Raw genomic sequence first — 269244 nt, 5'->3', positions numbered from 1 at the left:
CGAGTATGATACTTTTACACTGTTCTTAGCTCAATGAGCATGTTTAGACCTTAACATAAGCTATTTTTCTAAATATAAAGGTTTAAATGAACAAGAGAGCATTCTCATTGGAACTTTAGCATTGTAGTGCTTTGGAAATACACACACAAAAAAAGGACTCCTTAAAAAAACCCCTGAGATTTATTAAAGAAAAAAATGTATTTTATGTTATATATAAATATATTATTACTTGTAAATATAAAGACGTTTTATAAGCATCATTATTTATGTATTGTGCAATGTGTATAAACGAGAAAAAAAAATAAGAAAGATGCACTTTGCTTTAATATAAATGCAAATAACAAATGCCAAATTAAAAAAAGAAAAAAAAGAACACGAGGTTGGTGTTTTTTTCTATGGGTGTTATCACCCAGACGAATGTTTTTTCTAAAGGAGTTCATGTTCCATTCGAAAAATAAAAATGTAAACTTGATCCCAGGCTGTGCCGAGTGGCTTTTTTAGTGGTGGGACCGCTCTGGCATGGGCAGACTTCATCCTGTCCTTCCCCTTCATCTCCCATGGCCCTGGAAATGAAAGGTTCATTTTCTTGTGCCCCTTTCACCTGCCTTCAAGTGTTCATGTGTCACATCCCGCTTGCCAGGGAGAAGGTGGCTGGTTCTTGGGAAGCTTGAGTGGAAGCCACCAGAGTCATGGAGACCAAAAGATTTGGAGAAGCAGAAGGTCCAGATGGGTTTGTAAGCTCCCTCTCTGAATGTGGCTTCCAGCCTCTGCTGCCCTTCACGTGATGTCCATAGCAGTAGATTAACCTCTTTCAGCATCTGGACCAACTGGCTCAAACTTGTACCCTACTGTTCAACAGAGATGTGCCCAGTCCAGAGGAATTGCTTGAGATGCGGGATTTGGTTTTCTCTGCGTTGACTGTACCTTCAGTTGGATTCAAGTCGCTGAGCCCATGAACCAACTCCAAAATGGCTTTTGCTCATGCGTGAGGTTTGCATGGGAGCCTCAGTTTCCAGGGTCTGGCCTCCTTGTCCTTGCAGTGGGAGCTGGCATCGAAGGCTGAGGACATGATGGACGCACCCACCCTGTCTTGCTTGATGTGCACTAAGAGCCTCCTGAAGGGCAGATGTTGGGACAGTTATCTACGCGACAATTTGGCTTGTTTCCGTTCTACACCAGCAGACTGAAATATCCAATAATCACATCATACATCCTCCATGGTCCAGTGGCCAAGCCTAGCGTGGATGGCTTGCTCCAGAATCTCGATGAAGAGTGTTCCCATGCGTGTCCTCTAAACACACCCAGGCAATGCACCATCAAAGCTCCAGCAGGATAAAGCGGGAGATACCATTGCAAAACCAACTTTTGACTCCTCTGAGCTTCAGGTTGATGTTCCATGAGGTATGTACCACATCCTGGTGCTTAAAGCCCTGAAGCCAAATTGTGGTGTAGATAACATTGTCACTTGAACTGAGATTTGGGTTCTTGTCCCTGTTCACTGGTCCATGAGGTGTGACCAAGTCGTCTAACGTTGTTGTTTCTCAGAATTGCCTCGTGTGACAAACAGAGGCTACAAACGGTAGCTCCTCCTGAGAGCTGAAAGCAGAGGGTGGAAACACTGTACCCCTAAATGAATGCTCTTCACAGCAGCTTTCCAAAATGTGTAAGGGCCACAGAAATGACCCGAGGCTGGAACAGCTCTGCTGGGGGGACAGGATGAGAGAGTTGGGGTGTTCAGATGGAGAAGAGACCTTATTGTGGCCTTTCTGGACTTAAAAAGGGCCTGTGAGAAAGATGGGGTCAGACTTTTGAGCAGGGCCTGTTGTGACAGGACAAGGGGTGATGGGTTTAAACTAAAGGAGGGAGATCCAGGCTGGACATGAGGAAGGAATTGTTGTCCCTGAGGGTGGTGAGAGCCTGTCCCAGGTTGGGCAGAGAGGTGGTGGATGAACCATCCCTGGAGACATCCCAGGCCAGGCTGGACGGGGCTCTGAGCACCCTGAGCTGGTGAAGATGTCCCTGTCATGGCAGGGGGGGCACTGGGGGAGCTGGGAAGGTCCCTTCAACCCAAACCATTCTGTGATTTTGTGATGTTTCAAAGAGGAAATATGATCCAGCAGAGCCCAGACGATGGCTGTGGATGTGTCCCCATGATGAGTGCTGAGGGGCTGTTGTATCACTTGCAAGGTGCAGCGAGGGTCTGCTAGGCCTGAGATACCCTCCACACACCCCATTTTACACCATGTCCTACGTGACTACCCACGACCATGGCTGGAGACACGCTAAGCTTGGCTGGACCTTCATCTGGACATGGCTTTCCAGGTCAAATGCTACAGAGCTCCTCTGGAGAACGAGCTGAAACTCCTCATGGAGCACTTTATTTTATGTGATCTTTACTTGCATTCATCTGTCAAAATAAAAGAAAGCTTGGAAATAATCAGTAAAACTAAGGCTTTCCAATACTATGGCAGCTCCAGCTAAAATGTTCAAGTCTCTACCTCCTGCTGAGCTAATTTTAGACCTCATTCAATGCAAAAAAAAAGAAAAAGAACATGACAGAAGGATACTGAGAACCAGCTCATGCGTGTTCCCAACCACCCAGAGCTTGTTCAGCTCTAGGGCTGGTAGATGCAGGCTGGGAAATACTCTGAAGATTAAAATAGAGATTGAAGGTTAAAGCAAGGAAGAATTTCACCTGGGTTGGGGTTTGGTGATAGATCCATCTGTAGGGCTCAGAAGCTGCAACCACCTAAAGCCAAGTGCTGACCTGGTATAAACCTGGTCTGATGTGGTCCTGCTGGTCTTGTGCTGGTCCAGCTGGAGGCTTCATCTGCTTGTACCACTCTCACTGTATGCGAGTCACTCTGCAGCTGGCACTAAGCCAGGCTCAAACACATGTGCTTACATAAACCCCAAGTGTTGGAGGTACCTTGTCAGAAATGCAGTTTTGTGGCTGCTCTTGATCTGGTCAGATTTGGATGGTCCAGTAATGCCCGGATTAAGGAGTAGAACCACAGTCCTGACTTGCTCTTGGATGGAGGAGCTGTGGGCAAGGGCAGAGCCAGCTCCTTCCCAAAAGAAAATGCTGATGTCCAGCCTCCAGGTCACTCCTGGCCAGCAAAGTGATGTCTCCTTGCTTCATGCCCACAGCACCTAGATTCAGGCACTACCCTGGGTATGGGAACCTTCAGCTTCATGGACATCTTCTAACAGAGCAGTGGTAGCCTTGGAACCTCACGTGTCATGGTGCTCTGTACGCCCTAGCTGTGGTTTCCAGTCTTCCCTCCTTGGAAATCACTTTACAGAAAGCTTATTCAATTAAGAGGCTCAGACATTGTCTGGTTGAGACAGTCTGAAATCCTGATTTCCCAGTGGACGGTGGGACACGTCTCCCTTCCTTAGGAAAGAGCTGGACTTGATGAACTTGAGGGTCTCTTCCAACTGAAATGATTCTACGATTTCTCTGGAAATTTAGGATGTCTGACCTCAAGTCTGTTCTAGTTGACTGTGCTGTTTTTGACCACGGCTCCAGGGTAATCAGTGCTAAATCTTCTCATTATATACTGCAACACAGTAAATTACATCATGATTGGGCCTTTTTTCACCAATATTGCTGAGCACCAATTGAAGAGGGCAATAAAGAAGGATCAAAGGTTTTAAGCTTTTTCTGCTAAATCATATGTGAAATATGCTCCAACTGTCAACTGCTGCTAAAATACCATGTCTATAATGGTTCATGTACTGCAAGGGAAGGAATTAAAACTCCACCATCTTGATATCATGGGTTTCCACATGGGAAAACCATTTGCAAATGGATTTCCACTGCGATCATGGTGCAGAGCCAAGAGCCCAGTCTCATCTGGGTGATGCTCATCATCCGAGTCGTTCCCCACCAACTCCAAGGCGTCTCTGTGCTCTTGTCTTGCAGCCCATTAGGTGAATGGACCCTTCTGTCCATGCAAGACAATGTGGCAGTTGTGGGTTGGTGACTACACACAATTCAAAGAGTGAGTCCTTGGAAAAGTATTTGCTTTATGCTAGTTGTACTTTGGTCTCGGTATTCGCCCGTGTAAAGTTGAGCTTAACTCAGTCTGCAACCAGTAGCTCAGTTGGGTCTATGTGTATGTGCATGTCCTGGTCTGCAAGGGCTTCTAGAGGCCAAGTCGTGAAGAACTGTCTTAAGATGAATTAAAAAACATCTGTAGAGGGAAACAGCATTTTCTTTGTGTTGTCTACATGTGTTTAAAAATATGTCCTGGTTTACTGGGCACAGGATGTCATGGTGGGGATGGATCTCTGCTGGTTTGAGGGAGGAGGTGAACGTGGGCTGGAACAAATGACTGGGAGATGTTCCCAGCAAGAAGTGATGGATGGAGCTACTCCTGTGACATTTATTTGTACTGTCACAGGGGCTCACATGGGGTCCTGAACCTTTTTGGGACAGGCATACAAAGAGAAAGACCTTGTCCCAAGCAGCCAATGCATGAGCAGCAATGGGAGGTGTTGTACTGGGGATGACAGCAAAGCCAGGATCAGATCCAGCCCTCCAGTCCGTAGTGGGACAAGTCTAACCCCTGTGAACCCCCTGTGTCCCTGGGCTTTGACAAGAGGACGTCCCTGCCCAGCCTTTGCACATTTGCACAAGGGAGTCAAGGGGACATCCCTGGGGACTCCACTGAGTCATCGTGCAGCTCTTTTGGTGGCTTAAAGATGAAATGAAACAAAACCCGAAACACTTGAGAGGCTCAGGTAGCTCTTGTGGTTAACAGGGAAGTCACCGCTGTGACATGTTTACCAGTCAAGGTCCTTGTCATCAACTCTAGTGGAAAACCCCGGGACGTTTCCTCTTTGTCATACTGACTGGATCAGCGTCACTAACCAAAGTACTACTGGTAGTGAATATGACTATTCTCTTATTTTTTTAACCACTTCGGTTTCTGGAAGCCAAGGTTCTTCAGTGCTCACATGTCCAGAAATTAAAAAGGCTGTGTGAAAGGAGAAGACCTAAATTAGCAACTGTCCCATAGCATAGGCAAGTCAATCTGTGCTGTGACTTGTCCTCCTTGAAGGACCTGTTGGTGAGAACAAGGTGTGCTTTATCGTCTGGGCTGGGGCAGTGGACCTTTGGTGGCCAGACTTTTGAGGTGCTCATTGGATTGAGGAGCAAGGAACAGCAAGACCAAGCAAAAGCAAGACTCTAGTTTAGTGGTTAAGACATCGTGTGCAAAGGCAGGTTGGTGTCCCCGTCCCAGCTCTGGTGTGTGCCTGGTACCATACACAGGCTGACAGAGTTGGGGTTGTTCAGCCTGGAGAAGACAAGACTCTGGAGATCCTTCAGACAAGAGCCCGGTTGAGACCAATATTATGGGGAGATGCTCAAATCTCTTGGCTCCATCACTTGTGTCTGTGCAGGGTTAGGGCTAAAGGAGGGGAGATTTACGCCTGTTGGGTGTTAGAGCAGCTCTGAGAGTAAAATCTGGCTGGTTTCATAGAATCAAGATCATCAAGTCCAACTGTTACCCCACCCCTGGCACTGCCCCATGTCCTGAGAACCTCATCTGTGTGTATTTCCAACCCCTCCAGGGATGGTGACTCCAGCACTGCCCTGGGCAGCCTGTTCCAATGCCCCACAGCCCTTTGGGGAAGAAATTGTTCCCCATATCCAACCTCAACCTCTCCTGGCGCAACTTGAGGCCGTTTCTGTGTGTCCCTGTGTCCCCTCAGCTCCTGTTCTCCAGCTGAACCCCCCAGGTCCCTCAGCCGCTCCCATCACACTTGTGCTCCAGCCCCTTCCCCAGCTCCGTTCCCTTCTCTCCACTCGCTCCAGCACCTCATTTCACAAGCTTTTGGTGGGGCAAAACATTTGCAGGGTTTTTCCCTATCAGATGGGAACAAAGCAGCCTAAGTCAGGTGACAATATAGATGCTGTTGGTTACCAGGGTTACAACACACATGGGAAAAAGGAGAAGAAAAAATCTCTTTTATTGCAAGGTACTAACTCTTAATTTTGCTGTGGTGGCAATACTTAGGACTGGCATTACCATGGAGGTATTTATATCCTCTGTCCTGTAGAAAATATGTAAGTTATTGAGGCATGTGCATACCCGGAGCTGGAGCTGGGCCAGAAGAGACCTCTGCAGAGTTGTTGTGTGAGAGTCAAGTGGGTCCTCTGTTATTCCCTACAGTTGCCCAGACAAGAATGCCAGTCTGAATATGCTTAAAATTAGGAAAATTGACATTCTAACCCCCAAAATCTGTGTTTTGGACAAGGCACTCTGCGGAGAAAGGAGTGGGACAGCTTGGGGACCCATCATTCAGCCAGCAGAGGGACACAACTGGCCCCCAGTATCACACCTACTGAAGTCAGTTAGCTCAGATCAGAGCCAACCTACAGTGGCAAATGGATCAGAAGACAAGTGTTGCCTCCTATCAGCAAGACAAGACAAGACTGAGAGCTTGCAAGAGGAGGAAAACAGAAAATAAAGCCCTTGTAAAAGGGTCTAGTGAAAGAAAGGAGAAACCAGTGTCAAGGCATTTGCTGGAGCCCGATGAAGGTGATGGAAGAGCAACCAACCTTCTTGACCTCAACAGGAGCTGGAGCAGATGGAGGGTGATGGGACCCCACACAGTGGTGGGTGGGAAGAGTGTTCAGGCAAGGTGGCCAAGGGAAAGTTTGTGCCGACAAAACCAAACCCCTGGAGACACCCCAACACCTCGAAACCCCCCATTGGAAGTGGTATCTACTCCTTCCCCTGGAAACACAGGCCCTGCGGTTGGATTTTTCCAGCTCAGCATGCCACGGGGAAGCTGGGATGAATTTCATGGTTGGAGAACTTTTCTGGTTTTAATAACTGATCAAGAGCGAGCAGTGGGGCAGAAAGGCTTCGTGCAGCGACGTGCTGCCTGCGGGCTCCCCAGCTGAACCGCTTCCAGCGGTGAGAAGAAGTTGAGCGGGGCTTAAAGCAGGGCATTGCCTCCACAAGACGGACTATTAAGGGCTTAGTGCCTCCACAACCAGGCAGAGGGGCTTGCTTTCATCTTCCTGCCTGGAACATCTGGAGCCTGGGCTCGTAAAACTTTCATTATTACTTTAACCCTTCAGGCCTGTTTTTTAGGTTTTTAATTTTTTGTTTTCAGATATGAGGCTGCAGTTGGTGGAGCACTAAGCCCATGTAGCAGCATTGCTAGATGGAGGCACTGCTGGCTACGTCTACTGCCCATGGAAAGAGGGACACTGGGGCCTCAACCCACCTCTGGAAACACCTGAGAGAAGGACTGTTGCTGGACCACTACCAGACACTGAGATTTTAGTGGTTATCCTATAAAAATAACATTTACTGGGACTTCTGAGGTCTTTTGCAGGGATGCATCACCTTGTCAGTGCGGCTCTGGGGTTCCATTGATACTCAGTCCAGTCCACTCTGATGCTCCTAATCCAAAACCTTTCAGCTCTTGGAGGTCACACTGAGTTCAGGAGGCAAATTTCTCACCTGGGGCATGTTTTTCTTGCAGGAAAACAGATCTCCAGATAGGGACTTGCTTTGTTCCAGGAAACCAGTCTCCAGATACAGACCTGCTCGTATCTTCCCCCAGGAAGGTGGAAACGGGGTGATTTTGGGGTTCAGAGTTCAGAAGCTTCAAATACATCGATCTCCTTCCAGTGAAAATGGACAGTCCAGTAAATTACGGGGCACAGTAAAGCAGAATCTGAGGAATATCTAAAATGGCCCTCGAAGTGGAGATGGTTGACATGAAGAGTTGGAAACCACGAGGAATGGCGGGTCTTGGTTGTACGCTTCTGCCCTGAAGTCTCAGCTGCTTTTTTAACGTTCTGTGCAGAGTTCCCACCCGTGGGCTCTGCTTGTTGGTTCCTCAATGTCCTACCAGAGGCTCACAGGCATCTGAGAGCTCCAGATGTGTGGGCAAGGAAAAGCTGAAAGCAACACAGCTCTCCAGTCCTTCAACTGCACGAGAAATTGGGCAAGTGTGGGTTGAACATCAAGAGGCTGCATGGGTGAGCAAAAAGAAAGGTTTTATAGGAGCTAACCTGACTTTTAACTCAGCCTGAGCATCTGGGTGATGGTTTTTTAAGTGTCTGTGTTTGTAGGGCTTGGGACATCTTACATAGAGACAAGTCACACTGGATACGGATATATCCTTCCATATCTATTGTCTCCTGAAGCAACATATTCCTGCCCCTCTGTGGTTTTGCTTTATGTGGTTATATTGAAGTCTCAGGGTCTGCTCCAGAACACTAAAAGCTAGACTTTAAGCTTGGCTTTTGGAATCTGGCCCATAGGTGGGATCCCTCATCTCATGGTTATGCGGTGGTCCATGGTGGCTTCGCTCTGACAGTCCCTCCTGCTGCTGCAGCGTTTTGGATGCATCTCTAAGCCTGTCACATCACAAGAGTGCTCTGAGTGATCTCGGGCAAGCTGCTTCTGCCTCAGTTTCCCCTTCTCCCACTTATCCCGTGCCTTTGATGGCATCTGAGATGACTTTCCTCCACCAGAAGAAGTTGTTTATTTTAGAGTCTAGTGATAGCTTCTCCCCAGTATCTTTATATACTTATCGCCCAACTGAGTGCTGGAGATGAAAGCTACGTGGCTTCTTGAAGGACAATGTGCCATGGCAAGGTTAGTTGCAGCAGGAACATCTGTGCCACCACCACCAATGCTTATGAAACCTCCACGCAGGACATATCAGGGAGGGTACAGCACCCTCAGCTCCCAGGCAGCAAGGAGGTGAAACGCTCTTCTAGTTCAGGCATGTCTCAAGAATTTGGTAAAAAACCCCACTTCTTATTAATCTGTGATTGAAACTGTAATTATGTCACGGCTCTGAACAACCCCATTGACAAGTCTGAGCATGGGGAGAGCTGGAATGGTCGAGGCTGGTGTGCTGCACACTGTGAACGGCCCAGCCTGGCCTTGTCTCCTCCATCAGGGTTATGTGGGTGCAAGACTCCACGATGGTCCATGGTGTCCTCTCCACTGGGGCCAAAACACGTTCCAGGGTCCTGGTGGGCAAAGCTGCTCCTGGGAGGTGTGATGGACTCAGGTGATGTGTGGTCACTGTTGCCCTGCACCACTCACATTGTCTCCATCCTTGTGCCACAAATTGGGGTGTCCATCTATAGAACCATAGAATGGTTTGGGTTGAAGGGATGATCCCAGCTCCCCCAGTGCCACCCCTGCCATGAGCAGGGACATCTGCACCAGCTCAGGGTGCTCAGAGCCCTGTCCAGCCTGGCCTGGGATGTCTCCAGGGATGGTTCAGCCACCACCTCTCTGGCCAACCTGGGACAAGCTCTCACCACCCTCAGGGACAACAGTTCCTCCCAAACCTGAGCTTTTTCTCTTCCCAGGAGCCCCCACCTCTTCAGATGCTCCTCATCTCCCAGGAAGCCAACCCAGCCCCACACTTGCCTTTCTTTGCTCCGAAAACTCCAGTTTCAGCTTCCATTGCTCTCAGAGGCTTTTTTGGACCTTATTTAATAACATCACAAATGCTGATGTTAATTAAAATTCCTCCTAACCGCTCCCTGCTCACCCTCATCTCGTAACCCCTCCTTAAAACCTCATTCATTTTTGGGACTTTCCCAAGCCAAGACTCTCCAGACCCAGCTTTATTCGGAGCCTTTCTCAGTACCATGTGCCTCCTCCATAAACCCCTCTGAGATGTAAAACACCGTCTGTTTTTTCTTCATCACTGTCTTCCTATCATTTTGTCTGTCCTTGGAGCTTAAGCTTGAGGAACATCAAAAGGATTTATCACAGGCTGGTCTTTATCTGTGCCAGGAACGCAAGAGCCTGACCTATCGACAGATACATAACATCTCATGGAAACAAGTCTTCATCTCCCCCATTCAGCATGTACGTCTCCCCAAAATATTACATTTTAGAAACTGAGCTCCCATCTGTTCAACAATGGACTGTAAATATCTGGAATAATGTCTATTAAATCCCTGGGGTTTGCCCTTGTTAATCTCTGCTCTGGGTTTCTGTGTGTGTGGGGTTGTGTCCTTCGGACATTTGTTGGCCTTGCTGGAGGAAAACTGGTCTGCAGGAAAACAAGGTGAAAAAACCTTAAAGTGAGACATTTCCTTAAATTTCAAAATGCACCCCAATCAAGGAAGAAAAATAAATGGAATAATAGAAAATGGGGCTGGAAGTGAGCACCGAAAATCGATTCATCCGCCCCTAGACCCAAGGGCAACTTGACTGTCCCTAAACCCCCTGTGATGGGGATTTTTCCAACCTGTTCTTAAGAATCTTAAAGGCAATTCTACTATATTTTCAGGTGATTTTTCCAGGTCTAAATTATCCCTGCTCGCTGTCAGCTCGGCTGCATCTTTCTTCCTGCCCATGACTCCTTCGCCCTTCCCCTGTGATTATCAAGGGTTTATTTCCTTTCTCTCAGTGCTTATGTTTTAGTATGTCCCCTCACTGTTTTTTCTTCTCTAGACTAAACAACCCCAGGTTCTTTAGTCTTTCTTGCGGGGATATCTTTTAATTTTCTGAGCCCTTTATACACTCTCTTCCAGACTCCCTCCATTATTTCTCACCATCTTTATTACTAACTCATTATCTAGCATTCACTAGACATTACTTATTCAGGTAAATGCCATTTATTATAACATCTTTCTTCTTCTCATTATTATAGAATATAATAGCTGTCGTCCAGCCATCTGCCAGTTCTTTATGTCTTTGCAGAGGTGATGGACGGGTGCGTTAGGAGGAGTTATTCTCAGCATTGAATTGCAATGGGATGTAGGGAGGCTGAGGGAGCTGGGCTTGTTTAGTCTGGAGAAGAGGAGGCTTAGAGCTGAGCTCAGCACTCTCTAGAACTACCTGAAGGGCAGTTCTAGCCAGGTGGGGCTTGGGCTCTTCTCCCAGGCAGTTCACAATAGGACAATAGGGCTTAAACTTAAATTTAGGCTGGGTATTAGAAAGCAATTCTTTGCAGAGAGAGTGGTCAGGCATTGGAATGGCTGCCCAGGGAGGTGCTGGACTCACTGGCCCTGGAGGTTTTTAAACTGAGCTTGGCCATGGCACTTAGTGCCATGATCTAGTAAACAGACTAGAGTTGGACCAAGGGTTGGACTTGATGATCTCTGAGGTCTTTTCCAACCCAGTCCATTCTGTGATTGGTGCTCTGTGGTTCCCAGACTTCCCAATCATCGCTCACATGTGCTTGAGGACCCTGTTCCCAAAAGGATGCGAAACACCCACCAGAAATTTGTGGTCCTTCTGAGGTCTACGTGGGTTTGGAGAACCCCTGGGTAGATTCCTGTGGAAAATCAGTGTGAAGTCCCCAGGTTTGGTGCTGGGCAGAGGAGCACAGGGTGTCAAATGAAAGCAGGGACAAGAACACCACTTTTAATCCATTTTCAAATGATGTTTTTCTCCACAAAGACATTTTGAGAAGAGAGAAAAAAAAAAGGTGTTTCGTGTTATTGATTGCAAGTAGGTCTGAGTCCAGAGTGGACTCTGCTGAAGATAAGGACCCTGGAACTGCAGAAGCAGCATCAATAGCGAGATAAGCAGCAGCCATCAGCACACAGCGGGTTCCATTTCAGACGGAGGACATCAGACCCCCCGCTAGACAAAACCATCCAGCCCGACCCAAACACACGCGTCTGGAAATACTGTTTTCCAGTTGAAGACCCAGCCTGGGGTGTGCACGACAGAGCAGCGAATTGTGGTGCGTGCACCGCAGATCTGCTGGGGATGTTTTGGGTGCAAAGAGGGACTTTGAAACAACACAGTGCATCTTATTTTCACTGCTCTCTCTGTCCCTCAGGCCAGGATGAGATCTTTTCTAAGGTCCAGGTGCCTTTGCGGAGTGACCCTTAGACCAGGTTGTTTTAGGTGAGCAAAGCCCTCGCCAGCCATTGCTGATTAATTATTACTTCCATTCCTCCTGCTTCCCAACCTTGGGAAACTGCTCTGTATTGGGTAATTCCTTTTTTTTTTTTTTTCTTTTTAATTTTGTCCAAAAATGGACAACAGTCAAAATACAACTTTCACCAGGCTTACAAAAAAATGATTTTCTACCAAAACTGTAGGCTGGGGACAAGAGATCCGTTCGGACAGGGGCCCGTGGATGCAGGGATGTCCCACCTCACGTCGCGGGTTGATCTGCACGGGGGCGGCAGGACCGGGAGCCAGACTCCGCGGTGACGTTGGTGGCCTGGCAGAGGACGCGGCAGGGTCTGGCTCTTACGACACCGAGCGTTTCGGCCCTGGGCACGACTTCCATTGGCACCTGGGGCCGGAGCCAAGCGGGAGACCTTTGCTCAGCTTCCCATTAACCGTTTCGTTTTAATTAAAGGCATTCGGCAGTCAGCTGTGACCGGCCAGCTGGGACACTGAACGGGTGGTTGCTGGCCATCATATCCACCTATTTTTAAATTTTTTTTCACTAATCTGGATGTTTTTTGCTGTTGTAGAGGAGATGGGTGCAAAGGGGGTATTTGGGAAAAGAGGGGTGATGTTGTGCTGGAGCTTTTGGGGAGAAAAGCAAGGAAAACACTTGTGCAGGGATTAAAGACCGAGTGATTCCAAAGCCCCTTTAGTCCAGCCTAAACTTGAACCCTCTCCCTGTATATTATCGTAAATAGCAAATTTCGGCTGCGCACACCCAGGAAGGAGGGTGAAGGCACTATCTGATCTCCTCCAAACGCTTTGGTCCCGGTGTCACCTCACTGTCCCAAGGGGCTGGGGACCTCAGGTCACCCACGTTGTGCCCACCCACCAGCCGCAGGGTGTCCCCGTGTCCCCTCCACGCTGACATCTGTCCCCTGTGAGCCCAGGCGGGGACAGCAGCGGGGTGACCAGGCTGCTGGCCGGCCCTTATCTCCTTCCTCCGCCTTATCAGCTTCCAGGAGGAATGGGATGGGGGACGGGCGCCCAGCAGCGAGGCCGAAACGGAGCGGCCGATGAGGGCGGCTGATAACGGCGTTTCCTGGAGACCGAGCGCTTGGGCAAGGGCTCCCAGAAACAGCTCCAGACGAAGCTGAGATGGGTGAGATTAGAGAAAATAGGACCCAAACCGCTCTGCAGCGCTGGATTCTTCATCCGCCTGCAACAGCCGGTGCTGAGGTCCTGTCTGACACCTCGGGGGGAATCCAGGACCTGAGGGCCGGGGATGGCCCTGGGGGGCTGAGGAGGACGGATGGTGCTGGTGGCCCAGGCTGTGGCTCCTGCGAACTGGGAGTGAATGGGGCATCTTGTGCACCTGAAGAAAGTCATGGCTGGAGAGCCTAAAAACACGCTGAGGCCCGTGGGGTGAGCAACATGGGCCAAGACGTGGAAAATAACCCTCGAACGCCAGCACAGGGACAGTCCCTTGGACCAGCAGTGCCAACATGGGAGGGATTTGCACTGGGACGTCCCATCGCCGTACGTCCTTGTCCCATGTGGTAGGGTGCAAATCACCCCCAGGTGAGACCTTGGGCTGCTGCGGGGTTGGGGTCTGCACATCCAGGGGTGACAGCAAGGGACAGAGGCCACCGCTTGTCCTCCGGGGACCCCGGCTGAGCGCCCTGGGTGGAAAGCGCGACGGTGCCCTGCGGTCTGGGCTCCCGTCCAGGTTCGTCATGGGACTCCCAGCAAATCCCCCGGGGCAATCCGATCTCCGGGACGCCGAGCACCTATCCCTCCCTGCGGCATGCCGGGTTTTCCATGGTTTAAGGTGCCAAAGTTCATTGACGGTCCTGGCAGCTCGGGCACACCCACGGGCCGGCGCCACCCTCCGTGGGACCACGCAGGTCACCCAGCCGCGAGGAAAGAAAACACGGTGCAATGGGCATCAATCCACTTTGCACGTTGGGAAAAGAAATAAAAATTATGCAAAATAAAATCACCCTCGTGACACATCCCGCGTAAACACCGGAGCTTATATCGCTTGCTCGTAGATATTAAATGGTTTTATTTCACGGACCAGTCAGACTCGATGATGAAACGCTGTCTGAAGCTTCACGGAGACAAATGACACATGTTTCCCAGTAGTCCTTGAATGGCTATCAAATGTGTCATAGTTAGGAGCCAGCCCGGAGGGACTTTTTCTCCAGTAGCTCCTATTCCAGGAAATGAGTCTGCCCTGTGCATTCCCTAAATTTGCCAGTGATCTAGGGAGGCATCTTTGTTAAAATTAGAAGGCCCATTTTGGTAAAGTTTCTACTAACTCTTGAGTAATTTAGGAGGTGAAATAACCACGCGATGAGTCTCACGTCTCTTCTGGGAAGAGATGATGGACCTTGTTGGAAAACAGCTTGTCCAGGAGTGATGCCTCTTGTCCCTTTACATCCTTCCAGGGTTTTGATGTGAAACCTTCATGACCACATCCTTGAGGCTGGAGGGACCATCACCCCCGAGTGAGGTGCACAGCGCCGTACGTGCTCCCTGCAGCACCGCACACCGTCCCATTGGTGCCAGCACCTTGCACAACCCGCGGGGTCAGGGACGTGGAGCACCAGCTCCAATCTCCCCGGTGCGTGTCCAGGCAAACAAATTAATCTCCACAACGAAAACTGAGGATTAAGGATAGCGTTGGGTTCATCTGAGCTCCTTGGTGATGCTGGAGTGTTGCCTGCAGGCCCAGCCGGTTGGCACGGGACAAAACTGTGCCAAAAAGCCCTTGAAGCATCCCCAGTGTGGTACGCACCAAAACCATTTGGTCTCCCCATTTGCCTTCCCCATCCTGGGCTGGGTCAGGCCCTGGGCTGAGCTTAGGGCAGCGCAGGGAAGGTTTGGTCAGCCCTGTGACCCAAAATACCTGACATGAAATAAATGACCACAGCAGTATTTTGTCCACTACATCACTGGAAACACAGCGAGAAGAGCCTTTCCAAGCAGATGGAGAAGTCAAACTCCAACAAAACTGCAGAAAGAATAAGTGAAAAAAATAATCCAGTGCCCCCCCCATCTGGCCTCCCTGCCCATGGACTTTTTTGAACTTGGAAAAAAACAAAGCAAAACAGATCCCGGTTCAGCCTCAGTTCAAGTCATAGATAAAGTTCAACCTACTTCTAATTTTATCTCGATGGTTCCCACCAGAAAAGAGGCTTCGGCACAGTGCCATGGGGTAAGTCAGCCCTGACCCTCACCCCTGCGCCAGCCCCGGGTGTCCCCAGAACCGCCTGGGCCACCAGCTGCCACGTCCATGGTGGCCCAGGTGGAGCTGCACAGCTCATTCACTCCTGTGTATTCAGTATATGTCCAGTAGATTTTTTTTAGACTGAGGGTGGTGAGAGCCTGTCCCAGGTTGGGCAGAGAGGTGGTGGATGAACCATCCCTGGAGACATCCCAGGCCAGGCTGGACGGGGCTCTGAGCACCCTGAGCTGGTGAAGATGTCCCTGTCATGGCAGGGGGGGCACTGGGGGAGCTGGGAACGTCCCTTCAACCCAAACCACCCTGTGATTCTATGATTGTTGAGTCCCTGCAACCTCCTCACAGCATTTCCAGGAGTGACAACACTGTTGAGAGAGGTTCTCCTGCCCCTCTGCTCTGCCCTGGGGAGACCACACCTGGAATCTTGTGTCCAGTTGTGGCCCCTCAGTTCCAGCAGGACAGGGAACTGCTGGAGAGAGTCCAGCGTAGGGCAACAAAGATGCTGGAGGGAGTGGAGCATCTCCCGTGTGAGGAAAGGCTGAGGGAGCTGGGGCTCTGGAGCTGGACAAGAGGACACTGAGGGGGGACTCAGTCATGTTTACAGACATATAAAGGGTGAGTGTCAGGAGGATGGAGCCAGGCTCTTCTGGTGACAACCAGTGACAGGACAAGGGGTAATGGGTGCAAACTGGAACACAGGAGGTTCCACTTAAATTTGAGAAGAAACTTGTTCCCGGTGAGGGTGTCAGAGCCTGGAACAGGCTGCCCAGGGGGTTGTGGAGTCTCCTTCTGTGCAGACATTCCAACCCGCCTGGACACCTTCCTGTGTAACCTCATCTGGGTGTTCCTGCTCCATGGGGGGATTGCACTGGATGAGCTTTCCAGGGCCCTTCAACCCCTGACACTCTGGGATCCTGTGAACACCACACACAGGTGGTGGCTTTTGCCAGTGGGATGCAAACCTGGCATGACCCAGCTGTGGTGCTCGTAGCATTCGAAAAGTATTAAAAAGGGAGAAAACCCTTGTACAAGGTGTTGAGAGTCTAAATTGGAAATTTAAGGACCAAGCATGGTCGCTTGTCCCCAGAAATGTGACAGCGGATGGGGACTGGCACAAGGACAACTCATCATTTCCACATCCTGAGCTGTGGAAAGGGAGCAGACGTGGACAAACGTGGCAGCACGGAGCTGGAGAGGGGAAGGAGCAAACACGGAGGGAGCAACGGGAGTTTTACATCATGAGACAGAGAGCAAATGGGGAAAAAATGGGTAAATTGGCTCAAAAATAGAACCTAAGCTGGGTTATTTGGGCTTAGACCGTGCCCAGGAGAGCAGTGAGACCCCCAGCACTGCTTTGAGAAGTGCTCACAGAGCAACAGAAGTGTAATGTTCTATAAAGAATATATACAGGGGTATGTGTCCATGCAACGACCATAGAAAACCACCGGGGAGATGAGCACTTGCACCCTCCCCATGCGCCACAATCCCTCTCCCAAATGCTTCATCGCCCTGGAAAAATAAGACCGCATTTATCTTTAGGAAATCAGGACAAAAACTTGTTTTTGCACAAATACGCCACATTTTTTTGTGCTTTAAAAGAAGAGCAGCGCAGCCCTGAGAGCCAGGGTTTGATTTCTCGCACGGGTCGTAAAATCCAGCCCCGCGGACAGAAGTTACCTGAGCTGTAAAACAATCCGCGAACTGGATTTCACAACCTTTGTTGTGTTTCTTGCCCCAGAGCAACGTTTTACTGTATTTGCCCTCAAACCAGTTTTTCACCAGACATGTGCAATTACCACCAGACAGGTATTTGGGAGCCCATCTCCCACCCTCGTGCTCCGTAGCTGCTGATTTACTGAATTGGGCCTTTTCTAGACTTGCCTTGAAAGCTGAATTTGAGCTCTTTTGGAGCTCATCATTTAAAAATAGCAAAAATTGTAATTTCAAGACTGATCTCTGAGCTGGAAAGGTGCTTTTCCTGCCCCAGCGTTGTGCTGGCTTTAACTACTGGGAGATGCGGTGTCGCTTCTCTGTCTATGGGGGTGAAGGATGAGAAGAAAGGCCTGGAGGTTTCTGTGGGATCGAGGGTTGGGTTGGGAGTTTTTGGGAGGGTCAGACCTCAATTATGGGCCCTGGTTGCCCAGGAGAGTTTGTAGAGGAGATAGTAGGGAAGGCCACCAGCATCCTGGCTGGTCCCAGCACTGGTGTGGCCAGCAGGCCCAGGGCAGCGACCGTCCCTGTGCTGGGACCTGGGGAGGACAAACTGCGAGTCCTGGGGGCAGTTTTCGTTCCCTCACACCACGAAAGGCCTTGAGGTGCTGGAGCGAGTGGAGAGAAGGGAACGGAGCTGGGGAAGGGGCTGGAGCACAAGTGTGATGGGAGCGGCTGAGGGACCTGGGGGGTTCAGCTGGAGAACAGGAGCTGAGGGGACACAGGGACACACAGAAACGGCCTCAAGTTGCGCCAGGGGAGGTTGAGGTTGGATGTGGGGAACAATTTCTTCCCCAAAGGGCTGTGGGGCATTGGAACAGGCTGCCCAGGGCAGTGCTGGAGTCACCATCCCTGGAGGGGTTGGAAATACACAGAGATGAGGTTCTTGGTGACGTGGGGCAGTGCCAGGGGTGGGCTAATGGTTGGACCTGATGATCTTCAGGGTCTTTTCCAACCAAAACGATTCTATGATCCTGTGATTCTGCCTGCAGCTCTGGGCCATGGCTGGACAGCACACAGGAGGATCGCTGCCTGCCCATGACAGGTCTCAGAACCACTGGGTTCTCCTTCTGCTACTAGGGAGAGGTAAATGCTGATCACGATTTGGGTTTGACACATGGACAAAACCATGCCAATGACTGTCACATCTGGCTGTGTTTGACACATGGGGCCTGGAGAACCCTCAGCTCAAATGCTGTCTGACCACAGCACGTCAGGCTGATGTGGCTCACGACCCAGCTGTGCCTGGCATCCCGGCTCCTGCTCGGGGGGTTGCACATCTGATGCTGGATCTGCTAAGAAAGCCCAGGCTCATGCACAGCCCATGATTATGGTTCTTAAGGTAAGAGAGAGCTGCTCATTCCCTGTCTCCATGCACAGGACACCAGAAGGAACATCTCTCTGGTGAATGCATGAAGCAAAAGCCAATGGGATTTACCTCCCGGACCAGGAGAACCCACCGATACCTCTGAACATCCTTCAAGTAAAACCCAGGCTTGGTTCTTCCTGCAGAAGGGTGGAAATGGTCTCCACAACCAGCCATTTGGACTTCGCACAGGTCCTAGATGCCAGGGAATCCCATGGACCGCTTTCTCCACCTCTCATGCACATGCAGACACTCCAGGTCCTCAGTTGGCTGTAGCCACCACATCTCCACCTGTCGCAAAGCCACCGATCTGCTCCAGAGCCTGGTTTCTCTTCACAGTTCCATCACCAGTGACCACCATGGGGTCACCAGAGGCGTCTGTCCAGCTCCCACCCCATCTTGGCACGTTCATGTCATGTATTTGGATGTCAAAGAACGACACGTGTGGGGACAGGCATCAAACGTTGACGTGTTTCCCTCTGGCACATCTCAGAGAGGAGGCTGAAGCAAGCCCAGGACCACGCGGCGCATGGTGGAGGTCACAGCTTCCATCAGACCTTCGCCACCTCCCGGCATCGCTTTTCCCAAAGTGGAAACTTTTCACGGGAAAGCTCGGTGGGAAGTTATTGAAAAAGTCTGTGCTAATAAAGGCCAAACGCTTTGTTTAAATGTTATTGCTACAGCAACATAACATACATCAAAACGAAATGCTTTGTTTGGTGAAGAACTCAGGCGATCTAGGACAGAATGGAGTTTTGAAATCTCGGCATTTCTCTGGAGAGGGATTTTGCATTTTTTCCCCGTTAATTCCATGGCACAGCTAGGACTGGTGGGAACTGGTTACACAGCTTTGATCCGGCACGGGATGAGGCATCAGCTTGGCATCCAACCCACCAAGGCTTTCCCCATCGTGACGCTGCAGCTCCAAGGGAGCGATGCCTTTGCACGGGGTAGAGGAAGCCAAACCTACCTAAAAAATCTTCATTTTGGTGGCTTGACCTGGGACCATCCATCCTTGAGACCCTGTGGTTGTCTTTAACAGCGAGGAGAACCAGAGCAACCCTCCAGGAGTCTGCATCCCTGGAAATGTTTAAATCGTTACGTTATAGCCCAAGAACGGGATTACTTTTTGCAGAAATCAATTCAGAGAAGTCCTGAGGAGCGGGACAGGCATAAAGCTCAGCTCAGAAGTCACATTTATGTAGCTGCACAAGTCTCCGGCTTTAGAATTAGTGATCACAATGTAGGATCTAAAAGGATATAGGAGGCCATATAGTCCTGTAATGCGCATTATTGTTTTATTATAATTGTTCTTGTTGCACCCCCAGTAATAACATTTAAGCTACGCTTCAGCTTGCACACACGGCAGCGATGCTGTGACATGAAGTGTGAATGTGCTTTGTCACTTAGGATTTATCTTTGTCATCCGCTTTGCCACCAGCACGAGCACTTAAAAACTCTGTTTATTACGCAGTATCAGAAGCGGAGCTGCTGGGAGAGAGGAACATCCCGGCTATTTGCAGGTTTGCTGTGTTTCAGGAAAGCCAAGCGAATTTACTCCAATGCGTGGTGTTTCTTTACTTGTTGCCAAGTTTTCAGCAGCCACGAGGAATTCCCAGAAATACCCCTGCGTCTTGAAAAGCTTCAGATCTGCAGCAATGCCCACGCATCTGCTCCAAAATGTTCCGTTTATTGCAGGTTATTTTCTCATTTACTGTATCTCGGTGGTCCCAGGGACCATCCTCTTGGCTTGGCTGCTCCCAGCCCTGCTCCAGTGTTGATGACTCTGAAGCTGGTCCAGATGCTCACAACCTTGTCTTGTAGAACAAGTCAAACTCCAGCTCCAGCACACCCTGGAGCTGTAGGTTGGGGCAGTTGATGGGGACATTTAGAGATGGATCCTTGGACAAGGTGACTTTGGAGGAGAGATTTGGACGGTTTCATCCCTCATCTGCCAGCAGTGATCTGTCTCACTTGCTGCACAACTTTCTTCCACCCAGTTGAGGAAGCAACAGAAATTATGGGAAGGACCCAGGAGTAATTAGGAGGACAAAACCAGTAAAAGGACAAAATCTATTGGGTCAGCTTTTCAGCGGCAGATGGCATGAAGCAGTTTATTGTTTTTCCCTGTGCTATCATCAAAATAACATCTGGTGATTGTCTAAAGGACTAAACAGGAGGTTTATATGACATATTTCTAACTTATAGCTCAATGCAAACATCCTGGAATGACCATATTGTCCATCACAAGACATTTTGCAGAGGCAATGGGCACTCTGCCCTCCATCACCAGGACGTGTTGGACAAACACCTCCAGGACAGGTGTTGGTGACGCTTTGGGACAGAAGGATGGAGCAGGTGGTGCCCCATGTCACAAGTAACGCTGCCTGGAGGGTCACGTCACCAGCCTTCAGTGTTGGTATAGAAAAGATGAGGTGTGGGGACACTGTTGTCCCCTGGGCAGGGACCCAGCCCGGGTGTGCTGTGCTGGGGAGCTACTGCAGAAATGGGCTTTTGGAGGCAAAAAAACCCGTAAGGAGTTATGAAAAAGGAAAGCAAACCTCACAGATCAACTCGGTTCCATTAAGGACACGGGTCACTCTCCACCACTTGACCTTGGCCATGTTTAATTTACCAGCATGGATGTTGCTCATGATGGCCGAGACCTTGACTTGCAGGCAGAAGAGCAGAAAGAAACAGAGTTTTTTTTGGCAGATTGAGTTCAATTCTCATCAAATGCTTTGCACGGACTTCAAGGCTGGTGTCTGCCTTCTGGGAGATGCAGGAGGAGATGATCCTGAAAGACAACAGCACAAGTCAAGAAGGATCTAGGGAACTGAAGGCTCTTTCCTGAAGCAGATACGGGACTGCACAGAACATGGGGTGACTTGTACCTCATTTTAACACCTATTTATTTATGGCTTGAGCCCCCAGCGTGGATCCCTCTGCCACAGCCCCACCTCCTTTCGATGTGTTTATTTTGCGGCGAGCGCACGGTCACGTAGGGCGTTTCGCAAGAACGTTTCTTCAAAAGCAGGAACCGGTTCACTTCCAATTTTCTGGCCGGAGCCCGATGACACAAAACACTGAACCCCGGTGACCCGCATGGTTTCCCGGGCCAACGCACGCGCTCCAATTAGCCAAAAATTAATTGGTTTGGGCTGGGATCCGACCCAGCGCCAGGAGGAGAGGGAAGGATCAGTCCCGCAGCCACATTTCCAAGCAAACACCAATATGGATATATATTTTCCCCCCCTTTATATATTTCCTTTCATCTGAAACAAGGTCTCTCGCAGACCAGCACATGTACCCACAAAGAGATGGGAAAACGTCAAGCTTTAAACATTTATTACTCAGATGATGCATTTTTATAGCATACAGTGGGTCTGGATGTTCTATAAACAAAGACTGAATTGCCACAAAGAGTTATTATCTCCCTTGTTTTAACAGTCTCTGAAATGCTGAAAACGATGAATTTGTGTTTCCTCTAGTATGAATATCTAGTCTTTATTCTCCCCAAAACCTCTTTCCTTTTTTTTTTTTGTAAATATTTTTTAATTTTTTTTTTAAAGCACTTAGTTTAACAAATATGATTAAATTAAAAATGTAGCTTTTTTTTTTTTCTTTTTTAAATGTAAATAAATACATTAAAAAAAATAATAATGAATCGCTAGCATTCAACTCCGTGTTCTGCAGGACACCGCAGCTCCCTTGGCTATCGACAGTGGACTTCGCAACCCTTAGTGTCATTTTTGCCTGAAAAAATACTGCAAGTATCACCGGGACCGGCTAATAACTAACACCAAGAAGAGCGAAATTAGTGTAAAGCCATAAAATACCCAGTGGGGAAATTAAAAAATAAAAAAAACCAAACCTATTTAAGATTTTGAGAGACTTCCAAGTGAGGGATGCTATAAAAATAAGCATGAATATAAATCATAAGTTATTCTGACAAGTTTTCCTTCAAAGCCATCAATCATGCCAAGAATAGATACTAATTAATCTCCATTGGGGGAAGAGGGGAGCAAAGCAAATCGCTTACTTTTCCTTTTCTCCCTCTCTGCTCCCCATTTTCATTTCACCTCCATATATGAGACTTTTCCAAACAGGGGTGAAAACCCTCATGGGGAAACCGAGCAAGTTACTTTGTGAGTAGCAAAAAATATTCAGTTTGGAAATAATTTCACTGGGAATGGGGTGAATTAAACGCTTTGCGTCCGGGGGGGACCGGCGCAGAGCATCGCTCCCCTGCGGATGCTTCAGCCTTTACGCCACCCCCAGGTTTGGCCCCACACATGTTTGGCCCAAGGAGGTAATTTTCCCCCTTTGCTGATGGGGAAAATACATTAAAATATATTAAACCCCCAAAGAGATACTTTTATGGAACGGCAAAGATGAAATCTGGCTAATTCGGGGCGATGTAGCCGGTGGCTTCGCACCTTCAAAGATGCACGGTGTAGAATTACACTCTTTGGCGACTGTTTCTAAAGAAAGTCGATTAAAAAAAAAAATAGAAGTCAAAAACAAAACAAGAAAATACTCAATGAAACCCCAAAAACTTCCCAGCACTGCTCCCCATCAAATGACCTCATGGTACCTGTTTTCCTCAAGATGGTACCGTGGTTAATGATGCCATACGCTCACCGGCTTCCCACTGATGGGCTTCAGAAAGATACCATTGGCAGCATGTAATTTTTGGGAAAAAAAAATCAATTTTTGGTCAACGTTTTGATTTTTTTTTTCATGTATCGACGGAGCGACTGACGTACCGAAGCAGTTAATGGCTGGATGAATGTACGTTAATAGCAGAGACAAACGGCGAGATGTTAAAAAACAATGGGTTTCACATAATGTTCTTCGGGGGGAGAAATCCCAGATGTTGGGGGGAAAGTCATGGGCCAAGCCCAGTTGGGGGGACAACTGAATAAACCCTCATGGTTGGTAGGAATAGGGAAATGCTTAAGCAGAAATACTGCCACGGGGCTCACCCTTTGCCTCCGAACGCCTCCTGATGCACCGATGGGTGAAGAATTCACATTTTTTAGAAGGAAAAAGTCTCATCTTCTCTGGGTTTTTCTTCTTATTCTTCTTCTTTCACTACATCCCAAGAACAAATTCAGTAGGAAGGGGAAGAGAGAAGTGGCGATGGGAGCCCTGGCACCCATCTGTCTCTGCCCCCCTTATAGAACTTTTCTGTTCTTTGTTTTCAAAAATAAAATTAAAGACAAAAAACTGGATTTCAGGTCTTCTCCCAGAAGACCGACGCTGCTCCTGGGTGCGCTGTGATGGGTGTTAAATCCCCTTCTCTGCTCCCCGAGAAACCGGGGAAAGCCAAGAGCAACAGGCACAAACCTGAGCCTTGTAACACTGATGGGCTTTGCTGCCTTAATTAAGTTCAGCTGCTCGTTAATACTTTCAAACCCCATTGCTGCTAACGAAGCCGACCCAACACAAGGTGCCGTCACCACGTGAAGCTCCTGGGCTTGAATCCACGAAGCAGAAATCAAGTTTTTCCAATGCATCCACCAATAACTTTGCCGCTTGCTGGGCAGACAGGAAAACTCAAGCTTCTGTTTCCAGCTCTCGCCTTTTGCTCCATGTGTGGACTAGAAAACAGATGAAAATTCAAATAATGTTGAACCGTGACATCAGGACTCTCCCCTTCTGCAACGCATTTTCTGCTGAAAATTTCTGCCCTTTTAAATTTTGTAACAAAAGCTTCCTCCCCATCGCAGACACACCAACACATTCATAAGGCACCCGAGAACATACTGCACATCCAAAGAGGTCAGGGTGAAATCTCGCTTCTCTACAATCTACCAGAAATTCAGTGTTTTGCTTGGAAAAAATGGGTTTGAGCTGCTGAGTTCAGACCCAGCCTGCTTGGTCCGGGATCTGTGTGTGCTGGCACCACGGTGTGAGTTATCTTCTTACACCAGGAAAGGAAAATAAATCGAATATTGGGAAGAAAACAGGATGGGCTGCCGGCATCGTGCTTTCCTTGGCTTCTCTTCCACTGCGCCAGTGGGATGGGGCAGCTCAAATCCCTGTGAGGCTTCACCGAAATAAGCACCTGATGTGATTTAACAAGTCAAAGCATCGCTAGACAGGCAAATAAGGAGACCACCAAGTCTTGCTGACGATCTGGGGAGTGATGCAATGGTGTGGTGTGTCAGTCCATTCCAGCGTCCTCGTCCTCTGGGCATCTCCTCACCCAGGTGGCATCTCACCGTCATCCTCCTCTGCCTCAGGATGCTCCAGCACAGAGCAACATGGGGATCCCCGGCCAAACTGTCCTCCTCCGAACACATCGCCCATCCCTCCAGGACACAGCGACACTTAAACCAACCACGGGGCAGATCCACTCCCGTCCACCACACACCCAGAAACACTGGCCAGCAAATTCACCTAGTTCGAAGCCAGGCTCAAAAACCTCTATTTTTGGCTTTTCTTATTTTTCCTCCTTTTTTTCTGCTATTCACACCTTGTCTTTCCCAGTCTCCAAAGAACACCAAACCTTCATTTCTCCCTCGCCCTGTACACCATTAGGCCCGACTCTAACAGGCCTGGATTTAAATGTATAATTACAACCAGGACATTAATTACAATAAAGCACTCCTTCAATGGAAACAAACAAAAAAAAATAACATTATGAAATGGGCTATAGTGGCTGAGGGATAACAGTGAATTTAACAGCAAGAGCTGCAGAATCCCCTGGTTTTTAGAGCTCCCAGCTCAGACGACACGTTTCTCAGTCCGCCGAGGAGGTCACTGGCAAGACGACGGTGGCGACGTTACTTCTACAAGTGGCTTTTGGACTCCTGGAAAATGCTCCTCCTGCTTCAGCATCTTCACGTAAACGGTTATCAGCTCGCGGGAAGGTGTTGCCTTCCCCGTCCCCGAGCTGCTCGCAATTGTCCGTTCAATGAGAACAACAAAACAGGAGGAAAATACAAACGCCCGAGAAAAAAGAAAACCCAGTGCAAATCAGAAAGCTATCCCCGCTCTCCCGCCCGCTGCCGAAGGGAAGGGGAGGGACACACAGAAAGTCGAAGACAAGAGGAAAGGCTGAGGGGGGGGATAAAACCTAACGCAAGCCCCCGCTCGACAAAAGCCATCAATTATGAGCATCTGGTGTCGTGTGTGTCTGGCTTTGTCCTCCCGAGACATCTGCTGCCTGCTGTCTCCTGCCAGTTGGCCGGGGCAAGGCAGGAGGACGGCGTGAAAACAATACCAGCCCCTACTTGGATTATTCTCCATCTTCTTAACAATGACCCGGCGGGATGCGTCGCTGCCGCTTGAGCAATGAGTTCAGAAGAAAGAAAAAGAAACACCCCTTAGAACAAAAACCACAGCGGGGAAGAAGAGGGGTGGCACTTGGCGACGTGGCTGAAAAAAAGAAACATGCTTCTCCCTCCCCACCCCACGAACAGATTCTCGAGCATGCTGGGGTTTGGTCTTGCTGGGGGGATTGAAATGGGAAAAGCTCTTGCTGGATCCCCATCAAAGTGTGTGTGTCTTCTCCTCGGCCCTTCCCACCCCACCTTGCCGTGCCCCTCAGGCCGTCAGTTTCTGGATGGTTTTGTTGTAGTACTGCGTGATGGTGGGCGTCAGGGGGTTCCAGTTGTTGGCGTGCAGCTCGATGACCTCCAGCAGCAGGGAGCGCGTCAGCATGGACTCGGAGGGACACAGCATCTTGTCGCGGGCTATCGCCAGCAGCTCCGTCATCATCTCAGGCAGCTGCTCCTCCAGCAGCCGGCCAGTGCTCTGCAGCTGTCAGGAGAAGATGGAGTCAACCATGGCATAGTGATCCTTACAGGTCTCTTCCAACTTGATTCTATAATTTTATGATATTAAAACACCCCGCTGGCTTTTACAGGTGCCCTCCAGATGCATCCAGAGGGTAGCGGGCAATGGCTCAGTGGCTGGATGGACACTGGTGACAAGCACTGTCCCTCAGGAGTCCATACTGGGACCAGTACTAATTAATATCTTAATCAGTGACACAGACATAGGGATTGAGTGCACTCTCAGCAAGCTTGCAGATGACACCAGGCTGAGTGGTGCAGCTGACACGTCTGAGGGACGGGATGGCATCCACAGGGACTTGGACGTCATCCAGAGGGACCTGGACAAGCTTGAGAAGTGGGACCACATGAACCTCATGAAGTTCAACATGGCCAAGAGCAGGGTCCTGCACCTGGGTGTTTGACCCCTGGTATCAGCACAGGGTAGGGGTGAAGGGTTGGAGAGCAGCCCCCAGGAGAAGGACTTGGGGGTGCTGGGGGATGAGAGATGGGACATGAGCCGGCAATGTGCGCTTGCAGCCCAGAAACCAATTGTGTCTTGGGCTGCATCACCAGGAGCGTGGGCAGCAGGTCAGGGAGGGGATTCCGCCCCACTAAAAGAGGGGAGATTCAGGCTGGACATGAGGAAGGAATTGTTGTCCCTGAGGGTGGTGAGAGCCTGTCCCAGGTTGGGCAGAGAGGTGGTGGCTGAACCATCCCTGGAGACATCCCAGGCCAGGCTGGACGGGGCTCTGAGCAACCTGAGCTGGTGAAGATGTCCCTGCTCATGGCAGGGGGGGCACTGGGGGAGCTGGGAAGGTCCCTTCAACACAAACCATCCTGTGATTCTACAGTTCCATCCCTATGACTCCCCCTGCTCGGTGTGGCAGGGCTAACACATGGGGTAAAGGCGTCGTGGCTTTTGAAAACCAAAACCACCCAGCAGCAGACTCCAAGAGCCGAAGATGAAGGGCGAGGTTTTCAAAAGCATCCATGCTGGGCTGCTGGAGGAGCGAATGGTTCAGCTCCCACTGACTTCAAAGGCAGCAACGCTGGATTGCTTTTGAAAACAAAACAAAAAACCCACCTAAAAAAATCATGTTATTGTCAAAACAAAGTGCAGGCTGTGATGTGGTATTGCTGCCTTCTACCTGGCCCTTCATTTACGCGCTGATTCACCACTGTCAGTGACTCCCCGTCATTAATTGCAATCAGCAGAGGCCTCTTGTATGCATAACAAATCCTGCCCTGCCGAGATCTGCATTTACACCCGTCGTCCCGCTTCTCTGAGGACAGCCCAGGGTTTTTTTAATGGGATTACTCTTTGGAGAGGCTCCATGGAGCAGCATAAGGACCGGGTGGTCCCACAGAGCAGACGGCCCAAGCTTGGAGGGCACAGCAGTGAGTCCATCATTGTGGAAGCTCATAGGACCTGAACACTGAGCTCCCTGGAGGCCTAACTTTTAAAATTCAACCTCTCCTCCTCGGTTGCCTGTCACTTTGCTGAATTTTAATTGTTCAGGCTGCTCTTTCAACCACTCTCTGCAAGGAAAGCATCTGTCCCCACAGGCCAATTGCTTCCTAAAAGCGAAACTAATGAAACTCCGCTCTATTTGCAGCAGTGTTTGTCTGCAAAGCTGCTGCTGAGCACAGCAAGCCTCTCCCTGTCAGCTAAGGGGCAGTTTTTGCTGCAATAAAGAGGTTTTTTTTGCTTAAAAAATAAACACACGGCGAGATTTGAAGGAACCAGGATGGTATAATTTTGGGATGGGACCTCAGCTACCAAACCTTTTGCATCCACTTACATTCATCAAAAGTCCAGTGATAGAGTCTCAAGGGACATCTCTTATCTCATGGTGATGTCATTTATCTACTTGGCATGGCCTGTAGTGATAGGACAAGGGGTGATGGGTTTAAACTAAAGGAGGGAGATTGAGGCTGGACATGAGGAAGGAATTGTTGTCCCTGAGGGTGGTGAGAGCCTGTCCCAGGTTGGGCAGAGAGGTGGTGGCTGAACCATCCCTGGAGACATCCCAGGCCAGGCTGGACGGGGCTCTGAGCAACCTGAGCTGGTGAAGATGTCCCTGCTCATGGCAGGGGGGGCACTGGGAACGTCCCTTCAACACACACTGTTCTATGATTCCAGAGGGAAAGAGGCAACAAGGCTGACTGGGTTTGGAAACACCTAAGAGCTGCTTGAGATGTGTGTAGCCAAGGACAGAAGGGACCAAGCTGTGAGCACCGGGATGGGCGGTGCAGGTGCTCTCCTACCTCCATGGAGCAGCAGAGCACAGCGTCTTCCTTCACATCCTGAGATTGCAACAACTGCAAAGGAGAGAAGAGAGCAGCAGTGAGAAATGCGTCACCTCCGCCTCCCGAGTGACCTTCCTTCCACCTCTACACCCAGCTTGGCTTTTGCCACTTCCAGGAGCAAAGGACAGAAAATAAGAAAGAGGCGGGGAAAGTGATCGCCAACACAAAAAATTAAGATAAGCAGTGACAAAATGCAGAGAATTTAGACTAACAGCTTTCAAAATAAATTTTATTTGGGTTAAACTGCCTTTTTTTCTTTTTTAAGTCCCACGGCAGGCAATGAGAAAATGTGACTAAATATTATTACAACCGTCAAGGACAACATTGGAGCGGCTGTTTGGAAGGGAAGAGCTCTGCCCAAGAGGCAGCCACCCACCACCAAACTTCTCCATCCCCATGGGGACACTTTGACCAGCCACAAAATTACCCGATGGGGAAGCGCTACAGCCAAGACACCGTAATTAACGTGGCTCCTTCTAGACTGATTATATAGTGGTGCGAACGCAATGGGTTGCAGCGAAACTACGGTGTCTGAGGTGCAGCGACTCCAACCCCATCATGAACTTTGCATCCCAAACCTGACCTGGGAAGCATGAGGAGTTTCCACCAGAGACCCAAAATGTTGCCATGATGGGGAAGGAAGATGCTTGTCCCTCTTGGTTCAGACTCGGGACACGCTCTACCTGATGATGGCAAAGTGTAAGAGCTCAGCACGTCCCACCCACAAAAACCACACGCAAAGAGCCTTGAAAATGGATCAAAAATTCACATTTTTCTTTGTTTTCATCTTCATGACTTCATCACGCACACAAAGGCGCCGTTTCGGGTAACCGCAAGAAAAAGCACGGTTGTTCTAGTTGTTTCTTCCAAGTAGATGAAAATACTGAGGCTCTCAATCAGCCAAGAAAGCGAGCGGGAGCACTATGAAAAACACTGTACCGTGGGGTGGCTGATGAAATTACAAGCGCTGGCAGCGCCTGAAGCTACATCCGCCTCCACTCCATCACCTTGGGTTGAACGAGCCCCGAGCTAATCCCTGCACACACAGCGGAGCTGAGCAAATGCACTAAACACTGAGAAAAAGGGAGAAAAATTAGGAAAAAGTGGCTTCATTAGTATCTGAAATTCATCAGGGAAAGGCAAACTTCGGGAAAGTGTTTGCACTAATTAAAGCTGCCTGTCTAAAAACTGCTCAGCATAACTAAATGTGCTCCAAAGTCACATCCCTTAGTTAAAATCTCAATTCTGACTCTTGGCCTTATCATCTCTCTGCTTCACTCTCATTTTTTTCATGTTTCCTTTATAAATAAATGCCTTATTTGCTTACCAGCTCCACAACTGCTGGAAAAATGGCTAGAAAAAACTAGAATCATCATTCCACTAGAAGTTTTGTTTTCACCTTGTCCTGTTTTCAGCAGCCAGCAGCTTGTTTGCATTGAAAATGATGTTTACAGCATCTCGAGGAGCTTGTGGTCCATTGTTTTTTATCTCGCATTAGCCAAAGGTTCAGCCAGGGTTTTGGAGACATGCAACAGCTCCACCACCATCCCCGCCAGTTTATCTTTCTGCTGAGTTGTTTGGAAAATGTTAGTTAAGCCCAAGCTGCATGGTCTGAGATAAGTTCTCACAAACAGTTTGCAGATTCTTTGTAAAAAAAAAAACCATGAGATTATTTCAAACCAAACAACAAGGAAAAAAAAAATAAATTAGGGACAAATATAAACAGGCAGGAGTCCAAAAATTCACTCCTGGGGTATCTAGCTGGTGAGCACGGCATGAAGCAGGGCGGCAAATTAAATACATATTCATCTTTCTGCTTCTTTAGTAATGAATATAACATAGAAATGAAAGAAAAGTGGAGTTAAGACTGAGTAGGAAGGACCAATGGTGGCCAGTTCCAGCCCTTCCCACCTGCAGAGCTGGGGGACACTTCCTTACCTCGAAAGTTGTTTGTGAGGATGAAAATGTCACTTGTCAAGTGTCTGGATATTTGGCTAATGAGCAATAGTCGTATCTATCATGAAACAGAGACTACATCCTGCCGCAATTCTTGGGCAGGTGCCTTCTACCTTCATGGTGCTCTCCTGGAGCTCATCCCATGTGACTTGGCTGAACAAGGAGAATGCATGGGCTTCGTTTTGTCCATCAGGGCACCATGTGCTCTGCCTCATCCACCGAAGCACATGCTCCACGTCGTCCATCCAAGCACCATGTGCTCCATTGAGACACTATATGCTCCACTGGTCCACTGAGGCACCATATACTCCACCTCATCCATCCAGGCACCATGTGCTCCACTGAGGCACCATGTGCTCCACCTTGTCCATCCAGGCATGATATGCCCCACCTCGTCCATCCAAGCACCACGTGCTCCACTGCTTCATTGAGACACCATGTACTTCAGCTCATCAGCTGAGGCGCAATGTGTTCCACCTCATCCACCCAAGTAGCACGTGCTCCACTGCTTCATCAAGCACCATGTGCTCCTCCTCATCTATCCAAGCACTACGTGCTCGACCACTCCATGGAGCCACCATGTGCTTCCCCACGTCCATCTAGGTGCCATATGCTCCAAATTGTCCACTGAGGCACCATGTGCTTCCCCTTGTCCATTCAGGCACCATGTGCTTCACCTCTTCCATCCAAGAACCACGTGCTCCACCTCATCCATCCAAGTGCCATGTGCTCCACTACTTCATCAAGACCCCATGTGCTCCACCTCATCCATCCAAGTGCCATGTGCTCCACTGCTTCATCAAGACCCCATGTGCTCCACCTCATCCATCCAAGCACCACCACGTGCTCCACCTCATCTGTTCAGGCATCACGTGCTCCACTGCTCCATTGAGGCACCAAGACACACCATTCCCAAGGGCCACAGTCCAACCTCTGCCTGTGATACATGGGTTGAGGAGGCCCACAGCCTGCCCACCAAAGCCAGGCGCAGCCCTGCGCAGCAGACTGGGGCCCAGCATGTGGATCTGCTGGTGCTCTGTGAACCAGTCCATGCCAACAGATGATCGTCAGCCACCTGCATCAGTGCAGTGGTCTGAACCCAGGAGGATCAGGAAGACGTCACTGTTTCTCTGCATCTTCTTGGTCATAACTATGTTTCTAGCACGTTGGAAGGGGGTTCTGGAGCTTCCCTGGGCTGTAGGCACCAGAGATCTGCTGCTGGAGGACACCAAGAAGCCCAGTTTGCTCTCCCTAACACGGCATGGGCTGACGCAGGCAGACAGCAAAGGTGGCACTTGCAAGGACTGTGCTGCCCAGAGTCCTGCCATCCATGTCCTCACCCACTGATAAAGCCTTGCACCCATTTCTCAAAGGCTGCTTCGTCCCCAACCAAACCCCCAAGCACCCAAGGGTGGGTGCTTCAGCAAGAGCACAGCATTTCCCAAAGCTCCGTGATCCCCCCCGTGTCAGCCCTGCAAGAAAAAACGGTGCAAACGCTTCAAGACCTCCAGGGAAGTCACAACCATGAAGCGACGGCACTTGTGTGATCATAAACCCAAACCCAACCGATCGCGTTCACCTTTTGCAGTCTAATTCATATTTACGTAAAATATATTAACGCAAACACGCTATACCCATTAAATTACCACTCCCACCTTGGAATTATTATTTATTTAGCTATTTATAACCACTCCTCCCTGCTACGTGCCTCTGCCCCAAATCCCACCGCGGGCACCGTCCCATCCCTCTCCACCAGGTTCCCACATGCTTCAAACCGGCTGCTGAACGTGGACGAGGGAGTGGAAAAAGAAAGAAGCGTGAGGCAGACAAAGGTGAGCTGAGCCTCACATGCTTTTTGGTTTAACCCGTAATCATCCCCCGGAGGCTGGGGTTGTCTGAGAGAAAATAAAGAGCCTTCTTCCCTTTGCTCTCCAGCCGGTTTCCCTCGTATCGGGGGAAGGCGGCCGAGGAAAGCAGCAGTTCCTGCTGGAAAGCAGACAAAGAGTCTGCTCAATTTCCTAAGAGAGGCGGCTGCACGCCAGATTCTGCCCGGCCACTCATAAAATACCCAACCGCGGTTGCGAAAGGGCTTCTCGCTTTTGTTTCTGGGGCTGGAACAGCGGCTTTGCAGACCGGTGGGAGATACTGGGCTCCTCCTCCTCTAAATTTCGGTGTTCTCTTGAGAGATAGGGCGCTGGGCGAGGGCCCCTGTGAGGTCAGCGTGCCTGGGGGGGTTCTGGGGCCTTAATATTTTTGTAAGAAATCCAAACTAATTTGTAGTGCCTGCTTCTGGAAGTGGGGGAGCTGCAGTGCCTGGAAGGGTGGCTCTGGAGTGCAACTGGTTTCCATGGGATGCTACTGGGACCAGTCTCCCCCAGCTTCCATGGCCTTAAAAACTGCTCTTTAAATCTTTTTAGAGCATCATAAACCCCATGGGGTGGGCATGCAATGGTGGTTGAGAGGGCAAAGAAGCCCCCAAACTGCAGTGGTGCTTCATCATGCAAAGAACCAGCTTGGTCCTCCTGAACATCAATGGTTGAAAACGCATGTGGTGCAGACCACTAGGAGCAAAACAGAGAGATGGGATTCACGTACCCACAAATATTTGGGTTTGTTATCTGCTTTTGGAGATCACACGGGTTGCTGCGAAGCTCAAGTGCTTACTTGGTACTCTCAGGGCTGCCCACACCATGAGCAGGACCAAAGAACCTGCCCCGCCGTCCCTTATCACCAAACCACGCAGGTTTATTTGTGTTCTTAGAATTCTCCCTGGGAGATGGAGTCGAAGCAGCCCAACGTGCACATTACCCTTTCCAGCTGCAACGGTATTTCCCCTGCAAGGCACAGGACTAATTATTGTGTACGATATCGCTTGCAAAATGACACATAAGCAACGCTTGCCACAAACTACCCCTTCGCACGCAGTGTCTTCTGATGCTTGGGTGATGACTCCGGTGTGAAAGGACGGAAAGCTTGAAAATATCCACCCATGGAGAGGCTGGGATGTCTCTGAGACCCAGCAAAAGTCGGACTGGTCGTAGTCCATGTGCCGCTTGCCCCGGCTCCCTGATGGGCATCTCAGGTTGATCTATCCAGGTAGCAACATGCGTGGACATCTAAACAGCCTCAGGTGTGAAGCTCCAGCCTCGCAACCGCCCTGCGGTCCCTGCCCACAGGTCTGCTTTTCATCTGACGTGTAGCTCACAAGGTGGTGCCTGTTGGTATTCACCCCGGGGAGAGTGGAGCACAACCGCAGAGGAACCAACGCTGCAAACACAGCATCCCGGTGTAGCAGCCAGCTCCCCGGTGTGAAACAAGGCAGCAGGTGAAAGCGGAGACACATTTTGATTAGGAAAAAGGAAAAAAACCAGCCACTTGAGCTACTTGGAGCTTAAGCAGAATGAACTTGAGCTTGAAAGGGTGCAGGAGAGATGGTGCTTCCCAGTCCCATAGGAGCCCTTGGGAAAGGCCAGAGTGGACTTTGTCCTCATATGGTCCAGCTCTGCGCTCTGCATTGTCATGGAGACCTCCTTATAAAGGGGCTTAGAAGAAAGTTGGGGACAGTTTTGAGCAGGGCCTGTTGTGATAGGACAAGGGCTGATGGGTTTAAACTAAAAGAGGGGACAATCAAATTAGGCATAAGGAAGGAATTGTTGTCCCTGAGGGTGGTGAGAGCCTGTCCCAGGTTGGGCAGAGAGGTGGTGGCTGAACCATCCCTGGAGACATCCCAGGCCAGGCTGGACGGGGCTCTGAGCACCCTGAGATGGTGAAGATGTCCCTGCTCATGGCAGGGGGGCCACTGGGGGAGCTGGGAAGGTCCCTTCAACACAAACCATTCGATGATTCTAAGGTTCTCTGGTCATCCTCCTGGGAGCACAAGCCAGTTCTGCTGCACTTCACAGGCTCTCCTCAGAAATATATAAATAGCAATTTTCTGCTTTTCCAGTGGCCCCTCATCGACCTCCTGCCACACGTGTTCACGGGAGATGCCAGAGATAAGATCCATGGGGTTGTTCGGCATGGGGAGAGTCACGTACCTCTTGGAGCTCCAAGCAATTGCTACAACTCCACTCTTCTTACTGTCACAAGGCACCAGGTGGTGAAAACACCCAAGACTGAGGAAAATGCCAAGTACAAACAAGGGTGTGGGGGATAATTACCAAACACTCCACCGGCAAGGCCAGTTGCAGGATTTCTGCAGTCTGCTCCCATTACAGGGATCAACTCCTCAACCCAGGACATGAGAAGGTCAGTTGGCCTGATCCTGCAGCCACCAGCAACCTGGGCCAGAGCCACCCTCTATAAAGGGTACAAAGTTTGGACATACCCTGGGAACCAGGGAAATCAGGTGAAACCTTCCCCCAGAGAAGACGCAAACGAGCACTTGGGAACAGAAGCCCTTTAGAAGTTCACAGGCACCTCTTTCGCTCACCCATTTAATAATGAGGTTGCCCAAACACAAAGTTTTGGGGCAAACCTTTCCCTTATGGAGTTGTCTGTGCTGATCTTTGAGTAAGGGACAGGCTTTTTTGAGCTCTGAAAACCCGACGGAGCTGGGAGAGGCATGTTGAGTTGAGTCGCATCCACTAGCAATGGTGCTTCTGTCAATGTTGCCTTCTGCTCGTGCCTTTCTGGAGATCTGCTGACGTCTTCAACCCCACTGAGGATGCACAAGGTGCCACCAACCCATGCATTTCATGGAGGGAGGGGTCCCTCTTCCCAGTTATCTGACTAGGGTGGCCTGTTTAGGGATTTGGCTTAGTGACAATGTTGAGTTAACGGTTGGACTCGATGATCTTGAGAGTCTTTTCCAACGAAAATGATTCTATGATGATAGCAGCTCTATTAGGAAGAAGCCACCAACATGGGTCACTGCTGGTCCCACACGGAGGTGGCACAAGGTGGGAAGGAGCTCCCCAGTGTATTTTGGACAACGTAAAGGAGTTTGTTTGGTAGAAGCTGCTCCTTTTGCAGTGATGTGCTGCTCTCAGCTGAGGAAGAGACTTCTATTCTCTTATTACCCAACCAGGACTCCCTGGGAGGGTGGTAGGAAGAGATTAGATTGTTTAGAGCATCGAATAAACCAAAATGTTGGTTATCCTCCTCGTCAGGCTCCTGAGGAATTCAGAGATATTTAACAGCGAATGGAATTAAGGCCAGAGGAACAAAACCTCATACTCAGTTGTGGGAATCTCCTCCCACTCCTTTCCACTGTAGAAAAGAGAAACCATGAAACACGACTCCCTCTCCCCGGATTTGGAACAGCAGAAGGGATTCCTGCAAAGATGGAAACCATTAAGAGGCAATTACTGGAGACAATGATGAAGAAAATCTGGTCACTCGTCAACTCAGACGCTGCAATCCAACAGTAGCCTGGTAGTTATACAACCCCTGGCTGGAGGTGGACCTTCAGGACCTGAAGACGGGTGAGACAGACGGACAGAGCCACCCAGTCTGCGCTCACAGGGCAACCGAGCCACCCAGACGGCCGCTTCATCCTGCCTGGCTGAAGCCATAATAACCCTGGGAGAGAGAGGAGGATGTGATCTCATCCCAAGGGTCCCGAGGAGAAGACAAAAGATGGAAAGAACCAGCGGCGAGACCATCGCGCTTGATTGCGACGGGCTCCACCCTGGCTCTCCGGACGCTCTCGGGCTTTCCTGGCTCAGTGGAGAGAAGGCAACGGCAGGGAGACGCAAATAGTTGTGTTTACATCCCATTGAAAAGAGTTTTTGGGAACTAACAATGCCTGGTAGGGAGGGCGAAGGAGAAAAACAAAGCCACGCGAGGAGGAGGGACCATCCTGTGAGATGGTATCTAAGCTTCGTTTCTTCGTCTGCCCTAATTGTTTCCGCTGCCTTCTCTATGGGTCCCTGAGAAACGAGGGTGGCATTTCCTCTCCCTTATTTAAAATATGCCATTCCGCTTTTATTGCTGGGGCTAAACGAGTCCCGTAGCTTTCCAAGAATATATATTCTTGCACATAAAACACTCAGCAGAGCTTCTGGGCTCAAAGGCATTGCGCAACCCTCCTCTTTTTGGTCTGTCCTCATCTGCTCCCAAATAAAACCCCGTTTCCTTCACCATAACACTGTCCTTTGACCAAAATGATGCTGATTAAAGGGATATTTTCCCCATACAAGCTGCATTCACAAGAGGGATGTTGCCAGCACAGCTACAGGGGGTCTTATCTTCTCCCCGCTCTTCCACGTCTTCAGTCCTCCTCTTCAAGATTCCCACATTTCCCCTCTTGTTTGTTCTCCTCGTTTCTCCTTCCTCCTCATGTCCCTCAGCCTCCTATTTCTCTCTCCTTCCCTGACGTCCCTTCCCTCTCATCCCTCATCCCTCCTCCATCTGTTTCCCCCTACAAACCACTTCCCAGTTTGTCCCAGTCTCACCAAACCAAGCCACTGATTTCTTTTTGCAGAATGAGATATGGAGACCAGAAGGGGACTTTTATGAGGAAATAAACCCCCTTCTTCATAAAGGACTTATTTTCTCTGGTCGGGTCTGGCCTCACAGAGCTACCTGGATGGAAGGGTGGTGTGGGATCAGGATCAGGATTTGGGTGGTGAGAGCCTGTCCCAGGTTGGGCAGAGAGGTGGTGGCTGAACCATCCCTGGAGACATCCCAGGCCAGGCTGGACGGGGCTCTGAGCAACCTGAGCTGGTGAAGATGTCCCTGCTCATGGCAGGGGGGCACTGGGGGAGCCGGGAACGTCCCTTCAACCCAAACCATTCAATGATTTTATGATTCTGTGATCTGGCCTCATTGCTCATTCAACAAGGCAAAAATTCTAGAAGAATGAGGAGAATAATCTTAAAAATCCTAGCGTCTCATTATACTCTCAAAGACCCTTTTTTTGCCTCAAAAAGGCTGACGCTTTTTAAAAAGCGAGAGTGATTAAAAAAAAAAAGGCAAGACCCATGTTAGAAGACACCATTTTCCTTTCCAAACAGCACCACCCTCCCTGCTCCTCCGAGTGCAGCTGGGACGGTTTTTCCTCTCTCTTCCTCCGAAGGAGACAGTAAAAGGCAGTGCCCTCTTGAAGTTCAGACGTTAATTACCCTGCTCGAATAGTTTTGCTAAATTACACAGCATGGCCCCAGGAGATAACAGGCGCTAAGAGAAGGGAGGGGAGTGGATACCCGTCTACGCACTGCGCCGCAGACTCAGACGTGGGGGAAAGGCAATGAGACGGGGAGTACTTATCCTCCACCACCCCGAGGCTTTGCAGGGAGCAGGGAAGCCGTGGGAACGTGCCAAGATTTTAAACGATGCTGAAATGGGACCGGCTCTGCCAACCAGACTGGAGGTAAGGAGACAATCCCTGCACGGAGAACAAATGTCCTGCCCGCTGCCAGGGCTGGTTCACCGCTCCCGGGCGTTGCCGACTGTCCACACGGCTGGTAAAAAGACCATCAAAACATTTGTCTTGGGTCAGGTCAATGCCCACATAGTGTAGAATCATAGAATCATTTTGGCTGGAAGAGCCCCCCAAGATGCTCAGGGTGATGCCCCCAGGGGCAGCCTCAGCAGCAATAACGCCCCCCAAACTGGAGGGACCTTCTGAGGAGCAGCTGAGGCACCTGGGGGGTTCAGCTGGAGAACAGGAGCTGAGGGGACACAGGGACACACAGAAACGGCCTCAAGTTGCGCCAGGGGAGGTTGAGGTTGGATGTGGGGAAGAATTTCTTCCCCAAAGGGCTGTGGGGCATTGGAACAGGCTGCCCAGGGCAGTGCTGGAGTCACCATCCCTGGAGGGGCTGACAATATAGAGATGAGGTTCTCATGGACATGGATTGGTGCCAGAGGTGGGTTAATGCTTGGACTTAAAGATCTTGAGGGTCTTTTCCAACCAAAGTGATTCTATGATTCTGTGACCTCCGTGAATTGGTCCTGCAGCCACAGCCTCCTGCACAACGGAGTTCTGCAGTTTAATTAATCTCTCTGATGAGCTGCTTCTTGAGGTTTGCTCTGAAGCTGCCCTAACAGCCCTGTGCGATGCACCCACGGGCGCTGAGAGTGGGACGGTGCCACAGCAAGGCTGCTCCCTGTCACCTCTGGAATCCAGTCACCTTGTATCCATGCTAGGACATCATGAAGTGGACAACCAGATGGGTAAAAAGACTGGTCAGATGGTTGGACTCAGAGAGCTGTAGCTATTGGGTTACAACCCAACTCCACTGGGAGGTCAGTGGTGAGGAGAACTGACGTTCTATCCTGGGACCTGCATCCTTATCCATGAGGTGGAGGAGGTGAGGAGCACGCCCTTGAGATGTCTGCAGATGACATCAAGTTGGGGGGACCACTCAACAGGGTTGCCCTTGCGGGACCCCAATCAGCAAGGTGCCTTGAGGAGACCACAGTGACATCACTACTTGGCATCTTCTCGAGCTTTAGATCCCGCAAGCCAGTTTTTCCACCTCCTTGCTCTGCTGCCGGAGGCAACTGCTCAGGTTACCTGGCTGTAAAGCTGGGTCTGACGGCTGAATGGCGTCATAAAAACAAACAAATGCATCCAAAGCACCACTCGACAACAACCACCTCGTCTGGAAGTGGCTCCTCCTGGCAGAGGGTTGTCAGGAAGGTGGCAGCTACCAGGCCCAGAGGCACCTCCTGGGTTGGTGTCCCAACAACATCTGTTGAGGACGAGATCAAGACACATGAGGAGTCAAAGCTCGCTGACACCACTTGTATGTCCTGGCTTCTGCAGAGCATGACCATGGCTCCAAATTGGCTACGATCCTTCCTTCCCTGTAGACCTGAACCATCACCAAGAGGTGGGCCAGGTCCCTCAGAACTCAGTCCTAAGTGAATCATATGATCACAGAATCATTTCGGTTGAAGGAGACCCTCAAGATCTTTGAGTTCAACCACTAATCCAACACTGACACTACCCCATGTCCCCGAGAACCTCATCTCTGCGTCTGTTCAACCACTCCAGAGATGGCGACTCCACCACTGCCCTTGGCAGCCTGTTCCAACACCTGACAATGCTTCTCCATCCCAGAAGCACCAGAGGATGAAGCTGGGTTGGCCCATGCCATGGGCTGGTTGGCCCATGCCAACCCTGTTGCAGCCATGGGCAGCACAGACCTGGACGAAGACCAGCCAGCTCCAACCATGCTCAGGAAAGAGCTAGAAAAAGCAAAAGTGCTGATAGTCAGTGAAAAATAGGTGGGAAATAATATTATTTAGTATCTCAACGTCTTCAGTAGCCACAGGGCACTTGTTGCACCAGGCTCTGGAGTGCTCCTGCCCTACTGATGGTTCAACTGACATTTGCTGCTCCTTGGTCTTACCCCATTTTTCACATCTTGCTGACTCTCCTGAAGGCCACCGAAAAGAAGAAATACGGACAGTTTGCAAGAACCAAAGTCCCTTGGTTGTTCTTCTGGTTTAAGTTGGTTTTGGGGGCCGTGCAGCATGAAGTATTATTGGAGCGGGGCTGAATGTGGTCCTTGGTGTCTGGGCATGGGCTTTGCAGCTGGAAGGATGGCAATACGCTCACTCCTCATCATACTGGAGGGGCAGAAGATGTACAGGGTCAATTTTGGTGTGGTTTTGTGAAATAAAGTGAGGTCAGAGCTGAGTGCACTGTAGGACCAGGAGAAGACACTGAGACCACCTTCAATGTTGATCTTTGGGCTGGGCTTGGACACCCCATTTCCCTTCTCCAACTTCAACTCTGCACTATTCCAAGCAGAAAAAATGTGTTTCCACCTCAATCACCACCCAAACTCGTCGTGTTCCACCAAACCATTTTAACAAGAGCCGGACTCACCTTTTACTTCTCTCGGCGAATCGCCTCTTTGCCTAAAATCTCAAAGTTGACCCCAACAGACCTCGTTGTGAAGACACTCTCTGCCTGCACAAATCTCACCCCAAGCCCTCAGAATGGTTTTGGAAATTAAACTTTTTCATTCTTCGGGGATTCAGCTCCCGGGAGAGGCAGTCAGCATGTCAGATGTGGTGGTAGAACCTTCCTTCTCCCCACACCCTGTTCTCCAGCAGGACACTCAGGTGATGGGTACAGAGGACGCAGCAGATCCCCCTGGGATGGGGGCTCGGTGTGGACCACATTTGTGCCAACAGGCACAGCCATTCCCTTGGCTCACAAAACGCTGCCAGGTGAGGCGGCAGCTCTGACCCGAATTTCCTTCACCGTGATTAAGCACCTGTTGCCATGGCTGACATCAAAATGCAGCGGTTTCTGCCCGTGTCCCTGAGGACGGTGATGAACACCGGTTCGATTAACCAGCAAACCTCAGCATTTATCACTCCAGCCTCGCCTGACATGAACTTCTCTTCTGATTTTTTTTCTTTCTTTTATTTTTTTCCCAGCCCACAAAACCAACCCATCCGCAACGCTCAATAAATAACGCCGGCGTCGTCACCCGATGCTCCAGCAACGTCCCCAGCTCCTCCTCACCGGGCCGCCCCCCGCACTGATGTCCTCGCTGCTCCCTCCCACCCTGCCCAGCTCCACAATTAATGATGGTGTTAATAAGCTTTACTGAAGGGGCAGGGAAAAGCAAAGGAGCTGGAGGGAGGGAGCTTTACAGGGGGAAGGGAAGAGACGTTCCTGCCTCAGTCATCTGGCAGCTTTACCCTTCCTCTTGCTCACTCCCTCGCTGACCTTTGGCTCATTCTGCCAAAGTTCTAAAGGAAAAGGGAAAAAGGAAAAAAAAAAGAGACAGAGAAACTAAAAAGCAAGAGGAGCTGAAATGACAGGCAGAGGGAGAGATGTTATCTCGCCTCTGGTAATGATTTATCTTCAAACGATGGGTGGATGGGGCACAGAGAGTGTGTGGAGGGGACTGGTCCAAGGAGGAAGGAGCGAGGAGTGAGGGGCTGGGATTGTACATGGGGATGTAAGTGTTGATTAGCAAGAAGGAGAAGAAACCATGATGAGTGCTACTACACCCTGCAAAACCCATCCTGAGGCAAGGGGAGGAATTCCCGTGGTTGCCGCTGGTCCCAAACTGTCTGGGCCATGGGGATGTCCTCTCCTGCCCTGGGACACCACGTGTTTCATGAAGTTCACCAAGGGATGAGTGCCTGGTAGTCACAGAAAGTTCCCCCGATCTCATGGAGCACCCTGAGCAAACTCATTGACACATAGTTTGGGTTGGAAGGGACCTTTAAAGGTCATCTAGCCCAACTCACTGCAACGAGCCCTGTCTTCTCCTAGGTGTGGACAGAAGAGCTCACCACCACCTCCTCGGCTGCATCTCCAGCCTGGCTTTGGCTCTACCAACCATCTCAGAGCCTGGAACACGTAATTGATGATGAATAGGTGTTTTTGTACTCCTGGGTTGGCCCCACGTGTCAGGATTAACTGACAGCTGCAAAAAATGTCAGCAAGATGAAAACCCATCCCAGAGTCAAGGAAGAGGAATGGTGTGAGTCAGGGTCAACCTCTTTGGGGCAGGAGATCTGGAAGACTCAGACTCACCCACGCCAGCCAAGCTAAGAGTCTTCTTCTCTGACAAAGGACAGCCCAGGGACAGAGCAGTCCTGCTAAGGAACCAATTTATGCATGATGTCTTGATATAATTAGTAAAAGCTTTTTACGGAGCTGCCCTGTAGCAAAAAATATCCCTGATGTGTGAAATTCATGTCTTTCTGTGCACCTCTAGATCGCCGCCGTGTCCCTACACATGGGCAAGGTGGCAAGAGGGACTGTGACGACACGGCAAGGGCAGACAGGAGTGGGCAGGGAACAATCCTGGTAGAATCAGGGCTGGGCTGTGTCACAACGGTGATGGGAAGCGGAGGGGAACGGGGACTTTGTCAGACGCCAAGATCTTCCCCAGAAGGTGACACATAGCACTGTGGTCTGAGATTCTGGGGAAGTTTAGGCTATTCTTAGCATTCCTCATCCACCTCTGGATCTGTGTGCCTTGTCACGACGCCTGGACTCTTTCTCATTGCTACAGTCACCGTCTGCGAACCCTCCCCACAATATTAAAGTGTTTATGGTGTGTTTGCATTCAGAGAAAACTTCCCACACGTGTAAAAAAGTCATCGCCGGCAGTTTCTTTACCCTTCACTTGCTCCAGGTCTAGCAGAGAAAACTGATTTTACAGCGAGTTATTTACGGCTCGACAGAGGCACCACTGACAATGTGAGATTTGCAGCTCCAACTCTAAGCAACGACGCAGATTTTTCGGAGAAAGTCTTCTACAGACAGCAGCAGGAGACAAAACCATCTTTAAAGCAGGATGGGGCAGCGCCTTTTCCTGCTCTTTTGAACATTAACGCTTGAGTTGCTTTTTCTGTTTGTCCTCACCGAGGTTTTTGCCATCACCCCGAACCATGGGGAGCTCAGGTTCTGAAATGTCCCCAGTACTGGTGGCAAGGCTGGGTTTCTGCTTCACTAAGCAGGGACTAAGGACATATGGGACCTCACCTCTCTCCCTTTTTCCTCCCCTCAGTCTGTGTCATCTATTCAGGTGGCTTTGCCTGCTTTTAAGAAGCTTTTTAAGCCCCCTCGTTGGGAATTTTTGCTACACTGGGATTTGCAAACTCAAGCATTGGCTTTCCAATCCCAGCTGTGGGGCTTTGCAAAGCCTTGGACAATGGGGTCCTGCTCGAAGCACATGCTTTCAATGAGCAGAAACAGAATATGCAGGAAAAGCCAAGCATCCCTGTAGACATCAGTACTTTAGGGGTGAAAAGTGGTGATGCTGGCAAAGGAAACCTCTAGGGATCACCAAGCAAACATCTACAAATCACGGGCATGTCAGCACGCAACGCAACAGCTTGACCTGCAAGGTGGAGAAGGACAAACTCCAAAGGGCATTTACCTCCCTGAGGCAGGTATAAATGGGACAGACGAGGACTCGGAAAGGTTCTCCGGTGCTGCTCCTCATGGTGCCGAAGACTTCGCAGAGGAAGGTGATGAACCCCAGCCAACGTTCCACATCCCGCTGCTGCAACTCCTCCCGCATGGTGAAATCCTTCTGCAAGAGGGACGAGAGACAAGAGGCTGCATCAGCAAAATCGTGTGGCCACGGGAGAGGCAACGGCCATCTAGAGAAAGAACTAGGAGGAAACTGAAACTGAGGGTGGGGGGAGAAACAGACAGACAGACTGACTCTTTAGTAACAATGGGGAGATTACTCAACGCACGCCGAGCGGCTGGAATTTCAACACAGCAAAGCCACCAGAAAGCAGGTACTGTAGAAATATCACCAAGCCCTTGCAATAACTGTCACGGCTTGCGCTAGAGACGGCGTCCCCCGTGCCCTGCCCTCCCCCTCGGATGGACGCAGGGACTCCTTTCCATCTGCACAACCAAGACAGAATAAAAACAAGAACAAAGAAGTCAAATGAAATGCGGAAGGAACGCAAAGAACGCTGGTGGCCGTGTTGGGCTTGGTGGGCCAGGTGGACCTGTCCAGACCATTCACCCCAGTATATTCAATATATATCCAGTATATTTTTTTACACTGAGGGTGGTGAGAGCCTGTCCCAGGTTGGGCAGAGAGGTGGTGGCTGAACCATCCCTGGAGACATCCCAGGCCAGGCTGGACGGGGCTCTGAGCAACCTGAGCTGGTGAAGATGTCCCTGCTCATGGCAGGGGGGCACTGGGGGAGATTGGAAGGTCCCTTCAACCCAAACCACTTGATGATTCCACGATTCTATGTCTGGCTGGGGGTATCCTAATGGTCTGGTTGCTCCCTGGGGTCTCATGAGATTACGGCAGAGCCTGGCTTGCTGCCCGACCTGAAGATCAGGGCAGCCCAGGCCTGGAATTAAAAGGTCACCTTGCTCCTCAGCTGGTGGTTGCCATGACCAAGGATTATTCGAATGACGTGATTTATGGAGCAACATCAGGAGGAAGTGTGAAGGGAGATAACCGCCTCCCCATCAGTCCTCTGGCTGGGGAGAAAAAAAGGGATTTGCCTGAAGGGAGGAGATGAAAAGCAAATAAAAACCTTTCTAGAGGGTGGCACAAGAGAGTGAATTGTACTCAGAGCCCAAAGGGTTTCCCTGGGCTCCTAGTGATGCTGTGGAGCTTCTTGCAAGATGTCCCACGCGACTTCACTTGTCTGTCTCCATAGTGACCTTTCCTCGGTATTAAAAACCAGCAGACACCAAGTAGGGGAAAATGAGAGAACAGGACAAGTTCGTTCTCAACACCGCATGTTCCCGGTGCAGGTTGCACAACATTTGAAACCCAGCGACTAAATCAATTATCTTCTGTATCTTGTTCATCTTGGTTTATTCCTATTGCCTGAGACAAAGGGCTTTTGCTGCTGCAAACACTTTGACCCCGGGCTGCACTTTGCAAAGCCTGGGAGATATAGAAATCACCGCACCAAAGTTCATTCTCATGGCCCTGGACAACACACCGGAGATTTTTCTTTTGAAAACAAAAAGGTAAGTAACGCAGCTGCTAAAGAAACCCAGGCCAAAGCACAAAGGTTATTTTCCTGACACAACCATAGAAGATCCAGACAGGAGTTATTTAAATGTTTCATTACAAAATGAAAAAAAAAAAAAATACATTTGCATATGCAGGAAAAAGACTTGTAAAATAATCGAGGCACTTATTAACCAAACAGCGATGACTAATTCCTCCCTACACCCATTTCTATAAGACAATTGCCCAACTGTGTCTGCAACTCCCAAGTCAACCTTGCAGTCGAATCCTGTTGGGTCTTTGCAGATTCTCCAGGGGACTTTGTGGAGTTTGTCCTTTCGTTGACCAGCTGGTGATGGAGGAGACAGTGATTTGTCAGCTCAGGTTACCACCCCAGGGTTACCAAATTACTTGTTCTGGGGATTTTGCTTGTAAAATAATAATAATAACAATAATAACAATAATAACAATAATAACAATAATAACAATAATAACAATAATAATAATAATAATAGTAATAACAATAATAGTAATAACAATAGTAATCACAATAGTAATAATAGTCTAAATGTCCTCCTGACTCTTGAGCAATTAAAAAAATCATATGAGAGTACCCCACACCCCTCATTCGCACCAGGGACCTCCTGGCCTCATCCAACCATAAGGTCACCAAGCTCTGCCCTGGGACAAAAAGCACCTTTTGAACCCCAGAGCTCTTCCTTGATGCCCCAAGACTTCTCCATCCCCTGGCACTGGGATGTCTCCTGAGCCATCCTGCTCGTCCTGCACTGGATGGTCACCAGCATCTCCCTTGTCCTGCCTGGGAAGGTCTACACTGATGCTCCTGGGGAGCTAGGATGTACTTTGGGATCCCTGGGGCCTGCTGGGAAATTCCCAGTGGCTCAGGATAACCACATGTCCTGGATTGCTGAGAAAGAATAAAAACCACGGCAGGAAACCCTCCTTCTCGTTCCTCCTTCAGACACATCATCCCGCTTTGCAAGAGAGAAAACCGACTCTTCGACGTTTTCTCTTAAGAAAAAATATTTTCTGAAAAAACAAACAAACAAACCAAAAACCCAACAAATTTCCATAAAACAACCACCGAACCAAACTCACCATGCGTAGGATGGGAGCTGGGCAGGAAGAGATGCCACCACTCTCTTCTTTTCATCCTACAGCACTTGGTGGGTGATGCCACCCAGCAGACATCAATGAACATTCTGAGCCCAACTTCCATCTGAAGAAGACTCTTGCAAAATAAAAGGGACTGGGCTCCTCTCCCAACTCTTTCAAGTCACCAAAAAGCTTGTGCAGACTTTGACAGACTCTCAAGAAGGATGAGAGAGGGGGACAGAATGTGAGATGGATGCAGAGGTCACAGCAAACATTTTCATCCAGATTGTGATACTGCAGCAGCAATAATAATTTTACTCCATTTGCTGCCTCAGGTTGGACCAAATTTCACACAAGTAGATCATCTGCAAGTCCTCTGCCAAGAGGAGGGTGAAACCAATTCCTTCGACAAAGCAGGAAAAGTACCTTCCCAGAGGTAGGAATTATGTTTTTTCGACCATTCTTGCCTACAGGCAAGAGTTGAGCTCACCAGGAGCTCAGCCTCCATGGAAGTGCTGGCAGTGCCAGTGCTCTCCTGAAGCACCCTGAGATACCAACTGCTTCAGCCCCACAAGGTGAAGTGACACTAGTGTCACCGAACACACAAGGAAGGTGGCCTGGGGAGCTTTGGCCTTTAATTTGGCCTTCAGACAGCAGGTTTGACCAGAATCACAACACGACACAACAAGCCAACATCAACATCTCCTATGCAGAGATGTCCCACCTCCCTTGACGTGTCCATGTTTGTGGAGGTCCCTGCTCTCATCTCTGATTGCCCAGAGAGGTGGGTGGTGGATGAACCATCCCTGGAGACATCCCAGGCCAGGCTGGACGGGGCTCTGAGCAACCTGAGCTGGTGAAGATGTCCCTGCTCATGGCAGGGGGGGCACTGGGGGAGCTTTGAAGGTCCCTTCAACCCAAACTGTTCTGTGATTCTATTCTATGATCTAAGTAATTCAGTCAATGGAGTTACAAGTGTGATTCACCTGGCTGCATGTCAACCGTGCCCCTAGCAGGACCTGTGACCCATCACTCTGGGCATGGAGAACATGGACAACAACTCAATGGTTATTCCAAAGTGTGTGCAACCAAAACGGATGAACCAGACCAACAGCATGGGAGAGGTGAAGATTTGGCCAGCTGTGAGGAGCAGCAGAGGACAAAATCCATGTCCCACATGCCCAGGACACATCCAATGGAGCCATGCCCTCCACCACAGACCTCCACCCACCGAGGAGAAGCCTTGAGGAGGCTGAAGAGCCCTGAAACCAGGCGGCCAGGTCACTGCCCTGCCCAGTGAACTTTATTTGCTCTGGAAATGCCTCATGAAGTTATATAAAAATAACCATGGACTGGCTTGCCCCATGCTTAGGTGGTGATGTCAGGGCAGCGAGCAAATTATCTTTCATCAGTTTGGCTGTATTTTTAAACAGGAATTGTACTACTAATTTGGGGGTGCCCTGGCCTGGAGATAATCTGGGCGCATTGACTGGATGACCTTCCCTCAGCGCCTCTAGTTTAAAATAGAATGTATTTATACCAGGTAGCAGGGTTGACCTCCCTTCTCTGCCTGGTTTGGGAGAAGAGTTTATTGGGAAACCACGTGGCAAGTGGGGGGATGCCAAGGGGACCTCCAAAGAGGTCTCATATGGGACAAGCTGGACTTGATGATCCTTGTGGGTCCCTTCCAGCTCAGGACATTCTATGATTCTAATTTTGGGGCACAAACCTGGAGGTTAGGCATATTCATCACTCTGGGTCTCACCACGCGCGATGGGTAGGTCAGGGGTGGCCTGTGTTCGTGCTAGTTGAAGATGTCCCTGCTCATGTCGGGGGGTTGAACTAGATGACCTTTGAGGGTCTCTTCCAACCCAAACTATTGTATGATTTTATGATAGAGATGAGCCATGGCTCAGCCCGCCCTCTGACATCCCCCACTGGACAACTTCTACCCTTGGCTAAAGCTCCTACCAGCAACAGGAACAGAAAAAATGTCTTTATTTTGGGACTCTCCACCCTTGCACCCAAGTGAAAGCTTGCTCTTCATCTCAGTGTAGATGCAGCTCATGCAACGCTATCCTTTCTTTGCCCAGAGGTGAGACCTCTCCAAGGACCAAGCTAGAAGAGCCAAGAAGTCTTGGCCAGTCCATAATAGAGCAGGAAAATCCATCCTCTACCACTTTTGGTGGGGCAGTGGAGTCAAGTGTGATGAGCAGCAGAATTTTGTCATTGGGTCCAAGCCTTTGCTCTGGCCCCAACAGCTGCATCCCAAAATTCATCCCTTGGGAGTTCAACACATTTTTCCCCAGATCTGGGGCCACCAATTCTGTCAGCAGCAAAGAGGGCAAACGTTTAGCGTGGGCTAAAAATGAGGGTTAATTTAAGCATCGCCACCTTCTGATGGAAAATGAAATTAAAAAACAAAAAGACAGATTTGGGCTTGTTGCTCTGTAAACACTGGGCTCTTCCTCGGGCAGCTCAGCTGTTGACTCGGTCATTGTCAAGGAGGCAGGAAATACTGAGTCAGAAATACTGTGTAAAAAGAAACACATAATGCTTAGATATCAGTGCTAGACGCGATATAAAAAGTGGAGAGAGGCTGTGCTAAATACTTGGTGTTGCTAGCAATGTGCTACAAAAGGATTGAGCCTTAAATGGCTCTTTGGAAAGGGCCTGAGACAAATAAAACGCGGTTGGAGGAGGAAGCTGGTGGGAAGAGGTTGGGACAGTGTCCATCCTGTGTCACACACCCTCTGCCTGGTCCCTCCTCAAACCCTCCTAGAAAGGGCTTCAATAAATGACATTTTGCACATTATTCCCTGTTTATAATTTAAATAATACTTGTATTAAAGTCCTGGCTTGGAGGAGGAGTGTAGCTTTGCTTTCTGGGGAGCACAACCCAGTGAGACGAGTAGTTTATGGCAACCGATGTGCAGAAGAAGCTCAGAAGGTGCTGGAGAAACCTGTGGCAGCACCAAAGATTGAATGAACACCTCCACCCACGGATGCTCAGGGTCTCACCGAGCACCTCCAAAACAGAGCTATCACCCACGGCATCATCGGGAACATCTTACCCTAGATGGACACCACCATACAAGCTCCTTTGTTGTGTTAAACCACGCATGAAGGACACAAGGTGGAATTTCTTCCATGGGCTCTGCCCTTTCTCCAACCACCTGCAGCAACACTCCTGGCCAATCTGCCAGCACCCCGCTGACACTCCTTGAGGACTCAACCGTACTGAGATGCCACCAAACCATTCCTGCCTGTGCTACTGCCAGTAGCATGGAGGATGTTGTCCCTTCTCTCAAGTAAAAAGTGACAGGACGAGAGGAAACGGCCTCAAGTTGCGCCAGGGGAGGCTGAGGTTGGATCTGGGGAACAATTTCTTCCCCAAAGGGCTATGGGGCATTGGAACAGGCTGCCCAGGGCAGTGCTGGAGTCACCATCCCTGGAGGGGTTGAAAATACACACAGATGAGGTTCTCATGGATATGGGGCAGTGCCAGGGGTGGGTTATGGTTGGACTCGATGATCTTGAGGTTCTTTTCCAATAATTCTATGATTCTGTAAGACAAAGTTGAGTAAAACAACGGCAAAAATCCTGCTTTGAGCCAACAGCTTCCATGCAGAGCTGGGCAACCACAGCACAAGACTGAAATGTATTATTTCCAGTCCTGCGTGGGCTCCCATCACCTCCGCACCTCGATTTCCCAGCTGGCAGACAGGAACAATTTACTCATCTTCCTCTGCAAAGAGCTTTGGGGCGTGTGAGTGAGACATGCAAATCCCAGCAATTATTATTACTCCAACAAAGGGGCTATTGACATTTAAAGCAGATAAAGCTTTCAAATTACAGATGACACCCCGTGCCCAACCTCGCAAAGGTCCCAGCTTCACCCAGCCATGAGGCCTTTCACTCCCACAGACTTTCATCACTGTTTCCTCTGAACTGGATCTGCACCAGGTGACCATGCTTATTCTTGGGGTGTTTCATAGAATCACAGAATCATTTTGTTGGAAAAGATGCTCAAGATCAGCAAGTCCAACCGTTATCCCACCTCTGGCACTAATCCGCGTCCATAAGAACCTCATCTGTGCGTATTTCCAACCCCTCCAGGGATGGTGACTCCAGCACTGCCCTGGGCAGCCTGTTCCAATGCCCCACAGCCCTTTGGGGAAGAAATTGTTCCCCACATCCAACCTCAACCTCCTCTGGCGCAACTTGAGGCCGATTCTTCTTGTATGGATCTCAGTGGACACAGATGGCCCCGAAAAGGTCCAAAGGGCATGGGGCATTATAGAATCATAGAATAGTTTGGGTTGAAGGGACCTTCCCAGCTCCCCCAGTGCCCCCCCTGCCATGACAGGGACATCTTCACCAGCTCAGGTTGCTCAGAGCCCCGTCCAGCCTGGCCTGGGATGTCTCCAGGGATGGTTCAGCCACCACCTCTCTGGCCAACCTGGGACAGGCTCTCACCACCCTCAGGGACAACAATTCCTTCCTCATGTCCAGCCTCAATCTCCCTCCTTTAGTTTAAACCCATCAGCCCTTGTCCTATCACAACAGGCCCTGCTCAAAAGTCAGTCCCATCTTTCTCACAGGCCCCTTTTAAGTCCGGAAAGGTGCAATAAGGTCTCCCTGGAGCTTCTCTTCTCCAGCTGAACACCCCAACTCTCTCAGCCTGTCCCCCCAGCAGAGCTGTTCCAGCCTCGCATCATTCCTGGGGCTCCTCTGGCCCCTCTCCAGCAGGTCCATGTGTGTCCTGTGCTGACACCACCAGAGTTCTGTTACAGCCAGAGATCTTGGCTTTCTCCTTTAAAAGAAAGAAACCCCATCATGGGCTGGGCTTTCCCTTCATCTTCCAAGAGACTGAACCTCACGGGCCAGGAGGGAGTTAACAGCCTCCCAGCCAGAGATATTAATGGCACCCAGAGTTTGTGTAAAGCTTCATACCGGGACCCTTTTCGAAATTCTTTCAGTCATGGGAGAAAACATCGCAACTGTTTAGTCTGCAAGGAGGTGGTGGCTCTGGCCCAGCACTCGACGTTGCTGAGCAAACACGCTGGAAAGCCAAGGGGCTGGCAACCCTCTCATCTCCTCCGCCTGCTCCTCGGCCCGGCTGTCCCACCACTGCGGCCAAGCATCCGACGGGAACCGGGTACCGGTGCTGGAAATGCAGCTCCAGGCTCCCTGCGATGGGGGACGAGCGACCACTGAAAAACACGACTTGGAGGAGAAGTACCAGCCAGCTAAAAAACGTTATTTACACAAAAGAGTTCAGCAAATCTCTTTCAGGGGCTGATATTTGCAAATCCTATGAAGCCAAGGAGTTTCTGCTATAGCAAATGTTGTATTTGGGTATGTTTTTTTTTCTTTAATGAATGTAAAAGGTGCATTTTTCTGCTCATCTGAAGCACAGAGGTATGGAGCACTCTGCAACACCTCCCAAGCTGCCCATCTGTGCTGGAAAAACTGAATTTACAGAGAAGAGCTGCAGAAAACAACATTAACCTGCAAAACTCCTTTGATCCCTCCAAACCTTCTATATGTAAAGGGATGCTCGTGGCATATCTTGCAGGATACTGGCGGAGCAGCTGACTGTGACCATCACCGTGTCACAACACTGGACAGCTTGAGCTGGAAAATTAGAGACTCAAGGAAACACAAGTTATCCTTATTAACGAAGCAGAAATGGAAAGGTTTTGTTTTTCCAGCAAGCAGGAAAAGATGAGGTTGCGCAAAGTGATACCTGCCAGGGAGGTAAAGGGGTGGGGACTCCAGTATTGATTCTCCAAATCCAGATTTTGACAGGTAGGTACAACGCAAAAACATCCAACGGGGATTAAATCTGAGCCTAAGTCTGGCTGGGGGATGCTGAGGGTGCCTGTGACGAGACATCCATGCTGCAGGTCCCATGGGACCATCCCTCTGTAAGGACCAGTCAAATATCACTTGTGCTTGAGCACATCAATCAAGCCCATTCAGTTGGAAACTAAATTTGGTAGAAATTCTTGCAGGTTAGCTAGAAATCCTTTAAAAAAAAAGTAAAAAGAGATTTCCTGCAGAAGCCTAGGTGGTGGGCACAAGAGCATCCCCTGTATCCCTCCCGCCTGCAGTCGAGCGATGCCAGGGATGGGCGAAGCACAAGTTATCCCATTTTGTCCTCTTCCCAGGAAAAAAACCCCAGAGGTTCTGCTCTCTTCAGTGTCCTTCTACCCAAATTCCAGCTCCAGGCTGATGCTGGCCCCTGCGTCTGCTCTGGCCTTGGGTGAGGAGGTGACGTCCCCAGCACCTGCTCCCCCATAGAATCGCAGAATCACAGAATAGTTTGGGTTGGAAGGGACCCAGCTCAGGTTGCTCAGAGCCCCGTCCAGCCTGGCCTGGGATGTCTCCAGGGATGGTTCATCCACCACCTCTCTGCCCAACCTGGGACAGGCTCTCACCACCCTCAGGGGCAAAAGATTTCTTCCTCTGATAGAAGGATGCTTCATCCCTCAGCAAAGCGACTGGGGCGTGCAGGATGGGTCCCAGGCAGGGTGACACATCGCAGGGTTCTAAATACCCCCTGAAAATCCCATCCCCAGGTGAGGCGCATGGAAACAGGGCTGGGGATGCCAGGGTGGCTGTGGGTACCAGCAGCAGGGATGTCCCAATGCCGCAGCATCCCCAAATCCTGACCTCGGGGCAGCCTGAGCTGGATTACTGCCGGAGCAGATGGTCTGGCAGGAGGGCGTCTTAGCCCGGCTGAGTCCTTGGGCGGGCAGGAATGTGCTCCCCCATCCTGGGGTTAAATCTGAGCTTTTCAGGAGGAAACGGAGAGACAGAGCTGCTGCCAGTCCAGCAGGTTTGAGGGGACCTCGATTGCTGAGCTGCTCCCCCTGTATCGAGCACAGCAGATGACGGGCAATCCTCAGGCATTTCCTCACTTCTCAGGCAATGGATAAATGGATTTTAAGGCTTTTTCTTTTTATTTTTTTTGCTGCCTTTCCTACCAAAGCCCAGCGGGGACCCTGCATGGCCCCGAGCTGCCTGACCCACCAGCACTAGCTGGGAGCAGACAGGAGCCCACCCCACCGGTAACCACTGCCTGGATCTGGCCCAGAGCTGCAGGCAGGGTGTGGGCAGGATGCAGGCTGCAGTCTCCACCTAGAGCCTGGCAGAGCCTCTGCTCTGCGTTGCCTCCACGCTGCAGCTCATGCACAGGGTGTGCACAGGTCCTACCAGCCGAAATCTGCTGGTCTGAACTAGGCTGGGCTTTTAGCAGGCAGGAGATGCAGGCAGGAGATGCAGGCAGGGGATGCAGGCAGGAGATGCAGGCAGCAGCTCAGCCAGGGATGCTCCTGACATCGCTCACCACCGGCCGGTGGGACCACGAGGAACCTCCTTTGAGTCCCACCACTGCTGGGAGATGCCCAGATAGGGACATTCAGTGGTCAGCAGAGATGATGGGACACCAAGAACCATCCCTGAGGGTGGTGAGAGCCTGTCCCAGGTTGGGCAGAGAGGTGGTGGCTGAACCATCCCTGGAGACATCCCAGGCCAGGCTGGACGGGGCTCTGAGCAACCTGAGCTGGTGAAGATGTCCCTGCTCATGGCAGGGGGGGCACTGGGGGAGCTTTGAAGGTCCCTTCAACCCAAACTATGGCTGTTTTTGACGACACACCTGAGTGTTGCAATATAAAACCTTACCACAATACCGAATTCAAATATGCCAGTCTTTAAACGCTAAGGCTTTATTGTTTTTCTTTGTTTTTGCAACTTGGTCCTGCTTCCCATGAACTGCACAATGCTCTGCTACTCGAACTAAACCCCTTCTCCGTGCAGAGCCATGAGTGATGGGTGGACTCCAGCCACCTGGCGTCTCCTGCGATGCCCACCAGGACACTGGTGGCCCTACAGCCACCTCTGGCTGTGGCTCAACTTCTCGAGGGGCTGCGAGCCCCAAAACCCAGCCCTGGGCTTAGGCTGAGGACCCACGTGCAGTGCAACCCCAAAATCTATTTAATTTGGGGTTTGGCCCAGCTATTCTCAGCTTGGGGGTCTCTTAGGGCTTTTGGGGCACAGCTCCTCTGTTCCCACTCCCTCCTTCTTATCAGCGGGAAACCATTGCCTTTTTTTTTTTTTTTTGTCACTTCATTAAACCCCCAGATCTTGGGTTAAACCCCTTTTTGTGCTCCATGAAAACCCCAGATTTTGAGTTAAACCCCTTTTTGTACTCCATGAAAACCCTTGATTTTGGATTAAACCCCATGAAAACCCCAGATTATGGATTAAACCCCTTTTTGCACTCCATGAAAACACCAGATATTGCGTTAGACCCCTTTTTGGACTCCATGAGAACCCCAGATTTTGGGTTAAACCCTTTTTGCGCTTCATTAAAACCCCATATTTTGGGTTAAACCCCTTTTTGCACTCCATGAGAACCCCAGATTTTGGGTTAAACCCTTTTTGCGCTTCATTAAAACCCCATATTTTGAGTTAAACCCCTTTTTGCACTCCATGAAAACCCCAGATCTTGGGTTAAACGGTTTTTTACATTCCATGAAAACCCCAGATCTTGGGTCAAGCCCCTTTTTGTGCTCCATTAACCCCTCCTTCATCTCACCATCATCCTCCAAGGAGGCGATGCCCGGCGTTCCCTTGCCCCTTGCCAACTTCCTTCGCCACGGAAAAGCTGTGAAAGAACCAGACGGCTCCTCCAGCCATCGCTCCGCTTGGGAAAAGCAGCAAGTTGAAAGCAGCAAGCTCGATATTTAATCCGGGGCTCTCCAACTCCCAGGCCCACATGGGACCCGTGTGCCAGCGGCTCCCGTAACCCAGACGGTGAAGCTGAGCGGGTGTTGTCACTACAGGCAGGCGGCAATGGCTTGGCCAGACTCACGGGTAACGATGGAACCAGCTCTAATTGACGCCCGGCTCTGCCCTTTGCCTGCCGGGTGGGCAGGGTGCCAGCCCGCTCCCCTGGCTCCCTCTCCTGCCTGCTGCCAACACTTGCACCGGTTACATTGGGCCCCGGATGACTAGGCAAAATAATAATTAAAAAAATGATTATTACAGCACTAAAACAATAAATAAGAAAATAATATAAACAGAGCATTCTAAAATAAGAAATAATAGTAAAAATAGCATAATAAGCATCCCATTACAGAACTGCAGAGCATCTTCTGAGACACAATTTGAGGCAAATGGCAGGGAACGTGTTTCTTTCCTGCTCCTTGAGAGCAGGAGGATGCTCCTCGGAGCCACCTCCTCATTCCCCCGCTAAGCCCGTATATATAATATCTATATATATGTGTGCATGCATTCAGAATTGCATTTGAATTCCCTGGGCGTAAAGAAAATAAATTGCATCCGCACGGCAGGTTTTGCTGGCGAGTCCCACAGCGGTTTCCGAAACCAGGACAGCGCTGTCAATGTCAGCACAGAAATGTAATGGAAAAGGTTTCCAACCTCTGCAAGTTGCTGCAAAACCCCCCGGATGAAGCTGTTTATTCAAGGGTAGCATCATTTGCAGGGCTGGGAGAGCCCAGGCACTCATCAGTTCTGGGGGTCACCACCGAGATGGTTACCCAAGAAGAGTGGTGGGGAGCAATTTTCCCCATGGAATCATCACCTCAGCATCTTCTTTTCCCCCTATTTTTTAACGTAGCAACCCCTCCGGTGTCTCCTGGACCCTGTCTTTTCCAAGAGTAATGCTACCACTGTGTTTTCTCGGCACGAATTAGACCACCTGTAATTAAATTAAATTAAAAACGGCCATGGAAAGAGTATTGATGGGTTTTGCAGTCAACGCTGGCCATGGTGCACAGGTCAGATGCTCTCCAGCCATGTTCAGATCCTCCTGCATCCACCTCTGTCAAACCACAAACCATTCCCGACCAAGACCCAAACCTTAATCATTAGATATAAGGAAGGAATTGTTGGCCCTGAGGGTGGTGAGAGCCTGTCCCAGGCTGGGCAGAGAAGTGGTGGCTGAACCATCCCTGGAGACATCCCAAGCCAGGCTGGACGGGGCTCTGAGCAACCTGAGCTGGTGAAGATGTCCCTGCTCATGGCAGGGGGGACACTGGAGGAGCTGGGAACGTCCCTTCAACACAAATCCTCGTACCCAGCATAGTAAACCCTTCCCTTTGCACCCTGATTTACCGAAGCGAATAAATAAATCAATTCTCCGGTACCTAATGCCACAACATCTACAAACCAAGAAAGGATCCAACCTAAATTTTCCTCTTCCATCCTCTGCCTTGGTTGACAACAGAATTTTGGCTACCTTCCTGGTTGAACCCCTCCAGAAGTGGCCATATGGACTATCTCAAACCCAGGTGAGTGCAACCTGTGCCAGAAACTAATGGATTCGACCCCAATTTCTACAACTGGAGTGAACCGAAGCACCAAGCCAAGGAATGGCCGTTTCTGCGGCATTGAGAGATTAAACTGAGATGCAGAAGAAACGCATGGGTATGTGATAGGGTACGCATTGGGACATACATGAGGGTGTGCTATAGGATATGCAATAGAGAATGCAACAGGGTATACAATAGAGTATGCATTAGGGTATACATTACAGCATGCGATAAGGTATGTAATAGGCGATGCAATAAGGAAAACATTAAAGTATGTAATAGGGTATGCAACACGGTATACCATTGTATATGCATTAGGGTGTGCCATAGAGTATCCCATAGGGTATACTGTAGGGTATTCCATAGGGTACGCATTAGGATGCGCCATAGTGTATATGATAGGATATACCTTAGGGTATGTCACAGGATATGTCATAGGGTATATGATAGGGTATACCATAGGATATACTGCAGGACATGCATTAGGGTGTGCCATAGGGTATACCAGATGGTATACCATAGGGCATGCGTTAGGGTGTGCCATAGTGTATACCTAGGGTATACCATAGGATATGCATTAGGCTGTGCCATAGGGTATATGATAGGGTATATGATAGGGTATACCATGTGGTATAACATAGGGTATGCCACACAGGGTATACCGCAGGATATACTATAGGATATGCATCGGGGTGTGCCATATGGTATATGACAGGGTATACCACAGGGTATGCATTAGGCTGTGCCACAGGCTATGCCATAGGGTATTCCATAGGGTGTGCCATAAGGTATGCCATAGGGTATAGCGTAGGATATGCATTAGGGTGTGCCATGGGCTGTATGATAGGTTATACCACAGGGTATGCCACAGGATATACCACAGGGTATGTGATAAGGTATATGACAGGGTATACCACAGGATATACCATAGGGTATACCACAGATCCGCCTCAGGCTGTGCCATAGGCTACGCTGCACGTCGGCGTGTGCCCTGGAGCCGGCTCCGCCGCCCCGTGCCCAGCTCCGCATTTCACCGCGAGTATCTTTTTTAGTTGTTTTTTATTAAAAGAAGGTATCAACCTTCTGTTGATGTGTTGTTGGCCACGGTTGCCAAGGGGAGCAGGGTACGGTTACAGCCCCGGTGATGTCCACGCTAATAATACCCTTGGCGCTGCATAGCTCAGATGCAGACACAGCCCGGCTATAAAGAGCACGGTCATTTCAACGGAGGAATACGCCAACTTATGTTACATGGGAAGGGTTTGGGGCACGTTGCTTAACACCCTCTCACTGAAAGAAAGCAATAAAATAAAGTACCACAGCCTGGACATGCCAGGGAGTGAAACTATGAGAAGCAAAAACCTCTCAGAGGAGACTTACTTCCAATTTACTAATTAATAAGGTATTTCTAGAGGGGTGAAGAAACCGTATGTGTCCACTAAGGGCTCACACAGCCCAAAGTCGCTCCTTATATCGAATTCAATGAGTGAAAAATCAAAGCAAATTTCCACCCCACCAGTACTGAGCCCCAAAACGGCAGCATCTCCCCTTCCTGCACCCCGAAGGTTTGCTGTTCCCAAATTCAAGACTCAGCCAAGTTTTGGGATCAAAACACAGAGTGAGGGATAAATTCAAACCAGAGTTTTCCTGATGGATCCCCCTTAGAGCCCCAAAGTGTTGCGGCGGCAGTTGGGGGGATGCTCTTTAGAGGAGGGAGATGACGGGACAGCATTCCTGCAGCGCCTGCATCTGTTTTTAGGATCAAAACAAGTTCCCTGAGATAAGCCGTGAACATATGCAGCCCCTGAGCACCTTGTCAACAGCTGAAAGTGTAAGAAGGGCCAGGTTAAAATAGCAATTTATTAGGTTTATTGCCTGTTTTGTGGGGAAAAGAATCCACCTTTCTGCTTGTTTTAAGCCCCAGTGGGGCACAGGGATGCTGGTTATAGGGACCGGGATGCTGGGAGGGTGGCTCAATAATAATAATAATAAAAATAAAATATTAATTTATGAGATCCTCCGGTGGGGCTGAGCTGTTGCCACCACAGTCCCAAGAGAAAGGGACAAACAAGCCCCTACAAAACAGAAGCATCTGCCGGGAGCAGATGGGGGGGAGCAATGTGGCCCCAGGCGCCAGCAGTTCGGGGGGGGATCACGTTGATCCCGATTTATCACACCCCGGCAGAGTAATTCCCCAGCTCGCCAGTGCCCGGCGGGTCGAGCTCCTTACGTCCGGGGATCAGATTAGTCTGAAAGGTGCTAGAGAGACATAAATCCAGCTCCGGAGTAAGCGTTTTATTAAAGGGTTTTTTAAAAATTGTTTTTATTTTTTAACTTAATTTAAATTAATTTAAAATATTTTTTTAAAATGTTTTGTTTAATTAAAGGTAAATTATCTGCAGATGGTTGATGGAACACAACTGATTGTGGAGGGGCCAGTACTGGGTAATGTTATACCACCAACTATGAATAGATATATTATACTGATATTGGTATATATACCAATACATCATATTGATATTGCTGTATCAACATTGTATCATGAACTATATAGATACATTAAGATATCAATTTGATATTATATTAATATGATAGTGGTATTATTCCGTAATATCCATATATTATCCAATATATTACATTGATTTGATAATACATCAATGTTATCATGATACTAATATGATAGCAGTATTATTCCATAATATCCATGTATTTTCCAATATATCATATCGATATTGATAATATATCAATATGTTATCATTATATTAATATGATATCTGTATTATTCCATAATATCCATGTATTTTCCAATATATCATATCGATATTGATAATATATCAATATGTTACCATTATATTAATATGATAGCAGTATTATTCAATAATATCCATTTATCATCCAATATATCATATCGATATTGATAATATATCGATACCATCAAGCCCCTTATTTCACATCAAGGCAGCTGCAACGAGTCTTTGTGCTTCTGACCTGGATCTGTCCCCAGCCAGGGCTATCGAGCCTAAAAACATCACAAAAAAATCTCAGTCTTGGGCTGATTTAAGTATTTTACAAATCTGTGTGCCTGTGTTCAATTACTGTGCCTGGAAAACGAAACCGTGCTTGGAGAAAGATAAAATCCTCTACTATCAGAAAGGAAATGTTAAATTATTTAATTTCACATAGCACTTGGCTTTTGACCTGTAGCGATCTGTCACCTTTCTCCCCATCAAGCCACGTTTGAGGCTGAGTAAATCCCTTTTTCCATATCTTTCGATGCTCTCACAGGTGAAATCAGTCACCCGCGCACCCCACTCACCCTTTATGTTGCATGTCTTCCTTGTTTTTCACAACGCGCGTCGTACCACATGCTCCTGGGAAGCACTTTGTGACTCTCTGGAGATCTGAGATGTATTATTAAAATTTATCCTACATTCATGCTCTGAAGAGCTGAACATGAAGCCAGTTATTACTGCTGACATTTTAGTACAAATCAGTTTACTGGGTCTGTCGGTAGGGGTGGAAATGCTGGAGCAAGACAAGTTGGAAGAGTCCTTCCTAATCCAGACGGACGGTCATCATCTGCAATTCTTTTTGCTCCTATTGTTCCCAGACTTTATTTTTCATTTCTTAGCATTGTTCAGCCCAATGAGGGAAGACACAAGAGTGACCTGGCATGGGAGGAGTGGGATGCTTGGATGGGGTAAAGCCTCATCCGGCCCTTTGCTGCTAAGTCTGGGACTGAAGCTAACCATGATTTACAGCCTCCTGCTTTAGAACAGCTTTGGAAATAAATAAATCAACCAATCAGGAAAAAATCCCAGAATCCCAGAACGTCAGGGGTCGAAGGGCCCTGGAAAGCTCATCCAGTGCAATCCCCCCATGGAGCAGGAACACCCAGATGAGGTTACACAGGAAGGTGTCCAGGCGGGTTGGAATGTCTGCACAGAAGGAGACTCCACAACCCCCTGGGCAGCCTGGGCCAGGCTCTGCCACCCTCACCGGGAACAAGTTTCTTCTCATATTTAGGTGGAACCTCCTGTGTTCCAGTTTGCACCCATTACCCCTTGTCCTGTCACTGGTCGTCACCCAGAAGAGCCTGGCTCCATCCTCCTGACACTCCCCCTTTCCACATTGATCTCCAGGAATGAGTCCCCCCTCAGTGTCCTCTTGTCCAGCTCCAGAGCCCCAGCTCCCTCAGCCTTTCCTCACACGGGAGATGCTCCACTCCCTGCAGCATCTTGGTGGCTGCGCTGGACTCTCTCCAGCAGTTCCCTGTCCTGCTGGAGCTGAGGGGCCACAGCTGGACACAAGATTCCAGGTGTGGTCTCCACAGGGCAGAGCAGAGGGGCAGGAGAACCTCTCGGACCTACTGACCATCCCCTTCTAACCCACCCCAGGTACCGTTGGCTTCCTGGCCACAAGGGCCCAGTGCTGGCTCATGGTCGCCCTGCTGTCCCCAGGACCCTCAGGTCCTTTTCCCCTGTGGTGCTCTCACCACCTGGTACACGCAACAGGCAGATGTGTGTTGCACTCAAGGGCTTTCCAGGGAGAGATGTTGGGTTTGATACATGCCTGGAGAGACGACAGAAGCAAAACCAGAGCAGTGACTTTGCAGGATTACCTTAGATTACACTAAATATTGATTTTCATTATTTTAATTTGCTCGTTATTTCCCTGCTTCCCGAGCTGCTCAAAAGCCAACTCAGCCCGCACAAGGTACAGGCAGCCAAGCTCAGCATCCAAGGGATGATCTTCAACAAGAGCAAGAAGGACAAGATGTGTTAAAAACTGGAGAGATGTTGGGAACCAAACGTGTGTGGAGAACAGAGAAGTGAATCGTGAGCTTTGTATGCACCACCGATGACACGTGCCCCGCGCATTTTGCTGTCACTGATGGTTTTGGAGCACGACAATCAAGCAGCACTGCATATACCAACAAACAAGTCAACCAAAAGAATCAGCCAATGCACAAATGAACCAAACCAGGAATGATCCCATCGGCCAGGTGAGGCAACCAACAGCCTACTCAAGGACCATGACTTGGTATCTCTGGTGCTGAGACGGTCTTTAGAACAAAAAGAGTGGCAGAGACCTTCCACTGTATGACCCTCCACTGTAAGACCCTCCAAATTCACTTCTCTTTACACCATGGGGATGCGGCCGCAAGCAAACTAATCATTTCACAGAAGGGCCCTGCTGTGAGATACAATAATTAGGAAAAAATACCATAACTAGGAAAAAATTCTTCATGGAATGGGTTGTGAAGCAGTGGAACAGGCTGCTCTGGGAAGCAGTGGAGCCACCATCCCTCGAAGGGTTTAAAAGATGCATAGATGGGGTTCTCAGGGACATGGGTTAGTGCCAGTGTTGGCTTAATGGTTGGACTTCACGACCTTTAGGTTCTCTTCCAACCAAAATGACTCTTTGATTCTGTAATTCCACATAAAGCTCATAATATAGGAATGAAGAGCAACTTGACAATGCCCTCAGTGTCACGTTACCTATAGTAATGATCAAGGACAAAATCACAAGTACGCTTCTGTCCTCCTCTCATCAATGGGGTTCAAAAGGAACCTGGTAACAGCTCGAGCTCCTGAACAAATGCATGGTAAGACCACGAGTGGTGAAGCTGCAGGCATCTAACCAACTAATTTTATCTCGTTACCTGCAACATGTTGAGGAGCAGGCTCCGGAATTTGGTTCCTTCCACCATGAAAAGGGCCATTTTGTCACAGAGCTTGGCTGCTGTGGATGCAAAGCTGCGGTCCGTCACCGCTTTCTGGTAGATGGTCTTGACTATCTCCCCCAGCATCTCCTCAGAGTTGGTGGAGTTCTGGGCTTCCTCCATGAAGGTGGTGAGCTTGGAGTCAACGTCGCTGCTGTTGTTCCTCATGCTGTTGAGGATTTCAATTAATTTGTCCATTTTGTTCTTTTCGGGATTGGTGGTTTCCACCGTGACTTCGTCCTGGTCCGTGAAAAGGGAAAGACAAGGCGTCTGTTACACAAGGAAAAAACAGATATATCAGCCCTTGTCCTTCCACAAACAGCAGAGGGGGAAAGGGGTTTGGGATACATATAAACAGACACAGAAAAAACAAAGCATCTTTTAGAGGCACCACGGTGTCATGTCAGCATTGAAAGCCACAAGTTCTGCCCCAGAAATGTTCTTTTTCCCCATTTCCCACAGCATGCAATCCCAAAGTCCTCCCCCTTGGCTCCAGGAGATTATGTTCTCCAAGGCCCTGAGCAAGGTCTGACCATCCCTGACTGCCTTCTACACCTTGTCAATCTTAGTTTCTGGGGGTGTCTGTGATACAGTGATAATGCATTTTTTATTTTGCCTCTATTTTGAAAGCCCACTGATGTTTGCAAAATGCTCAGATAACAATTCGACAAAAAAAAATCTACTTTTACATTTATATTTAATGATCTGAATTGAGATCGAAGATGTCACATGATCCCAGTGTTAGACAAAATCCTAGTTTTTCTATCTCTTGACCATTACACTTCTTTCATGTCACTGCCACAGAATTTATTGCTTCTTTTTGACACTTAATTACACATTTATCCTTTTCCGCCTGCATAAGATGTGCATCCTGCTTGTGATACTCTGCTCCCTTCTTCTCTAGTTCCGTCTCAAAATGTGCCACACAAGACAAACCTGCAGCAATTTTTCGGGCCATCCCAATTGGTAGTTGGAGGTGTCCAAAAATCCCACCTGGAGACCCAGTTGTGTTGACTACACCCATCTAAGAGTGGGTGCTTATGTGATGTGTCTCTTGTAAGACTTTAAAGCCACACGGAGAGCATTAAAATTAATACTCTGAAAGTCTCTGCTGTACTCCCATTGTTATAAATACCATAAAAATAACTAGCAAAATCTCTTCCTCCCCCCCATGCCCCATACATAAATAGTAAATGCACATGCAGCCAAAGGTATACATTTCCAACACGCACTCCCATGGAATTGTATATGTTCAGGTTATTTTTACTACACATTTTGGAAATCTCATTGGAGATACCCACTTGGATGCATTTTCCAGTCTGACAAAAGAAAGAATCTGAGTTTCACGGAGGGCAAAATGGAGATACCATCTCCGAATTCCTCAAAAATCTGAGGCTGAATATTGTTTCCAAAAAGGATTTCTCCTCCGGCACTTGCGTGCAATAGTTTTGTTATTGTTGGGTCGTTGGAAGGAAGCGGGAAAGATAAGGGCGTTACAATTCATCACCAAGATTAATCGATATCAACTTTTAAGTAGCTGACTCCAGCTATTCAGCACTCAAAAGCTGAAGCTTGGGATTTAGCTCCATGATTGCAGAGAGACAAGTTGCCTTTTTCAGACCTCTTTGCAAAGCGGGTGAGCTCTGCAGAACAAGAGGCAGTCAGGGAAGGAGCACTTGGTCCTTCCTGGAGAACTCAAGCTGGTAGCAACCTCAACCAAGAATTCAAGCTAAGAGCCTTAGCATCATGTCAATAAAAGGCTTCCTGAAGAAGCATGAAGAGACTTCAAGAGAAGTGTTGACAATGGGAGATTAAGATAAGTTGCGTGCATTCATGGAAATGTCCCTTGACCCCACCCCACCCTTTATATGGAGAATGGCCAAGAGCCAGACTCTTGGAAAACGGGAAACTCAACGTTTCCCTAAGAATTAATACCTTTTCTTTTAGCCTCCTCCGCAGCCTGTCTTTGGAAGACTGAAGCAAATTGATTTTGGGTCTTTCCCCAATGCGCTCGTGAACACTGTCTTTCCGCTTGGTCTCCGACTCCTGGACGAACTGCTGGGACGGCTTCTCCACGGCCTCCGGGCCTCGGTGCGTCTCCACCGGAATGTGCACCGTGCAGACGGAGGCGTCCTCGATTTTCAAATTCTCAGTCTCTTTGGCATTTCTGTGCGTTTCTTTGTCATTGGGCGAGTGCTTCTGGTTGTGGTGCCATCTCCGGTTCTGGCTGTAGCCGTGGTGGCCCGTCCTGCCCGAGGAGTGAGGGGCCTGGCCTCCTTGGTAGAGTTTCTGGTGGTCCCTGCTGTGTTTGGTGCCACCTTGTTGATGATCTGCGTGTTGCTGAGGCTTGTTCCCACTGGGAAGTCGCTGCTGTCTCCTGGAAAGACAAAGGAAGGCATTAGTACACCCTTTCCTTCATGGTCCTGCTTGGTCAACACATCTTCTATCCCACCAAACAGCTCGGCCCTTGGTGGGTGAGCTCTGTGAGTGTCCCTGTCACAAAAGAGAGGACAATTTCTTGGGATCTAACACAACCTGGTACCAAGTCATGCCTCTAAATATCTTTCACTATTTCATATTTCAGCTGAAAGTTTCCATGAACAGCTAGACACCATCTGGTTCCCCAGAAAAACCTCAGAAAACCCAGATTGCTTGTGTTTTCTGTGTTGCTTTCGCACTAAACCAGGGAAGACCTGGTTAGTCCCAGCTCAGCAGCAAGAAGTCAGGCAGGAAAGAAGTATCAGGAGATATTTTTTGCTGAAGAACTAAGGAGGTCCTGATACACTTGGCCTGCAGCACCGCTTGCTCCTCTTGTTGGCCACCTGCGCTGTCCCAGCACGGCGCGCTGCTGTGTTGGTTTGCTGTGCAACATTTTACGCATATCAGGAATTTGTAAGTGGAAAAAGACCACAAAGCTAAAAAGCAAATTACTGAGTAAAAGAGATGCCCACACAAAATGGTTTTGTTTGGCCTTTCTTTCTACATGTCGCTCATGGAGAGGACACGTACATAGGTGAAGTGGTGGAGTCACCATCCCTGAAGGGGTTTAAAAGACATATAGATGAGATTCTTAGGGACATGGGTTAGTGTTACATTTAGGTTATGGTTGGACTCAATGATCTTAAAGGTCTCTTCCAACCATAATGATTCTATGATTCTATGAAGAAGCTGAGCACCATACTTTGATCCGGTGGCACAGGGAGCCAGGACCGTTATCTCCAGATAGGAAGCTGGATAAACGCAGCTCCAGGCAGGTAACACAGAAATTCAACAGGCAAAAAGAGGAGGAACTGCCCACAAATGGTTTGATCAAGACACTACAGCAGCTCAGAAGGGGCGAGCAGGCCTCTGCATGCTGGCTGTCACCGGCAGTCAAGATGGCAAGTCCCCAAAACAACACTGGTTGAATGGACTAAACACTTTGGTAGCCTTGGACATTTCAGATTTCCAGCTGGGCTGCAGTGTGGCTGTCCGCAGAGGGGAAGGCTGAGCCATCATAGTGGGGTGTTCAGCTGGAGAAGAGAAGCTCCGGGAAGACCTTATTGAACCTTTCCAGACTTAAAAGGGGCCTGTGAGAAAGATGGGGACAGACTTTTGAGCAGGGCCTGTTGCCATAGGACAAGGGGTGATGGTTTTAAACTAAAGGAGGAAGATTCAGCTGGACATGAGGAAGGAATTGTTGTCCCTGAGGGTGGTGAGAGCCTGTCCCAGGTTGGCCAGAGAGGTGGTGGATGAACCATCCCTGGAGACATCCCAGGCCAGGCTGGACGGGGCTCTGAGCAACCTGAGCTGGTGAAGATGTCCCTGCTCATGGCAGGGGGGGCACTGGGGGAGCTGGGAACGTCCCATCCAACCCAAACCACCCTGTGATTCCATGATCCTATGATCATCAAGGATGCAGTTAAAATGTAAATGGTCTCAGCCTTGGCCTGGGACTCTGCAGGATTTGTCCTGAGCATGACAGCAGCTCCTTGCCTGATCACTGCCAGTTTAACACTCGATACAGGCTCTGAGAGCACGTGAGATGCTTTAATACCTGGCTCCTTCCACGGCCGCTGGAGCAATGCTGGAGGTTCACAAGGGACATCTCCCCAGCATCATCCCCTGAAACTGGGAGACCGGTGACCACACTGGTCCACATTCATTATAATCCCCCTGCTCAGCCTCATCCCTTACCCCAAACCCTTCCTTCCGTCCCGATAAATAGCAGCGTTTATTTTAAACTCGCCGCATAGCGATTAATTTTATTTTCATCATCCACATGGCTCGGCTAAATACATTTGGACGAAGGAAGTGGCCATTCACAAATACATTTCAATGGTCAGCGGCTAAACAGTCTCCAGCCCTGCCTGCCAAAGCCATCTGCCCACCAAATCTGTATTCCTTGGCATCTCCAGGAGTTAAAAACCTATTTTCCGAGGCCAACTGGCTCTCAACCATAAAGAGTGAAGGCTCGTGTTTGGCGAACATGGGACGAAGAGGCTTGTTCGTGGTGGGAAGTGGAAGGAATTTGTGTTTAGTCTCAGACCACCAGATCCGGTTTTCTGAGACATTCAACATGTATTTTTTTTTTGCAAGCTGAATGGCAGGGAATTAAAAAAATAAAGAAAAATAGGAGGGGATGGGGGAAGCTTTCCTGTTTTCTGGAGCTTACAAGCATTTTATGAGTACAGATTCTCCGCATCAAGTTTTCCTGGCGTTTCTTTGTTTCCTCTCATAAATAGCTTTGTAGAGAGCAATGCTTATTAAAAGGGGAATGTCAAAATAAAAGTTAGTTAAAACCCTTATCTAGTACTAAGTCCTCACATGTTGAAGTGTGCAAGAGGCTTTGCTGACATAATTCAGCGTTTGCTTTATGTGGTTTTGCTCTTCTCTCAAATATCTGAATTTAACCGTTTGGGTGCACTTTCAGTCTTGAGTTATAAGCCAGACAGGCTGCTACTGTATTTAAGTTGCAAATATTGCACAGAAATGACAAAATTTGGACACAGACACAGCTTTAATTTAAGCAGAGGTAAAGGAAAACGTGTGGAAATGAGCTGGGAATCAGCCACTGCTGTAAATTCCCGCAAGAAATGCAAGCAGAGACATTCTTTTCCTAAAGACATAATGATGTTATAAACCAAAGCTTTTCTGTTTAAGGGCTGTGAAAGGAAAACAAAAATAGGTTTAAGATTTAAAAAAACCCATTTAAGCCAATGTGGAATGTGGGAGATTGTTCGGTTTGGGGCTTTTGCAATAGGACAGGGAGAGGACGAGCAGCTCTGTCTCCCTATGGGACAAACTATAAAGCAAGATCCCCACGGCAAGGGGCAGAGCAAACACAGACTGAAGATCTACAGTCACTAACCACAGGACGGAAAACACCAGAGTTAAACAAGTTAGGGGAAAAAGAAATTAAATTGGAAGAAATAAAAGGCAAAGGAAGGAGAACGGCAAACAAGAAGCAAGGTCCGTGACTTGGCAGCAGGCAGGGGTCTAGGGGATCATCCAGCATTCAGGCAACGACTCGTCGTGTGCTTTTATCTTCTCAACACCCTGGTGAAGAAGAAAAGCCAAGAAGAAATAGGACTCCGCAGCAAAAAAGAGCCGAAGTAGGGAAAACAAGGCCCAGATCTTAAAACTTTTTTTGACTGCAAAGCTTGAGAGGTTGGGATGAGCCATCCTTGCTCTCTGGTGTGATCGAGGTGTTGGGGACATGGAGAGTCCCAGGAAGGGCAAGATGGGGACCAGGACACCCCATCACAGGCAGGTTGAGATCATGGAAATCACCCTGTGCTCGCTCAAGGGCAGGAGAACCGAGATGGTGGCTTGTGGTGACCTTAAGCTGAGGGAACCAGACCATGGAGGAACCCAAAGGCTCTTCCCACTTCCAGTGCTTTAGGCTTGTGATTCTGAAGGGAGGAATCACATCGCAACATCCCTGAGAAAAGGAATAATTCACGCCCCAAAAACGCCGCTGCTACCGGGAAATCCTTCTTCTGTCTCTCTCTGTGAGGACACAATGTCTTTTGGACAATGCTGCTTCAGTTACAAGTATCTGGAGGACACACCAGTTTCTTACCTCTTGCCTCTATTTAACATTAAATAACTATTTTTACTTCAAAGGCCAAATTCTGCTTCAGCTCAAAACTCCCCCTGAGTTCAGCGGGATCAGGGTTTGGCCATCGGTCAATGTGGCAACTTAAAAGAGACAAAGAAACTGCAGAACTCAAATCCAAGGGGAGACAGCCGGGGTCGCCAAGCTGGAAATAGGATGGTATCGTTCGTGCTATGGTTTCTCCACCATCATTTTTTAAAATTTAATTAACTGAACGAGATACCTTTCAACAGAATTTAGATCTGACAAATGTCTGCTCTGCTAGAGGAGCCTACGCAAACAAATCTGAGGCTTCAGCTGTCTTGGCGATTACCAGCCTACGTGCTCAGAAATACGGGATTCCTGCAGGTTTTCACTCCACCGCTCACTCCCAAGGAAAAGGGCTGGAAGGACAAGGCTGGGGAAAATAACTCCAGACACGTGGACAGCTGTGGTCTAAAACACAGTTGCTCCGTCCCATCAGCCCTGTTCGTATCGCCCCTCAGAGTGAGACAAGTCCTCAGAGAGCCCCCGTTTGTCTGGCACGTGGAGAGCCGGAGGAGAATGTGGGTGGCATTCTGCTGGTGGTTGCATGGAGACCAGGTCAGGCAATTCCTGTAAATACGGAGAGTTGAGGAGCTACATCTCTAAGAGCACTCGGAAATATTTACCCTGTGGTGCAGAGCAGCCAATGTGGCCAAATGGATGGAGATCTCATCCCAAATGGATCGAGATCCTACCTGTGACTCTTGTTTTTGAAGAACCTGGTGAGCACCACGCTTGTCCTCAATCCTAGGCTACTCTTCCATGGGACAAACCCGCTGGGGAACACTAAGCTCCTCACAAGGGAGAGATCATAGAATCATTTTGGTTGGAAGAGACCCTCAAGGTCATCAAGTCCAACCATTAATCGACCCCAGGCACTACCCCATGTCCCTGAGAACCTCATCTCTGCATCTGCTCAACTCCACCAGGGATGGTGACTCCACCACTGCCCAGTAACCTGAGGGATACTGGTCTGGAAGGGACATGACGAACAGGAACAAGGTTATTTTAGAACTACTGTGCTACGAGCAGGAGCTTTGCCATCATTTTCTCATCCCTCCTCTGCAGCAGGATCAGCTGAAGATGAAGAAAGATGCACCAGCTTTGGTCCTTTTACTGGTGATGGTAAATCACAAGGAGATAAGCAGAAACGAGGCAGGACTTGTTCCTGCTGGTGGTCCTTCTGTGCCCACCTGTAGGTAGCAAACCCCAGGGTCTCCTTTGGCATAGAATCATTTTGGTTGCAGAAGACCCTCAAGATCACCAGGTCCAACCATAACCTAACTCTAGCACTAACCCATGTCCCTGAGAACCTCATCCATACATCTTTTAAACCTCTCCAGGCATGGTGACTCCAGCACTGCCCTGGGCAGCCTGTTCCAATGCCCCACAGCCCTTTGGGGAAGAAATTCTTCCCCAGATTCAACCTCAACCTCCCCTGGTGCAACTTGAGGCCGTTTCTGTGTGTCCCTGTGTCCCCTCAGCTCCTGTTCTCCAGTTGAACCCCCCAGGTCCCTCAGCCGCTCTCATCACATTTGTCACACCTGGTGGACATGGTCAGGGCGACCCAGCAATGAGCAGCTAATATGGACTCGCAGCCACTTGGGCAAGATGTTGAGAACGAAGAGCAGTGCCATGGCTAAGGTCAAACCTTCCACATCTCCTTCATCCTTCTGGTGCTTGAACAAAAACATCCCTCACTGCATGTTGCAGACAGAAAGTTTCTTCTGCCAAGGCAGGATCTCATCTCTTTGCCAAGATCAGGCCCAGGAATATGATGCTAAATCTCACGAGTATCTAACCATTGACTTTGATATTACTATGACTGCAATTAATTAGCAATTACCGTTACAAGGGATAGATTAGGATCTGTTGCAGGAGTGGATTCTGTGGGACCTTCTACGCCATGAAGATCCCAGATCTCAGTTCCCCATGACGCCCCTCAAAGCTGAGGACCAGAGCATCCCTAAGGGACAAAACAACTGCACCTGCCAACACAGGACTGGTGGGACTGGATCTGTGGGCCACCTCTCCCCATCTTCTTTTTGAAAATCTCATAGTGATTTTCCATCGCGAGGGAGAGAAATTAAATAAAACTCTTCAGAGTCACTACTGAAAGAGTCAAATTCACAGAGATCGATAGTGACTGGGTTCTTCACGGCTGTGCTAGCAAGCTGCCCAGAATACTCAGCATGAAGAGGGAAAGGGCAAGAAGAAGTCAAGTCCTCTGAAACGTCCCCTAAATGAACTGATTTCTCCAGGCACAGCCTTTCTGAATTAAGAATATTCCAGCCAGACCAGCTGCTTCCCCTTGTGTGATACAACTCCATAAATAACACGATAGGCAATCCCAATCTGATGTTGCTGGAGGGGTTGGGGCATCAAATGGTTTGGGTTGGAAGGGACCTTGAAGATCATCTGGTTCCAAACACCCTGTCACGGGCAGGGACACCTTCTGCTACACCAGGTTGCTCAACGACCTACTGCTCAAAGTCAACATCACCCATCGTCATTGGCTTTGGGCACCTAAGGGACATGGTGGTCCAAACTGGAGGGCCTGAAGGATCCCGGTTAGGAGCTGGTGGAATTTTATAGCATCTAAAACTGGTCCCAGAGGTCTAATTCTGCCCTGGGAGGTCAATGGGAATATTGCTACTAATATATAGAAGGGAAGGTCTGAATTTCAATTCTAGAGGCTTGACTTCCCCTCAAAGTGCTCTTCACCAAGCCCATGTCCATCAAAGACACTCTCATGTCTTATGTGCATATATAATGATAACTCAGTTTTGTAGGGAGCACGACCGCCCAGCCACAGCTTTTTTCTATCCTTGCCATGACTAAGAGTGGGAAATACTCAAATAAGCTTGACGGTTCCACACAATTTAATCGAAAACCTCAAAACCCCCCAGAAAGCAACAACCACCCGCTCCAAGGATGAAGAACACAGGACTTCTGTGTGTTTTCCCTTTGGCTTTCTCTCTCAAACTGGTTTCGTTTGGCTCCAGTTTCATTTTTGTTTGCATTTTTCTCAGATGAGACGGGAACAAAATGTCATGTTCACTCCTGAAAACAAAAATGAAATTACTCACACTTCTTTTATGCTTTTCTGTCACCAGGATTAAAGTCTGTCACGATCACTGGATGTGATCGTGTCTGGATGGGCATGACATTTTGGAAGTGTAGAAAATCCACCTGTCAAAACGGTGGTGGATCGGGATCTAAAATCACCTTTGAACAGCTGAGATGTAACGTATGCTTTAGGTCTTACACATCCGCATCCTTCAAAGCATACCGTGAACTCTAGAAGACAAGCGCAGCCAACAAAAGCAACACTATGAGGGTAGAGATGTTTTTGATGAGTTCACAGCATCTTGCTGCTGGGAAAAGTGTTATGAAACCTTCAGATAAGCCGGGAACAACCTCTCTTGTCACATCCTTGATCCTGGGGTACAGCTGCTGAAGACAACCCTCCCTTGGCCCTGGACATCATGTCTGTCTTTGTGTGCTAGAGATGATTTTGTGTGGCCTTTACAACATAACTAGACTCAGTATAAACCAAAAGAGTAGGATTAATTTTTATGCCAAGGGTGGCGAGAGCCTTGCCCAAGTTGGCCAGAGAGGTGTTGGATGAACCATCCCTGGAGACACCCCAGGCCAGGCTGGACGGGGCTCTGAGCAACCTGAGCTGGTGAAGATGTCCCTGCTCATGGCAGGGGGGGCACTGGATGCACTCTGAAGGTCCCTTCAACACAAACTATTCCATGATTCTATGATAGGACACAAAGTCCACCAGAGCAGACTCAGCAAAGCAATGAAGAGCAAACTTGTCTACTGCTAAAGTCCACCAGAAGCCCTCACATTCTGCAACGCCTGGTCGCACAGGCTGCCTGAGTCAGCAATTTTCTTCTAAGCTTCATGGAAATGAAGCTTCAGGAGAAATTTAAGTAGCTGCTTTGCAACACCAGCTTGGGAAAGATGTCCCAAGTACAGATGGCCTGTGAGATAGCTCCAAACCAGCTCACCACTTGAATGCTTCGCTGGATCTCCCACAAACCATCAGGGATGTCCAATGGAGGTCCTTGTTGCACAGAGCGGGCAACCAGCTACGAAGACACCCCCTGGACTTCAAGGCTGATTGCCCAGACTGGTTTAGAAATCACTGCAGCGATTTCATGTAGCAATCGCTTGGAACTGGTTCTCTTCAGAAACGACATTGCTTGGAATTATGTTTTTGGATTCTTCGCATACTGTAAACATGATTGCAAAAATTACATGAAAACCATAGGAAAATACAGCGACAAGGAACCCAGTCGAAACAGCTTAAAGCTGAAAGATGCAGCCACATACACGATATTCCCCAAAAATCCATTGAGTGCAACGACACAAGGATCCTGGACTAGTGGTAAGAATGCGAGTTGAATGAATATTGATTTATCTTTTTATTACTTCGCAATAAAAGAGCTCATGCTGCAGACTCCAGGCTGCCTCCTTTAAAAATACACCGAGGCTGACCAGTCATCCTGTGATCTGATAATCCTCTGTGCGATATAAACTTTAAACCCGTGCCAAGATGCGCAGACAGAGCCCACCACCGTCCCTCCACGGCCCCGTCCCTCAAGTCGCATCCTAAATAGTACGTTTGAGCCCCCACCTGCTGCCTTTTGGTCCAGCTGTCTTCCTTTAGACCTCTGTGACTCTTTGACCTGCGAGTGAGGAGACATTCTAGGCTTTTTTTTTTCCATCTCCTATTAATACCAGTGCTTTCTAATGAAGAAACAAATGTTTTTCCTGTAGACGCTAAGGCAAGATTTGACAGGATCTCCTAACAGCTGTCCAGACACATGAGCTTGACCCAAAATCCACAACAAACAATGACTTCCGACGCGAGGATCTGGTAAAACATCAACCCAATGGAGCAGAGATGCTTTGGATCTATGTGTGTCAGGAGCCTTTACCAAGTACATTAAATAAACTTATTAAAAAATTATGGGATAGCATTTACTGTAGATCAACCTGGACATTGACTTCTTGCAATCCAAGCGACAATCCTAATCCAAATCTTTACCTAAGCTTGACCGACTGTCAAAAGAAGACTTGTGCTCTCTTGACCCCATTCCTGTCTTCTGTTGACTTCATTCCTCCTCTTTCATGCAACCTGAGCCGTCCCAGGGTCTGATCCACTCCAAAAGTCTACGTTCTCTGAGATGAGTTTTGGCTCACCGTTTTGGAGAGGAACATGCTGCCCAGACATGGAGCCGGGTCACCTTCTGCATCTCCACGTAGCTCCTGGTTCTTGTTCTTTGGGGACCAGCAGCCCCAGCTTTAAATTGGAAATGGGGATGAACTGCAGCATCTGCACAATGCTGGGAACCGCTAGAGCAATGTTAGTTTAAATGAAATAAAGAAGCCTGTTGTCCACTCATGCCCCGGAGGCTGTCACGCTAAATAAAGACATTATCAGAGAAAGAGCAGATACTCAGCGCCTTCATGCCTGTTAATGACCCCGGCACCTTCCGAATCAATCCAGGGACTTTCTTTCCCACAGATGGTCCCTTGGAGACAGACTGCTGTGGCTTTAGAAGGAATAAACGGAAACAAAACAGTTAACAAATATCCAAAAATAGAGCGTAGTTAACTTCTTTTTTTTTTTAATATGGAGATGAAAAATCCCTGGGTGATTTACATGCCAGCAGAGATATTAGCTGCGTATAATAGATGCAATATTTTTAATACTAATATTTTGGGCTGAGACAAGAGAGGGAATGGAAAGTATTTCCAGTGCCTTGACTTCTTTATTTTGCAAACATCAGTTGCTAACAGGGGTCAGACAGAAATATTGTTTCTGCAACAAGAGCCCAAACAACTCGTGCTGGCAAGTTCTTTGCACTCTAACCATGCCAGGAGGCCCTGCAGAGCTTCAGCATGTTGCTCCCTCCCAGGTTTTTGGGGCCAATATCCCCAACTTGGGCTTGTAGAGAGAAGGAGTGGGTGGTAAACGCTCTCCTGCTGTGGCCAAAAACTGGAAGTCACCCATGAAACGGCACGGTCACACCGCTGAAGTGCTGCTGGGCTTCTTCGAATGGGTCAGGTCCCACAGAAAGACCTCGTGTGACACAGGGGATGTCACAAAGCCTTGTTTTACCCATCAAAAGCATCGACTCCTTGCCCTGACCTCCTAGTTTGGCTTCTGGATAACTTTGGAGAGGAACCTGGTGGCAAAAAGCCCTCAGTGCTCATATCAAGTGATCACCAGCAACGGCACATTTATATTTGAGGATTGAAAGCAGGAGAAAAAAACCAAGTTATTTCACTGCTGACAATAACTCCATGAACTCTTGCTGGAAAACAACGATGTAGATGGATAAACCCATTTCCAGGACTGAGGAGCTGGGGCGGAAATGCTCCACCAAAAAGAAAACCATTTCAATAACAGATCGGTTTCCTAGCGCAGAGGAACCTGCCGCTAGATTTCCTTCCCTCAATTCTGGACGTCTGAAACAGCATCACGTAGACGGTCCTTTTTTGTGACACTAGAAGAGCAGCCTTGAGGGACAGAGTCATGGGTGACGGGGTTCGCAAATACGAGGATCTGGTGGCCAAGGGTTCACTGCAAGGTCTGCAGCGGCGAAAAGTTCAACCACAGCATCTTCTCCTTTTTGCCTCAGTTTCCTTGCAGGGAAGGGGAGATGCTGAGAGCAGCCATCTGCAAAACAGCACTTGGAGGTTGACAGACAACAAAACACCATGGTGTTGTTTCATCTCTGGTTGTCTTCCCTGGGGATAGCTCTTCATTGCTTCCCTGTGATTCTTCCGACAGCTGACTGACCCAAAAGTCCCTATGCTCGCCCATGCGATGCAGACTTTCCTGCCAGGTTGGGTAAAAATCAATAAAACACATCTTTAGCTACCAAAGCAACACCAGTACAACCAAGATGATCAAGGTACCTCAAGTGTCACAAAAATGATGCGAGGCTGGAACAGCTCTGCTGGGGGACAGGCTGAGAGAGTTGGGGTGTTCAGCTGGAGAAGAGAAGCTCCGGGGAGACCTTAGTGCACCTTTCCGGACTTAAAAGGGGCCTGTGAGAAAGATGGGGACAGACTTTTGAGCAGGGCCTGTTGTGACAGGACAAGGGGTGATGGGTTTAAACTAAAGGAGGGAGATTCAGGCTGGACATGAGGAAGAAATTGTTGTCCCTGAGGGTGGTGAGAGCCTGGCCCAGGTTGGGCAGAGAGGTGGTGGATGAACCATCCCTGGAGACATCCCAGGCCAGGCTGGACGGGGCTCTGAGCAACCTGAGCTGGTGAAGATGTCCCTGTCATGGCAGGGGGGCACTGGGGGAGCTGGGAACGTCCCTTCCAACCCAAAATATTCCATGATTTAACGACCCTAATTCCTAGAAAATCATAGAATCATTTCAGTTGGAAAAGAGCCCTAAGATCATTGAGTCCAGCCATGAAGAAGACGAGACCACTGCTGGGAAGCAGCATTACACACACACCTTGTTCTTCTCACGCCTCTCCTGGTGTCCACTGACCCATTCTGACGTCCTCATGAGCTCCAGCACACCAGCAGCACATTTAATTGCAAAAATCCCGCCTCTCTGTTGATGCAGGACAGCATGGCAACCATAAGATAAGACGCGTTATCTCCCAGCTGGGTGGATAGGTGGCAGCGCAAGGCACTTTGCACGCAGAGGCAATTACGGCCGCCCAGCTCACGTGCGATAATTCATTAAGCCGCAGTAACGCAATCACTCAGCTGAGTCCTTTTAGGAACAAACCGCCGAGACAATATTGTCCTCCGGGGACCTGCAGTTCGGAGAATTAATTTAGTGTAATAACTCCCAGTGATGTTGTGGACAAACCGAAAGAAACAAAATGATTTGTCTCTAAATTGCCTGTAACCAACCCCTGGGCCGACGTCCTGCTCGTCGGCATCTGCTGGCTCCGCTCAGGACAGGCAAATGCTGTTTATTCGGGACTTTCCTGCATCTGAACACTTAATCCTTGAGGAACCTCCTTGTCAAGGACCATCGGTCCAACAAGGAGCTCTTCACCTTGTTCTCCGGGATGCTCAGTTCGAGCTGGCGCAGTTTTCTTAGTCCTACCTTTTAGTTTTAGGCAGTCCTGCGAGGAGCAGGGAGTTGGACTCGATCCTTATGGGACCCTTCCAACTCCAGGTATTTTATGATTCCTTTCTGAGATGCACCTTCAGCGCGGTTGTTAATGAAAAAGCGGCCTGTCCTCCACCACTGGCTCGAAGTTTCTAAATCTGAAGCAACACAGCGACCATTATTTTAACAGCACCTCTGCTTATGTGCTTTCAGCTGCCTCCAGAGCTTTTTGCATTGTTACAATACGATTTAACTAGATGCTCGTATTGCTGCTCATCAAGGACACAAACAGAGACTTACTTTTGTCCTTAAAAAACTACAATCTTGGTCCTGAGGAGTTTTCTCAGGAGAAAACTCTCTCGTGAACAGCAGCTTTTCACAGCCACTGTTAGGCCGGCTTGACTCCGGCTCAGCGGGGACGCCCGTGACATCCCCCATGGCTTTGGGATGTCCCCTCTGTGCCCCCAAAAAGAGTCTCCAGTCAGCCCCATCATCTCCCAAAGGGGACACGGAGGAGACAGGAGCATAAGGAGGATGAAAACCTGATTTCCAGATGCGCTTCAGGGCTTCAGACCCACGTGCTGTTAAATCTAATTATTTTGACTTGGAAATCCTATTGAGAAGGAAAAGGGTGTTTCAACTGTTTCAATTCCTTCCCTTCCTCTCTTTTTCTTCTGTTTCAAAACCACTTATTGAGTTCACCAAAAGCACCGCAAACTGTTTAGCTCAGTGTTAGTTCTCAGCAAGCACCCAGGCCACCCGAAGCATTTCGTTTTGTTCCAATTCAGAACGGCACTTTGGCACTAAAATAACATCTCAATATTGTTGCTTTTTTTTTCCATAAACATCCTCTCCTCTCACTGCAGAGCTCTCAGCAAATGACCCTGCAAGAACAAAAGACATTGCTGTATTGTTTTAAGTTCTCTTCCTTTCTGAAAAACCTCAATTAAAACGGTGAAAAAGCAAACGTGTCCCTACTATACTCTGTAATTATGAACTCATTTCTATTCACTCGCCCAGCGGGAGCGGTTTGTCCCCGTGACCTTTGGGAACAGATTTCCAAGGCTCTTCCAGAATCTCACAGCCTTAAAAACGCCACGTTTGTGTCAGCCATAAAACACATTCGCCTTCAACCAAAATAACTTGCAATCTTAAAATCCATGGTGAAGGCCATTGCTGTGACTATTTTTATTCGTGAAAGGAGCCCCCGCGCTGGATGTGGATGGGTAGATCGGCATGGGAGTGGCTCTGGAAACAGTGCAACCCTTCAAGACAGTGTGAAAATTGCATGAATATGGGCTGTCAGATCATTGTAAAGAGTTTTCAGATAAATACCTTGCACATCACACTCCTGATTGGTGGTCAAGATTTTCTTAGTGAACTTTACAGCACAAAAACTATCTGGCCCAAAGAGTCATTGCCGTCCCAACCTCTCGATTTGCCCATGCAATGCTCGTAAGAACAAACGTGGAGTTTTCTTTTGGTAAAGTCCCGCTGAGAGAAACATTTTTCAAGACAAAAATTGTGGGATAACTTGGTTATATATGTATTTACATTGGTTATATACGTACGCATATCTGGAGACAGACTTTTGAGCAGGGCCTATTGTGATAGGACAAGGGGTGATGGGTTTAAACTAAAGGAGGGAGATCCAGGCTGGACATGAGGAAGGAATTGTTGTCCCTGAGGGTGGTGAGAGCCTGTCCCAGGTTGGCCAGAGAGGTGGTGGCTGAACCATCCCTGGAGACATCCCAGGCCAGGCTGGACGGGGCTCTGAGCAACCTGAGCTGGTGAAGATGTCCCTGCTCATGGCAGGGGGGGCACTGGGGGAGCTGGGAACGTCCCTTCCAACCCAAACCATTCTGCGATTCTATGGTGTCTTGTCTGGCTCCCACTCCATTTTTGGTGCAGGTTCCACAAGGTTTGGTGTCTGCTCGCTCCCTGCATGGATCTCACGATATACCAAGGCATCCTGTGGTGATGGAGGTAGAGCTCAGAAGTCTCTGATGAAGGTGAGAACAAAAATGAGGTCTCCCACGTCCCCCCAAGACCTTGGACACAAGAGCGGTTGCTTCGTAACCTTCTCCCCAGTTGTAGAGCCACCGTGAGCTCCTGTTCCCCATTCCTTAGCACTCCCAAGAACAGGCAGCGCAGAAAGGAGTAAAGAGCCGTCGGTATGAAGAACCCACTGTCCTTCAGACCAGTCCCTGCTGCCACACAGGAACAAGATCCCTAAGAAATCCGGTGAAATCCTTACACCCCAGACACACGCTGCAGTTCTGGATCTTTCTTTTGCTGGAGCAATTATTTTGCTTTCCGTGAAGTAACATCATAAGGCCCTGAGCTTATCCAGCAGGCTATTACATTTTTATTGAGGTTTTATAACAGGGAAATGTTTTGCCGGGTGGTACAGAAAGCCTTTCAATCAGCTGCAGAGATGGAGAAAAACAACCTGCAAAAGCCTCCTGATGCCATAAAGTCTACTGGCAGCTTGGCAATTCAGGTTTAAATTTAGTCTGCAGGACAGGGGTCACCTCAGTCGCCAAGATCATAAAAAATAAAAGAATAAAAACTCTCGTGTTGTAGAGATTTTATGTAATGACAAAGCCGCTCTCAATAGAGAGGTGGCAACCCTGCAGCTGGGAAACGCACCCGGCTCTCCTGTTGCTGCCTCCTGGCATTACAAAAAGGAACAATGAAAGGAAAGGATTAAATTTGCTTAGATGAGTATCTTTTAACCCTTCTGTGCCATCCTTTAGCTAGGCACACGAGGAGGATGGAGCGGATATGGAGAATGGTAATGGAGACACATCTCCTGAAGTCCCGCTTACATGGAGCGTGTCCTGTTGGACTCACAAAGGTTTGTTTTTCTCTTTCCATTAGTCCTGAGCCCACAGAGCACTGGGGTGTTTACAGACGTATGTTTTCCTTGCATCGCATGAAATGTAAAGTCCTTTTAGTCATCGCTAGTGATGGAGAGAGGAGCTGTAAATACAGCATTGCCTTCCGTGGCGTGTTTAGCTGGCGGGATCGCAGCCGCACCATCTGCCTTCGGGGTGACTCACGACTGGGCACGTTGTCACCGACACCCTCACGTGTGGAAGGGCTCAGCGCTGATCACGACGGCAGAGACAAGAGCAGCTGGGTGGAAAAGCCCTGCTTAGTCTGTCACAGATTGAGACACAGGCGACAGGCAAAACAGAACTCCCCAATGGACAATAAACACCAACTGCTCACGGTAATGCCACTGGGAAGACTCTATGCGTGCTGCTCTGGGAATGATGCTGGGGCAGGGAAGTGGCTCTTAGATGAGCCAGACTAGGACTGACATTAGATATAAACCTGGTTGAATTTCAGATGGTTTCTGCAGAGCTATTTGATCGTCTGTGTCCTGTAGGTTCTGGGGCTGGGATTACTGCACAGGGGTGGTATTGGACTATTAGAGCCCTGTGACATGGGCACAGAATCACGGAAACGTTTGGGTTGGAAGGGACGTTCCCAGCTCCCCCAGTGCCCCCCCTGCCATGAGCAGGGACATCTTCACCAGCTCAGGGTGCTCAGAGCCCCGTCCAGCCTGGCCTGGGATGTCTCCAGGGATGGTTCAGCCACCACCTCTCTGCCCAACCTGGGACAGGCTCTCACCACCCTCAGGGACAACAATTCCTTCCTCATGTCCAGCCTCAATCTCCCTCCTTTAGTTTAAACCCATCACCCCTTGTCCTATCACAATAGGCCCTGCTCAAAAGTCTGTCCCCATCTTTCTCACAGGCCCCTTTTAAGTCCAGAAAGGTGCAATAAGGTCTCCCTGAAGCTTCTCTTCTCCAGCTGAACACCCCAACTCTCTCAGCCTGTCCCCCAGCAGAGCTGTTCCAGCCTCGCATCATTTCTGTGGCTCCTCTGGCCCCTCTCCAGCAAGTCCATGTGTGTCCTGTGCTGAGCACCCAGAGCTGGCCCAGCACTGCAGGGGGGTCTCACCAGAGCCGGGCAGAGGGGCAGAAGCATCTCCCTGCACCTGCTGGTCATGCTACTTGTGACGCAGCCCAAGATACCATTTGCCTTCTGGGCCAACCACTGAGCCCAGAATGGTCTTGATGGAGCCAAACCACCTCCTGATCTCATCTCCAAGAGGTTCCTCTTGACAAGCAGCTGTAGTGCTGCCCAGCAGCTCCACCCGCAGCCGGATGCCCACGGGTCATCAGGAGCTGGCTTTTTGATCACTGAAGGACCACTCCTTCAGCATGGAGCCTGGTGCAAGCTTTGTTCTCAACAACCTCCTCCTGGGAGAGGGGTCCCAGCACCGTGACCCCTGGCAGAGCCTTCTCCTCGACGCCTGGAAGGAAGGACAGCGGGCTAGGCAATGCCAGTGTGTCTGGCCAGCATGGCTCTGCACATCGAATGGGCTCCTGCCTGACCCTCCTGATACCATCTCTGTCCTGTTCTGTCACCGCCTTGCCCAAAGAGCAGCTGATGGACTAACCAGGTCCTAAGGACACCAGGTCTCCATACGGTCCTACCCGATAACCTCGTGAGAGGGTTTGGGAGTAACTACAAACACGGGGAGGAAAGACCCGGTGCCACTGCAATCTCCTCCATCTGTCGCTCCCTTGGTGGCAATCAAAGCAGACCTTCCTCTGCTTTTCAGTCTTGATTAAATGACCTGTTTTATCTGCTTGCTGCTCGCTGCAGCGCGTTTCTTCAGCAGAAACAGCCCTTCTCCCCCTACGCCGTTTATCCACGGGTACCTCGAGAGCATCCGCATCCGCTCCCAGCCTCTGCCGGGCGAGCCTGAACCAACAGATGCGTGAAGCGGCATTTCCTCCTCGGAGCTTTCAAGTTTATTGTGTCCTTCAGTTCCCTGGGTGACCTGGGGTCCTCATATTATGAAACAGCAAAAAAAAAAAGAGTGTAGGAAACTTTTGCTTTGCCTCTCATCTCATCTCAACCCCCTCCCCTTGCTAATGGCTCCATCTGGCTCCAGCCTCATGTGGTCCCACAACTCCCACCTGACCCTTTATGAAGAGATCTCGCTCTTGGGGGAGCGAGCTGGGCAAAGCTGATTCCTGTGATGTTTTTATGACAGGGTAAAGTGGTCGAGTGCCCTTTATGGTGTTTTGAAAGGAAATTGTACAGGAACAATGTCCCAAGCAGTGTGGCTATTGAAAAGCCCTTCACAAAAGGACTTCACCACAAGAGGAAAAGCAGCTTAATCAGTCCAACTAATCACTGTAGGTGGCTGAGTGTCCCCGAGGGTCTGTAAAATCAAATATAATGGGAAAATAAATATATCACAGCTTGCTTACGCTCCTCGGCGGAGCCACCGGAGGATCTGGGATGTTCATTGCCTGGCCCCGAGCCACCGTGACCATCCTTTGGGCCACCCCGATGCAGGACCACGGTGGTGTCTGTGCGACACCCCGGCTGGGGCCACGTGGACCAGATGAGATGAGCCGCAGGAGGTCCCTCAGCAATGTAGTGGCCCGTTGGGACGATCTGTGCTCCGAGCAGGGAGGCAGGACAGGGATGCTCACCTCAGATGACCCAGTTTTCGGTGTGAGCAGGAGGGGTCAGTGGTGCTTACACAACCCTCCTGCTTCAGGAAGAGGAAACCGCCCCTGACAGCCACCCAGGGCTCTCCGGGGAAGGACGATATTTCTGCCTCCCCCCAGCCTGGAGTCTAATTAAAACCAGAAAACAACGCAAACACATTAAAAAAAAAAAAAATCCAGACTGTTTTTTCCTGATCATTTAAGTGTAAAGCCAAGTTAACGGTTGGAAGCAAATTGGGACGAACTAAGAGAAAACTTGGGGACGTTTCTATAATCCTGTTGTCAAAAGCCACAGGGATGTGGGGCACGCTGAGGGGAGGTGAGGAGGGCACATGACATTCTTTGCTCCCACCCATTCTCTCCACGTACGAACCAGAAGGACCTAAGTGGTCTTCTGCTCCACCTCCTTATCTCCACGCAGGGGCTTTATGAAGGATGGACGTTCTGCCAGCATGGAGGACACACAAGGGATCCACATATTTTCTACTCAAAAGAGTAATTCTGATGCCATTTGGGAAGACAGGACTAATTAACTCTTAGGGTTTTATTCCATCTCAAAGCCACAGGTCTGTGCTTCCATCTGTAAGCTTGTCCCATAGGACCACCAAAAGCCCTGTGAGATACCAGCCAGCACATACACACACACACGAGGATTTCCTTTTGGTTGGGCGTTCAGCCCGGTTTGACTTTTGAATCCAACAAAATGTCATTGAACCCATGTAATTACAATGGCACAAACTTTTTAAGACTTCCCCTGCAACCCTTCCTTGCTCCTCACCAAAACTGTCCCCTCCCTTAGGTGACACAGAACAATTTCAGTCCTCTGTTAACCAGAAGACCAATAAATTAGTAGAAACTTCTCTGTCTTAACCCACAGCAACTCCATATATTCCTTGTAGACCTTATCTAAACTGGGCAACATTTCTTATCACTCCCACAAGGCCTCTGTGAACTTATCACCAGGCCATGGGGTTTGGACAGTTGGAACCTTCATCCAAAACCACGTCATCCCACGATGTCACAGGATATGAAGGAACACTGTGCAGCACCGAGCTGACTTGCGATGCTCTGGTAGATACTTAAGAAATGGAATTTTTGGGAACTTTCTGAAAGACAATGGGCCAAACTCAGAGTCCACCTGCCCAAGGAGACCAAGTCCCAGCACAGCTCGTGCTCCACTGGCAGAGAGGCAGCAGGTTGGGAAGGGCAGAAGGAGAGGACTTGAGAAATGGGTCCAGAGTATTTACTTTCCCTCAACTACTTGCTTGAGTTGAAGGCTGGAGAGGTCCTGCTACCACCCGGGGAAAATCCCTCCTTCACTGGAGTTATGGGAGATCAAACCAAGTTGCCATTGGTGACATCTAGGTAGAGTGGGTCTTGTGTGGCAGCAAAGAGCATATTAGCATTTGGGACAATAAAACCCTCTATGGTTCACATGGACATCTATGAAAAACTTGCTTTTGCTGTTCTCCTTCAACGATCCCATCAAGCAAAGATGTCCTCCACCACCTTCATCAGAGGGTGGCAGTTACACATCATGTGGCCAAACCAACAGAGAAAACATCAGGGATTTCTCACAGGTGACAAAGGGAAGGTGACACCTCTCCCTGGTCTCCTGCCCTGCTTGGAAGCTCTTTGCAGCGAGGACCTCACCACCTCCTGCAGGCTTTTACAACAACTTGTGCAACCAAACCCTCCACCAGATACGGCTTTGATGTTGAGCCCTGTTACTGAAAAAGTGTCCAACAGACCCACAGCGGTGCTTAAATGGGAAAGCTGAAGCTTTTAAATATTTAATCCACTCTTTGCTTCTACCTTACGCAACCAATGAAGCACATATGACTTGTGGAACATAAAAACGTATCATATATGCAAGGAGAGAGCTATGGTTGCAAGTCCATAGGGTTACTTCTCACCATGGGAGTGAAAGGTGCACGGCGGGGACCTCAGGGTAGGTGAGCCGCGCTCCTCCACATCGCGGTGACAGCATTTCCCGAGGAAAGGTGATGGGAAGGAAGCGGGGACAGGCGCTATTTATGGCACGGTCGAACATCGGCGCCGTTTTGCATGAGAAACAAAAGGTGTTGCACTGGCCCAAGACATGGCCCCTTCGGAATGTCACCATCAGAGAGGGGAGCGGAGCCCACACGTGCTCTGGGAGGGAACTGGTACTGTTTATAAGACCACAGCTGGACCTGTGCATTGTTGGGGACAGACTTTTGAGCAGGGCGTGTTGCAATAAGACAAGGGGTGATGGTTTTAAACTAAAAGGGTTCAGGCTGGACATGAGGGAGAAATTGTTGGCCCTGAGGGTGGTGAGAGCCTGTCCCAGGTTGGGCAGAGAGGTGGTGGATGAACCATCCCTGGAGACATCCCAGGCCAGGCTGGACGGGGCTCTGAGCAACCTGAGCTGCTGAAGATGTCCCTGCTCATGGCAGGGGGAACTGGGGGAGCTGGGAAGGTCCCTCCAACACAAACCATTCCACAATTCCACGATTCTATGTTTCTTGCAAATCCGTTGCATGTCAACCCTATTCCCACCCTTGGCCACTGCCAACTCCTTTCTAAGAAACCAGCTCTTCTCTTGGATTTGGCATCCAGAGTTTCTTCCCAAACCCCCTCCCAGCGCCTGCACCACCAAATGGCCCCGTTCAGCCTCTCCCAAGCCTCATTCTCTCCCTGGCCACATCCGCGGTCTTGCAATTTTGGGTCTCTCCGTATCCTGATGAGGATTAGAACAAAAAGCCCGAAACTCCCAATGGTTTTGCTGACCACAAAATCTCATCCTGAGCGATGTTCATACCACCTTTGTGGCTCCACCAGCTCTGAAATGAAGCTTTTGTCCCCCGGAATGATGCCTGGGACATTAAGATAACAGTGCTACAATTAAGTGTGAACAGCATTGTAAACTGCTTGTGCTCCGATATCGTGGGGCTTTTTTTCCTATTCCCTTTTTTTTATCCCATTCCCTTTTCTTTTCCCCTATTTCCTCTTCCTTCCCTATTTCTACGCTTTCCCCACCCGCCATTTCTACCATGTTTTTCTCATAAAATAACCATTGAGACCTCACTTGCTGCTAGAAATCAATTTTAAGGAGTGAGTGCTCCCTGGGGGCATCTCAAGCGACGCTAGAAGGACCAAAACTCCCCTCCTGGTCCCCAAAACACCACAGAGCCAAGCAGACCCTGAAAGTCCCCAGCATCAAACCATGTGGCACAGGGACAGGTAGGGTGCTGAGGTCCCCAGATGAAGTCGAGGGGATAGGAAAATGCTTTTTCCACTTAAATAACTATTTAAGAGACTGCGGTTTCACCCCAGCTCCCTCAACCTGGACTTATGTTTTTGTAGTTAAAATAATTATGTTTTCTGTGTAAGTGTGGACACCACTATGGATGTCTGTGTAGGTGGAGGACTTGGGCAGAACTGCATCCCCTCCACTCTTTCTATTTTATTAAATTCCTGACTGCTTAGGGATCGAATAGTCTCACATCTCCTCCCACATGATGCCGTATCAACTGGGTTATAGAATCATAGAATAATAGAACGTCCTGAGTCAGAAGGGACCCACAAGAATCATCCTGTTCCAGTGCTCCACCACCGTCTGGGTGAAGAACCTTCTCCTAACGTACAACCCGAACCTCACCTGGCATCTTCCTGCCATTGTCTTGGGTTTTACGGTTTCTGTCTCTCCTCCTGCGATATTATCCCATTGCTACTTGATCTGGGCTTTATCTTACCCTGTGATCTTCCAAGCCCACGGGGAAAAAAGGAGGGAGTCCCAAAGAAGAAATAAAATAGAGTTTGCTGCTGACATAAGCCTTGTCCACAGAGGAATGTTTTTAGGATGCTTGAGCAAACTCTTTGCAGCAGTTTTTTGGTTGCTTGGTAAAACTTAGGAAAACCAAACCGAGCAGAGGGTTAACTGCGTCACAGCTGTTCGCGAGTCGAGAAGCCATGCGGAGATTTGAGGATGCTCCAACTCCTGCTACAAGTCTCTGTAGGACTCCCCCAGAAATCCCACCCCAAGGCATCACAGCTCAGGCCCAGATTTCAGATCACTCCAGGAGAAAAAACTGGCCATTTCTTCTGTTCAGTAACACTGTCCTTGCAAACTTTTAGTAAAGCCTCACTGCCCCGGTTGTGTTCTCTCAGCCACAGCAGAACACGCCAGCAGAAACCAAGCTCCCTCATCCCCCTCTTATTTTCACATTTAACCGTAGTCACGGTTCCTACCAAGTACTCTAGATGCCCCCATATAATTAAATATGCAATTGACACAATTAAATATCCAATTGACCCAATTCAATTAACTCCAATGGACTGGAATCATAGGAACTCAGCTGCCTTTTTAGGCATCCGACGCTCGCTGTAACCCCCTCTCAACCATCCCCCCTTTGCAGGCGACCTTGGAAGTCAGCAAATTTTGCTTTTCGATAGAAAGAGAGGAAGCAAATCACAAGGACTCAAAGATTTTACAGATAATACCTTGCCAGCTGCTGCTTCTAATAGAAATGAGGTATCAGGCTATGCTGGAATAAGAGGAAGAGAAGGTCCTTAAGATAGTCCTGGAGCAATACAGGACATACCACAGATTTAAAAGACAAATGAAAGGGACGGACAGACTCTGTATTTTCAGGATGTTACTGCTCAAATAAAAGTTTTTTAATTAAACCAATGCTGGCAGCTGCCAAACAGCAGTATTGTGCAAAGACACTCCATGAGACAGTGTGGAGAGATGTGCATTGAAAAAGAGAAGATTGAAAAAACCAAACCATTAGAGATGCTTCACCCACCTCCGGTCGTTTCTCCTCCTTCTGAAGAGTTTTTTGGTGTGTGCGATTTCAGCTTCATGAGGCAACGGATGGTAACCCTGTAAAACAGAGAGAAAAGCAGCGATCAGCTCCAGGATACAGGAGACACGTATATGGAAGGGGTCAGAGAGAGACAGAGCTGGACACCCTCCATGTGAGCATGAGAAAAGAAACAGTTCACATTCAAACATCCTCACAACATCTCAGACTTTATCAACGTGGGTCTGGAAATCCACAGACCTGTACCTGCTCAAGGATGGTGCAAAGAGCAGGCAATGGATTTATCTGTGATTTCTGGATGGGACAAGCCATACGTGCAAATATTGGTGGATCCCAATATACATCATCTATAGGGAATTCACCCATGTTACACACCACACTGCTGTGCTTAAGCCATCCATTTTCATTGGGTTGTTTCCTTCATATTTATTCATCTAAAATCCAGCTGTAAAAATGTCTGTAAGCAGCCCAGAGAGGTGGTGGCTGAACCATCCCTGGAGACATCCCAGGCCAGGCTGGACGGGGCTCTGAGCAACCTGAGCTGGTGAAGATGTCCCTGTCATGGCAGGGGGGGCACTGGGGAGCTGGGAAGGTCCCTTCAGCCCAAACTGTTCCGTGATTCTATGATTTTGAGGATACTGAAGTAAGGGAACATGAGCCATAGCTGGCAGATGGGTTGGGGTTGTGCCCCCACGCCATTAGCAACTCAACAACCACATCATGAAAACCTCACTGAGCGTGACCACCACGAGGTGGTCAACCACTGAGGAGTTAGAGCGAGTGGAGAGAAGGGAACGGAGCTGGGGAAGGGGCTGGAGCACAAGTGTGATGGGAGCGGCTGAGGGACCTGGGGGGTTCAGCTGGAGAACAGGAGCTGAGGGGACACAGGGACACACAGAAACGGCCTCAAGTTGCACCAGGGGAGGTTGAGGTTGGATGTGGGGAACAATTTCTTCCCCAAAGGGCTGTGGGGCATTGGAACAGGCTGCCCAGGGCAGTGCTGGAGTCACCATCCCTGGAGGGGTTGAACAGACGTATAGATGTACACAGAGATGAGGTTCTCAGGGACATGGGTAGTGCCAGGGGTGGGGTAACACTTGGACTCGATGATCTTCAGGGTCTTTTCCAACCAAAACGATTATATGATCTACACACTGACCAACCCATAACACCCCTGGGGAAGGGACAGGTGGCATCTACCTACTGGAAATAACTGCGATGACCAGGACATTGAGCAATTTGCAGCAGTGACATCAGTGGAAGAGCTGCGTGTAACTCAAGCTGCTGCCTTGGCCTCTCTCCACTGAAGGTGCCGACTCTGACTTGGTATGTTCATCTGATAAGGGAGATGCTGTATTTACCGGCCTACTATGGTCACCACAAGGCTTCATTAATGTCATCAAAGAGCTCTGAGGCTCCTAGATGACAGGCACTACATAAGTGCAAAGTGTTATTTATTTTCCAGGGACTACAGAGCTATCATAACCATAATGAATTTTATTTATGCAGTATTGTACATCCCCGGCTGGCAATAAAAGCCCCGTAAAAGTCGCTCCTTTTATTTCCATCACAATCTAGCTCAGCATCTGAGCTCCATCCGCTGCTGGTGAATCAGCACGAGCCACGAGGCAGCAGCCTGGCCAAGGGCTGGGTGGGAAACCATCTCATGGAGCAGCAGCTTTGTCACATTGGCATGACAACATAACACACCGGCTTAAAGAAAATAAAGTCCCTCTCTGCGTGAAGAGCCTTAAAGATGACAGTTAATTTTAGTAGCGGTTACTGAGACAATAGTATTTGGAGTTTCTCTGGTGGAAGAAAGGTTGCTGGAGATAGTAATGAATTTAGGCTTGTACACCAGAGAAGGCATCTGCAAGTCCAAGACGAATTTGGTTTATTATGACCATCCACCTTGGCCATCTGCAAAGAGCCTGGAGAACCTGCTACAGCAGCAACTCTGGAGTTCCCATGGCAGCTGGAACCTTCCACTTCAAAGACCTTTGCTCTTTAAGACGTCAAGCACTGAAGAACTCAAGAAGTCCCCAGGTAAGTCCTGCTGCATGTCCCCATTTGAACCTTGCTTTGGTCACGGTCCTCAAGTGTGTTCCCTGAGAAAGTAGTTTCCTTTTTAACTTTCTTCTCTTATAACTCTTCTAGAGAAAAGGCCAATGGTATCTTGGGCTGCAGCAAAAGGAGCGTGGCCAGCAGGTCAAGGGACATGATTTTGACCTTCTACTTGGCTCTGGTGGGACCCCAATACAATGCTGGGTCCAGCTGAGGTCCTCAGCACAGGACAGACATGGACCTGTTGGAGAGGGGCCAGAGGACCCACTCATGGCAGGGGTTGGACTGGATGAGCTTGGAAGGTCTCTTCAACCCAAGCTATTCTATGGTTCTATGACTGAAGGTACTTCCATTGCCATCCTGCATGACCCATGGTGGGGAGCAGCTTCCAGACAAACCCAAGAGCCATCAAGGTGTTCACTGTGTCCTTGGGACTCTGGCCTGTCCCCACCCACCCAGAACCCTTGGTCTTCATCAGCCACTCCACCCTTCTTGAAGTTGCTGATATTTCCTTTTACATTAGCTTACTGAAAAAAAAAAAAAACAACAACAAAAGGTTGACTTTTCTCCCTTCCAAATTTAGCTGTTTAGGCACCAAAACAACCCACATAAGATTAGGGACTGGTGACTGTATTTTTCCAAAACATTGTCTCATGACTACGACTAAGGAAGGGAACTGCTCAGCAGGAGAGGGGAGATGCTTGATTTTCCTAATGGGGACACCAAGTTCTCCTCTGTTCAGGCACCGTCGTGCTCCTTGGATTAGGAACCTTATTCACGTGTAATGAAATAATCTCTCACCCTGATGCTTCTGGTGGAGTCACCATCCCTGGAGGGGCTGAACAGATGCGGAGATGAGGTTCTCAGGGACATGGGTCAGTGCCAGAGTTAGGTTATGGTCGGACTCGATGAACTTGAAGGTCTCTTCCAAACAGAGTGATTCTATGATTCTAAAAGGCAGCTCCTGAGACTTCAATGAACGCTTCGCATTGAGGAAATTGGTGCTTTAGGTCTTTGTGTTCTGCAGAAGTAGTTTCATTTCTCCAGGGTAATTGTATTTCCACCTGTGTCTGCAATGCAGCTTAAATTCTTAAGAATACCCTGAGCTTTAGGCTGCTGTGGTCATACAACATTTGGAAACAACCTCACTGAGTATTGTACTATTTTTAACCTGACTTCCTAACCTAGCACAGTTGATGCAATTGGGTTGTGTGCGCATCTGCTCCCTCCCTTCCTTTTCTCTTTGGTACCCATTGGCCAATTTCAAGCAAATTTTCAGAGATCTCATAGATATTAAGATCCCCCTTTGCATTCAGAGAGCAAGTGGATGAGGAAGGTTCAAACACCAACTAATGAAGAGAGTTCAATATGATTTTAAGCAACTAGACATCAAAGATTCCACAAAGAACTAACCATGAGGTGTTTGGCTACAGGAGCAGCCCAGACTGAATTCAGTTAACTTGGTAATAACTCAACCGCAAGACCCTGGAGAGCAGGTTGCCAGATTTCTCTGCTTCCGAACTATTCCTTCTTAGTCAAAGATGGGCTGTATTATAGAATCCTAGAATGGTTTGTGTTGGAGGGACCTTCCCAGCTCCCCCAGTGCCCCCCCTGCCATTAGCAGGGACATCTTCACCAGCTCAGGTTGCTCAGAGCCCCGTCCAGCCTGGCCTGGGATGTCTCCAGGGATGGTTCAGCCACCACCTCTCTGCCCAACCTGGGACAGGCTCTCACCACCCTCAGGGGCAAACAGAGGTGGCTTGCTGAGGACAATTTGGATCTGAAAGGCAGCTCTTCCATTATTCAGTGGATAAACCCTTTATGAAGCTGAATTCCCTGAACAGAGCCAAAGGGAAATACCTCATAAGGCAGAAGACCATGCTCGGCTATGGGTCTACAAGAAGAAGGCTGGATTTTGCTCCTCCGTGGGCTAGAGGACAACATCGAGCCCAGGTGCGCATGGTTTTCATATGGAGGTTTGCAGCTTCTCAGTGGGTAGCGAAATTGCCTTTGCTGTCTCTCCAATATTGGTTTTATTTTGATATTTATTCACAGGTGGCTTAAGAAAAGATGTAATGAAACAACACTTCAGTGCTGCTGGTTCTGGAAGCGAGGCATGTGGGAAAAGCAAAGAACAAGGAGCCCGTGGTCTTAGGAAGGACCATTAATAGGAGTAATTTTCAATTTTGGAGCAAAATACTCTGCGGTTGACATGGTGGGAAGCTTGGAGCAGAACCTGAGAAGCCCATGGGACTTCTAATGCATGTCAAGTTTCAATTATAAACATGCGTGCTGGAACAAGAAAGGCCAACAGCTCTGAAAGAGATGGAGCATTCAGGACTGGTCTGCTCTCCAGGCCCGTCTCCTAAAGATCAGCTACGTTGTGATGGGCATATTCATTCTTTTCCCAAGTAACAAGTGCTAGAACAAGATGAAATGGTCTCAAGTTGCGCCAGGGGAGGTTGAGGTTGGATCTGGGGAACAATTGCTTCCCCAAAGGGCTGTGGGGCATTGGAACAGGCTGCCCAGGGCAGTGCTGGAGTCACCATCCCTGGAGGCGTTGAACAGACACAGAGATGAGGTTCCCAGGGACATGGAGTATTGCCTGGGTTGGGTTAACAGTTGGACACAATGATCTTGAGTGCCTTTTCCAACCAAAATGATTCTATGATTCAGTGATTTTTAGATGTTTGGGGAAAGCAGCTCTTGGAGCATAGAAGGTGGTATCTCACAAGCTTAGGTGACTGTCACATGGCCAGTTAGCACACGCCAAGGGAAATCTGGCATCTACTGAAACTGCTGCAAACAGACGGCACATGGGAGCAGGTTTGATACCCACGTGCACTCTTTTTGTGCTTTCCCTTCCTAATGAAGGTGTCTGTCTCACCCTCAATCCTGTCCACCTGCCCAGGGAATCCAGAGAGCTGCCACTCCACTGCCCCAGAACCATCTGCATCGAAGTTCAAAGAAAGAACAGGTTAAAAGCTTTAAAGATCTCACTGACAATATGCAGCAATGCAAGAGCCTCCGCTTCTCCTCCCACTGATACCTGCTCCTCCCCAGCAACATCCTTCTTCTGAGCCACCCACCCCAGTAACCTAAGGGATACTGGCCTGGAAGAGACATGAGGAACAGGGACATGAGGAAGAGGGACATGGTTATTTTAGAACTACTGTGCTATGAGCAGGAGCTTTACCATCATTTTCTCATCCCTCCTCTGCAGCAGGATCAGCTGAAGATGAAGAAAGACGCACCAGCTTTGGTCCTTTTACTGGTGATGGTAAATCACAAGGAGATAAGCAGAAACGAGGCAGGACTTGTTCCTGCTGGTGGTCCTTCTGTGCCCACCCGTAGGTAGCAAACCCCAGAGTCTCCTTTGGCATAGAATCATTTTGGTTGTTGAAGACCCTCAAGATCATTTAGTCCAACTGTTCACCCACCCCTGGCACTGACCAATGTCACTAAGAACCTCATCTGTGTGTGTTTCCAACTGCTCCAGGGATGGTGACTCCAGCACTGCCCTGGGCAGCCTGTTCCAATGCCCCACAGCCCTTTGGGGAAGAAATTGTTCCCCACATCCAACCTCAACCTCCCCTGGCGCAACTTGAGGCCGTTTCTGTGTGTCCCTGTGTCCCCTCAGCTCCTGTTCTCCAGCTGAACCCCCCAGGTCCCTCAGCCGCTCCCATCACACTTGTGCTCCAGCCCCTTCCCCAGCTCCGTTCCCTTCTCTCCAGTCGCTCCAGCACCTCAAGGCCTTTCTTAGTGTGAGGGGCTCAAAACTGAATACGTCCAACAACAACTGCCTTATAAAAAGATGGGCCTATTTGGAACCAGCCTGCACCCTTCCTCTTTCTCCTCCATTTCTGCGCTTCTCACGAATGTTTCACAACGACTCAAGGAACTACAAGAGGTTTGGGTTCATGGCTACATCCTCATGGTCATGATGTCTTAATGCAGCCTGACTTTCAGGTGTGAAACCCCACCACACAAAGTGACTGTCTTCACTCAACACTCCTCCGGTCTCTTCCACAGATGTTCCCCACGCAACAGAAACACTCCCAGCCCATCATGGTCAAGCAGAAGATGCCTGAATGAGAAACACCAACACTGAAAGCCTTAGAGTAAACAAAAAGTGGAGAAAATCAACTTGACCAATGGAAAAACCCAGTGCTGTGGTGATGAGAGAAGGAAAAGGAACGATCCGGCCATATCACAGGATCGGTCCACACCAGCTTTATCTCAAGAACCTTTTGTGCCCTCAAGAAACATCTCCGCCCTTGCTTATCTTAAACAAATGGTTGCAGAAGGCCCAAACTGAACAAACAGGTTACTAGGCCTGCAGAAGGCACTGGGAGTTTCACTTGGTTTTATTGCACACAAAGTTCAGGGCAGGATTGATTTTCTGGGGAGGTGGGAAGGGTGAGGTGGCGCTGAGTTCATGGCAGCCTTGAAGACGCCCCATGTTCCTGCACAAAGGAGACAATAGAAATACTGAGATTGGAGGGAGCGTAAAAAATATATATATATATATATAGTGGCTCCAGGAATGATACACAGAAACCAACCCAGTCACGTGCAATGCGCCGCTATAACACTTTCATCTCCCTATAGGATGGACTATCAGTGGGAGGAAAGTCCAGGACAGCACCGAGCTGTGGATATATTTAACTTTTGTCGTGCTGGTTACACATACCTGGTGCCTACAGGGTTAAATGTGCCAGTGCTAAGTAGAAATGTGCAATTGCACTTGAAAAATATGGTAAAGCTGGCGTTACTTCCCTGCCATCCCCATCCCCATCCCCTCTACCCTCCCAAGGCAAATCATATCTTGGGCTGCAGCAAAATGAACGTGGGCAGCAGATTGAGGGACATGATTTTGTCCTTCTACTTGGCTCTGGTGAGACCCCCCTGCAGTGCTGGTCCAGCTCTGGGTGCTCAGCACAGGACACACATGGACCTGCTGGAGAGGGGCCAGAGGAGCCACAGGAATGATGCGAGGCTGGAACAGCTCTGCTGGGGGACAGGCTGAGAGAGTTGGGGTGTTCAGCTGGAGAAAAGAAGCTCCAGAGAGACCTTATTGCACCTTTCTGGACTTAAAAGGGGCCTGTGAGAAAGATGGGGACAGACTTTTGAGCAGGGCCTGTTGTGACAGGACAAGGGGTGATGGGTTTAAACTAAAGGAGGGAGATTCAGGCTGGACGTGAGGAAGGAATTGTTGTCCCTGAGGGTGGTGAGAGCCTGTCCCAGGTTGGGCAGAGAGGTGGTGGCTGAACCATCCCTGGAGACATCCCAGGCCAGGCTGGACGGGGCTCTGAGCACCCTGAGCTGCTGAAGATGTCCCTGCTCATGGCAGGGGGGGCACCGGGGGAGCTCAGAAGGTCCCTTCAACTCAAACTATTCTACGATTCTAAGGGAAATGGAGAAGAATGGTCTCATGTCTTCCTTTAAATCCCAAGGATGTGGTGGGAACACTTGTGGCCAGGGAGAAACTCAGGGTCTCACACCCACCCCTCTTGCAGTGCCACAGTGTTGGGACTTCACACACTACGGGTTCCTTCCAGCTAAAGGAAAACTACGTTTAGTTCAATTTATAAATGCTTAGGCAAACAGATTTGTTATTTAAAGTCTTTTTTGTTTGCTTGTTTGTTTGTTTGTTTTTGTACCAATAACCTTGTTTGAAGGTAAAAGCCAACACGCTGCGTTCTTTCAGCCTTGGTATTCTTGATATTATGCTGCTTTTCTCCTGCTGTTGGAAGAGCTTTCAGATCTTTGCATACAACATCTAGGTCCATGATTTTGGTGGTGTTTCCAAGCAAGAGACTTCCAAGATACAGTTCCTTGGCTGCTCTTCCTCATCTAGAAGAGCAACCTGAGCTGGTGAAGATGTCCCTGCTCATGGCAGGGGGGGCACTGGGGGAGCTCAGAAGGTCCCTTCAACCCAAACTATTCTATGATTCATTGACACACATAAACCCTGTAGGCACTTCCAGTAGAACCATCTCCTTGGAGGCCACTTGCTGTTGTCTCTTCCACTTCCAGGAACCCCCTCAGTGTTGTCCTGGCACCTACTTGTCCTCTCTTACCCGAGGGGAATTTTTTACCTCTTGAAAGGAGGGGGCTGAAGCACAAACCAAAGCCTTGACCTGCTTTGGAAGCCATGGAAGAATACCAAACAATGTCAGGAAGCCGCCTGGAAATGATTTCCGCTCTGTTAAAATTTAAATGATAAATCTGTTCCTTCAAATTGCAAGCTCTTCATTTTTCCTGGAAGGTGCTTATAAAAATAGTTGCTCCTGTACAAGGAATCAATCGGTGCTCAATGTTAATGGAATAGAAAGTGCAGGGATTTTAAAACATACTTGTCACACAGGATAAAAAGCAGGTAAATCCTTACAGCACCTCATGGCTGTGGCTCTCCCATCACTCCTCATCCCCAACAAAGCACTTGTAGGTCCTGGCCACCTCCAAGGAGATACTTTCTTCAACCTCAATAATCGGCATCAGGGCTAAATTAAGCCATAGGGTTGGCAAGAAGGACTTAGTTTCCAGCCACCCAGGAGCTGGCAAAGGAACAAAACTCCTCTGGCTTTGCCAGCGCTGACCCAATAAGCCCCACAGTAGATGTTCTGTGGGATCTTGATGGTAGGACGTGCTTGTTGATGAATCATGGCATAATACAAGCCTCAAACGGGAGGCATGGGAAGCTGTTTCTTGGGAGATGTCCTGGTTTGGAGGATTTCCTGATTAACTGCATGTTTGGGGAGCACACCAGAAATCGCAGATGGGCAGCAAAGGCTGGACATGTAGCTGCAGCACACGTGCCTCGGTGATGACCATCTCAGAGTAGACTCGTTTCCCAAAAAAAGGGTGCGAGCACGGAGACGGGATGTCTGTGACAGCGATCAGGACCGTCACAGCTAAACACCATCCTCAGTTATCGTTAAAAACATTTCCCTACAGGGAATATCGCTCTGCCCTCCCATGCCACCCCAAGGATGCAAACTCCTGAATTTTCACTTGTTGAGCATTAATACTGGTTTATATGTACCCTCTCACAAAATGGAGGGTGTTTTAATCATAGAATAGAATTATAGAATCATTTTGGTGGGAAGGAATCCTTAAGATCATTGAGTTCAACTGTTACCCCACCCCTGGTAATAACCCATGTCCCCAAGAACCTCATCTGTGTGTATTTCCAACCGCTCCAGGGATGGTGACTCCAGCACTGCCCTGGGCAGCCTGTTCCAATGCCCCACAGCCCTTTGGGGAAGAAATTGTTCCCCAGATCCAACCTCAACCTCCCCTGGAGCAACTTGAGGCCGTTTCTGTGTGTCCCTGTGTCCCCTCAGCTCCTGTTCTCCAGCTGAACCCCCCAGGTCCCTCAGCCGCTCCCATCACACTTGTCCTCCAGCCCCTTCCCCAGCTCCGTTCCCTTCTCTCCAGTCGCTCCAGCACCTCAAGGCCTTTCTTGGCGTGAGGGGCCCAAAACTGCCCCCAGGATTCAAGGTTTGGCCTCCCCAGGTCCCAGCACAGGGACGGTCACTGCCCTGGCCCTGCTGGCCATACCAGTGCTGGTACCAGCCAGGATGCTGGTGGCCTCTTGGCCACCTGGGCACACGCTGGCTCATGTTCAGCCGCTGTCACCAACACCTCCAGGTCCTTTTCCATCAGGCACTTTCCAGCTGCTCCTCCCTGAGCCTGTAGCCCCTGAGCCTGGGGGAATTAAGCAATTACAGACTCTGCACTTGCAGTCCCATACCCAAAGAAGTTACATTTAGACCCTTATATTCCAACCGCCTTTCCTTGGTGTTTGCTATCGGCTCCTGGCAGAACGAACACCCAGCGAGAGAGAAGGCAGTATTTAAAATGACATTAAATACTTGGCAGCATTAAAAATTTGGTGGGGCTAAGTGTCCCACCGCATCCCTCAGCAGCTTCTGGGATGAAACAAAAGGCACAGAGAACAGCAGAAAGTCCCCATGCAGGGTGAAGGATGCAAACGTAATTAAAGCATTTGAATAATTAGGCAAAATGTCCCAAGTGAAACGTACCCTGAACCTTCCTCAGTGTCTCTGAATACTGACAGCGAGTTTTCCAGGGTCTGTTTTTAACTCTTGGCCCCTAAGCCCCTGAATTATACATAATTCAGGGATAATAAAACTTTAAAATCCAGGACAAAGTCTCCAAGGAGGAACCGCCTCTGCAAACACATGTGTGTACATCAGGGCAACCAGGATGGGCAAGAAGAAAAGCCCAACTGGTGCCACCAAGTCCCAGCAAAGCCACCGAGATGGGGACAGGGGGGATGGAAACGCTGCTGCATTGAAACAGGGTCCTCCAGACACAGCGACACGGACACACGGTGCCATAGGAAGAGTATAAATAACAGACAAAAGAAATCCCCTTTTGTTACAAGAATCCGCAAATCCAAAATTGGTGACGAGCCGACTTAGGAAACGGAGTTTTTTTCCCATGTTATAGCAAAATGGGAACAATACTTCACGAGTGGAAGTTAACTCTAATTGTTTCAACTGATGTTATTTTAGTGTTATTTAGGTTTATTGTTTATTTGTATGTGTTTCCTCTACCCCGGTCAGGCTTAAAAACAAACCTGATTGTCAGCAGTCGAGAAGCCCATCCACAAATAAATTAATTTATCCAGCAAATATAGATATAATCGTACTATTGCTTGGGGTCCTTAAATAAAGAATATTTAAAGAATCATTAAAATAAACAGCGTTGGTGACCTGGGTTTGCTTTCCCTTGGAAAACAGAGCCTTTCTGAGGTAATATTGGGAATAAATACTGTTGGCATCACTCGCGACCAGAGGTACCACACCGGTTATTTCTTTTGTGGTCTGTCCAGGTAGCCCGAGATGATCCTGAGAAAGGGCTGAGCTGCTCTGAAAAGCTTCTCCTACATTTTTCTTGGCTTTGTGCTAATTTGGGGGTGCGGGAGGAATCGCTTTAGCTGGGACTTCAAGTGTTATGAGGTTGCTATGGGAATAGTTGTAACTTGAGATATTTCAGTCCCTCTGGGACCTCAAATTTCTTTAAAGCATAGTTTTCCCTTATATCTTTCGAATTCCCCAGTCTGGTTTTCCCTGTCTCTCGTACCCTTCAAAGCCCAACACCCCCTAGTTGTGAACCTCCATGTGCCATCTGCCCATGTCCCTCCAGATAAGATGACCTGGGCAGATGAGATGGCAGGAGAACCCTTCATTCATCGTTCACCCTCAACACCTCCCCATCATAGAATCCCAGAATAATTTAGGTTGGAAAAGACCTTTAAGATCATCGAGTCCAACCATTAACCCAATACCGCCAAGCCCACCTCTAAACCATGTCCCTGAGAACCGCGTCTTGCCATCGTAGTGGATGGTGTTGTGAGAAAGAGAGCTGAAAGCAGAATAGGGACCTCCCTGATGAATTTTTAAGGTAACATATAAAAAGACTCCATGGGACATCAGGGAGTTTTGGACAAGGTCACCCTCTAAGCCGGAGGGTCTGTTGAACCTCTGTGCAATGCCAGTGTCAGTGCAGCCTCGTCGTGCCAGGTGTGCCCACCCCGAACCTCAACGTCACTCTTGGTAGGAGGTAAGGGCTCTATCCAAGTTTATTTTCTTTTCACCCTTATTATTAATAAAATATTTCATGTTTTTCATGGTCGTTTGTGCAATCCCCCAGAACCAAGTCCCCACAAATCTTCTCCTCTTGGGTGGACCAGACTTTCAGCCCAAAGGATCTCCAGCCCATAGGAGCTGGGACAGTCCAACAGTGATGAAATGCCTTATTTGCTGAGTGATAACTTTATAATCTTACAAACAAGAGGTGGCTTCTCTTTTGTTTCAACCCAGAGGCGCTAGGAGAACATTCTCACCGCTCAGCCCTTGGCGCTTCCCACTGGGGACCTTCCAAGTGTACAAAGTTTCACAACACCCTATGATCACAGGCAATAGTTAGTAAGTCTACAACTACCCAAAAGGAGGTTGTAGCCCGGAGGGTGTTGGTCTCTTCTCCCAAATAACAAGTGATAGGACAAGAGGAAACGGCCTCATGTTGCACTAGGGGAGGTTGAGTTTGGATCTGGGGAACAATTTCTCCTCCAAAGGGCTGTGGGGCATTGGAACAGGCTGCCCAGGGCAGTGCTGGAGTCACCATCCCTGGAGGGGTTTAAAAGGTGTTTAGAGGAGGTCCTCAGGGACGTATGTGGTTTAGTACTAGAGTTAGGTTATGGTTGGACTGAATGATCCTGAGGGTCTCTTCCAACCGAAATTATTCTATGACTCTAAGTCAACGAGCATTTTTTGCTGTGATCCCTGTAATTGTGATCCATACATTGCGTCACCAAAGTCCAAGGGAATTTTGCTGTCACCTTTAATGGGGTCACGGTGGTGGCCAGCCCTCTCAGTCCACCGGTAGACCTTCCTCATAGACCTTCACTGCTGAAGCAAGCTGTGCAGAATATCACCATCCTTTCCTTCTCCAAGCCCTTTGTATTGTGCTGGAACCACTTTCCCACAACAGATATTGCTGTTTGCAGTTGGCTGAAGATGCAGCCAACACACTTTCCCCAGGACTATACCACAAATAAACAGTTGATCTCCTTTCCGAAGTCTCTGCTTTGTCCAGCTCAGCCCAGAGAGAGCAAGCGAGGATCCCACGTCGCAGCCACCCCAGCTTGGAAAATACCCCAATGTGTAAATGTCAATTAAATCTCATAAAAGCCTCATTCTTCCCTTCAAAAAGTGCCATTCCTTTGCAGGAGCGTGGGCTGCGCAACACAAGGGCTCGACTTTCTCCTTGCCAGGGTACCGGCACCTGGGTGGAAGAAGCTGTTTCTTGAGCGTCCGTCTGCACCCTTTTATGCATCGAGGACTAAAATTCCTCCTGCTGTGATGGCTTTTAAAGCACAGAAAATGTTATGCACTTGCCACAGAGTATTAAACACATCACACTATATATTCATTATGCCGGTGTTTTTTCACGGGTGTTTTGTAGACCTTGGGAGCTGTGGAGTACTATTAACAGTAAAATGAGGACAAGTAAGAAAAGCAGGTTTGTAGCTGCTTTACAGAAGTTTCCAAATGTGACATTTGGAAGTGGATCTGGCACTTCCACCAAAAAAAAAAATCCTGAGAAATGGGTTTTTATACGAAGTTTGCTACAGGACAGGCAGCAAGACATCCATATCTGCTCTCCTGTGTCCTGGAAATGCTAAGCACCAACGATGACAATGTCAAAGACAGAAGGAAACTGTTCTCCAGACATCGCTCAAGCATCATGTGTTAAAGCTGCTTCTGTGCTGACTGCCAGGAGCTGGGTGAAGCCCCTTCATTTCACTTCACGTTGGCCAAGAGGACGAACCTTCAGGTATTTCATCAAAACCAAGCAGGGTCAAAGAAGAACCAGCATCAAAACTCAACAAAACAACCCAACTCCTGGATATTTTCATGTGCCAAGCGACCGGCACCAAAGACTTTGCTTACTGGGATATCTTGAATCACGTTGTCCCTCCTTGCTTGGGCATTATTAGCTCTTTTCTCCTTTCCTTGGTGCCCTCCTTCCTGGCAGGGTTGTGACCATGTAGATTAATCATTAATGTATTGTGAGCAACCCAGAAGCGGCTGTCGAACTGCTCACGACCAAAGAGAAATGGGAATTACGGCAACCAGCACATCCCTCATGTCCATTCAGTTGGTTCCCTTCTCCATCCAGGATCCCTGTCCACCACTGTCAGCACCACAGCCATAAGCATCCTACAGATCATACAAACATTTTGGTTGGAAGAGACCCTCAGGATCATCAAGTCCAACCATATCCTAACTCAGACACTAAATGCCAACAATGATACCTTCAAGGTGGCCCTGAAGTCATGCAGGGACAACATGGCAGCCTTGGGACACTATATGAGGTCTCCCATGCTACACTCCAGGCTCACCTGTGTAGTCCTCCTAATGATCTAACTAGAGGTTAAATTACATGGCCAAGTACTTTACCAAAAGTGGTTTGAGATATCCTCACTGGCATATTGCTGTTTGCCCACTGTAGGTAGAATCACAGAATTATAGAATCGTAGAATCATTTTGGTTGGAAAAGCCCCTCAAGATCATGGAGTCCAACTGTTAACCCACCCCTGGCACTGCCCCATGTCCCTGAGAACCTCATCTGTGTGTCTGTTCAACCCCTCCAGGGATGGTGACTCCAGCACTGCCCTGGGCAGCCTGTTCCAATGCCCAACAGCCCTTTGGGGAAGAAATTGTTCCCCAAATCCAACCTCAACCTCCCCTGGTGCAACTTGAGGCCGTTTCTTTGTGTCCCTGTGTCCCCTCAGCTCCTGTTCTCCAGCTGAACCCCCCAGGTCCCTCAGCTGTTCCCATCACACTTGTGCTCCAGCCCCTTCCCCAGCTCCGTTCCCTTCTCTCCACTCACTCCAGCACCTCAAGGCCTTTTGTGGTGTGAGGAGTCCAAACTTGCACCCAGGATTCCAGGTTGGGCCTCAGCAGTGCCCAGTGCAGGGGGACCGGAGACAACCCGGTGAGCCGGGATGACTCAAATCTGCCCTTCCAAACCAAGCCATCAGATGCCTGCGGTCCTGTGCTTGGCAGCCTCAGCTTTTCTCCCCTTATCAACGCCAAAAACTAATCACCTAACACCCATGGCGATTTGCCAGCAGGAACGCCGCGCGAGGAGCAGAACCGTCTCCTTCGCTCCCCCGACAAAGCGAAGCAACAAAAGCGAAGCTCTTCCTCATGCACCAAGAAAAAAAACAACTCCCACCAGCTAAGAAAAGCTGGAGGTTAATATAAATTCCATGGCTTTGAGGGGGAAACGGAGCCGCATTCAAAGACTCGATGGCTAACCACGCTTCCTTCGTCTGGCAACTGCCTGCTCCCCCAGCAGAGTTATTGAGGAAGTCAGACGAGCGCTGTATTTGTTCCAGCTGCACATTTCCCTTAACCCCTGGTAGTGGGTTAAGATCTCGTTTTCTGATGGTGGCTTTTTGTTTTCATGCCACGGTTGTGGTTATTAGCTTTTAACGTTGTCATTCATAGGTAAAAAACAAAGAAAAATAAATGCAAACTTTGGCATTCTAAGAAGTCCAGGCTGGATGAGCAAAAGGGGGATTAAACTAAATTAAATTCCAAGCTTTCAGGAATTAGCTTGGAACAGGAAAGAAAAAGATAAAGCCATTACAAAAGCTTGTGCTAAGACAGGAGTCCTTTCTGTTGCAAGTGTTAATGCAGCCACGCAAATTCCTATGAAGATTTATCAGTCAGCTCATATGATCTGCTCCCCTTCCTCTTCTGATGACAACATCAAGGCTATTTTCCTCCGCTAAATCTTCACTCTCTCCCAATTAAGAGGAAAAAAAGTAATTATATTTTCCTTTCCAATACTATGTTGGTGGTATAAGCAAGGCTACCCGTGAGTCTGACGCCTTCAGAACAGCAAAATATTATACAGATGCTGAAATTTTAGAGATTACGCTGCTAATTTGCTCCCCGTAAGGTCCGTGGTACCCAACACTGAATCACCTCGTGGAGCTGGGATACACCACAGGTTTGCAGCATCATCCCCTTCCATCATCCCACACCTGCTAGAGCATCCTCTATCTCATGGGACTTCAGTCCACTAAAGCATTAATTTTATGCGGAATCCTAAGTCTGCTATATGCCTTGGCCCCTGGCCAGCAGAGCACTTAGGCACATGCTTAAAGTTAAGCACAAGAGTAAACAGACTGAAGTCAGGGAGACTTAAAATTAAGCACATATTTCAAGGATTTGCTGGATAAGGGCTTTAACCCCAGTGTGCGGCATTTAACTGGGATGATTCCCAGCTGATTAGCTCCCCCCTTTCCCCAAACTCCATCGGACCAGGCAACAAACGGTTTCTGATTTGCCCCCACCACGCGAAAGGCTTGGCTTTAAAGAAGCCTTGTCTGGCCTCCAGGAGAAGCATGTCTTTCTTTAATTATACCTGCCTGTGAAATACCTTCCAGAAATCCCCACCCAAACAAAGCCTCAGGAAAGGAAATAACGGAAATTCCTGATGGTTTCCACGGGGAGGGAAATGATCCTAACCAGTGAGACGAGGCGCACGTAAGACGAGGCTGATGACTGTTCCTACTGTACACGGCTCCCAACCCCGCGAGAATACTTAAAGCTCCAGGAGAAACCTGATCTGGGTGAAGATGTCCTTGTTCACGGCAGGGGTTGGACTGGATGAGCTTTGAAGGTCCCTTCAACCCAAACTATTCTGATTCTATGACACTCATCTCCCAGGGCAGGAACCTCCTTGAACGTGGCTCCTGGATGCAGCTCTCTGCATGTGTTAAGCTCTGAAAAGCCTTTTGGTGGACATGTAGGGGAAGAAGAGATAGATGCAACACAAAATCTGTGAAACCCCCACATTTGCCCCCATAGCAAAGTGCAGCACCCAATGGGGAATCTTCTAAAAGGCCACACAGCTTCTCGATGGGCTGGAAGACACTTCTGCGACTTCTCTTTTTTTGCCTTCCATATGTCTTTATTCTACTTTATTCCAATTTCATCTAGCCATGGTAGGACCTTAGTGGCCATGGGCACATGTGCAGGTCTGGTAGAGCAAAACTATTCTTGGTATGAGGAGGCAACCACTCCACACAGGCAGCACAGGCAAGACTTGGAGATACGGACAACAGAGATGAGTAGAAGATGGGAAACGTGAATACAGAAGATGAAGATTTGCTGTTGATTTCTCCCAAAACAGGATTGTTCTCATCAAGGAGCAGTGACTTGCCCAGACTTGACAGTGGACTTAAGGAATGTCACCAAGTCCCGCTCCCATCCCTCACCTGTCTGCATTTAACTCATTTCTAACCATCCTGAGCTGGATTATCTGCTCATGAACTCCGCTGGTCCTTCTCACCAGGTCACGAGCAGCACAGCAAGGGTGCTAAATAAACAACTACCTTTGGAAAACCACTTGTAAAAGATGCCCAGATTATTCCATCCAAACCGCAAACTACTCCAGGAGACCACTAGGTCATCGATTTTACATTCTGATCCAACCTCACAACAGGAAAGCTACATTAGACCTCCCAGAAGAACAACATGGCCATCAGTTCCTGAACCAACGACTCTCAGAAGATGAACACTGGCAGAATAAATCTGAGTTCTGGCTTGTATGCAAATCCCACCATGAAAAGACCTGGCAAGTAGGAAGCCAACCAAGGTGATCTGCTTCCACTTCAGACAGGAATGGCAGGATGGTCGAGTAGTGAACGAACTCTACCTTGAACACAGCAGTTCCCAGTCTTGTGTACAACTGCAGCTCTTGGAAGCCCTAGTCATATATTTTTGTGGCCTTGCTAGCCTCTTCTAGATGAGGAAGAGCAGCCAAGGAACTGTATCTTGGAAGTCTCTTGCTTGGAAACACCACCAAAATCATGGACCTAGATGTTGTATGCAAAGATCTGAAAGCTCTTCCAACAGCAGGAGAAAAGCAGCATAATATCAAGAATACCAAGGCTGAAAGAACGCAGCGTGTTGGCTTTTACCTTCAAACAAGGTTATTGGTACAAAAACAAACAAACAAACAAGCAAACAAAAAAGACTTTAAATAACAAATCTGTTTGCCTAAGCATTTATAAATTGAACTAAACGTAGTTTTCCTTTAGCTGGAAGGAACCCGTAGTGTGTGAAGTCCCAACACTGTGGCACTGCAAGAGGGGTGGGTGTGAGACCCTGAGTTTCTCCCTGGCCACAAGTGTTCCCACCACATCCTTGGGATTTAAAGGAAGACATGAGACCATTCTCCTCCATTTCCCTTAGAATCATAGAATAGTCTGTGTTGCAGGGACCTTCTGAGCTCCCCCGGTGCCCCCCCTGCCATGAGCAGGGATATCTTCACCAGCTCAGGTTGCTCAGAGCCCCGTCCAGCCTGGCCTGGGATGTCTCCAGGGATGGTTCAGCCACCACCTCTCTGCCCAACCTGGGACAGGCTCTCACCACCCTCAGAGACAACTATTTCTTCCTCATGTTCAGCCTCAATCTCCCTTCCTTTCTCCTCCCTTGCTGGGGTCCCAGTCTCTTGGCAGTTTTCCATACCCAGGTTTGGTTTTACTTCAGCCCTCAGAGCATTGGCAGAAGAAGAGGAGCTCCCATACGTGTGCGTGTAGGTGAACGTCCACACAGACGTCTGCCTGCGCCGACAAAGCAGACAAGGGACAGAGGAGCCGCCCCCGCGCTCTTCGGATCATGTCAGGTCGCACGTACGTTTGAAGTTGGCCACCCAGTTCTAAGCATCCAGGAGTAATCTCGTAACGGCGACTTCCTCCACCGCTTGCGGAGCTGATCTTCAGGAAAGCTCTGCAGCGCGAGGAAATCCTGACCATCACCACCAAAGTGTTATCGACACAGCAAGGAGATAATAACGACAGGAACTGCCTTACGGCAAAAATCACCATCATGATTCATGCGACTGCTTGGTGCCAAGGTCCGACAAGCTGGAACGCAGCGAGGGGAGGTCACACATGTTATTAGCTGGTTATTGTCCAAAAAAAAAAAACAGAGGTGGGTTCCTACAATTCGATGAGCATCATTCACTCTCCTTCTGGCAAATGAATCAGGTCCTCAGTGCACGATACAGTTTATTGCATTGAACTCATGTTCTCATAGAAGGCCACAGGTCCCACCTTCTCCTTTTAGGGACATCCAAATGCCATGGCTGCCAACTTGACACCTGGAAAAAGCGTGACCATTCACAGTGGCAGAAGCCAGAGCGGTCTGCAAGTTTAGTGACTGGATTCACAAAAAATATCACCGAAATCACAGCAGCCCTCTGATCCATGTTCAACCTGGACACGACCGGTGGGCAAACCACTGTACATCAGACCCCACAGAACTTCTCCCATGACATTTTACTCTAGGAATTGCTGGCTCAGACCTTCATGGTCTGTGATACACATCTGAAGAGTCTGAGGGACATCATTAAAGGTGACAGCTTGAAAACCTGAGTGCTGCCAGATGGTGGTCAGTCCTTGGAGCCCGCACAACATGGCAAGCAGCTGTGCATCGTTCAACCCCATCCTCGCTGGAGACCATACTCCACCAGCACACAGGCTTTGCATGTGCAGTACAAGAGCAGGAGATGACCTCTGAAGGACCCAACCTGTATTGTTCTATGGTACTACGAAATCCCCCATCTTGGACAACCGGAGAAATGGAAGAGGTTGAGGGCTGGTGAGACAAGGACTCGCCAACCCTCTGTGGAGATTCGGCCACTTGTTGAGCAGACACTGGGGAAGATGCTGTGGTGGCATCATGGAGGAGCCCTATGTGTGACAAGGGGGCGGATTTGCCTCCATGACAGTTTAGATTGGATCTGGGGAACAATTTCTTCCCCAAAGGGCTGTGGGGCATTGGAACAGGCTGCCCAGGGCAGTGCTGGAGTCACCATCCCTGGAGGGGTTGGAAATACACAGAGATGAGGTTCTCAGGGACATGGGGCAGTGCCAGGGGTGGGTTAACAGTTGGACTTGATGATCTTGAGGGTCTTCTCCAACCAAAATGATTCTATGATTCTGTAATTCTGTGATTCTACATACAGTGGGCAAACAGCAATATGCCGGTGAGGATATCTCAAACCACTTTTGGTAAAGCACTTGGCCATGTGGGTTGAACAGACACACAGATGAGGTTATTGGGGACATGGGGCAGTGCCAGGGGTGGGTAACGGTTGGACTCGATGATCTTGAGGGTCTTTTCCAACCAACATGATTCTATGTGAAACACCCATCGGTACATTCTCCAAGTGCAATACTACACCAGAAACAGAGCACCCAGGAGACTTCATTTTCTTTTTTCTTTCCCTATTTTTTTCATTTCTTTCAGCAGCTCAGGATCCCTGAGTTCGCAGAGTCTCTCTTTAACGTCACACGTGTGGCTCAGGTCCCTCAGGCCCCAGCAGAAGCAGCCTTGGGATATTTGCACAGACCCCTCACAATGGAAGGAAGAGGGTGTAGGAGGGAGGATCAGGCTGCTGACCCCTTTATTGTTCTTGGGCCAGAAGAAAGCTTCCTCCTGGCTTAAGAACCGTGGCGCTGAAAACGTTTTCCAGCCAAAACGAGTCAGATGGAGTCACTGGGTGGTGGTTTTTCTATATTTTTTTTTTTAATTATTTTTTTTTCTTTCTCCTTCCCCTGCCTCCCCCTTCGGTCAAGCAACGGGGAGTCACAGGGTTGCGCTCCATTCACAAAATACCTGCCGCACATCACGTAGTCCTTCCCCTCGACGGCGGGGAAAGGCGCTGTAACCCAAGCAAACGAAAATAAACGAAAATAAAATAGAAAGGAAGAAAGGACCCCGCTCCCAGACTGACGCCTCCAGTGCGCGCCCGCGGGGGAAGGGGTAGGCGGGGGGGGGGGAACAAAACAACGATATGAAAGAAAACAAAACCAGCGAATTCTGCTCCGAAAGGATTAAATGGAGGTTTTCCAAAAAAACACCCCGCCATTATATAATGAGGCTTAACTTGGAGTCATCGGGGTCACACGACGCAGCAGACTGGAAAAACCAAAGCGCAGTGTAGCCTTTTAATTGTTAAGCTAACCATGAAATAAAAAAGGAAAAGAGATAAAGTGGAAAAAGCGATGTTGTGATTGCGCGACAAGGTGGCAGCTCGCACACTAATGCTCGGGGTATTTTTTTTACCCCCTTCGCTCTTTCTGGCTGAAATCCCGTTTTAGTGTGAGTTTGACCCCTCGCCTCTCTGCCTATTGGGATGGAGATCTGTTTCGTGGGCACGTTGTTGTCACCAGGCAGCGATGCCACAGGGAGCATGGGGACCACACTGGCTCCCAAAAACTAAATGCACACGGAGCTGATTTGGACTGAAAGCAAAATAAAGCCCAAGTGGGAACATTTCCCCAACAATCAGAACCCACCGCTGGGTTTCCAGGTCAAAATCTGCACGCAGAGATGATTTTTTCAGCACGCCAGCTGCATCTACAAGTCAAACCATGATCCATGGTGACCCACCTTGACCCCAGGCTCTCCACAGCCTTTGAGCTGAGTTGGTTGTGCAACCACAGGCCAACCTGTGCCTGGGGAGGTTCAGGTTGGACATTAGGGAAAGGTTCTTCACCCAGAGGTGCTGGACACTGAACAGGCTCCCCAGGGCAATGTCACGGCCCCAGGACCAACAGTGTTCAAGAGACTGGACAACATCCTCAGACACACAGTGTGAACTGTGGAGTGTCCTGTGCAGGGACAGGAGTTGGACTCCATGATCCTTGTGGATCCCTTCCAACTCGGGTCATTCTATGATTCTATGACTCCTCCATCCTTGACATCTCCCAGCACTGTCTACACCAGAGATCTTAGCTGCAGGGCTGAACAAACTCTGTGGCCACAGTGGTGTGGACACAACCCAAACGAGAAGAAAGCTTTAAAAAAGCCCAGCCTAGCCCTCTGCTTTTGGGAAGCCAAGCTTTCATGGATCACAGACTCAACTGCTGGAGCACGCCAGCCATCGCCACCACTCCACAGCGTGACCAGAAGGCCCAGCAGCAGCGATGGGACCTGCTGGTACCATCAGGCTGGAGACCTGGAGATCATCCTGGGCTCACATTTTCACACAGAATCACAGAATCCCAGAGTGTCAGGGGTCGGAAGGGACCTGGAAAGCTCATCCAGTGCAATCCCCCCATGGAGCAGGAACACCCAGATGAGGTTACACAGGAAGGTGTCCAGGCGGGTTGGAATGTCTGCACAGAAGGAGACTCCACAACCCCCTGGGCAGCCTGTTCCAGGCTCTGCCACCCTCACCCCCAACAAGTTTCTTCTCAAATTTAAGTGGAACCTTTTGTGTTCCAGTTTGAACCCATTACCCCTTGTCCTATCACTGGTTGTCACCCAGAAGAGCCTGGCTCCATCCTCCTGACACTCTCCCTTTCCATATTTGTAAACATTAATGAGGTCCCCCCTCAGTGTCCTCTTGTCCAGCTCCAGAGCCCCAGCTCCCTCAGCCTTTCCTCACACGGGAGATGCTCCACTCCCTGCAGCATCTCGGTGGCTGCGCTGGACTCTCTCCAGCAGTTCCCTGTGCTGCTGGAACTGAGGGGCCCACAGCTGGACACAAGATTCCAGGTGTGGTCTCCCCAGGGCAGAGCAGAGGGGCAGCAGAACCTCTCGGACCTACTGACCACCCCCTTCTAACCCACCCCAGGTCCCATTGGCTTCCTGGCCACAAGGGCCCAGTGCTGGCTCATGGTCACCCTGCTGTCCCCAGGACCCCCAGCTCCCTTTTCACTGCTCTCCAACAGCTCATTCCCCAACTTAAACTGAACCTGGGGTTTTTCCTGCCCAGATTCAAGACTCTACACTTGCCCTCGTTATATTTCATTAAATTTTTCCCTGCTTTTAAACGATGACAAATACAAATTTATGCTTAACATCTGAGTCTTAAAAGCTGGTGTACGTCCAGATCATCGACACAGAGCAACCATTAAACAACAGGCTGAGGTGTCTCTCCCGCTTCTTTTTCAAACCATGTCCACACAACTACCAACCACAAACCTTTTCATTCTTATCTAGTAAACATGCAGCAACCCAAACTTGAAGAATACGTATTTTTGTGCTGTGTTTATTCATAGACCCAAGAGGAAGGCTGGAGAAATTACGGCATACGCAGCTTTAAGGAATAACGTAGCTCATGGGTGCATGATGTAAGGGTTGGCGATTCCCTTCCCAGGAATGGCACGCACAAGCAATTTATATTTCATGAGATATCTACTTATTTTGCCCAGCCAACGGGTCTTATTTTGCCCAGGCAAAGGGAAACAAGCAGCTCCTATAAGCATACATATTTTCTTTCCGTTCAGACAAGGCGCCTCGAAAGAATATACAATGAGAAACGAAATAATCAAGCGGGTCACAAAAGCAGGAAGAAATGAAGCTTTATCATTCTCCAGTGGGTTCTCTGTTCATACGTTACAGGAATTAAAGATAAAACCAACAAAAACCTCCACAAAAAAAATGAAAATTAAAAAGAAAGCATGCCAACAATGAGGAATTTCCAGCAGGTGAAGGGCAGAGTAACCCTGGGAGACAGGGACACCAGGGCAGCATCGTGTGGCCAAAGTCACGGAGACCACATTCCTCTGGCTATTTCTATTAAACCCGATTAAAACCTTCAACCCCACCATCCAGCAAAGGCATTTTGGGGGTGGCACAGAGTTTTCTTTTCACTGACCAGCACGTGTACTGCTGAGCGCTTGACGTTTTTACAGCCGGCAGATAAGTTCATGGAGTATCTTCACAAAAACCCAAACAAACCCCAAAGGTATTTTTAACAAAGCATAAAACGAGGGATGATATGAACGCGGGACTAGAAAGGATCTCTGGGTAACAGAGCTACCGCAGATGAGAACATCATTTAATTCCCTTCATAAACAGCCTTTATTTTCCCCATGGAAGAGACGTCCAGGCATCACACACAGCAATAAATTTCCCACTATAAAGGATGATCTTTGACCGAACCACCTTGGATTACAATAAACACTTACCCTGTCACTAAATACCTATATTTACACCCATAGCTATATATACATCTCCCCAGGCTGGACGGGATTGACTTACCTGCTGCCTCCAGGCAGGAAATTCGCATTTTAAGAACTTCTGGTCTCATTTATTGTATTGGTTTCTATTCCCATAACATCAGAGGAAAGGCAGGAGAAAGGGAGGGGGGGAGCATCTTCTGTTTAAAAAGAGATTTTTAAATGAGACAGGAAACACTAACCTTATATTTTGTCAGACAAGGGATGAGGACAATCCCCCTTCACAGGATTTTTAGAGCTATGTGTGTAGGTCCGTCCGTCCACGAGGACGTTTGCACGTCTCTCTTCTCTGGTCCTGTGGTATGTCTATTTTTTTTAGAGAGAAAATTCCTTCCTTCCCCTGATTTTATTAGAAATTCAGGTCTTTCAGGGAGAGCAGGGAAGGGGATTAGGATGTGGAAATAGCCAAGCCAGCAGAAATAGCTGCTTGACCAAAGAGACATTGAGTTTTTATTCAGGATCTTTAGAAATCTGGATATTTTTTTCCTCTGCTACTTTTAATAACTTTTATTTTTCAACTTAATCATTACCTCACAACCGGCTTCAGGAACATATTCAGCAAATTCAAGGGTGCGCAGCAAAAGCCCTCTCAGATTTCTAATGAATCCTCTGGGAAAACGAGGGAGAAAAGGATGTAATACTCTTCAGAAGTCAAAATTCAGGCAGAATTTGGGGTGCCTGTGCGTTACCGTCTATAGAAAGGACTAGGACAATAAAACAAAACAAAACAAAACCTTTCAAGGCTTGTTTTAGCTACACAAAAGCAACTTTTTTTTCAAAGGGAAGTCAATTATAAGGCTGAGAAAGGCCCGTGTTGTTCTCTGGTGTGTTTAAGCCAGAGCTCAACGCGGTGACATTTTTGAGACTCAAATACCTATCGAGTTATTATTTATACCCTATACCCAAATCAGTTAATTCTCCAGAAAACTGCTCTTCTCTGGTCTAAAACTACTTGTGAACTCCTTACAAGCAAAACAGAGGATCTTTCTTCATCATCCTTCCAGGAACTGTCTTACATATCCTGCTCTCCCATCCTCTTGTCTCATCTCCTTGTGGTCCCGGGTCATAAGCCCAAAACCAACCACCTCCTAAGGGTAAGCCCAGCCTAGTCCGGCCACTCAGCTGCTTTGTGTCCATCCCTCCATCAGCTTGGCTCAAGCAAAAGCTGCAAAGCAGCCAAAATTCCGTTATTCATCCTTTTTTTTTTTGCTTTTGGTAGCACAAACCAGTTCCTGGCAAACTGGGGTCTAAGGAACACAGATGGTCCAGTGGTGGACACCACCATGGTCTTCATCTCAGTCCTGCTGAGGTTGGTGTGTCCTTCTACATGGGGTGGGGACAACAGGGTAGACAGGGGACAGATGGACAAACAGAAACAGGGGTGTTCAGAGGAATATCCTACATTTGATGGGGCAGCAGCATCTTCTGGAGAAAGGAAGAACCCCTCAGCACATCTGGCACTGCTCCTTGGTGTGAGGAGCAACTCTTCAGCCTGAGCCCTGCCAGAGCACCCTGTAGGATGCAGAGTTAAGGATTAATTGTGCAAAGGTGGGATTCCCAAGAGGAGTCAGGGAGGTTTCAAGATGTAAGGAAGACTTGGGCTGTGGGGCTTGTCCAACCTCTGGGAACCAGCTCCCCTCAGGGTTGTGCAGACAACACAACAATGATGATGACAGGAGCTTCACAGACACCTTCGGTTTCAACCGCGCTCTGCTCAGGGTGTCCATCTGCTCTGAGGCTCACAACAAAGTGCGGTGCTAAACAAATCCAGCCCTGTGTGCAGAGAAACACCCTCCCCCTCTGCAAGCCCCAATATCTCCCACACTTGACATGCACCCCGAGGTGGGTGCAGTGGGATAGAGAGCAGCATGAAGGAGGGCGTGAGACGAAGTGAGGTTTCTGCTTGGAAAAAAGCCTTTGGAAAAAGCTTCCTCGTCGCGGAGCCGTGTTTTAGGGGCTGTGCGGCAAGGCCACAGTGCCCTCTAGTGCTGTTGGAGTCCCCTCTGCCACCAGCCCTGTCCCCTCTGTCACTGAACGTCAAGCCAACCTTGAGAGCCACAATGTTAAGTCACCCTTGTCCTTTCCACCAACTCTTCTTGGACATCCCAAAACCGTGTCTCTGAACCCAGCTGACCCAACCGGGGTGCAAGAGGACCCCAACACCTCCCATCCTGCCAGAAGCTCATCACACTCCAAACAACAGGGCAGCCTGGCCCTAACCTTGCCCAGCTGATCAGTACCAGCTCCGGGAACCACAATTAAAAAGGCATCTCTGTGCCCAACGGGTTGAGAAGACACCCCCATAAATTACAGGACAGCATCACTAAGTTTGCTTGAATTGGGTGACAGCCAGAAAAATAAAACCAGCTCTGAGAAGGGAGAGTCTCTCCCATTTTACAATCAGAAAGCAACTTTGAACAGTAATAATAATAAAAATAGTGGAAATGTCAAAGCTTTTTGCCAATTCCCTGGTGTTTCTTTTGTGCAGTGATGTCGATCCTATGATCTGGAAGACCATTATAATCTGGAAAAAGCACTGGAAGATCTCTGCTTTTCTGCATGTCTCATAAAAACCATGGGGTTTGTAACTTGGTTTGGGGCTCACAGCGACTGTGCTCTACTGCCAGAGCACAGCCTTGGACTTTATAAAAACCTGTGAGCTGGCGACCTGCATGGAAGATAAGGCAGACTTAGTCCAGATCTCTCCTCTCCAGCACTTTGGAGATGGCAATGGTCCCACCTGCACTGGTCAACAGTGGCCTTAACTCTAACATGGGAGTGATGCTGAAGGGGTCACAGGTGACCACAGCAATTTGCCCTCTCAGCCCAAGGTCATTGCCAGTTGGGTTAAATGCAACAAAAAACAGGCCACAGCAAGACCATATTTTACTGAAAGTCGCAGCAAAACAAAAGCTTTTTACTCAGCGGTGGAGATCTGACTCGCAATACTTTGTGACCTATACTCAAGTAAAACCTGGCTCTTCGACAGGGACTTTCCGCAGTGGTTTTAGCAGTTACAGGATTGGAAAGACCCTTGAGATATGGGAAGCTGGCTTGTTAGATGAGAAACCTTCTCTGAAAGCAATGCTTACACGGTCTGGATGGAATCCAGCAGGATCTGTGGGAGGGGAGAAGAAATCCCCATAGTCCGGGACTCCTGCGAGTCATCCCAACCTGTTCAGAAGTGTTTGGTGGACACATAAAGGACGTCAGGGTTGTGATGCCACTGTGAGAGAGGAGGGATCTGAGGTGGCTAAAACAAGAACTATCCAACTTTGTAGTGAAGCGAAGGCAAGAGTGGATGTGGAGACAATTAGAAGTCTGTATGGTGATGGTAAATAACACCACCCCACCAAAGAGCTGTCCCTGAGCTCCAAACAGACCTGTCGCGCTGCCACCACTACTCTGGAAGGGTCAGTAGGATCCAGGCCTCACATCAGCGCTGGACACTGACTTCTCCTTGCATGCAGAGTGACAGCAGAGGGGATGCTCACCCACAACCCACCTTTCTCCTCCTGGACACCTGGGTTGGTTTCATCTCTCTTTAGGCACCTCCCATGTCTGAATAATCCACGTGTGAGCTGATCCCTCTGGGCTCCTTGCAGAGCCAACAGGGAGAAGACATGGGTGTTCTCATAGAATCACACAGTCATTTTGGTTAGAAAAGAACTCCAGGATCACCAGGTCCAACCATTAACCCACCCCTGGCACTGCCCCATGTCTCTGAGAACCTCATCTCTGTCTGTTCAACCCTCCAGGGATGGTGACTCCAGCACTGCCCTGGGCAGCCTGTTCCAATGCCCCACAGCCCTTTGGGGAAGAAATTCTTCCCCACATCCAACCTCAACCTCCCCTGGTGCAACTTGAGGCCGTTTCTGTGTGTCCCTGTGTCCCCTCAGCTCCTGTTCTCCAGCTGAACCCCCCAGGTCCCTCAGCCGCTCCCATCACACTTGTGCTCCAGCCCCTTCCCCAGCTCCGTTCCCTTCTCTCCACTCGCTCCAGCACCTCAAGGCCTTTCTTGGAGTGAGAGGCCTCAAACCGACCCCAGGATTTGAGGTTTGGCCTTAATTTCCAGGGGAAATAATGATTCAGATGGGAACTACTCAATCTTCTCTAGACCTCAAGACACAACAAATAACATCCCAACGTGGTCACAGCTTTCCTATGGCAGGAACCCCAAGCAATCAGCCCACATACAGATCCCACCTTTACTCAATCTTGGCACTGATTTTTAACGTCTGACTTGCATGCACTTGTCAATGAGCAGAGGTCGCAAAGAGAGTGGGTGAGGACACCTGTTAGGTGCCTAAATTCAGGTGGGATGCCAGCACAGTCAGGAATCCTGGTGCTTCAAACCTGTCTGGACAAAGTCGGAAGGACAACGGTGCTAAGAGGAACACAAATGATTTACAGAGTCTACCTTTCTCCTAAGGAGCTGCTCCCTTGTTTCTCATCCAACGAGGAAGCTGGATGACAACCGTAGCCAGAAGAGAAACAAGCGCTTTATTGTAACTCCAAGCATATGACAAAAAGGGTCAAAAATGAGTACGGAAACAGAAGGAGATGAGCAGGGAATTATAAGACACCAAACGAAATGATATCGATACAGTGTTCCAACTTTATCCCACAGCACCAGTAAACCCCAGTACGCCTTTTAAAAGTGCCATGTAATTTCTGTCTCCTAAAGCACAAGACAAGGAGCAGTTGGCCAGCGAAGTCACAGCCACATCGTTCAGAGGAGGATGGACTCTCCCTGAAGGCATGAATCCAGCAAACCAAAAGCCAAAAACTGCAAAATGTTAGCTGAGAAACCTCTTGGGATGTGTCCCAAAACTCTCTGGTGTTGAGCAGCGTTCACGGTGTGAAACGCAGCCTCCTGTGCCCTTTGTGAGCTACAGCAGCTTCACAGGGAGGATGGGAGTTATCTTGTAGGACATCAACCTTTGGGTTGTCTTCTCTATTAAGGAGTTTGCCAGGGGCTCGTAGTCTGAAGACCATATAGGGCATATGGCTGTGACACATCCAAGCCTGAAAATCTTTCCAAGTGTTTGCCAAAGGGAGCAAAAGCAAAATGCACCGATTCAGCCCTCCCCATGACGTCTCCACGACACCAAGATGGTTACATGGTCTCCAACAACCCAGCTGAGGTGAGGATGATGAAGACGGGCTCTGCACCCGAGCTGCGTCTCTCTAACGTGGCAGACAACTGATCCTCCCCGGCGAGCAATAAACCGGATCTAATGAACGAGGAATACTTATCTTCAAAAGATTATTTTTTTTCCAAAGCCACTTTTTTTGGCAGCATTTAGGTGAATTAGCGTCCAAATCCAACTACAGGCTCCTATGAGTGAGGAGAGATGAAGAGGTTACAGCTCACGAGCTGAGCCAAAGCAATGACCTCATGAGCTCCGAGGCATGAAGATTTCAACAAAAAAAGCCTATTTACCAGCAAAAAAAGCACCCAGGTAAGATTTGGAAAGACGGGGCAGGAGGAACCTTCAAAATACCAGTTGTCCCAAAGGAATTGTGTCCAGCGCTGAAGCGGAGCCGGATTCTGTCTGTGTCCAGGAGATGGCAGAACACGCCGTGCCGCGGTTCTCCAGAGTGACGCACACATTCTCCAATTTCAAAATAAAAGGCTGTTAACGAGCATTTTCCCCTCATTTATAAAGAAAAAGGGATTTGCGGGAAGTTGGTTTTGGTTTCTGTCCTTTTTTTTTAACCTTTTCATTGCCAAATAGTCATAGGCTTTCCTTGCAATATTTTGTTAAAATCCTATTGATAGATTCCAGCAGCAAAACTCAAATATATATATTAATGTCCAGATATCCAGAATATTCTGCCTAACTTTATCTCTCTGTAGAGATACACACACAGAAATTAGTGCTAAATTCATGTCCCGTGTCCATCACACCATCAAAGGAACCCGTATTTCCAAAGCAGCCTGCAGGTAAGACTCACTAAATCTCGCAAATCTGGTGGTCTGAACCCAAAAAGCCTCTTCCTCAGGATATGCCGCAAACATAACTCCAATGTGGGAAAGCCCCATGGAAGGTGATTTGTCCTTCTGTACGCTTAGATGAATATTTTCCCTTATGCCCCCACGCACTGTGCTCTGCAGAGACATTTAAACTGAGTGATAAAGACCAGGAAAATCACTGTCGGTGTCACACGATTGTGTTTAAATCCAGTTAACAATGATATGTCAGGATTAAAACAGCTGTCTGCAAGGATTTCACTTATCAATGCTGAACGAGATAAATCCTCACCCAGAACTACTCAGTTCCTCTTTCCTACATGCAAAATAACATAGTAAAAGCACAAATGAAACACCAAATCCAGCATTCCCACCAGGTCTTCCAGCTTAGAGCTGCCACACTAAGAATTAAGCTAGATATTAAGGTGTATTTTGGAATTAATTCACTGGAGTCAATGGACTCAACCTGGTGTTACAATGAGGAGGACGAGGAGACAACCAAACCAAGAGGACCTGGCCTATTTTGTAGCTGTCAATTATAAAAGATAAACCCTAGAGGAGAACATCAGCTCCTCACACCAAAGACGGTTTGACTCCTCACTTCATAGAATCATAGAATTACAGAATCATAGCATAATTTTGGTTGGAAAAGACCTTCAAGATCATCAAGTCCAACCATAACCCACCCCTGGCACTGCCCCATGTCCCAAAGAACCTCATCTGTGTGTCTGTCCAACCCTCCAGGAATGGTGACGCCACCACTGCCCTGGGCAGCCTGTTCCAATGCCCCACAGCCCTTTGGGGAAGAAATTGTTCCCCAGATCCAACCTCAGCCTCCCCTGGCGCAACTTGAGGCTGTTTTTAATTATTCCTCAGGGAAAATAACCTTATTTTGCAGAATTACTGGGGTCTGTATCAGCTGACTGATGTTTTCTCCCTGTGACCTAAAGTCCAGACATACCAAGGATGCTGCCAAAATCAGCAGCTATTCTCCACTCCTTCCGCTGGTTTGTGTATTTAGTGCCAGCTACCTCACCCAAAAGAAACAGTAAAGTGGATCATCGCATGGTTTGCAGGATGAGCAAAGCTTTTCCTTCACATGGTGAAGGAAAAAAACTTGTCCATCGGCTACTTTAAGGACTAGGGCTCTGGAAAGTGAAAAATTATACGATTCTGACAAACTGACCTATTCAATAGAACTTTCTAACTCAAAGCCTCACCCTGTCATTCCCCAGCATTCAAGCACCAAATGTCATTTAAGCAGAATTACTAAAATCGGGTTGTAGAGACAGATTTAGAGAAGAAACAGGACAGAGAAAAAGTACAAGTCGATGAGCATTGCATATAAACATACGCACACCCCAAAGAGGAAACATCTGGATCAGCACATCATCACCACTGGCTTCCTGGCCGCAATTTATTTTGGAGCTTTCAGGAGCCTTGATGCTTTTCAGAACCTCCTTTCCTAAAATATATGAGCCCTGTGTCCATGTACGGGTATAAATATATGCATATTTGTCTGTATATATATACTGCCTTCAACGTTTTGCCTCCCAATGAAGTCTCTGCGGTAACTACCCTTTGCCCAGCGCTAATATCAATGGCAACGCTTGCTGAAATCACCGCAGAATTATCCATCACAAAGCCCAAAGGACCACAGCTCAGAGCATCCAGCTCGGGTTTTACCACTTTTTGGGAGGGTTTCCCACCTCGGAGAAAGGTTTTTCCACTTCTGGGAAAGGTTTCCCACTTTGGGGAAAGGTTTCCTAAAGAAAAGTAAGGCAGAAAAGCTTCTGGTCTCCACCGTATCGTGAGGAGATGTCCTCATCACCTACCTGCCACACTGGAAGGACCTTCTCTATGTCGTTCAAGTTGATGCTGTCGCCATCCTCGTATTTCCCTTTTCCAAGCCTGTGGCAGGAAGAAAACAAAAAGAAAATTGAGTGAAACCTTGCTGGAAGCAAAGTTCATTTTCTATTATGGCACATGGGGGAGATCAGTTCACCCCGCAAAGGACCCTCATGAAAACAAAGCAGCTCTCAGAAGCGAGTGAGCTGTGTCTTTAAAACACTCCCACGCGGGTGTAAAGCCATTAATACAAAATTAAATGCTTTTCCCAGTCCTCTCCACCTGCACCATCCACCACAGCGTTCAAATGCTTTGGGTAACAGCAACAGTGAGAAAATCAAAGGCCATTCCGAGCAGAAGCGTTGGGGGATTTGATTCTCAGACGAAGTAAAACTGAAAGCAAAACCCGCCTGGAAAAAAACAGCTAAACAAATGAAGATATGAAAATGTAATAAAAACTGTTTCCTTTGAAGAGCTGCTCATTTGTTGGCCTCCACGGGAGCTCCTGTTCCCCTGCTGAGAAAGGTGTCGGCAAAAAAGCACAAACATACATCGCAGACAGCAAACAGCGATTGAGATAAATACAAACATACAGTCTGAAATGTGAAGAAAAAAGGGGTGAGAAGCCAAGCACTGACATACCAAACATGTAGTTGGTAGATGAAGGATTTTCTTGTAATAAGGAAAAAAAAATCCGAAGATAATTACTAGTTGGATGCAGGGAGCTTATAATGATACAAAAGAAAAAACAGTCAATAAATATCCTTCTACATTTATAAACTATTTTTATAATGCAAGAATGATAATGTATTTTTTTGTCAATCAGTGACGTATTAAATAACACATATTATACAGAAACTTTGATAGCAGCACTTCCAGGTAATTAGTGCCTTGAAGTTAGAGAACAACAGATACTGGTGGTATTACAGCAACTGGAGTGATAAAAAAGGCAGAAAAATGGAACATGCTGAGGTACCAGGCTTGAAAAACCACCAAGCTGAATGGATATACTTAATTTCATTAGCACTCCAATTGATTTATTGGAAATCAGAGGTGTTCAACAGTGGACTAGCCCTCACAGATGAAACAGTGCCTTTGATTTGCAAATGTCTGTATATATATATATATAGGAAAAGAATAGATATATATGGTGGGGATGAGGAGGCACAGCTGAGCCTGAACTCAAAAGAGGTGGTTGAGAAATTTAATCTTAGAGTCTGGGGAAAAACTAAAGTGATAAATGGGGCTTGGGAGATACCTGGAACAAAGAGAAAAACATCTGCTACAAAAGCTGGTTTGAACTGGAAGAGGTAAATCACAGCAAGTGCTAATGCTGGAAACGAGAGGCAGATAAATTCAAGTCAGAAACGAGGTGAAGTTGTCTTGTTTTCCTCAACCACTTCATAGCACCAAACTCAGCATCTGCAAATAAAATTTGCTGTTTTTTCTGGAGGAAGATGCTTCAGCCCAGCAAAAGACACTTGAGGTGAAACCAACGGATGAAATTACCAGCCAGCCTTGGGCAAGCGATCAGGAACAAAATGGTCTCTGCTGTTTGAAGGGTAGAAACGTGTTGTGAACAGCATCTTTCCCTTTTTTTTTTTCCCTATTAATTTTTTCCTTGCATAGCCAGCATGTTAAAAAACACTAGAGATAACTTCAAAAGTTAAAAAATAAAAATTTTGGTTGTGGTCCCTCTATTCTAGTGTAAGTTACTTATACGACCTGCATCTGGGAAGATGTGTCGCTTGTTCTCGTGACATCTATTTAACTTTCCTGCACATACACTAATTATTATTGGATTTTTACAGATATAATATCTAGGAGTGATTAAGTATTTCCTCTCCGTCCTGCTCTTTCTACCTGTTTGCACCCTGGGCATTCATACTACCCAAGAACCAGAGGAAGAACACAGAATTATAGAATCATTTTGGTTGGAAAAGACCCTCAAGATCATAAAATCCAACACTCACTGTCACTATAATGTCCCTGAGAACCTCACCTGTGTGTATTTTCAACCCCTCCAGGGATGGTGACTGCACCACTGCCCTGGGCAGCCTGTTCCAATGCCCCACAGCCCTTTCCAAGAAGAAATTTTTCCTAATATTCAATCTATACATAAAGCAGACCCTGCTGTATCCTCCCTATACATAGCAGGTGTCGCTGGTAGGATCACCTGGCAAGTGCCATCAACCATGGAGCACATTTTATCTTGTTTTACAGAGGGCCTTTCATCTCATTTTTCAAAACCATCAGTAGTAATGAGAGCAAACATGATTAAGGCACTTAAGAGACTTGGAAATTTAGCGTTACATTGCTCCAAATAGCCTGAAAATTGCTGTTTATGTACCTGCAGTAAATACTTATAGTGCAGAAAAAAACAGCCTAATCCAGTCGAGCGGCTCTGCCTGTCCCTGTGTGGTCCAGGAGCCTCCACCAGGTGCTGAGGCTTTGGAAAAAACCAACTTACCAACAGAAAAGAATTTCTATGGCAGAAGATTTCCATCCCTACATACAACACGGCACAAGAAGTTATCTGCAATATTCTCAACCTCATCTTTTAGGGCTGTACTGATTTATTTTTCTATCCTCCACAGGCAGCAAATGATTAACAATGAGGTAAAAATGATGAAAATTTGATGGGGTAAAATATGATTATGAAGTTCTTACTCTGTTTTTTTTTAGCAGAGATTTGGAGTGAATTACATCAGGACTGAACTGAAGCCTCGTCATAACTTGGGATAACAGGACAGGTAATACTTTCCTGCAGCCCTGAACAGGCGCTGCCAGTGCATTAACCACCAGGATTGAATAATAAAGAGAAGACAAACATGTATTATGGTTGATTCTCAACCTGCAGAGAAATGGTGATGTCCATCTAAACAACACTGGTGAAGCTCTTGCTCCCAATATGCATTTACTTGGCTTGACTAAGCAACAAACAAAGAGGAATCTCCAGCTGTCACCACCAAAAAAAGCTGTTAAATATTTTCACGATTTTCTGGGTAGCAGATGGGGATTGAACACTTGGATCTACATGGATCACACTGATGTTTTCTCCTTCCCTGAAGTCTTGCTGGAGAGAACTTTGTGGGAACTGTAACTGGGAACAGCACAACACCAGGATCTCTCCTCCAATATCCAGAGATATTTAAATCTAGAGGACTTGGATCTAAGAGACTTGGATGTAGGAGATGTGGATCTGGGAGACTTGTATTCAGGAAACTCGGATCTAAGAGACTTGGATCTAGGAAATGTGAATCCAGGAGACTTGGATCTAGGAGATGTGGATCCAGGAGACGTGGATCTAAGAGACTTACTTAGATCTAGGAGATTTAGATCTAAGAGACTTGGACCTAGGAGATTTGTATCTAGGAGATGTGGATCCAGGAGACATGGATCTAAGAGACTTGGATCCAGGAGACTTAGAGCCAATGCGTTTTATAGACTGAACCCTATCAAGCAATGCAAAATACGGCGAGCAGCTCTGCTCCATCCCAAAATCAGATGACAGAAGAGCAAGACAGACTGATTGTTGCATCCTCAAACCCCAGAATGGTCCAGAGCCTCTTCTCCATGTCCTCCATGAGCCGTGAGGCCAAGCTGGTGTTACTAGAGCAAGGGAGAAGTTAGAAATGTTGCTGGAGAGCACGGTATCGCACGCATGACACTCACCCTTCTCTGTCTATGTGAGGCAATGGGTGTTTGGAGGTGTTCCGCAGCTTCCTGTGAAATTGGGTGAAATCAAGCTTTTCAGGCTGGGAGTCCCATGTCACGCCACTAGGAGAGAAAAACAGGGAAAAAACCAAAGAAATAAAGTCCACTAGTGGTTAAATGGCAACAAGCTGAAGAGCAGAGGGCACAGGGAGCCTGCAGACAAGGAAAGCTGGTGCTTCTGGAAGCACCATTGCCTGCTGCAGAGCACACAGATGCGGACCTCCGACCCTCATGCTGCTGCATGGTGTTCCTTTTCACTTCTTCCAGGGTTTTTTTGGAGATGCTGAGTTCCTGCTGCTTGCACTAAACCTCAAGTTTTTGCGTCTCATGCAGCACACACTTAGCAAGCTCTATGTGCTGTCTGTATCAAGCAGATATTGCAACAGGTAGGGGTCTGGTCCATGCCATGGAGATGTTCTCTCCGGTCCTGAACAACCTGCCTGCTCCAATGGCCTGCAGCAAGTCCAAGGTGGGAACTCAAGCCCTGTAGATCCTTGCAGGCACAGAGAGATGTGTAAAACTGGACAGAAAGTGTGTTTCACCACTTTCCCCATGTCAGAGCAGCAGCTGAGAGCTCTTCCCAGCAGCTGCAAAGCCGACACATGATTGCATGGCCAATTAATGGTAGAATTATAGAAAGGTTTTGGGTTGGAAGGGATCTTAAAGATCCAACACCCCTGCCATGGTCAGGGACACTTTGCACTAGACCAGGTTGCCCAAAGCTCTGTCCAACCCGGCCTTGCCTCAAGTCTTGCCTGGGCAGCTACAAGTAATTGTACTGATACTGTAAATCAGCTTATTAATAAAAAAACCCAACCTTCTAACATCAAATCAATTTACAATTTTAGAAGCAAGCATCCTTTATTGACACATCGGCTCCCACGGGAATCGTTCTCGGGCCCCGAACTATTCCCAGACACAGGCTATATCCACACAGATCATACATATTCATTACACTTCCAATAAATCGTTTGCATCTGCATCACATCCCTTTGTTATTCGGCTTGTATCCTGCTCACGTTGGTGTCACTACCTTGTCTTCTGAGAGCAAGGGCACTGCCTTCTAACCTTCTCCTGCTTATCTTAACAAATACCATCCTTGTGACTTAACTCCTAGCAAGTGCCTAACACCTCACAGCTGTGAACCTTATTAACTTAGTAAACGCCTAAAATCTAGGACCCTTATGAGTATAGACTTATTACTAATTGCTGATTTTAGGTATCAATATTGGTACTGGTTTCAGATGTCTGGATTGAAAACCCATCCTAAGCGTGTAGGATGCTCAAACTAGACTGATTGCATTTTAAACCCAGCTTACCTGAAGGAGTCGAAGGTGTTGGCAGCCCAGATGTCCGTGCCCAGCATGTCGAGGGAGGTCTCCTTGTTGCCGTTCTAGGAGGGAGGGAAAGGCGGTTACTCATGGAAGGTACGAGGCACAATCCAGACCATGGCACAGCCTCTCCCACCGCCGGCCATGGAGATGTCCGGCTCTGCTCCTCCTGATTAATCCACACTCACTGCAACGCAAAGTCCCTTCACCCTCTGCACAAACACCTTGTGAAGGCAAAGGGTGACCCAGTTTCAGCCTTGGGAACACAAAGCCGTGGACAACAAGGAGCAGACAACATGTAGGCTCAGCTCTGATTCCATCCCCGTCCTCATACCCCATGGTCCACAATCTCCAAGACCCATCAAGGTCCAGCAGGCAAGTTGACATCCCCATCATGAAGACACCCAACTTCAGAGTCACAGACCAGCTGAGTTGGGAAGGGACCTCTGGAGCTCATCAGTTCCAATCAGGTACCCAGGATCATATTTAAATGGCTTTTGAATGTCTCCAAGACCCACCAAGGTCCAGTGGGCAAGCTGACATCCCTGCCTAGAAGACACCCAACTTATGAATCACAGACCAGCTGAGGTGGGAAGGGACCTCTGGAGCTCAGCTGGTCCAACCAGGTGCCCAAAAGCACATCTAAATGGCTTTTGAATGTCTCCAAGACCCATCAAGGTCCAGTGGGCAAGCTGACATCCCCACTATAAAGACACCCAACTTCAGAGTCACACACCACCTGAGGTAGGAAGGGACCTCTGGAGCTCAGCTGGTCCAACCAGGTGCCCAGGACCATACCTAAATGGCTTTTGAATATCTCCAGGGATGGAGATACTCTTCACCAGCAGCTCCCAGAGCCTGCTGTCACCAAAAAGGATGGGGAAAGCTATTCTGCTTCTTCAAGGAGTCATGGTGGCATGACTTCTCCTTGCTCTAACAAAAGGCGGAAGACATCAGAACCCCACACCATGCCACCTCGCCCATGTACACCAGCAAATGAGCTCACACAATTATTCCAATACATGTCCCACCAACAAGAAGCTGATGGTTCCTTCCCCTGAGAAGCAAAAGCATCGTGGTATAATCAGGTAGGAATTCAGAGAAGCTTTCAGACAACTGTGAAGTACCTTGAATTCTCCCATGGAGACTTGACCCTCATGGGATGGACACATAAATGCATTACAGATAAATGCATTACAAATCGGGAATCCTGTATTACCGATTTTCCCCAATATTTCTTACACATATTCAGATTATTCATAATCTTACATATATTCAGATTATTTAAGTATTTCTACCCAAAAGGTCCAAAACACGTGGTGAAGAAGGTGGCTTCTGTATATTTCCCACCCTATAATTTCTGCTATTTTCAACTATTATTAATAGTAACCAAGACACTAAAAACTCATAGAAATTTGACCATTTCTTACTGAAGTCCCAAACATCAATCTGCGCATAAAATGAGCAATATTTTCCCAATGAGCAGGATGTATTATACATCCTCGCTGCACAGATAGCCACACTTTGCAGCCATTCCCAACACAACAACAAACTTAGACACCAGATATTCCAAACACCACCACATTGATCCTTTTTTGTCTCCTTCAGGGGGTCTACAGATTACGATTTTAATCTTTGAGGTCAACATGTCTCTGCACAGAAACAAACTGCCAGAAATATCTGAAATTCTCATGATCAATGACAGAAGATGAGATCTTTCTTCGAGGCAAATGGAAGGAAAATTTTCTCCCAGCAAGGAGAGAAATTAGTTTTCTAACTCTTTAGAAGGACCCTCGTGTATTATAATGAAAATAAACATATGCAGGTCTTCATAGCTATAATCCAATAAAGAGATACCTCTTCTTGCAGAAAAATCCACCTCTTTTTCTATTTCCTATGGATATGGGATATTTTAAGTATCTGTCAACGAGCCGGCTAAAATAGGATTTCCCAAGAATAAAGTATTTGGGTTCAGGAAGAAAGACCAGGAACACATAACCAGCTGCAATGAAGATCAGCCAAATCAGCAATAAAGATATTAAATAGCAAAAATTTAAGTTAACGTAGGTTCTTAATGCATCAGGTTGCATCCTAAAATTGTTGCCTAAATTCAGCTCGGTACAGGTCCTCTCCATCAAGACCGCACCAGGACCAGACAATAACACACCTTGTCATTAAGCTGCGAGTCACTACGATCATTTTGAGACTTTTTTTTGGTCTTTGATGACCTGTTTTTATAATCACTTTTGGTCTCGACTCTTGAGGCAAGAGGACACTTGCTGCTCAAGTGAACGTGTGCCTCAGGGTGTACGCTAAAATGCTCACAGCATAGTACCAAAACTTAATACTAAGACTTTAAAAAAGCCAATTTTCAAGTTCAGGGATAAAAAAAAAAATAATAAAAAAATCATGTATTTAAGAAAAGAAGTGATTTGTTTCTGTTCCCCCAGGACCGCAATTATAACCATCACCAGTTTTAACGTGAAGCTCCTGATGAACCAACCCTCAGCTTTAGATAATTATTTTCACCACGGAGGGGTGAGTACTGCTGAAAATTAATTAAGCCAATAGGAAATATGATTAAGAGACACACTGACAAGAATAACAGCAATACTCATGAGAGATTTAGTTTTAGTTTGTTTAATTTTTGTTCAGTTTTATGGTTTATGCTGTTATAGCAAGGACTTAAAAATATTAAGCTGATCATTTCATTTTTGTTTAAGTATTAATGGTTATTTTATAGATGTCTTAGGAAAGATCATTTACTTACATTAAAGAAACTTACTGAAAATATTAAAACACAACACTGTGTCATGCATCAGTTTGCTATGATAACATTATGAAATATAAATTTCCTGGTAGATGTGAATTTCAGTAACATTATGAACTGTTTTAAATGCCTTACAGAAGGTACGTTCAATTTGAAACTAATGTAACAAATACCAATGCTTCTCCATTTCTGAAAGTGTAACTTTTTAATACTTTTCCATACATATAGCAATTGTTTCAGCGTAGAATGGACACTCTCAACTTTTTATGTCACTGTGAAGATACTGACAATATAAAGTATTTTAAGACACCACCCTTAGGAAAAGGTTACATTGAGGAAAGATGGGAAATACATTGAATTTATTCTGGGCTTGATTACAAATAGTACAATAAAACATACAGTCTGGGTGTAGGAGAGACCAGAGATTTGGTAAAGCAGAACCTACATGCAAATATGGTTTAAATTCACGTCCGTAACCTCTGTCCTCCCACCACGTCATCTCCATACAATGTCACCCAACCCCTGGAGCTGCCCCCGCAAACAGAGGGACAGACGAGGCCACCAGCTGCGGGGACCCTGACCGTTCACCCGCGTTTGCAGCTTCAGCAAATTCCCCACCAAGGCAGCGTTTACAGCTTTGCAAAACCCAGCTCAGCATCCCACCGGTTACGAATATAAAACCACGCTCTTTGTCACGCGATTGCAGGAGCGTTAGCTCGTCATGGCGCTTTGCATTAATGCAGAACAACACCAGGTGGCTGGCTGAGTCCCTGGTATAAATTAATGGATAATCCTGTGCCATGTGTTACTTGTTAAACGTTTTCTGCTTCTACATTTGAGAAGATTCTGCCAACTTTCCTCCTTTTCAGCTGCCTATACCTCCCAGCTGCACTTTGGTAGGAAACAAAACGGATAGATACCAAACTGTCTGAAAAGGCTCCAATTAAAGGTTTTCTTGTTGAAAACTGCAAGTTTTTGTAAGAAAAATAAAGCTGTTTTGAGAAAAACAGTATTATCCCCGCTCAACGAAAGAAAGATACGCTTAGTCTCATTCCTACCAGAAAAAAACATCACTTTTCAGCAATGACACCGTTCTGTGGGTCCTCTGCCACCAGGACATTGCTCTGGAGGACAAATTATTTCTCCAGAGTCTCCAGGATGGATGAACCAACCAGGAATTTGACCACTGGATCCAAATCTCTCAGAGCGCATCCACCACTTGTGACCCAACCAGCGCTCGTGTGTGCAGAAGAGGTCCCTGGTCTGAGTTTAAGGAATGGATCTAAAACCAAACCAAGCCCAAATTCCAATAGTCTTCTGTGGCAGGGAAGGTAATTCCCCATATAGCCCTGCTGATGGCTCCCACGGAAAGCACTTGGACTCAAGGTCAACATTTAACACCACCTATGTGGTGTCCACTCATTTATCGACTTGTAATAAAGACTTGCCAAAAAACAATTACAGACAGCTCTTAATTTCCTAAAATTAAAATACTAAGACTTCAAAAGAAGAAAAAAAGCTAATTTCCTTTGCACTAAACCAGCTGACTAGGGACTTCTTTCCCAATATTAAGGCGCTCAGCACATCTCAAGAGACTTGTTGAGGCTGAAGAACAACTACAGCCACGTTACTAATTATGCGTGAATTAAGTAGGTCTTTGAGGTGTCCTTCATAACTGACATGCACTCACACCCTACGTGTTGACACACACAGAGAACACGTTGTTTGGAGGACGCCTCCGATAAACAGCAAGCAAAGGACACGACTTCAGCACATCGCTACCAGATATACCTTGATCGATTGCCTGAACTGGCTGCTTCTCCCGCGGCTGCCGGACCTGGATCCAGACCCACGTCTGGAGCCTGAGCCCGGCCGGGATCCTGCGCTCCCGCTGCTGCTGTGATCCCACTCTTCCTAGAAACAACAAACAGGTGGCTTTAGTCAAGGGTAACGCCATCCCACACCCACAAAAACCACCGACGTGGTGAGCCAGGAGGGCTCCAGCTCCCAAACCACACGTGCAAGTTCCTACAAAACCATGTCCATCCACAGGGCTTTCTTGGAGTCCTCTGCCATATTCTGTTCACACAATGCAAAGGGATGACACTGGGGGAGGCTTCAGCGAAGATAAGATTCAGCTCCAGTGCTGTAGTCATAGAATGGTTTGGGTTGGAAAGGACCTTCAAAGCTCATCTAGTGTGTCAAAAATTCCTTCCTCATGTCTTGCCTGAATCTTCCCACATGTGTTAAGGCCTGTGCTGGACCACTGGGTAGGATCACCTTAGGTGGCTTCATGTCTGCTGTGCAGCCGTGTCCCTGCCCCATCCAACCCTTGTGGCACCGGTGGAGCTGGGCAGCTGGTCTGTGCCCCATGATTAGTGACCTGGACTTGGCCATTGTGTGCAAAGAGGAGTTCACGCCTTGTTCTACTTCGCTCTTGAAGTTCAAGGTGGTTCTGCCCTTGCCTTAGCCCATGGCAGTGTCCACAGAGACCTGGGTAGGCTCACAAGGACGTCTGAGACCTGAGAAACCCTCTTGAAGCATCACCCCTCATGTCAGTCCTGAAACACTTGCTCCCCTTGGTATTTCCCAGATTTTCAAAGTACTTGAAAGAGTTGAATATTCTGCGCTCCGTGATTTCACGTTTTTTTAATCATCTTAGGTCACTTCAAAGGTCTTTCCCAAGCCTCTGAGCAAAGCTTTTGGAGCAATTACCCTGACAATATTCACCTTTCTCCCCAAGCACTTTGTGGGATGTTTGGGTAGACAGGGCTGGTTTGGTGAGTTATTCTGGTTTTCACATGACTCGTCTTGCCCTGAGGGCTGCCGGCTGAACAAGAAACCTGCAGGTTGCTTGACAGCAGAACAAGTGTTAGGAGAATAAAAGAGAAAATTGGAAACAGCTCCATAATACACAAAAATAGTTATTTGTGTAGTGTGTCTTCTGGCCAACTCCAATTGTTTTCAGGTACGTGAGGAGCTGGACCCAAACGGTCGACTACACAGGGGGAAAAACTGACTGAAAAGTTGGTTTGGGCTTGGGAGGGGAATGAAGGATATACAAGCAGTTTCAAAGGATGTGGCACTGCTGAATATGCATATTAATCCTCATGAAGATAGAGGAGGTAAGTTTTATTCTTCCCCACGCATAGACTAGAGAGGGCTTGGGGAGAACTTATTGTGGCCTTTCCCTACTTAAAAGGGGCCTGTGAGAAAGATGGGGACAGACTTTTGAGCAGGGCCTGTTGTGACAGGACAAGGGCTGATAGTTTAAACTAAAGGAGGGAGATTCAGGCTGGACATGAGGAAGAAGTTGTTGTCCCTGAGGGTGGTGAGAGCCTGTCCCAGGTTGGGCAGAGAGGTGGTGGCTGAACCATCCCTGGAGACATCCCAGGCCAGGCTGGACGGGGCTCTGAGCACCCTGAGCTGGTGAAGATGTCCCTGCTCATGGCAGGGGGGCACTGGGGGAGCTTTAAAGGTCCCTTCAACACAAACTGTTCTATGATTTTATGATTTTATATGTGAAACATGGAAGTATTCACCCAACAGGAGGGACTGGAAGCAAAATGCATCAGTATCGGTTCCTGCATTGCTCCAGCTTTACGTTCTCCATCCTCAAACCTAGCAAGTCTCAAGTCAAGTCAAGTATTACGTGGTTCCTACAGCCTAAAATGAGTACTGACTTCAAAATAGGAGGTCAACTGGTTTTCAAGTTGTGTATCGATTACATTTGAGAGGCTGAGGTTATTCCCCCACAACAACAGCAGAAAGCACCTTCTTCCCTCCTTGCCACACTGCGACCTGAATCTTCTGATGAGAAATGCCAACTGGCACAAGGTTAAGGGAGCTCTTAAATTGGTGTGGAAGAAAAGAAACCTTGATTGATGCAGTTTGTTGGAGGTGGTTGCTTCAGGAAGCCTTGGGGAAGAGCGAGTCTTGCAGGCGTCCCGAGAAGCGCAAATAATCTTTGACGTGGGAAAAGGCGCCCGTCAACTGAAAAGGTGGTTGGGAGAATCGAACCTTCACCACCCAGTTGTTTAAAAGATTATAGTAACCACCAGTTTGCTCTGTTCTACACACTGAACATCTTGTTCTTCTACGCATGGAAAATTTTTGTGCCAACTCTACTGTGGGACCAAGTCAGTGTCTGCACTCTTTGCTTTAAAAAAAAGAAATTAAAAATAAATATCACCATTCAGTTATATGCGGTTGACTCCACTTTTGGTCGCGGTCGCCTGCAGACCAGCTGAGGCCATGCAAGTTCCAGAAATGTGGCTGTCCACAATAAAACCATTGTGAGAAACGAGGAGATCGGTACCACCATGCATCAACGTCCAAACTCAACAAGACAAGCCAACGGGTACGGCATGAACCGGTTAGGTAAAAATCAGGGCTACCATTTTCATTAAATCAGTTTCTGTCATTCCCTTTTCATGTTCCTTATCTTATCACACCCTATTGATATTAATATTTAAAATTAAATTATTTTAAAATAAAAATTGCTGAACTAAAAACTGTTGAAACTTCTGTTGAACCTGAAACAGCCCAACTAAGTACAATCTAAATACACGCATGTTAGACTCACTAGCACAGCCAGGCTCAACACTTTACCTAAACTTCTGACTGATTCCCGAAGATTAACAGCTTCACACGGCTACCAAGTCCCAGGAATAGAAATACCTTTACCAGAAACTCTCCCAGGTGGTTGTGGTGCCTTTGTGTCATCTAATAAAGCCCTTTTTGTGCTAAAATGATCCCTTTCTGCAGATCTCCTGTGGCAGGGAAGCTCACACCAACCTCATGGGTGATGCTGGAGGAGTGGGCAAGAGTACACAGGTAATGGTCATTCCTTAAAAAACTACAACCCAGCAACAAAAACCCTCCACCAGCATCATCATAAAAACCCCATCATCTGGCCCCACTACACTCTGTTGTGTCCTCAAAAGATCAAGACTCTCTTAGTCTCTCCCAATACGCCAAAAACACCCCTTGAACTCTTATTGCCAGCTCTTATTTGGGTTCATGCACCAACCATTCATGGTCTACACTCACCAGCAAGAGATGGGACCTTCGCAGCTGGGATGGAAATGTCACTCCCTCCAAAGATGGATTCCTAGCAGCTCCTCTCATCCACGCCAACCGTCCCAGCCAAGCTCTTCACCCTCTCGGGAAGAGCGAGGCTTGTGCACATTAACACTAGGAAACTCGCTGTCATATCACACATTTGCATTTTAATTAGCAATAATAATCCGTTTCACTTACACTGCAATTTTCACCTTCGCAGCTACCACCTCTTTGCGGCGTGAACTAATTAATCCCGCTCCCTTCACCAGCTCAGGAGCGAATACGTTCTGCTGCTTCAGTGTGAGTTTGAAAAAGATGATTTGTGGAAAAAGAAAATTGCTTTCCCTGACACGCAGGTAATAAATGGAAACACAGTGACCACCTACGTGGTTGCTACGTGCTTGCTCTCAGTGATGATAAGTATGGATGAAGTTGGTAGAGGTGTAGACCAACCATGGCAATACCCTAAGTTTTAAGTGGTACAAAAACATCAGTGGATTCTTGATGGGATTCACATTCGATTGTACAAAAAAAAAATCTCAATATTCAATGCACAGTGTTCATAGGCAGAGGAAAAGGAAAGTCAACAGAAATCTAGAGGATTTCTCAGGACACAAAAGCCTCTGAGATATCCCCCAACATTAACAACTGTCCCACCACAGCATCTACAAGAAGTTCCCTGGAGTGTCCTTCAAATGACTCCCAACATTTGGGTCTTAATCCTGGTCAGAAGAGAAGACAGCTACCACGTAAAAAGTCCTTTTAGAGGTTTTTCTGCAGCAGAGGTGGTTTTCACACGCTCACTTCATGCTGAATCTTCTAGTTATGCAGAATGTTGACACTGGACTCCAAGTATCTGATGCAAAATCTTCCTGCTGTACTCAGTCTATTCTAGAACAACCACTCCATATTTTCTATGGAACGATTTCTATGAAACCAATTACTTTAATGATTTCAAAGTACAAAAAAATTAAAAATATTCTAAACATTTTCCTAGGGGCATAATTCCAGCTTTTCTTCTCAATGTATTTCATAAAGCTATACGAAAAACAGAAAACTTGCCCTTATAAAAACGTCATGCAGAAAAAAACCCAACAACTTTGTCTCTGTTCCTTTCCTCTCCAGGTCCATGTCCACCTTCCTCAAACCTCTCCAATCTGGGATGGTATCTCCTCACTGCTTTGGCAAAGGAACAGCAGAAGAGACACCGAACAGGGCTCTGAGCAACCTGAGCTGGGTGAAGATGTCCCTGCTCATCCAGGGGGTTGGACTGATGAGCTTTGAAGGTCCTTTCTAGCCCAAACTATTCTATGATTCTACGATTGGAGCTCTTGTCCCACCAGGAGAAGTACGGTCTGACCCATACCTGTGTGACAATACAGCACCAAAAGACTTGATGGGTTTGGAAGTGCAGAAGATTAAGCCTACAAGATCTTCTGGACTCCACAAGAAAAGGTCCAGCCTTTGTGGTTGTGTTCCCTTCAGACAACCTCAGAAGCGACATGCTAGCCAAGGATGTGTTACATATCTCATTTATGCACATGGATGGGGATGAGAAGGGGCACCAAGAGCACCCAGAATGCCACTGAGAACTTCAGATGTGCCATAGAAACCCAGCAGCGATCCCTGACCAAGCCTTGGAGGAAATCAGAATCATTTTGGTTGGAGGAGACCATTAAGGTCATAGAGTCTGACCATAACCTAAATCTAGCACTAAACCATGTGCCTCAGAGCCTCATCTATACATCTTCTAAATACCTTGAGGGATGGTGACTCCACCACTGCCCTGGAATGGTTCACATCATCCCTCTTCTGCCAAGAGCTTCAGCACGTGTTCACCTATTCAACCAAATCTGGAAGAAAAAAGGACGGAGACCTCAAAGGTAATTTGGCTACTGCAAGTTTCACAAAACTTGAGTGTGGGAGATGGGCATCTCCTTGTCCACTCTACGCAAATGGAAACTGCAGGTGATGAGATGTTCTCCTAGGTGAGTCAGTAGTGACACCAGACCTAGAAGACACCTTCCTCCATCCTCTGTGAGCAGCAACAGTTCTCCTAAATCAGGCAGCAAAGCAGTGAAGCATCTCACTCTCAGATCTTCAGACATCAAAGCTGGCGTCTGCTTCACAAGGTGTGGTGGTTCTTCATGAGATGTATCCCAAACAGAAGTCCAGAGAAAGTTAAACCTATGTATTACCGAAAGGACTTGATTTCTTTCTCAGTCCTCTCTGACCATAACTGAACAAGAGGGGGTGACACCCAGCTGTCACAGGCAGAAAACCATTAAGTGACTGGTTTTCTCTGATCTGCTCTTTGATCGTGGGCAGGTCACCCCACTTGAAAAGATTTAATTTCATCCTCCATCAGGCACGACTACACCAACCTGTATTCATTGGCAAGGCCTCAAAGTAAGCCTCTGTTTTTCACTTTCTTTTTTTCTTTCGGAAATGAGACAAAGGCGACTGCAGCATCTGTCGGCACCCACTTGTCCCAACACGTCTTCATTGTGGTGGCCAACGTCAACCAAATTCAGTGTACAGGCTGGCCCTGGGCTATGGCACAAGCAGGCTGCTGGGATGGAGAACATCAAATTGCCCCCAGGATCATCCTTCACATTTTGCTGAGCAAGAAAAGTAGTAGAGTCACCAATCCCAGAGATGTTTAAAAGGCACGTAGATGAGGTTCTTAGGGACATGGTCTAGAGGTGGACTTGGGTTAATGGTTAGACTCAATGATCTTAATGGTCTTTTGCAACCAAAATGATTCTATAATTCAATGAGAACAACATGTTTCAGATTGGACCCAAGGATGGGCATCTAAAGCGGGACACAGGGAAATTACTTACATATTTGGTGGGGAGATCCTGCCACCCTCTTCGTAAGCATCACGCCCCCACTCTCTAGTGTTGACCTGGTTAGTGAAGGTTTTGGGGTATTACACGCTGCCTGCTGATGGCAGCGCTTTTAAGCTGGCAAGCAGACCCCTTACCATCTTCATAGTCCGCTGTTGGACTCTCTCCAGTAATTCCTTGTCCTTCTTGAACTGGGGAGCCCAGAACTGCACACAGAACTGCAGATGTGGCCTCACCAGGGCAGAGCAGACAGGAAGGAACAACCTCTCTCCACCTGCTGGTCACACTTTTCCTAATGCACCCCAGGTACCATTGGCCTTCTTGGCCACAAGGGCACGTTGCTGGCTCATGGTCATCCTGTTACCCACAGAACTCCCAGGTCCTTGTCTGCTCAGTAGGATGGCAACAAGGACCATCAACCAGAGAAGCCTCTGAGGTCCCCCAACCATGCAACAATTTCCTTCTGCACCTGGTGGGACATGGACACACACGCAAATCAGCAGTAAAATAAGTTGCAGTCCCATTTAGAACCATAGAATCATTTTGGTTGGAAGAGACCTTCAAGATCATCAAGTCCAACCGTTAACCCCACCCCATGTCCCTGAGAACCTCATCTCTGCATCTGTTCAACCCCTCCAGGGATGGTGACTCCAGCACTGCCCTGGGCAGCCTGTTCCAATGCCCAACAACCTTTTGGGGAAGAAATTGTTCCCCAGATCCAACCTCAACCTCCCCTGGCGCAACCTGAGGCCATTTCTGTGTGTCCCTGTGTCCCCTCAGCTCCTGTTCTCCAGCTGAACCCCCCAGGTCCCTCAGCTGTTCCCATCACACTTGTGCTCCAGCCCCTTCCCCAGCTCCGTTCCCTTCTCTCCACTCGCTCCAGCACCTCAAGGCCTTTCTTGGTGTGAGGGGCCCAAAACTGCCCCCAGGATTCACGATTTGGCCTCCCCAGGTCCCAGCACAGGGACGGTCACTGCCCTGGGCCTGCTGGCCACACCAGTGCTGGTACCAGCCAGGATGTCAGTGGCCTCTTGGCCACCTGGGCACATGCTGGCTCATGTTCAGCTGCTGTTGACTAACACTACAGTCTTCTGCTTGGTGACAATGGGTGACAGCCATCACAAAGGGAAGGGATGAACTTGGCCGGGAAGAAAGGATTTTCATCTCTCTCTCCCACCACCCGAAGAAATGAGACAAACCCGCAGAACCGCTCTGGTTTTTGTCTTCCTTTGTCTTTCTTTTTTCATGTACCAAGGGCTCCCACAGCTCCCTAAATAAATACCATACCTAAAGTCTTTTACTTAATGAATCGCTCTCAGAAATATATCAAAGAGCTTCCTACTTGCAACAGCCTCACGAGGGGAATGCAAATAAAGTATTATGTAAAATCTTCCCACCGGGTGCTTTTTTTTAAAAAAAAAAATCCAAACAGAAGAAGATTTAAAATCATTCTATTATCTAAACTTTCCTCATTTATAGAGGCAATAATATGAGAGTATCTCATGGATATTGATGGAGGGTTCTCTACCCCTGAGGTTCATGTGGTGCTAAAAGACCTTTTGGGGGGTGTCACTGAAATGCCGCAGGGTTTAGTGGTGCACGGAGCAAACTCAGTGTTCGCAGCAGGAAACAAAGAGAATTATAAATGAGCCAGATGTAATTATGAAACAGGGATTTTCTCAGCACACCAGGAGTACACAAAATACACGTTATGAGATCTTCTATGACCAAAGTGTCTTCTCACACCCACCTGCCCGGAGAACTGGAAAGAGCAGAGTAAAAGGGGGAATTTTCTCCATTTTTAAGCTGCTGCTTTGTACGGGATGCACAAGTGTCAACCTACAGGCAATGACCCCCACTTATTTCCCACATCTGCTAGTAGTGGATATCTCACCAAGGAGTGTAAGAACAGGGCAAGTATGGGGGCGGGGGGGTCTTTCCCAGAAAAAGCCAACAAAATTGGAAAAACAGCAATTTAGGAATATTCTGGACTGCAGGTTGCATCAAGACACCTTATTATTGCCCTTAAATTGCACATTATCCAGGAATTGTTCTCATCCCCATGCTTATACAACATCCCGTGGATGTTTATATACACACATATTACATATAAATGTCTATATAGATACACAGAGAAAAATCAAAATATTTCTTTTACTTGCTTTAACCTCACTGGATCCTAAATACAAGAATTTCAAAGGCATCGGGTACTTAGGGATGCGGAGAGGGATTTTCAGCTTCACTTGGGCTTTTTATAACCTTTAGGAAACCAATTATTTTTGAAAATGTGGCCCTGGACTACTCTGCTTTTGCAGAAAAGGAACCAGACACTCAATATATTTGCAGGACTAACCTGTATTTCCATTTTTCTGATCGTCAGGTTAGAACTGCGTGAGGCATATGAGGGTTATCGATACGTAACTCACATTCTCACAGTGGCTGACGCCAGCAGAAATCTCACATCCGAGTATTTTTCAACTGAGACCGGTATGTATCGCACAACCGGCAAGGCCGAAATCTCAGCTAGAAATAAAACGGGAAAAAGAGGAATTCGGTTTTCCAACCAAACCCCTTCAAAATCCATAGAAAATCACAACCAAAAAAATGCCTTAACATCCCTTGGGAAATAATTAGACAGTTTTCTCCTTAGCAGGTTTGAAGAATGATTTATAATTTATGTTCAAGGCAAATACCTTGTAAGTGTTTTCTTCTTTTAATTTTTAAAGCTACTAGTGAAAACCCAATACCCAGAAATGGTAATAAACTGAAGCTATTTCTCACCAACGGCGTTTCGCTCGTACATCAGTGACGGAAAGAGAAATGCTTGCCAAGACAGAAGAACAATAGCTTGCAGCTTCGCTTTGGTGCCAAGGAAAATTTGTTACTCACTGTTAAAGGAAGCCCAACATGGAGAGAGAGAATTCTGAGCTCTGCTGCAGGCTGGGAGAGCACAAATGCAGAGAAAAGAGAATGGGCATCGGTGTTTGTGTAGAGAAAACAAGCGCTGTGCTGGAGGAGATCAAATGGGTTTGATGTGCAGGAACAATAAAAATTAATAAAAATTTAAAAATTAATAAAAATTTTTAAAAAGAAAAAACAGTAAAAATAAGATAGAAAATAAAAAAACAGATAAAAGTAAAAGTAAAACAAAAAAGAAGAAGAAGAAAAAAAATAAGGAGAAAAAGAAAAAGAAGAAGAAAGGAGAGGAAAAAGAAGAAGAGGAAGAAGAAGAAGAAGAAGAAGAGGGAAGAAGAAGAGGGAAGAAGAAGAGGGAAGAAGAAGAGGGAAGAAGAAGGAAGAGCGAAGAAGAGGGAAGAAGAAGGAAGAGCGAAGAAGAGTAAAGATTAAAAAAAAAAGAGAAAAGAGAAAAAAATAAAAATAAAAATTAAAAATAAAATCCCCAGAAGTTGAAACAAAAGAGAGCACGGCACAGGGTAGGTGGAAGCTGTCAGGGCTGCGCTGATTTGAGCCAGGAAAGTATCACCTGTAGGTGACTTCTGCATGCTCCTGTGGTACCCACCAGAGATGGGACCATCTGCTGAGCCCCTGGGTGAAGAACCAGGGACCTTCTCCCCCAGGGAAGGTCCTGCAAACACACCGAGCCAGCCAAGGAGTCTCGATGGGAACGACCAGCCACCCAGCTGAATTTCAAGCAGGCGGCTGGGATGGTGGGAAGGAGCCCAGTTGGGGTTTTGCTGCCGAATATTTCAGAGCAGATCATAACTAGAAGAAATTAAATTCCCAAACCCATCTGGCACCATCAGAAGCTCATCCAAAGCAGCGTCTCTGCACAGCATGAACCTTGCTACACAACAAGATCCTGTCTTTACTGTGCGCAGTTGTTTGCACAGATGATCCCAGCACCTTTGCATAGAATCACAGTATCACTTTGGTTGGAAAAGAACCTCAAGATCACTGAGTCCAACCGTTCCCCCACCCCTGGCACTGCCCCACATCCCCAAGAACCTCATTTGCGCATCTGTTTGACCCCTGCAGGGATAGTGCCTCCAGCACTGCGCTGGGCAGCCTGTTCCAATGCCCCATAGCCCTTTGGGGAAGAAATTGTTCCCCACATCCAACCTCCCATCACACTTGTGCTCCTGCATGGACAGGCACATGGTGGAAGGGGACATGTGAGTCCCCATCCCACAGTCCACCAGCTCCTAGCACAAAGCCATGTCCAAAATGGGATGTGGGAGCTGCAACACACACCACTCAGACTGGCATGGATTCTTGTACCACCCTGCAAGGGGCTCCCAGGCTTCTTCCCATAGATCGCACATGTGGGACTGAAGCCTGGAGGACATCAAGCAGGGCAAGAGCACCAAAACCATCAGCCTGAAGCTTCTTCTCTAGGTGGGACGCCCATCAGCCGCAGCAACTGTAAATGCCACTTTACTCCCTTTCCTGCAGCTGGCTCAGTGTCATATCTCCTTGGGACAATGTTGCTGTCACACAGCTGATAGTCTCATGGTGGCACAGTAGCTCCTCGACCAGGTGACAACAGTCCAATCCATACCTTCACCCTTGCCAACCTTCTCCCATGTCAGTGCTTGCACAGAGGAGGGACAGTCACCTCAAGAGATTCCAACAACTCTTCACTGATGCTCACTCTACGTACAACCACCAAGACCAACTCACACCTGTTTTTTGTCATTGCAAACCCAACACGGGCTCTCAGCATGTGCAATCTGGCTTCTTCTCCCAGTTCACCCTCTCACCCATTTAATCCTCTTCCCTCCAATACCATCCTCGTCCTGCAGCACATAACCGAGAAGCACAGCTACATAAGACCACAGAATCATTTTGATTGGAAAAGATGCTCAAGATCATCAAGTCCAACCATTAACCCACCCCTGGCACTGCCCCATGTCCCTGAGAACCTCATCTCTGTGTCTGTCCAACCCGCCAGGGATGGTGACTCCAGCACTGCCCTGGGCAGCCTGTTCCAATGCCCCACAGCCCTTTGGGGAAGAAATTGTTCCCAAGACCCAACCTCAGCCTCCCCTGGCGCAACTTGAGGCCCTTTGTCCTTGTCCTGGATCCCTCACCTCATCTATACATCATACTTCCAAGACAGTTTTGATGCTCCAAAGATGTCCCTCACACAGGTGGCAATAAGAAGCTCTTCAGGAATAAACGGGACACGCCATATTTATTTCCCTTTTATCGCAGAGCAAAAAACTCCCGGTCAGATCATCTACCTGCACATCGGGATGTTGTCCATCTCCCATGGTTTCGGTGGGAGAGGGAAAGTTAAAACTAAGGCCACACAAGAATAAAGGCAAAGTTTTAGGTGAGAAAGAGCCAAAAACAACCCTTACCTGATTGTGTTCGTGAGACGACGAGCCCTTCCCTCGGGATGGGGAACAGCTGCCATCAAGCTGCTCGCTACAATCTGCCGTCCACTGCAAAAGGGATAAAAAAAAAGACTGTTTAGAATAACATCCGAGCCGGGGAAAACTGCTGCATCAGTCCACATCGCACAGAAAACACTGTGTGGGCGCCAGCATCAGCGTACGCATGCGGGTCACCCCCTTTTAGTGACGATCTCAAAGGCTTTGGCTTGGAAACGTTGCACCCGCTGATGGTGAGCAGGGGGAATAATTTCTGGAAGGCAGCTGAAATGATGCTTTGCAATAAAAACGTCTCCACTATTTCCTTACAGACCCCAAGGGTGTTGGGTATCTCAGGCGTGTGGTGGGCACCACGGCAGCTCAAATTGATTACTCTTTTCCATGGAGTTCTCCAAGAAAAGTTGGGAATTTTGTGCCTTTCCCACCTCTGTTCACTCCAGGGACAGACAGGAGTCCTGAGCTGCCAAAAAACCTGTTTTTATTGTAAAGAAAACATAGAAAAGAGCTCAGAGCTACAGGTTTGGCCATTGCCACAGCTGTGATATGCAGCCCGAGGGTAGCCCTGCTGTCACTCCATGGTGAAGGGAATCAGAGGTCTTCCCAGACTTGGGGGATCACAAGCTGCTTCGGTCAGCTTCCCTCAACGTTTGACAGCAAGGTGCTTCCAGAAAATTTGGAGTCATTTGTTGGGTTATTTCCTCCCATCAAAAAAATGAAGGGCTACATCATACTGAGGAAAAAAAAAAAAGAAAAAAAGGAAAAAGCAACTTTCACTAGACAAATGTGAAAGACGCTGCTTAATCCTAAAGTCATTTTGTCACCCCCGCAACAAGGCTGAACCTGAACCTTGGTCACCAGCCCCATTACTGAGGTTTTTCACCCTGGAAGCGTTCGGTTGCTCCATGGAGCAATCCAATCCACCATCTGGATTCCACCACCAAGACTGATGTTTCGAGAGAATGAAAAGCCAATTCCACACAAACAACAACTACCTGAGAACTTCTTGGAAGGATGAAGCTACAAAATAAGAGGAAGAGCCACCACTAGAACTGTTCACCATCTCTATGCAGCTCAAACAGATGGGAAACCTCAGCCTCATCATTGATTAATTCTTTAACGAGCTGCCCGTTGTTCTTCTGCCACCTCTGCTGACCTAGCTGGACAAGCTTATGGTTCTATCATGCTTGAAAACCTTCTGCTAGAACTTTCCATGTCTCCTTTAACAATTTTGAGCGCAGACCACATGCTTGGAAAGGTCTTCCACGGTAAATCTCACCTGTTCTTACGGCCACAGCCAAAGAAAATTGCAATTTCCCTCTTTTTTTTCTGGTGGGAGCAAGGCTGGAGACACCTCCACCATGGGAACACCTGCACTTTGGGATTTTCTAGCCTGATGATGGATTCAGGTCAGAAAAACCAAAAACATTATTACAGCCACAAGGAAACAAAATAACTTGGCCAAAGTTAAAGAATATGTTGCCAGGAGAACCTCATAGTTAAAACCAATTTTCTTGGTCTCAGCCTAGTGCCTTCACCGTAACCTCATCCTTTTTCCTTCATTTCTCATTAAAAGGGAACATTCCACCTTTGATCGGGCTCATTTCCATCAGGGTTACTCCAGCGAGCTGCAAGGTACATGTGTGTTTATGGCTTCGATGGGAAGTGATCAGGAAGAAAAAACGAGAAATAAAAATTCCTCATTATTTCTTTTACAAATGTCAGGAATAAGGTGGGACAATTAATATCTGTGGGAGACAAGAGATAATTTCTTCTTAACACATTCTTTAAGACATGGCTCAATAAGTGGGTGCCCTATCTAAAGGCCCATCCTCACCTTTTGTCCCATATACAGCCCTAAAAATCTAAAATATTGCATTCTGTTGGAGTTTCCCATAGAAATCCTAATTAAACTTAGACACCTATGGTCTGTGGTAAAACCACATTTAGCTGCTTATCTTGAGATGCCTCTAAGACATTTCAATGTTCAGATCTTTCATCATTATTCCTTTTTCTTTTAAAATACAGCCTAACAATCTTTAGAGGCAGCATCCCCAGAATTGACATAAAAAACCCAGCAGCTCCTTTTTTTTCAGGGTAGGCCAGCCAGGAGAGATGAAATACCATTTCCACAAGTGGAAGATGGATTTGGTTGTTGCAACCAAGGATCTTAAGGCAAAAATTGTACATGGGCTACCATGAGAATTGGCAGATTTTGTCCCGAAGATGGGCAGAGGTGTGGACAGGCTGCAAGTGGTTGCAAAACTCTGATTTTTAATTTATTTCTATTTCAGTAGTATTTCTATTGAAGGGACATCTTCACCAGCTCAGGGTGCTCAGAGCCCCGTTCAGCCTGGCCTGGGATGTCTCCAGGGATGGTCCAGCCACCACCTCTCTGCCCAACCTGGGACAGGCTCTCACCACCCTCAGGGACAACAACTTCTTCCTCATGTCCAGCCTGAATCTCCCTCCTTTAGTTTAAAACCATCAACCCTTGTCCTATGGCAACAGGCCCTGCTCAAAAGTCTGTCCCCATCTTTCTCACAGGCCCCTTTTAAGTCCAGAAAGGTGCAATAAGGTCTCCTCGGAGCTTCTCTTCTCCAGCTGAACACCCCAACTCTCTCAGCCTGTCCTCCCAGCAGAGCTGTTCCAGCCTCGCATCATTTCAGTGACCTCCTCTGGACTAACAGGTTTGTCCAATTTGTCACCCACCAGTGTCCCCAAGCCCTTTTTTCCAAAGCTGCTCTGAACTCATCCATCCCCCAGTCTGTAACGATACTAGGGGCTGCCACAACCTGGGTGCAGGAATCACAGAATCACAGACTGGTTGGAGTTGGAAGGGACCTCAGGAGATATCCAGTCCAACCCACCAGCTCAAGCAGGGTCACCAGAGCAGGTCACACAGCATCGTGTCCAGGTGGGTTTGAATGTCTCAGAGAAGGAGACTCCACAGCCTCTTTGGGCAGCCTGGGCCAGGCTCTGGCACCTCAAAGGAAAGAAGTTTCTCCTCATATTCAGATGGAACCTCCTGTGCTTCAGTCTGTGCCCATTGCCCCTCATCCTGTGCCCATTGCCCCTCATCCTGTCATTGGGCATCACTGAACAGAGTCTGGTCCATCCTCTTGACATCCACCCTGCAGATATTTATCACATTGATAAGATCCCTCTCAGCTTCTCTTCTCCAGCTGAACAGCCCCAGCTCTCTCAGTGTTTCCTCATCAGAAAGATGCTCCAGACCCCTCAGCATCTTTCTGTCCCTCCGCTGGATGCTCTCCAGTAATTCTTGTGCTTCTTAAATTGGGGAGCCCAGAACTGGACACAGAACTGCAGATGTGGCCTCACCAGGGCAGAGCAGAGAGGGAGGAACAACCTCCCATGACCTGCTGTTCATTCTTCCTCATGCACCCCAGGACCTTGGACTTGGCCTTGTTGAGCTTCATGAGGTTCAGGTTGCAGCACAAACTCCGCTCTGCTGGACTTGGGGACACTGGCTCTTCCACACTGAGGTGCACAGGGCAGGGGACCTCTGGAACTAGTTGGAGAGCACCTTTTCCTCCTACCTCAACCACTCCTCCTAATTTAAAGGTAAAAACAAAGCCCTATGGAAGCGGGGCCTCATTTGTAAGCAATTAATACTCTTATTGTGGGAAACTGCAGTGGGTCTGTGGAATCCTTGACAGAAAATATGAGAGTAGAGATCAGCCTTGAGATATTAAGATTTACCCTTGAGGAGGATGGGAGTAAAGGAGTATCCAGAGAGAGGAGAGATGTACCCGTGAGAGAGAAGGGGATAGAAGAATAACATGGATGATAGAAAAATTAACCAATGAGATGTTAGTGCTGTAACTTGTAACCAATAGTGAAAAGACACATGAACTGGTAGAATTGTATAAAAATGCACTTGTAGCAATAAATGGCGTCTATTACTTTCATCTTGAAAGAATTTGGTCCATGTCGTTTGTCCGTCTCAACCGTGACATCTTATTATTCTTATTGCATCCCCATAACTAGGCTCTAACCTAAATATTTTATCCTACCAGGAATGCCATGGGGTAGGAAAGCACTTCTGTCACAAATGGAAGATCACGGCAGCCTTACAAGCCCAAGGACACAGAGTGGAGCTCCCTGTTCCCTGAACCATGGGCTCCTTATCCCTTTGACAGTTCACATCTTCAGCACACCATGGCACCAGAACACAAACCATTTCCCTCGGAGGAACAACGACATTTCTCCTTGTGTTGGACCTAAGATGTCAATTTTTAGGAACAAAACTAGGTAGGACCACATCATTCTTAATGACAATACCAAACCACATTCTCCCTATAACCATCTCTCTGTTTGCTGGTTATTCACATCCTCTGAAATACAGCACAAATAAAATCATAGAATCATTTTGGTTGGAAGAGACCATAAGATCATTGAGTCCAACCATAACCCACCCCTGGCACTGCCCCATGTCCCTGAGAACCTCATCTCTGTGTCTGTCCAACCCTCCAGGGATGGTGACTCCAGCACTGCCCTGGGCAGCCTGTTCCAATGCCCCACAGCCCTTTGGGGAAGAAATTGTTCCCCACATCCAACCTCAACCTCCCCTGGCGCAACTTGAGGCCATGAACAATCTTCATGGCAAACAGTTTATCACATGTATTAAAATGCCCACAAAACCCACACTTTTGGGGAGTACTTGGAGGTTTTATTGACCTTCTGGTCTTGGTTGTTTCATGGACACCTCTGTGCATATGGATGGGAAGACATCTCACTACTAAGCACCTCCCCACTGCAGCTCTTCCCAATCCTTACAGGATTTTTCCACCATAGAGAAGCAGCATGCTGCTTGGGATGCAGAGAGGTACACTCTATTTACAGATGAAATGTCATTCATGTATAGAATCATAGAATCATCAAATAATTTTGGTTGGAAGAGACTTTCAAGATCACCAACTCCAACCGTTAACCCAAGACTGGCACTAACCCACATCCCTGAGAACCTCGTCTAAACGCCTTTTCAACCCCTCCAGGGATGGTGACTCCAGCACTGCCCTGGGCAGCCTGTTCCAATGCCCCACAGCCCTTTGGGGAAGAAATTGTGCCCAAGATCCAACCTCAACCTCCCCTGGTGCAACTTGAGGCCGTTTTCTCTTGTTGTATTGCTTGCTACTTGGGAGAAGAGACCAACACTCTCTATGCTACAATCTACTTTCAGGTAGTTGTAGAGAGTGATAAGGTCCCCCCTCAGCCTCCTTTTCTCCAGGATAAACAACCCCACTTCCCTCAGCTCCTCATAAAACTTGTGCTTCCATAAACAGGAACCTTGGAGAATTCAAAAAGCTTCAGGGCATGCACCTTGAGATCATGAAAAAACAAAAACCAGTTGTCAGGAGACCTCCACCAACCTCATGCCTGGTTGAACAAGCAAGCTGCCCCAAATTCACCCTTTTATTATGTCCTGCTTCACAACCCAACACTCAAAAGGCTGTTTCGGCTGGATGCGCATCCCCAACCCAGCCTCTTTCCCACCCTTCACCCACCTGCGAGATGTGGGACTGTGTCTTCTCGCTCTCTCCGTCCCCCTCCGTTTTATCTGTCAGCAGCCCCTGCACCTGGTACTCCAGGACGTAGCTGTCGATGAAACGCTCCAGCTCCTCAATCTCCTGAGAGCGGCTGCTCCCCGCCTCCGAGGAGGCCGACGCCACCGATGAGTTCTCCATCCCTTCCGGAGAGACGCTGAGAACAGAGGGGGCCTGAAAAGTAAAATTTAAAAACAAAGGCAAGAAATTAATTCCCAGAAATTATAAAGAGGGTAAAACACCAGTAGCCAAAGCCTGTTGGTTATCATAGCTGGAATGTTTTCGCTGTACATCTAGTAACATTTATACTAAACCTAGGTGGTCACATTTAGAGTTTCCACGCATGGACAAACAAAAAAAGTCACATTTCAGTAATATTCTGACAACACCAGACATTTTGCTTATCTTCCTTGTTAAAAACCAAACTACTGAAAATCACCAGACACATGCGCAAGAAAAAAACATTAAAAAAGCTGAATTTAAAAAGCCCAAGGCATTAGATGTGCTGGGTAAAGAGTGATAAGCTTGAGATGATGGACAAGGGTGTAAGGAAGAGGGTGACAGTTGAAAATCTTCTCTAGGACAGCAGCAATAAATGGTGATGAGTCAACAGTGCAGCTGTAAATGGCCCAGAGAGGTCCGCACATGGGGGTGAAACAGAAAACCTATTTTTAGAACCTCTCTCTCTGCAGAATGGTTCTACAGAAGATTTAGAGGCTTTATTACGATCTCCTCCTCCTTATTTCTCCATGGTTGAGTGTCAATCACACCTTAAAGAAAACAAACCATCAGCTCCTGTACCTGGACAGGTTTGAGCATGAATTAAGCTTTGGATTCAGTGTTTTGTGGTAAAACTCATATTCCTCCTTCCCTGCACCTGGGTGGGAGAAGACACGAGACCTCCCACCACGTTGCAGGACACTAAGATTTCATCCTTCACCAGGAAAATTGTATTTCCAGTCTGTTTTGAGATGAGTATAAAATTACCAAGCAAATTCCGAAGGGAAGGAGAAAAAAGAAACAAAAAAAATCTGTTCCCAGCTCGTGTAATTTCCAGCTCCCAAACTATTTCTCATCTGTCACTTCTGAACAATTGTGGCTTCGTTTGGGAACTGCCAAGAACGAGCAGTTCTGGCCTCAGGATTTCATCTGCTCAAGGATTTATTCCCAAATGTGCCCAGACTGTCAAAAAGGCTCATTATTTAGATCAATATCACACATTAGCTCCTGAACAAAAAATCATGTGGCGTATTAAAAACGAGCAAAAAATTACAGAGAAGAAATAAAAAAGAGGAGCCCCAGAGAGCACGAAGCCCTGGAGGAGGGCATGCTTCTGGCTTTTTTGTTAATTAGTGCCAATTAGCAAATGGAAAGCACTAATTACTAAACAAAAAGCGCTAAAGAAAGAGTTGGGAGAATAGGTGGTTGCAATAAGTCCTGGACCACGTGAGGAAGGGGGCAAGTGATACAGCTGGATCAAGCATTTCAAGTATCATCCATCCCTTGGGGCCAAACAACACAATGTAAAGTCTTTTCTGCCCCCCCTTTTTTTTTAAAAGGAAATCAAGGCCAGGGCAATTTTTGGGGTGCTCACCCTATGCCCAAGGAGCACCTGATGATTAGCAACAGGACAGATGGTGGACTGGGACAGAATGGGTTTGTCAGAAGTCACCAGGTTCACCAAATTACCACAAACCATCTATTTGAGATATTTATGGATCTCCAGCAGGAAATTCTAAACCCAAGTCGTCTTGTATTACCTTCGCCTCTCCCCACAGGAAAGCAAACCTCTATTTTTAAGGGTGATGAGTTACTACCTGAGATAGGATCATCACTGGATACAATGATCTCCAGAGCAGATGTCCAAGCATGGACAATAAGTTGGTTGACATCCAGCCCCCATAATAAGATAAAAAATGAACAAGTCATGGTCTGTAATCTTCTTTATATGCTTTGTCGGTGTGAATCATGTAATGACACAGAGACTGGACAACACATCTGTGCAGGGGTCACTGCCAATAAGTCACTGTCACCCAACCCAGAGAATCAAGAAAGAGGCTCAACAAGCAACATCTTGACTTTGGGGCATCTCCTGGTAGTGGCCAGCTCTGGGTTTTCTGAGTTTGTCCTTTGAACTCCCCTTTATGACCATGTTCCCTTCCGATATTGGGGCTCAGAGTTAGGACCACACATGCCTTATCGCTACAGCAGCAAGGTGATGTCCAAACTTGATGCTGACACTGCTTTGGGCAAGTGGCTGGAAGACTTCTCCTACCTGAATGGTTTTAAGGTTCCATGAGATGACGTTCAAGCACTTCATCACTTAAAAAAAGCCTCCTCTGCTCTCTCAGTTGGCTTTTTGTACTTATTCCTGAGGAGTTTCACCCATTTTAGATGAGTCTCTCCCAATCATCATGCAAGTGCCTTCTCCAGTTCCATCATCCTGCCCAGAGATGTCCCAAAGATCAGATGAGGGTTGTTTCGGTCAACGTCCTCTAGAAGCTTTTTCAAGCCAAAATTTTGAGTTGTTACCCATTGATTTCTGGGCTCTACCTAATTCTACCAAGTGTGAGACGCACATGCTTGACCAACCAAAACCATCACAGGTTTACAGAGGTCCATTGGCTGGGTCCTGCAAGCTGGTTCCTGGTTCAAGCAGCCTGGTCCAATAAGAGAAGCAGATTTTGGAGCAAAAATGGTGGCCCTTCATCCTCGACAGGAGCCATCTTGGGAAGGGAAGAAATCACCTAGATCCAGAACAAAGGTTTACTCTCCACACTAATAATAAACCTTCTCTCCTTTAACAAAATTAACACTCTCTGATGGGAAGGCAGCATGGGCTGGATGGTCTCCTGCTCTTTTTGGTGTCATGTGTAGTGTCTTCATGCCTGGAGAAGGTTTCCCATCTCACCTTGCCCTCAAAACATCTACAAACAAGAGGTTTTCCACGAAAACTCCAAAACTGAGCATCAAAGCAGTTCAATGTCTTCCTAAACTGAGCAAACACATGTTCTTGAGAACTCTTTAGGGAGTGACCAACCCTTGGATCTGTGTTGGCACAAAATCTACCACCAAGGATTCCCAGACCCCAGATACATTCCTTAATGATAATTAAAAGAGATCAACCTCAGATATATTTTTTTTTTTGCTGTTCCCTCCTCTTCCCCCTGTTTCATCAAAGCACGAAGCCTGTAAGTCTCTGGGGTCTGAAAATCACCTTCCAAACCTTCCATATGAAGCCCACGCTGTGCTCATTACTATGACCATAAAACAAAGAATCGGCAGCAGAAAAAGCTGACAGAAGTGCAAAGTGCTTATTATAACTTAATTATTATCAGCATTACTGTAATGTATAATTATTATTAATAGTTCTTATTTTAAAGAGTGATCTAAATGGGGTTCTTGCTCTAGTAAGATTATACAGTTTATGGCAATTATACAGTTTAACTTTAATCAGCAAATAAATTCAATAAGAATAAGCATTTTTAATGACATTTCTGTTTCTTCACCTTCTCCCAAAGATGCTCCAGGCTTGTTGAACTTGTGGAACCAAGTGGCAAGTCTGATACGTGAAGAGCAGCAACAGAGAAGGAACCCATTTGGGGCAAGATGGGTAGGAGGCAACAGCACAGGGGAACTTGAAACCAAAGGGATGGAAGAAAACATGAGCTCATGATGAGGACAAGAGAGATATGTAGGAACAGGAATGTATTTCCATCAGCTCACTGAAGTCCGGGTGAGAGGACCCCATCTCTATGCCCCTCCCACAGGGAAGATGCTCCAACCATCTTCTCTCCATCACCCCAAGACAGAACTTCTCCAAAACCTGGACTGAGCAGCCCAGCCATGCCAGGGTGGGACCCACAACCATCCCAAGGGGGCAGAGACTCCAGCCTCACACAAATATCATTCCCTGAAGTGAAGAACGGGAGCTTTTGGTGGAAAATATGCCGATACGGCAACCTTGTCAGCAAGACTGCTGGTCCACGAAGTGATCTTCCTAAAATAATTCTTGCTCCAACTCAGCAAGACAAAACAACGTCCTAACATATCATTAGCCAACGACCACACAACTTCTCACTCTCACCCAAGGTTCAACCTGCTCGGGCATCAGCGAAGGAAACAAAATCAAGAGGTCGCTTTTGCCACGTTTTCACTTCCATTGGATGGATGCTGAAAGGTGAAAATGCTTTCCCGCACGCGACAAGTTTCTTGGAAGGTTGTGGCTGTCAAAGACAGCAGAACCACTCGAATATCAAAAGTTGGAAGTGGATTTAACTGATAAATACATTGCCAGGAGCTAACACTCAATGCTAACACCTAGGTAAGATGATTGGAAAAGATCTCTAAAATACAGAGTTCAGGCAGAAATGCAGCACTCAGCATCAGGCTCCTCCAATTTTAGGCACCTGTATCAAAATTCAGTGATTGAAAGGTCCAACATCCATCAAATTCCAATAAATGGCAAGCACCCAAGCCAACCTTTCCAACCACTTGGCCTCCATCGTTTAAATACGGACTTAAATAACTCACTTAAGGCATCCCGGTTAGTAATCCTGAGTCTCTTCCTTATTTATCCTCCAGATAAACGCTGAAAAAGTTCCCATGCCAATCCTCCCATGCGTTCCTCTGTAATTCCAACGTAGGGCAGGAGGAACGCAGAGCAGCCCCTCTCTGCAGAAGATTTATTCCCCAGAAATAAAGGCTGTGACAGGCTCCAGAGTTACCCTGACAGATCCTTGTAAACATTTTTCTCACCACACGGGATTTACGATCCCGTGTTTTGCTGAGAGCAAGAGATGCTTCCTATAAAAGGCGGCCACGGCACAAATTCTTCACGTACCGATGAGGCCACCTCCTTCTGTGGTGGGTCGTCCAGCATCTCTCTCGCATTCACTCTCCCCAGGGAGTTTATAATAAATAAATTTTAAATACTGCTGCGATCCAGCAGGTCCCTTCTGCTCTGAGACACCCAGGACACAAATTGAGAACCACCTGAGCAGCCGACAGATTTATTTATTTGTGCCTGCATGGGATGATGGCAAAATCAAACCAAAAAGACCGCTAGGAGATCCAAGGAGAGGCTCCAGCCTAGTCCCGTGAGGAACCATCATCAGTTTTCACATCTCTTGCCCAGCCTCCAAAACCCACCCCATTGCTCTCTACCCCCATCAGTGAAGACCTGTTGGACATCACATCCCAGTGAGATGGCACCTTCTTCTGCTTTGTGCCTTCTGGGGCTGGGCAGAGAGGAACAAAACATGGTCATAGAATCGTTTTGGTTGGATGGACCCTCAAAATCAACGAGTTCAACCATTAACCCAACTCTAGCACTAAATCATGGCCTTAAGAACCTCATCTCCATGTGTTTTAGACATGTCCAGGGATGGTGACTCCACCACTGCCCTGGGCAGCCTGGTCAAACCCTCCATCATTACCTTTCCAAAGCCATGGAGAAGGAGGTTCCTTCAGCCCCACACCTGAGAGGTGAGGAACAATTGGACCACACAGATGTAGGACAACTCTCCTATTTCTTATCTGCTTCTCAGCACCTCCAGGTCAGGTGAAACCTTCCGCGTGTTTTAATTCTGCAAACAACCGTCTGCAAGCTGACACTCTGGCAGCAGAACAGGCAGAAGGACCTTTGACCATCTACACTTGGGGTTTGAACTCCTGCCGATCAGTGCGGCCGCTTCCCTGCATCTCCTTTTAATGAGCTACTGCAGCAGCAATATTTTCTCTCTCCCGGCCCAGCCCATTTCCAACAACAAGTAATTAGCAATGTGTCTTTCTAAAGCAGAGAATGAAAGGAGCAGTTTATTGCCGGCGGCCGCCTTTTGTACCCAGAAAACTGTATGAACAGTAACTACAGGAAATGAAAGCAATCCAGATGAAGCATGACTCCCCCCATCCAGGTATTACTGTGAGCACAGACATCACGTCTACCATTTGGATTTGCTGCTCTATAACCGGTATTTTTCCAGATTCCAAACAATGCCAAGCACAGAAACGTAAATTATTATATCACGGGTCTGACCCTTTTCTGATTAAAATGTAAACACCTTTGAAAAGTGACTGCTGCTGGATTTAGCCTCAGGCTTTTCAGATACTGATGCATCCACGGCTGGCTGAACATTTTATACATTTCACCGCGTTTCCAGTCTCAGGTCTGGTTTCTGGTGATGCAGAAAAGCCCAAGTGACAGGACGGGAGCCTAACAGCTGCCACGTCGTGGTGCCATCCACGAGCCTGACATGCCACGGAGCGGGCAAACGCCACTCTGCATCAAAACAGAGCCATTAAAATAAACACAAAAATAAATGAGGGAAGGAAAAACAAGGAGATAGCCAGGAGACAACCAAGTGCAAAAGGCCACAGAATCAGACCCAAACCAGCTGCCTTGACACATCTACCCAGCAAGGAAGGCATAAGAATAACCAGAAAGCTAGAAATCCCTCGTTATCAGTCAGACAATAATTTATTACGTAGCTTACTTCACTGTTATAAGGATTTTTTTGCAGTTGGGAGGTGGATTTGGTTTTTTTCAACAAAACCACCTTTAGAAACACAAATTCTTTCAGTGTGTCAAATCCCTGCATGGGGTTGTAACAGTTTCCCAACAGATGGGCTTCCTTGCCCGGGGGGAAGATGTTACCTTTGGTGTGTGATGCATGTTGCCAAGAAAAAGAAAGGAAAAATGAGAATACAACTAAGAAAACCACTGTCTCAACTTCAGGAGGTGTGTGGGGGTGGGTTTATGGCTTATCTGATGGACATCAGTCCTACAGGATGCCAGGGCAAAGGAGCATCACTCCAGCTGCAGAACAACAGTAGGCATGCTCTCCATCACTTCTTTTTTTATATAAATCTAATATATAGAAATACATCAGCATTTTTAGAAATAAAACCTGGAACCAACCATAAAAAATCCTCCAACCATCAACCCCTGAATCAAGAACAGGTTTTATAACCTATTTATACAGCAGCTGATACTACAAACTGTGACTTCAGTCAGCAGAATCCATTCTCACATTCCCCTGCTTCTACTAAAAGCTAATGGCACAAGAGCCCACGTTACATCTTATCCTCGTGATTTTTCACCTTTGTGAAATGTTGCCAAATAAAAATACGTGAAGAAATAGTAAAAAAGAAATAAAAATGCAGATTTCACACATGCTCCTCGATCTTCTCTTCGGAGCTGCACAGTTTCTTCTCCAAGAGCATACGGCATCACACCGGCAGGCTGGGTCAGACATGATGGTTGCAAAAACGCTAAAAGACACAATTAAGAATGTTCTCCTGCCTTGCACACGTACACCACGCAAACACGGGGGCCTCCGTACAATGCAAGCAGTGGGTAGCAATCCTAAGGAAAAACAACGTGTGGATTTTGCCCAGCTTTTCCGCAATCCCAGGGGATGAGCCCTGATCCCACGGAAGCAACAGCCCACGTCCTCAGTAAAAGCACTAGAATAACAAGCTGATCCACACGCTTTGCAGCCGCACGTTTCGACCGCGGGCTCGTGCCGCTGCATTCCGCCTTTTGCAAATAACCGAAGGGAAAAACCATTCTCAGAAAGGAAATCTTTTCTTTCCAGGCACCCAGGCAATATAATGGGCACTTGGGCTGTGAAAAGCCCTGTAATCCCAAAAGACACAACAAACTTTGAGTTGAGATGTCAACCTGCTGAAGTAATTCTTCCTGCGGGTCAGGAGGGATGCAGTGGGAGCAGCATCACCCGGTCAGTGGTGGGGCAGGCGCGCAGGGTGCTTAATCCCTATTAAATCATGCCCGTAGTTTGCTGGCAAAGAGCATTTTTGCACACGTACGCTGGCTTTTAGCAGTGTTCAGAGGACAGAGCTGGGCCGCCGGCCAAAACACTGGAGCTGCTGCTCTGGATAGATGGATGGAGAGAGTTTTAATGTGAGGAGGAGCCAGTTGGTCCTCTCTTCATAGAATAGTTTGTGTTGAAGGGACGTTCCCAGCTCCCCCAGTGCCCCCCCTGCCATGAGCAGGGACATCTTCACCAGCTCAGGTTGCTCAGAGCCCCGTCCAGCCTGGCCTGGGATGTCTCCAGGGATGGTTCAGCCACCACCTCTCTGCCCAACCTGGGACAGGCTCTCACCACCCTCAGGGACAACAATTTCTTCCTCATGTCCAGCTGAATCTCCCTCCTTTAGTTTAAAATCATCAACCCTTGTCCTGTCACAACAGGCCCTGCTCAAAAGTCTGTCCCCATCTTTCTCACAGGCCCCTTTTAAGTCTGGAAAGGTGCAATAAGGTCTCCCCGGAGCTTCTCTTCTCCAGCTGAACACCCCAGCTCTCTCAGCCTGTCCCCCAGCAGAGCTGTTCCAGCCTCGCATCATTCCTGTGGCTCCTCTGGCCCCTCTTCAGCAGGTCCATGTGTGTCCTGTGCTGAGCACCCAGAGCTGGCCCAGCACTGCAGGGGGGTCTCACCAGAGCGGGGCAGAGGGGCAGAGTCACCTCCCTGACCTGCTGCCCACGCTCCTGGTGATGCAGCCCAAGACACAATTGGTTTCTGGGCTGCAAGCGCACATTGCCGGCTCATGTCCCATCTCTCATCCCCCAGCACCCCCAAGTCCTTCTCCTGGGGTCTGCTCTCCATCCCTTCACTCCCACCCTGTGCTGATACCGGGGGTCAAACACACCCAGGTGCAGGACCTTGCACTTGGCTTTGCTGAACCTCATGAGGTTCACATCATGAAATCTTGCCTCCAGCCCCACCGATCGCTTCCCTCCATCACAGTTTTTCTCCTTTTTCAAAATGAAACTCTTCTGTGCAAATCGGCTGGGGATATGAGAGCCACAGGTGTCTCCCATGTTCAAGGGCTTCAAAAGATGAAATGGGAGTGAAGAAGCAAGATGTTTTTTGCAGCATCAGCCACCTCCTGTACCATCAGGAGTGGAGAAAAGCGAATTATCCCTGGGTTTCTGTTCCTCAAACCAAGCAGAACAATCCTTCCTGGCCACAAATCCAGTGTTTTTGGGCTTGGTCACACGAGCAAAGCAAGGAGCAGATTTCAAGGAGAGCTAATTCCCTCCAACCCAAGGCTGGTTCACTCCCAGATGATCTCTGAATTCTGTCTAAGGTGAGCTGCTCAACTGGAACTGGAAAGAAAAACCATCCCATAAATCTCTTGCTACTTTGCAGAGGAAAGGGAAAATAACTTACCATGCCCCTCTCTGAGCTAGTTAAACTCATCTGAAAGACTCTATGCACAGATTAAGTATATTCAGAGATTTGCTGAATCTTTAATTACCTTCAGTGCTAAAAAAACTCCACAAAAACTACAATATCCCCACTCAGCAACACCCACAAACAAACAAAATTTCCAAAACCTGTCCTTGGATCCTGGACCTGAGCTCCTCCACCGCATCCAAATGATCAGATTATAAAATAAGCAGCAGATTGACTTTTATTATCCACCACAGTCATCCCAGGAGCATCGGGCATGGATCTTATCAGTTCCCATACAAGCAGAAGTCACAGCACCACCACCAATGAGATCTTCTAATAATCTAGTGGAAAAGAACTAGAATTTCAGAAACTGCCTTCTTCCAGATTTAAATACACCCATGTAGGAGCTGCAGCCACTTGCAAAGACACAGGAAAAGCATCAACCCCCATGCACTATGTACTTTTTGAACCTTCTGCTTCAGAAAAGATGGAGCCCAATACACACCCCAGCAAGGCCTCCAACCCACACACATTTAAGGACAGGTTTTTGACTCAGGACTGAGCTGGTTACCAAAGCTTTCCCTTCACCTGGGGCTGGACAAGGTGTCCTTCTCAGCTCCTGCTCTGTGGACTGGATGTGGTCCAGACACAGTTTCCGTCCAGCAAAGGGACTGCGTTATGGAGAGGTGATTGTCACGCCAAACAGAAGGACCATTTGAATTAAAACTGTCTCCCTGAGACCACTGTGGGCAAAGGGAATCATCTAAGACAGCTCTCACAGCTTGGCAAGATGCCTTTGCAGACTTTAAATCCATTTTTTCAGCCTATAAGGGCCTCCTGCATGTTCTCCCACACGGTTTCCCAAAGAAATTAAGAGAGAAAATGCGATATCCAGCCAGGCTTTTCACTGGGCTCCCAGTAGCTGCCCTGGGAGGGGATATAGAATCATAGAATTAATTTGGTTGGAAAAGACACTGAAGATCATCGAGTTCAACCATTAACTCAACACTAGCACTGCCCCATGTCCCTGAGAACTTAATCTCCACATCTGTTCAACCCCTGCAGGGATGGTGACTCCAGCACTGCCCTGGGCAGCCTGTTCCAATGCCCCACAGCCCTTTGGGGAAGAAATTGTTCCTAAATCCAACCTCAACCTCCCCTGGCGCAACTTGAGGCCGTTTCTTTGTGTCCCTGTGTCCCTTCAGCTCCTGTTCTCCAGCTGAACCCCCCAGGTCCCTCAGCCGCTCCCATCACACTTGTGCTCCAGTCCCTTCCCCAGCTCCGTTCCCTTCTCTCTACTCGCTCCAGCACCTCAAGGCATTTCTGGACAGGTGAGGATCAGAACCTCCCCAAGCTTTGCTTTGCTGAACCACCATGGACCAAGCCCATGAGTTTAACTTTCCTCTCGAATCCATGTTGTCGAGGGTTTAGATTGCGGGGTGACAATAAAACCCTGGCAGACGTATTGTTAATCTCCTCTCCCCCCTGCTTCTTCCTTTTGCCCCTCCCTCTCCCCCCTTTCCACTCAGAAGAAGGACAGAGAGAAGAGAGCTGGAAAAGTTAAAAATGTTTTACTAATGTTACTAATAAGAATAGAGAAAACAATATAAAATATACAAAGCCAATCTTGAAAGTCTCAGCAACTGCAGAGCCAGCACCCGAAGTCCTGGACTGGATTATGCAGCCAACCGGAGCTGGATTCAGTCTGTCACTAGGCCTCAGTTCGCAGGGACGACTAGCAAGGTCCTCTCCTAATGTCGGCCATAAGCAAATGGGAAAAGAAGGGCAAAAAGGCACAAGATCCTCATGATCTCCCACTTTATACGAAGTATTCACGTGAATGGGATGTTATACACAGTTGGTCAGTTTCTTGGTCACCAGTTTCTCATTGCCCCTCTCCCGAGATGTCCACCCATGCTTATCAATAAGTTTGCATTCCATTGCTAGGTTTACCAAAACATGTGTCTGGTTCTCCAGGAAAATGCAGTTAATATGAAGGCTTTACCTGACAGGCAAATTCACTGAAAGAGAAACTTGTTTTTTAACAAAACCAGGACACATGTCCAGCTTTTAGCTCCCTCCAGCAACTCGCAAGACAGCTTGAACCAATTCACCAAGATAAAACCTTCCTTCATGAACCAGCCGCACAAATAACCACCAAAGTGCCTCCCCAGACAGGAATTTTCAGGAGTTACCGGCCAGCCACCAGATTCCTTTTTGAAGTTTGAAGTGCATTTTTTCGCAATCACTCCCAGACTATCGCTCTGCTCGCTGGATGTTCTGCAGCAGCAAACACATTTGTACATCTCCCCAGAAATATTCTTTGGGCAACCCCACTCCCTGTTCGGCTACTCCTCCCTAAATCGTAGCAAGTGAGGGGTGATAAGAAGCCAGTGACAGGAAGAAAACCAGCCTGACGAACCCCAGGAGGGTAAAGATGCTGCAAGAGTTTGCGCAGCTACATTTATCGCCCAGGGGATCGCAGGGTTTGATTAATAAGAGGTAAATGAAGCAGCTCCAGTCGGCTGAGCCCTGGCAAGCAGGAAGACGACAGGGAAGTTTTCATTAATACAAAACAAATGGAGAAACAGGTCCTTCCAGGACACGATACCTGACCTATTTTGAGATGAACACAAGATGAAGAGAGTTTGGGGAGTGTCTTATTTACCTCCACCAGCAGCAATGACAGCCTAGATGAACTGGCCCAGATCAAAACAGCTGATGTTCAGCCACGGAATCCACCAACCCCATGTCCTCACGTGCCTTGTTGTCAGTGTCCTTGACATCAGTCCCCTCCACAAACCCCAGGTCTCGGATGTCTTGAGGAGCCCCAGTATTGCTGCTGAGGTACTGGGAACAACAACCTCAAGTTGGTTCTAAAATGTCCTTGAGCTGTTCCTTGTGTCCGAGTGTTCCACACATCGTGGACCCAAGTGTTCCAACCATCATGGACCCAAGTGACCAAGCATTGCACATGTGGTCAGGATGTATCGCTGGCTGCTCCACCATGCCTCGCTTCCCGCTCTTGTAAAACACAACAAGTCTTGTTAGGACTTATCTTAAACGCTCGGCTTTCCTGGCGTGAGGAGCAAGAAAGAGGTCTTGGAGCTTCCAGGTGCTACTGCAGGGAAGGCACCACAGATCTAGAAGGTCTTTGATGAACGTCAGAAGTTTGAGCTTAGTTTTCAGACTGCCTGAGGGATGATTACATTGAGTAAATATCCAGCAGCTCAGGAAAAACAGGACAAGAAAGCACGAGGAGAAGCTTTTTCTCCACAAACACAGCCTGGGAAATGATAGGGCTGGAAATACTTATTAAGTTTGCCTCTTGATTCAAAAGGAAACATTGTTCCTACAGGGCTGGGTAATGACTGGAGGACCCAGGACCACCTGCAAATAAAGATCCATCTTTCAGGACACCTGTGTTCATCCCAAGACCACATTTGCAGTGGAAAACGCAGCTGGGACCAAATCCCCAGCCACTGGAGGACCTGCAGGCATGAGGACAACCCAGAAACACATTCACAAATGAGTTTTACACAATATTCTCGTTCTTTTTTTGAAGGGTCCTTCACGTTCATTATGAAGGTCTTCCCATGATGACCTCCAGTGTGTTACAACCACACTGAAAGCAGCTGCAGGGACCAAAGGAGCTCATTCTAAGCCACATCAGCATCTGAGAATGTCCTGTCCTGCACCACCCAACCTCTGCTTAGACCCAGGGGATTAACAGCCCCAAAGTCTCAAAGTTAATCATAATGAGAACACAGGAGGAGGACTCTAGGGAAGCAGCATCAGCAGTTTCAGCACAAATATCATAGCAGGACGCCTGCTACTCACATACCTTTGACCTCAGAGACGCAAATTAAAAGCCCAAACTATTTAGTTTTGGGAAAAAAAACAAAAAAGACAGGAAAAGAGGTAAGGGATAATTTGGTTAATCAAGAAATGGTGTAACCATACCAGTATGTGACATGAAGAGGCCCTGCGGGTAGAAGCCCATTGTTGCCAGCTCTTGGTGACCTGTCCAGGTCAGCTGAGGGCATCTGAGGGATCTTTACAACCCACGAATTATGCAGCTGAGCTGAACAAGGGACTGGAAAAGGCACTTCTGGAATAAGTTACACAATATGAGTGATGACAAAAAATAAACTATGTGCCTAGCCCTGCGTTACTGCAAGCACTTGGGAGACTGCAGAGGGAGATGCAATGAATGCCAACACAACCACAAAGAACCAAGGCTTGGACAGGCTTTCCCTGCTCCTGCTAGAGCTTTTTTTCAGGGCTTTTCCCTCCTGGATGGACCTTGAAGAACATTTGTGGTTGCTGAGGTTCTCTGGTCCACAGGGCCACACCATTGCTGGTGAGCATCCCCCCATGTCCAGAAGTAGCTCAACGTCTTCCAGCAGCAGGAACCAGAGGTGACACCTGGCACTCAAGCCCCAAATGTCCCCTCCTCTGATGAGGGACATCAGGCACTCGAGGAACTGAATCCACCTTTGCAGAAACAAAAGGCTGAACCCACCAAAGAATAAGAATAATAATTTTTAAAACTCACTTTTTGCCAGCAGCCCGGCTTTGGCTTGGTGACCTTGAAATAGTTTTGGTCAAGTCACTGCAGCCAAAAGACTGGGAAGAAAGCGCTGAAAAAGGTTGGTTTGTTGTTATTTTTTAGGGTTTGGTATTTTTAAACAAAGGATTTTTACTTTTATTTCATGGTGACGTACACTAAATTTCCACAGCTCTCCATTACGGTATAAAATACTTAAAACCAGATTTCATTTTGGATTGAACGAAGCCTCTTTGACTTGACATTATTTTGTTTCCTTTTTCAGTGAAATAAAACAGGCTGCCCAGGGAAGTGGTAGAGTCACGATCCCTGGAGGGACTTAAAAGATGCAGAGATGAGATTTTTAGGGACATGGTTTAGTCTTAGATTTAGGTTATGGTCGGACTTGACAATCTTGAGGGTCTCTTCCAACCAAAACGATTCTATGATTCTATAAAAAATACCTATTCTCATTGACCCCAGCTAAAAATCCTCTTATCCTTCACAACTACCATGATTTTGCTATAGGCTAATTAAATGAAAAATTAAAAAAAATACAGTTACCATCCACTGTTTGTGGGCTGATATTTAGGAGTATTCAGAACACCTAAGGGTAATTTGGGGTACCAACCCAAAAGATGCAGCAGGACAGAAGATGTGATTCACATATCTATTAGAAATTCATAGGAAACTCAGTAAAGTTCTCATATATATATATATATATCTAAGATGAGGGAAATATTTTCCGCCCCAGGAGAAAATACTTACTCTTGAGATTATCGGGAATCGCACAAGATAAAACCCAGGGCTGTAAAAACCCCAACACAGACAAAGCCTCACTGATGCTTGGAGGATGCATCCTCTCCTGCTCCCTTTCAGGTCAAACTGGATCTTGTACATGACAAGGGAATTAAAAAAAACACAGGTTTTGAGGATAATGATGCTGACTTGTTGTTTTTCAAAGCCTCTGTCGCCATGTCCCTGTGGGGCTGCCAACCTCTGCTGATCCTATCAGGTGGTTTAACCAGGGAGCTTAGCAGCAAAGCTAAGGAGGCACCAAGTCACATCAGGTTATTTTTTGCCCGATAAGGACCACAAAGGTTTTCAGACAGCACAGGGATAATGCCCTAACCTCAATTTTCAGGAAAAAAAATAAGTTTATGAATGGAGGAACTCACCCTAACATCCAATGTTTTGTTATTTGGTTGGGTTTTGTTTTGTTTTGTTTTGTTTTTTCTCTCCTGGGCTTTGTTTATGCTGAAGTAGCTTTAAATCCTGTTAACGTGCTGTAAATCCCTGTCTTGCTGGGGAAAAAAAGGATAATTTGGCACCTTTAAAAGGTTACTGGTCTATATCTGTACCCAAATAAAACCCTTATGGAAAAGAAAGGGAGCAGGTAGGGAAGGCAGGGAGGGCAGGGGGGTCTGTCAGAGGGAAGAAATAAATGGGATAGGAAACAACAAAAATTGGGATAGGGAACAATATAAAAAGGGACAGGGAACAACAGAAAAAATGGGAGAGGGAGCAAAAAAAGAGGTAACAAAAACAACTGAGGCCACCAAACGCAGCAGGACGGCTATCAGAGCAGGAGAAAAAGTTCATAAATACTGCACTATATCTGGCTACAAACCTTAAACTTGGGCTTACCTAGTGTGAGCTAATGAGCAATATTAGTGAAAGACAGACAAGAAACCAAAGAGCAGCTTGGAGAAACCAGGGAAGCCTCCTGAGAGCCAAGGAAACCTGCACTATCCAGGGAAGAGTGAGATTAAAATAATTAGGTCAGCTGGCACTGAGCCTTCTCAGCAATCACGGGCAGACACAAGCTGCTGCCTGGCTGGAAAGTGCTGATGTCCCTAAGGAGCTCAGAAACCCAACAGGTACATGTCAGGGGCATGGACAAGACCACAAGTCTTCTCCAGCAAACCACCTGAAGGTCTGAGGATCGATAGCTGCGGCACAGGAAACTCTGATGGGATATAAGAAAAAATTCCTCCGGTGTGGGCGACACCGAGGGGTGTGTGGTCTCCATCCTTGTAAAGAACATTGAGACTTAGCTGGATGAGACCCTGAGCAACCAAGTTTGATGGAGAAGCTGGTGCTGTGCTGACCAGAGGATCTCCAGAGCTTACTTCCATCCAGACTCCAGGATTTTGCCTAGGTGGGCTTGCCTTTAGCCCAGACCTCCACGACAAAGCCACCAAGTCTAAGCTTCAGCTTAATCCAAACTAGAAGAAAATTTTTTCCCAGCAGCATGAGGTCTGGAAATCCAGGCTGATTTGAAAGAGCCCCACAAGCAGAGGCTGGACCAAGCTCATGTCCAGATGTCTGACATCGGATCAAAAAACAGGAAAGGGAGATCAAAGGGGAGGACGTGCTCACCACCATGACCCCTCCTTTTCTTTTCCTCTCCATCTGCACCATGCAAGAGCCATCATCTGTCTCCAATGTTATCATCCAATACCGGGGCCCAAACTCCAATCCAGAAGAAACCAGTCACCTATTGCTTGGTCTTAAGGTTCTCCCTTTGGATGGTGACTTGAATCAAACTCCCACCTTCCAAAAGCCACTCACTTTTCTTAATAGTGGAGGCAGATACTTCACCTGCTCTGGGTGAACCTCCTTTAGCAGGGGGGTTGGATTACATGACCTGCAGAGGTCCCTTCCAACCCCAACCATTCCATGATTCTGTGGTCCCTTCAAAATTTTTTATAAGCTGCTTCTTTGTGAAGCCTCCCCAACATTCCAACTTGCCACTACAACTCACATCAGCTCCCTGGATTGCTTCACTAATTCATAGAATGCCCCAAGTTGGAAGGGACCCACAAGGATCAAGTCCAGCTCATGTCCCTGCATAGGATAACACCAAAATCCACACCGTGTGTCTGATGATATTTGATGGATATCAAATCCAAACTTCACAAAAGAAGAGCATCCTATAGACTCAACTGTCCTGGACATGCTTCATGCAACCATGAAGTTCCCACAGTCACTAGAGTTCACCAGCCAAAAACCATCACCCCCCTTAAATACAAATATTTTCCCATGTCCCTTGGTCATGCAGAAGACCTCACCCGTGACACTCACGTTCAGCCAGCAAACCCCTCTTCATTAGCTTCCCAAGCAACATTCTCATTTGGTTATGTTCTCCAACCTTTCTCCAGCACATCAGAAAAAAGCAGCCACAGTTTATCAAGTGCTTTGAATCAAAGTTAACCACGTTTTTGTTAAAATAATTAGCTAATCAAAAGCACTCCTTCCGAACTGATGTTCCTCCTAATGTTTTAATCAATAGACAGAGATGCTCAGAAGAGAGCTAATATGGCCTGAGTGTAGGTGCTGCAAGGACAACGCTTTTCATTCGTTATTACTCATGAGAGTAATAATATGAGAGAAGAATAATTCAAGACAAAGATCATTCCTCCTCCAACAACTGTATAAAGCAATGTAGTAAGTGGCTCACGTTGGAATTTCCTGAGTGGATCAAAATTGTTTTCAGGGTTTGAGCCTATGGGTTTTGAAGGGGGAGAGGAAGGGTTTGGCAGGGGAGGCTTGGAAATGTCTTCTTTTTATTTTCCCTTCCTCCCTTTAAAAAGAACCAGAGGTTGCAGCCTGCTGTGCTGGCTTCCAGAAGAGAATAATTAACCTGAAAGTAATGCACTTGTTTTTAACACAGTACATAGCCGGCCAAATGCCTGGTATCGCTTAGAGTGGCAGACGATTTAGTGACTCCCTCGCTGAGCAGCAGCGTCTGAAAGCGCCAGGGAGAGCAAGCGATGTCTCTGCCCCGGCATTTAGCAAATGGTTCAGCTCTGCCGTGAAAGGCAAGCTGGCAGCAGTCCTGCACGGAGCAAGCGTCAGCATCCATTCATCATCCACGCAGACAGCTCCCATCAGTGCCTGGGTGAGCGTGGCGTCCTTCATCATCCTTCATTTTGCTTGGAAAAGACCTTTAAGATCATCGAGTCCAACTATTTAACCTACACTGGCACTAACCCATGTCCCTGAGAACCTCATCTCCGTCTGTCCAATCCTCCAGGGATGGTGACTCCACCACTGCCCTGTTCCTGCCCTGTTCCAACACTCAACAGCCCCTTCTGGGAAGAAATTGTTCCCAAGATCCAACCTCACCTCCCCTGGTGCAACTTGAGGCCATTTCCTCTCATCCTGGTACTTGTTCCTTGGGAGCAGAGCCCGACTCCCCAGAGCTCCAACCTCCTTTCAGGCAGTTCAGAGATCAAAAGGTCTCCCCTCAGCCTCTTGTTCTTCAGGCTGAACCCCCCAGGTCCCTCAGCCACTCCCATCAGACTCCAAGCTCCGTTCCCTTCTCTCAACTCGCTCTCCTCTCCCTGGTGAGTCTGTGCCAGCAAATTTTATCAATCTTTTTTACAGTATGACTAGGCTAGCCCCTAAACTTTCATTTGGCTGGACCCATCTGCAGATGTCCATGCTCAAGGATGGGGAGCAGAGCAGGAGACCTGGAGCTGCTGCAGGTCTGGCAGCGTGTCCTCCTCACCGCGTTACAATGCTCCTGGCACAGGGAAAGCTCCCGTTGATGGTTCATCCTTCCCCATCGACACGTGAGGCGAGGAGGCAGCCAGGCTCCGGCTGAATGAAGCAAGAGTAACTGGGGGTGCTCAAGGAAAACCTCGGCAAAGGCAGCAAGAGACAAGTGTGCAAACCAGGGCAGGAGAAAGGCTGAGTCACTTCCTCCTCCAGAGCCCAAAATAGAGAAGAGCGTAAAGAAAATCATTCAAAGAAAAAGGAAGAGAATCCCCAGTTAAAAAAAACAAAACAAAACAAAAAACAAACGATGAAAGCATATATAGTGACAGCAGAAGGGAAACGGATAGAACAGCAGCCTTGTGCTGCAGTTGTAACAAGAAAAGCTGCCAGGAGCAGAAAGGGGCCGAGCGTTACCCCTGGCTCCTTTGGGAACAGGAGTTCCCTTGTCACTTTACCAGCAGCTGCAGCTCCGGGGCGAGGTCACAGACCATCCATGGTGCCAAAAAGCCACCCTGCTGGTGGCTCATTTCCTCCAGGTGACACTTTCAGCTGTGACCTCAGGTTCAGAGGGAAAGCGCAGCGAGCCTGACTAAGCTTCTGGGGACAGATTTTTAGATTTTATCCATTACCCGGTGTGCTAACGCGCTACATGAGCTTCTAGGTGGCAGCATATGAAATCACAGAATCATATTGATTGGAAGACACCCTCAAGATGGAGTCCAACCATTAATCCAACACTGGCACTAACACATAAATGCCACTATTAGTAGCAGTAACAGTATAATTAATACATGAATATCCATCCCAGCGGGTCCGCCGAGTGGCCAAGCTCAAGGTTGGAAAACCCTTTGGAACTGCAAAATATTGGTACAGACAGGAGAACCTGGACAAAATCCAGTCACCAGCTTTTCACTGCAAGCTCGGTGGTCATGTGGAAGCACAAAGTCCTGGGACAACAGTGCGGCAGTAAAAAAACTTAATAATTTGGCTTGGAAGGGACCTTAAAGATCACGTAGCATCATCCCATCACACCCTTCCAGGCAGCTTCCCTACAGATGGCTCGTCCTTCCCCACATTCAAGGCAATTTGGGTTATTTCCTTAAAGAAAATTTTATTAACTACTAAAGACACTTCTGAATTAACTGACCTGCTTACACCCAGACAGATAATATTTAAGCTCATGATTGCTGTTGCCTCTCCTTATAGGCAATAAGAAATCTGAATTTCCCTTTTTCACCTTCTTTTCAATAGCCTGTAAGTTCTTATCTTTGAGACCTGCACTCCTCTGTCAAATTTGGCTGAAATTAGACCCCTGGTTAAAAAAGCTTCTGGAGAAATAGCAACTGACAGCTAGTAGTGCATAAGCCTCATTTCTGTTAATTAAAAACAAAAAAAAAGCACAGAAATCTATAGAAGCAGCTTCGAAGTGGCCATTTGCAGTCAATACATAAATCTTTCATGTTATATAATGGAAATATGTAAAAAAATATATATAAAAAGCTGTGCAAATACCCTTTCTCAGAGCTGATTCTGAGAAAAATGATGTGTGTTCCGCATGTGCTCCAAAACCCATGAGGAAGGGGAAGGGACCAGCACCGTGGTCCCCTGGGTGAATTCACTTGGGGTGAATTCACTTGGGGTGAATTTCTGCATTAAAAGCATCCGAGGGGGAAGGATGTTGCAGTTCCAAGCATCCTCACAGGCAGGAAAAAAAAACAAAAAAAGCTGTTTTTTGCCAAGCCAGCAAAGGGATGGACAAAGCAGGGATGTAGGAAGGGATGGAAACCTCGCTGGTCACCAGAAGAGCTTTCCAGAAGTGTGCATTTTATTTCAGAGCTGCTGGCGGGATGCGAGAAACTGCTGGTCCCAAAACAAGGGGAAAAAAAAAGCCATGGGAGAAAGGCATCCAGCACCTCATCATAGCTGGTCCCTGCAGCTTTTCAGCCTCTTCATCTACATCTGTGGCCTCCTCTTCCTCTAGAGGCATCTGTAGCCATAATGAGACCTCACAGCTCCCGAAAACTCCATTTAGTTCCTCTCCTAGAAGTCATTTCCAAAAGCACCCTGAGCTTCTACCTCCTGCTGTAAAGCCTCCAGCTGCAAAAATTATTGCTGCGAGTTTTACGACTGCCAGCCTGCCTTCCCAAGCCAGAGAAAAATGTCATCAAAGATGACTCCAAGCCCACCATTGTCTGGGGAAAGGCTTTTGTCAGATCACTGATACATCCCCGTCTAAGGAATATGGCTCCTGGGGGTGCAGGCTTCCACCTCCGGCTCTTCACAGAATCCCAGGATGTCAGGGGTTGGAAGGGCCCTGGAAAGCTCATCCAGTGCAATCCCCCCATGGAGCAGGAACACCCAGATGAGGTTACACAGGAAGGTGTCCAGGCGGGTTGGAATGTCTGCACAGAAGGAGACTCCACAACCCCCTGGGCAGCCTGGGCCAGGCTCTGACACCCTCACCCCCAACAAGTTTCTTCTCAAATTTAAGAGGAATCTCTTGTGTTCCAGTTTGAACCCATTACCCCTTGTCCTACCATTGGTTGTCACCGAGGAGAACCTGGCTCCATCCTCCTGACACTCACCTTTCAAATATTTGTAAACATTAATGAGCAATCTTCTCACCACGCAAAGCAAACGCCACCTTAAACATTAACCGTTTCTTTGTTAGTAAACCCAGCTGAAAACCACAACACTTCCTGCTTGCTTTTCCACTCTTGCCCTGACACCCAGGATGGGGAGACCTTACTGCACCTTTCCAGACTTAAAAAGGGTCTGTGAGAAAGATGGGGACAGACTGATAGGACAAGGGCAAGGGGTGATGGTTTTAAGCTAAAGGATAGGACACTTAGGCTGGACATAAAGAAGAAATTGTTGTCCCTGAGGGTGGTGAGAGCCTGTCCCAGGATGGCCAGAGAGGTGGTGGATGAACCATCCCTGGAGACATCCCAGGCCAGGCTGGACGAGATGATGTGGGATGAGCAGGGACATCTTCACCCAGATCAGGTTGCTCAAAGCCCCATCCAGTCTGGCCTTGATTATTTATCATTTATCGCACAACTATTCCTGAAAGATCTCCTATTAGGAAACACTCAGATGTGTTTTCATAGACCTGAACACCTCTTAAAGCCACCTGCAGAAGCTGGTGGCCCCAAAACAACGTCTCCATGGACCATAAAGTAGAAGGAGCAGTTTGCAGCCATCACCATAGCTGAGTGCAGCCTTGCAAAGCCAATGCCCGGCCCCAATCTCACCCAAGTCTGAAGCACCCATGACCAGTTCCGTCCTGGTTGGCAAAGCTCAGGCTTCACAAACGAGAGGCTCAACGCTCATGATGGCTGAGACCTGTGAAACACTTGCAATGCGTTTCTGTTCTAGCTCAAAAGCGTTGTGCTTGCAAAGATCAGACTTGTGGGATTTAATCAAATGATACAAAACACTTGGGGCCCTACCTACTTATTTGCAGGAGACTTTGTCAATGCTAACTTTGGGAAAGACCAGGTGCCATCTCTGCCCTTGGTCTGTCCCCCACTGACTGCTGCGGCATGTCGCACTGTCCTGCCACAGCCTCCCATGCCATCCTTCCCATGCAAACCCAGCTGCCCGCCTCCTGTGGAGCCACCACCTAACGCCACTGGCGGCAAGAGGCATGGTGACAACCTGGTTGTCAACTCTAGCTTCTCCTGAGGTCCTGGTGAACACAAGCCAAGAAACACAGCTCCTCCAGGATTTTATGAGTTCAAAAGCATTTTTCAGAACTAATTACGAATGCTGTTAGCGGTTCCCCATCACAAGCAGCTGTGGAAGGTGGCAGCAGCTGTGTCCCCCCATGTAGCTTCTGCTTCAGTGCAGGGACAAACCCTTCCCAGGGCAGCACAGGCTGTACAAATCAGTCCCAGATCCACAGGAACAGGGAGGGTTGGTTGGGTTGTGGTTTGTTTTTTTTTTTTTTCATTAAAGCCAATTAAAATTACCGGTGAGAAATGAGAAGCTTGTGGGTACTCACATGCATCCTCAGGTCATCTGGACATGATGTGACACCAAGCAATGGAGCACACCACAGAGCTGCTCAACTTCACTCCCCATTCCAGGGACACAGACATGTCATCCCACCCACAACCTCTTCCGTCCTGCCGCCCCAGAGATGCAGTTGACATCCACCAACACCCCACAGCGTGGTAGACGCAACCACGCTGGAGAAGAAGACAAAGCTGAGCTGGTGCTGGTGCCCACAAGAGGAGACGCCCTCGATAAATTGCTGTGTGTTATGAAATACTTGCACAGAATGCTCCAAGCCAACAGGCACTGCAGGATTTGGATCTGCAGAGATAGCAGAGGCAGAAGTTTAGTTGTGTCACCACAGGTTCTCCTGCCACGTGAGAAAACAGGTTTTTCTTCTCCTGTACCATGACTGCTATGTGTCTGAGGGACACAGGAGGTCAAGAGTTGAAGAGGAAAGATCTCAAGTCCATTAGAGAGACGCTACCCCCATTCCTGGCCACTTTTGGAGGATCTTTACATAGCAAAAGACAGACAGTGATGATGCAGAGTCCATCCAGCAAGACAAGACCCACCATGGCACAGCCCAAGGAACACATGGAAGAAACAAAACCGCTTTCTTCAGTGGGAAAGCTGATGGTTAAATGCACAAAAAGTTCTGAAAACATCCAGTGTCATCCTTCTTCAGGCTGGACTGAGCAGGAAACGTATTTCTCTTTGGATGACCAGTAAGGCGTCTATGTTGTAAATTACTCTCTCTATATATATACAAATATGCATACACATATATAAATAAATTAAAATAAAATAGCCAGTCTCTCACACAAACAGAAAATGATTAATGAGCTACACTAGCCCTTTATTTCAGATGACTCGCTAATGTGCTAATTATACTCAGGCAGCAGAACTGCACCTTCTCCAAGGAGTTTCACCAGAATATCCCAAAGCATTTATGGAGATTCCTCATCCAGAAGCCTCAATGCCTCTCGAGTTTCGAGACAGAAAAATTGTCCTTTCCCCAGTCTAAGAGCATGAGCTACCCCAAACGGCGCAGCAGTCTGCTAACTCTGAAACTTAATGATGGCATATGTAATACTAAGAACAACGAAACCATTAGCAATATTTAATTACTCCGTATTTTAGTAGAAATAGACAACATGTGAACTGTGCCCCAAACACCTCCTGAAATAGCTCATCTGCTGCCCTCAGCTTCCACAGGGCCCATAGGGTCCTGCTATACTTTTAGGAATAGCTCCTCACAAGTACACAGGACCCCAAAGACTCACTTTGGCAGAAAGAATGTGAAATTAAATAAGGTCCAGAAGGGTTTTCTTGCTGCCCTGCAAAGCAAAAACTCAACCAGCGACAACTACCTCAATTTCACACCGTTCCCTCTGGGAAAATATGGAGCAAGAGCAAAGACAGCTATGAAGAAAAACAAGAGAGAGAGACACAAAATGAGAAGGGGGGAGAGAGTTGGTATAGCAAAATTTGTCCTCACCAGGAGACCACAGTAGAATGAACTCGACAGAGCGCTTCAACCCGAAGTGAAGATGATCAGAGAGAAAAAAAAAAAAAAGGAGGGTTTTACTCTTCAAAGACAGATTGCTGAAAGAGGGACATCTGGAGATAAAGCTCAGCACCTCATCATCTTCCCTTCCACAGTTTGGATCAAGGGTTAAAAACTATCAAGTATGTTTTCATGCTTTGCACATTATTTTTCATGACCCCCAGGAACCCTCCATAGACCACTCCCACCCCATTTGTGCACCAGGCTGACGCAGGTAAGGCAATGAAGGTCTCCAGGCAGCTCCATCCTCTACCAAATTATCCCACAAAGGCAGAACTGGTGCTCAGTTTATGTCCACAAATGGTTTCTCCAGTCTCCCGTTGGCCGGAGAGCTCCTGGGTGCTGGGCTTCCCCACATCACCTTCACCTGCAGCATCCAACCACTGCTCCTCCACTTTCCTTTAAAAGCAACCTGAGATCTTATAAATTAATTTAAAAAAAATGCTTCTTAAGAGCTGGACAAGTCCCACGGAGCTTTAACCACCACACCTTAAATTCAAAGAGGCCTCCAGTGCAGAAACCACGCTGTAAGGAGGGTTCAGAAAGAGCTCAGAGGGAAAGAGCTTCACATCCAAGCACAGCCTGAGCTTCCCAAAACAGACAACGCTCGTCCTTCTGCCAAAGATAACATGCTTAACACGGGGAAACCACAGCCTACAAATTTTACTTGAGGCTCGAGGGAATGAAATCCAGTGCAAGGTTTTGCTCTTGGACCTCGGGATGAGCAACGGCAGAGCAAAGCCCTTACAGGGAAAAAGAACATGGACTGACGCAATAAAATACTGGGTTGTTGGGCTTTTTTCCCGTTTGCTGCAGACAAAGTGTGAACATCTGCTTGTCAGGGTCACAGAAGTTGTAAGCGGAGCGGGATGTTTCCACCTCTATACCATGGGGCACCCCCTTGCCAGCATCTGGATGCTCAGAGGATGGTCCACCATCAAAAAGCCTTCCTAGATTTTGGAGAGGAGGGACTATTAAATCACCTGGTCTTATTTTAGTGTCTTTGGGTTGAGAGAAACAACCTGGAAGCTAAATGTATCTCCTGCTTCCTCTCATCTTTGTTTTCGGTAACAAATCTGTGATTTTGAGCTCCCTCCCATGTCCACCTGAACGCTGGAGGAAGAGTGGCGTGGATTACTGGAGCGCAGGTGGCACAGTCGGACATGTGGAAATGGCCTGTTTTAGAGGAGCCACCACATCTCCAAAAAAGCCCAGGGCACTCCAGCCTTGCTGAGAAATAAAATCTACCCCTTTCCAACCTAACGAGACTGCAACCTCACCCAGTGTGGGGTACGACCGGTGGGGGTGTCACTCCTTCCAGAGGAGCCTGACACAGGGAGATGAATCTTAGTCTCATTTTATGGAAAGAAATAAAACAAAATGTGCTCCAAGGATAGAGTTTTGGGGCACTGGGATGCCAGGGACACCCAGCAATGTTGCTTCCAGATTTATGGCATTGCTGGGGGCAGCTGTGGCAAAAAAATGTCCCGCGAGTGCCGGCTGTTCCGCTGCCACTAACATCTGTCATCCCTTACTGTCACGCGAGGTCCTTGAGACCACGTGTGACCAGAGTGACTCTGCAAGAAAAAAACCACCAATAATAAGAAAATAACAACAAAATTCAGTCCCTGGTTGAACCCTCGCTCGCTACACCCAAACCCAGCGGTGGGTGGAGGGTGGGGAAAGCACCTCAGGGAGGTGGGAGATGGACCAGGCAGCAGAAGACACCCCACTAGGGGTGTCCCCCCCTTGTGAAGGCGCTCAGAGTTAAAGTAGGTGATACCTTTGTCCCACCTCACGCCGCCACCACCCTCATCCTCCCGCAACGGGGATAACGATGACCCACGCTGATTGCCACGGGAGCTCTTGCACCCCATGGCTTCCATGTCATTTTCGCCTGGGGAGGAACGCTGGAGGAGATGGAGGGAGAGGCCGGTGCTGCCCTTCAGGGCGGCCGGGAACCTTCCAGAGACCGAGAGCCGGACCCAAATCCACGCGTGGACCCGCCTGTCCCCGCCACCGAGGGACACGCGGGGGGTGGGCGCTCCCCGGCCAGGGCGGGAAAACCCGCGGGACGAGGCCGCTCCCGCAGCGCCAAACCAACCCCCTCCCCGAAAAAATCACGTTAAAGCCCAAACCCCACGGCGGCCCAGTCAGCCCCGCTCTCTGCAGCCCGGCGCGCACCCACGCGTGGGGTGTTTTGTTTTTTTTAATTAATTCTGAGGGAAACAAAAGCCGGGACGCGCCTCCCCCCCCCCCTCCGCCGCACCGGCTGCTGTGTCATCGCCCCCCCCTCCCCGGCCTTACCGTGCGGCGGTGCCGGGCGCTGTCACAGCCCCTCGGGGCGGCTCATGGGCTCCGAGTGAGGCGGGGAGGGGACACGGGGACGCGGGGGGACACCCGGGGCGCTGCCCGCCCGTGAGGAGACACCCGGCGGAGGGACGCGCCGGGGCGGCCGGAGAGTGACGCGGCGCCGCTGCCCCGCCCGGGCCGGCCCCGCCGCTGCCTCCTCCGCCGCCGGCCCTGCCGGGAGATGTAGTTCCTCCGCCCCGCCGGGGGCAGCTCCACAGAGCGCCCAAAACTCGGGGACAGCCCCCTGCACCCCCCCCCCAACCCCGGTGACACCGGCTGTTAAACCACCCGGGGTTCGAAACAGCTTGTGTGGTGGTACATTTTTGTTGCAGAATCCCAGAATGTCAGGGATCGAAGGGCCCTGGAAAGCTCATCCAGTGCAATCCCCCCATGGAGCAGGAACACCCAGATGAGGTTACACAGGAAGGTGTCCAGGCGGATTGGAATGTCTGCACAGAAGGAGACTCCACAACCCCCTGGGCAGCCTGGGCCAGGCTCTGACACCCTCACCCCCAACAAGTTTCTTCTCATATTTAAGTGGAACCTCCTGTGTTCCAGTTTGTACCCATTGCCCCTTGTCCTGTCACTGGTTGTCACTGAGAAGAGCCTGGTTCCATCCTCCTGACACTCACCCTTTATATATCTGTAAACATTAATGAGGTCCCCCCTCAGTGTCCTCTTGTCCAGCTCCAGAGCCCCAGCTCCCTCAGCCTTTCCTCACACGGGAGATGCTCCACTCCCTGCAGCATCTTGGTGGCTGCGCTGGACTCTCTGCAGCAGTTCCCTGTCCTGCTGGAACTGAGGGGCCACAACTGGACACAAGATTCCAGGTGTGGTCTCCCCAGGGCAGAGCAGAGGGGCAGGAGAACCTCTCGGACCTACTGACCACCCCCTTCTAACCCACCCCAGGTCCCATTGGCTTCCTGGCCACAAGGGCCCAGTGCTGGCTCATGGTCACCCTGCTGTCCCCAGGACCCCCAGCTCCCTTTTCACTGCTCTCTAACAGCTCATTCCCAACTTACACCGAACCTGGGGCTGTTCCTGCCCAGATGTGTTTTCCCTCCAGGTTGAACGCTGTTAATTCTCATTCAGGCAGGCTGTGTCCGTCAGGATTCAGCCCCAAACCGTGTCCTCTCCCCTCCCTCCTCCTCCACCGTCAAGCCGCATCCATCCGGGCTTTACGGAGGTGGGTTTTAAGCTGAGCTTAAAAGAATAAAACTGCAAGTGTTTCCATATAAATCAATGTTTCCACCTCAATACACGGAACTCCGAGTCCAAAAATGTAAAACAGAGAAATTAAACACCTTTTGAACAACCTCCTAGACAGCTTGGTCCATTTAGCCCCTTCAAATCTGCTCAAAGCCACTGGAAATGTTCCTACAAGCAACTTAATCTACATTCGCCTGACCCCACCATGCTTCCAAAAACAGCAACCCACCCAAATAATTCCTGCTTTTCTCGCTTGGGTTATATTGGAGAGTAACTTTATTTCCAGCCACGGATTCTTTGTTGCTCTCCCTCTGGTTCTACCAGAGCATCCACCCGGACAAATGGATCGTGTTAATTAACGCCGACGGCAGAACCACAGCCGTAAATTAACCGGGAGAACCGGCCTCTGGATAAACCTTCATTCCAGGTTGATGGCAAAAGCGGATTCAAAAGATCTCTCTCCCTGCTGTGCTTTATTTTTGGCCGTGTCGTTTGCTGGGCAGGTTGCCATGACAACCTCGTATTCACTGGAGGGTGGCTATAATTGGGAGAGCACATTGTTAATTTAGCTCTAGATTTAAAAAAAATAAATAAAATAAATAAATTAGTTTGTTGTATTTTAAGCAAGGGGAACCGCCTGGATTTTTATATTTGTATCGATGGTCATACTACAGTTCAATTATTAAGCTGAGCGTCCATAGCATCGCTCCAGCTGCCTGCTCATCTCCTGCATCCCCCCAGGACCAGGATTTCCCTGGGATGCTCCTGGTGTAGGAAAGCAGGATTGAGGGGGAAAAAAACCCCAGAATTATCTGTTCTTGTGTTAATGTGCATTTTTTTTAAATTTTAGCATGACTGGGATTGATATCATATATATGATGTAATATGTATTATGCGTATGATACAAAGAAATCATGTTTAACCTGATAACAGTTAATCTCAGCTACTAATTAACAGCAAATCACCCTTGTTCGGATAACACTGGCCTCTAGAAGTGATATTAATGGTGTCAATGTGTAAAGTCCCGATCCTGGAGAGTCACATCACGTCCTGACCCCTCACGGTGGGACCTCTCTGAGCATCCTACTCCTGCCCTGAGCAGATCCAGGCATCCCTGACCGGGCTTAAACCCATCGTAGCTTAGAAAGGAGGGAAACTGGGAAAGAAGAAGGTTTCCACTTAAAACTAAAAATAAAATGAAGTTGTGAAAAGTCACGTGTGGAGGAGGGGATGGAAACATCCTTTTTTAAAGATGCTGTGGCTGCTGTTCTGGGTACCACACGCCAGGTAATAACAGGAGATGACTCAGCGCTTGGGAAATTAAATTGTGTCTTTATTAAAAGCGTGGATTTGGGGAGGTGGTGAGGCATCAGGGGGTGTTCCTCCATCGCCTTAGCAGAGGGAATTGAGGCAGGTTCCCAAGCTCTTGCCTAATTCAGTGAGAGCCGGTAAATCTCTGCCAGTGATAAATGCTCCAACCTCAAGATTTTTGTCCCAGGAAAATCGCAATAGAGAGAAAGAGCAGCCAGGGCGTGCGAAGATATTTGAGAGCTCAAACTGCAACCAAAAAGATACCATGCCAAACTCTGCCCTCGCCCTGTCAATATCCTTTAAAAAGCCTTAGCAATGATGGGAACCTGCTGCTTCGAAGGGGAAATACAGATTATTTACAAAGTGCCAGCAGCTCGGTGCTCCCTCGCTAGCTTGGAGCGAATCTTGGCTGCAGAGAGTGTAGCTTGAAGGCAAAATTCGACATACTGTGTTCTGCTCAAATTATACATCCCCTGTGTGGAAGCCTCAGTTATACGTACAGATAGGTATTGAAAAAAAAGTAAAGAAGAAAACGATTTCTTTATTCTTCCCCAAATACTTCTGGCATAGGTGGAATGGTGAGGATGTCTCCTGGGATGGAGACACAGTGATGCCCTTAGTAGGTTTCGAAGAAGTGACCATCAAAATACCATCAAGTGCTTAGATGCTCCACCAGAGACTCCCGCAGGGAAACAAACCCTTGAAATAGTTGGGTCAACAATTTTCCTGCTGGAATCAGAGAGATCATTATTCTGTCCAGGCTGCAGTTGAGTTGAAAGCAAACAGACATCCTTTAAAATCTAAATAATAGACCTACTGTGGAAGCAAGTACTGGTGACAAACAAGGTCTTTATTCCCGTCCCGACAGGGCCAGAGCGAGTGGCTCTTCCTTCTTTCCTTGGAGACGTCTGTCCGTGCCTGAAGGGCTGACATTGGACATGGGGCTCCAGAGGTTCCTCCTCCACCCAAATCTTATGGGATGAGACACCCTGGCTGCAAAACCAGAGAGCAACTGAGGTGGTGGGATGTGAGTGTGGCCAGCCAGGATGTTCACAGCAACACAGATGGCACAAAGCTGCCAAAACTCTCTCCTAGACACGCATATAAATGGAATTACAGAGCACGGTGCTCATGGGTGAAGCAACGCTTTGCTGTGGCAAGAGGAGAAGCTGGTTTTGAAATGTCGAGTGCTGGGACAGGCTCCTTCCCCCATTTCTTGGTTATTTTTAGAAGGGCATTTGTATCCAGCGGTGCCAAGGCTATTTTCAAGTCAAGACTAAATTCACTGATATTCAATGGAGCTCTGAAACCAGGCTGATGGAGACGGCTTTGCTGAAGACAGGTTGAAATCCAGCTCTAGTGCAGCTTTCCATACTGCAGATAAGAAGATGCGAGTTGGAATATTTGAATTTTTATCTTGACCTGCCATGTTGCTTAAAATAATATCCCTAATTTCCAGTATTTCACATAAATCAGCTGAATAATGAGGTTACCTGGACATAATTCATTACTTTCTTCCCCTAGTTTAATTCATGGCTACATCTTTGGATTAAAGAGGCCTTAGAAACACGAAGTATGATTACCCAGGTAAGAACAAATCACCAGTGTGAAGGATTGCCACTATTCCAGCCCCAAGGAAAAGGCCAAGCTGCTGAGGATGCTGAGACAGGAGCTGGCAGGGGCATCACAAGAGCTTGGGATGGGTGATGAAGGGTGTCCTTCCACACCAGGCAAAGCGGATCTTGTCAGATGCCTCCTCAGGGTGACAGAAATGATCTCTGACAAGGACATCGATAACTCTGGGTTTGCTGGAGAACGAATTCAAATAAACCATTGACAAGCGTGTTTTGCAAAGGCATGACTGGCCAAGAAATATCCCAGTAACCCAGAAATATCTCTGTTTATTTGGTTTTTTTTCTCCATAATCCATTATTGTGGATATTAATTACATGTGATGCCATTTGGAGGGGTGGAGCAGGGGGAAATCAATAATCATTGGGTTGGGAGAAGAAGTGAAGAGCAGGAGAATTTCACTGGCATTAGGGTGAGGGGTCTGGACAATCCCCTCAAGACAAGGAGCTGGATGGAGGACACCACCAAGTTTGAGTCTTCTAGTTTGACTCTTTGGGAAGACCTTATTGTGGCCTTTCAATAATTCAAGGGGAGTTAAAAAAAGACTTTTGAGCAGGGCCTGTTGTGATAGGACAAGGGGTGATGGGTTTAAACTAAAGGAGGGAGATTCAGGCTGGACATGAGGAAGGAATTGTTGTCCCTGAGGGTGGTGAGAGCCTGTCCCAGGTTGGGCAGAGAGGTGGTGGATGAACCATCCCTGGAGACATCCCAGGCCAGGCTGGACGGGGCTCTGAGCAACCTGAGCTGGTGAAGATGTCCCTGCTCATGGCAGGGGGGGCACTGGGGGAGCTGGGAACGTCCCTTCAACCCAAAGCATCCTGTGATTCTGCAACTTGGCTGTTTCATCACTTGGTATTACATTCCACACAGGCAATTTATTGAAACCGTTGACTTTTAAGCAAACTGAAACCCCAAAAGTCTACCTGGGAAGAGGTAGTACCAAGAAGGACACTAAATTATGTGGTTTTGGAGGAAAACTGTGTTTTAGGCAACCTGGAGAGCTAGCACTCTACTCCTGGGAACAGTTTTCATTAGAAAGAAGGCTGAAGAGAGCACGCTGGGCACCACACCGAGCTGTGATGGCTGCTCTGTAAGAGCCAGGGTAGGTATGGCCATGGGGCTGGTAGCCCAACCCTTGGCTAGACATGGGTGGAGAGCACCCGTGACTCAATGGGGTTCGGTTTGGATGACTTTGGCTCTGCCACTGGTGACGATAGATGAAAACCTTCTGTTCTCAGCTTCAGTTTCCCTCTCCTGAAATGGGCACAATTCTACTCACCCTGTTGATAAAGCACTTTGTGAGTCAGGTTCTACCAGGTGTAAATCACCACCTGTGTTCATAGAGCTGCCAGCAGCCCTGGGTTAGCAAGGACCGAGAAGGATGCTTTCAATATACGTCTTTTGTCCTCAGGACAAAGTCCTAGGAGAAAATCTTCCTCTTTGGAAACATGATAAGTGTCTCGGGGTGTTAGAGTCTTGTGCCTCATCTCCATCAGGGTGGTGGCAGCTTTCTTGCCCAATCCTGGGTTACTGTGGGATCTGGTGGGGAAGAGCATGGAGCCCACCAAGGAGGCTTTCCACCACATGCCTACTCACATCACCAGCCCAGCTTCTTGCTTCTCCTGCTCCTGGGAGCCCACATCCTCTGCAGTCACCTTCCTGGGCCTCTGTTGTCTCCCACCCATCTTCTCATGGGGCCTTTCCTGGCCCTGTCTCACCTACTTCGTGTGGAGATCCTCCCTTTCCCCTAAAATCCAGCAGAACCACCACAAACAGAAAGGAGACTTGGCAGCAAACGTCACTCCAGCATCCATCAAGCATGGGTGATCTTGAAAATCAGGTATGTTTTTGGCAGAAAGGTTTAATTTCTATATTATTCTCAACAGAGGAACCATCAGGATCTCTAAGACTCCATTCCTAGGAGGGAAAGGATTTACAGACCTTCTTCCACCAAGGAGACATGATGTCTCAGAGCACCCGAGGCTTTCACCTTCTTTTTCCCACTGGGCAACTCCACGCTACAAAATGATAGTCCTTAACCACATAATAAAACTCTTCTATGGACAAGGTGGCTTGTGGTTTCCACACACCAGCAGCGCAGGCTGAGCAATGATGAGATCCCAGGATTTATCCTTGGCCTGCTAGTAAAATAAACAAGCTTATCGTCACGTGGGCTTTGCTTTTTTGGTAAAAATACACTTGGCGAAAGAACCCCCCATCCCTTCCCCAGCAGCTGCCATGGCCCGGTACCCCAGTTTGGACCCCTTTGCCTTCCCAGTAAGGTGACTGGGGAGGAAAGGGCAACATTTTTATTCCCCATGTGCTGCAAAAGCTTTTAGAAGAAAAGGGCTTGACACGCTCCCGCTTTAGACAAGGGAAGAGATAACCATATCAAACCACAAACACGCTGGGCGTGCGGCAGGGATTTTATCGCGCTGTGACCTTCCGGAGCCGGCGGTGCAGATTTACATTAACCACGATGGGACAGAAATAGGTGCACACTGCAGATATCCTCATAGGGCGGGAAGGTTCTACAGAGGGATCTGGACCGGCTGGATCAATGGGCTGAGGCCAATTGCCTGAGGTTCAACAAGACCAAGTGCTGAGTCCTGCACTTGGGTCACAACAACCCCATGAACGCTGCAGGGTCAGAGAAGAGCGGCCGAAAAGGACCTGGGGGTGTTGGTGACAGCAGCTGAACATGAGCCAGCGTGTGCCCAGGTGGCCAAGAGGCCACCAGGATCCTGGCTGGTACCAGCACTGGTGTGGCCAGCAGGCCCAGGGCAGTGACCGTCCCTGTGCTGGGACCTGGGGAGGCCAAACCGTGAATCCTGGGGACAGTTTTGGGCCCCTCACACCAAGAAAGGCCTTGAGGTGCTGGAGCGAGTGGAGAGAAGGGAACAGAGCTGGGGAAGGGGCTGGAGCACAAGTGTGATGGGAGCGGCTGAGGGACCTGGCGGGTTCAGCTGGAGAACAGGAGCTGAGGGGACACAGGGACACACAGAAACGGCCTCAAGTTGCACCAGGGGAGGTTGAGGTTGGATGTGGGGAACAATTTCTTCCCCAAAGGGCTGTGGGGCATTGGAACAGGCTGCCCAGGACAGTGCTGGAGTCACCATCTCTGAAGGGGTTGAACAGAACGATGAGGTTCTCAGGGACGTGGGGCAGTGCCAGCGTAGGTTAAATAGTTGGACTTGATGGTCTTAAAGGTCTCTCCCAACCAAAATGATCCTGTGATTCGGTATATACACAGAGGACAGCACGTAGACATGGGATGGGAATCTGTAGCTACAACAAGAAGGTACCTACTGACCCATACAAGTTACTCCTTTTGCTGTATCTTTTCTCTACAACCGATTTCTTTGCAATAAATACATCAGTAACCCTGGTTTAGTCACTGCTGAATTCCACACGGCCAGGAACAAGCCATGCTTTCCACAAGGGTCTCCGTGCCATTCCCGATGCTTTGGGTACATCAGCCCCTCTGGGACAGGCACTGGTTAAAAATTTGGCTGTTTGAGAGCAAAAGTTCTATTTATTTGCCACAAAATCCACAGCGCTTGAAGTCTGAAATGACAAAAAAAGACCAAAAGATCTTTTCACCTGGGTCCTATCAACACATTTCTTTCCTTTTTTTGCCTGTTTCTTCCTCCAAAAGCCTCATTTGACCCCGCACCATGACTAACACCCAGAAGGGAAACCGAGACATTTATAACAGCCACAAAAAACCCGCAAAAAGTACCTGGGGCTTCTTTGTTCTCCAGGGTAGTGGGTAGATTTTGCCCTGGAGCCTCAGCAATTCATAAACATATCATGCTTTAGCTAAATCAGGTTGTTTTACCTGAATTTCTTTGAACCATCCCATCGTGCTGGATGGAGGAGACGGGAGGAGCTCTGTGCCTGGAGGATGGTTTCCAGAACACTGGGGCTTCCCAGAAACACGAGGATCACCAGGAGTCTTCATCTCCTGCTACTCCTTCTTCATCTCTCTCTCCATCAGCCAAGGTCAATGGATGAGCTATGTGTGCCCAACAGCAAATCCATCAACCCCAAGGCTTTGTCATCCTTGAAATTCACGTCCAAGAGTGCACTCATCCCTTTTCCCCTCTCCACTCATCACCAGCACCTCCAAGTTGCCCAAATTCCAGGTTTCTTGTAAGAAAAAGACAGCCGAAGGTCCACGGCCATAAGAGAGCTGCAGATCAACATTGAGGGCATCCCTTGTAGGGAGACGTGTTCATGGGTGGGAGCACCAAACGCTGCACCCCGGGTTGGTACAGGCTCCCAAATTCCCATGATTTCTCCTGAAAATCCACCCAAATGCTATAAAGCAGAAGTGAGATTTTTTCAGAGCTCTGGCTGTAAAATAAATTTGCTTTTCTAATGTGTAAGCACAGCACAGTGGGTCTCTAACCCATCTGGGGACACCCGGGCACGGATGGTCCCTCAGCACCTTGGCTTTCATGGGTACCAGGGCATGTTTTTCCCCAAGGATGGGACACAAGGAGACGTTTTCTTGTGTTTCCTCCCTACGGTGAGTGAGGAAATTCCCTTCGTTTCAGAAGTGACGGTGGAATCTGGGAAGATGCTGAGTTCATCTCTCCTTAGTTTCGCTCCAATTAATAAATATTAGCAGGTCTTTGGAGCTAGACCAGGGATGAACAGGCTCAGCAGTTATTCCAGTGTGCCCTCTTCTTCCACCGCCAAAAGAAAATGTTTAATTCAGCTTAATTTCTAAATTATCCTAATTAAAAAGGGCTAGCAACACAATTAAGTGCACGCCGCAGAGAGAAACTGCTCTCTTGAAAGGAAAGTAACCGTGAAAAAGCTGCTTTTGGACTCCAGATAATATAACTTCTAAGCAGATAATGTTTAATTTCTGCATAGTAAACTCATGTTCCCCAGCTGGGCTTTATTCACAGGGGCCGAAGTGCTGACAATTGTCAGTACAGTAGACTCAAACCTTGGTTATCATCTTATTGATGAAGTTTGGGAGGCACTTCCAGCCATTTGGAGAATACCATAAACCCAAGAAACTCAAAATCTTCGGCACCTTCTGGAAAACCAGGAGATTTTGGGATCTAGAAGAGAACAATCCAGTTGGAAAAGATCCACAACTTTTTTCTTGCCCAAGTTCTGAGCATCGATGGAGCACATAGCAATTATAGCAGATAAAATCCTTTCTTAATGATATATCTGATCCATTTCTGGATTCTAGCAAGCTGTTGGAGAAGGTATCAGGTCTTGCTAGAGTCATGCTACAAATCATGGGAGAACAAGATGATGGGAAACTATTTTCTTTGGTTTTAAAGAAGAAAAAAGAACCAACATGGTTACCTCTCCCAAATGATGTGTTCTCATAGGAGGGATTTGACTTCAGAAAGGGCTGAACTGTGCTACAAAGACAGCCCTGAATCATAGAACCATGTTGGTGGGAAGAGACCCTCAAGGTCATGTAGTCCAACCATTAACCCAACTCTGTCACTAACCCACATCCCTACGAACCTCATCTACACGTCTTTTAAAATCTCCTGTTCGTTCTCTCCAGGACACAGTGATTATAATGGACAAGGAATTACAATACAAGAAATACAGGGATTCATGGCAGGACATGAAAGACGGACAAATTTACTTGCAAGCGTTTGACAGCAAAGGTAATTAAGGGTGCGGGACTCGGGTCTGTGGTTGGATTCCTCATCAGCTGGAGTCTTTAATCAAAATGATTTGGGTTTTGGGTTTGGGTTTTGGTTTTTTTTTTTTGGTATATATTTAATAGAGGCTTCTAAAAGAGTGTGCTAGGGCTTAAATAAACCAGTGACATTGTATGGGGATTACTGGGTGCGGTGCTTTGGGCTTCAGAGGAGGATGTCCCTGCTGGCCTTGAGCTCACCTTGGGAAATATCTACATGCAGACATCACCTCGTAAATCCTGGATAAATGATTCAGGTGCACATAGATGCAAAGGAGAGAGTCAAACCTTGTGGCACCCCTGGCTGTGGCCACCCTGCAAGGGAGAAAACACACAAAAGAAAATAATTCTGTCTGGAAAGACAAACTGTTAAAATAGATTTGAATTTGTATTAATTAAATGCTCCCTTTGCAAAGGATTTGTCCATCAGCCAGACCTCAGGTGCTGGGAGTGCCAACATCCCTCACAGCGCTGCGAGCCTGGAGATCAGATCATGTATCTGATGACACCAAGCAGCTAAAATACTTCTGATGTATATATAAGGGGGTTTATATTTCCCATCTTCAGCATTAAATTGTTGTCTGTGCATGTCATTGCTTTCTGCTGCCTGGTTCCTGTAAGATCAGAGGTCTTGAAAAACCACAGTGGGAACATATTATTCCCTATAATAATGGGATTATGTATTTTCTCAAAAAAATATGGGAATTGTGGGAGGACATCTCAGAGCAGCAAAGGTCCTTCCTGTCAGGGAGGCAACAATATGTCCACCACAGATGGAGATATCGTTACTTGGCCGAGGGAATAGAGTGACCGTCAGCAAGTTTGCTGGTGACACCAAGCTGGGAGGAGTGGGTGACACGCCAGAGGCTGTGCTGCCATCAGAGACCTGGACAGGCTGGAGAGCTGGGCGGGAAATGTAATGAAATAGAACAAGGGCAAGTGTAGAGTCTTGAATCTGGGCAGGAACAACCCCAGGTTCAGTGTAAGTTGGGGAATGAGCTGTTGGAGAGCAGTGAAAAGGGAGCTGGGGGTCCTGGGGACAGCAGGGTGACCATGAGCCAGCACTGGGCCCTTGTGGCCAGGAAGCCAATGGGACCTGGGGTGGGTTAGAAGGAGGTGGTCAGTAGGTCCGAGAGGTTCTGCTGCCCCTCTGCTCTGCCCTGGGGAGACCACACCTGGAATCTTGTGTCCAGTTGTGGCCCCTCAGTTCCAGCAGGACAGGGAACTGCTGCAGAGAGTCCAGCGCAGCCACCAAGATGCTGCAGGGAGTGGAGCATCTCCCGTGTGAGGAAAGGCTGAGGGAGCTGGGGCTCTGGAGCTGGACAAGAGGACACTGAGGGGGGACTCATTCCTGGGGATCAATATGGAAAGGGGGAGTGTCAGGAGGATGGAGCCAGCCTCTGCTGGTGACAACCAATGATTAGGACAAGGGGCAGGAAATTCCACTTAAATTTGAGCAGAAACTTGTTTGGGGTGAGGGTGTCAGAGCCTGGCCCAGGCTGCCCAGGGGGGTTGTGGAGTCTCCTTCTGTGCAGACATTCCAACCCGCCTGGACACCTTCCTGTGTAACCTCATCTGGGTGTTCCTGCTCCATGGGGGGATTGCACTGGATGAGCTTTCCAGGTCCCTTCCAACCCCTGACATTCTGGGATTCTGTGTGAAAGACTAGACGGAGGAGTTCCTCCTTGGTACTACTGGACTCTTTCACTAGTTCCATGTCAAATATGTCATAGAATCACAGAGCAGTTTGAGTTGAAGGGACCTTCCCAGCAACCCAGTGCCCCCCCTGCCATGAGCAGGGACATCTTCACCAGCTCAGGTTGCTCAGAGCCCCGTCCAGCCTGGCCTGGGATGTTTCCAGGGATGGTTCAGCCACCACCTCTCTGCCCAACCTGGGACAGGCTCTCACCACCCTCAGGGACAACAATTCCTTCCTCATGTCCAGCCTGAATCTCCCTCCTTTAGTTTAAACCCATCACCCCTTGTCCTATCACAACAGGCCCTGCTCAAAAGAGCTGGGAATTGGCTGTCCCCGCAGCCCCAGCAGCACCACATCCCACCCCACACCCACCAGCAGCTCCAGCTCTGAACGCCAGCACAGGAGAAGCTGCCGTCAGCCTTTGAAACCACAGCCCTGTGCTACTGTCACAGCTCACGGCAGGTGAAAACTGGCAGCAAAGTTGACATAAAGTGTAGTTAAACAGAGCTGGGTTTCTGCCCTTTGAGCTCTTGGCTGTGGCAGCTGTTATTCTGTTGGCTTTCAGGTGATAGTTGTTCACATGGAGAACAAGTTCACAGAGTCCCAGAATGTCAGGGATTACAAGGGACCTGGAAAGCTCATCCAGTGCAATGCCCCCATGGAGCAGGAACACCCAGATGAGGTTACACAGGAAGGTGTCCAGGCGGGTTGGAATGTCTGCACAGAAGGAGACTCCACAACCCCCTGGGCAGCCTGGGCCAGGCTCTGACACCCTCACCCCAACAAGTTTCTTCTCAAATTTAAGTGGAACTTTTTGTGTTCCAGTTTGTACCCATTGCCCCTTGTCCTATCACTGGTTGTCACCCAGAAGAGCCTGGCTCCATCCTCCTGACACTCACCCTTTATAGATCTGTAAACATGAATGAGGTCACCCCTCAATCTCCTCCAAGCTAAAGAGACCCAACTCTGTCAATTATAGGTTATAGGAATAGTTATAGGAATAGTTATAGGAATACTTGTGACCACGGTGAGGACAGGCTCTCACTACTGTGACCAATGTACCGGTAGCCTCCTCTTCCCAGCCCTTTTCCCACATCTGAGCCTTTGCCAGCAGCAGCCAAGCCCCAGAGGAGCCCGAGTCAGGGCCCGAACAAGCCCCGAGCGGAGATGCGTTTGCACCCCCGTGCCTTCCCCTCCCCTGCTGCTCCCCATCCTGGTACAGCCGGTCCCAGCACTCCTGCATCCCAATGAGGCTGCGCCCCAGTATCTCCTCACATCCTGGTACCCAGCTCATGCTGGTCTCCTTCCCTGTACCTCCCTTCCTCATCCTGATACCCCACATCCCTATATCCCACATCCTGGTGCTCCTCAGCCCAGTACTCCCATCTTTGTTTCCCTATCCCAGTACCCCCATCCCAGTCCTCCCCTTCTGGTGGCCCATTCCAGTACCCCATTCTAGCACTCCTATCCCCGTGTTCCCATCCTAGTACCTCCATCCTGATACCCCCATCTCAGTCCTCCCCTCCTGGTGCCCCTGTCCCACTACCCCCATCTTTGTGTCCCTATCCCAGTACCCCCATCCTAGTCCTCCCCTCCTGGTGCCCCCATTCCAGTACTCTATTCCAGCACCCCATCCCCGTGCTCCCATCCCAGTACCTCCATCCTGGTGCTTCCATCCCAATACCTGCATCCCAGTACTCCCATCTTGATGTCACCATCACAGTGCCCCCATCCTGGTGTCCCCATCCTGGTGCTCCCATCCCAGTACCCCCATTGCAGTACCCCCATCCCAGCACCCACATCCCGGTAACCCCATCCCAGTACCTGCATCCCAGCACCCCATCCTGACGCTCCCACCCCAGCGCCCCCATCCCAGTACCGCCCCCCCCAGAACAGCGGCGGGCGGTGACGCTGCGGCGCCCCCTGGTGGCGACAAGGGCGGACTGCGGGCAGCGCCTCTGCTGCAACCCCTGAACCAACCCCTGCCTGCCCCCACCGAACCCCTGCCTGCATCCCTGCCTGCCCCCACCGAACCCCTGCCTGCACCCCTGCCTGCATCTCTGCCTGCCCGCACCGAACCCCTGCCTGCCCCCACCGAACCCCTGCCTGCACCCCTGCCTGCATCCCTGCCTGCCCTCACCGAACTCCTGCCTGCACCCCTGCCTGCATCCCTGCCTGCCCCCACCGAACCCCTGCCTGCACCCCTGCCTGCCCCCCTGCCTGCACCCTTCCACCCTTGCCTGCCCCCCTGCACCCCTGTCTGCACCCCTGCCTGCCCCCGCCGAACCCATGCCTGCCCTCACCGAACCCCTGCCTGCACCCCTGCCTGCACCCCTGCCTGCACCTCTGCACCTCTGCCTGCACCCCTGCACCCCTGTCTGCACCCCTGCACCCCTGCCTGCCCCCACCGAACCCCTGCCTGCACCCCTGCCTGCACCCCTGCCTGCACCTCTGCACCCCTGCCTGCCCCCACCAAACCCCTGCCTGCACCCCTGCCTGCACCCCTGCACCCCTGTCTGCACCCCTGCACCCCTGCCTGCCCCCATCGAACCCCTGCCTGCACCCCTGTCTGCACCCCTGCACTCCTGCCTGCCCCCACCCAACCCCTGCCTGCACCCCTGCCTGCCCCCCTGCACCCCTGCCTGCACCTCTGCCTGCACCCCTGCACCCCTGCCTGCACCTCTGCCTGCACCCCTGCACCCCTGCCTGCACCCCTGTCTGCACCCCTGCACCCCTGCCTGCCCCCACCGAACCCCTGCCTGCATCCCTGCCTGCACCTCTACCTGCACCCCTGTCTGCACCCCTGCCTGCCCCCACTGAACCCCTGCCTGCCCCCAACAAATCTCCTACCTGCACCCCCTGCTATCCAGCCCCAATGTCCCTCCCACCCCGTCCTGCCCTTTACACAGGACATGTGGGACCCGGGGGTCCCCACCTGTCACGTCTGCACACCCACAGCTCCCACCTGCAGCGAGAGGACACTGGAGAAGAGAAGCTCCAGGGAGACCTTATTGCACCTTTCCAGACTTAAAAGGGGCCTGTGAGAAAGATGGGGACAGACTTTTGAGCAGGGCCTGTTGTGACAGGACAAGGGGTGATGGGTTTAAACTAAAGGAGGGAGATTCAGGCTGGACGTGAGGAAGGAATTGTTGTCCCTGAGGGTGGTGAGAGCCTGTCCCAGGTTGGGCAGAGAGGTGGTGGCTGAACCATCCCTGGAGACATCCCAGGCCAGGCTGGACGGGGCTCTGAGCAACCTGAGCTGGTGAAGATGTCCCTGCTCATGGCAGGGGGGCACTGGGGGAGCTGGGAAGGTCTCTTCAACCCAAACTGTTCTGTGATTCTGTGACACGGAGTGCCCTCTGCACCTCCACCCACACAGGGCATCTCCAGACCTTCCCGTACAGCATGGTGGGAGCTGGCACAGAGGGGCCCAGCAGCGTTCTGGAGCATCCTGGGGCCAGGAGTGCTGAGGGATGCTGGGGCTGGTGGGACGGGACCTCAGCAGGTGGTTCTGCGGGGAAGGACCATGTCCAACAGCTGCTGCGGTGCACGTAGCCCACTCACCGCATCTCCTGCAGCCCACAAAGCACTGAGGAAGCCCCGACAGCCTCATGCCGGCAGGAGGAGAACAGGAGCATCGAGTTCCGCTTCCAGCCCTGACTGTCTTCGAGTGGCCACCAGGGACCACCTGGGCCAGGTTGTCTCATTGCATTTTATTCCCCACCGTGTTCCCCCACCATCCCTCAGGCTCAGCACCTGTATTGCTCCCAAACCAGCTGCGTGACATCTGCTCTTTCTTCAGGTCACCCGTCCCTCCCTGCCCACGCTCTTGCACAAGGTGAAGTGTTTTCCTTGGCACCGTGCAGCCAGCGAGGAGGGACGCGGTGTTCCCAGCTATCCCGAGGATGTCCCTTCCCCCAGGGACCCACCGCAGGGTGTCACCGCTGTGACAAGCAAGCGGGTCCCTTTGCCACCTTGGGGCCAGACCATCCTGGCAGGTTTCATGTGTGAAGAGTTAAGATTTTGTGCTCAGAGCCTTATCAGGCAGCTCCACTATGGGAAAAAAAATTGGGAAAGGAAATGCTCTGCAAGGGGAAAGCATTGGGTGATGGTAGGGATGGGGACACCAGAAACACGGTTTGTCACCTGGGCTGGATGTGACACCCACTGAGGGTGCTCTAGTCACTGCAGAGGTCATAGAATCATAGATTGCTTTGGCTGGGAGCGACCCTCAAGATCATTGAGTCCAACTGTTAACCCACCCCTGGCACTGCCCCATGTCTCTGAGAACCTCATCTCTGTGTATTTCCAACCCCTCCAGGGTTGGCGACTCCAGCACTGCCCTGGGCAGCCTGTTCCAATGCCCCACAGCCCTTTGGGGAAGAAATTGTTCCCCACATCCAACCTCAACCTCCCCTGGCGCAACTTGAGGCCGTTTCTTTGTGTCCCTGTGTCCCCTCAGCTCCTGTTCTCCAGCTGAACTCCCCAGGTCCCTCAGCCGCTCCCATCACACTTGTGCTCCAGCCCCTTCCCCAGCTCCGTTCCCTTCTCTCCCCTCGCTCCAGCACCTCAAGGCCTTTCTTGGTGTGAGAGGCCCAAAACTGAACACAGCCGGACACGTCACATTCCCATTGTCTCTGCAGCTGCCCTGGGAGGGACCGATGTCTGCAAGTGCCAGCCCAGCCCTACCACAGGTCAGCACTTGTGCAGAGCCAAGAAACCTGGGTCCTTCATTTAACCCAAGCAGCTCTGTGAGGCGGGTCTGCCCTCTCTGAGTGCTCCCACACTGCACCCAAGAGGCATGAAGAGTGATAAGAAATGTGATTGGGGAAAATTCACCTTTCCTGAGTTTCCAGGAAATGGAAATTCAATTAGGGGAGCAGCCTGGGGAGCAAATGTAGTGAGAGGTTTGGGTGAAACAGCAGGATCTGGTGGCCAGATGAGCAAGGGTGGAAGGAGCTCCCCTTTACTTGGGGCACCACGTCCCCGAGCCAGGCGCTGCGGGAACAGGCTCACCTGCGCGGTCTGGTGATGGGGTGGGCTGGGAGGGGACTGGGAGGGGACCGGGAGGTCTCAAGGACCCTCTGCCCCTGGATATGAGTGGGGGTCTCAGCGCTCTGCAGAGCTTCCCACCCGCAGCACCTGCTGTGCTCCCCCATACTGCTCCGGCCATTGTATTTATTGTCATTTTTCCTTTCTCAGCTGTTTCACCAAGGAAATGCTTGTGGGGGATGAACAAGGAGGTTAAACCCAGCTCACAGCATTGCTGCTGCACCATCCAGAGCCTTGTAATGCCAGCTCTCTGCTATTTAACTCCGATGACAGCTGTCACCATCAGCTCTCCGTGTAGGTACAGATTTGATATTCACTGGTCGAAGTCAATCAGCAGTAAAATAGCTAATTTTCTTGCTCTCTGGGTGAGAGGGTTGCACCATGGCTGTGCCCAGGCACCCAGAGCCTCATCCCTTCCTTAGCACTTTGCTCCAGGTCCATAAGGACCTTCTGGTCCTGCACAGAGGAGAAAAACACCTGGGCAGGAGGGCCCTGTCCTTCTTAAGGACTTGCTGGCTTGACAGGTAGGGTTTAATTTTCCCTCTAGACCACACATAGAAAACACCTTTGGGAGATCTCTGTGCACAGAACAAATGGGCCTTGCAGAACAGAGCACAGCGTAGCTTTTAAAATAACCTTGTTCTGCCTGTTTTTCTCTGAGGTGTTTATAACTTTACCAGCTGTTTGTTGAGTTATTATGTGATGCCAGCGTTTCCCACTTCTGCTTGTGCCAACAGGGATGTTTCAAGTGGACGATCAGGTAGTGAGGTGGAGTGGGAACTGGCTGAAGGGAAGAAGCCAGAGAGTCGTGGTCAATGGGGCAGAGTCCAGACCTGGACAGGCTGGAGAGTTGGGCGGGAAAATGGAATGAAATAGAATAAGGGCAAGTGTAGAGTCTTGAATCTGGGCAGGAACAACCCCAGGTTCAGTGTAAGTTGGGGAATGAGCTGTTAGAGAGCAGTGAAAAGGGAGCTGGGGGTCCTGGGGACAGCAGGGTGACCATGAGCCAGCACTGGGCCCTTGTGGCCAGGAAGCCAATGGGACCTGGGGTGGGTTAGAAGGGGCTGGTCAGTAGGTCCGAGAGGTTCTCCTGCCCCTCTGCTCTGCCCTGGGGAGACCACACCTGGAATCTTGTGTCCAGTTGTGGCCCCTCAGTTCCAGCAGGACAGGGAACTGCTGCAGAGAGTCCAGCGCAGCCACCAAGATGCTGCAGGGAGTGGAGCATCTCCCGTGTGAGGAAAGGCTGAGGGAGCTGGGGCTCTGGAGCTGGACAAGAGGACACTGAGGGGGGACTCATTCATGTTTACAGATCTATAAAGGGGAGTGTCAGGAGGATGGAGCCAGGCTCTTCTCAGTGACAACCAGTGATAGGGCAAGGGGCAATGGGTACAAACTGGAACACAGGAGGTTCCACTTAAATTTGAGAAGAAACTTGTTTGTGGTGAGGGTGTCAGAGCCTGGCCCAGGCTGCCCAGGGGGTTGTGGAGTCTCCTTCTGTGCAGACATTCCAACCCGCCTGGACACCTTCCTGTGTAACCTCATCTGGGTGTTCCTGCTCCATGGGGGGATTGCACTGGATGGGCTTTCCAGGGCCCTTCCAACCCCCGACATTCTGGGATCTGTGCTCAAGTGGAGTGTGGAGGAGCATTATGCTGTAATTTCTGTGTTATTTCTGATTAAAAGATGTGCCCATTTGTGACAGTTTGGAGGATGAGTATGACCAGAGAGAAGTACCGAAGAGGCTAAAGGCTGTATAAGGATATCTGAATGTTTTATTCCTTTTTAGTTAATATGTAGTTGCAGTTGCATGGAAATTATGGAGTTTCCCCTAGTGTTACTGAAACTGGTGAAACTGGTGCTGTTGAGTGGCCATGGAGTGCAAAGAAGCCACACACCATTTCTGATTCTATTCTGAAAGCCTTTTACTTTCCTGTTGCTCTCAAAAACCAGTTTCACATCTAGTAGATTATTAGAAATATTTGCTTTTTTAAATTAAAACCAAATCTAGCATTGGAAAAATACAATACTTAAATCTATTTGATTTAGTTTACATAGACCTCTTGAAATAGAGTATAAATGTAATTTTAGTAGTGTATAAATAGTCCTACAATTACATTCGGCCCTTTGAAGGCAACCGCCAGGCTGGTGTGGCCACTGGAGAAAAGGAGTTTGACACCCTAGAGGCTTCAGAAATGCTTGTGATTGTGCAGGTGGCCACACAGGGGTGCCAGAGACTGCCTGTCCGCAGCCACCCGTCACAAACCGCATCCTCCAGCTGTGCCAGAGCGCAGCCTCTGTGCCCTGCCAGATGTGGCTGCTGAGCGCGCAGCGCTGCTCAAAACATCAGTCATGGTGCTCTGTGAGTCTTACCGGCCGCTGCCAGCACAGAGCAGGACGGGCAGTACGAGCATTCCCTACCATAGCTCGTGGCAGCTGCGAGTCATCCCTTCAATAATCCAGGAATAGGGGAAGAATAATGCTCAGTGCTGTCTACCCAAGTTCTGTCACTTTGGAGTGATGTTTTCTTGTTGCGCTATCAGAAGGTAGTAAGTATTTTCAGGTGAAAACACTCATAAAGGGCTCAAAGCAAGTTGTCAGGAGCAGCCTCTAGTTTTGAGGAAATCCTCATTCCCAAACCTTGATTTTCAGGGAGGTCTGAAGACGATCAGAATATTTGTTGTTGTTGTTGTTGTTAGAAATCTCTTTCAAGTCCCATAAAAGGATTAACCACTCCTTGGGATGAAGCTGGTTTTAAAGTCTGTGCAACCAATGAATCGCAGGATGGTTTGGGCTGAAGGGACGTTCCCAGCTCCCCCAGTGCCCCCCCTGCCATGAGCAGGGACATCTTCACCAGCTCAGGGTGCTCAGAGCCCCGTCCAGCCTGGCCTGGGATGTCTCCAGGGATGGTTCATCCACCACCTCTCTGCCCAACCTGGGCCAGGCTCTCACCACCCTCAGGGACAACAATTCCTTCCTCATGTCCAGCCTCAATCTCCCTCCTTTAGTTTAAAACCATCATCCCTTGTCCTATCACAACAGGCCCTGCTCAAAAGTCTGTCCCCATCTTTCTCACAGGCCCCTTTTAAGTCTGGAAAGGTGCAATAAGGTCTCCCTGGATGGTCAAACTGAAAGACTCAAACTCTACTTTACTTAAAAGGGGCCTATGAGAAAGATGGGGACAGACTTTTGAGCAGGGCCTGTTGTGACAGGACAAGGGGTGATGGCTTTAAACTAAAGGAGGGAGATCCATGCTGGACATGAAGAAGGAATTGTTGTCCCTGAGGGTGGTGAGAACCTGTCCCAGGTTGGGCAGAGAGGTGGTGGATGCATCTTTACTCAAATAACTTGCTGGATGCTTCTTGATCTCTACTCGCATCTCTTCCTCTCTGCTTCCTTTCCCCTGAAAGCATTTGAGGGAGAAAACATTTCCTGCAAGGCATTTATTAAAATATACCGATTTTTAGGAGCTTTTAGGATGCTCAGTTGCTGCCACAGTGTGTACTTGGCCAAATGTAAAAGGCACCTCACGAATCAAGGACGAGCAGAGTCGGCTGGAGGAGCTCTGGAGAGGGGAGCACAGCTGTAACAGCTGGATGAACACGGAGGGCTCGCTCCAAGGCAAAGACAGGGGTGTTTTTCTAAGCGAAGTTTGCATCCGCAAATCACAGAACTCCTGCCAGAACCTTGACCTCTTGTGTTAATGACAAGGCAGGATCTGCAGGCAATTAAATCAGGAGCCGGACTGAAGTGCTGCCAAATTGCCCAAATTTACCATAAGTCACATAATAACATTACTTAGGGCCCTGCTCCAGGGATTTAGAGAGTTGCATCTCCTCTTCCTTTTAGAAATACCCCCTTCGCCCAAAAAAACAGTTACGTTCCTAGCCCTCCTGAAAGCTGGAGGAGAAAAGAAGTGGAGGAACCTGGAAAATCTGAACACGTTTAACCTCACAGTTCAAAAGGAAAAAAAGCCCAGGGAGGAAAAGACTTGTGAGAGCTGATGGGGGGGTTGGGGGAGCTGACTCATGGTATTTGAATGTTTGGGGTTGGCAGCTCTGTCTGTGGCATTTCTGTCCGAATCCAGCCCATGAAATCCTGGAAATTTTAATTTTTAAACCAAAACGCTGCTTCAGTTTGTAGAGTCCGCCCAGCCCTGCTCTGGTTGCGGTTGGTGACGTTGGTGTCTCAAGCTCTGATGAGCGAAGGTTCTGACATCCTTGCCCAGCCAGCGGTGGGGACCCAGAGCCGTGTACTGGAATGTGGTTTTGGTACCGAACATGAACAACCAGTTTTCCAGCTCAGCAGCAGCTCCAAGGGCCATGCGGTTGTTTCAGGCACCGTCTGACTTGGGGACAAAGCCACAGAAAGTTTCTGTGTCCCCTGCCCGATTTCTGGCACGTTAATAACAACTCACTTCTTTACATGATAGAGGAAAACCTGTGGGTTTCACAATGGCAAGAAGAGAAGCGCTGGATCTCCAGGAGGGCAGGAGCAAGATGCAGACAGCCCATCAACACCTCCATTCCGATGTTCAGGCACTAAGCTCACTTGCAAAGCCTTAGACCAAGCCTAAGATGATGCCAAGAGTGGCCCTTGAGTACCAGGTTTGCAGATCTCCACTCTGCGAGGTTGGACCATGGTACCACACCATGAGGCCATCAGGAGAAGGAGGAGGCACCAACCAGTGAGACCAAAGTGACCTGGGGAGAAGAAAGGAGAAATTACTGAGTTGTCTGCCTAGGGGATGGCTCAGAACCAGCTGATTAGATCCGGAGATGCAGGTCTAACACTACTGAGTTGTTTCCCTGACCCGAGGCAGCTAAAAATAAAGGCAAGTAGACGCAACATCGCTTGCTCTACTCACAAAGCACATTAGTGACTAAGCCTGGCTTTACAGAACCAGATTAGCGTGGCACAGCTGGGTTCGCTGTGCCCAATGTTTGTCCTGTGGCCAAGGACTCCAATGATGCTTTTGTGCCTCGTCGATGTTTCAGAGACCTCTCCTGACAGTTTTCCCCTTGCTGGGGCACTGAAAAGGTCTTTCTCTCCTACTTAGAGCCTTTTTTCCACCAAAGGTAAAAGTGCAGCTTTGGGACTCTCAACCCTTTTCCAATGCGAAATATAACTAGTAGCTTTAGAGGTGGAGAGAGGCAAAAGGTGGTTTAACCTTTACCTCGCCTTCCACCTCACCATAAATGACTAACTATGGGAAAACACATCACTACAGAGCACCAGGACGCTCCCAGCATCCCCTCCAACCCCACATTTATCAGGGTTTATTGAGATTACGGCACAGCTCTTGGTGAAATGAGCCTCTGACGATGGAAAAGTAGTTTAGAGCAACCTGCTCCTTCTTCCCACAGACTTTCTGCTTTTCCTGCTCTCGAGGAGAGCGCAGGGCGCTCCACTGCCGTGCTGCAGAAATGGGGAAGCTGTCCCAGCCTTGAGGGGCACCCGAACCCCACTGAACGTCACCAAGAACATAATCTTCTGCTCTTCAGCCAGGCTCATAAATGGGCCTCTGCTGAGCCTTCTCCTCAGCCAGAGCACAGAATCGTAGAATCATTTTGGTTGGGAGAGACCCTCAAGATCATTGAGTCCAATCATTTTCCAACCCTGGCACTACCCCATGTCCCTGAGAACATCATCTGTGTGTCTGTTCAACCCCTCCAGGGATGGTGACTCCAGCACTGCCCTGGGCAGCCTGTTCCAATGCCCCACAGCCCTTTGGGGAAGAAATTGTTCCCAGATCCAACCTCAACCTCCCCTGGCGCAACTTGAGGCCGTTTCTGTGTGTCCCTGTGTCCCCTCAGCTCCTGTTCTCCAGCTGAACCCCCCAGGTCCCTCAGCCGCTCCCATCACACTTGTGCTTCAGCCCCTTCCCCAGCTCCGTTCCCTTCTCTACACTCGCTCCAGCACCTCAAGGCCTTTCTCTGATAGTCAAAAGGGTTGAACATTGAGATACACAAGTTACCATTGACCAGCAGAGCTGTGGTTTCTGCATGTACACTCTACACCCAGAAATCTCTGGTTAGTGAGTAATTAGCAGGCTGAAATATTTGACACTTGCTGTGGGCTTAGACCACAGAATCATAGAATGTCCCAAGTTGGAAGGGACCCACAAGGATCATGGAGTCCAACTGCTGTCCCTGCACAGGACACCCCACAGGTCACACCGTGTGTCTGAGCACATTGTCCAGTCTCTTCTTGAACGCTGTTGGTCTTGGGGCTGTGACACCTCCCTGGGGAGCCTGTTCAGTGTCCAGCACCCATGAGGATGCTCCACCACCCATAAGGATGCTCCACTATGCATGAGGGTGGTCACTGCTACTCTGCAGTGGTAGGACACATTAAGCTTCTCTACTTAGCTCTTCCTGTGCTCTCAGCTTCCTTATTTTAAACACAGCTACCCTGCTTGTATCCATATACCACACCTATATGTTTCTCTTTGCATGGTGGTTACACCAGAAGCGGTTGGAGAACCAGATGAGAGAAGCCATCCTCCTTTCACATGGTGTCTACCCTGAGCAAGGCTTCAGAAGATGACATACGGATTTATTCGTTTTGGTAGGAGGTGGTGACAGTCCTTGTGTCTCTCACCCAAAGGTTTCCCTTCAGTCCTGATAATCTGAACTGTTAGAACTCAGAACTATCATCAGGCACCTCCAGCACAGCCAGGGTGGGAAGATCTCCGCCAGCTCTCATGCTCCTGAAAGAGAAATTATCTCCTGCCAAGATATTTCACTCTAGTGGCAAAGAGATTTGGGAAGTGCACTGGAGACACTTATCCTGGCGTTCATTTCAGATAGGTTTCAAAAACCAGAGCAGCAGCACGTACAACCCAGAAAGGTGTCTTTGAGCCATTCCCACCAGCAGAGTTTATTAGAAGCCCTCAAACCCAGCGTACGCATCCCTGGGCACCCTCTGGGATGAGAAATACATCACTTTTCTTTCTCAGCGAGCCTTTACCCAAGAGTCATCCAGATGACTCTTGGATCCTCGCGCCCAGTCCAATTCCACGCCTGCTTCTCTCCTGTAGCCTCGCGATTCCTAAGCGATATATCACAGCACATTTATTCTGACGCCCCGCGAGTGCGCAGGTTAGTGCTGCTCTGCCAGGCTCAGCAAAGGCTTCTAAATATATTAGTGGAGGAGAAAGATCTGGGATGGCTTCCAATTTCAACCAAGGTCACATTGGCAAGCGCTGGTGTGCAGCACAAGGATATTACAAGCAGCATTTTTCGCGTATTCCATTACTGTAGCACCACAAAAAGAAACGCGAAAGGGTGACAGAAACAAGAAGCCTGGGAGATACCTAAAATTTTGCTGTGGGGATGTTGTGTAGCTCAGGATCTTTGCAATTCTGGTTATTTTTCTGTAAAAAAACCAAAACAAAACACAAAACAACACCACAAACCCAAACTGTGTTACTTACCTGCCTCAGATGGTAGATTCAGGCATAATGTTTTTCAAAGAGCTCAGAGCTTTAGGCCCTTGGATTCAGCCTAGCAAACAGTTTTCCCATTAGGAAGCAGCCAAATGCTCCAGGGAAACACAGGTTGCTGGAAACGGCACCTGCATTCCAGATTTACCCAAGTGTCTTGATGATGCATCCTAAGAAGAGCTCTCCTCCCAGCCACAAGAAAGGGCTGGGAAAGTTTAGGCAAGGCTAAGGACTGGAGGTGAGACACATCACAGATGAAGGTTTGAAATCCCCCCTCTGGCAGGGGTGACTCTCTGTGACTCTCTCCATGGGAAAATGGAAGAGACATGGACTTTTAATTGCAGCCCTGGACTGGAGGAGGAGACCCAGGAGGAGCAAAAAGAGAGAGGAATGAAGGAGAGACGCATAATTTTAGACAGCAGGGAAAGAGGCTGCTCATCAGGACAAGAAAGCCCTTGAGGTGCTGGAGCGAGTGGAGAGAAGGGAACGGAGCTGGGGAAGGGGCTGGAGCACAAGTGTGATGGGAGCGGCTGAGGGACCTGGGGGGTTCAGCCTGCGAGCTTGTCCATAAGTCATCACGCTACCAGCACCCACAGGTAGAGCTCTTTGCAGGCACCAGTGAAGCTCTCCAAGGAGAAAGACAAAACCCTGAGTGTTTTTAAGCTTGCACATAGAATCATTTTGGTTGGAAGAGACCCTCAAGACCATCGAGTCCAACCGTTAACCCAATACCATCAGAGCTGGGTGAGTGGAGATGGCTGAGACAAATTCATTTCTAGTCCATATGAAGTAGGTTCGCAAAGAGATTTTCGTACATGGTAAATTATTGGTGATGACAAGTACCAGACTGGTCCGGGCTACATGGAGTTGTAATTGCTGTATTTGCCTTGAAGAACCACCTCAAAGCTCAAGGTGTTCTGTTTCCATGTTGGTTTTGTCCCTTGGCCTTATCCCAGCAGTATTATCTCTAAACCTAAACCACTTAACGCGTTCTTAGTCTTTTCCTGGATCTGCTGAACCAGCCACCAAACCCTCTCAAGAACCTGTTACTCATATTCATTGTGGCCTTTCAGAACTTAAAAGGGGCCTATAAGGTGAGGACAGACTTTTGAGCAGGGCCTGTTGTGACAGGACAAGGGGTGATGGTTTTAAACTAAAGGAGGGAGATTGAGGCTGGACATGAGGAAGGAATTGTTGTCCCTGAGGGTGGTGAGAGCCTGTCCCAGGTTGGGCAGAGAGGTGGTGGCTGAACCATCCCTGGAGACATCCCAGGCCAGGCTGGACGGGGCTCTGAGCAACCTGAGCTGGTGAAGATGTCCCTGCTCATGGCAGGGGGGGCACTGGGGGAGCTGGGAACGTCTCTTCAACCCAGACCTTTCCGTGACTCTATGATCCACTGTCTGGTTTTATCTGGTCGTCTACTTGCATGTTATCATTGACATCCAACAAAGAACTTGCAGAGCTGTTTGTGCTGCAGTGAACAGATCCTTACACCCAACTGCAGTGAAGCAGGACCAAGAAAGTGACACCAGAGATAATGTGCTTTACAATGAGTCATTAATAAAGAGAAAAGTGCTCAGAGGTGACAAAGTTCCTATTAAGCTTAACAGTGTTAAGCCTGTTTAGTTAAGCTTGGGAGATAATTGCTATAGTGACATGTTCACATTTCTAAAGTACAAAAACAATAGTTCCTTTTTGCAAATGTTAAGACATTTCTCTTGGAAAAGAGAAGGGAGGAAAGAATGAGGAAATAAGGAAATGAAGACACATGCATCACTGAAGAAGAAAAAAATAAAAGCTCCTGAGGATTTTAGCTCAAGGCACATTTAAAAATAGAAATAGGAAAAGAAATATTCAGCGATCTTGTCTGTATGGGGTTGTGCTCCTGCTGGAAGAAAGGGCTGCCTGCTGCAGAAGGGATGGTTTGGTACCTCTGCTGCAGAGATAACTCTTCTGAGCAGGTTATCAAGCATGGGAAACCTCCAAGGTCACAGCTGCCAGCCCAGGTACCCTGTCAACACCTTCAAGAACTTTTTCACGGCAGCTTAAATTGATGGAAACGGTTGCTGCTGCAGTTCCACCCTTGGTCGTGCGCCAGTCAGGGATGAGATGTCGTTTAGTGAGTCAGGAGTTGAATACGACTTAAAAAAAAGAATCACTGAAACATCATAGATCATAGGATGGTTTGGATTGGGGGAAACCTTAAAGATCACCCAGTTTCAACCTCTGTGCCATGAGCACGGACATCTTCAACTAGACCAGGTTGCTCAAAGCCCCATTGAATCATAAAATCATAGAATAGTTTGGGTTGGAAGGGATCTTCAATGTTCATCTAGTCCAACCCTCCAACCTGGCCTTGAACACTTCCAAGGATGGGGCACCCACAGCTTCTCTGGGCAACCTCTTCCAGTGTCTCACCATCCTCATAGCAGAGAATTTCCTCATAATATCTCATCTAAATCTCCGCTCTTTGACTTTAAATCTGTTACCCCTTGTCCTATCACGATGCGTTCTGATAAAAAGTCCCTCTCTAACTCTCCTGTAGGCCCCCTCTAAGTACTGGAAGGTGGATATAAAATCTTCTTTAGAGTCTTTATGCCAATCCAACCCACCACAGGATTCTCCTCGACAACTACTTACCTCTCCCCACCTTCTACCCCATTGTGTCCCTCCTAGGACACCTCATGAACCTCCTTCAGGTGGCCCAGATATTTCCCGAGCCTGAAGAAGGCTTGAGAGCTTGTCTAGTTTTTCAGACCCTACCAGTTGGCCTCACAAAAGATATCATCTCTCCAACACACACCGCTGGCTTCAAGGAGACCTCACCAGTAGCTGGCTCTGCCCAAGATAACCTGTCACTCCTCCGGCTTTGTGCTTATCTGTGGGAACAGGGCGTGTGGGGCGGGAGCCTCGCCTGGGTCTCGGGGTTTCCCTCCCTCTTCTGCACCTGAATGAGCTCATTGTTTGTGCGCCTTTGTCTGTCAGAGGGGAAGAAGGAGGCTTTAAGTGAATTGGGTCAAACGAGTTTTTCAGCTGCAGGCAGGTTAGGAGAGGCCACAAGAAAAGAACCACGGCCCTTTGAAGTCAGGCCACTCCTTTTCTTTTTCACAGGATGCTTCTTTTATTTTATTATATATATATTTTTTTTGAGATCTGACAGTGAGTGATGCTCGCTCAGATGGAGATCAATTCAATGAACATGAGAACAAAAGCTCTCTAAACACACCGCTATCTAAGGGCTCGCCTTGCAATGACAAATCATTGATGCAAGGCCAAGAGGCAGCTCTGGCTAAATCATTTGTAATAAGGGTAAACCTTTCCTCCAGGGCTTTTCACACTAAAAACCACAGGAACTGGGCAAAAATGAGGGTATCTCATAGTTTTATCACTTGTATTTAATGTCAAGGTGGCTGGTACTTTTGAAACACGTGGCTATGTTGATGATGATCAATCCATGAAAAGACCGGGGGCCTGAGGTCCACAATGGAGATATGTGGTCTTCAGGCTTCACAGATCCCTGGGCAGTGACGCTAAGGAGGCCACTGTTGACCTGACACTCCTCTCTCCTCGTTAGTCTAGGTTTAACTTTCTAGTTTCCTTTGGGTACAAAGAAGGTCCTTGAGCAGTCCGTGGAGTTATACGTGGTTTGCTGTTTAACTTAAACCAGTCTTAACATCATGGACTAGGCCTTCCCCTTCTAGACAAATGCCTAGGCAATGAGCTGTAAACTCACATGTTGTCTCTGTCTCTCTCTCACATTTAATTATTTTACACAAAACAGAGAAAGAAGCTGAATAAGCCCCACTTCAGAATAACTTACCAGGTGACTCACCTTCTCAGAGCTGGGAAAGGGTCTTCAAGGTCTCCTCAAGCACTTCCAGATGAGTGCTCTAAGCCATGGGTTATTGAGTAAAAAGGCACAGCTTCCTCGTGACGGTATTTTGCAAGAAAGGATTATTTTGTACATTAATCTGCAAGAAAGGATTATTTTGTACTTTAATCTGCAAGAAATGATCCAGAACAGATCCCTCGGAGGAAGACTGCACGTCCTTCCTGCCCCTGGTCTCATCATCCCAATGGTCTCCTCATCTCCTTCTAAGACACCTCACACAAGCAGCCCCTTATGCCATGACTGCCTGATCAGCTAAGCACACATCCAGACCTAGTCTCAGGATTAGATTTGCCTACTGTCTTTGCTGCAAATGCTCAAGCTCAGACTAAGCTGACATTAGGCTGAACTCTGAATCTCTGAACCTTGTGGTGTCGATGTAGAAGTCACAGAAGTCATAGAGTCCTTTAGGTTGGAAAAGACCTTTAAGATCATCGAATTCAACTGTAAAGCCCAGGTTTGCTCATGCAGACCATCTCACTTGGGACTGAGGTCTTCTACAAAATGCAGTTCAGCAATGCTGAGCTCTCTTCTAAAACATTTTAATGTATGTAAATGAGGCTCTCCAGTCATATCTTGACTGAAGAGTTGGCATCACAAAACTAGGATTTCTTCCAAAACGCCACCAGGCCTCCCAAAGGATGTTTTGGAAATGCCAGGACACCTCCTTGGGGTTTTTAAAAAGCGTTTTTGGGAGAAATAACAGAACCTGCAGAAAGGTTAGTGTCAAAATAGCTGCAGAGCAAGAGCATCTGTAGGGGACGCGTAGCCAGGGGTTCAACGTCACCGAATCTCCGCAGCTGTCCTGTGGTTAACGTAGAAGTCTGTCTTCTGAAAAGGTCAAAAAGGCAATTAAAGAGACAAAAGACCAGCCCTTCCCCGCATCGAAGCAGATGCTCAGCCAAAACATTTGCCTGTGAGATTGTATTTCCTTAAGGTTTATTAACCATTAAGTGTTGTTAGGGACGGGATCATAAAGATAATGAAGGGAATGACAAGTATAGTCAGGATTCCTGCACAAATTATTCCTGGGGGGTTAGACAAGTGCTTGAAAAGCGAAGTGCTGTGCTGTGATTTTTGCAACAGGAGACCCTGGGAGCTAAAGCAGATCAGCAAACTGATCCGGGTTAAAAGTAAAGAGCGAAGAGTTTTGGAGTGGGATCAGTTGCCAAGAACAGTTTCAATCAAATTACCTGAATTTTCAAAAGCAGTCGTGTTTGAAAACATTATTTTTAATCTTGTTTTGCAATGAGAATGATTTTTTTTTCCCTCTCTTTCCCCCCCTAGGATATTTACTAGTAACTATTAAAATATGCTGATTTCCAACTAAATAAAACATTTTGCTAGATTTTGGTTAGTAAGTGGGTACGTGATCAAAGCGGAAATCATGGAATATCCATCGCTGGAGATCATAATAAGAGATGGAAACTGGGCCAGAAATCACAGCTAATCTTGTCTTGGGTGTAGGAAATGGATAAGCTGAACAGCCAGCATCCCTCCCGGCTCTATTTTGCTGTGACTTTAGGACAGAAACAAATATTTAGGTCACCATAAATATGAATACCCATTTTTCAGAGTTTTAACACTTCAGTGTTTTACATTATAGAACAATGGATGCTGCACATGTATTTGTTTGTGGCAAATCATATAATTTAACGGAGTTTAACTACAATGCAGTGGAAAAAATGAATTATTAATGAGATTATTCAAATTTATTCCGAGACCTGTGTCCCAGCAAGCGGTTTGTGGAGGGCCACCCTGTTTTGAAGGATGAGGGAGTCTAAGAGCACGGACACAGGGATGGAGCCTAAATGTGTTGGATAAATAGAAACATGCCAGTTTGTTGAAAAACAACTTAAACGAAGAAAGTCCTGTTGTCGATGACCTGGCTTGGCAGATGTACACACTGACCAGAAAACAAGCTTTTTAGAACTTGTGGATCTTCACACCTCATTTTTTTATTCATGGAAGATTAAAAAGTACTTTGTTGCTCACTTCAACACCCAATTCTCTTCTGAGTCCTGGATGAAGAAGTCATTGAGCTGAGTTAGGCAAAGAAATGGAAATGAAGTAGAAAGTCTCCTTGCATCTGTGGAAAAGTTGGCTTCTTTCAAAAGGCACATTAGTTCTTCGAGAAACCAGGGCTGCATGTACCTCACCTTGACTGCGAATGCTCTACTGATTTGGTAGCATCTGCAAATTTTGTAACTAAGGAAATTTAATAGAGTGTAATAAGCTTAGGACTTTCAAGAAGTTGTAATAGTTGATTTTTGAAGGTGTATGTAATTTAAATACAAGAACCTGCTTAAGTAAAAACCATTAAAAGGGTTTTTTTTTGGTCTCTCTCTGGAGCTCTCTGGGAAGGCAATGGTTGAACATACCCAACATCTTCTCATGGTGCAGAACAGGGAACCCAAGAAAGCTACTGTGGAGCTAAGCAGCAGCAATGGCACGTCTCGGGACAACCTGTGTGCAGGGCGAACGTTCAGTTGCCTAAATGTAGATCTCCAGTGCAACATGAGATGCTCTAGGTGCTGTTTGGGTTGGACTGGATGATCTCTAGAGGTCCCTTCCAACACCAGCCATCCTGTGATTCTGCAGATGGAGCCTGGCGGGTATGACACAGGGCTCACGGGAGCCGTGTCATGGAGTGCTGGCTGAAGGCTAGGCCAGGGATGGCCTCAAACATCTCAGCTAACACAGGAGACCCTCATTTAGGCAACCCAGAGGGATGTGGGCTTGAGCTACAGCCACGTTCCTCTCCAGTATGGGAACCGTGTGGGTCACAAGACTCCAGTTGCTGTGCCTGTTCCAGTTAGAATCACAGAATCATTCCAGTTGGAAGAGACCCTCAAGACCATCGAGCCCAACCATAACATAACTCTAGCACCAAACCATGTCCCTAAGAACCATGTCTATGCATCTTTCAAGCCTCTCTGGGGATGGTGACCCCACCACTGCCCTGGGCAGCCTGTTCCAATGCCCGGCAACCCTTTCTGGCAAGAATTTTTTCCTGATGTCCAATCTGAACCTTCCCTGCCACAACTTGGGGCTGTTTCCTCTTGTCCTATCACTTGTTCCTTGGGAGAAGTTCACTCTTCCCCTCACAGAGCAAACAGTCCCGAAACCCGAAGGACTCGCAGACAAAGCAGCTGGATGGAGCCACCAGAAGAACCACCCAGGACGTCCCAGCTCGGAGCAGACCTGGCTCCTGCCTCATCCACCGCCCAGATCCAGGGCCAGGGATGCACCCAGGGCAGGGCAGGGTGTAGGGCTGAGGCTCTTTGTACTCCAATTGTTCCCAGATACCGTTTGATGCATTAAAATACTTGGCACAGCGGGGATCACGGGCTCGCGCTTGCAGAGCTCGTAGCACGGACAGAGTCGCCATCCTACTGTCTTCTCCTCCCCATCAGGAAGATGCCGCTCAACCAACTCAAGCTACTTCATATCTGAAAATTATACCCACGGGCCTCTCCTGCATCTCTACTCCCTTCTGTATGTCAATTGTACCTACTAACAGCAGCTTTTGATACACTGAGGGAGAGCTGGTAACAAGCTCATCTGAGGAACTGGCACCCATCCCTTTGCGTGGATGAGCTTTGGAGGGACTCTGGGCAGAGTTGCGCTAAGCTCTTTTTCTCCCAGAGGCAAAAATCCTCCTTCCCAAAGTAGACTGCAGCCAATTTACCCTGGCGCGGAGCCTGGGAACAAGAGACGATTGCTAAACTCAGACAGCCTCTTGAACCAGGGCTGCAGCTCCCTGCCATTTCCCCCAAAGGCACTTCGTGTCAACGCCCCCGCTCGTAACAACCTTCCCTCCGCTGGATGGCAAAAGTGCCTTTTTGGCATCTGGTTCGCAGCGTTCTAAAGGGAGATTAGCTGCTTGCCAGGACAAGGAGAGGCAGATGTTATCTGCGCCCCAGTCCACGGGGCACGCTGTGGGGCTGTGTCCAGACACCCGGTGCAGACACGGAGGTGCCTCGAGCCCAGAGCTCCAGTCGGCTTGCCCTGCTTCGCTCCCATGGGTAGCCCGGATCAGGCAGCGCATCTCCATCGCACGCCAGCCAGAAGTCCTTGAGACGTGTTCCTCAGGCATCCCTGCTTTCCCCTAGAAATTGCCTCTGGGATGAGGCACAGCAACAAAACTTGGCATCTCTTACTGCCATGAGAAGAAACTCTTCCTGCATGGGAAGGCTGCTTCGCTCAGGAGGGTGTAGAGTCATAGTTTGGGTTAAAGGGATGTTCCCAGCTCCCCCAGTGCCCCCCCTGCCATGAGCAGGAACATCTTCACCAGCTCAGGTTGCTCAGAGCCCCGTCCAGCCTGGCCTGGGATGTCTCCAGGGATGGTTCAGCCACCACCTCTCTGCCCAACCTGGGACAGGCTCTCACCACCCTCAGGGACAACAATTCCTTCCTCATGTCCAGCCTCAATCTCCCATCTTTAGTTTAAAACCATCACCCCTTGTCCTATCACAACAGGCCCTGCTCAAAAGTCTGTCCCCATCTTTCTCACAGGCCCCTTTTAAGTCCGGAAAGGTGCACTAAGGTCTCCCCGGAGCTTCTCTTCTCCAGCTGAACACCCCAACTCTCTCAGCCTGTCCCCCCAGCAGAGCTATTCCAGCCTCGGATCATTCCTGTGGCTCCTCTGGCCCCTCTCCAACAATGACCAATGCTGAGGGCACCTGCCCTCCATGTCACCCCCACCAAAGCGATGAGTTTCTGGAGGAGCAGGAAGATGGTGCCTTGTCCTGTACCTCCCATGGGAACTTCATCATTATTCTTCGTAGGCCACCCTCAGTCTATCCCACTCCTAAAGAGGTCCCCAAAATGACCTACCCATTTCAGATTCCATCCTAACGCCTCCCAGACTCACCTCTGACCCCCACTGTTCTCCCCAGTTCTTATTTGCAGTGCTGGATCCACCATTTCATCCCAAAGCCGCTGCTGCCCTGGGCTGGATCGTGCCTGCCTCGGAGAGTCCTCGCAGAACAGATTTGTTAATCCGTGACCGGATCTGTTGAGAACATGCAAACCGTGATTTGCAGAGCTTATAACTAATTAAAAATTCAGCAGACTTTCCTGGAAGTGGCAAACGGCACTGTTTGACAGCAGGACTGAATTTCATGCTCTTTCTTCAGTACACGGAGGCTTTTCTCTCTTACAGCAATTTCATGGAATTATTTATTTTGAAAATATGGGCAAAACACTGTGCTTTCCCCTCGTTCTTGGAAATGGTCAGAATAGTTTGGCTGAATCTTTCCAGAGAACTGCAGCCTAAGGCAAACATCTGGCATGGAAAAATCTTCGCCCAGACAACTACAGTTTGACGAAAATTTAAGCTGAATTACCAGTGCCTTTAGTGTTGTGCTGCTAACTCTGGATATGCAGGGGACTTGCACTGGCCATGAACACAGTCTGTAAATATGATGGAGTTTTTAGGGTCTTCTGCTCAAGGAAAAGGTGCGGGAGCGCAGAGCCGTGAAAGGGAGTACAAATCCTTATCCCCACCATGTGCATGGGTTCTAGTGCCGGCTCTGTGCTGCTACAAGACTGACCCAGCGAGGATTATGAAGAAAACGATGAAGCACCACAATACGTTTGTGTCATGTCCGACAAATGGCCCGCCTTCATGCCAGGTTGTCCCAACATCAGACATTTTGTTCCCGAAAGCAAAAAAATAGGTTAAAAGTTACCAGGAGAGTCAAAGAAGTCTCAGTGCTGGATCTTAGGGACAGCGTTTAGTGCCAGAGTTTGTTTATGGTTGACTTGATGACCTTGAGGGTCTCTTCCAACCCAAATGAATCTATGATCTCAAGATCTGAACATGTGGATGGATCCCAAGAGGACACAGAGCACAGTGTAACTGTCCCAGCTCCTTGCAGCGCTAAAGGAAGAGGAAAGAGCAGGTTCTGATCTTCAATGGCCAATTGACAACTCAATCTGCAGATCCCGGCCTTCCCAAAGACGCTAGAAGGATGACGGGCTCGCTCGGGGGAATCCTGTCCCCACGCCAACGTTCCCAGCCGAAGTACCTCCAGATGAACACTGGGCTCAGTTTCACTTTCCAAGTGATGCGCACAGTGAGGTCAGGGCTACAAAGGACTTTTCGTTCCACAGAGGGTGTAGAGAAGATCGTGCAGGGGACCTCTTTACATGCGACGCCACAATTGTTGTGTCCTCCAGGCACGTTTTATTCACTCAGGGCTCAGGCCCAAGCTGAAAAGCGCCGTCGAATATGACCAGGTTGTTGTCATATAACAAGTTGCGGCCCATGATCTGGACTGCTAAATCGTTCCTGTCCTGTGAAGGAAAGTGTGTCAGCTGAACTTACCATGAATGCGGCTTAAGCCACAGGTTTTACTTTACAAATGAAGCGTGTTAAGAGCTTAGGCTGGCTCAGCAGCTCCAGGACAGGTGGTTCACTCTGGCTGCTGGGGTAGTGTCAACAGGAGAGGTTTGAGCTGATGGATTTTGGGTTGTCTTTTGGTACACACCGGGCTAGTCACAGCAGCTGACCTGTGAATCCACCATATTTCTGTTGCTTTGGTTCAGGAACATTAATGCCACCGATCCCTGACGAGCATTGGCAGGGAAATTTTGCATGCGCTGGAGTAGCCACAAGAGGGGGATCACAGTGAATCCAAGAAATGCTGAAAACCGGGACACTCACCGGAGCCCCAGACTTGAGGCACAAGGGTCAACCTGCCCTGTCTGATCTGTCTCCCATTCACAAACCAGTTTCCTTAACAATACTTTGCTTAGAATCATTGGTGCATTTTATCCACTGGAAAACCACGAGCATCTCTCACTACTAAGTATTTCGAATAAAGTCTTTGAAAAATACATGTGTTGATATTGGCTAAAGCACGTGCGTCCTTACCTAGGTTCACTGTCCCATCTTAGAGTTGGGCCAGAAAGCGTGTTTTATTCCCTTATCCTGTGACTTTTATGACTGACCTGCAGTCAAACCTATGAATATCACATATGCGACTGCACAGGGACGGCAGGCACAGCTGGCAGAGTGAGGAGGACGGACTCAAACCATTCAATAACCACCATGAGCTGTCACGGGTGTAGGAAGATGCTGCGCAGCCAAGCAGGAGGTTCTTTCCCCTGTGGAAGGGGTGGCACACAGACACACCAGTCACGGCAACTGTCATCTCGGGCGCAATCAGCCGGGCTTTTAATTGGCTTGCAGATGTTGCGCCCTGGCCGTATATATTATTTTCACTTAAGTTTATGCCAGCAGGAACAGGATTCGGCTAAATTTATCCCCTGCGCTCAAGACTAACTGCACAGGCCTTGGAGGGTATTTTTAATAGGAGGTAAACCTCATCCACAAACAGTCTCTCATTTCAGGCCTACAAATGAGATATTTTCCAGTCCGGTTTAACATCGACCCTGCCCCTTCCTTCCACAAGCCCCAAATGACTGTTTTCTCCTGATTCTTTGGTCATTGTGTAAGTGCAATATCCCTTGGCAGAGCTGGGGAGGAACATGGTTCCTGCCTATTTGGCTCCTTTCAGGGTTAAAGCCACGGTGGGTTTTGTGCCTAAAGCAACATCCTTCACGCAAATGCCAGCGTGACATAAATTGTGCCGGGCTCTGAGGAGAAGCAAATGTCAAAAATTAAGTTATTCTTCTGCTTGACTCACAAATCCAAGTAGCATGCAAATAAAGAGGAGCCATCTGTTCAGTCCCGGGGCCATTTCAAGCGAAGCATCCGTCTCCAGCTTCAGCTCCCAGTTACATCAGGTCAGCCTGGCCCCCAAAGATGTGCTCAGCCTTGCCCAGGACCGCCAGTCACGACACGAGTGTCTGGAAACCTTCACATTCCTCTTAAGCTCAACTGGCACGTTGTCACTGAAGGTGCCTTCAGCTCCTCACACTCGGATTCAAGGTTTTCCTGCTTCCAGGCAGCTTCGCAAGCAGAATTTCGGGGTTTCTCCTGTTTTGGTTCCTTCATTGGACGTATCAGGCTTGGTCCCTTGCTGCCCCGTGATGCTGAGATGATGTATCAGAGCAGGTGGTGCATTGAACTCAAGTCAGGTTTGTCACTGGCTTTGATGGTGCCTGTGTTACACCCATGCCTGCCCTCTTGCTTCTCCAAGGACACTTTACTATCATCAGCATTAACATTGCCTTTGAATAGCATGTAGAAGATGTAGATCCGTGCCCAGAGAGGTGGTGGATAAATCATCCCTGGAGACATCCCAGGCCAGGCTGGATGGGGCTCTGAGCAACCTGAGCTGGTGAAGATGTCCCTGCTCATGGCAGGGGGGGCACTGGGGGAGCTAGGAAGGTCTCTTCAACACAAAACATTCTGTGATTCTATGATTTTGTGAAGAGAAGATTACCACCTTATTTGAGAGAGAAGGCTGGGTGCAGAGATGTTTGGTCAGCTGGCCATGAAGTGAATCTTTAAGTAGGAGCTTGAGAGAATGATCGCACCAGGCACACATCACCTGGTTGTGTACCTTGAGCTTGCGTGTCCTGGTGGACTTAAACTGTGTTAGATGCACCAGTTTCACTATCCCAGGTTTCCTATTCACTATGTGAGACATACTCCAGTGGCAGGAATCGTGGTGAAAACTTTGTCCCCACGGAGCGCACAGTCTGGCACTCGAGCAGCTTTTTCTTCCATACACTAGGCTGGATGTTAGGAAATGTTTCTTCCTGGAAAGGGCTGTTGGGCATTGGAACAGGCTGCCCAGGGCAGTGGTGGAGTCACCATCCCTGGAGGGGTTGAACAGACACAGAGATGAGGTTCTCAGGGACATGGGGTAGTGCTAGATTTAGGTTATGATCAGAATTAGCGGTCTCAAGGGTCTCTTCCAGCCAAAATAATTCTATGATTCTAGGGTATGGCAAGGGGAGCAGAACCGTAGTTGTGATCAGTGGTTACAGCTGCATAAACCTAAGGATAAGGGGCACTCTTGGTGGGAGATATGATCATAAAAACATCTGGGATTGGTGCTGGGGGCAGTAATTAATCACTGAGCAGCACTGGATCTAATCCAGACCATGGATCCTGGCAAGAGCCCCACACATAGAATCACAGGTTGATTTGGGTTGAAGGAACGTTCCAAGCTCATTCAGTGCCCCCCTGCCATGACAGGGACATCTTCACCAGCTCAGGTTGCTCAGAGCCCCGTCCAGCCTGGCCTGGGATGTCTCCAGGGATGGTTCATCCACCACCTCTCTGCCCAACCTGGGACAGGCTCTCACCACCCTCAGGGACAACAATTTCCTCCTCATTTCCAGCTTTGGTGCCATCTCTCCAACATCTGGGATCTCCCTAACAGGGCCTTGAAAGCTTGCAGAGCTGGGACGGAGAACAACAGCCATAGACACACTGAAGCAACCACGACACACTTGCTGAAGTAGCACCAGTAGTTACCGGAGAGCTTTTACAATGTGAGTCACTTACTCAGCTCCACCTCATGGCATATTAAGTAGTATGAATCAAAGACTGAAAATTCAGGGCATGTCCTGCCCTACAAAAACACCATCAACCACTTTACTTTTTAAGTAATGATGTGCTATTGATTATGTGCATGAAGATGAGGTAGCTCCCTTCCTCTCCTGCCAATTCCTACACTCTCAATCACATGAAGAGCAAATCCCAGAGTTGAGCCTGCTCTAACAGAGCCGAGTTACTGCTCTGAGGAGGGGATAAACTTGGCATGTCAGAAGTGTCTGACATTCAGCCAAGGGAAGGTGCGCCAAGCTCCAAGGGCACAGATCTGTGTTGGATAGGGCAGGAAACAAAGCTGCACTGTAGGTCTGACACTGATCTAAGACAGGACTCCAGGCAGGACTAAAAGTAGGTGCTCCCACAAGTCAGCTCAGGTAAGGCGCCCAGACCTGAGCTTAAGTGGAGCCTCTGGACTAATGAGTGGAGGGCAACATCATCCCTACGGGTTTTTGAAGGCAGGAGGTAGCATCACATTGTCTGGATGCAGGGAACAAGATAAAAGTTGAGGTTTTTCCACAGGTGACAGGGAAGATCTTCCTCGGGACACTTTCCTGGGGGAAAATCCCCCCTGTCCCCTATGAAGAGCATCTCTAGATGGATGACATCTTTCCTCTGGATGGAAAAGGGTTGTTGGTCTTTCACAGCTGTCCACCCTTCCATCCTTCCTCTCCAAAATAAGGTGATGCAGTGCAGAGGACTTGTAGTTTTACCGTGCTAAAGTTCTTGGCATTTTTGAGGGGGATATCCCCAAATATCACCTCTGCTTTCCTCCATCAGCAGTCACAGCAGCTGCTCCTACCGTTTCTAATTCAAGTCTTCCCTTTAAATCTAAAAATGCACCAGTAATTGAAGATTTCCGCTGAAATCGGAGAGTTTTAGCTGAGGAAGGCATTCAGAGTCAGACCCCAGGCTGGATCAGCAGTGAGCAATGGTTAGACTTGGTCTTAGCGCAGAGATCTCCACCTGAAACAGATGGATTGCAGAACAACACACCTTAAAGAAACAGCTTGAAATGGTGTTGCAATGCAAACATTTGATGCCAGTTTGCTGCATCCACCTCAGAAATCCTGGAAAATAGCATGTAAAAATGTTGCAAACGCTCTAAACACACACAGGAAGGACAAACCCCCCCAAATAGTTGACGTTGAAGGTGAAGACTGGAATATTAAGGGTTTAAGCGGACGGTGTTCTCCCATGACTCAGCATCGTGCCGGTGGGAAAGCACGGAAGCTTGTCGATGGGATAGGCTGCCAAATGAAATAAAAACAAATCGTGATTTTGGCTAGGCCTGACTTAAAAAATAAATCAAAAATCCCAAATCCTGAAAGCAAGAGTCTGCCAAAGAAAACAACAATTAAAAAAAAAAAAAGAGACTTGCTGTCAGGACCTCAATATATCTTCCTTTGGAATACAAGTTTTGGGACCAAGTTGATTAACTATATAAAGGAAGCTTTTGGCAATCCTAGTTTCATGGATTGAGCAGGATTTAGGCGCATTCTTTGCCTGCTTTCTCCGCAAGTGTTTTTTTATCCCCCCACAGCCCAACCCCTTAGAGACTGAGGGGTGACCCGGATCATCCCCCAGTTTTATCAGGTTGGCTTTGGCGATGGTGTTGGTTTAACAGAACGCAGGGCAGGTGGCACCCTAAGCTCGTGATCCACAGAAACGGATCCTTTCAGGAAGTTTTGGGTTTTTTGACTCGGAAAAACTTTGATCTTAAATCCCGTTTCCCAGCGCGCTGGAGCACACAGGCGGACGGGGAGACTGGGAGGGGATGCAGCTGGACTCAATGATCTTGAGGGTCTCTTCCAACCAAAATGGTTCTATGATTCTATGACAGCCCCTGTATTGGGGCTGAAATTTGCCTTCAGAGGAGTTGGAGCGAGTGGAGAGAAGGGAACGGAGCTGGGGAAGGGGCTGGAGCACAAGTGTGATGGGAGCGGCTGAGGGACCTGGGGGGTTCAGCTGGAGAACAGGAGCTGAGGGGACACAGGGACACACAGAAACGGCCTCAAGTTGCGCCAGGGGAGGTTGAGGTTGGATGTGGGGAACAATTTCTTCCCCAAAGGGCTGTGGGGCATTGGAACAGGCTGCCCAGGGCAGTGCTGGAGTCGCCATCCCTGGAGGGGTTGGAAACACACACAGATGAGGTTCTCAGGACATGGGGCAGTGCCAGGGGTGTGTTGTGGTTGGACTCGATGATCTTGAGGGGTTTTTCCAACCAAAATGATTCTATGACTCTATGACAGCCCCCAGTTGTACTGTAATTCCCCCTCAGAGGAGCTGGAGCGAGGGGAGAGAAGGGAACGGAGCTGGGCAAGGGGCTGGAGCACAAGTGTGATGGGAGCGGCTGAGGGACCTGGGGGGTTCAGCTGGAGAACAGGAGCTGAGGGGACACAGGATGGAGTCACCATCCCTGGAAGGGTTGAACAGACGTGGAGATGAGGTTCTTATGGACGTGGGTTAGTGCGAGGGGTGGGTTAATGGTTGGACTTTTCGATCTTGAGGGGCTTTTCTCACCAGAACGCGTCTGTCGCCCCGGGGCTGAGGCGCTTCCCGCCCTCCCGCTCCTCAGGGCAGCGGGCGGCGCTCGGACCCCGCGGCCCCCGCGCTCCCCTCGGGCGGCCGCCAGCCCCGCCCCTCCGCCCTGATTGGCTGAGCCGCCCGCCCGTCCGCCGCGGTTTGTTTTGTCGCGTGGACCTGTCAAACCCGCCGCGGGGGGGGCGGCAGGGGCGGCCCCGCTCCCCACCCCCCCTCCCCGCCGCTCCCACGTGGCAGCGCCCGGCGCCCCGACGGGGCGGGCGGGACTCCCCACCCCCGACCCCCCGACACCGGTGACCCCCCCCGCGGGGGTGGGGCCGCCCGGGGCTGCGGCGGTGGCGGGGGGGGGAGGGAGCGGTGCTACCGACATCCGGGCCCTTCGCTCGCCGCCGGGAGCCGCCGCCAGCCGCGGGTCAGCGCCGCCGGACGGGGCGGGCGGAGCAGGTGGGTCCGCGCCCGCGTCTCCCCCACACACGCCGAGGGAGCCGCCGCCCCCCCGCTCTCCCCGGAGGTGCCGCCGCTGTCCCCGCGATGCTCCCCCCGCTCCGCCGGGGCTCCCTTTAATTGCGCGTTAGACGGTAAGTTCTTATTGTATTTAATATATATTTTTCTTCTAATGCTCCATCTCCCCCCCGCCCCAGCCCCACCAGGATTCCCGTGCCGGGATGGGGGGGACACGGAACTCGAGGTCTCCCGTCTGCACCGACAGGACGTGTCCCCTCCATCCCCAGCGCCCCCCACCCCGCGGGAGCGTCCTGCGTGGGGAGGCAGCGGCAGCTTCACCCCCGCCCCGTCCCTCCCTCCCCGGTGCCGGGGAAGGTGCCCAGTTGTACCAGGGACCGTGTCCCGTTGTACTGGGGAAGGTGCCCAGTGGTACCGGGGGACGGTGCCCGGTTCTCCCGGCGGGGTCGCAGCACCGGCGGGTCCCCGAGCTGCGGCAGCACCGCAGAGCCAGCGCCGCTGTCACCGGCACCCGCGGCTCCCAGGTCTGCTGTTCCCACCCCCATCTTATTTTTATCGAATGTTAATTATCATTCTTGCTTAATTATTATTATTATTTTTTATTATTTGTTAATATTGGGGCAAAACTTTTGCCGGAGTTCCCACTGCCTGCGGTTGTTCGCGCTGCAGCCGGTGCGATCCTGAGCTCTGCCAAGCGCACGCCGACTTAAGCTCAGCTTTGACTTGTCGCTAAGGACGGGGTGTTTTGGGGGGTGACCCCATCACAGCCCATCGCACCTTGCACCCAGTGGCTCAGGGTCCCCTCCCGGTTCTGGGGTGTTCTCGGTAGGTTTTTATTCTGGTTATTTATCCAGCTGCTGCCTGAGCCTGTGTGAACTCGGAGGCGGCTGTGGCTTGTGCTCGGGTTTAAGGTGGCACTTTGGGCGAGGCGTTGTCCCCGCGGATGCTGACGGGCTTCACTCTGTGTCACCGTGTCACTTAGGTTTGCCTGGCCCCCCACAATGAATAACCCCGCGTCCTGCCTCCCCCACAGCAGCACCGAGCGATGCGGTTCTGCCTGCCCTGCGGGTGGGCTGCCCGGAGGAGAGGGACACGGGGCGCTGTGGTGGCTGGGGACCGGTGGGCTTGGTGGTGAGCAGCCCAGGGACAGGCTCAGTGGGAGTGTGGGGTGAGAATCCCTGGGACATGCTCAATGTGGAGTGAGCATCCCTAGGACAGGCTCAGCATGGGGTGAGCATCCCTGGGATGGGTCAGAGTGGGGCGAGCATCCCTAGGACAGGCTCAGCATGGGGTGAGCATCCCTGGGATGGGTCAGAGTGGGGTGATGGGTGAGTGTGGGGTGACCATCCCTGGGATGGGTCAGTGTGGGGTGAGCATCCCTAGGACAGGCTCAGCATGGGGTGAGCATCCCTGGGGTGGGTCAGTGTGGGGTGAGCATCCCTGGGGGGGGTTAGTGGGGGGTGAACATCCTTAGGACAGGCTCAGCGTGGGGTGAGCCTCCGTGGCATGGGTCAGTGGGGGGTGAGCACCCCTGGGATGGGTCAGTGTGGGGTGAGCACCCCTGGGATGGGTCAGTGTGGGGTGAGCACCCCTGGGGTGGGTCAGTGTGGGGTGAGCATCTCTGGGGTGGGTCAGTGGGGCGTGAGCATCTCTGGGGTGGGTCAGTGGGGGGTGAGCACCCCTGGGGTGGGTCAGTGTGGGGTGAGCACCCCTGGGGTGGGTCGATGTGTTGCAAGTGTCCGTGGGATGGGCTGAACGTGGGGCGAGATCCCTGGGACATGCTCAGCCTCGGTGCGGGGAGCATGAAGCCAGAATCTCCGGGAAGGGCTGAGCAGGGGGTGAGAATCCCTGTGACGTGCTCAGCCCGGGTGTGAGGAGCACGGGACGAGCATCCGGCCGGGTGCGGGTGCTTCGCCCCCTCCCGCACTGCTGGCAGCCGTCCCAGCATCCCCAAATGTCCCCACCGTCCACACACGCCGCATGGCAGGAGGGGGAGCTCGCATCGCGCTGGCCAAACAGCCTGGGGAGCTGTGCGGGACAGGGGACAGCCCCAGCCTATGTGGGGGTCCCGTGAGCCCCCCTGTATCCAGAGCAGGGGGAACCCCTTTCCACTGAACCCCCCTTTCCGCCACCCCTCGCCGCTGAATTTCCTCCGAGCCCTCCTGCCCGTATTGTGCTATCGATCGCTGAGCTGAACTTCCTCCCAAAATCATTAAAGCTTAAAAAATTGATGGCACAATAGAGCCCTTTATTAGCCACATAACTTTTCTCGCTTGCTTTTTCTTTCTTTCTTTTTTTTTTTTTAATCAACACAAAAGAGCAGAGCCCGAGCTCAGATTTGTGTCCCGTGTCTCCACGAGAGCCGAGCAGTGTGCCCTCCTGCACCCCGGATACCCATCGGCACAGCCGTGCTGGGCTATTTATTAGGAAAAATGGCAACAAAAATGAATCTTTTATTTTCTTTTAATCCCAGCCTCCTCTCTTTGCAGCTGGCAGATAGGTCTGTTTATTTCTCCTCTTATAAATAAAAATACCTGAATGGAGACTGTGATATTTTATTCCCTGTCACGCTCATCCCTTGCTCTAACAGCAGCTGAATTCTTGCTCGGTATTAACTTACCATTTGGGTAACAGTTGAGTTTTCCTGAAGGAAACCCCTCCGGGCTGGCCGTTACCATGTCATTGTACAACACGGCAGAAAGATGGATTACCTGGCTGGGTCTCCTCCGGCGTGACTTCTCCAGGCGACGGAACTTCAGCCAATCCATCCCCGTTCCCGTCCCAATCGTTGCGATGGGTTTTATAGCTTCTAGGAAATATTCGCGGCGTTTCACGGTTGTAAATACAGGCGCTGATTTGGCAGGTGGGACCGCTGGTGGCATCTTAGGTTCTGCAGTCAGGTCAACCCCTACTAGTTCTCTTTTAGCAGAGAAATGCGGAATTATTACTTTTTCTGGTTATTCAGAGGGATTTTGAGGTGACACCTGGAAATAAAAGAAAGAAGGAGGCAAAAAAATAGCTACATTTATACACCCCGTTTCCCCGAAAATAAGACAGGGCCTTATATTAATTTTTACTCCAAAAGATGCGCTAGGGTTTATTTTCAGAGAATGTCGTATTTTTCCGTGAGCAACAATGTACATTTATTCCTCAACAGAAAAATCAACATCTATTCAAATAGAGTCGTGTCATCACATTCCGTAACATCATAATAACTCTCCAAACGCTGAATTCCATCATTAATTTCTTGTGACTCTGTTTCCTTTTCCATGTACAACACTCTACATTTTGGGTCTCGTGGGGTCTTTTGAGCGCGATTCTCTTGGGGTGTCTGCTTTTCTTGGTGAAGGGTGCGTTCTGTTGCCGATTAATTTTACTTTTTTACATATATAGCTGCCTGTACACTTTTAAAATTGACTATTTTTATGAACTGTAACTAGGGCTTATTTTTCGAGCAGGGCTTGTATTTCAAGTGTCCTCAAAAATAATGAGAAATCATGGTAGGGCTTATTTTCAGGGTAGGTCTTATTTTTTATTTAGGGGAAAAAAGGGTATGTGTGTATGGGTGTAAAATAAGTCTCATTATTTTGAAGGCAATATTAACACTTTTTGGAGGGTCCCTTAGTGATCCTGTGCCAGAGCGGGGACTGGAAGTCACATAGAGGGAACACTGCCCAGCTGTGTGGCCTTGGGCTGGTCATTTGTCTTCTCTGTGTGTCGGTGTCTCAGGAACGCGGCTGCCTGTGCTGGTATCACCCTCCTCCTCATTGTAATATCCATTGGGCTCTTGCACCCTGTTATTTTTGGGGTGGAAGCCCTTGGGTGCAAAGCATCACCCCCCAAATGTTTCCTTTTGAGGAGAGGAGCTTCAGGGGCATCCGCTGTGCTCCTTGGTTTTTGGGGGAACAGCAGCTTGGTTCTGGGTGATGCGGATGGACCTGCGTGCCCCCCGTTTGCCATCCTACAGAACATTGCATGCTGCTGCTGAAAATTATAGAGGCATTTGGTTGGGAAAGACCCTCAATATCATCAAATTCAACCATAACCCACCCCTGGCACTGCCCCATGTCCCTGAGAACCTCATCTGTGTGTATTTCCAACCCCTCCAGGGATGGTGACTCCAGCACTGCCCTGGGCAGCCTGTTCCAATGCCCCACAGCCCTTTGGGGAAGAAATTGTTCCCCACATCCAACCTCAACCTCCCCTGGCGCAACTTGAGGCCGTTTCCTCTTGTAAGGATCTCAGTGGACACAAATGGCCACAAACAGGACCAAAGGGCGTGGGGCATTATAGAATCATAGAACAGTTTGGGTTGAAGGGACGTTCCCAGCTCCCCCAGTGCCCCCCCTGCCATGAGCAGGGACATCTTCACCAGCTCAGGTTGCTCAGAGCCCCGTCCAGCCTGGCCTGGGATGTCTCCAGGGATGGTTCAGCCACCACCTCTCTGCCCAACCTGGGACAGGCTCTCACCACCCTCAGGGACAACAATTCCTTCCTCATGTCCAGCCTGAATCTCCCTCCTTTAGTTTAAACCCATCACCCCTTGTCCTACCACAACACGCCCTGCTCAAAAGTCTGCTCCCATCTTTCTCACAGGCCCCTTTTAAGTCCGGAAAGGTGCAATAAGGTCTCGTCAGAGCTTCTCTTCTCCAGCTGAACACCCCAACTCTCTCAGCCTGTCCCCCAGCAGAGCTGTTCCAGCCTCGCATCATTGCTGTGGCTCCTCTGGCCCCTCTCCAGCAGGTCCACGTGTGTCCTGTGCTGAGCACCCAGAGCTGGACCAGCACTGCAGGGGGGTCTCACCAGAGCAGAAGGACAATTACACCATACTGAAAAAGCCTGAGTCTGCCTAACTCGGGGCTTAGCAAGTGCCAGAACCAGGTGCCTGAAGACATATTCAGGCACCTAGATCTCCGTGAAACCCTTCTCATTCCTTCCTCTCCCAGAGCATCCCTGTCGTCCCACGGCAGCGACGCGCTCTCCTCAGCACCAGGACCCTCCGTTCACCACTCCAGCCACGCTCCAGAAGCTTATACAATGTTTTTGGCACTTTTCCCCAGAGTCATTATTCTGGGTAACGTGGTTTGTTTGTTTATGCTTTTTGGTTTTAATCATACTTTTTTTTTTTATTAAATTGTGTCTGAAAAGCTCCAGGGCTTCCTTTCCCCTCCCCGTTCCCAGATGGTCGCCTATTAAAAAAAAAAAAAAGGAAATATTAGAATAAAAAAGGAAATAGTTCGGTGCTGTAATGAATGTAGTTTGGCTTTTCCAGAGAGGATGTGGGAGAGAAAAAGAGGAGGGGAAAAATAAGCGTCAGGTGTGTTTGTAGGGAAGGGTGTGCCCCGCTGTGTATTTTGGGATCTGCTGGGTCTGTGCCACTTTTTTACGGTGTTCTGGTGAAAATCCGTGTCTCGCTTTGCTTTTAATCTCACTGTCACCAGCTCAAAGGAGAAACAACCCTCGTGGTTCTTATGAATCCGTTTCATTTGTTTAATTAGATCTTAGTTCTCTGTTGGCGTTGCTGGGAGGAGGTGTCTTGGCTTGTTTACCTAAGCTGGTTGATCTAAAAGGGTTTGAATTTCTTTTATTTATTTTTGTTTTGGAGAAGGAGGAAGGCTGGGGAGTGGTGGGGCTGGCCAGGACGCTGGTGTCCTCTCCAGTGGACCTCCAGGAGCAAAGGGAATTACTATGAGAGCGAAGCTCAGAAGAAGGACATCCAAGGGTGAGATGACACTGGTGGCAAGGAGAACCAGGAGCCAGCTGTACCTCCCTCGTAGATGGTGGTACAGTTCACAGAATCAGAGAATTGTTTTGCTTGGAAAAGACCTTTAAGGTCATTGAGACCAATTGTTAAGACAACACTGCCATGTCCACCTCTAAACCATGTCCCTAAGTGCTAATTCCCACGGATCAGGACTAGGATCTTGGCTAACAGCCATGGTTGGGAGGTTCAGTCCATCCTGGTGACACCTTGGCTATTGTGGCTCGAGGTTACAGCATCCATGGTAGTTGTCCCCACACATGGTCCTTCCTCTGAAAGGAGGTTGTAGCATGGAGGGTGTTGATCTCTTGTCCTAAGTAGCAAGTGATTGTACAAGAGAAAACGGCCTCAAGTTGCACCAGGCAATGTTCAGGTTGGATATTAGGAACCATTTCTTCGTGGAAAGGGCTGTTGGGCATTGGAACAGGCTGCCCAGGGCAGTGGTGGAGTCACCATCCCTGGAGGGGTTGCAAGACGTGTAGATGAGGTTATTAGGAGCATGGGTTAGTGCTGGAGTGGGGTTATGGTTGGAGAGTTGGGTTATGGTTGGACTCGATGATCTTGAGGATCTCTTCCAACCAAACAATTCTATGATTCATGCAATGGGACAAACATCTGGCGCAAGTAGAGGAGGTGACACAGGGCCTGGCCGCAGCTGTGGTGTTATCCCACATCCCCGTAAATGCTGTTGGGTCATGTCAGCCTGCTTCTAGATGTCCTGTTGGCTTCCCCAAGGTCAAGCGTGATGTGTCTTGCTAGACCGGAGCTGGGATATTACAAATCCACCCACCGCTTCTGCCTCGCTCAGCAGCAGCAGGGCTGGCACGCCGCCTCGGGGCACCCGAATGCAGAGACGATGAGCGGTATGGGCTGATAGCATCTCATCCTGCCGGTCCATACAGACCACGTTGGCTGTGCTTAACGTTCCTGGAGGGAGGCAGGTCTCTGGGGCAGGCAGGGAGGCTGTCCTAGCGAGGAGAGCTTGATCTAGGTCTGGCTTTGCAGAGATGTGAGCTCATGGGCTTTAGTTGCTCACAGTGTATTCTGCTTTCTCTCACCAAACCCTTACTTTTGTTCTTGTGTGGCCTCAGTTTTCCCTTTCTCCCACTGAAACCGTGGGAGATGGAAAACATCCCAATGTGCAAATGGATGCTGTGACCAGGAGTTTATTGTTCTATGATAAACGGGAAAAAATATGGAGTGTCCCATTTATTCCTGAAAAGGTTCTTATTGCCACCTGTTTGAGGGACATCTTTGGAGCATTGAAGTATGACGTATAGATGGGGTGAGGGATCTAGGATGAGAGGAAACGGCCTCAAGTTGCGCCAGGGGAGGTTGAGGTTGGATCTGGGGAACAATTTCTTCCCCAAAGGGCTGTGGGGCATTGGAACAGGCTGCCCAGGGCAGTACTGGAGTCACCATCCCTGGAGGGGTGGACAGACGGACATGAGGTTCTCATGGACATGGGGCAGTGCCAGGGGTGGGTTATGGTTGGACTCGGTGATCTTGAAGGTCCCTCCCAACCACATTGATTCTATGTTTCTATGTCATGGCCAAGGCGTCATGGTGGGACACACATCTCAACATGAAAGGTCTGTCTGAGACTCCTTGTTCTGTCTGAGGTGGGACTGCTGTGGTCCTCTTGTGGTTAAACACTTAGATGGGTGCTCTGGGCTTTTCCCTCTGTTCATTTTGCTGGCTTTTTCCTTGGGATTTGGGGACATAATCTGTTTTTACCTCCATTCCCCACCATCACCAGCTGCGATGCTTCCTTTTCTGCTCCGTGGCCTGTAGAACCAGTGCAGTCTCTTATTGGTGCGTATCAATAGCGTGATCTCCATCATGGTTGGAACCTGAATGAATTACTCCACTACAAATAAGTAAATTAAAAAAATAGTATTTGCAAGAGCAACAGGTCAGAGATCTAACATTTCTGTAGGGCTGTTCATCAGAAATGATGCCCAAATATCCTATAAACTTTCGTGTGCACATAAAATGCCCCTCCCAGGCTTCAAGGCAGCATCAACTGTTTAATAATGAATAATGAACTGTTTCATAATGATGGTTCCGGGCCTGAAATACAGAATTATTGCCTCCACTTGGAATTTTTTTTGTCTTCCAGTGGGCAAACCCAGCAGCTCTATGGCTTATCCGAAAATTGTCACCTCTATCAGCCAAGCACCCCCAAGAGGGACATGGCTTCTTTTGAGTTGTGGGGTGAACGATGCTCTAGAAAGTCCTAAATAACCTTTCTGGGAATTGAATTGCTGGGAAAAGTGGTGTCTCCCAACCTCTTGTGGCTACTTCCTTCAGATTTTGGGTCTTTTGCAGATAAGATTCACCAGTCTACAAGATGTCCTTGGGTCCTGTAGGACCTCTTGGTGGAAGGAGCTTGGTGGAAGAAGCCTTTCCAACACTATATGAACCTGCTAGTTGCATCAAATTTAACAATATACAGCAGAGGAGGAGGTGGGGAGGGAGGAGAAAATGTTAATTTTGTTTCAGTTTAATCCCAAACCGATATTTTTATTTATTTATTGCTCAGCCCTCCTCCTTTCTCCAGGCTTTGTCTAGCGTAAGGAGATGAAGATTTGCATGCCCGATCAAATCTGATGGGAATAACCAAATCAGCGAATTAGCGGGTGTGCGGCCCTCAAGCTAATTGGCAGGTGACGAGCTCCGTGACTGTGCCGAAGACGAGATCTTCTGCGGAGCGTGTTGTACCTTGGCACAGGGACACGAACAAGAGGCCGTTGGCGACTTTTGAAACAGAAATCCCTTGGGGTGTTTATTTTTAGGTTGCCTCGCTCTGTGATGAACACACCATCAAAGTCAAACCAAAAAAGGGTGGGCAGGAGAAAGCGACCTCAGCTTGGTCGGCAATGAGCTTGAGCTTAAAGTCGCGAAGATCCGCCAAAATTGGTGACTCTCTGTGCCTCGAGAATGAAGTTTCGACAGTTAATCACGGCAATGTGAGAGAAGACATTTGGAGTATTTGTTGTTGCTTTTAAGCATCGTAATTGTCAATTAAATAGAGGAGATGAGCAACATGACTGATGATAGTTGCCGGAGTTGCTCAGCGGGCGTTTGCAGTCGTTTTGTCAGCCTTTCCTTTAAAAGTCATCCTTTTTTTTTGGTATTTGCAGCTTGGAGTTTCTTTTTGAGCCTGGATTTTGGTGTTAGGGGCCTCAATCTTCTCTTCAACCCAAAGTCACCAGGCACCGGTGCAGATCTGGTGTTGGTCAGTGCCTTGGATTGATGAAATTAATCTCTGATATTCTGCTTTAGTGTCTTTTCTTTCTCCCAAGAAGACAAACACTTCTTGGCCAGCCTGTTGAAAACCGCAGAGATGCCATGTGAAATTATAAGGGGGAAACAAGCAGCAGGGTTTCTTTAACAATCACCATTTAAAATGATAAAGGCTATAAATGAGCCCTTTGATAACATGCAATTAATATGGCGATGCAGGATTTTACTGGGTCCAGGTTGTAAATTTAAAGCGACCCGTAATAATGACGGGTTTTGCAAATTAAACACCTTGTAGATTAATTTAGCGCCACTTTACAAATAATGCATTATATGACTCCCCTTCAAAATATGAAAAAGCGGGTGTTAATCTCATTTTTTGTGAGGTTGATGCAACTTGAGTCTTTCACTTCAGTGTATGTGTGTACTCCTGTGTTATTTTTTGATGCCTTATTTTTAATATCTTTTATTAGGGACTGAGCTTGCAGCACTTCCAAGTGTGAATGATTTAGTTCGCCTGACTAGTCCATTGATTTCAGGAGCGGATCTTCTCCGGGGTTATTCTGAACCCATTATCTTTATCAGGCTTCAAATTGTAAAGAAATACCTGGCCATCCTTGTAAAATGTGGGACTGGTTGGATTATTTTTGAGGGGAAATAGAGGAAAAAGGCACTTTTGGTTTAGAAACATGGGTAATTGGGAAAGATGCTGCTGTAGCAAGCGCTGAGCCTCCTTTGGGCATCATGGATGAGCCATTGGGACGCTTTTCTTCTGAGAGGTGTAGCCCAAAGCAGGTGAGGATGTTAAAAAGAAGGAGGAAATCGTGACCCGCTCCACAAAAAGAAAAAAATCAGAGGAGGAAATCAAAGTCACGTTGTAGTTTGGAGTGAGTTTGCTCTGTTTTGGCATCCTCACCTTCACAGGTGGTCCTGCTGCCCGAGCATCCCTCATGAGATGGACCTCAGGAGCCTAATTTTGGGTGGAGGAGCAACGGTAGGGGCTGAACACCATCTGCTTTTGAGTCTTCTCTTGCCCACCTTGTCCTGCTGGTCTTGGTGCTGCTGCAGTTTTGGCCCTGGTCCATATTGTCGGTGCCTCCTATTTGCTTGGTAACCCTGGTTCCGTTGATGAGACTTAGTCATTCCCTGGTGCTCTCCTTCTCCTTCTCCTTCTCCTTCTCCTTCTCCTTCTCCTTCTCCTTCTCCTTCTCCTTCTCCTTCTCCTTCTCCTTTCTCCTTTCTCCTTTCTCCTTTCTCCTTTCTCCTTCTCCTTCTTTCTCCTTCTTCTTCTCCTTCTCTCTCCCTTCCCCTTCCCCTTCCCTTTCCCCTTCCCCTTCCCCTTTTCTTCTCTTCCCCAGGAACAGGAAAATGCTGCACAGCCATGGTGTCCAGCATGACCACACTCTTCTGCCACCCCTCGAGCTCCCCAAAATAGTCTCACAGTGTGTTGGGCTCCTCTCTCCATGAAGAACTCCAAACTTCTGTGGTCACCAAAGGTGAAGAAGCTCTGCCTGGGAGAGTGGCTGCTTGTCATTGGGGTCTGCAGCCCCAGCAGAGGACATGGGGAAGGCTGAGGAGCAATGATGAGCCCCCTCTCCTGGTCTCTGTTGCCCCAAATCTGTGCAGCCTACGTGCTCCCACAAGGATGGCTTCAAACCAGGCTTGTTGGGATACTTTTGTCCTTCGTTATTTCCTCCTGGCTCTGCCAGGTTGTGTCTAGAGGTGAGAAAGGAGTTTGGAGAAACTTGGTACCTCCAAGTCATTGGGGATGGCTAGTCCCCCTGACACCCTCTCCATCCTTGGGGCACATGTGCTGTGATTGAGCAGTAAAAGCGTTTCCATTGCATCTTTCATCTGGATGTTCCAAATGTTGTGTCAACTTCCAGGCAGGCTGCTGACATGCTCGAGTAGGGATGGGATGTGTTCTCCATCATCTTCAGTTCAGGATGTCTTCCTGGAAAATGTGCTTCAGCTCAGATATCACATGTGGTCTTCATGAGGCTCTGCTCTCCAGGTTGAGGTGTGGTTAGGGTATCTTGGAGGGCCTTTGTAGATAAAACCCTGTGGATTTATTGAAAGGAGTTTGGGTTGAGTGACTGTTTTCAGTCCGTGGTTATGAGGAGCTGAAGGATGATCTAGAGATTTGGAGACAACCCATCGTCTGGACCGCTTATCAGACCAGAAGATCGCTCCGTGATGAGACCGGAATTCAGAAACAACATGCATGAGAGAAGGGAATCTAATTGGCCAATTGCATACTAATTCTTAGTAATTACGCATGCAAATTAGCGGCATAATTTTACATGCATTTGGTGCAGGCGCTTGTGCGTAGCGTTTCCTGCAAAACGTGGGGGCGGCTTCGTGCCAGCGTGGTCCTGGTTGGGGACATGCTGGTGGCAGGAGGGGCTGAGGGTGTCACACAAGAAATCCATTTTAATGTGGGATTTCCAGGGCCGTGTTGCTTCCCTGTCCCTGCAAAGACGCTTCCCCTTTGCTCGGACCTTTCGATGGCCATGGGGAACAGCAGACGTGCAGGAGAATCCCCAGAACTGTTCTGGGAGGTGCTGCTTATTTTCTTTTTTCATAGAAAAATAAATGAATTAGTCACCAAAGGGGCTTTTTGTTCTTTAGAAAGCACTTAGACTTTCTAATCTCTGCCGAGTGTGTCATGGGCTGGAATCTGCATAGCCCTGTGCCTGCTTTGCCTGTCTGAAGAAGTTGCGTTAGTCTCAGTTTTGCCTCCTGTGCTAATCCAGAACCACCGTTATTGCTTCACGCTCCGGAGCCTGATCTGGGATGTAAATCTCGAGTCTCTGTTTTGCCTTTCGGTTCATTCCATCCTGAAGCTTTTGCCTTTACCAAAGACTGGCTTCGTGATCTCCAGAAAATGTTTCCTCATCTCTGTCTGCATCTTGTCTCCTTAATAGCTCCGTGTGTTGATGGTGGGCAAGGAAGATGTTCTAATGTTCATTTATCATGCCCAGGTTGCCACATAAGGTAAGAACGTTGGGGTTCTTCTATACGCAACCTGAAATAAACACCAAGAGCATCTTTATCCACACCACGTCATCATGTATTAGGTATATGTTGCAGTTTTGTTTATGTTTTATGTATATTACAGCTATACTTTGGGAATCCAGGTTGTATTTAGAGCTTCAGGTGGAAGGGGGAAGCAGTTCACTTGCATCTCCTCTAAAATAATCCAAAAATGAGGTGCTGTATGTAATACAGCTGTCATTGTGGTTTCTTTGGGGTCATTTCTGTTGGGGCCTGATAAGCGTGCAAACTATAGAATAAAAAGCAGTTTTCCATAGCTGCAAATTCCTCATGTTATTTTCACATGTTGCAGCAATTTCTACTTTAAAGGCACCGTTTTAGTAAAGCTTAATATTGCCTCTCCTGCATTTTGGACTTGCGTAGTTTTGCAAGAGATAATTGCAAAATGTTTGGGAGGCAAAAAGCTAATTTTACCCAGGGCTCTGCTATTTCCTTAGCAAAGCTGATGGTTTTTGTGAAGCATCCTGCAAGTTGTGAGTGTTGGGATGAGTCTGGAGGGGAACGAACAGGTGGATGATGTGCAGGTGTGGCTTCTAAAGAAAAAACACAAGCCATTTTTCTGCTGAACAGCTTTTCCTTGCGAGTTCTGCCTCATCTCGCGCTCCACCATGAGCTCCTGGGGACAGGGACATCTTTGTAGACTTTGGCAACCACCATGGCAGGTTCATCGCGGGATGCGCACCCCCAGATTGTTTGCGGCTGCACTTCTCTTTTGCTCTGAAGCTATTTTTTTAGCATTAAGGGCTGGTTTAATGTGGTTCCAAATATGCAAAGGTTCAGACAGCGCAATCAGCCGACTCCGCGCAGCCGTTCGATGGTGCTTCCCTGGGGCTCCCGCACCGCGCTGGCCCCGGGCTGCTGGTGCCTCGGGTGGCTGATGAGTGTCTGGTGACTCAGGCCCCGGGGGGACACCCTGAGATGACCCGGAGGGTTCGATCTTCTCCCCTTGCTGCACCCCACGCTCAGGGATGTCTTTTGCTGTTCCACTATCTCAGGCACATCTCCATCACATTGGCCTTGTGCTGTGGGGCTTCCCCAGAGCCCATCACCAGGGTGGTCTTCTCCACAGCTTCCCAAGGGCTATTCTTCCTCTCTACAGCTGAAGCTCATCATCAGCCACTTTTAGGGCAGATCCTTCAACAGCTGAGCAAGAGGATGCTATGCTGCAGGTGTGGCAGGTCAGCTACACCTATAGGTTATCAATAATCATAGAGTCAATTTGGTTGGAAAAGACACTCAAGATCATCAAGTCCAACTGTTACCCCACCCCTGGCACTGCCCCATGTCCCTGAGAACCTCATCTCTGCATCTCTTCGACCCCTCCAGGGATGGTGACTCCAGCACTGCCCTGGGCAGCCTGTTCCAATGCCCCACAGCCCTTTGGGGAAGAAATTGTTCCCCACATCCAACCTCAACCTCCCCTGGCGCAACCTGAGGCCGTTTCTGTGTGTCCCTGTGTCCCCTCAGCTCCTGTTCTCCAGCTGAACCCCCCAGGTCCCTCAGCCGCTCCCATCACACTTGTGCTCCAGCCCCTCACCAGCTCCGTTCCCTTCTCTCCACTCGCTCCAGCACCTCAAGGCCTTTCTTGGCGTGAGGGGCCCAAAACTGACCCTGGGATTCGAGGTGCAATAATTCATTATAATATAAAGAGTTAGTATATCCACATGGAGCAGCTTTTCTCCATGGGTGAGGGATGTATGCTGGTGGGAGGAGGCTGGTGCAATGTCACCCGAGGTGTCTGCACCATTTCTGACCCTCTTCTGCCTCTAATTTGGATTTGCAAAAGGGCTGTAGATCACTTAGGCTTGGTCAGACCTGACAAAGGGACACGAACAAACCCTGAGCCACATGTTTGCTGCAAGCCCACCCTCCCTGTCTCTTGTCTACAAGATGGTGCAGGCTGGACATGAGGAAGGAATTGTTGTCCCTGAGGGTGGTGAGAGCCTGTCCCAGGTTGGGCAGAGAGGTGGTGGCTGAACCATCCCTGGAGACATCCCAGGCCAGGCTGGACGGGGCTCTGAGCAACCTGAGCTGGTGAAGATGTCCCTGCTCATGGCAGGGGGGCACTGGGGAGCTGGGAACGTCCCTTCAACACAAAACATTCAGTTATTCTGTGGAGGGAGAGCCCCATCCTGTGTCAAGGAGCTGGGTTAAAAATATCTTAAAGATGGGCAAGCTCTGAAGTGCAGGAAAAGAAAAATGTGACATAGATGTGTCTGCTGCAAATGGTATTTTTTCTTTCTTTCTTTTTTAGCACTGAGGGCCTCAGCCAGTCCAGGGGTGGGCAGAGGAACATCAGTGTCTGTAGAGGGATATTGGCCCCTGAGCTGGGCTCAACACCGCATGGGCCTGAAGGGATGCTGTGATCGCAGAATCATGGAATAGTTTGGGTTGAAGGGACGTTCCCAGCTCCCCCAGTGCCCCCCCTGCCATGAGCAGGGACATCTTCACCAGCTCAGGTTGCTCAGAGCCCCGTCCAGCCTGGCCTGGGATGTCTCCAGGGATGGTTCAGCCACCACCTCTCTGGGCAACTCATTTCAGTGAAACCTGCTCACCTTTTGGCAACTGTCTTGCCCCCTCTAATGTCCCCAGTTGCCTTTCAGGTGAATCTTCACCAACTCCTCCACTAGTACTGAGGAACATCAGTTGGAGTTGTCCTCCTATCAAATGTGGTTGCTTCTGCTGGCTTTAAGTTATCAGCTTTTTTCAAGTCCTACCAGAGTGAATCTGTCCCACAATATTCACCCTTCTCTCATTCCCACACTCATCTTTTCCTTTAGTTTTGCCTGAGCCCTTTTGAAGCAATCGTGGGATGTAGGAGGAGAACTTGTGCCTATGGACAGTTGTTGAGTTGGGGTTCCTCCAGGGTTATGTTTTTAATAAGATATACCATCAGTATGTATGTATACGCGAGAGATTTTGGGTTCCTTTCAGGGTGGGCTTCTTAATTTATGAGAAAATGGTGTTTGTGCATTGCTTGTTTTCATTATGCCTGAAGAGAGGAGTGGAAGCTGGTAAAGATATGGAGATAGTTTTGGCTGAGGAATAAAGTGTGAGTTCTCGTACTTCTGTGGTGGAGGACACAATGGGTGAGATACTGAAACAATAAGAAAAAGAGAGATATAGAAAACATGTTTGATATTGCAGGTTGGTGCTTGAAAGGGTGGTTAGGCGTTAGGGAGATGATGGTTCATGAGCTGCAGGTGAAGGATCTGACCTGGAGAACGAGCTGCAGCTGTGGGGAGGGAGGAGACAAGCCCATGGGGATGGGATCATCTCCGTGATGGACTTTGGGAAGTCCCAAAGCATGAAGCTGATGTGATGAAGATGTGGCTCAGATGGGGAGCAGGAGAGGACAACCCTAAGTGTGGGGAGCAGGAGGTGTCTTCCCTAAACATAGGACACAGCAGAGGTAAGAGTGGACCTCATGGCCAGTGGCGGAGAATTGGAAAACACCACATTTTTGAGCTTTTCTTTAGAATGATGGGGGTGAAAGGTTTTTAAGGCTTTATTTTTGGGGTGAGTGCAGCTGTAATTGCAGCTTGGTGAGAACCACCACCATGTTGGTGTCACCTCATACAGGGGCAGGGCTGGAGGACGCTGCCCGCTCCCCCTACCTGTGTCATTTTGCTGGCTTTTTAAAAAACAATGAGCGGGCAGAAACCCGGGGAACATAAAAGCACAAACCTGGTGCTAAACCAACCCAGGTGCCGCTCGGGCTGTGACGCCCTATGGTCCCCAGGAGGGCTCCCCTGTAGTCGGGGAGGAGGGAGTGATGCAAGCCAGAATAATCCCCTTTTTGATTATTATTTTTTCCTTCTTCTGGAGCATTTTGGTCTCTCCCCTGGACAAAAGCAGGATAGTGCTGTGTGTCATTTCCTCCCCGGCAGCTATTCAGGCTGGCACCGCACGCCTCTGCCACCCCCTCCCCTGCCCCGGGCACAGATTCCTCCTTGTTCCCGTCCTCCGTACCACCCAGGGCTTCCTTGCCAAGTTTTCTCACACCCTTTTATAGCTGTGCAGAGGGAGCATTTAAAGCCGCACAAGCGAGGAGCCAAGGGGTATCTTTAAAAACCAGACATTTCTCTCTGCTAAGCCATGGAGATGGGTTGGGTGAGCTCTGGTGATGCTCTACGCGGAGAAGATGAAGTTTAGCCCTTAAATAAGCTCCTGTCTTGTGGCCAAGAGGGCAGCTGGTCGTTCGTACTCTGTATTGATGAGTCTTCAAAATATGAGAGTATTTTTAGGTCCAAATTCAGGCAAAGAGGTCCTGAGTGGGTTGAATTGGAGCTGGAGAGCACTGGTTGTCCTTGCCGGAGAGCTGGCCCTGGTGGCGAAAGCATCAAATATGGTGGTGTCTCTTATATGTTGGGGATGAGGGCGAGATCCAGATTTCCTAATCTGGGCACAAAAATCAGCATTATGCCATCCTGCTTTCTAATTTTCATGAGTTGATCGCCAAGGAACCATGCCATGGGCAGGACCTTTTGCTGTCACTGATTTGCTTAGGTGGCAATCAAACCAGCGACCTAAAGGCAAGTGGTAATTAATTACAGCCATTACTTAACATGCAATAAAATGCACCATATACCCCATATTTCAGTCAATAAGTTGTATATTGCACAGAAGAAGTGCATAAATTGGTGTTTTTTTCATCAAACAAAGGCTTCTTGCAGGCTCCTTCTTGCTGGAGTCTCTTGGCTTGGATACCGGATCGCCGCTCAAATGATGGGGAGTGATATCGTTAAACAGTAATTGGCTCCTGAATTATTTAACTGCACAATCCCTGTAGTAGCAACAATACCGGCGAACATTTAACTCGCAATTGTCTCGGCTGGGAAACAAATACAGGGGTGCTGCAAACTCCGTGGAGCCCGGAGGTGCAATAATTCGGTGGAGACTGCGCTTTATAAAATGAAAAGGTTTATAGTTATTTTGTCGATGGTGGCCTCGTGCAGTGGGAAGTGCACGCTAATCGCTTATCAGCTGCTGCCTTTCAATTTGTAATCTGGATTCTGCTGATTTTTTTGAAGAAAAAGGGATGTTAATCCGTTGCAGGTTCCTCACGTTAAAGGCCAATATCTCCCTGCACCTTCTCAATTCAGCAGCATTTGCTGGAGATGCAGTTGAGTTGTAACACATTGGCTCCTGACCTGGGTCTTTGGAGAAGATGGGCTAATTAATTAACAAAGCAGCTTAATTTATGAAGCAGAAAACCCCAATCAAAATGGGTTCTAAGTCCCCCAAAAGCCTCATTGCAGCTGGTTGAAGACCACAAGCTCTTTATACACGAGGTTCAAGACCAGATGTTGGTGATGCTCTTCTTGCACTAACCTGTGGCAGAACCTCACCCCTCATGATTCTCTCCCCAGTTCTCAGCTTGGCCATCACTCAAAGTCCTCTCTGCCTTTGAGGTGCACCTAGAAAACCCACCAGCAGCTGGTGGTGCTGCTGCCATCTTGTCTAGACTGTGGTTTGCCAAGAAAAGTTGGACCAGATGATACTTGTGGTTCCTTCCAATGTGGAACTTGATGACTCTATGATGATCCTATGATGCTGCACTGTCAGAAAACCCATTCTTGGTTATGTTTGCCTGAAAGTCACAGGCAGCAGAATTGGGCAGGAGGTTTAACATGTTCGTATCTCATAGTACCAACTCCACTGGTACCTTCATTTAGAGCAGTTCCAGCTCCTCCTCTGTCAAGCAGTTTCTTCCATCCCTTTGGTATCTGTGTGTGTAGGAGCAGCGAAGAGTAACCTGTTGACTCTCCAGGGTTTGTTTTCACAGAATTCCAGAGTGTCAGGGGTTGGAAGGGGCCTGGAAAGCTCATCCAGTGCAATCCCCCCATGGAGCAGGAACACCCAGATGAGGTTACACAGGAAGGTGTCCAGGCGGGTTGGAATGTCTGCACAGAAGGAGACTCCACAACCCCCTGGACAGCCTGGGCCAGGCTCTGACACCCTCACCAGGAACAAGTTTGTTCTCAAATTTAAGTGGAACCTCTTGTGTTCCAGTTTGTACCCATTACCCCTTGTCCTATCATTGGTTGTCACTGAGAAGAGCCTGGCTCCATCCTCCTGACACTCACCCTTTATATATCTGTAAACATTAATAAGGTCACCCCTCAGTCTCCTCTTGAATCGGCCTGTGGTCTGGCAGCTTCAATGTCTCTCTCCCATGTAGGTGCCACCTGAGTTCTCAACCCGGCGCCCAGCAAGGATGGCGTGACCCCAATTCGATGTGTTAGACATGCTTCTCTTTTAATTAAAAGCCCAAAGAGAAATTATTTTGCTCCTGTGGATGAAGAACAAGCGAGGGAGGTGGAAAAGGAAAAGAAGGTGCAGGCTGTTTGCAGAGGCTTGTTCACGAGCTGCTTGTCCAGGCAGCGCCGCATGTTTGCTGTGGGACGGGCTGATATTTTGTGGCTTCGTTATGTGGGTTCATTTAGCACTGAGGAATCGGGAGGTTCCTCTCATTTGGGGATGCAGATTAAGGTTGGATCTTGGGAACAATTTCTTCCCCAAAGGGCTGTGGGGCATTGGAACAGGCTGCCCAGGGCAGTGCTGGAGTCACCATCCCTGGAGGGTTGGAAATACACACCGATGAGGTTGTCAGGGACATGGGGCAGTGCCGGGGGTGGGTTAATGGTTGGACTCAATGATCTTGAGGGTCTCTCCCAACCAAAATGATTCTGTGACTCTGTCCCCAGGGACCAACAGCTGAAGCTTTCCCATCCCACCGCATAACCATGGCCACTGGTAGATGCTCCACTGACTTTTCCAATCGCATTATTGCTATTAATCGGTTATTGACTTGCCCCAGTGCTTGGCAGCCCCTGGAGCAGGGCTCTGCTTTCCTACACGGGGCGTAAATATCCTGCTGAAATGTCCCAAAGAGCTGATTTTCCTATTGTCTTGCTCCCGTCTGGTCCCACAGCAGGAGGTTTGATGCTCACGGGTCCAGATTTGCTTTTCGTCCCCTTTGCGCAATTCTATTTACTCTGTGTAACCAACAGCAGGATCCAACCCTGTGATTCAGACCTTCCCATAGATGCATCTCTGAGAAGATTAATCTTCCTAATGGAAGCTGGACTTGTGACAGCTGTGACTTTCAAACCTTGGTCTGTCTCGATGCCACATAAACCAAGGAGATCTAAAAGGCCTGTAACCTGACCAAGTGATGTATAAAGCAAAATAGTTATAATTAACTTCAAAGTATGAAGCCGTCTGTCTTTCAAGCAAAGAGAAAAAAATCCTCCCTGGGCTTGGGTCGAAAATGAGTGGTTTTTATAAAGGCATAGTTAATGTGACATAAAAGATATATATATATATATATTTAATTCTGAATAGTAATAGGTAACAGATAATGAAGTTCTCCCTTTCATAGGAACAGTGTGGTTCTGTCACTGGGGTGAGCTGCTTGTTTGGATACAGGGTTATTGTTGTGTAAAATCAGCGTGCAGTCACTTAATTAAACACAATCAAAGCTTTGTGGGTCTCTGAAGACGGCAGCATCCAGCAATGGGCAGGGGATGGAGGTGGAGCCTTTTGCACAGCCCCTATATATCTACACATGACGTGCCTTGTAGCTGGTAGAGGTGGATATATATGGATGGAAAGACCATAGGGAGCTTTAGACCTTGCCCATCTCCCCATATGGATTTTTGGGGGGCGATGCAGGGACCCCATGCATGCACCCCAAGCTTGAAGGATCTTTCCAAGCACCATCTGGCAGCTCTGGTGTTGCTGCCCCACCAGCTCCTTCCCTCATGGAAATGCTGGGTGAAGAGTTTCTTCCGAAACAAACCCGGCGTTGGCAAGGCGGCCCCGTCTCCGGTTTGTCCGTCCTTGCTTTTGGCACGAGGCCGGAGCTTGTATCCCAGGAAAATAATACGTAGCCGCGAGGCCAAGACAAACAGTGTGTCCCTGCTTATTTTATGACTTCTTGTCCTTCCTCCCAGCCATCGACGCCTTTCCCTTAATAAAGGATGTTTTGGTCTCTGTAGGGGACTTCCCAACTTCTCATGGTTAAAGCCAAGTTGGTTGGCAAAGGGAAGATCTGGAGAGACCAGGGGCTCCTGCTCTCTGCACCCCTTTTCATGGTGATGTTTTGATTTATGGCCTTGTTACTGTGATGAGGAGGTTTTGAACTAAAAGAGGGGAGATAGATTAGATATTAGGAAGATGTCCTTTACCGTGAGCGTGGTGAGAGCCTGTCCCAGGTTGGCCAGAGATGTGGTAGATGAACCATCCCTGGAGACATCCCAGGCCAGGCTGGACGGGGCTCTGAGCAACCTGAGCTGGTGAAGATGTCCATGCTCATGGCAGGGGTTAGACTAGATGACCTTCAAGTTCTCTTCCAACCCCCGAAATTCTGTGATCCCGTGAAAAACACTGTTGGATTTTAGTGGGAAATGCAGGCAGTACATTGCGATGAATGGTGCGATGCTCCAGCTGGTGGCCATCTCCCCTGGGACTAACGCAGCAACTGGTCTCATCCTAGTGACTCTGAGAGCAGATGGTGGCCCCACCACCCCCAGGGCCCTGGCACCTACCAGGAACACTGCAAATAATTCAGCCCAATGCTTGGGACAACAGCATCAATGCTCTACTTAAAGCCCCAACTCTTGGCATCAGGTGCTGCTGTGGGTTGTCTGCTTTGGCTGGTGGAGCGTAGAGGAGAGCAGGGCATACATCTGCCTTCATGGTTTGGAGGAGAAGCTCAGAAACTTGTCTGCCATGCAGACTTAGAGGCAAAGAAGTAATTTGTTTAAGCCATGGGAATTTTTTTTTGGAAACTGCCAGAGGGGTTTTGAACCTCCAGGGCTTGCAGTTCCAAGTGCAACAATTAAAAGTTTGGGGTATTTAGTGAACTCTGCATAGCTGTTTTTCCTCTTTCATAGTTCCATCATACCTTCTAATTAATTCCCTTTAATTGCTTTTAATTTCCTTTCCTCCTTATTTTCTCCCTCCGTATAACTAGCACTGTCATCCTTTTAGTTTGCCTTTCATGTTGGAGACTCACCATTTGATTTTGTTTCACCCACGTTGTGTCTTGCAGCTATTTCATTCCTGGAAAGCTCCGGCTCCGGAGATAAAATCTAAGTGGATTCAGAGAACCTAAAAGGATCGCATGCTTCACGGCTTTCTCTTTAATAATATAGGAGGTAAACAGAACGTAATAAAAGATCCATCCTCCTTGGAAAAGGGCCATTTTCTGTCCCCTGTATTTTTGCGGTACCGTCATGCCATGGATGCTCTTAGTCACCGGTGACAAGATAAAGAGCCTCTCGGTATCCAGCGCTGGGGGGTGTCTGGGGCTGAAACGGGCTGTTCGGATGACACACCGTCTCGCTGTATTTTGATTTACTCCTCACCGATGTCTTACACAGCACCTCCCCCTGCCAAATTCCCACTGCTGGGACAGGCAACGTTGGGGATGGCACCTTGTCTAGACAGAGGGGACATGGGGAGGGTGACAAGTTGCCGATTTTGGCCAAATGAGGCTTTAGCCAATTATTAAAATTTTGACATTTGTCTCCAATAGATCTTTGGTTTAATGTGCATTAAAGGGCGCGGTGCATTTTGGTTGAGGCACTTTCCACCCCAGTCAAAAATAAAAATAAGAGCAAGCAAAGCCACTCACGAACACTCAGAATTATTGTAGAGACTTGGATCCGTCCAGACAGGTGGTTATCGGGAGAGCTCTTTGGAGCTTGGCCAATATGCGCCAAGAGCTGGGAGAGGGATGGCAATCATATATTTTGGTTTTCTACATCATCTCACTTCTTGAGTGATGTTGCGGTTGCTTTATCTGATCTAACCTCTTTTCCTACTGCTCCTCTGTTCGTAGTGGTATTTAAACACTGTCTACCCCTGTGTTTTCCATAGTCCAAATCAAACGAGCATTCAAAACCTCCTTGGCAGTTTTCCTCCCAGCTGCTGAAGGATTCGTGATTCCAGTGCTATTGCTTAATTCTTTCCAAGGACTTTGCAAATGAGAGCGAGCAATGCTCTGAGTACAGAATCACAGAATGGTTTGGGTTGACAGGACTTTCCCAGCTCCCCCAGTGCCCCCCCTGCCATGAGCAGGGACATCTTCACCAGCTCAGGTTGCTCAGAGCCCCGTCCAGCCTGGCCTGGGATGTCTCCAGGGATGGTTCATCCACCACCTCTCTGCCCAACCTGGGACAGGCTCTCACCACCCTCAGGGACAACAATTTCTTCCTCATGTCCGCCTGAATCTCCCTCCTTTAGTTTAAACCCGTCACCCTTTGTCCTGTCGCAACAGGCCCTGCTCAAAAGTCTGTCCCCATCTTTCTTAGAAGCTTTGGTGAGGAGCAGAAGGTCGCATGGAGCAGCAAGGGCTGTCCCAGCTGCTATGACTTGGGGATGTGCACGTGTGGTAGGGCCAGGTTGTGCGATGGTGGTTCAGAGGTTGGTGGAGAAACTTTCTTGGGTGCTGTAAGGAGGGAGCTGAGTTTGGGTGGAAATCACGACAGTGGAGTCAGCAGAGGGAGGAATGCGGTCCTGGGCCTTCAAGGTGCCAAGAAGAGCGGTGCTAAAGACAAAGTCACCAAAAAGATGGGCTCTTGCTACCTTGGGAGTTTAGTATAGATTATTATTATTCTACTAGCAGTTGGAATAGTAGCAGTAGTAGTAATTTAGCTTTGCAGGCTGTCCTGCTGGTCCTCCCTGAGTCAGTAGCTTGTTCTTTTGAGTTGCCATCATGGTGAGATGGTGGAGCAGAACGGGTGGGAGATGTTCAGGGCTGGTTTGTGGGCTGTAGGATCTGGTTTTGGAGATCCTAGCAGCTCCAACTCCCTTTTTTTAGGGTGCTGCAGGGCTGCCAAGGAGGTCTTGGTGAACTGGCCCTCTTTGACAAGGGAGAAGTATTACAGCAAATCCTGTTTTGTCCAGGTGGGGCCAAGCTATGGCCAGGAGTTGGTGGCAGCCAGTTTAGCCCTGGGGCTGTCCCCACTGTCTAGAAGCCCAGGACCAAAGTGGCTCTGGGCCAAGCAGTCACCGAGACATAACATTTTGCAACAAGCTGATCAGAGCACTTTATACCTTGCATTTGCGGGTGAATCATCCTGGCGAGAGCTGAGAGCGAGCGGGGATCTCCGGAGGCGCTGGGGTGCGGGTTGCTGGCAGCCCCAGGCCGGGTGGCAGTTGTGGGGGAACCTCCTTGTCCCTGTCCCGTCTGGGCACGTCCTTGTGGCTGCAGCTGGGGCTGAGATCTTGGGGGCTGAGTGCAAGTAGCTGCCTGCAGACTTGGCCTGAGAGCAGCATCTTCTTCTTGGGACTTTAAGGAATCATGGAAGCAGAGAATGGTTTGGGTTGCAGGGACCTTCCCAGCTCCCCCAGTGCCCCCCCTGCCATGACAGGGACATCTCCACCAGCTCAGGTTACTCAGAGCCCCGTCCAGCCTGGCCTGGGATGTCTCCAGGGATGGTTCATCCACCACCTCTCTGCCCAACCTGGGACAGGCTCTCACCACCCTCAGGGACAACAATTCCTTCCTCATGTCCAGCCTCAATCTCCCTCCTTTAGTTTAAACCCATCACCCCTTGTCCTGTCACAACAGGCCCTGCTCAAAAGTCTGTCCCCATCTTTCTCACAGGCCCCTTTTAAGTCCGGAAAGGTGCAATAAGGTCTCCCCGGAGCTTCTCTTCTCCAGCTGAACACCCCAACTCTCTCAGCCTGTCCCCCAGCAGAGCTGTTCCAGCCTCGCATCATTCCTGTGGCTCCTCTGGCCCCTCTCCAGCAGGTCCAGGACTCGGAGAGCCTTCCCCAGGGTGCTATGAGAAGGTGCATGTCTCCTCTTTGGTATATCCCTCCCCCCAATAAAAGTCACCAGGAGGAAGTTTTGGGGATCTGCCCTTGGATTACCCGAGAGCCTCTTCCCCACCCGTAAGCAAAACAAGGGGCTTTATTTCCTCGATAGGAACCGGGTCAGCTCCTTGGCTGAGCATCCCTCAGCTCTGCGCTCCCGATTCTTCCCACTCCCGTCTTAATAACCGTAAAGATCAGGGTTGCCAAGGTCTTCCCGTTGCTATAGTGAGATTAGATAGGGCAGAGCATCGCATTCCCTCCGCCGAGGGGAGAAAACACTCACATCCCTTCCCTGGCCCTCACCAGCTGCCTTTTTTCCTCCACTACAAGCTGCTAATTGCACCTGAAAGACACGCTATCTATTTCCCCAAAATTAATATTTCATAGCCTTTAAAAAAAAAGAGAAAAAAATTATTGAGGCGTTTTCTGCTAGAATCAAGTTAAGAGACTCTCCGGCTGTAACGAGTTTACAGCGCGAACTGCGAAGTTAAAATATTTATCTTCATCAGCGTGTCGCTTGAGCCGTCCTCTTCCTCGCAGGGTAATTAGCAAGAGGCACGTTAGTCCAATCAGCAGGTGCCTGCGAGACACAGATTTGCCTTTTGCTTCTGGGCGTGGTGAGGAGATGATTTATTAAACGAATTTGCGAGCTGCGAGTCTGGCCAGACCTCTGAGTCAAACCGCTGTAGGGAAAGAAGGGAACAAAACCACCAGCCGGAGCGTTTGCGGGCAGAAGATGGGGCGCAGTCGCTTCGGTACGGCCGGTCGTTTGCTCATGTGGACGTTTGCTCCCCAAAAACTCTCGAGGACCTACGGGAACTGACCCAGGGACCGTCGGATTGCAGGAGGTAGTTTTTCATTTTATTGTTTTCTTAGGTTTGATTTTCGTGTCCTTAGTTTATGTTTTGAATTATTCTTTGGGGTGCCTGGGGACTTGGGTTGGTTTATGTAAGAATTTTGGATGAGATGTCCCCAAATACAGGAGCGCTTGGCTTGGGGGATGGCACATTATCCCTCCTCTCCGCCTCCTTTTTTGGGTTTAAAATGTTTTGTTTTGTTTTCTTTTTTGAAGCTGTGAAGTTTAACCCTCTGTAATCCAGCACCAAATGTGAAGTCAAACCAGCACAAGGGATCTGTGTGATCTCCTGAGTGTGTTTGTGGGATGGAGGGTTTAGGTAAAGGGCTGCTATTTGAACTTGAGGCTGTATCTTGTGTTTGTTGGGTGTTGATACCCCAGGACGTGGGGCAGGGTGAAGGACACAGGTCTTCTGGACACCTTGCTGTGGGGTGCGCTTCCCAAAACTTGCATATTTTCTGGGGGGGCCAGAGATGTTCATGTCCATAAACCTCTCCGGTCTTGAGACTGGTGAGGAACATGCAAGGGAAGAGCTTCTGGTGGCCCCGTAGCGTAGAAGGTCCTTGGCTGGTGACCTGGGAAGGGTCTGGTGTCTCATCCTCTGAGCAGATGGATTCTTGGCAAGGGTCAAGATGTATTATTTTTCCAACAGAAAACCTCACTCTTTAGTTGAAATTTTTGAAAACAGATCTCCTGAGCAGCATTGCAAGCTCTCTGTGTAGAGGAGGCAGTTGTTGGATACCCAGTTTTCGGTAGGAAACCGGTTCTTACACACATTTTCTGCTGGGTCCCAATTTATGTTGTGGCTGCCACTTGCATTTTGTCTGCCCTTGTCTCCTCTGCTTTTGTCTCCTTGTCTCCTCTGCCGAACTTCCCCCAGGTGTGCTGGGCTTCACAGCTGGAGGGGTTGTCAGGAGAGCTCTCGCTTAGTTTATCTGCAGGATTTGCCATAGCAAACGTTGCTCGGTGTTGATCGCCTGGTCTGCTCTGGTTGAGTGAACTCAGGGCTCTGAGCAACCTAATCTGGGTGAAGATGTCCCGACTCATGGCAGAGGGTTGGACTAGATGAGCTCTGAAGGTCCCTTCCAACCCATTCTATGATAAATCTTGATGCTGCCCTTGCTCCGACCACTGCTCTTCACTTGTGGTCAGGCTGGGAAGCACCTGGTGCTCCCCACATCTTGTGTTCCTGGGTTTTCCATGGCTTAATTCTGATCGTAATTCAGCAGTGGTGGCTACATGGCTTGCAGGAGATGTACTCAAAATTTACATCCTGGTGGGAGGTGTCATGCCCTGTGCTGTTTGATCAGGGCTGATATTTATGTGATCGTACTGGCCCATGCCGGGGGGATGCTCTTTGCAGAGTTCTTCTCCCAGGCAAATACCAATATTTTGCTTTCAGTAAACTTTACATTTTTGGGGAGATTTTTGAGTTTTTCTCTACTGTTTTCCAGCAGGCGGTTCCAGCTGCTAATTGGGTTGGAGCACCAAAGCCATTGTTGGTTTAATGCAACAGGGAACATTTTAAAGGAGCAGCATCTTCTTCTTCACCACAGTGTGGCCGAGAGAGCAAAGCGTGTTGTGGTGGCATTGTGGTTGGTGCCCTGGGTAGGCGGGAGGAGGCTGGACCAGGCCAAGAGGATGGTTTCTGGTCCAAATCCTGCATGTTTTTGATAGAAAATGGAGCAGGGACTCCCCTGTACATGATCCCTGTCTGGCTCCAGTGCTGGTGGAGGAGCTTGGTGGAGAAGTGATCATGGAGGGTAGGAAGTAAAAGCCTTGGCCCTGGTGTGAAACCCACCCATGGTTGTCCCATCCTTGCGTGTTTTGTTCCTAAAAGCCAAGGTAAAGGGTGTGGTTGCCCACAGTGGGGTGGGTTTGTTGTGGGTTTCAGGGAGAAGAGTGTTTGGGTTTGTGGAAAACTTGGTCTAAGATGCTTCCAAGGTTTTCTAGGGATTTTTAGGGGAAGGACCAAGGATGCAGGAAGAAAGGGATCGGAGTGGGTTGGGGAAGGACACTCAAGGGAAAATAGAAGGAAAAAAGGATAAAAGCAACTTCCCTGGATGTGGGGGAAAGGAGGGAGTGTCATAGCTGGGATGAGGAGTAGATCTGATGTCTGGAGGGGCGTACTGGAGGCTGGAGAGCAGGAAACTCGCTGAGATGATGAAGAAGAGGTCGATGGTGAACCAGCAGTGTGAATATGAAGGAAACTAAAGGAGGGAGTTTCAGGTGAGACATGAGGAAGAAATTGTTGTCCCTGAGGGTGGTGAGAGCCTGTCCCAGGTTGGGCAGAGAGGTGGTGGCTGAACCATCCCTGGAGACATCCCAGGCCAGGCTGGACGGGGCTCTGAGCAACCTGAGCTGGTGAAGATGTCCCTGCTCATGGCAGGGGGGGCACTGGGGGAGCTGGGAAGGTCCCTGCAACACAAACTATTCTGTGATTCTACTTAATTGTCCTTACAGCTGATGAACTGCTCAATAAGCTATTTTTCATCCTGTATGACAGAGAGGGGTGTGCACGAGCAAGACACTCAGCCCTTTGCCCATGCTGAGGAGCAACAGGTGTCCACCAGCACGTAGGTACCAGCCGCGATGAAACTATCCATGTGTTGCTGCACAGACAATGTGGAAGAGATCTGTGGTATGGTTGAGGAGCAAGGAGAGAGGGGAGGACATGCTCCCAAATGCCTTTGGGGACACTTGGAGCTCTTCCTGGTTATCCAGGTGGCCAATTTTTTGGCGCTGCGGCCAGCCCTGCGGGCTGTGGTGCTCATCTCCCCCTTCTCCAACGATGCCAGAAGATGTGCATTATGAATGGCCACTAAAACTCTCACCCTGCTGCTTCTGACTACAGAGAAATTACAGGTTACTGGGCCAGACCGTGCAACCGGTGACGTCTGAAGGGCTTTGATGCCCCGGGCAGAATTCGGTCAATAATGCGTTACTAAATACAGGTGCTCGGCAGCAGCCTGACCTCAGCCCTGGAGCTCCTGCTTATCCAAAGCCCACATTTCGCAGGGAATTTGCAAGCCCCAAGACTTGCCTCAAATCCTTTGCATGTGTGTATATATATATATATATATTTTAGTTCTCCTAAGGTCTGGGCAAGGCTTGTGTTCTGGGTACTGTTTCCCGTGACTCAGAGCATAAGTAGCAGTTGGCTGCGCTCACCTGGTTTGCTTGCTAAAAATGAATGGCGGACAGTCCAGGGTTTTGTTTCCTGCAAGGACAACTTCTATTTCAGTCGAGTTTGTCTCCGATTATGGACTGTCAAACCTCAGAAATTCCTAACTGCCTGTCCACTCTCTAATTTTTATTTTATTTTATTTTTCTTAAATAGAAAAAGAGCGTAGCCCTCTTTTAGTGGAAGGCCAGAAATATTCGTAAGAGCAGGTGGATTTTGGAGGGCTCGTGCCTGGGTAACAATGCAAACTTGGCGAGCAGCCCGTTTTTTGGCAGGAGATGGTAACCACTGAGCAACCGCATCATAGGCACATTTAAAATAAAGACCTCCAGCTCCACATGCCTCCCTTGGGTCATTTGTTGTGTTGTGTCATACTGGGAATATCATGAAGAAGAGGACTGTCTTTGTCCACTACATCTAAGACACACCAAACTGTAATTACAGCAATAATTTCAAGGCTATTGCCCATTTTGTGGTGCCTGAGTGGAAAGACAGAAAAACATAGTGGGGTGATTAAGACATTGGAGTTGGTTTGATTTTGAGATGGTGGAGGAGATGGGCTGGCTCCTGTATGAGTCTGGGGGGAGATGGTTGCACAGCATGATGACAGGGAGGCAAACGGTGTTAGTTCAGGTCTGCAGGGGAGAAAATGAAGTCGTGTTGGTGTTAACATGACACGGTGACAAAACAACGTCATCACAACTCTTCGGAGGCAGGATCACACGATGATATCTGATGCGAGGCTGCCCCAGAGCATGTGGACGTGGGCAGCAAGGTGGCTGCCCTTCCAGCTCCCTGTGCGTGCACACACAAGCACACATGCCTTTGTTATCTTACTCTTATGTTGGACTGTTGCCCCAGAGCAAAGACCGTTGTTCATCTCTCTGCCATGTGCTGCAGCTTGCTGAGGTCAACTTGGCTTGTAGGTGACTCTAGACGAGATGTTGGTGTGTTCTCCATCCCGTCTACTTGAGCATGAGTCTTCCATCTTTGGAAGGACTCAGGTGGTGGGCTTGCTGCTGGTGCTGGGCCCCTCTTTGGTGCTCTGCCCTGTCCCTGGCACGGGAAGCCCAGTGATACTTGGCCACAGGATCTCTGTTGTTCCACATGCAATGTTCAGGGCCAGGCTGGATGAGGTTCTGAGCAACCTGAGCTGGTGAAGATGTCCCTGCTCATGACAGGGGTGGCACTGGATGTGCTTTGAAGGTCCCTTCCAAGCCAAACTGTTCTATGACTCTATATTTGCATTGACAGGTTGGCACAGGACAATGATGACTGACCCTCGTAAAGGTTTTCTTCTGGCAGAAGAGTGGCCTTTGAGGACATGAGCTAAGGAGAGTTGAGGAAAGCAGGGGTACAAGGAAAGATGTGGAACAGAAGCCTGAATGCAAAGTTATCTTTGAAGAGATGACTTGGTCCCTTCTGACCCAAACTGTTATATGATTCCTCCTGGATCCTGGTGGTGGTCAGCTGTTGTCTGCAGCTGGGAACCTCTGCTGATCTCCACACTTGCTGCAGAGCAGCCATCTACCTACAGGTCAAGTTGAGGGAGGAAGTAAGGTGAGGATGAGAGGAAACGGCCTCAAGTTGCGCCGAGAGAGGTTGAGGTTGGATCTTGGGAACAATTTCTTCCCCAAAGGGCCGTGGGGCATTGGAACAGGCTGCCCAGGGCAGTACTGGAGTCACCATCCCTGGAGGGGTTGAACAGAGGCAGAGATGAAGTTCTCAGGGACATGGGGTAATGCCAGGGTTATGTGAATGGTTGGACCCGATGATCTTGACGGTCTCTTCCAACCAAAATAATTCTGCGATTCAGGTTGCAAAAAGCTGATGTTAGGATGGGAATTCATCCTGTGAGGTTGGGTACTCCTGAAGGGACACATGGGTGTCTTCCTGGTTTGACCACTACCCTCCTGGGTGACCATGGCAGGTTTTGTGTTTCCACTGCCTTGTCTGTGGAGCATCATTTTGATTCTTCAAGGCAGCGCTTGTCTTTGATGTTACCTGAGTAACTTGCCAAGCACGACATTAGGCCCTCTTGTCTAGATCTCTGGACCTCTCTGTAATATGGACAGTGAATTGTGGTGATACGACATGCCCACAGCCTGCAAGTTGTTGTAATTCTTCAGATCTTCCACCTCCTTGAGGAGGGAGAAGTCAGAAGGTCTGCAGCGAAATGGCCCTGATGTGAACTAACTACCCAGCCTTTTAGATCATTGCCTCATAAAACTTGCACAAAATACACACAAAGTTCAAAATAACAGATGGCTTGGTTTTTCCTCTTTCTTCTCAAATACAAGGAACCCCAAGGTTTGTTATTTTGACCTTCACAAACTTTATACAAGACAGTGACGAATTTGCAGGAGTGGGATAATCAGCTGGAAGGAAAGAGATCGGTGGAAGAGGTGTTTTCGGGAGTGAAAAAGAGATGGGGAACTTTAGACTGCTGGTCATGCAGTTAACCAAAACTGTAGCCAAGGAGTGTCCATCCCACCAGGGTATGATAGGATCATCCTGCATGGTCCGGCTGGTGGCAGAAAGAGAGGACGTGGGTATGGACTGGGCACCACAAGCTCAGCCGCCTCCGCTCAGAGGCTTGAGCTGAATTTTGCGTTGGTGTTATTTTCTGCAAGGCTTGGGATCCAGCTGCTTGATGGGTGGGTTGATGTTTTAGAGTGGAACAGGCTTGGATTAATGTGAAGTGTTTTAGATGTGAGAGGGAGAGAGATTTTATTCTCCCTTTTAAAACCTCTATGGGACTTTCACAATTAATTTCTCACTGACTGTAGCTTCCATGGTGTGAGTTCAGCTCAGGCTTGGTGTGTGACCTTGGCCAAGTCACTCTAGACCAAGGCAGAATCATAGAATGTTTTGGGTTGAAGGGACCTTCCCAGCTCCCCCAGTGCCCCCCCTGCCATGAGCAGGGACATCTTCACCAGCTCAGGTTGCTCAGAGCCCCGTCCAGCCTGGCCTGGGATGTCTCCAGGGATGGTTCATCCACCACCTCTCTGCCCAACCTGGGACAGGCTCTCACCACCCTCAGGGACAACAATTCCTTCCTCATGTCCAGCCTGAGTGCTGCAGCAGCCTCTGTTGGGCTCAGACCTGTACCTGGCACTCACTGGGAGAAGCCAAAGCCCCGGCGTTGATTCCCCCCCTGGATCTTCTGAGAGTCGATGTGCAAAGCTCCTTCCTGGGCTCTGATGCAGCGAAGCGACTGCCAGCTTTGCGTTGGCATTTCAGAGCCCCAAATCCCCCAGGGGGTGTATGAGCAAGTTGTTTTTGCTGTAACTTTTGCTTTTAGTTCAAAGCTCTCCGCCCTTCGCCTTCAAATCCATCCCTTGCTCTCTGTTTCCTCCGCAGAAATCCTGTTTTCTTCTTCCCACCAGGATTCCCATCCCTACCAAGGAAATCCAAGCTGCACATTTTAATGCTTGAGATAGATATAAAATATGATTAACAGTCCAGGCATCTCTTTTTCAAAATTCCTGCAGTGATTGTGAAGGTTTCTCTAAATAGCTCCTGCCTGCAAATATTGGCCTGGAGGAGGCTGACATCTCAGAGAAGGGTTTTTTGTAGGAGGTGACTGTGTGGTGGGGTTCTGAACGTCATTACGGGAGGTTGAGGTTGGATCTGGGGAACAATTTCTTCCCCAAAGGGCTGTGGGGCATTGGAACAGGCTGCCCAGGGCAGTGCTGGAGTCACCATCCCTGGAGGGGTTGGAAATGCACAGAGATGAGGTTCTCAGGGACACGGGGCAGTGCCAGGGTTGGGTTATGGTTGGACTCTATGATCTTGAGGGTCTTTTCCAACCAAAACGATTCTATAATTAAATGCAATTGGGGTGGTTCTCCTCCCTTTGCTGGATTTTCCAAGCCCTTGTTCCCATCTCCACACGCTCAACGTTTATCCCAGGTTGAGATGGGACAGTCCGGAGGGGTCCCAGCTCTGGTGTCCGTCATCCTCCTCAGGCAGCAGCTCTGATTTCACTCTCATTTACATGGGTACATCTGGGAGTGTCACCCGTGCAGGGTGATGGAGGAGTCTATGTTTTTAATCACTTATTCCGAGTGTAATCCCCAGGCTGTTCTGAGTCACGTCAAGAACTGCAAAACAAGGCGTCTGAAGTGTGTCCTTCATTTTGGCGGGCGATGATGTTGTCGGGGCGAGCGGTGATGTACCCTGTTTCCCCAAAAATAAGGCAGGGTCTTATATTAATTTTTGCTCCAAAAGATGCCTTAGGACTTATTTTGGGGGGGATGTTTTATTTTTCCATGAACAACAATCTGTGTTTATTCCTGAACAAAAAAATCAACATCTATTCAAATAGAGTCGTGTCATGGCATTCTGTAACATCACAATAACTCTCCAAACCCTGAATTCCATCATTAATTTCTTGTGACTCTATTTCGTTTTTCCATGTACAACAATCTACGTTTACCGATATTCAGGAACAAAAATCAACATTTATTCAAATACAGTCATGTCATCATCTTCTCGAACATCATCATAACTCTCCAAACCCTCTCTGTCCTGCTGCATTCTATTGCCAATTAATTTTACTTTTTTACGTGTGTAGCTGCCTGGACACTATATGAACTGACTTTTTAAATGAACTGTAACTACGGCTTATTTTTGGAGTAGGGCTTTTATTTGGAGCATCCTCAAAAATCCTGAAAAATCATGCTAGGGCTTATTTTTGGGGTAGGACTTATTTTTGGGGAAACTGGGTAAAGACCACCCAGCTCTGACTGATATACACTGGCTGGGAAAAACGAGGTGCACAGCACCCTGGCTGCTAAGAGAGAGAAATACCAGGGGAAAGACAGGAGCCAAAGAGTGATTTGCAGCAATGATAGTAAGTACAGCTCTTAAAAATCCTCTCGGAGTCGTGTCACAGGTCTGCGGCATAATGTGAAAGAAGAGAAGCCACCTGCCAGTCTGGGGAGATGCTACATCTCGGGAGGTTGCCTTGAAGGCTCCGTCTGCTCCCTGCAAAGATGTGTTGCTGGTAGGGAGGGCAGATATATGGCAGTTGGGGAAGGAAGGAGAGGGATGCGATTATTCTCCCTCCTCTGTGCAGCCGTGCACCCTCACAAGCTGGTGTGTGCATGGGGATGGAATGGCTCATGGAATCATAGAATGACCCGAGTTGAAAGGGACCCACAAGGATCATGGAGTCCAACTCCTGTCCCTGCACAGGACACCCCACAGTTCACACCGTGTGTCTGAGGACGTTGTCCAGTCTCTTCTTGAACACTGTTGGTTTTGGGGCTGTGACAGCTCCCTGGGGAGCCTGTTCAGTGTCCAGCACCTCTGGGTGAAGAACTTTTCCTAATGTCCAGCTGACCCTCCCCGGCACATCTTCCTGCCGTTCCCTCGGGTCCTCATGAGTCCTACTGTCTTGTGAGGATATTGTACCCTTTAAGCTGTGGTTGCCTAAAGTTTTAGCTGTGCAAGTGGGAAATGAGATGGTGGAACCAGGAGGAGAGGAGTAAGGGTAGACTGGGTGGTGAAAACCCAATGACTTTGTGGCAAGACATTAAAATCAGGGTTTTGCTAGCTTTTGGCTGGAATTGTGCAGTGAGGAGTGTAAAGGGGATTAGATTTCAATTATTTAGTCAGTGTAAGAGAGGCTCCAAGTTCAGAGCATGTCCCTGTGATTAAGATCTGGGCTGGTGGGCAGGTCAGAGTCATATATGGGTTTAGAAAAGAAGACCATCAGACCACCAGGAACCCTCCCGCTTTCTGCGTGCACAGCCAGGTCACGTTGGAGCCTCCCAATGGCCTGTGGCATGTCCCGCTGTCCCACCAGGCTGTGGGCAAGCCAAGTGCTGCAGTGTTAGGGTCAGTCACAGAATCCCATAATGTGAGGGGTTGGAAGGGACCTGGAAAGCTCATCCAGTGCAATCCCCCCATGGAGCAGGAACACCCAGATGAGGTTACACAGGAAGGTGTCCAGGCGGGTTGGAATGTCTGCACAGAAGGAGACTCCACAACCCCCCTGGGCAGCCTGGGCCAGGCTCTGACACCCTCACCACGAACAAGTTTGTTCTCAAATTTAAGTGGAACCTCCTGTGTTCCAGTTTGAACCCATTGCCCCTTGTCCTATCACTGGTTGTCACTGAGAAGAGCCTGGCTCCATCCTCCTGACACTCACCCTCTATATATCTGTAAACATTAATGAGGTCACCCCTCAGTGTCCTCTTGTCCAGCTCCAGAGCCCCAGCTCCCTCAGCCTTTCCTCACACGGGAGATGCTCCACTCCCTTCAGCATCTTGGTGGCTGCGCTGGACTCTCTGCAGCAGTTCCCTGTCCTGCTGGAACTGAGGGGCCACAACTGGACACAAGATTCCAGGTGTGGTCTCCCCAGGGCAGAGCAGAGGGGCAGGAGAACCTCTCGGACCTACTGACCACCCCCTTCTAATACATCCCAATGGTGATGGGTTGCTCGGAGAAACATCTGGCTAGAACTGTTGGTGTCCAGAAACACCCAACGGGGAGAAGGAGCCTCCTGGGAGAAGCATCATAGGATGGTTGGGTTGAAGGGACGTTCCCAGCTCCCCCAGTGCCCCCCCTGCCATGACAGGGACATCTTCACCAGCTCAGATTGCTCAGAGCCCCGTCCAGCCTGGCCTGGGATGTCTCCAGGGATGGGGTTTCTGGGAGGGAAACCTCCCATCTCTGAACTCAGCACGCTGGGGGAGATTGGGTTAACGTCTCGTTATTGCTGGCTTGGGAGACAAGTCTACTTTACTTTATTTTTTTTTTTAATTTTGATATTAAAGACATCCTTTAAAGAAGTGTCAGCTCATAGCTTGTCACTTTTATGATTAAAAAAATGATATCCACTTGCCTGGAGTGTATTTGAGAACAGCAAGGAAGAGACTGGTTTAGATTAATAAGTGAACGCTTAATTAATTTTCGTTATTTCCATAACAGTGTCCTCTAATTAATAGGTAATGGATAGCCTCTGTATTAATGCAGGGGTGCATTCTCCAGTGATGCCATCCTAGGAGGGTTTTATTGCTGGGAGGTGCAGTTTTCCTTAATTTTTCTAGGAAATTCAGGAGCCAGGAAGGCCAAATTGTGTCCATGCCATTGTGTGCTGGTGGCCAGGTCTTTATGGGACTTAAGTCTAGTCCTGGTCTGCTGCAGGCAGAGGAGAGCCAAGAAGCCACCCTTATGTTTTAATTAGTCTTAAGTAGCTTGCAAAGTAGATGCTTGTATCATGGCCATGGTTTTTCCTCTCTTATTTTTTTTTTTTTTCCCCATAAAAGCCTGTCATGCTGTCATTTTGTGTGTCCCTTCTTCAATGAGCAGATATCTTAGGGACATGGGTTAATGCCAGGGTTGGGTTAACGGTTGGACTCAATGATCTTGAGGGTCTCTTCCAACCTAAATGATTCCATGATTCTATATCTTACTGCTGGTCTGGAGGTGTACAAATAGTGCTTGTATTATTCAATGTATTCATCAATGATTTGGATGAGGGAATAGAGTGACTGTCAGCAAGTTTGCTGGTGACACCAAGCTGGGAGGAGTGGCTGACACGCCAGAGGCTGTGCTGCCATCAGAGACCTGGACGGGCTGGAGAGCTGGGCGGGAAAATGGAATGAAATAGAACAAGGGCAAGTGTAGAGTCTTGAATCTGGGCAGGAACAACCCCAGGTTCAGTGTAAGTTGGGGAATGACCTATTAGAGAGCAGTGTAGGGAAAAGGGACCTGGGGGTCCTGGGGACAGCAGGGTGACCATGAGCCAGCACTGGGCCCTTGTGGCCAGGAAGCCAATGGGACCTGGGGTGGGTTAGAAGGGGGTGGTCAGTAGGTCCGAGAGGTTCTCCTGCCCCTCTGCTCTGCCCTGGGGAGACCACACCTGGAATCTTGTGTCCAGCTGTGGCCCCTCAGTTCCAGCAGGACAGGGAACTACTGGAGAGAGTCCAGCGCAGCCACCAAGATGCTGCAGGGAGTGGAGCATCTCCCGTGTGAGGAAAGGCTGAGGGAGCTGGGGCTCTGGAGCTGGACAAGAGGACACTGAGGGGGGACTCATTCATGTTTGCAGATATATAAAGGGTGAGTGTCAGGAGGATGGAGCCAGGCTCTTCTGGGTGACAACCAGTGATAAGACAAGGGGTAATGGGTTCAAACTGGAACACAAGAGGTTCCACTTAAATATGAGAACAAACTTGTTCGTGGTGAGGGTGTCAGAGCCTGGCCCAGGCTGCCCAGGGGGTTGTGGAGTCTCCTTCTGTGCAGACATTCCAACCCGCCTGGACACCTTCCTGTGTAACCTCATCTGGGTGTTCCTGCTCCATGGGGGGATTGCACTGGATGAGCTTTCCAGGGCCCTTCCAACCCCTGACATTCTGTGATCCTGTCTCAGATACATGCTGGAGGGGGATCTCTCTCTTTATGTCTCCATTTCTCCTTTTTTATGCTTGGGTCACGCTGTTGTTTGTGATAATAGCGAAACGCGATTGCATTGAGTGACTTGAGATGCAGAAGCAGAGAAAAGCTGATGATAAATTTTGAAGTGGGACAGAGACAGAAGATGGGAGGCCAACCTCTTTGCTTGGAGATACATCTTGGTAGTAGCTGGGACTCCAGGCTCGGCAAATTACGTGCTGTGGAAGGAGCAAAATGCAATTTGCATCCTGAAGAGCTCACCTTATGGGATGAGACAGGCACGTGCATGCAGATGTAGAAGAAAGCCGGGGAAGCCACGGGATGTAGATCCAGGGTGTTTCTTGCTTTTCTTCTTCACCAAACTGCCCCAGGGCCGTCCCACTTTAATTTTAGCCGCTATTTTGCCCCTTGTCACTCTAGTGAGTAAATCACTCTTCCCTGCATCCTAATACGTGCTCGGTGTTTTCCTGCAACGATAATCCTGCTGCCTTCGGAGACGTGACGTGGATGCGGCCCCGGCTCTGTGTTGGGATTTGCACCCACTTGTACCAGTGGTGAGCGGGGACCTTAGGGCTTATTTATTTTTCTTTCATTTAATCCACTCCGTCTCCTGAAAGGAAAGCTTCACGCAGCTACCCTGGGAGACTTTTCCTCTCATTCTCCGCTGAACCCGTGTGAGATCCCACGGGCTTTGAGTGATGCTTATAGGCTCTGACAAAGGAGAAGCGTCGTTCTGACAGACGACAGGTATTTTGGAAATAAATGACAAAAAAAAAAACGAGTCGTGGGAGTCGAAAACATCAATTTTTGTTGCTTGTGCAGTTCCGAGCAACCTCTCCTTGCCAACAGTAGCCCTTCAAAGAGGAAGCGCAATTTGGCTAAAATTACTCGAATGAGGTAATAAAATTAGGCTCCCATGCAAGTTCCCGTTATTCACAAAGCGCATTTGTTTGGATGCAAATTACTGAAGACCTTTCACTGATACAGTGGGGAAAAGAGAGCGTTTTCATGAGCTTCCTACAATTTAGCCGCTGAGCAGATTAATACTGATGTAACATCCAAATACCCTATTAGAGCCCATTTATACTCTATTATACTCTGGGGACTGCTGCTCTTTGGATGTAATCTTGAACACAGCTCATCACATACTGTTTATAATTTATATGATACCTTAAATCTCAAAATGTGTGTCCAGGAACCCCTTTCCCAACGCCTGGAGCTCTTCCTTGGTGTTATTCCTCTGGGCACAGAATGTTTCCGAATGTGGTATCGGTGGGGAAAAAATACCATGTATGGTAGGATGCAGAGGATGCTTCATTCACCTGGAATGATGGGGAATTTGTATGGGCGCAAAACAGTTACCAAAATTGCTAATCATGCCAATCAACAAGGTCAGGGACTTGTTCTTGCAGAAGGGAGTCAAGGAACCTTTGAATGCAAGTCTTGGAGATGCCACCTTAGTGCATTGGTCCGGTACTAACACATGCTGGTGAGCTCAAGAGCCTTTCCTTCGCTGCCTCAGTTTTCAGTTTTGGGGTTCATGTTGAAGAAAAGCCCAGATCTAACTTGATACCAAGAGGTTTTCAGTTCAAGAGTCCAGAGAAAAGGAGCAGCCTCCTTAGGAGTATTCCCAGGAGCTCTGTATTTCCCATAAGGTTGCTTTTTAATTTTTTTCTTCATTGTTATCATTCATGGTTCAGCAGGTGAAGAGCCAGCTTCATTTAATAAGGGATGCTGGCTGAGCTTCAGGAATGGGAAGTTAAAAATAATGGATTAAACACAGAAATATGTGGAGAGTGGAGAAAAAGGCTAAATGTGAAGAGGCTTGTTTTTCTCCTCTCCCTCACCTCAAAAAGACAAGAGGTAAAAGGTTCCAGAGAAAGGACAACAGGAGAGAAAAGCGAAGTATATATCTACATTTTTTCCCCTTGCATTAATTCTGCAGCTGTGCCCTAAAAGCAGTGTTTTGTCTTCTGTATTTCATACCTTCTATGACCGTGACACCTGCTTTTATCTGGTGGACAATGGGAGTGCAGTTGGCGTTGAGCCCGAGCCTGAGCTGTTCTGCACCTCATGTGGCTTTGAGTTCAAATAAATAGTTTGACTCACTCAAGAAGTGAATCAAAAGGAGAAACTTCAGCCTCCATCCTACAAGCACCGTGCTGTGCGAGCGAGGCGTATAAACATGTGAGTTATTCTTTCGTGTGCAGTTTGATGCAAAACTGGAGGAGAAGTCTATATTTCAGACCTCCCATAGATTTGTTCGGGGTCTTGATGGAGGTTTAGACCCTTTAGAAACCCAGGAGAGTGGAGGTTTGTGGTCTGTCCTGGGCAGGTTGGTGGTCTGTCCTGTTCTCAGCTTTGGTGCGAAGTGGTTTCAGTCTGAGCAAATTACAGCATTGAAAAGGAAAACCAGAAAAAACAGCCCCCCTGAGCTATCACCACAAAATGGGGATGATATATTGCTAATGGCAGGAGGCTCTATATTGAGATTTTTTGCCAATGGAAAAAGCTGGTACCTTGCTGGTGATGCCTGGGGACAGGTTCTCCTGGCCTTGACTGACTCAATGATCTTGAGAGTCTCTTCCAACCAAAATGATCTTATAATTCTATAAAAGTACTTCCCCCTGCCAGTCAAACCAGGGAGGTCACACCAGAACAGTGACTGATCTAATGGTCTAATGGTGCAAATTTTCCTTTAGCCACTGTCTATCCAAGCTTGGATCTGTTGAGCGTGACATCTTCTAGAAAACACGATTGTGGGCAGCTCCACCGCATCAGACAACCCAAGTTCGTGTTGAGAATTGCAGCTGGCCTGAGGGCTCTACTGAGTCCCACCACCAACCTAATGGAAAACAAGCATGGGTGTGACCACCCTCATGTCCCCAAAACCCTTCACCAAGTCTTTTGGTTGATGGATGTGCTTATCTGCATGAGTATTACTCATCCGAAGAGGGGTTGTGAGACAATACCCTTGGTTGTCATTGCCGGCTGGTTTTGTCAGGCCTCCAAAGCCTTGCACATCACTCATGGCCTGACATGGTCGTCTGTGCATGTGAGGAGAAATCTACTGAGAAATTGTTTTTATTATATGTTAGCACTAGCAAATAAATAATGTTCCTTCTTGCCTTGTGCATGAGGAGATGGTTTTCTGCTGTGCCTTCAAATGGGGTGATTAATAACAAACATTAATCCCCGTGAATGACAGCAGTATATTAGGAGTGAAGCACCTGTTAAAATAATTTGAGAGACTGTTGTCGGGTCGCAGGCTAGCACATTCTCTTCATATATAATATTTTCATAAGGTGTAAATATTTCTGGACTGGGGATGTTGGCTGGAGATCAACTTTTGGGAATGTACAGAGGAGGATCATGTACAAGGGCATCTCAGGGTCTCAGCATCGCTGTCTAGATCAAAACTGAGCTGTTCCAGTGTAAATTAATTCAAAAGCCGAATTTGGGAAAGCCTGGACTTTCATAAGCTTAAGTTGAGTTTGGCGGCTGGATACGTTCAAAATCCCCCGGGGGAGTTAATTTACTTTTAATGTCCAGGCATTTTATTTGAAATGTCAAAATGAAATGTGTCATTTTGGAAATGCCAAAACATTTCTTTTTTGACGTCTTCTCAATGAAGCTTTTCAACTATTTGTTTGGAAATGACAGTTTGCAGTTAGAAGGAGGAAAGGTTAAACTTGGAAGCGAACTAAGACATTTTGTTTAGATTCAAACAAAATGTGGAGGGCTGAACCCCTTTCCCTTCCCCTCAAATCTGTTTCTCGTTGACCCAAGCCATATTCATCCTGCTTTTAGCACAAATAGGAAATGTCACTGCATTTGAAAAATTAATTATTCATCCCCTTCCAGCTCCTGGAGAGCCCTGGTTTGGAAATGGTGGAAAACACTGATGAAAAACCCAGATAGAAATATGTAGAAGAGCCCCTTAACATCTGATGATCCTGAATATGGGATTTCATGGAGGGCTGTGAGGATGAGCCAGTGTGTGCCCAGGTGGCCAAGAGGCCACCAGCATCCTGGCTGGTACCAGCACTGGTGTGGCCAGCAGGCCCAGGGCAGTGACCGTCCCTGTGCTGGGACCTGGGGAGGCCAAACCTCAGATCCTGGGGGCAGTTTTGGGAGCACAAAATTGTGGTACCAGGGACACCAGAATCACCTCAGGGCTCAAAATGGCAGCCCTGGGGGCACCAGAGTCACGTCAGGCCTCAAAATGATGGTACCAGGGGCACCAGAATCACCTCAGGGCTCAAAATGGCGGCACCAGAATCACCTCAGGGCTCAAAATGACGGCCAGAGGGGTGGCGGGATCACCTCACAAGAAAGGCCTTGAGGTGCTGGAGCGAGTGGAGAGAAGGGAACGGAGCTGGGGAAGGGGCTGGAGCACAAGTGTGATGGGAGCGGCTGAGGGACCTGGGGGGTTCAGCTGGAGAACAGGAGCTGAGGGGACACAGGGACACAAAGGAACGGCCTCAAGTTGCACCAGGGGAGGTTGAGGTTGGATTTAGGAACAATTTCTTCCCCAAAGGGCTGTGGGGCATTGGAACAGGCTGTCCAGGGCAGTGCTGGAGTCACTGTCCCTGGAGGGGTTGAACAGATGCAGAGATGAGGTTCTCAGGGACATGGGGCAGTGCCAGGCGTGGGTTGTGGTTGGACTCAACGATCTTGAGGGTCTTTTCCAACCAACATGATTCTATGGTTCTATGACTTGTTACCTGCGGGTAACCTCCTCGTTACCACCCATCCAGTTGTGGAATGTGGCTCTGCTCGCACTGGTGACTGCAACAAGCCATCGATCTTGATGCAGCCTCTTTGCAGGCAACGAGGAGTGCTCTTTCCTTAGTGCTCGGTGAGGAGATGCACCATACTGTCTGCTGGAGCTCAGCGAGGAGCGTCGCCAAAATGAGGGATGCAAGAGGCTTGTTTGATCTTCCAGGATCAGCCCCCAGCTTGTTCCTGTTCTCAGCTCCTTTCTACCATAGTCTTTCCCCTCAGTAAGAGGAAATGATAAGAAAAAACCCACTAGTTTTGCATCTGAGTGAGCTCCTGCTGGCTTTATTCTGGGTTCTGGAGAAAACTGTGTGATATTCAATGGGAAGGAAACAGATGAAATTTTTAAAATAAATAAATAGATAAATTGCAGGTTTATCCAGGAATGACTCTGAAAATGCTGCTGAATTTCCAAACTGGAGCATTAAATCCTTTGCGCCCTTTCCCCCCTGCTCTTTAAGCCGTCCTTTGGCAGTCTGGGCTGCAATTCTGTGTCGCGTTATCAGTTGCTCCAGCCAAACCTGCGCTTGCCGAAATCCTAGAGTGTTTTTGCAAGGACAGCATCCCGGAACGGGGGAGCTGAGCAGAGTGGACACGTCGACTTCCTTTAATTAATTACCTGTCAAAGCTCCCAAAACGCATCCCCAAAGGCGGTCAGAGGAGGCTGGGACGCGGGAAGGGGCGAGCGATCCCCCCGGAATCGCCGGAGGATCCCAGCACCGACCTGGAGCTGTCAACGCCACCACGTGTGGATGGAGCTCGCAAACCTCCGGAGGAACATTTTGCACAGCGTGGGTCTGGTAGCTGTCATCTAAAGCTGAGGTTTGGGAATAACCATGCACAGGGTGATGGCAGCATCCCCGTGGCTTTTGTTTCTTTAATTGCTAACAGCGAGGCGTTGCTGTTTTACTGGAAGAGAAGGGGGAAACTCGAGGTTTTTTTGTTTTCCTTTTTTCTCCCATCACTTTGACCAAGCTGCTGCTGAGCTACAGAAGATTTTTGTGCTTTCAAAATAGACTTAACACCAAGGCAATATTTTGGGGTTTTTTTTAAACACATTTAACAGCGTGATGGTGAGAGGGAAATGTCATCAAACATTTGCTTGGTTCTGCCTACATGTTGGTCTAGCGGGGCTTTCAGATGATTGCCCATATGTGGGGAAACACATTTTCTGTTACTCCTACTGGAAACAACCCTGTCTGGAAAAGGCGACTTGTAGCTCTATTTGCCGCAAGGTGCAAGACAAAATTGATTTTAGGTGGCGAAGAGACTTTCCGTGTCAGCAGCAAACTTTGGATGGGGTCTTGACGTGATCTGGGAAGCTGATGATGTAAAAATATGACTTCTCTATGTGGTTGTTCTTCTTTTATTTTAGCTGGTATGGCCCCAATCCTGCAAACGTGCTGAATTGTCACCAGGGAGCTGTTTTGTGCGGGTACCAGCTGGACTGGGGTTTGCAGGTGGTTGCTGGTGGAAATGCTGGTAAATGCTGATTATTTGAATTTCTCTGGTCCCTAGTATCTATATGTGTATATGTATATGTATATATATATATATATACACATATCTATCTATCTGTCATCTATCTATCATCTACCTATCTATTTACCTATCTATCTATTTGTCTGTCTGTCTTTCTATCTATCTATCTATCTATCTATCTATCTATCTATCTATTTGTCTGTCTATCTATCTATCTATCTATCTATCTGTATCTAGATATATACCAGCCCAGGTAGATCCAGTGGTGAGTCTTTTGCTCACCCCTGCCTTGTTGGTGGGATGCTTCTGTTATCTTTTGAGATGAAAGCTGCCCCAGAAATGTAAACCACCGACAAGCCGTACCCCTTTTAATGTAAAATAGCAATAATAAATACTCTGCCGCTGTTCCCCTCATCCCTCGGGGTCACCAAGCACTCCATAAATCACCTTCCAGCCTCTCACATTCCAGCTGTTGGACGCACCAAGATGCAGCCCTGCGTGGGAATAGAAGAAATTCAATCTTTGGGGCCGATGCTTATGTTACCTATAGGTTAATGCGAATGGTTGGTATTTCCCTTCACTCCCCCTCCTCCAGGTCTCTGATCCATGTTGATTTGGAGGCTGAGCTCAGCCTGCAGCAGTTTATGTCTTTATTTCTGTTGAGTCCTTCATACCAGCCGGCACAAGGACTGTCTCGCATCCTCTGGCCAGGGCAGAGTTGTTGGCCTGTTCTTGGAGGCTTGATGAAATCCTGGGTGTCACCTACTCTACAAATGGCACAAGGTTGTATTTTTTGCCATCTTCTCTGCCCTTTCCCATGGATCTAAAGCCAGCACCCGGCCCGATGTGAAGCTCAGGTTTCTCTTTGGCAGGCCGTGTTCTCCTCCCTCCTCACCTTGGGTCTTTGATTGTGGAGAAGATGTCTCAGCCGTCACCACATCCTCTTTTCTTCTGTCAGCCGCACCTCCTTCCCATCCAGCATCCACTCAGGAGATGAGTGTTTTGGAAGGAGGGATGAGTGTGCCTGAGCTCTGATATTTCTCTATGGGGAACTCCCGCCTCTTCGGCACATCCTCTAGATCCCTGATTGCTCCTCCTTCTCCATCCTCGCACTGTTGGCCAAGGAAGTAACATAAGCCAGTAGGTTGGATGGTGTCCTGGCCCACACACAGCAGCCTAATTTCCCCAAGAGAAATGTATTTTGTCATTTCATTAGACGCCCAAAGACCTTTTCCTGGTGCTAAACCGTCCATGTTTCAGGATCACAGAATGGTTTGGGTTGGAAGGGGCCTTATAAGCTCCCCCAGTGCCCCCCCTGCCATGAGCAGGGACATCTTCACCAGCTCAGGTTGCTCAGAGCCCCGTCCAGCCTGGCCTGGGATGTCTCCAGGGATGGTTCAGCCACCACCTCTCTGTTTTTATACTGTTTTGTTGTTTTTATCCAGAAGAAAAAGAGGTAGTTGAGGTTCAGCTGCAGATTGGCCTCGGCGCTCTTGCTTGCTGAGACTCGGCCAGGAGCCATATCCAAATTATCCAAATTCAGACCAGGCTGCTGTGGGCTGGCAGCAGCTCGGGGGGACCACAACCTCCATCGCCAAGGTCCAATCCAGCAACCGGGGTTATTTTAAAGCAGGCGAGCGGAAAACCCACCGCGATAAACGCTCAGGTAATCACATGGGTCCAAACTGTGCAACCACCTTATGTCATCAGAGCAATTTGAAAATCAATTTGATGTCTGGCAGGGAGGCAGACACGCCAGGTCCCTTCGGCGTTCATTAGCATTCAGGTGGCAGCACTCTGCCGAAGCTGCTTTTTCTGGGAAAGCCATTAAAAAAAGATAAATTAAAGGCAAGGGGGGGACAAAATAAAATAAAGCATTAACCATAATTTCCTCTCATTAAAGGTAACAACAGCCCCAGCACCAGTCTTGAACGGGGCTGGCTGATGGTTTTCCAAGACGGGGAAGCGAAGTGCACACCGCAGAAGTGAAGCGATGATCAAATAAGAAAGCAAATGAGGCTCCCCCCTCGTTTTTAACAAAGGCAGGAACGGGGCCGGTGGCAGAGTGGTTTAGCTGAGCAGTTAGAAAATTGGAGGTCAAAGCCTGACATGGCTATTGATGAATCGGAGGGCGATGGAAGAAGAGTCGCAGGCATTAGGAGTGGGCTGCAGGGACTAAAACGCAAAGCGAGATTAAAAGAAGTTAAGTGCCTGGAGGTGGTGTGTCTACACGGCGGCCAGGAGGGCGGTAATTACAGTCACCGCAGGCTCGGAGAGGATGGAGAGAGGACTGGAGCGGGTAAAATAAGTGTACAGGGGTGAAATTCAGGCTCTTCTCTCCAGATGCTGAATTTGGTCAGGTTGTGTTGTCTGCGGATCATCCCTTTTTGGCCATCTCTTCTGGAGTTATCTTGGTTTATACCCCGAATTTTCTGATATAGCCACAGGTTGTTAATGAAGAGCTGGATTCTGCTCTCCCAATGGAGAATGATCAAAGTCAACATCCAGTGCCTTCTACTGTATGTCAGCCTCGTGGGCATTGAGTTCAAAGCTTGAAGGAGCAAATTCTTTGAAGATCTGGTTTGCCCTTGGTAGCTCATACCTCACCGGGCAGGGTGATGGGATGGAGCCGGCTCAGGAAGGGTTTTCTGCTGGAAAGGGTCACAGTATCTCAGACTGGTTGGGGTTGAAGGGACCTCTGGAGACCATCCAGTCCAACCCACCTGTTCAAGCAGGGTCACCAGAGCAGGTCACACAGCATCGTGTCCAGGTGGGTTTGAATGTCTCAGAGAAGGAGACTCCACAGCCTCTCTGGGCAGCCTGGGCCAGGCTCTGCCACCTCAAAGGAAAGAAGTTTCTCCTCATATTCAGATGGAACCTCCTGTGCTTCAGTCTGTGCCCGTTGCCCCTCAAACATCGGGTGTCAGGCTCAGGTTGTGGCTTTTCTGGTGTCACCTAATGGCTCTTGCTTGATGAGATCGCCCCTTTTCAGGAAGACTTTATGAGCTTCAGAACTTCCTATCATCACATTGCCCTTTGAAACTCGAGTGGAGATGACGCCCTGGGCAGGTGACCTAGTGAGAAACGTAGATGTGGAGACTTGCATGTATATTATTAAGCTTGCTTCCTCGCAAAGCCAAGCTCCAAATGAGCCCCTAATTGCTGCGACTGCAAAATTGTGTCTGTGGCATGTAGCAACACCTTCATGAGTCTCAGATAGAAACAAACAGGATGAACTCTCCTGCCTCTTACCACATGCCTTGGGGAGCTCAGCTCGGTGGCTTTGCCTTGGTTGGTCTAGACTAACTTTTTTCCTGATGATTATTTCAGTGGCTGGAGTGGCAACAGGAACGGATTAAGCCTCCCAAAGCCTGTTAGCATCATGCTTTCCAATGTTTTTGTTGATGACGTGTTCAATCGATTGCTTAGATCCATGATTGCATGTATCATGTTTTCAGTCCGGCTTCTAAGGGAACAAATCTGAGACCTGGCACTTTCTCTGTCCACGTATCTCCCTCCAGTGAATCTTGAACAATGCAGTGGCCGAGGGTCAAATTTGATGGAGGGCTAGCAAGAATTTAAAACGTCTCAGTTTCTTGAAAATAAATATCTTGAGATGGCAGAGCTATTCGAGGTGGTTGCCGCCCGACTGCAGCAGCTTTCTGGGTGGATGCTTTTAATAAATGAGTCCTAGGGGTGCCTGCAGTCTCTGCACAGCCAGACACTCCTAGGATAAATCCTGGACCTAATTCTGAGCTGTCTGGCATCTTATGTAGTCATTTGGCTTCTGCAAAATGGGGACAAGAAGCAGCCAGACTGATGTTTGACTGCGAGGCGCTGAGGGACTGAACTTTTTGCATGTGTCGGAGCCGGGCAGACATACGTCTTGAATCAGATAAAAAAAAAGAAAACAAGTTGTTAGTTCATTAGACATGACTAAAGGCTGCTTGGGTTAATGGAAAAGTTGAGCAGAGCTTAATTGTTCCTGCGTAACGAGCAAATGGAGGAGCTATGGAGGCAATCGGAGGCGATGTGTGTAAGATGGTACTTGTGTGCTTGTAAGGTTGGGGGGAGTAGATGTGTCAGCGTCATGTTGCATGAGGAGGAAGAATATAAAAATAAAACTCAAGAGCTTCTATTTTGAGAGCTGCCGGTGGCAGAGCAGCCGCAGAAAGATGCTGGCCTGGGATGCTTCGGGTTCAGATGTGGTCTAACGTTATTTTACACATTTATCATATAATCACAGAATGGTTTGGGTTGAAGGGACGTTCCCAGCTCCCCCAGTGCTCCCCCTGCCATGAGCAGGGACATCTTCACCAGCTCAGGTTGCTCAGAGCCCCGTCCAGCCTGGCCTGGGATGTCTCCAGGGATGGTTCAGCCACCACCTCTCTGCCCAACCTGGGACAGGCTCTCACCACCCTCAGGGACAACAATTCCTTCCTCATGTCCAGCCTGAATCTCCCTCCTTTAGTTTAAACCCATCACCCCTTGTCCTGTGGCAACAGGCCCTGCTCAAAAGTCTGTCCCCATCTTTCTCACAGGCCCCTTTTAAGTCCGGAAAGGTGCAATAAGGTCTCCCCGGAGCTTCTCTTCTCCAGCTGAACACCCCAACTCTCTCAGCCTGTCCTCCCAGCAGAGCTGTTCCAGCCTGGGGTCATTTACCTTTTCTTCCTCATGGTCTTCCTCTCCTTTAGCCCCTGGTCACCACAACTGTCCTCACCTCCTTGCTTGTGGATCAGATCAGCAAGCTGAACTTTTATTATTATTCTTTTTAATCTAAGAAAGTGGGAGAAAGGCAAAGAAAGAGGTGGGAATGGCATCACGATGGCTGGGCTGACTGCTCAGGTCCCTGCTGCTGTCCCAAAAGAGATGTGGGACACCAGGGTCAGCATAGGAATCCCCAGCAACATCCATGTGGCTTCTTCCATCACACCAGTGAGGAGTTACAGGGCTTAATAAGTGCTATATCGACACAGAAAAACATACTTTATGCAAGAGCAAACTGTCCACGAGGTGGAATAAAAATTTTATGTGTCATCTCTTTTCCTTTCTCCCTCTTTTACGCCTAAATAGCAGATGTTGATGTTGTCTGGATGGGTCTGATCTCGGTGCTGGGGTTGTTTTATGGCTGTTCTTGCTGTTTTCATGGGAGTCGAGTGATTTATGTGCATCTCTGTAGATCTGGGCCTTCGGATAATATCGAAGTGCACACCCCCGCATGCCGCCACAGCAACATCTCATAACCTCTGTGTAGAAAAATATTTCCTTTTCATTTTAGCACTAAAGCTGGAATTTTTGAGAGGGTTGGTGGTGTGGAGTGCCTGACTCCCACCCAGGTAAATAAAAGTTGACCGTGTTATTCTTTGCAGGGCCCTTTTTGGAAAACTCCTTGATGCCTGTGTCTGCTGATGCGGGGGTAGAGGAGTTCTACACCGTGGTGGTGATGGAGAGATCCCTTTTGGTCCTTAGCTGGGCTCCTGGTCTTCAGCAGTCAAGTCCCTTGTGCTCAGCGTGCTCTGATGATTCTGGTTTAGTATCGGGGCTTAAGATTTAGGAGCAGCGTTTGACCCCAGAGTGTTGTCTCAGCCTGGGTAACGCCGGGGGATGTTACATATAGATACCAGGGGGAGATCCTTGAAAGTGTTTTGAAGCCAATGGGGAGGAATAAAATAAAAATAAGAGGCTGTTTTGTGCCCCCCCACCCTGGCAGCTAAAGCAGCATTAATGAAATTCTGCAGAGGGCAGAGGGAGGGCAAGGCAGCGCAGTCAGCAAAAAGATGAATCCAGGCGGCTGTAACATAAATATCGAGGGGGATGGAAGGAGCTGGAGCTGCTGCCCTGCCCTGCGATGCCGAGCGTTGCAATTTCAGTCTGCGTTGTCCTAGTTTGAGAGCAGCCATCTGCACGTGTGCACACACAGTCATGGAATCGGGATGGTCTGGGTGGGAAGGGACCTTTAAAAACCATCTGGTTCCATGAGCAGGGACATCTTCACCAGCTCAGGTTGCTCAGAGCCCCGTCCAGCCTGGCCTGGGATGTCTCCAGGGATGGTTCATCCACCACCTCTCTGGGCAACTCATTTCAGTGAAACCTCCTCCTCGTTTGGCCAAGGTCTTGCTCCCTCCGATGTCCCAGGCTGCTGTTTATCCCTCTGTGTTCTCTTCTCTCACCCACATGTCCCACCTTCTATTTTGGGAGCTGCTGCAGATGCAGCCATGCCACGGCTTTGCTGTGGTTTGGACTTGGAAAAGGATGACTGCTTTTTTTCACTGGTATGTAGGAATCACGGGTGCAAGCTGCAAAATTTAGAGCCACATGTCCAGAGCCCACATCTCAGGGATGTCTGCTTGGAGGGTTTTGGGTTCTGCTTTGAATTTCTGATTGAGGGAAACCTTGGGTCCTGGAGGGGCTTCTCTTCCAGGAAACTAGGGCTCCCAATTAGAAATGTGAATGATGTCTGAGGAGCACATGGGCTTCCTGGGGCTTTTGTTGTCTTCAGACCACTTTTGTTGAAGGATACGTGCTCTTAACGCAAGTTGTGAGATACCCTCCCAGCCTGGACCTGTGCTGGGATTCCATTGCAAAAGCAGAGCTCGGGTACAGTCCCAGGGAAACGAAACCTTCTGGCTCCAGCTTTGCGGTGAGGTTTTGGAGAACATCAACATGCAGGCTCAGAGTCAGGTTTGAGGAGAAGGTGATCTACACCAATGTGACAAAGCCTGCGTGGGCAGGAGGCAAGGAGGGTGAAGACCCTTGTTGAGAAGTACATGGAAAGTGTGGCCAAAAGGGAGGCCAGTAGGTGCTGGGAGACCAAGGAGGAGTTGAGGCCGAGCAAGTGTGGAGAGCAAAGAAGAATCTAGAAAACAGAGGCTTCACTGTGGCTACCAGGGGAATTCTACAGGGGTGTACCTCAGCTGTTCAGAGGGTTCATAAAGGATCTGGAAAGTGGCGACCAGGGAGATGACAATATTTACTAACTTTAGTGCATTATTTCAGGTGTTTAAAACCACAGAGAGGTGGGGAAAGCTCTAAGCATCACTGTGGATACTGCTTTGAAACACCAGCTCAAATCATCTGTTTGTGTCAGAAAGACAAATTGACTGTTAGGAGTTAATAGGGTGAAGGTTGGGAAGAAAAGGAGAACATGGGGCATGTGGCTGGACTTCATAGACCGGGAGCATCTTGGCCAGTGTGCATCCCAATGCAGAAGGTGGTAGGAAGAACCTGTAGGAAGAGAGTCTCAATAGGTTAGGACACTTAGTGCTATAAAAACCAGGTCCTTGAAGGTTTCAAATAGACAGAAACACCAAACCATGGCTGGTGTGAAGAAGGGAACTATGGAACTGTTTATTCATTATTTTCTCTTTTATATGCTGGAAATGAATGTCTAGAAATGAAATTATTTTGCAGCAGGGTTAAAGCAAACAAAAGGAGATAGTTTTTCACACAGTGTGCAGTTAAACTGAGGAGCTCGTTGGCACCACGTGTTTTGGAGGCCAAAGGTGTAAAACGGTTTGAAAAGCATTTAGATGAATTAAAATCTCAATGAGGGCTCTGGGATTCAGATGGAACCTCTTACAGGTGGATGGATGGTCAGCAGCTGCCAGGTTGAATGAGGAGGAGGCATCTCCATACATTCATATTTTCTGTACGTTTCTGGGTATCTCATGTCAGCCGCTGTTCAAAACAAGATATGGGGCTGGACATCCCTTTCTGCCCTTCTGCTCTGCCCTGGCGAGGCCTCACCTGGAATGCTGGGTCCAGCGCTGGGTGCTCAGCACAGGACACAGGTGGACCTGCTGGAGAGGGGCCAGAGGAGCCACAGGAATGATGCGAGGCTGGAACAGCTCTGCTGGGGGACAGGCTGAGAGAGTTGGGCTGTTCAGCTGGAGAAGAGAAGCTCCGGGGAGACCTTATTGCACCTTTCCAGACTTCAAAGGGGCCTGTGAGAAAGATGGGGACAGACTTTTGAGCAGGGCCTGTTGCCATAGGACAAGGAGTGATGGTTTTAAACTAAAGGAGGGAGATTCAGGCTGGACATGAGGAAGGAATTGTTGTCCCTGAGGGTGGTGAGAGCCTGTCCCAGGTTGGGCAGAGAGGTGGTGGCTGAACCATCCCTGGAGACATCCCAGGCCAGGCTGGACGGGGCTCTGAGCAACCTGAGCTGGTGAAGATGTCCCTGCTCATGGCAGGGGGGCACTGGGGAGCTGGGAAGGTCCCTTCAACCCAAACTGTTCTATGATTCTGAAGGTATTTCTTTCCATGTTATGGGCCTGGGTTGGTGTGTTGTGGGTCCCTGGTGATTACCCTTCTCTTTACACTGTGTCCTGCAGTCAGACTCGGTCCTTTAGGTGGTCCCTTGTGGTCCCCAGCTTCATGAAGCTCCGACAAATACCTGCCAAGACTCTGATGCACATCACTTACAGCTATTTCCGCTTCTGCTCAGCTTTTTAGTCTCCCCATTGATCTGAGCTTGCTTCTCAGCTTATTTCTGCTGGGGAGCACAGCACACATAGACTAGAAGGATGGAGTGGCTGACATGCAACCTGAATAAAGCCACTGCTGGACAGTGAGAGGCAGTTTCCCTGTCTCTGGAATTTGGTGCCACTCTGGTCCTTCTGCAAGCTGGAGACCAGCAAGGGGTTTGACCTTAAGAGGGAAGGGGCTTCTGAGGGCATTCACCATTGTTCTAGCGCTTTCCTTTTTGTGTTATTACAAAAAAAAATAGCTCAGAGCATTTTGCCAACGTGCATTTGCTGTTCCATTCACTGGAAGCAAAATTAGCTCAACGTTGGCCATATTTGAAGGCCCTGCCAACCTCAAAGGACCTCATTCAGTATCCACTTTGTTTCAGCAATTAGCAAGACGCAAGAGCATCTGGCGTGCAAATTGTGTGCTAGGACAAACGCCCGACGTGAGGTCCTGCACTGGCAAGCAACAGTTCCAAACAAACAAACAGAAAATATCGCTTTCAGTCAAGAGATCTGCTGTTGGGTTGTCTCCAAATGCTTGCACGTTGACACAATACGTTTTTGTCTCGCGGTGTCCCTCCAGGATCTGCCTGGGTAGCAAGAAGAGTCGTGTGCATCGTTAGTTGATTACCATCTTCTAATTGCATCTGGTGTGGCTATCTAACATGCTGTGTCTCAGCTGTCACTGTGGCATGGCTAAAGCCAAACCTTCTCATCATTCCAGAGAAGCTGTGGATGCCCCATGCTTGGGAGTGTTCAAGGCCAGGTGTCTCTGCCCATAGCAGGGAGGTTGGACTAGGTGATCTTTAAGTTCTTGGCCAACCCAAACCATTCTGTGATCCTCCAGCTTGTGATCCTCCTGCAAACAGCTCTGGAGAGCTATGGAGGGGAAGGGGTAGAAGAAATAACGAGACACCATCCTGAAGGCTGATGTTCTTAAGCCCGTGATGAGGCTTCTTCTCTACCAGTGGGTAGATACCAGGTCCTGTGCAGGAGAAGGGGAGATCTCAGATTGCTGCTCAGCTTGAAGACACAGGGTGGAGTGGAAAAATGGCTTTTCACTCCAGTTTACTGATATGATGTCAGAAATTATGGTGACAAAGCCACAGCAGCATGTTGCCTTTCTGCAGAGGACCACCCTGTTCCCTGGTGAGAGGTGCAGGAAGGATGGCACCAGAAGTTATATTTTCAATATTTCCTTAAAATGCATGAAAAAAAGTAGAATTTGGGATCAAAATGCTGAAGTGTCAGTGAAAGGGAGCAGATCTCTTTGCTGGAATCAGAGCCAGATGTTCGTGGGAGAGCATGGGCTTGGTTGACGCTTCCATATTTCATTGTCTAAGGTAGGGTTGACCCAACGGTGGTTGCCTGTTGGAGCGTGTGGATCCTTGTGGCAGGGGTTGTTGGTTGTCCTGCTCTCAGGTGTTGCAGCTGCTGAGGGAATGACCCTTTTGATGGAATATAGAGAAAAATGAGCAGGTGAATAACCAAACAAGTTCTGTTGGTGCAGAACAAGCAAACGATTGATTGCTTCTCTTGAGGGTTTTCAAGCACTCTTGCATTTGACTTTGCCAGGAAGATAAAGGAAAAACACTGAGAAAGATGAAATTTCCTATTTGATCCTGTAATATCTTTTCCCTGAGGCTTGTGCAGAGATCTCTGGAAGGTCAGTGGCAGCTTCTGCAGTGGCGTGATGGGCTCATTGCCCTTTCCCCCCATGCGTCCCCATGAATAACCATGTCTCCAGGCCCTGCTGTCGTGATCCAGCTGTGCAGGCGGCAAAGTCCAGATGCTGGTTTTTACGTGCTTGGCCGAGCCCTCTGCTGTCCCCACATTTTGGCAAAGGAGGCTGCAATCCAGCGCTTGGTATCTGCCACGGCGCTGGGCACTCGGCGTTGCATGAAAGTGAAAGTGAGTTGTGAGGCCGAGAGGGAGGTGATGGGGGGGTCAGGACTGGACGTGGCCTTGGGAGGGGTTGGAAGTAGGTCCTGTCGCCTCCCCAGAGCTCCTGTTTTCCCTTATTTTTCTTCTTCTTGCCTTTTTTTCCGTGTCTGTCTGCGTTGAACATCCCAGGAGATGGTGCCCTTTGCAGATGGGCGTTGACCTTGGCCACCACCCAGGCCCGATCTGGTGGGGCAGGTGGAGATGGGAGGAATTTAGAGCCTTTGAGACCATCCCTTAAGCATTTTTTGAATATTCTGAGGTGCGATTGAAGCCTGATAACTACTTTTTTCCACTGAAAAAAAAAGAGATAATTCAGGGTTGTGGGAAACTGCGCTTACTTCAGCTTGAGGTAACTTCTTGTTAGACTCTCTGATCCATCCCAAACCTTTCAGCTGAAGGACTATAAATAAAATGGTGATAAACAACAATCCTGCTGTTCCTGTTGCAAGAGTTTTGGGGTTTTTAATCTTGTAGCTTTGACGTGATTCATGGAAAATAAATGTACTACAACTTTAAGGCTTTGCCTGTAGCTAAATATAAGGGTGTGCTGGCTCCACCCTGCCGCTTTGTTAGTGATACAGGCATTTATTTTCTTCTTTTTTTTTGTTTTAGTTCTGTTTTAATTTTTTTTGTGGTGAATCTCCACCATGAAATAACCAACAGTTTAAGTGAGTGTTCTTGGAGCTCATGGGAGAGATACCTCCTAAAATTTTCCTTGTGGAAACTTAAAGGATTGGGACTTCACCAGATTTCCATTTTCACGTAAGTGCTGCGCGCTCTCATCTGGTGGGGAGATGATGATGGTGAGGATGAAGGTTTCAGACAGTAAATTTGTTTAAACCTGGCTTTGACGAGCCCCTGGCCTGGTTGATGTTGAACCAACAACCAAGGGCAACATATCTTTGCATTCAAACTTGGGGACAATCAGCCCAGAGTGGATTACTCTTCTTTTCCTAAACATTTTTTGAGGTGAAAACTCTGCAGTGTTGGTAAAACTCCGAGAGGTGATGGCAGGGTGTGTTTTCAATCAGTGTTTGCTCAGTCTAAACTTAGTTTAGTCCCTGACTTTGTGTTTTATGTTTTGAGAGAGGAGCTGTTTTCATCTTTATTTTCTGTAATCATCCGCTTATTTTATTAGCTTTTGCAAAAAAGAAAATAAGCTGTATTTCCCCCGACGCATGGGCACCTGTTTTATATGAGCTGCTCAAGCGTCCTTCTCTGCTTCCACAGAGCAGATTTCTTGTGACAAGCCAAAAGAAACGGCACGACTGTATACTAAAAAGGGAAAAAAAGTAGAAAAAAAAGAACCACATGCTGTGCTATTTTGGTAGTAGCAAGTTATGCGTCCTACAAATTACCATTGGTTCCGAACATCGTCCGTCTGTCTGGATGACAATGTCCTGCTTTCAGACCACCGCTAATACGGTTAGAGTGAGGATAATTCCCGCTGAACTCCAAAGCGTCGCCTCTTTTCCGAGCCCTGATTTATTCCTACCAGCAAATGTCATATGTAAGTAGGAGGTTTATGGCTGTATAATTCACAGACTGTTGGGCATCTTATTAGGAAGGACTTGGACTTTTTAAAAAATGACTTTAGTATCTGGAAACTATCAGTTCTCTAGATTTTCTTGCTTGCTGACTTTCTCTTTTCCTATTTTATTTTCCTTTTTTTCTTTTTATTTCCCTCTTTTTCTTTTCCTTCCCTTTTGTTTTCCTTCTTTCTTCCTCCTTTCTTTCTTTGTTTCTCTTTGTTTTTCCATTTTCTTCTTTTTCTTTGTCCTTTTTTCTTTCTATATTTTTCAGTCATTTTCTTTTTTCCCTTCTTTTTAATCTTTTTTTTTTCTCTTTTTTTTTCTCTTTTTTCCCCTCTCTTTTTTTCCTCCCCCCCCCCCCCCCCCCCTTTTCTCCTTTTTCTCTTTTCATTTTCTTTCTCTTTTGGTCTCTTATTTTTCTTTCCCTTCTCCCTTCTCCCATTTCTTTTTTCCTTTTCTTTTCCTCATCTTTCTCCTTCCTCTCTGTTCCTTTTATTCCTTTTTATAATAATTTATTTTTAAAAAAATAATTAATTTTTCTCTTATTTTCTTTCTTTTTATTTCCTTCTTTCAAGTAAAGAGCAAGTTGAGGATTTACTCACCCTTCTGTTTTAGCTTCATGAACATCAGCTCTGAAACACCACTTGGAAACCACAGGGAGGAATATGCTGCTGTAAATACATTGACCGATAGATTAAATCAGATTCCCTGCCCAGCAGGCAGCTTTCTCCTCTCCTACAAGCCCTCTCTGGACCATAGCAAGGGCAGGTTATGAGCCTTCCAGATGTGGAGCTCCAGAGCAGATGTTGTCTTGTCCCACTTCCACACCACCCGTGGTTTCCTTTCCCATTTTCCTGAGTCACCTTTGTCACGAGTGGGACTAAAAGGCAGAAAGAGAATGACACATCCATGGGGACTGGTTGGTTTTCACCTTCCATGCATGTTCCTTTTAGAGAGTGTGTGTGTTCGGTGTTTCTGCAGCATCTCTCTCCTGGAACACAAATGTTCTTCTCTCCGGGGTCTTCTCCGTGCCGAGCAGAGGACAGGAGGTGAGGTGCTTTACTGGCAGCCTGGGGTCAGAGCAGGATGGTGGCCTCATTCTGTGCCAATGGATCCAGGCATTGCTTCACTTCCTTTAAATATAGGAGTGATGAATTCAGAGACCTCTTCACAGGGATGCTGCAGGGAGTGGAGCATCTCCCGTGTGAGGAAAGGCTGAGGGAGCTGGGGCTCTGGAGCTGGACAAGAGGACACTGAGGGGGGACTCATTGATGGGGTTCAATATGGAAAGGGGCAGTGTCAGGAGGATGGAGCCAGGCTCTTCTGGTGACAACCAGTGATAGGACAAGGGACAATGGGTACAAACTGGAACACAGGAGGTTCCACTTGAATATGAGAAGAAAGTTGTTCCTGGTGAGGGTGTCAGAGCCTGGCCCAGGCTGCCCAGGGGGCTGTGGAGTCTCCTTCTGTGCAGACATTCCAACCCGCCTGGACACCTTCCTGTGTAACCTCATCTGGGTGTTCCTGCTCCATGGGGGGATTGCACTGGATGAGCTTTCCAGGACCCATCCAACCCCCGACATTCTGTGATTCTCCTCTTTCTTTATCCTCCTCTCCTTTGCTTCATTCTCATTCATCCTTCATCGTTCTCCTTCATCCTTCTCCTTCCTCCTCATCCTTCTCCCTTCTCCTCCTCCACCTCTATCACAGCCATGACTGCAGGCTGGTGCCGCAGCAGGATCTGGGGACAGCTAGGTGAGGTCCCAGTGTACCAGAGTGACATTCCCAGCTCTGTCTACCACATCCATGAGCTTTATGTGATGCTGGAGCCATCTGCTTCTTGTAGCACAAAAGCAGCTTGTGCAGAAGGGAGACCCCGTGGCATCTCAGTGTGGAGGTGGTGGTGGTGGGGACTCCTGGGAGATGTTGTAAAGCTTTCTCTCATCAAGTAAGTAGGTGTTTGTTGCCATGATTGGTCCTACCATCACCCACCGGCTGCTTCTATGGTGTCTTGGGGCTTTGGGTGGTCAAACAGTACAGCAAACTTATGGAATCATAGAATCATTATGTTTGGAAGAGGTTCTCAAGGTCACAGAGTCTGATTATAACCTAAGTCTGGCCCTAAACCCATGTCTATAAGAACCTCATCAGTGTGTGTTTCCAACCCCTCCAGGGATGGTGACCCCACCACTGCCCTGGGCAGCCTGTTCCAATGCCCCACAGCCCTTTGGGGAAGAAATTGTTCCCCACATCCAACCTCAACCTCCCCTGGCGCAACTTGAGGCCGTTTCTGTGTGTCCCTGTGTCCCCTCAGCTCCTGTTCTCCAGCTGAACCCCCCAGGTCCCTCAGCCGCTCCCATCACACTTGTGCTCCAGCCCCTTCCCCAGCTCCGTTCCCTTCTCTGAACTTGTCCACGTTGGGTTACTGACACATGGGTGCAAGACAAGTGTGAAATGCCCATTGTTGCAAAGGCACTTGCAGAGGTCTCTGTGCATGGGAAACTTTTATCCCTCTCACAGGACTGGCTGAGCTGCATCCTCAGCTGCTCGGGAGCTGCTTTGTGTGGTGTTTCAGGTTGTAAAACCAAAGACAGATTGCTGCCACAGCGTAAACAAATCTATTGAGACCAGACAGCTTGCTAATTCACCCTGTGCAGCGTGTGTGTCTCTCCACCCCTTTCCTGCTTCCCTGGCCAGACTGAGAATGGCTGGAGCATTGCTGCCTTCCAAAAGACAGGGAGAAAGAAACTGTGCTTCTAGAGACCAAGCCAAGCAGGAGGACTCATTTGGGACTCTGGGGTGAATGTCCGGTGGGATTCCAGAGTGTCCTGGTCCAGCAGATGTTTCCAGACAGGTTTTCTGATGGGGACAGACTTTTGAGCAGGGCCTGTTGTGACAGGACGAGGGGTGATGGTTTTAAACTAAAGGAGGGAGATTCAGGCTGGACATGAGGAAGAAATTGTTGTCCCTGAGGGTGGTGAGAGCCTGTCCCAGGTTGGGCAGAGAGGTGGTGGCTGAACCATCCCTGGAGACATCCCAGGCCAGGCTGGACGGGGCTCTGAGCAACCTGAGCTGGTGAAGATGTCCCTGTCATGGCAGGGGGGCACTGGGGGAGCTGGGAACGTCCCTTCAACACAAACTATTCCATGATTCTATGATTCTCAGTGCCTGGATGAAATGAGGAGGAGGAGGAGGAGAGACATACCCAGGAAGGTACCAGCATGTGGGGAGCAGAAGAACCACCATGAAAACACGTTCTCAACTCATAGTGCCTGACAGTGTCTGCTTCAGACCAGCCATTTCAAGCCTGCCTGAAAGCACAGCGAGCCAGTGTGGTCAATGTGGACTTGTTGGGTCCTGGCAGCAAACAGGGGTGTGTTGGGCAGTAGCTGTAGAGATGGCAGCAAAAATAAGGGACCCACCACTAAGGCTACTTAGGAGCTGCTTTGGTAGGACAGCCACAGCGAAGGGACGGGGCTCTCACTGCTTGGGTTCAGCAGTGGTGTTGCTCCAGCCGTGCTGGTGGTATTTTTAATAATAAATTAACCC

At 48.6% G+C, this 269244-nt stretch overlaps 1 protein-coding gene across 2 annotated transcripts; it reads right to left on the bottom strand.

Annotated features, from left to right (window-relative positions):
• Positions 1-25750: 25750 nt before the first annotated feature.
• On the bottom strand, positions 25751-144695 carry CTIF (cap binding complex dependent translation initiation factor; the record flags this gene model as incomplete). 2 transcript variants are annotated; one of them, XM_080362906.1, is made up of 11 exons in its annotated part: positions 25751-25966; positions 28252-28305; positions 43065-43220; positions 61755-62084; positions 63750-64191; positions 86392-86468; positions 117887-117962; positions 121575-121679; positions 122936-123009; positions 138958-139041; positions 144516-144695. In XM_080362906.1, 11 exons carry the CDS (start codon positions 144693-144695, stop codon positions 25751-25753), a joined length of 1794 nt encoding a protein of 597 aa, XP_080219032.1. The 2 variants fall into 2 exon arrangements, with proteins under 2 accessions (XP_080219032.1, XP_080219033.1); XM_080362907.1 differs by having other exon boundaries at positions 61755-62054.
• Between the last annotated feature and the right edge of the window lie 124549 nt (positions 144696-269244).

Source organism: Nesoenas mayeri, assembly GCF_963082525.1.
Source record: "Nesoenas mayeri genome assembly, chromosome: Z".
Classification (NCBI taxonomy): domain Eukaryota; kingdom Metazoa; phylum Chordata; class Aves; order Columbiformes; family Columbidae; genus Nesoenas; species Nesoenas mayeri.
The sequence above is the reverse complement of the archived record's forward strand: the minus strand, read 5'-3'. Positions and strand labels throughout refer to the sequence as shown.